A 235025-nucleotide genomic window follows, 5' to 3' on the forward strand; every position below is an offset into this window, starting at 1 on the left:
ATAAAACTGTTAGAGCTAAAAAAAAATATGAAGTTTTAATAATAAATGAAAATGGCTATTAAAAATAAAGCAAGACACCTCTCTAGACTTTCAAGTAGGAAAATGATGAGTAAGTAGGACTAAAACTACCTGTTCCCAACACTTGACTCAAGCCACTATTTTTTCACCTACTTAAACATTAAAGTCCTAACTTTTCAAATATTGCAAAGTCAATAATTTATTATGACTTTGAATGAAATATTCATTCAAATATTCATTCAAATATTTGAATATGAAATATTTTTATATTTAATGAAATATTTGAAAATAAATATTTGAAGTCAAGTTAATAAAAGTCCTGGTGCGTAGTGGTTCCACAGAGGTGTTGGGAGAATAAAATCTCTGACTCCCTGACTTTTCCTGGGTTTTCCATTCACTAGCATGCCCTTGACCGTGGCTCCCCCCATACTTCCTGTCCTCCCTGGTCTCACACATGCAAGGCTGCTGGCTAAAAGCAATTTTGTTTATTGAAAACTAACAGTTTGACGTGGAAGATACAGAGCAATGACTGAAATTCATGAACAACCAGTAAAGTTAGAACTGCTGAATAGAGCTCTCATTTCTTAACAATTAAAAGAATACAGTTGCTAAAAAAAAAATGGAAACCATAGTAGGTTTTTGTAGTTTAAAATTGTACTTGATTATAGAACAACTAAGTTTCACATCACAGAGAATTTGAAACATCACAAATGACAGGAAGATTTATCACAGAAAAATAGTCACACCGGTTATTTAAAACACAAATGCAAATGAGGTGATAATTTTCAAATGCCAACTTAATAAATATTTCTCTTTATTTGGTAGAATAGATATATAATCTACCATTTTAACCATTTTTTAACCATTTTTAAATGGGCAGTTTGGTATGTTAGTACCCTCACAATTTTGTGCAGTCTTCACCATTATTCATTTTCAAAACTGCCCCCATAGCCCAAACAACAACCATAGAGCATAGACACTCCCTTCCCCAACACGCATACTCTCTAGTCCACTTTCCATGTCTATGAATTCTACCTTTTTTTTGGGGGGGGGCCACACCTGGTGTCACTGTTGATGCAACTAAGAAACCTGGGAACACTATGGACCAAACATGATGGCCATTTACTATCTGCTACTTACCTACTACTATTGCAAACCATAACACACAGAAGGAGAGAGAGAATAAAAGAAGAGTGTGCTTACCACAGAGGCATGGGGGGAGGAGGATGGGAGGGCGACAGGAGGGATACTGGGAACATTGCTGGTGGAGAATGGGCACTGGTGGAGGGATGGATACCCGATCATTGTATGACTGAAATGTAATCATGAAAGTTTATAAGTCTGCATGTAACTGCTGTATCTCACAGTGATTCATTAGAAAAACAAACAAACAAAAAAAAGGTCTGAAAAAAGAAAAAAAGAAGAAGCCTGGGAACAGGGAGATTATCCTTCCAGTCAGAGGCTAATAGCTCCAAGACACTGGTTCGAGAAATTAGCTGGGAGGCACCCCCACCCTGAAACAGACTGCTGTTCCAATGATGAAGTTTATTTGGGGAAAGCAGTGGCTACACAGTAGTAAAAACTTATTGTGTAGCCACTACACAGTGGCTACACAATAAGTTTTTACAGATACCACAGAAACCTCAAGGACATCCACACAACTTTCTCCAAGGTAAGGTTGTCTCAGTGGTGCTGACAGTTCTGGGTCAGGGGCTGGTGTTCAGGCTTATTCAAGACCACTCAGTGGGTTGGGACATAGAAAGGAATGCATTACGTGAGGAGCACGAGACAGGAAGAGGAAGATAAAATCTATGTGGGACAGAGTGTCACCATCTCTATGATCTAATGCAGAGGCTGAACAATAAGTTTTTACAGATACCACAGGTGTCAGCTCCCTCATCTCAAGCCCCAGCACTGACAATTGCAAGGCCAACAAGCTATGCTGTCAGGGAATATCGGGTCCTTTGGCACCCACTCGCCCTCATCAAGGCCCGGCCTGGGAACTTTCCCACAAGCCCAGATGGTCAGGAAGCTGTGCCAGGAAGAACCCCAACACCCTGGCAGTGCTCAGGCAGGGCTCTCTCTTGTCCCTGCATTCAGGGATGATTCCTGGCTGGGCTTGGAGGACGATATGGGATGCTGGGATCAAGCCCTGATTAGCCCCGTGTGAGGCAAGAACCCTACCCACTGTATTATCTCTCCAGCCTTAAGATACATTGTATAATTCGAATCACAATATTTGGAGGGTTTTTAAAGGGGGGGTCTAGTTTATTTCCCTTAACATAATGTTGTCCAGATCCATTCACATTGTGGCTAATAGAATTGTATTCCTTTTCAAAGTGACTTCTCTGCTGTCACGCTCATGTCGTCTTTGTCCACTCTGACGAAGGACACAGTAGACTTTGAACAGATGGCACGTGAACCCAGTGATGTTTGATGAGAACTACTACTCGAGCAACTAGTGTTTTCCAGAAATCTGGTCTCAGGATATATGATATTTCCCCACCCTAATGAGACAATTTAAGAAAATTATGGGGGAAAAGGCAGCTTTGTGTTTAATAAGTTAATTATAAAGTGCTAACAGGAAGGGAAAAAAGCTCACGTAATGGAGATGCTTAGAAAAATCAAAAGTTGCAGATTTGGCAAGTGAGAGGGAGGCAAGCTATGCCTTCTAATCACAGACTTCAGCAAAACAGATAAAGTTCAAATCAATTGCAGTTCTGTTTTCCCTTTGGCAGCCAGCCCGCCCTCCCTGCCCCCCCAACCCACAAGCCTTTGCCAGCACACCCTCCACTGGGGCAGTGCCTGCTCTCCAGCCGCCGGGATGGGGCTGTTGGTCCTCACCAGCCCTGCACTCATCATCTGTTTCCTTTGCCTCCTTCTCCTGTATGTGCAGAAGAGAAATCACCGTACGGCAAGACTCCCTCCCGGTCCGACTCCTCTTCCCTTCTTTGGAAATGTTTTTCAAGTAAACCTCAAGGACATCCACACAACTTTCTCCAAGGTAAGGTTGTCTCAGTGGTGCTGACAGTTCTGGGTCAGGGGCTGGTGTTCAGGCTTATTCAAGACCACTGCAGCCTAACTCTGACCTTCATTGCTTCTTTTTTTTTTCTTTTTTGGGTCACACCCGGCGATGCACAGGGGTTACTCCTGGCTCTTCACTCAGGAATTACTCCTGGCGGTGCTCAGGGGACCATATGGGATGCTGGAAATCGAACCCCAAGTGGGCCGTGTGCAAAGCAAACATCCTACCCGCCATGCTATTGCTCCATTGTTTCCACTTCATTGCTTCTTCCTCACTGCTGGGACCCTCTTGGTTGCCTATCTCTGTATTATGACATACTTTGTAATACAGAGATTAAAACAACTGGACTATTTTAGGGCATAAAGTAAGGGATGTTGACCTGGCCTGAGATATAGATTGAAATCTAACGAAGCAGAAAATCTTGGGATCTGAACTTAGTTTTCATTGAAAGGCTTCTGATGCTCTCAACTTGCCAGGAGGCAAGCATAGCAAGTTTAAAAATGTGGTGAATGAGGAGCTGGAGAGAGCTCAGTGGGTTGGGACGCATGCTTGGCATGAGGGGTGCCAAGCAATGAGCTGGAGTCGCCCCTGAGCATTGCTTATTACGGCCCTGAAATAAAACAAAAATCCAATCAAGGTCCTTTTGTTATTTCTGTTTTACACTAAGTGGTTTGTGGGATGCTTTGCATTCTCTTGCTGAAGAGCAATCCTCATTCCCTCTCCAGCGCTTGAACACAGCCCAACTCTGCTATTCTAACAGATACTCATTCCTCTGCAAATACTCTCTGGGGGGAAGATATCACCATGAATTTATTATCTTTTTGTGTGTGGGGGGGTGGAACATAGCCAACTGTGCTCAGGACTTGCTCCTGGCTCTGTGCTCAGGGATCACTCCTGGGAAGACTCAGTGTTTCATATGAGGTGCCGGGGATTGAACCAAGGTCGGTATGAGCAAGGCAAGCACCCTACTCACTGTACTATTACCCCGGGCCCCATAGCTCAGGAGTTTATTATCTAAGAATATATTTTCCTCAACAACCTAAATATCCATCACTGGATGAGGAAAATAAGATTTCTCAATATTTATACCTGTATCTATAGATATCATGCACACTTTTACTTAACCTTAAGAAGGAAATCCTGCTGTTGACAACAATGATAAACCTGAAGGACGTTATGCTAAGTGATTCAAGCCAGCTGCAAGAGAGACCAGCACTGTGTGGTCTCCTGTGTGAAAGCTGAACACCAGAGGCAGAGACACAGAGAGCTGAACCGTGTTGGCAGAGTCGAGAGGAGAGAGACTGGGATGACGTCGGTAGATATTGATTTAAAGGGGGAACAGCACATAGAAGGGATTAGAACTCACAGGTTGGGACTTGGGCCTTTTGCAATATCCTGAAATCATTTATAGTAAAAGAAAGACTATGCCCTCAGGTGCAGGAGGGGTGAGTAGCACAGGAACTTTTCTTCCTTCCTGGTATCTTCTCTTGTACGAAATGGGAACAGAAGTCATCAGTTGAAGATGAGGTTGAGAGAGGAGGCCCAAGCAGTCTGTACCTCAGACTACAGAGCTGCTTCTCTCATTCCGAAGAACAAAGAAAGTGGTCTTACTTCCTGGGAGAGGGAAAGAAGTGATGACCACTTAAATGGATGCTAACTGACAGGAAGAGAGAAGGCAGAAAGGAAAAGAAATAGAAACCTACTTCAGTAGGTTTTGCCTCTTTGAAATAATTGTCATAAACATTGGGAATCATAATACACAAAGGGAACATTTTGTTGTTTGTTTTTTGGGCTACTCCAAAGCACTCAGAAATGACTCCTGGCAGTGCTTGGGGATCATAACTGAGCACTCAGAAATGACTCCTGGCAGTGCTTGGGGGACCAGTTAGAGTGCCAGGGATTGAACTCCAGGTGGCAATGTACAAGACAAATGCCTTACCCGCTGTACTACCTCTGTACAAATCCTGTGCAAATGGATTTTTTAAAAAATAAGAGCTTTCAAGTGTGATTTGATTTTCCAGCAAGTTAGTAAATATGTTTCTATAACATTCTATGTCCTCTGTCATGATGTCAAATGACTTTGAATTCTTTTGCATGAGTTTATCCTTAGCTTTGCTGCCCTACCCCCACCCAGGCTTATTAACATCTCATTATTTCTCTCAGAACAATGCTATGATATTTTATCATTGGGAAGTTCATACCCCATGCCATGGGCTCTGCCCCAAGTCCTCAAGTTACTTGCTTCCTTTTCATCTTTTCACAGATTCCTGTCCTCCGTGTTTCACTCAGTGCCTCCATCAGTCCCCACCTTCGTCCTTTCTGTGCACCTGCGTGGCCTATTTGTGTGTGACATCTCTCCTTTCCACCTGACTCCCACGATTGTCCCTGGGTTGTGTGGTCTGACACAGGAGAGGGGCTTAGTGACTAATTGCTCCGTGGTTGCCTTTAGCACATGAAAGAAAGAAGGAATCTATAATGCGTCTCCCAGTCAGATTCCTAAAATGGGGCAAAGGCTGAGCCCCACGGATCCACCGAGATCATGATTCCATTTCGACCCGAGCCTTGAAGGGAAAGAGTTCCAAAGGCATTAACACCACCACTTGATGTGTCTTTCCAGTTGTCCAAAGTATACGGCCCTGTTTTCACTCTACACCTGGGACCCTCGCCCACCGTCGTCTTACATGGATATGATGCCGTGAAGGAAGCTCTGATTGATCAGGGGGAAGACTTTTTTGAAAGAGCAGCTATACCAATTTTTGATGATACCCTGCAAGGAAGAGGTAGGTTTTCCATGGGAATCTAGATTAGTTTTCTTTAGGGGGGAAAATCAACTTGGGTGTAGGATTGGTTTGTCCTTTCTGCCTTGCCATGGGAGCTTAGGTTTATTGGGTTAGTCCCATCACAGTGCTCCTATTCCTCTGGGTTTATTTGTAACCTCCTTCTTTGTGCTCTGCCTCCCCAACCAGTCAGTCACGTTTATCTCCTAATGACTCTGTTAACTTGTAAATATTACTTTTCTCTTCTCCTTAAGTCCCTTGCATAGTTAATTCAGAGCAATGTCCTTTTTTTTCTTTTTGGGTCACACCCCGCGATGCTCAGGGGTTACTCCTGTCTCTGCACTCAGGAATTACTCCTGGCGGTGCTTGGGGGACCATATGGGATGCTGGGAATCGAACCCGGGTTGGCTGCGTGCAAGGCAAATGCCCTACCCACTGTGCTATCACTCCAGCTCTAGCAATGTCCTTTTTGTATACACACAAGAAGATAGTTATTGCTATGCTTTTGTAACTTGGGAGTTAATTGACTCCAAATAATATTCACTCCTGGGCATCTGTTCTCTTAACTTAAGCCTCAGTTGCCCTTACTTCCTAGCACTCCAAAATCAGGATCCCAACGAGGGACCGAATGGACCCAGGGCAAGTTGTGAGCTACCCTGGCATCAAAATGGGCCAGGCCAAAGCACTATAATACTTAATTATAAGTTAAGAGCATAGTCATGGACAAATTTTGTCATGATCCAAAAAAGTAACAACTAGCTTAGCTAGGATTCTGCTAGGGTTAGGAAAGATTAATCTGGCCTGAGCACTGTAGTCTGAGATCTATAGTGAGATGTCCCCAGGAGAGCCACCCTAAAAGCTCAGTGTATCTCTTAACTGTGTTCATACAAAATAACTAATATTAAGAAGTAGAATTAAGATGTTAATTAAGATGTTAACTAAGTTATTGGACAAAGGAGAGAAGAAACATCCTTAAGTGGTATTTTGGCTTGAGCCTGATTGGCTCTCAGGAAGGGCTTTTGATATGTTGATTGTGCTACTGAGCCTGAACAGGGATGCCAGCTGTGTAATATCCAGATGGCAAGGGTAATATCCAGATGGCGAGGGAGTCACCTGCATTTGGTGGTCTTGGGCCACTTCCCCGCCTGGGATGGCCAATGGCATGGATGGATGAAGGAGGAAATGAGGCTGCCAGGCTGGTTGGTGATCAGTTGCCGTTTACTTGGGAACATTCTGTGTGCTGTTGTGCCTTGAGGCACTCATGAGCTGCTTGAACCCTGCGGGGCAGCGCCCATGCTCACGGGCCATGGTTAGCATGGACCCCGGAGACTCAGGGCGTCATCCCCAGCAAGACAGCCCTTATTGCAGAGGACCTCGGCTCGTCCACGTCTGACCAACTGACCGAAAATTCAGGGACCGTCTCAGGTTGACTGATTTGTATGAATTACTCGCAGGACTCAGGCAGGTAGGAGAAAAGCCCCCCTCGTGCCTCGAGGGAAACTTGAAAAAAAAAAGGTTTAAAAACTGACACTGGTGTGTACCACCGGTGGCTCACACTTGGTTGTGGCTAAATTAACACAGAGTGCAGCAGCTGGCTCAGTGTCTTAAGGTAGCCAATTGTGATGGAAACTGGATTTAGCAAGACTGCTGCATGGAGCCTGGGTACGCCTGCGCTGAAGCCTCGCTGCCAAGCCAGAGCTAGAGACTGAGTCAGCCAGGAGATTCGGGTGTGGATAGTCCTGGTTCATCCCCTACCCCTCAAAGTATATGCATTTTAGGGCAGTAGAAAATATCATAGTTTCATTTCTTTTTTATTTTTTAAATTTGGGCTGGAGCGAGAGCACAGCAGATAGGGCGTTTGCCTTGTACGCAGCCGACCTGGGTTTGATTCCTTCATCCCTCTCGGAAAGCCCAGCAAGCAACAAAGCAACAAGAGTATCCCGCCCACATGGCAGAGCCTGGCAAGCTACCTATGGCATATATATATATACATATATATATATATATTTTTTTTGGGTCACACCCAGCGATGCACAAGGGTTACTCCTGGCTCATGCACTTAGGAATTACTCCTGGCGGTGCTGGGGAGACCATATGGGATGCTGGGGATCGAACCCAGGTCGGTCGAGTGCAAGGCAAATGCCCTACCCTCTGTGCTATCGCTCCGGCCTCCCGCTAATGGCATATTTGATATGCTAAAAACAGTAACAACAAGTCTCACAATGGAGACATTACTGGTGCCCACTGGAGCAAATCGATGAACAACGGGATGACAGTGCTACAGTGCTAATTTGTTTTGGCTTTTAGGGTCACACAGTAGAGGTTACTACTGGCTCTGAAATCAGGAATTACTCCTAGCGGTGCTCGGGGAAGTACATGGGATGCCAGGGATCAAACCCAGGTCAGCTGCATGCAAGGCAAACACCCTACCCACTGTACTATCACTCTGACCCTGAAATATCACATTTTTCTTTGGAATGGACTTCAGCCTCAGTGAATCAAAGCAACCTTCCACATAGCTCCTTATTTTAGTTCAGACCTTAGAAAATATGTTTGTCATGGGGCTGGAGTGATAGTATTGCCTTGCATGCAGGTTGGGTATTTGCCTTGCACACAGCTGACCCAGGTTCAATCCCCAGCATCCCATATGGACCTCAAGCACCACCAGGAGTAATTCCTGACCACGGAGTCAGGAGTAACCCCTGAGCACCACCGAGTGTGGCAGAAGAAGAAGGAGGAGGAGGAGGAGGAGGAGGAGAAAGTGGAGGAAGAAGAGGAGGAGAGAAAGAGGAGGAGAAGCAGAAGAGGAGGAGGAGGAGGAGGAGGAGGAGAAGAGGAAGAGGAGGGGGAGGAGGAGGAGGAGGAGGAGGGAAGAAAAACGTTTGTCAGCTCTGTCTCACATCAGATACTCCAGAATTCAACCATTCTCTTCTCTAAGCTGCTGAAGAAACCCACAGGAATGGCACTGGCTTCCCTGGCACCTAACGTCCTTCAGCCAACGCCTCCCAACCTCAGCTAGAAGCTCTGAGCCAGGCTCTGCTCTCCGTGGCTCCCTGTCTGTGCTCAGTCCTCACCCCTCCCCACCATCTGCTTCCACGCCCAGAGCCGTTGTAGCTGCACTCAGGGGGAAAGCAGACGTTTCAGAAAGGAGCTTCCTCGGCATCGGGACATTTCTCCTCCAGGTGTCCCAGCGCCGCTTCTGGCAGGGAACGCGTCCGAGGCTCCCTGGTGGCTGCTCCAGCACCTGGCCTTGGCCACGGCTGCCTCCTGCGTGATGCCTTCCCCTGCCGGAGCTTAGTTCCTCTCTGCTGACCGGGGACCCTCTTCCCTTTCCGACCCTGCTTCTGAGGCGACAGCCTCATCCTCTCTTTGGCTCAGGTTGGAATATTTCAAAGCGAGGCACCAGCCAGAGGCCCGCGTGTGGAAGGAGAGGAGAGTGAGAGATGCTGGTCCGTGGTGGCCTCTCCCCCGCAAGCGGCAGGTCCCCATGCTCCAGCGCCTTTGGAGCAGGCCCCGCTCCAGTGGTATAAGCGCCTCCTGGTCCTCCTGCCAGGAGGGGGCAGCAGCGTCCTGGGGCTGGTGGTGACAGGGCTCTCTTCCCCTGGTGTGGGCTCTCCACGTCTCCAACTCCTTCAAACCAGTTTCCTGGATTAAGTGTTCAAATATTCTCTTTTAAAGATTCAGGAGCCCATGATCCTGACTGAACTCTAAGAGACCCTTTTCTACCAGGTGCATCCCTGGGGACATGCAGTCCCTTCAGAGGACACTTCTGCACCCCATTTCAGCCACCTTTCCACTTTCCTCCCTTAACAGGTTTTCTTAGAAACCTAATGTGAAAATAGTCCAGGAGGTAGAGAAAAACATAAGCACAAGTGTTCACAATGGCAGTACTTTTCGAATCTGGCATGTAGAAGGGGAGCAGTGAAAAATCATTAAATCCATAGATGAATAAATCACTGTCACTGTCACTGTCATCCCGTTGCTCATCGATTTGTTCGAGCGGGCACAGTAACGTCTCTCATTGTGAGACTTATTGTTACTGTCTTTGGCATATCCAATACGCCACGGGTAGCTTGCCAGGCTCTGCCGTGCGGGCTCGATACTCTCGGTAGCTTGCCGGGCTCTTCAAGAGGGGCAGAGGAATCGAACATGGGTCGGCCGCGTGAAAGGCGAATGCCTTATCGCTGTGCTATTGCTCCAGCTCCAGATGATTATCTAATAAATAATTAGATTAACAAATGCATAGCAAAAATCATAGCCATAATCAGACATCCAATTCTGGGACTAATAAATAGTTTAACTAGATTTATAATTAACAAGTTTTTTAAAGGTATTTTCATGAAGGGGGCATTGACCTTGCTTAAAGCATTTGTTTCTTTATATCATGTGAAAGATAAACACATCTTAAATGAACCCCCAACCTGTGCTAGTGGTTATACATTCAATGGCCAACATCCAGAGACTATAAAAACAAGCTCCCAGAAGCGAGCGGCTGCTTTTTGGCCTTGAGACATCTTATAGCCTAGTTCTCCCTCTTGGAGAACCTGGAAATCTACCAAGAGTTTTCTGCCCGCATGGGAGAGCCTGGCAAGCTCCCCATGGCATATTCATATGCCAAAACCAGTAACAATGATGGTCTCATTCCCTTGACCCGGAAAGAGCCTCCAGTGCAGCACTGTTGAGAAGGACGAGTAAAGAGAGACTTCTAAAATCTCAGGGCTAGGACAAATGTAGATGTTATTGAGACCTCTCGAGAAAATCGATGATCAACAGGATGATGATGATGATGATGATGAGATTTATAATTGCCTTTTGACGTAAAGGTGATATTAAAACCACATCTAAAATTAGATGAATTTGGGTCATTAGGGTCATTTGAAAAGTATTCCAGTGACCCACCATTAATAATTATTTCTAATAAATATCAGTTATCACCAAACTGAGTGACTACTGAATTAAGTAACTGTTAGAACATCTGTGGAACACCTAGCATGAATTGATTACCTTTCCCCCACAGTATTGAGGATCAAACTCAGGGCCTCACACATGCAAGACATGTGCTCTTCACTGAGCCATATTCTTTGTCTTATTAAGTATGCCTTATGTACTGGATACTACACTAAGGGTTTCATCTACTTTGGGATAATTAGTCAAAACACTAGTTCCAAGAGGAAAGTATTTTTAAATTTCTATTCAATAGATTAAGAAGGTGAGGCTAAAGGAGTTCAATTATTTGCCCCAAATAAAAAGTGTTGTAGGGGGCCGGATAGGGCGTTTACCTTGCACACGGCCGACCTGGGTTCGATCCCCGGCATCCCATATGGTCCCCTGAGCACTGCCAGGAGTGATTCCTGAGTGCAAAGCCAGGAGTAACCCCTGAGCATCGCTGGGTGTGACCCAAAAAGCAAAAAAAAAAAGTGTTGGAGCAGAGATTTGAACAGTCAGGTATTTCTCAAGCTCTAACCACTAAGTCTCCTTTGTCAGTCAGCTAACAGTTTCATTGTCAGGGATGTCTCCACACCATGATACATGTTTGGCATAACTTTTAATTAGAGCTTACAAAAATATTTTCATACTTAAAAAAACATTAACAGTTAAAATATTTTCACACAATTTTCATAATCATCACTTTCACAGTTAACTTTCACCAATATTCAATTATAGTTGTATAACTTGTATAATTGGCAATTACCGTACTGTTGACATTTCATTTGTTGACAGTTCTTAAATTGGCATAAATGTCATTGCAGCATAAAACTACATTATTTGTCAAATTATTTCTTCGTATAAGTTCTTCGGCAAGCGAAGAATGGATCAAAAGTAGTTTAACTTTTTTTTTTTGCCTAAGTATTACTTTAACTTCTAAAATATGTGGGATTCCTGAAGTGGCTAGAGAAATGCACCAATTTGCCACCATCTTGATTGCAGCAGGCACAATGATTTTTCAAAGTCTGAGGATTCAGTAGCTGTGAAATCAACAGTCACATTAATTCATGCTGAACATCTATGCACAGGGCACGAAGTCATTCTGCTTGTGTCAGGGGGCATAGGGATGAGTCAGTCACTTCAGGAAAGACCAAAATTGAACATGGGAGTAGCACAACCATCAAATGGTGATAACACAAAGTAGAAAAAGGTAAATGGTGTAAAGCCTCAAATTAAAGGAAGGAGAGGTTAGCTCCTGTGGAGGAGGGCAGGAACAATTTCAACCAGAGGGTGTTTGAAGTGGTTCTCCGGGAGAGCAAGAGGCAGAGCGAGCAGATATGGGAGCAAAGGGAGAGGAAGGTGAAGTGAGTGAAGTTAAGCAACAGTCTGCACCGCTTTCTCAGACAGAGGGAATGGCAAAAAAGGTTGAAAAGTGCAGATTTGACCGGGGGATCCACGGGAAGCTTTCGGTAGCACTAGAATGAAGGTCTCTTTATGATTCTGAGCAATCTGCAAATTTTTGAGTTAGTGGAGCTGGAGAGGAAACTGGCCTGAAGATGATTGTAACTTCCAAGATTTCAAAAAATCATTTGAGCCTGAGGGTGGCGATATGATTTGCATTGACCAGGAAGTGATGGATTTAAAAAATTTTTTTAGACCCCGATAAAGCTGCTCGTGATTAGGTTTCAATCATACAGTGTTTCAGCACCCATCCCTCCACCAGGGTACATTTCCCAGCACCAGAGGAAGGGACAGATTTTGGAGATGGGCTTGAGACGGGTTATATGTTGTGGAGAGCGTCAGAGGAATGTGGAGATGCCCGGATTGGGGGTCTTGGGACACAGTAAGGCCTGGCGGTGCATCAGACACAGCAACTAGGAGCTGGAGCAATAGCACAGCGGGTAGGATGTTTGCCTTGCACACGACCGATCCGGGTTCGATTCCCAGCATCTCATGTGGTCCCCCGAGCACAGCCAGGAGTAATTCCTGAGTGCAGAGCCAGGAGTAACCCCTGAGCATCACCGGATGTGACCCAAAAAGAAAAAAAAGACACAGCAACTAGGTTTGTATAGAGGAAGGAGTATAAGAACATTTCTACGGAACCTGCTGAGCTCCATTGCTTCTGTGTCTCTTTTTATTCAGATTAGACTAGCATTTGCTGTAATCATTTTGGAGGAAAATGAGCCATAGACACAATATTTATCTGCTTTGAAGTTTCTTAGCCTCTAACAGAGAAAAATCACGGGGAGAAGGAAACCACAGATTAGAGGTGAAATGTGAAAACAAAGCTTGGGAAAAGAGGTTGTAAGAACACAACACTGCTTGGGACCATTTTTAACAAAAGCAGAAACTCTGACCCACGTTGCACTTACCAACTTTTCCCTTTCCACCTGATTCTGTCACTGCTGCCCCCCCGCCGTGCAACCCTATTGACCTGAGTTTGGGGTTGATTATTATCAATTTTTAAAATTTTTAAATTATTGAATGAAATTCTGTGGCTCAAGAAGTTTGTTTGTGTGTGTGTGTGTGTGTGTGTGTGTGTGTATACAAAGGATTGCTATGCAGTTCTAAGAAAACACAAATCATGCCATTTATAGCAACATGGGTGGGGCAAGAGCTGAGTGGAGTCAGAATGAAAGAAATAGATACAGAATAATCTCTCTCACAGGTGGGTATTATTTTCTTGTTTGTTTTTTTTTTCCCTAGGTTTTTGGACCACAACTGGTGGTGCTCAGGGGTTACTCTTGGCTCTGCACTTAGGAATCACTCCTGGTGGTGCTCAGGGAACCATGAGGGATGCTGGGGATCAACCCAGGTCGGTTGCATGCAAGGCAAGCACCCTGCCTGCAGTACTGTGGCTCCAGCTCCTGATGACTACGTTTGTTTTGTTTTGTTTTGTTTTGGGGCCACAGCCGGCTGTGCTCAGGGCCTTTTCTTGGCTCTGCACTTGAGATCACTCCTGGAAGGCTTGGGGTGCTGGGGATTGAACCTGGATCAGCCACCTGCAAGGCAAATGCTCCACCAGTGTTATAGCTCTGGCTCCTGTTCCTTGCATTTCTTTGGGTTTTCTTTTCTTTTTTTTTTTTTTAATTTTTTTTAAATTTTTTTTTAATTTTTTTTTTTAATAATTTGGGTTTTATTTTCTTTATGGCAAGTATCGCACACCCATTGCAGACCAGGTGGTGTTCCCTCATTCCCAGTTGCCGAAACCCTAGGACTGAGCACTGGAGAGTATTCAGGGCAGACACAACAGATAGATGAGCTTTAGGACAAAACCCAACACAGCCCTTTCCTCCTCCCTAGGAATCCTCTTCAGCCATGGAGAGAGGTGGAAACAGATGCGGCGCTTCACCCTCACCACCCTGAGGAACTTTGGGATGGGGAAGAGGAGCGTGGAGGAGAGGATCCAGGAGGAGGCACAGTGCCTGGTGGAGGAACTCAGGAGAACGCAGGGTGAGTTCCAGCAGGCAGCCCTTGGGGCTGGGACTTCTGACCCCCACAGCTCCCAGCCCAAGCTCCTCATTTGGGCCCTAGAGGGTGCAGAATCTGCTCTTTACTCAGGAGGGAAAGGGGGTGTGGGGGCAAGAAAGAAAAATGAGGGGCTGGATTAATAGCACAGTGGGTAGGGCATTTGCCTTGCACTTGTGGCTGACCCAAGTTTGATTCTCAGCATCCCATATGGTCCCCTGAGCACTGCCAGGAGTAATTCCTGAGTGTAGAGCCAGGAGTAACCCCTGTGCATCGCTGGGCGTGACAAAGAAAAAGAAAGAAAGAAAGAAAGAAAGAAAGAAAGAAAGAAAGAAAGAAAGAAAGAAAGAAAGAAAGAAAGAAAGAAAGAAAGAAAGAAAGAAAGAAAGAAAGAAAGAAAGAAAGAAAGAGAAAGGAAAGAAAGAAAAGAAAGAAAGAAAGAAAGAAAGAAAGAAAGAAAGAAAGAAAGAAAGAAAGAAAGGAAGAAAGAAAGAAAGAAAGAAAGGAAGGAAGGAAGGAAGGAAGAAAGAAAGAAAGAAAGAAAGAAAGAGAGAAAGAAAGGAAAGAAAGAAAGAAGGAAAGAAAGGAAAGAAAGAAAGATAGATGATCCAAACCTCTGAGTCAGGACTCTGGAATCCTTTGACCTGGATTCATTCCCTAATACCAGCGCTTAGTGGGGATGTACATTTGGACACGTACTTAGATGCATTTTCCTCAAGTGAAAAATGGGGCCAAGAGTCAACACACAGAAAGAGGATTGAATCATAGTTTGCAAAACACTTACACTATATCTGGCACGCAGCACATACACTCTGGTATTATTTATTGTCATGATTGTTGCATTATCCATCTAGTAAAGTAACACTCTTTTCTTTGATTTATTTCTGGGTTTGGGAGACCCACCTGGCTTGGTGCTCTGGGGACCGCGTGCAGGGGATGGAATCCAGGTCTCTCGCTTGCAAAGCATGTGCTCCAAGGCACAGAACTCTCTCCCCAAGCCCTAAAGTCACGCTGCGAAAGCATGTGGTATAAGCATTATGATAGATATTTTGATCACATCCCAATTTGAAGAGATTCAGAGGAAACAAACCACACGTGTCTCCCTGAGCAGGTGGGCGGCCCCCTTCTGGAGATTCTGATGCAGGCTCATGACCACGCCAGATTGTGAGCGTTCTTTCCTCACCTTAGCTCAGCCCTTTGACCCTACCTTCCTCCTCGCCTGTGCTCCCTGCAATGTCATCTGCTCCATCCTCTTCAACGAGCGCTTCCAGTACAAGGACGAGAAATTCCTCTTCCTGATGAAGTTGCTGTTGGAAAATTTTAAACAGATAAGCTCTCCATGGAACCAGGTAGGTCCCAGGTTTGCTAGTCAACCCGAGTGGCCACCCGGGCACCCTGGGCTCACACAGCCACCCGACGAACACCTCTGCAGTCCGCATTTCTTTGCAGGCCCCTAAGCACCTTTCCCCCCCCCTTAGACTGCAGAGTTGGCTGAGCTCAGCGGCTGGGATGAGCCAGGAGACGGGCACACACTGTCCGGTGTCTGGATGGAGGCAACAGAGATGGCAGAAGGGGGCTGAGCTGGAGATCTGATCCCCAGAGAGGGCTCAGAAACGCGGGTCTCTTCACGCTCACTGAATTCTGGTGTCGTTTCCCTCCTGTTTCTAGATCTACAACCTTTTTCCAGCCGTCATGAGACATATCCCTGGGGAGCATAAGCGTTTCTCAGAACGGCTCTATAGCATGAAGCAGTTCATTCTGGAAAAGGTGAGGGAGCACCAGAAGTCCCTGGACCGTGATAACCCTCGAGACTATATAGACTGTTTCCTCACCAAGATGGAGCAGGTATGGTGGGACGCCTCGAGCTGGTCCTAGGGCCTGTCATTCCACGCGGTGATTGCGGCTTAGTCCTGCGGGCGGGGGAGTTCCCCATGTTCCGATAGACTTCCTCAGCATTATCATGGAAAATGGAAATTCATAGGGCCAGAGGGATAGGACAGCAGGTAGGGCACTTTCCTTTGGCGCTGCTAACTGGGTTCAATCCCTGGCACCCCGTTGTGTCCCCTGGGCCCTGCCAGGAGTGATCCCTGAGCACAGAGCCAGGAGTAAGACCCAGGCACAGCTGAGTGTGACCCCTAAAGTGAACCAAAAAAGCAGAAGTTCAAAAGCAGCCTAGAGTCTTCTTTTTCTTTTGTTTTTCTACTTACTTCCTGCACTTGGACAATTTTATTTGTTTAGTTTTAGGTTTTTGAACCATACCCACCAGTGCTCCTGGGGCTACTCTTGACTCTGTACTCAGGAGCACCAAACAAAACATTTTAATATTTTCAACATGTAGTTGAGGCTTCACACGCTGGGGGAAAGTCATCCCAGATAGAGAAGGGAACACCAAGTAAAATGTGATTGGAGATCCCGCCCAGGAAGGGAGATGCGTGCTGAAAGTAGACCAGAGACTGAACAGGATGACCACTCAATACCCCTATTGCAAACCACAACACCCAAAAGAAAAGAGAGATATCAAATTGGAATGCCCTGCCACAGAGGCAGGGTGGGGTAGTGGGGATGGGATTGGGGGGTGGGTGGGAGGGATAAGGGGTTCATTGGTGGTGGAGAATGGACACTGGTGGAGGGATGGGCTCTCAAACATTGCATGAGGGAAAAACAAGTACAAAAATATGTGAATCTGTAACTGTATCCTCACTGTGACTCACTAATTTAAAAATAAATAAATTTAAAAAAACAAAAAAAAACCCCATGTAGTTGAGGCTTACTGTGAACATAGGTGTATATTAACTTTAACTTTTGGAATTAACATTAATTTTTGGAATTAATGTTTCTGTGTTCCTGCCATTGAGGCTAAGTTGTAGAATCATGGGATCATTTAAAAACATTTTTTGATGACCCCATCATATTTTCCTTGGAGGCTGAACCAGATGTCATATCAACAGTGAATGAATTTAAACACAAATTAGATATTAATGGTCTACAAAAAGAAAGGAATAATGCAAATAAGTATAATAAAATGTAGAAACTTATATTTGCTTAATTTGTTTTGCAGTATTAAACATTTATCCAACAATTTCTAGTGCTAGTTATTTCAGGAACTGGGAATATATCAACATAGAAAGTTGTGGGGGGCTGGAGAGATAGTATGGTGGATAGGATGCTTGCCTTGCATACGGCAGGCCAGGGTTTGATTCGGAGCCACCAGGAGTCATTCCTGACCATTGAGCTCAGGAGGGTGTGGCCCAAGAAACAAAACAAACAAAACAAAACAAAAACAAAAAATGAAAAAGAAAAAAGGTTTAATCTCTTGTTTTTGGTATGTAGCACTGTCATCCCGTTGCTCATCGGTTTGCTTGAGCGGGCACTAGTAACGTCTTCATTGTGAGACTTGTTATTGTTTTTGGCATATGGAATATGCCACAGGTAGCTTGCCAGGCTCTGCCGTGTGGGCGGGATACTCTTGGTAGCTTGCCGGGCTCTCCGAGAGGGACAGAAGAATTGAACCCGAGTCAGCTGTGTGCAAGGCGAATCCCCTACCGCTGTGCTATTGCTCCAGTTCATTTTTGTTATAAAAAATGAAAAATAACAATCCCAGAGCCAGAGACCCCTCTCAGCAGGCTGAACACAGGCTGAACACATCGTCTCCTGAGCACTACAGGAACTGACCCCCAAGCTCCAAAGCGCACCATGTGTGGTCCAAAAGCAAAACAAAGAAAAACAAACCAAAAAAATGGTTACAGTTTTGTAAGCCCCGGGCCAATTTGTTTTCTAAATATGTTGTAGATCCCTTGTGAAAAACGATGAGTCGCAATGCCCCTACGAGCACAATCTTCATGTCTGAAATTCTGTCAGTGTTGATGAGGGTCACAGGCGAGCAGGTGGGGCCCAGGCATCAAAGTCCAAGTCAGAGAAGGAGCTGGACCAGGTCTGAATCAGATAGTGTTCCAGCAGAATTTACAGCCAATTGTAAAATACCATTTTCTGGGTATGTGGAGAGACGTTGCCCACCTATCTGCCAATTCCCCCCCTCCAACCCCGTAGTTTCAGTTACCCTTGACCAATCTGTAGTCTGAAAATATTACATGCAACAAGATTTCAAAATTTTTGCACAGTAAGTAGGGCGTTTATCTTACACATGGCCGACCCAGGTTTGATTCCTCCGTCCCTCTCAGAGAGCCCGGCAAGCTACCTAGAGTATCCTGCCTGCATGGCAGAGTCTGGCAAGCTATCTGTGGCGTATTTGATATACCAAAAACAGTAACAAGTCTCACAATGGAGACATTACTGGTGCCTGCTTGAGCAAATCGGTGAGCAACAGGATGACAGTGCAGTGCAGTGCTATTATTTTTGGTTTGGAGACCACACCTAATGATGCTCAGGGGTTTCTCCTGGCTCTGCACTCAGAAATCACTCCTGGTGGTGCACAGGGGATCATATGGGGTGCCGGGGGATTGAACCCAGGTTGGGCCACCTGCAAAGCAAGTGCTCTCTCTGGCCCCCAATTTTATTATTATTATTATAAATATTTTTGTGATTGTAACCCAAACATGAAACCTTATAACTATCTCACAGTGATGCAATAAAATTTTAAAAAATAAAAGGAAAAAATTTTATATTTTGATTGAATCACCATGAGATAGAATGTTACAAAGCTGTTCATGATTGGTTTTCAGTCATATAGTGTTCCAACACCCATCCCTTCACTAGTGTAATTTCCCAGCACCGATGACCGATGTCCCTAGTTTCCCTCCCATCTCCCAAACCACCTGCCACCCCAGTTTGCCTCTTTGGCAGGCAATCTCTTCTCTCTCTCTCTCTCTCTCTATCTCTATCTCATTTTAGGGATTGTGGTTTGCAGTACAGATGCTGAGAGATTATCATGTATAACACTTTATCTACTTTCAACACTCAGTTCTTGTCCATAGTGATCCTTTCCAACTAACATTGTCATAATGGACCCTCCTCTATCTTAACTACCCTCCACTCCCACACCTTTGACCTGTAAATTGTAACCATTGACCAGTCCTCGTGGTCTGTTTTCCCTGGCCTCAGATATTAGTTTCATAATACTGTTATTTTTTATATTCTACAATGAATGCAGTCATTTTATATCAGTCCCTCTCCTGACTCATTACACTCAAAATGATATTCTCCATGTCCATCCATTTATAGGCAAATTTCATGACCTCATTTTTTCCTAGCAGCTGTGTAGTATTCCATTGTGTAAGTGTATCATAGTTTCTTTATCCATTCATTCATCTGTTCTTGGGCATTCATATTGTTTCCAGATTCTAAATAGCGCTGCAATGAACATAGAAACGCAGGTGGTGTTTCTGCTGTGTGTTTTTGGACCCTTGGGGTATATTCCCAAAAGTGGTATTGCTAAGTCAAATGGGAACTCAATTTCTAGTTTTTTTGAGGACTGTCCATATTGTTTTCCAAAAAGGCTAGACCAGTCAGCATTCCCACCAGCAATGAGTGAGAATGTTCTCCCCACATCCGCACCAGCCCTGGTTGTTCTTGTTTATTTGGATGTGTGCCAGTCTCTGTGGTGTGAAATGATAACTGATTATTGTTTTGATTTGCATCTCCCTGATGATTAGTGATATCAAGCATTTTTTCCATGTGCCTTTTGGCCATTTGACTTTATTCTTTGAGGAAGTTTCTGCTCATTTCTTTTCCCCATTTTTTGATGGGGTTGGATAATTTTTTATTATAAAGTTCTACCAGTGCCTTATATACCTTTGATATTCACACCTTATCAGGTGGGTATTGGGTGAATGATTTTTCGCATTCCATGGGCTGTCTTTGTATCGTGGTCACTGTCTCTTTTGGGGTACAGAAATTCTTAGTGTAATGTAGTCCTGTTCATTATTCTTTGCTTCCACTTGCTTGGTCAGTGGTGTTTCATTTTTGAAGATGCCTTTAGCTTCAATGTCATGTAGGGTTTAAATTTTATTAATTTTTAAATTCAAGTTATGTAAGTGTTATTATTGTCTAGGTTGAAGGTGGAATCACTGTGGAGGAATCACTGTCATTCCGTTGCTCATCAATTTGCTTGAGCGGGCACCAGTAACGTCTCCATTGTGAGATTTGTTGTTACTGTTTTTGGCATATCGAATACGCCATGGGGAGCTTGCCAGGCTCTGTCGTGCAGGCGAAATACTCTTGGTAGCTTGGTGGGCTCTCCGAGAGGGGCAGAGGAATTGAAACCCGGGTCGGCTGCATGCAAGGCAAATGCTCTACCCACTGTGCTATCACTCCAGACTCTGTTGAAGGTAGAAAGTTGTATAAATCAACATTTGTATAGACTGTATTTTGTTCACCACCAAAAGCCTAATTTTTATTCCATTACTGAATAATTGACCCTAATTTACATCCCCCTCCTACCTCCTTTCCCTTCCTAACCAATATTTTCTTAATAATCTAAGAATTCAGTTTTGTTCTGCTTTGTCCATTCATTTCTTTTTTCCTTTTAATCTCACACATGAGAGAATTATAAGGTGCTTGTCTTTCTCTGACTTATTTCACTCAGCATAATATTTTATTTTTTAATTTTTGGGCCACACCCAGCTGTGCTCAGGGCTTACTCCAGTGCTCAGGGATCACTCTTGGTGGAGCTCAGGGGACCATGTCTGATTCTGATGATCAAACCATGGTCAGCTGCATGCAGGCAAGGGTCTTACCCCCTGTACTGTGTCTCCAACCCCAGATGATATTCTCTAGTTTCATCCCAGCTGTGGTGAATGGTGGGCTTTCAGAGGTACATGCCTTGAATGTGGAGAATGGGGGCCAGTTCAATCCAGGAACTACCCTAAACCACCTTTGGGTGACCCCCCCCCCAAACCCAGCACAGGGAAGGGTCTGAACTGCAACCGTCCTTGGGCTAAATGGGCCAGGAATTGCTGGGAAGGGCCTCCAGGCCTCCTGCACCCTACTTGGGAGACCCAAAAGCAATGCATACATACATAAATAAGTTAAAAAAATATCCAGCTAGTATTCCTTTGTGCATATATGTCACATATTTATCCATTCATCTGTTGATGGACACTGAGGATGTTCCCAACTCTTGGCCATGGTGAATTCATTCTGCAACGAACATGGGCCACTTCTGTTAGTCATTTCCCAGGGAATTCTTTCCATGTCGGTACCAGGTCACATTCCCACCAGTACATGAAGACTCAGCATAATATTTTCTTTCCCCACATTCTTGTCAGCATTTGTTGTTTATTGCTTTTCACATCAGCCATCCTCACAGGTGTGAGTGGATATTTTATTGTGGCTTTGATTTGCAGTTCCCTAATAAGAAGAGTTGATGGAACTGCTTCTTAGGCACCTGCTGGTCATCTGTGTGTCCTTGGAGAGGTATCTTTTCACATCCTCTTTCCATGATCTCAGTCAATTTGTTTGGGTTTCTTGTGATTGAGTGTTATAAGTTCCCTTCATATTTTTTGGATATGAACATCTGGTCTAATACATGATCTTTTTTTCCCTTTAGGAAGTTGGCTTTCATTTTCATCATGGCTCCCTTTGCTGAGCTGTGGATTGTCTTTTGATGGGGGCTACCCTTGGTGGTCTCAGGGGTCCCTCTTGCTGCTCTCGGAGGACTGGACATTGCCAGGAGATGGAATTCCTGTTGCAAAGCGCTTGCTCAACCCATTGAGCTGTCTCCCTGTGCTGCATTTCTTAGTTGGATGCAATCCCAGTTGTTTGCTTTGACTTTTGTTTCCCTTACATTGGAGACACAAAGACATCCTGAATTTTGTAGTTTTTTTTCTCCTATGTAGCTTTTCTTCTCTGTATTTTAGGGCATCAAATCATGTATTCATCTTATTTTTCTCTTTGGGGTTTTTGGGGTCAACCTGGCAGTATGGAGTCTACCTTCAGCTCTGTGCTTGGGGTTGTTCCCAGCAGTGCTTCATGTAGAGCAGGGGTTTGAACCAGGGTCTGTTGCATGCAGGGCAAGTGCCTTGCCACTGTGCTTTGTCTCCACACTCTTCCATTCATTCCAGTCTTTGAGTTCCTCTGTGTGTGCATGTCACATGGCGATGGTCCAGCTTCCTTCTTGTGCATGGACGGTTCTGGTCTGCCAGCACCATATGTTAAGTAAATTTTTTTACTCTAGGCTGTACTCTGAGCCTTTTGTCATCACTGTATTTCCTGTGTTGGTCTGTTTCTGGCCACTCAGTTTGCTTCACTGGGCTGGGTGTCTGTTCTGTATTACATTGCTGTGCTGTACTGATTACTATCAGTTTGTAGGATAATTGAAATTGGAACTTGGGGGCTGTAGTGATAGCACAACAGGTAGGGCATTTCCCTTGCACTCGGCTGACCCGGGTTTGATACCCAGCATCCCATGTGATTCTCCGAGCACCACCAGGAGTAATTCCTGAGTGCAGAGCCAGGAGTTAATTCCTGTGCATTGCCGGGTGTGACCCAAAAAGAAAAAAAAAAGAAATTGGAGCTTGTATTGTTTTCATTTTTATTCTTTGCTTCCCTCTCAGGATTAATTTGGTACATTTGGAGGTGGCTTGCTGTTCCAAATGCATTGGACAATATTTTCCGTTTCTGCCAAGAATGTTGTTGGGACAAGAATTGTGTTGGATCTACATATTGTTTTGAGTTTAGTGACCGTCTTAACAGTACTTATTCTTCTATTTTGTGAGAAGGGGTTATTTTCCCTTTTTTTGGTATTATTTTTCCTATTTGTGTATGTTGGGAGAGGGAGAGAGTGGGCCATCTCTGGCATGCTCAGGACTTAACTCCTGACTCTGCACTCAGGCATCACTTCTGGCAGGCTCAGGGGGACCACCTGGGGTCCTGGGGATCGAACCATATGGGGTGCTGGATTCAGTCCTGTACAAGGCAAGCATCCTACCACTGTAGTTAATCTGGCCCTATTCATTTTTATAAGTGAAGTCTTATGTTTTCATCATACAGGCCTTTCACTTTCTCAATTAAATGTATTCTTAATAAAATGTTTTAAGAGGCGAGGGAGGGTATATGAAACCACCCTCATAACTTTTATTAGTCCCTTGTTAGAATTATTCTCTTTTATTATCAGTTATTAGTCCCTTACTGTGTTTAATTTATAAATTAAACTTTATTGTGGGCTGTATATATAGGAGAAAACATGGCATATAGGGGCTTCAGCATAAACCTTGGTGCCAGGCCTGAGGGGGCCTTGGCAGTTATCCTGACTTATGGGGGCGCCTGCTGTGGGAAAGGCACTGTGCCCAGAATTCCACCCACGAACTCGGCATCTTTGCAGCACCCCCATGGGCTATGTTCTATTTTTTTTTTTTGTAATCCCAATTTCACAGATGGTAACACTGAGAAAAGAAGTCAAATGGTTTGCCAAGGGCTCAGGACTGTTATCACAGACCTGGGATTTGAACCCAGAAGCTTCTATCCCACCACCAATGTTTTTATCCACCCAGAAGCTTCTATCCTACCACTGATGTTTTTTTATCCATCTATTTCTCAACTTTTTTCCGACTGTGGGTTGTTCTGACCTTGATTCTTCTGACTTTTTCCCGTGAACCATTGTTGAGCTGGTTGTCCAGTCTCATGCTATGGCCCCACGTACACAGTTCTCACCTGTGGGTCCCTTGGCACACCCTGGAAGATGAGGCCCTGGGGATAATCATTGCTCTACACTGCCATGACTGGGGAAGGACTGTGGTCCAGGAAGCCTGGCCTGGCCTCTTTGCGGTGGGGGGCAGGGAGGCGGGATGGGGGTATGGGGAGATGAGGGAGGGATTAGGCCGCATCAGCAGTGCTCAGGGCTCACTCCTGACTCTGTGCTCAGGGATTAGTCCTGAAGTGCATGGGGCACCCTATGGAGTGCTGGGGATTGAACCCAGGACAGCGGCATGCAAGGCAAACACCTTCACACCTGACCCACCCGGCCCAAACCTTGCCTTCTCTTAACTCACGGAGCCTATGCCTCCACCATCGGCAGGAGAAACATAACCCGGCATCTGAGTTTGACTTGGAGAACTTGGCCACCTGTGGATCGAATCTGTTTACAGCTGGCACCGAGACAACCAGCAGCACCCTGCGATATGGGCTCCTGCTCCTCATGAAGCACCCAGAGGTAGAAGGTACCACAGACACCCCCGAGGTCTGGGACAGATGAGAACGGCCCCATGCAGGAGGAGAGGCCGCTGGCGGGGCACACCCCATTGCAGGCCGCCTCATGCTACCCCGCCATGGCCTTGCAGGGAAACCTGCAGATCCCAACGGTATCGAGTGATGCTGGGAAGGAAGAGACCTTGCAGAGTGCAAAGGTTTTCACTTAGTCTTTAAGAACAGGCATTTCTAGGAGTTGGAGAGATAGTGCAGTGAACACGGCTCTTGCCTTGCATGTGGCAGACCCCAGTTCAAGCTCCAGTACCCCACCTGGTCCTCTGAGCCCCACCAGCAGTGATCCCTGAACACAGAGCTAGGAGTAACCTGAGCACTGCCAGGTGTGACCCCTCCCCACCTTAAAAGAGAGAGAGAGAGAGAGAGAGAGAGAGAACAGGAAAGTCTGGATCCCAAGTCTTGTGTGTGTGTGTGTGTGTGTGTGTGTGTGTGTGTGTGTGTGTGTGTTGAGGGGGGTGGAGGGAGAATGCTTGGAGGACCATGTGGAGTGCTGGGCATCAATCCCAGGTGGGCTGAGTGCAAGGCCAATGCCTTACCCACTGTACTAGCACTCCTGAGCCCTGGACCCCAAATCTTACATACACACCGCAGCACCCAGAGAGGGAACTCTATGTAAGGGACACTGGGGTCTCCATCCAGGTCTGCCAATACCTGACCGGTGGCCTTAAACCAGTTATTTCCTTCTCCAGGGACATTTCCCATTCTGAAAATGGACCAGAAGCCCTAAAGAGAATTTTTTTGGGGGACACTCCCAGGCAGTGCTCCAGGGACCCCAAGGCCATCCCCAGGGACTTGGCCCAGCTGTGCAGCCTGGCAGTTGGTTCTCAGGGCCACCTTGTGACCTGGAGGTGCCGGGAGCCTCTAGGCTCTGTGAGATGGTGCTTGGGGACCACTAGTTGGTAATGTTTCTGGGGCCTTGTACTGACAAGGATAGAACTTGGGGTCTCACAAAGGCAAGGCATACACTCCAGCCCTCTGAGCTATCTCCCCAGCCCCTCTCCTATAATATTTATTTGTGTGATGCCAGGGATCAAACCCAGGGCCTCCCATATGCAAGGCAAACACGCTACCACTAAGCTACAACATCCCTGGCCCCTGTTCTGATAAAATTTAAAAGTCAAGGGCCTGAGCGATAGTACAACAGGTAGGCTGTTTGCCTTGCACATGGCTGACCCAAGTTCGATCCCTGACATCCCATATGGTCCCTGAGCACCACCAGGAGTAATTCCTGAGTGCAGAGACAGTGATAAACCCTGAACATCACTGGGGTATAAATCAAAAAGAAAAAAAAATTTTTTTAAGTGAAACGATAGTCATGTAATTTTCTCCAGCGTTTCCTCAGAGGCTAGTCCTTAGGGACCCGGTGTCCACGTCACTCGGCAGGACAGCACTGTCCTTCTTTCAGGCCGCGTAGGTGAGCCGATGCCCATCTGGTAGGAGCTGCTTCCGCCAGAGTGAGGGTGAAGTTGCCCTGCAGAGTGGCTCATCTGGGAACGGGAATGAGTCATGGGCCCCTAACACAGACCCTCCCTCACCTGCTCTAGAGCAAACCTCTGATGGCAGAGATGAACACACTTCTGACCCAGCCCGAGTGTTTACTGCACTCAGTTCCAGTTTTCGAACAAAACAGGAAAGATGATTTATTAGGAAGAGAACAAGAGGCTTTTGTTGCTGTTATTTGTTTGGGGGCCACATCTGGAGTGCTTAGGGGATCTCGTGGTGCTGTGGATCAAACCTGGGTCTCCCGCATGCAAAGATTGTTGAGCCCTTCCTCAACAGCCCAGCTATAGACTTCATTTAACAGTATCTTTTTTAGCATGAGAACTTGTGCTCCCTTGCTCCCTCCCTTTCTCCCTTCCTCCCTTGCTCCCTCGATCCCTCGCTCCCTCCCCCCTTAATTTTTTCCTTCCTTCCTTCCTTCCTTCCTTCCTTCCTTCCTTCCTTCCTTCCTTCCTTCCTTCCTTCCTTCCTTCCTTCCTTCCTTCCTTCCTTCCTTCCTTCCTTCCCTCCTTCCTTCCCTCCCTTCTTCCCTTTTTCCCTTCCTTCCTTTCTTTTCTCCCTCCCTCCTTCCCTCCCTCCCGCCCTTTCTTGCTCTCTTTCTTTCTTGTTTTGGGGCTACAACTGATGGTGCTAAGGAATAGCACAGATGCAAGGCATCAAACTCGGGGTTCCTCTATGCAAACATGCCCCCCCCCAGTTCTTAGAATCATCTCTCCAGACCCCATGAAAACCCTTTGGATGGTGCACATTGCAGACATTCCCAGGTCATTCCCCATCTTCAGGGAACATGTCTCTTGAGTCACTGTCATGACTCTTGCAGCCAAAGTTCATGAAGAAATCGACCGTGTGATTGGCCGGCACCAAATGCCCAGCATGAAGGACCGTCTGCTGATGCCCTACACAGATGCTGTGATCCACGAGATACAAAGATACATCACCCTCCTGCCTTCCAACTTACCCCATGCTGTGAGCCGGGACACGAAGTTCCGACAGTATGTCATCCCCAAGGTGAGGACTGTCTCAGTCGGCAGCAACTTAGTCAGGGCGAGGGCGGCGGGGTGGACAGGGGACCTAGCTGGGCTGTGAGTAGGGTCTGGGTCCGCTGCAGGGAGAGAGATCTGGGAGGAGCAGGAGGCCAGAGCCCCTGGCCTGAGGTCACAGCCAGCCAGTCTCACGTTTCTGGGGCTCGTCTGCCTCCCAACATGGGAAAGGCTGGGTGGAGGGGTGACCAAGAGCTGCCCATGACCCCCGCCCCTCCCCCAACACACACATACCCTCATACAGAATGTGTTAAGGTTGTAGTGGTTTCCTTTAGAAGAATCTCACGAAGAGAGGGGGAATGTGTCTGTAGTTCTTAGGTGCTCCAAGAGGCAACCTATTTTTTTTTATTTTTTTAATTTTAAGTTTTTTGTTATTTTTTTAATCACTGTGAGATAGATCCTTATAAAGCTGTTCATGATTTGGTTTTAGTCATATAGTGTTCCAACACCCATCCCTCCGCTAGTGTACATTTCTCGGCACCAGTGTCCCCAATTTCCCTCCCATCACCCCCAACCCCACCCCCTAGTCGTTCTATATGGCAGGCACTTCTCTCTCTTCTCTCTCTTCTTTACTCTCTCTCTCTTTCTCTCTCTCCTTTTGGGCATTATGGTTTGCAATATAGATACTGAAAGGTTGTCCTGCATATTCCTTTACCTACTTACTTCTAACACTCAGTTCTTGTCCAGCGTGATCATTTCCAATTATTACTGTCATACTGGTCCCTTCTCTACTTTCCAGGGGGAAGCCTTCTTGCAAGTTCTCTCCTTGTGTACCGAGACACAGGGGATATGTCGGTCCCTAAGGGCTGTAGTGTACTGAGCATTTACCATAGTGTTTTCATGCACTCGGGAATGCAGCCAGTCTCCTGTAGTGACTAAGAGCAGAAGTTTTACGCTTCCATTCCAACGCACAGAAAAGGAAGAAAAGGTGCCAAGCATGAGGGCCCCACTACAAAACAGAAATAGCCAGAAATAGCCATCCCGCTGATAAACATCAATGCCAAAGTCAACGAGCACCTTTTCCCAGCTCACACCAAAACGCTGCACTCACCAGCATGTGGAGAGGCTGCTGATACAGCCCGCCCCAACCCCAGTCAAGTGCAGCTAAGGCACCGGCAGGAGGGACGACAGGAGCACACACAAGGTTTCGGTCTACGTCCTATTCATACAGAAAATGCTTTTGAGATGACGCCATGTCCGTTTTTAATTTTTAAAAAAAATTTCACAAAATCGGAATTGATCTGTACCTCTTGAGCTTGAGGAAACATTGTTCAAAGCAGGAAAACAGCTGAAATTCCAGTAATTTCAGAATTAAGGCAAAGTTATCTACCATCACCACTGTTACTTGGGGAGAGAGCTCAGTGGTAGAGTCCGTGCCTGACAGGTGGAGTCCTGAGTTGGGTTCTCCTCCCAATCCTGCAAAAAAAAAAAAAAAACAACCAATAATCCCTCACCCCAGTACCTCAGGATGTGTGGTCCTCTTAAAAAAAATTGTAGAACAGAGAGATAACACAGGGCTTGAAGTAGCTGAGCCCAGGTTTGAACCCTGGCACTATATATGGTTTCCTGAGCCCCACCAGGAGTGATCCCTGAGTGCAGAGCCAGGAGCAACACTGGGTGTGGACCCCAAACCAAAAATAAATAAAATTCAAAGCACATGGCCAGGGAGATAACTCAAAGGACTGGGGCAAATGCTTGGGAGACATTGGGCCCCAAGTTTGACCCCTGGGATCTTAAAGCCTCCTTAATGCCATTGGGTAGGGCTCTGGTGCCCCCCAAAATTGTTGGGAAGACTCAAAAGAAAGGACCAGACGTAGTGAAGAATTCAGCCTGGGACCAGTGAGAGATTCAGCAGAATGGATATGGGCTTTACATTCTGGAGGCCCAGGTTTACTCCCTTTCACCAAATGGTACCCCCGAGCCCTGCCAGGAGTGACCCCTGAGCACTGAACCTGTAGTAGCTCCTGAGCACCACAGGGCAAGCCCTTCCCCCAAACCAGAAATAAATGCTTTTTTTTTTGGTTTTTGGTTTTTGGGTCACACCCTGCGATGCACAGGGATTACTCCTGGCTTTTCACTCAGGAATTACCCCTGGCGTTGCTCAGGGGACCATATGGGATGCTGGGATTAGAACCCAGGTCGGCCGCGTGCAAGGCAAATGCCCTACCCGCTGTGCTATCGCTCCAGCCCCAATAAATGCATTTTTTAAATTAAAAAAAAAGGAAAAAATTCACAATTCGAAGATCTATTGTGCTACTAGGAACTTATCTTTTGTACATATTTTTTACCAAAAAAATAAGAATATTTATTGCTGCAAAAATTTGTGATATTGTGAGGTCTTTCTTTTTTGCCAACTTCTGGAGGTTCTCAAGGGAGCATGAAGTACATGGGGCAATCCCTGAGCACCCTGTGGCTTAAAAGTCAAAAAAAAAAAGAGAGAGAGATTGCCTGATAGTATGTGTAAAATCACTGTCACTTGAAACAATTACGCCACTGATTGTTCAAAGTTCTCGTGCTGTTGGCTAGAACAATAGCACAGCAGTAGGGCATTTGCCTTGCATGCAGCCAACCCGGGTTCGATTCCTCTTGCCTCTCTCGGAAAGCCCGGCAAGCTACCGAGAGTATCACGCCTGCATGGCAGAGCCTGGCAAGCTACCCGTGGCGTATTCAATATGCCAAAAACAGTAACAAGTCTCACAAGGCAGTTGTTACTGGTGCCTGCTTGAGCAAATCGATGAGCAACGGGATGACAGGGTTTCTCAGTGCTGTTCAGTCCGAGTGTGCTCGGAAAGCATGTTGAGCATGATCAGAGCTACGAGGCTCAAGCACCGTTTCCCTCTCCATTTCTCGTTCCAGGGTACAAAGGTGTACCCGCTGCTGTCACCCATCTTGTTTGATCACAAGGAGTTTCCCAGCCCAGAGAAGTTTGACCCGGGCCACTTCCTGAATAAAGACGGCACCTTCAGGAAAACAGACTACTTTCTGCCTTTTTCTCTCGGTAAATATGAATGAGTTCAGCCAAACCTCAAGCGTGCACACTGAGTTCTACATGTCACTGAACTTCTGCCACGGATGATCTCCAAGGCAGTGATCAAGGGCCCAGCCTGAGACTGGGCGGAGCCTCTTAGGGGGGTGGGTGTGCTAACAGGTCCGGTGAGTCAGCCTGGGACTAAGTGGGGATGGGTTATCAAGCGCTGATGGCGCAAATTTCCCCTCCCCTCCCCTCCCCCTTCCCTATTTCTTTTCCTCCTCCTCCTCCTCCTCCTCTTCCTCCCCTCCCCCTCCTCCTCCTTCCCCAACCCCTCCCCCCCTCCTCCTCCATCTCTTCCTCCTCTTCACCATACCCAGGGATGCTCAGGGCTTGCTCCTCACTCTGCCCTCAGGGGCCACTCCCTGAGGTGCTCAGGGGACCATATGTGGTGCCAGGGATCGAACCCTGTTTGTCTGCATGTAAGACATACATCCTACCCACTGTACTACTGCTCTGGCCCTGGTGCCAGGTGTTTTTTCTTTTTAATTTTAAAATTTTTTTTTATTAATGAATCACCGTGAGGGTACAGATACAGATTTACATATTTTCGTGCTTGTGTTTCAGTTATACACTGCTTGAGTACCCATCCCTCCACCAGTGCTCGTTCTCTACTGATGACCCCAGCATCTATCCCACCTGTCCCACCTCCCCACCCCCGTCCCATCCCCCCACCCCGCCTCTGTGGCAGGGCATTCCCTTATGTTCTCTCTCTCTCCTTTTAGGTGTTGTGGTTAGCAGTGGAGGTATTGAGTGGCCATCGTGTTCAGTCTATAGTCTGCCTTGAGCACGCCTCTCCCATCCCAACTGGGTTCTTCCACCACACTTTACTTGGTGTTCCCTTTTCTATCTGAACTGCCTTTTCCCCCAGCATGTGAGGCCAGCTTCCAAGGCATGGAACAAACCTGGTACTTATTTCTGCTATTCTTGGGTGTTAGTCTCCCATTCTGTTGAGGTGGTGCCAGGTTTTTAAGGAACCTTAAGAATTGCAAGTCTGTGCAATTCAGGCGCCGCCTTACCAGGTGACAAAGCAACTGCTTTGGCCCACTCTTGCCTTCTTTGTAGTAACACTGACTCACCCAAAACAAAGGCACACTTCTTTTCTTGTCAACTATATTGCCTGTATTAACTTTGCCAACTAATGTTAACCATGATTAATTTTCTGATTTTGTTGACCCATCATCTCAGAGATGATGACCACTTTGTCTTTCTTCACCTCTGAGATCTGCAACCCCACTGACTCTTGTCTCTGAATGGGAGCTAGTTGGCATCAAGTTACTATTTCCCAAGATGTCATAAAGACAGAGGGGCCAGAGAGATAATATAAGGGGTATTGCCTTGCATTTGGCCAACCAGTTCCCCTGAGCCCATCAACCCCCCCAGCACAATCCTGACCACCACTAAGAGTGGCTCAGAGAATTAAAACAAACAAAACAAAACAAAACACCCAGTCTGGGATTTATCAATACTCATTTTTTTTCTCCTTATTAGCCTAAGTGCTCATTGAAAGAGTGTTTCATAATAATGAACATGTTTAGTTTCTAATTGCATGATAAGAAATGTTCAGCATAAAAACTGAAAACATGCAGGGTCTGGGATATGGACTGTAGCTTAGCAACAGAGCACATGCCTTGCTTACTTAAGACCAGGTTTTGGTCTCAGGTGTTGCAAGGTTAAAAAAGGAAAAAGAAAAAGATCAATAAAGAAGAAGGAGAGAGAAAGACTATAATTGTATAGCACTGTCACTCTCATATAGCACTGTCATCCCATTGTTCATCAATTTGCTCGATTGGGCACCAGTAACGTCTTCATTGTGAGACTTGTTACTGTATTTGGCATATAGAATGTGCCACGAGGAGCTTGCCAGGCTCTGCTGTGCGGGCAGGATACTCTCAGTAGCTTGCCCGGCTCTATGAGAAGGACGGAGGAATCAAACCCAGGTTGGTCGAGTGCAAGGCAAACGCCCTACCCACTGTGCTATCGCTCCAGCCCCATAATTGTATAGGTATACATAATAGATGTCTATTTTATTTACTTATCTCAAGTAGAATTACTGAAAAAAGCATGTTGACTTTGAAACACTTAATAGATTTTATTTAAACAGATGCAGTCACAAAACTCAAAATATTGAATGAAGATAGCTTCGTATGTTTACCATTGAATAATGAAGCATTAATAGAGGAAATCCACACACAATTTGTGGGTCTTTGGGGCAAGCAAATATATAATATTAAGCGAAAAGATAGCATTAAGAACTAAAAATATTTGGGACCAGAGAAGTATATAGCAGGGTAAAACACTTTACTTGCATGCAGCTGACCCCAGTTTAATCTGCCAGAACCCCATATGATTCTCGGAGCACCACCAGGTGTCACCCTTGAGCACAGAGCCAAGAGTAACCTCTGAGCACAGCCGAGTGTGATTCAACATCCCTTTCCTCTATAGAACACGACACCATACAAAACAAAATACCTTCAAATTTAGGGAATTGGTATGTATTTAAAAATCAACTTTGGTCAATTCTGTGTAATTGATTGGATAGCCTGTTTTCACATACAATACAAGACAGCCTACATATTAAATAATCTCTTACATAAGCATGTTTAGGGGTACCTCAGGTGATAAATGCACGAGGACTTTTTTAGTCATTCTACTGCAAATGGGTGTTTAGTTTTCGTCAAATTCATAGGTCATAGATAATGATGCAAGTGATAGCCGTAGAAGGTGAATCTTGGGGCCGGAGCAATGGTAGATAGGGGAGGACGTTTCCCTTGCACATGACTGACCCAGGTTCGATCCCTCGCATCCCATATGGTCCCCCGAGTACCACCAGGAGTAATCCCCGAGTACAGAGTCAGGAGTAACCCCTGAGCATCGCCAGGTATAACCCAAGAGACCGAAAAAAAAAAAAAAAGAAGGTGAATCTCTAATTCTACACATAAGTCCCAGAAGGGAATGATTGGACTCGAGGGTGACATTTCTCCAGAGTGTTGCTCTGTCTGGACAGCCGTAGAGAGGATGTGTCATGTGTCATGTGTCATGTGGCCCCTTTCCTGGTATGTGTTTTCCAAGACATTGATGAATATCTTGGATTGAACTTGAAGTCTGCCGGAAGTGACGTCTGTCTCCTCCTTCCAGGGAAACGGGCCTGTGTGGGAGAGAGCCTGGCACGTATGGAGCTCTTTCTCCTCATCACCTCCATTCTGCAGAACTTCTCCCTGAAGCCCGTGGTGGAAACAAAGGAAATCGAGATCAAACCCATTGTTACCGGTCTGATCAACATCCCTCCGTCATACAAGATGTGCTTTCACCCCAGATAGGACTTTTCTCTTTAGCAACTTAAATCTGAGCAATTGCTCTTTCTCTCCCATGGCCATCCCCGTTTGCAAGCCTCCCTTCATTTCCAGAGCCAACTAGGACAGAAACAACTTGAAAAACTTGGCAGTGAAAAACTTGACAAATATTTCTTTAAATCCCAAATTCCTTGACAAAGACAGAACTGAGCTCTGCAAACTGCTAGAATACTTATACTATCTCCAGGCCCTTTTCAGTACTTCATTAACCCGTGCGCTGGCAGGACTGAGTCCAGGCCCTCTAAAGGCTTTTACCCCACAAATAGAGCCGTCTTTCTGGGGCTTTGGAGGTAAGCTGATTTTCTCTAGATTTTTCGAAGTAGAACTATGATGGCCTAGTTCTGTAGTTCTTCTCTTTTTCAGTTGAAAGCACTTTCATGATTTCTGGCACGTTCACAAAATAAATCCTCCTCTCCCTAATAGCTTATTTTTGTGTGCGTGACTTTCTCTCAAGTTTCAAAACCCCCTTTCCTCGCTGGAATTGGATAAAGTTTAAAGGGAGCCTCCTGCCACAGACCTCTCCCTGACCCTCGCCCATCTGTTTGCTACCATTGATTTGACCTGACCCCCAGGAGCCTCCCGGGCTCAGAGCAGTCGGTGCCCACTGCTGGGACTCAGACAGTCAGGGAGCGAGAGCAAGAAGGTGAATTCAAGGATGGACTGAGCATTGCCAAGAGAACAGGGGCCCAGAGAGAAGCGCGGCTGGGTTCTGTGAACACTGGCCCAAGTGCCAGTGGGGATGCTGGGAGGAGGAGAGCAAAATAGAGTCGAGGGCTGGAGGGAAAGAGCTCAATAGTGTGAAAGAGTGCCTTGCGTGCTGGAAGCTCGGGGTCCATCCCTGGACACCACTGAGAGTGACCCTGGGAGTAACTGCTGAGCACGGCCAGCTCTGGCTGAATTACCGGAAAAGGAAAAAAAAGATCCCAGGCTCCGCAGAAGATCACTTGCCTGACCCAGGCACGTATGAAGCCCTAGTTTGATCCCTGGCACTGCAAAATACACGAATTAAAACAGCCATGTATATATGGATGTATAACGGTAGAGCTGAGCTTCTGTTAGACATTTATGGCAGTGACAGGATACTTCTAAGAGAAACATTGCTAGTGGCTTGGTGTGAATACCAGAGCATACTTTCCCAGCCACAGGCAGAACAGCCCACTTCCAGCTGGCTCTATAGAACAGCCAATAGGGACCACCCTGGGCCATGTGGCTTGTCCTTGGTGGAAGCATCAGTGTGTGGTTCAGCCCATCTGCCCCAGAGACACGGAAGCAGCGATCCCACCAGTATCAGTGCACCCATTCCTCACTTCCTTGGCCCTTCCTAGTGGCCAAGAGGTAGGAACCACCCAAATGTTCACTGATCCCTATGGGGATAAATGATATGTGTTACATACACGCGCACGCACACACACACGAGCATTACTGAGCCTTTAAAAGGAAGCCTGGATGACTGTGATGATGCTATAACATGGAGTAAGCGCAAGGACACGAAGCTAAGTGAAGTCAGGCAAACATAAAAGGACAGTGTTGCTGCTTCCGCTTAGGTGGGCTTCTGAGAATGATCTGATCAGCAGGCATGGGCAGGAGCATGGGGGTGCAGGCCAGGGTGGGCAATGAGAGTTGCTGTGGACAGAGAATGGAGTTTCTGATCAGGAAGTTGGAAGGAGTCTGGAGACGGCAGTGCTGAGTGCATCTCACGCGTCTGGGTGTCAGAGCCGTATTCATTTCAAGATTGATCTGCTTGCCTGCTGTCAGATTTTTTTTTTTTTTTTTTTTTTTTGCTTTTTGGGTCACACCCCTGGCTCTGCACTAAGAAATTGCTCCTGGCGGTGCTAGGGGGACCCTATGGGATGCTGGGAACTGAACTCAGGTCAGCTGCGTGCAAGGCAAATGCCCTACCTGCTGTGCTATTGCTCCAGCCCCTCCTCCACTGATTCTGAGAAGAGTTTTTAATTTGCCAGCAAGGTACTTGAGCCTGGGAAGCAGAATCAGTAGAAACAAGAGAGACTGGATGGAAGAAGAGACTTGCGCAGGGGAGCCTGGGTTAAGTGGCACCCTAAAAAAACTCAGCACTGAGGCAGGCGGGGAGCCAAGGGCTGATGACTCGGGGAGCACTGGCTTGAATTCAGTGACTCTGGGAAACAGCAAGTTGTTGAGGATGGGGAACTGAGAAGGAGAGGGAAGATCATTGAAATAATGCCATGGTTTAACATTCCTAAAAAGACAAATAACGGGACCAGGGAGATAGTCCAGCAGCCAGGGTGCTTGCCTTGTACGTGCTGGGTTTGAGCTTGCTGAGATACGGACCCTCACAGACCCCTGCCTCTGCAGAGGAGCTGTTGGCCACCCTCTGCTGTTGCCAGCACAGTCCACACGCATTCACGTTTTGCTGCACTCCTTGTAGGCCAGTTATTGCTCCCCTCACCCCGCCCTCCCTGTGCTTCCAGGTTTAACGGGCAGAACACCAGGCTTCATCACTAATCAGTCAATTAAGATTTGTGGTTCTGTTTCTCTAGTATGAGAGTGGCAGGGTGGGTTTTGCTATACTTTCTTTCTTTTTTTTTTCTTTTTGGGTCACACCCAGCGATGCTCAGGGGTTACTCCTGGCTTTGCACTCAGGAATTGCTCCTGTCAGTGCTTAGGGGACCATATGGGATGCCGGGGATCGAACCCGGGTCGGCCGTGTGCAAGACAAACGCCCTACCCACTGTGCTATCGCTCCGGCCCCTGCTATACTTTCTACTGAAATGTTGTGCTTATCTGAATCGAAGATGCCATCTGTTTTGACACATTTCAGGACTGGAGAGACAGTACAAGAGTTAAGGCACCTGCCTTGCATGTGGTTGACCCCACTTCAATCTCCAGCATGACATACGGTCCCCAAAACGAGGTGGTCCTTGAGCATAGAGCCATGAGTAAGTGCTGAGCACTGCTGGGTGTCACCCCAAAACTAGAAATAGAACGCCAAACAAAGACACATTCCAGCTACAGAGGCATCGGTCTGTGAAATAGGGCCCGAAGGCAGACCCAGTGGAGGGCCATATGTCTGGCATGTACAAAGCTCTGAATTTGATCCCTAGCACCACTGGGAGTGGTCGTGGTGGCAACTGGGTATCACTGTCACACAGCAGATGGAGTCCTGCTAAGAGTGAGCTTGGACCCCTGAGCACTGCTAGGTGGGACCCCTAAACCAAATTTTTTTTAAAAAAGGTTTTAACTGGAAATTGATCCTGACATTGAAAAATCTCAAGTTGAAAATTAAATCGGAAGCACCTTAGGGTCAGTGGCTGTGGCCACTTTTCCTCGCAGCATTTGGAGCCCTAGTCTGTGACTGGTTAGTCCCTGGTCACTGAGAGTCTGAGGGAGGAGGCCTTTCATCCCAGAGGATCAGCGCACTATAGGCAGGTTCCTGCTTTCCAGCCCGGAAGCCTTGCGATCCGTGACATGCCTTGTCAGTAAACACGTATCACGTTCGCTTTTACCCAGCTCAGGAAAACCCACTTTGCTCCCAACGAGAAGGATGACCCAGGCGCAGACTATTGACAAATGAGGCAACCTGGGTACACAGAAGGATTCAGAGTCCATGCCAGGCCTGTTGGCCATTGGCCGGAGTGTAGTCTGGGTCAACATGTCACGGAGCTGGTGACCATCCTGCTGGGCAGGCTGAGTGGGGGACATGTGGCGGAGTGGGGTCCCCGGAATTCCACTTGGTCACTTTCTGCTCTCTTCTAAAGTTAATACAATGAAAAGGCAGAGGAGAGAGTTCATTACTAATTACTGCTCTTCTAGCATCTAATGTTTTTTTATATGGCCAGAACAGAACTGGGGATTATAACTCAGAAACAAAATATCATGTCTGGCCATAAGGACCATATACACTAATTTTCATTCATTTTGGGTGGGGGGGCAGGGGGCTCCCCAGAGTGCCGAAGGCCACCAGGGCTACCATAGGGTGCTCCCAGCATGAGGCTGTGTGGTGCATGGGACTGACGCTAGGCCTTGTACGAGCCATGAACTCTCGCCCTTTGAGCTCTCCCCTGCCCCAGGGACCGTATATTTTCACCCAGAAAGGAAAACAAAATCCCACAATTCTACCCTCACCCTCTGGCTGGGAGAAGTATGCACAGAGATAGCAGAGAGGGAAACTGAGATTAGAGCAGGGGGAAATGGTAGGAAGGGTTAGAGAGAAGGATGCCTGACCTGAATTTTGAAATACAAGTGATAGTGAACCAGCCTTCAAGTGGACAGAAAAGAAATGTCCCAAACCTGTTCCCAGGGCTCCCCCCTGGCTCTGTGCTCAGGGATCTGTCCTGGTGATGCTTAAGGGACCTACGAGGGGCCCGAGTCAGGCGTGTTCAAGGCTAGCATCCTATTTGATGTACTACCTTTGGGGGCCAACACCAGGCTTAAAGCTTGTTTGTAATGGCTAGAAGGGAAGAGGTGTGCTTTGGCCGAGAGGGGAGAGGCGGGCAATGTCACACCCTGGAGGTTCTTGCTCATGGGGAAAGAAGCTTAGACTGAACGGGGTGGGTAGAGACCAGGATTGCATCTGCGCAGTGAATGTGTGGTTTGCTTTGGACGAATGTCCCCCTGGCTGCCTTGTGGACCCATGTGCTGGGGTTGGGTTTGCCGGATGGGGACAGGAGCCCCACAGGAAGGCATGCAGGGGCTTTGCTGTGGCTGTGCAGAGCCGGGGATCGTGTGTAGGGGTGGAGCTAGAGGAGCAAGGGAGCCGAGGGGCTTGACGAGTAACTTGCAGAGCCAGTGAAAGGAAGAACTCAGGATGGCGACCTGGGCAACAGGTGGTGCCCTTTCCCAAGAGGAGGGGCCACGGGGGCAGACAAACCACACAGGGTTTGAAACAGGTGCCATGGGGGCATCCCGTAAGAAAATAGAAAGTGCAGGGCCCAGAGCGATAGCACAGCAGGTAGGGTGTTTGCTTTGCATGCGGCTGACCTGAGTTTGATTCCCAGCATCCCATATGGTCCCCTGAGCACCACCAGGAGTAATTCCTGAGTGCAGAGCCAGGAGTAACCCCTGTGCATTGCCAGGTGTGACCCAAAAAGAAAAAAGAAAGAAAGAAAGAAAGAAAGAAAGAAAGAAAGAAAGAAAGAAAGAAAGAAAGAAAGAAAGAAAGAAAGAAAGAAAGAAAGAAAGAAAGAAAGAAAGAAAGAAAGAAAATAGGAAGTGCAGCTCGCAGACACACAGCAATTTATGTAAAATGATGGAAAGTGAGACGGGGCTGGGGCTGATGATGGTGGGGCAGAGTTGCACTGTGAGGAGGAGCTGCCAGGGGACCCCAGTTTGATCCCCACACCCACACCCCTGAGCGTCCTCTCCCCAAAACAAGTTATAGAGAGCATGGAACAGCTGGTGTTAGAGGAGACCTGTTTCTAAAGGGAAGCGATTCCTTTCTATTTATTGAGGTGGGTGGGGGTGGGGGTGGGGACCCTCCTGGATTGCTCAGGGTACTCCCGGCTCTGTGCTCAGGAGCAGTACATGGTGCTGGGAATTTGAACCGGGGTTGGGTGGAATGTAAGACGAGTGCCTTAACCCACGGACTATCTCTTCAGCCCTCTAATTTAGTTTTCTTTCAATTGTTTTTTTATTCTGTTAGATAAAAGAAATTTTAGTGGTATACATGGAAGGAAGGAAGGAAGGAAGGAAGGAAGGAAGGAAGGAAGGAAGGAAGGAAGGAAGGAAGGAAGGAAGGAAGGAAGGAAGGGAAGGAAGGAAGGAAGGAAGGAAGGAAGGAAGGAAGGAAGGAAGGAAGGAAGGGAGGGAGGGAGGAAGGAAGGAAGGAAAGAAGGAGGGAAGGGAGGGAGGGAGGGAGGGAGGGAGGGAAAAATGTTATATGCATGCTTCACATTACATCCTTGTAGAGAAAAATCAAGTAAAGGGTGAGAGAGTAACAAGGGGTTGCAGAGGGCTGGCTTAGGTAGGAAGCTTTGAAATAGCCGCTTGAAGAGGTAGTAATTGATCACACACTTAAATAAAGTAAAAGGAAAAGAAGAAAGAAGCAATCTATTATTGACCTTTTTTCCTTTAACGTCATTAATTAAATTTCTATTTTATTTTGCAGATTTTTACCCTAAATACAATGAGGAAATTGTAATTTTTTCTAAAAGAAAAAAATTTTCGGGGCTGGAGCGATAGCACAGCGGGTAGGGTGTTTGCCTTGCATGCAACTGACCCAGGTTCGATTCCCAGCATCCCATATGGTCCCCTGAGCACCGCCAGGAGTAGTTCCTGAGTGCAGAGCCAGGAGTAACCCCTGTGCATCGCCAGGAGTGACCCAAAAAGAAAAAAATTTTTCCTTCAATTTCTCTTTTAATTTTGTAACTTTGGGGCCACAGCCATTGGTGCTATGGGACTTACTAGGGTTGTTTCTGGTCTCAGGGAACCATGTGGTGCTGGGGCTTGAACCCAGACCTCCAGAATATGAAGCCTGCACTCCAGCCCATTGAACCATCTCTCCGGTCCTCAATGTCTTTTCCTTAATCATAAACTTAAGTAATATAAAAGGAAGAGCTGAGCCAGAGAGATAAGCAGGCACTTGCCTTGCATGTGGCTGACCCAGTTTCTACCCCGAGCACCATGTATGTTCTCCCAAAGTTCAGCAGGAGTGACCCCTGAATGCAGAGTCAGGAGTAAGCTCTGAGCACTGCCAGGTGTGGCAAAATAATAATAATAATAATAATAAAGGGAAATGTAGAAGAAAAAATTTATAGAAAGAAAAAAAATACATGCACAAATGTAGAAGAAATTTTCAGAAAGGGAAAATAGCCAACATCAAGGCCCCAGGGCAAAAACAAACTTGGAATGTTCCAGGAATAAAAAGCACATTCTAGGGCCAGCGAGATGGCCGAATAGACGGAATCCAGCCAAGTTTTCTTCCCATGCAGGAGGCCTGGCTCGTTCCCAGGAGCGACTCTCGAGACCCCCAGCCCCATCTCTGTGAGAACAAATTTTTTAATTTTAAAAAAAGAACATTGTAACAATTTCTTACTGGACTTTTGTGTTCATTGTAAGAATTTAAAATTTTAGGCCTGAGCTGTAGTGCAAGCAGGGAGGGCATTTGCCTTGCACATGGCTGACCTGAGTTCCATCCCCCGGTATCCCATATGGTCCCCTAAGCAGCCCCAGGAGTAATTCCTGAGTGAAGAGCCAAGGGTAACCCCTGAGCATCGCTGGGTGACCCAAAAAAGCCTAAAAAATAAGAATTTAAAATTTTATTCTTAGGATTGGGAACTTTATTCTTAGGTGGGAATTCTGAGTGTGAAAATAATTTGATTGAATACTTTAGAAACACTTGGCTACTGTGTAGGAAAGAGGGAAGTGGAAACAATGGAAGAGGGAAGAATATTTAGGAAGGATGTTTCCATTATCCAAGCAAGAAATACAGAATTGCTGGGGATACGGTGACCATGGTCAAGGAGAAAGAAGGCTGGGCTCACAGGGCTGTGTCGCAACAGGGCTGTGCAAAGCTTGCGGTGTGGGGAGTGAGATGCAGCCATGGACTGTGGGTGAGTCCCAGGTTTGGGTGTGAGCAAGTGGGTCAATCACGGTCCTAGGGACCAATCTGGGGAAGTAAGGGAAGGAAGGAACAGAAGGCCATTCATTATAATATAGTTACCACATTACATATATTAGACTTAAAATAAGTCTAGTATTACATATGCCTCAGAGACCTGGGCCCTACGCAAGCAGGATGAGAATGTTATTAGGGTATCCCAAAGAGGAATCGAAAGAGCTATGCTGGGAATATCATGTCTCACTCAAGTGAGAGAAGGAATCTGGAGTTCTGACCTCCGTCAAGGGTCAAAAATCAGGGACGCTGTCTCATTTGCCAAGGCATCAAAAATCAGATGGGCCGGTCATGTAATGTGATTCAGAGACGACCGTTGGACTAGAGCTGTTACAGACTGGATTCCACGGCACGTCAGAAGATCTCGTGGCCGCCCTCCAGCTAGGTGGTCAGATTTCTTCGTCAAATGTCTGAATGAATGATTTGAGGCTCTTTCTGTTCCTGGAGCGAGCAGGTATCATTGGGCTACACTAGCTCGAGACAGGGACAAATGGAGATGTTACTGGCGCCTGCTCGAGCAAATCAAAGATCAACGGAACTACAAGTGATACAAGTGATTACATATATTACTGTAAGCAGTCATTATGTTATCATGTATTATATCTTATTATTGTTATTTTATTATTTAGATTATAGACGTTACCATATATAATAGATTACAACCTCTTGTAATCTATTCCTTACAATAGAGTCATTCCAATAGGATTGATTTTCACCAGTTGACAACAGTGATTATTCTGAGCTGATTCCACTCAGTGTGGACCTAGTATCTTATTTTTGTGCAAGGAGCCTCCTAAACAGTGCTCAGGGACCTGGACCCAAGGGCCACTCCCTGTGACACTTAGTTACCAAGGACGGGAACTTGAGGGAAGGGTGTTGCTCGGCCTTGCAGGACCTGAGGTCCCTCCCCCAGGCCACCCTGGGGGTACTTGGGGGCCTCCAAAGCTACACCCAAAATGCTTGGGGGACTGGGATTCGAACCAGGTTAGGCACATGTGCCCTAACCCCTACTCTCTCCGTAATTCCTAGGTTCTTACTTTTATCCATGAACTTTTCTGTGTTGTCTGCATGTTTGTAACCAACAGGTTTCCTTGTTGCGGACATATATGGAGCCATTTTGCAAAGGAACTGTTCGGGTCACTTAAGAATGGAAAACCATGTAAATGAGAATAAGCATTTGATTAAATTGTATTAAAGGGTTTTGTTTTCCTCATTGACAGCAATTAAAATCATATAGCTGTCACAAACTGGCTCTTATTGATTTATTTTCTGATCATTCTAATTGCCATTTCTTAAAGTTTTGTTGGAACAAGTGGAAACAAGAAGAAGCAGAAGAAAGAATAGGGACCCGGATTGGAGGCAGATTTCAGGGTATAAGTAGATGAAGCCACAAGGCATTTTGGTGTTTATAAAATGAGAGCACCCTGGGTCAGTTAGAAAGCAGGCCTCGTCTTTAGGTTTTCTACTGTTACGTGTTATGTGAGCTGAGAAAATTGGCTGGATTTGAGGCACTGGCATATGTGTTCATGAGACAGAGCAGTAGGTAAAACAAAACAAAACAAAACAAAACAAAAACAGCTCTAAGGGATCACACAGGGCCTGTGTTTGCTGCTGCTTGAACCCCGTTAGAGTGGGGAAAGAGATAAATGCTCTGCCCATGAGTGGCCCATCTCTCATTGGGAGAGGAGACCATGAAAATTAAACAGACAGGGGGAAGAGGCAGCTCAGATAGAGAAGGGACCACCAAGTAAAGGGTGTTTGGAGGGCCCACTCGGGATGGGAGATGCGTGCCAAAAGTAGCCTATAGACCGACCATGATAGTCGTTCAGTTCTTGCATTGCAGACCACAACACCCTAAAGGAGAGACAGAGTGAAAGGGAATGTGCCTGACACAGAGGTGGTGGTGGGGGGAGAGATAGGGGAAGATAGGAGGGATACTGGGAACATTAGTGGTAAAGAACGGGCATTGGTGAAGGGGTAGGTACTCGATCATTGTATGACTGTAACGTAAGCACGAAAGTTTGTAAGTCTGTAACTGTACCTCACGGTGATTCATTCAAAAATTAAAAAAAATTAAAAATAAAACAAACAATTAACTGTGCTTTAAATGCTTTCAACTCGTAGATGACATGATATGTAATCATGTATAATACCAACTAAGCGCTTTTATAGCAAATAGGTGCCAATAAGAAGGGCGAGGTGAAAAGGGAGCGCAGTGGGGCAGGTCTGGCTCCCCCCTCCTCCAGTTGACCATCACTTTCTGGAGGCCTATTGGGTCTGCCGAGCTCTGCTCTGGCTCCTGGGCCTGGGAGGGCACAGGCAGCACTAAACAGCAATGCCCACCGGGAATCTTCAGGAGGGGTGACGGACGGCTGAAAATACAGACCTGGAATTTGGAGAAGCAGAACTCAAAATACATACATCTGAGAGCCATCCACTGAGAGCTTGTGGTGAGAGGTCTGCAAGCAAAGAAGCACAGACCCTGGCCGACTCCGACTCGGGGAGCTGAGTTGAGGGGCTCCTGCTCCCAACTTTCCCGACCTCCCCGAGTGGGCTTGCCTCAGGCAGTCAGAGCTCAGCTCTCAGTTCACAACTTACTCCTTTCCTCTGTGTTTTTTACTTTATCCATCGCATTGACCTGGGATTAAGTGCTGGCCAAGAAAATTAATTCATCTTGGCCTTTCTAGAGATTATCTTCTACCAGAAGATAGTTAACAAGCATGGACACACACACACACACACACACACACACACACACACACACACACACACACATACAGACAGACAAGGTAATTGCAGAGAGCTAAGCCAAATGCTCTTGATGGAAATAATCAAGAGATGAAACTGAGCCGGAGCAGGGCGGCCTCTGTGGGTGGTGGGAGGGCTCAACTATTGTGCTGAGATCAAGAAGCAGCAGAGGAGCTGGGGGATGGCCTTTCCAGCAGAGAAGATTGGAAAGGATTGTCTTGAGGACTGACTTTCCTTATCCTGTTTGGCCAAGTTCCCACTGGCCCTTTGTTCTCAGAACACTAAAAACCCATATATCTCTCAAAGAATGGTGGGTGATTTGAGTCCACATGCATACCCGTCAGTAGATGCCTGGAGATTCATCAGTAGGTCCAGCCAGTTAGGGTGCATTCAACATGGAGAGAGCGCTACCGAAGCTCAGAATTACTGCAGGAGAGAAAGAAAATGTAAAAATAAGACAACAATGTGTGTTGAGAGGTTCAGGCACTTTCTGTCTGTAGATTTACTCTGCAGGGCCCTTCTCATCAATGAAATCATACAAAAGCTTTTTTTTTTTTCAATGTCAGCTTTTTCTTTCTTTATTTTTAATTGGGAGGGACCCTATGTGACCATATGGGGGGTCACACCTGGCTACGCACAGGGGTTACTCCTGGCTCTGCACTCAGGAATTACTCTTGGTGGTGCTTGGGAGACCATATGGGATGCTGGGAATTGAACGTGGGTCAGTTGCGTGCAAGGCAAATGCCCTACCTGATCCAGCCCCCATTAAATGCCAACTTTTTCTCATAGTGTGTGGTATTTTTTGTCTTTTGGTGTTTGGGCCACAAGCGGTGGTGTTCAGGCTTACTCCTGGCTCTGTGCTCGGGAACTGGTGGTGCTTGGGGACCATATGGGGTGCTGGGGGTCAAACTGCAAGGCAAGTGCCCTACCTGCTGAACCATAGAGAGCTCCAGCCCCCAGCATAGGGTTTTAAAAGGGCATCCATACTGTAGTGGGTATTAAAATTTTTGTTTCTTGTGGTTGAGAAGGGATTTAGGGATAGTGATGGGGGTGGATATTGGCACTTTGGTGATAAGGATGGTACTGTTAACACTGTATACCTACAATATAAATGTTAATACTATTGTAAACTATGTTAGCTCAATAATAAATAAGAACTCCAACTAGAAAACATTCTTATTCCTTTTTGTTACTGAATTGTGTTAAATTGTGTGAGTAGATCACATTTAATTGACATAACAGTTGGGGGGCACTGGGTCAGTTTCTATTTTTGGACTATTATGAACAATACTACTATGAATGTTCTGTGTGCAAATTTTTGTTCTTTTGAGAGGAATTGTTGAGTTATGTGATAAATTTATGGTTAATGTGTGGAAGGATTGTACTTAACACTTTGGCTACTTTTTCAAGCATTCTCATGAAATATAATTTATTATAAAATTCACTTTGAAAATCATTAAATTCAATGAATTTTAGTATACTTACAGTCTTGCAACCATCAGCTCCACTACAATCTAATTGTAGAATGTGTCTGTCACCCTAAGAGGCAATCTTGTGCCCATATTTTTCTCCCTAAATTTTCACTCCTAGCCTCAATCTACTTCCTGTCTCTCTCTATTTGCCTTTTATAAATATGTAATAGAAATTATATTCTGTAATATGTAGTCTTTGTGTATGATCTTTCACTGGTAACTTTTTTTTTTTTTTGCTTTTTGGGTCAAACCCAGCGATACACAAGGGTTATTCCTGGTTGTGCACTCGGAAATTATTCCTGGTGATGCTCTGGGGACCACATGGGATTCTGGGAATTGAACCTGGGTTGGCCATGTACAAGGGCCTACCCACTGTACTATCGCTCCAGCCCCTCACTGGTAGCTTTTATATTATTTAACTTGAGTGGGATTGGACCACATCTGGTGGTCCTTAGCATTTACTTCTGGTTCTATGCTCAGGGGTTATTTTTGGCAATGTTCAAGAGACCATATGTGGTGCGAGGGATGAAACCATAAGTGGCCATTTGCAAAGCAAGTTTCTTAACCACTGCACTATCCCTCTAGTCCCCTGAGCAAAATATTTTAAAAGTTCATGCCCATTGTACATTGCATCAGTACTTTACTCATTTTTGTTGTACAGATGTGCCATGTTTTGTCTACTCATTCTGCAGTTAATAGAATCTGGATTGTTTCAGCCTTTTATGCAATACTGAATGCAACATTTCATGTACAATTTTTTGTGTGGACACATGTTTGTATTTCTCTTGGATAATTAACTGCTAGTTAAATTGCCAGGTAATTATATTGTTAGCATATACTCAGTAAGTAATTTTGGAGAAAGAATAGAGTCAGTGGTGATAATACAGTAGGTAGGGCACTTGCCTTGCATCAGGAGACTCAAGTTCGATACGCGGTAGGTACCCTATATGATCCCTTGAGCCTGCCATGAGTGGTCCATGAGCACAGAGCCAGGAGTAAGCCCTGAGCACCTTTGGTTGTGACCCAAAAACCAAAAGAAAAGTAAGTAAATAAATAAATAAATAAATAGTAGAGCCAGTAAGAAAGATAGTTCACAGGCTCTGTATGGGGGAGGCCCAATTCTCATCTCCATCTCGGCATGGTTTGTTGAGCACTTCAGAATGACTTCTGAGCACAGAGTTAGGAGTAGCCCCCGAATTCTGCCAGATGTAGCCTGTAAACATTCTCCACCTACCAAAAGAAACAGCAGAACTATTTTTCAAAAGTGACTTCTGTTACTTTAGAACCATCAACAGTTAAAAAAAAAAATGTTTGGCCCATATAAGTACTCAGGGCTTTTTTCTGGCTCTGTGCTCAGGGATGTAATGGTGGTACTTGGGGACCATATATAGTGCTGAGGAACGAACCCGGGCTGGCCACAAGCACCTTGCCTGCTGTACTATCTACCTGGCTCCTCAAGTTGCATTTCCTGAATGGCTAGTGATGCTCAATACCTTTGAAACATATCCATAGTTGGGGCTGGAGTGATAATACAGCAGATAGGGCATCTGCCTTGTCCGCTGCTGACCCACGTTCAAGCCCCAGCATCCCGTAGGGTGCTCCAAAAACTTCCAGGAGTAATTCCTGAGTGCAGAGCCAGGAACACAACTGGCATGGCCCCCAAATCATGAATAAACAAATTAAAATATTTATAGATCTACTTAGGGGAAGTGTCAACTCAAAGAAATCGATTCCACTTTTATTTGGGTTCTTGTGTGAGACTGAAGTGGAGCCATGACAGCGTCTGCTTTAAGACCAAAACTCAGCAGGCCTAAGTGTCAGTTTCCCCTACCTGAAAGTCCCAACTTCTCCGAAAACAATATCATCCTGGGCAGATAAACCGCCCCGTGGCACCAGCCTATTGGAGTAGGGGACATGGGCATGGTGCCCAGCCAAGCAGAGAGGGCCAAGGGAGTGGGGTCACAAGACCAGATAGGAACCAAGAATTGGAAACATAATGTTGGTCCCTGAAGTCAGAGGAAGGACAGGGACTAGAATTGGAAACATAGTGTCAGTTCCTAGAAAAAAAATGCTATTATGTAACCAAATCCTATATAAGCTGCCTCGAATTGGGGGTCTGGGTCCTTGTCAAGACTCCACTGTGTTGGATGAGACTCGGACCCTAGCTCCAGCTAGCAATAAAGGGGCCTTGCATTTGCAGCCTCGTGTCTGGGGTGGTCAATGGGCGAGTGAAACTCCCTTCCTGGGACATAACACTTGGTCACCTAATCATTGTGTCTTGAGAATGACTGATGTGTCCTGGATATATTATCAGATTCAGAGCTTGTGTCTCTCGTCTGATTGCTTATCTTTTCATTTTCTCATGACATCTGTTGAAAGTTTTGCAGAGGAAAGGGGGCAGACTGAACTGTGCTCCAGAAAGGAGGTCTCTGGGCTGAGCGAGAGCCTCAGAGAGCTATACTTCACGATTCCTCCTTATACCGAAACCGAGGGACCTCGCACAGGCAAAACTTCTCAAAATTCTCTGGGAATCAAAGGGTTATAAGCAGCTATTTATTGAAGCTTGTTTACCGTTCCGTTAATCAGTAAACCAGAATCAGGGAAAAGACCCAATCTTTGGAAGAGCAAAACCCTTCCCAAAGGTTTTCCTGATTAGAAGAGGCAGAGTGGGGGGGGAGCGGGGTAGGGGTAGGGGGGAGCCGAGTTGCAATTCTAGAACTACAGAAATCATTTCCCGCGTCCCACGGGACAGTAGTGGACGTCCTGCCCCAGGACCTGTCACCTGGGCGTCCGTGGGCGGGAGCCGAGGGAGCGCCGGTGTCCACCCCGCACCCGCCTTGGGTTTTGCCTGGCGCAGGGGCCTGAGGCACGGGGGGGCCCACCGCGCCGTGTCCGGGGAAAGGCCCAGCAGGAACGATGTCAGACCAGCTCTCCCTCTTCCTCCACCTCCTTCTGCTCTGCAAGTTGGCGGCCCCCGTGACCTTCAAGCACCACCGCTACGGTGACCTGGTGCGAACCCTGTACGAAGTGCACAACCAGTGCCGCTCCATCACTCGGATCTACAGCATCGGCAGCAGCGTGCAGGGGAGGCAGCTCTACGTGCTGGAATTCAGCGACCACCCGGGCCTCCACGAGCCGCGTAAGGAGCCACTGTCCACCCCCCACCCCCACCCCACCCGGCCGCCCAGGCTCTGCGCGGGCAGGACCCGCCCTTCCCAGCCGGGTCATGGGGCGCTTTCCAGGAGGCCTGCTTGCACGGATTCCGCCCCTGGGGAGCTGCACCCCCCAAGGCAAGGCTCCGACCCCTTCCTCCTATTGGGGCTGCTCGCTCCAGATAGCACGTGCCCTTTGCCCCCTTCCTTCCCTCCCATGGTGCTTCCTTCTCCCTGGCTAACCCTCTGCGTGTCTGCCTGTCTGTGTCCACTGTCTCAGGAGGAGGCAGAGAGACAAAGGGCCCGTGTAGCACTGCTGGGTTTGGGGTTCACCCGGTGGGAGATGGCAGGTGTTGATGCAGGATGGTGGAGAGGGCCCTGGGTCTGCTTCTTTCCCTCCAATTAGCTCTCGGTTAGTTTGTTTCTATTATAAAGGGGATTTATGTTTGGATGAAAATGAGAAATTTAGGTCCAGCAGGAAAAGTTGAAACCCACCTATACTCCCACCAATGAATACGCTCACATACTTGGGGATGTTTTTCCAGACTTTCCCCTAAGCAAAGTTGCTTTTTTTCTTTTTTCTTTCCTTCTCTTTTGTAGGGGGGATTTTTTAATTTTGGTTCACCGTGTGATGCTCAGTGGTTACTCCTGGGTCTGCACTTTGAATTACTCTTGGCGGTTCTTGGGGACCATAAGGGATGCTTGGGATCCAAACCAGGTCGGCTGCGTGCAAGGCAAACGCCTTACCTGCTGTACTATTTGCTTTGTTCTGCTTTATATTTGGGGCCTGTGCCCGTGGTACTTGGGAGCTACTCTGGACTCTGTGCTCAGGATACCCAGTGGAGCTCAGGGGACCAGGCCAGGCCCTGGTCAAACCCAGGCCTCATGCATGTGAGCATGTGCTTAGCCTGTTAGACTGTGTCTCTCTTTCCCCTTCACTCTCTCTCTTTCTGATCTATTCCTAAGTATATTTAAACTTCCCTTATAAGACACACACACATTTTAAAAATAAAAGTGGGATCATACTACAACTGTTTTTCTCATTTTATATTCTTACTTTTTTTTTTTTTTGCTTTTTGGGGTCACGCCTGACTATGTCCAGGGGTTCCTCTTGGCTTTGAGTTCAGAAATTACTCCTGATAGTGCTCTGGGGACCACGTGGGATGCCGGGAATCAAACCTAGGTTGGCTGCACACAGGGCGAATGCTTTACCTGCTGTACTATCACTCTGGCCCCACATTTTATATTCTTTAAAAGTAGCATCCATGCCTGTAAACCTAGTCTACACCATTTTTTAAAAAATATTCCATTGCAAGGCTGTATTTCACTGTATTTCTCCATGGAAACTTGCATTCTTTCTCATTTCTCACTGCTTACAGCAATTGGGACATTCAAGCTGTGTTAGTTCCTCTGTCAAATGGTCCATTTCAAAACTCTTCTCTCCTTCCACCCTCTCCACGCTAGTTCGCACTTCCTCACAATCTACCTGGACTGTTCCCCTACTCTGCTCTTGCAGCCGCCCCTTTGGTTCGCATTTAGCACACAGGTGTCAGGATGAGTTCCCTGGACACGGGTAGCGTCTCACTCTTCTCGCGCTCTTGCTTCAGCACCTTCTTGGCGAGCCTCACACTCAGTGGACTCTGCCCGTGACGGCGTCAGTGTGCTAGCCAGCCAGTGGGTGGCGGGGCTGGCTGAAGGCAGGCATGTGACTGAGGGAGCGCAGCTGCACCGCATTGCCAGCTCCCTGTGTTTGCTGGGGTGGGAGGTGTCTGTGTGCATTGTCGAAGCTTCTGGGCGCTGATGCACTTGAACGTATGGAGCGAGCCCCACTATATTCTTTTGTCTTGATGTTCTCTACTTTCTAGCATTCAGGGCTTTTCCTGCTGTTTTCCATACTGTTCTAGCCCCTAGGGGTTCCTCTCTTCCCTGAGTGTTCCCCCTTCCCTTCCCTTCCCTTCCCTTCCCTTCCCTTCCCTTCCCTTCCCTTCCCTTCCCTTCCCTTCCCTTCCCTTCCCTTCCCTTCCCTTCCCTTCCCTTCCCTTCCCTTCCCTTCCCTTCCCTTCCCTTCCCTTCCCTTCCCTTCCCTTCCCTTCCCTTCCCTTCCCTTCCCTTCCCTTCCCTTCCCTTCCCTTCCCTTCCCTTCCCTTTTTCTCTTTTCTTTTCTCCTCCCCCACCCTCCCCTCTCCCCTCCTCTCTCCTGTCCTCCCCTCCCCTTTCATCCCCTCTGCTCCCCTCCCCTCCCTTCCTCTTCCCTCCCTTCCCTTTCCCTCCCTTCCCCTCCCCTTTCCTTCCCTCTCTTCCCCTCCCTTCCCCTTCCCTCCCCTCCCCTTCCCTCCTCTCTCCTCTACTCTCTTTCTTGTCTTGGGGCCACTCCTGGTGGTGCTCAGGACTTCTCCTAGGTCTGTACTTAGGGATCACTCCTAACAGGACCATCTGGGATGCCAGGGATCAAACCTAGGCTGACCATGTGCAAGGCAAACTCCCTACTTGCTATAATCTATATCCAGCCATTTTTTTCCCACCACACCTGGTGTTGCTCATCGATTTCTTCTGGCTATGCTCAGGATTCTCTCCTAGGGAGTACAATGAATCTAACCAAGGGTTAGCCTCGTACAAGCCCTTACCCCCTGTACCATCTCTTCAGACTCTTTTCTTCTTTCTACTCATTAATTATTTAAACAACAAACATCACTATTTTATGTATGCAAACACTCTCATAAACTGTGGGTATAGGACAGAGGATTCTGGTTTCGTAAGACCATGGCAAAAATAAGTGTTAGAGGGTAAATAGCACAGGGGTAAGACACTTGCCTTGAACAAGGCCATTCCTAGTTCAAGCTCCAGCATTGCATATGGTCCCTTGAACATGGCCGGGAGTGATCCCTGAGCACAGAGTCAGAAGCAAACCCTGAGCATAATTGGGTGTGGCCAAAAATAATAAAGGATCATTGACACACTCCATTCTGGGGTTACCCATACCCCGGCTTGGGCGGGGCTGCGGTCTTTTCTCTTCTTGAGTTCAATGATATCCCCCCTCCCCTCATATTATTTAGAAGACAAATATAAAGAAAAACATAATGCCGGGGGAAAAATGACCAGGAATGCCATGGATGACTGGGTAGCATGAGGAGAGGGTAGCTGCTACTTAGACAAGACTCTTTTTTAAGGTGATTTTAGAATTCACCTTTGCATCTTATTTTGTTTAGGTGGTTGAAAATGTTTGCCTCATTTGTCCCATTTGCTGCTGCTGTGATAACTGAGGGGCTGTTCGCCCTCACTGGGGTTGCCACCCCTCACGGGGGCACACTCTGAGGTCAGGGTGGCAGATTCTTGGCTGCTGCATGCGGGAGATAATGCACTGTGGCTCCAGGTACCCCAATGGCTCACTGCTGGGTCAAACTTGTGTCCTCATCCTTGTGAGGTGACTTTACCACTGAGTGGTGCTGTGCCCATCCAGGAGGGTTTATTTTATCATATGATTTATTTTATGATTTATTCATTTATTTGGAGGGAGGCATACTCAGCGGTACTCAGGGCTTGCTCCTAACTCTGCACAGACGAACCACTCCTGGCGGGCTCCAGGCAATGTCTGGGGTGTCAGGGATTGAAGCCAGGCCAGTGCAGTGCAAGGCAAGTGTCCCACCTGCTGTACTATGACCTTGGCCCTGCCCGCCCCAGGTGGGCTTTGAACACACGCTCCATGTCATCATCCTGATGTTGGAGAGGAAAATGCCATGGCAGACAGAAGAGCAGGGCTATGCATGACCCGTGAGAGACCAGTAAGGAATTTCCTGGGACCCTGGCAGAGTGAGCACTGAAAGTGCGAGAGCCAAGGTGAGAGCACCGTGCTGGGAGAGGAGCAGCTTGTATGCGGCTCTTCTAATACCTTGGTAAGGACAACGGCTTTTACGCAGAGCCAAGCCAGAGTCCACTGCAGCTGTTTTAAGTGGAAGATGGACATGATCTGACTAGCAGTTAAAAGAAAAAAAATGTCACTGAGAAGCAGGCTCAGCAAACCACAGCCAAAGGGGCCAAATACCTGTGCTGGTCAGTAAAGTTTTATTGAAACACAGTCACACCCACGTGCTTTTATATTGTCTATTTAAATGGAGACCACAACGCCAAAGTCTGCCCTCTCTGGTCCTATAATGAAAAGGTTTGCCGGCCCCTGACTCTGGAGAGTAAATGGGCAAAGAGAAAGTCAAAAGAAGTTTTATTTTCGACTCCGGGCCAGGATTAGAGGAGGAGCTTGAGCCAAACTGTTCCTAACAGTTGTTGTGAAAAGTGATTGTATTCTGGAGATATTGAAAATAGAGATCAGAGAATTTGTTATTGAGCCCTTGCTATGTGCAAGGCCTTATGCCACTTCCATCAGTAAGATTTAAAAAAATGAATCACTGTGACTTACAAAATTACAACTATTAATGATGAGTTTCAGGCATACAATGTTCCAACACCAATCTCTTCATCAGTGTCCACTTCCCTTCACCAAAGTCCCCAGTCCCCCTCCCTTTTAAATTTTTTCTTTTTTTTTTTTTCTTTTTGAGTCACACCTGGCTATGCACAGGGGTTACTCCTGGCTCTGCACTCAGGAATTACTCCTGGAGGTGCTCGGAGGACCATATAGGATGCTGAGAATCGAGCCTGGGTCGGCCGTGTGCAAGGCAAAACATCCTACCCTCTGTGCAATCGCTCCAGCCCCATCCCTGTTTATTTCTCCCTTCCTCCCCCTACCCCTTTTCACACACACACGCACGCACGCACACACACACTATATATATATATATATATATGTATATATAAATTTTATTGAATCACCGTGAGATAGTTACAAGCTTTCATTTCATGTTTGGGTTACAATATCACAATGATCAAACACCCATCCCTCCACCAGTGCACATTCCCCATCACCAATATCCCGGGTATACCCCCACTTTCCCACCCTCCCCCTGCCTCCATGGCAAACAATATTCCCCATACTCTCTCTCTACTTTTGGGCATTATAGCTTGCAACAAAGACACTGAGAGGTCATCATGTTTGGTCCATTATCTACTTTTGGCATGCATCTCCTATCCCAACTGGTTCCTCCAGCCATCATCTTCTTAGTGATCCCTTCTCTATTCCATCTGCCTTCTCCCCTCCACTCATGAAACAGGCTTCCAGCTATGGGGCAATCCTCCTGACCCTTGTATCTACTGTCCTTGGGTGTCAGCCTCATGTCACACACTATATTTTACAACGGGTTGGAGCGATAGCACAGTGGGTAAGGCGTTTGTCTTGCACGCGGCCGACCTGGGTTTGATTCCTCCATCCCAGCAAGCTATCGAGAGTATCCTGCCTGCACAGCAGAGGCTGGCAAGCTACCCGTGGTGCATTCAATATGCCAAAAACAGTAACAACAAGTCTCACAATGGAGACATTGCTGGTGCCTGCTTGAGCAAATCGATGAACAATGGGACAACAGTGCTACAATGCTACAGTGCATATTTTACAATACAGGTATCAGGCATGTCACTTTGACTCCCTTTCACACTCAGTCCTCATCCAGACTAACAACCACTTCCCTCTATCATTGTCATGGTGGTCCCTTCCCTGGCCTATCCCACCTCCCCCCAAAGGCAAACTTCCTACTAAAGAACAGTTCTCTTGCTATTCTTTTTTATTGTCTCTGGGATTTATTTATTCCCCTACTATGTTTCTTTATATTCCACATATGAGTGAGACCATTTTGTGTGTGTCTCTCTCTGACTGATTTCACTCAGCATGAAACTTTCCAGGTCCATCCGTTCATCCTGCAGATTTGGATTTCACAAAAAAAAGATCTATTTTTTCCATTATCATTTTTAAAAAATTTTTTTTCTTTTATTGAATCACCATGTGGAAAGGTACAAAGGTTTCAGGTTTAAGTCTCAGTTATACAATGCTCGAACACCCATCCCTTCACCAGTGCACATATTCCACCACCAAGAATCACAGTATAGCTCCACCCAGCCCCCCCACATCCCCAGCCCCACACCCCGCCTGTGTAACTGATAAATTTCACTTTACTTTCTCTTTACTTTGATTACATTCAATATTTCAACACAAAACTCATGATTATTGTTTGGAGTTTCTCCCTCTTAAAGTCGGACCTGCTGAAAAGGAAGCATTTGATAATTTGTTTTCCATTGCTGAGAATAAAGTGATATGAGGTTTTGGATTTCTGTATTTTAGTATTTTGGTAACTAAGTCCAGAGAAATATCTGCCAGAAATTGCATCATTGCAAACTTGTACTTCTCAGCTATATTATATTCCACATGAGTGCAATCTTTCTATGTCTGTCTCTTTCTTTCTGATTCATTTCACTAAGCATGATACTTTCCATGTTGATCCACTTATATGTAAATTTTATGACTTCATGTTTTATGACAGCTACATAGTATTCCGTTGTGTAGATGTACCAGAGTTTCTTTAGCCAGTCATCTGTTTTTGGGCACTCTGTTTTTTTCCAGATTGTGGCTATTGTAAACAGTGCTGCAATGAATTAAAATAATTTTTATTTAATTTATCTTTTAATGAAGAAAATAGTTCTTATTTGAAAACATTTAGAGAGATGGATGTGAGGGGAGAGAGAGAAAAAATTCATTTTTCCACTTTTAATAAGAGCTGGGAAAGTCTAAAATCGATTTCCCAACTTTTATTTTACAAACAAGTTTTGAAAATTGTACATCTAATTGTATATCCTCTACCATTTTATTTTAAGAGAAGGGATATTTCAACATCGAGAAATAAATGGGAATGAAAGAAAAATATTCAGGTGAAAGAATGAGTGTTAATCAAAACCCGCTGCATGATCCTGTGGGCCGCAAACCTTCCTTTGAGGAGCAGCTATAGGTAAATTAGAACAAATAATGGGGCACATTCCATAGGAAAGTAAAAAAAAATGTACATTGTGAAGGCCAGGTGCAGGAGAGGAGACAGGACAAGTGCAAAATCAGGTAAAATCAGAGAAAGAACGGGTAGTGACAAGGTAAGGGGAAGAGCTCAATAGGGCATGTCTCGGAAGGAAGATGAGGAGTATGAGAACAAGTGGAGAGAAAGACACCCAGAATCACCCGTCCCGAGTTCTGGGTGGAAGGGCAAGTCTCTGGCCAAAGTGTTGATCTTCCCTTCTAGAAATGGCCAGGAGTGATTTTCTGTGAGTGGCGCTCCTGGTTCTTGTCCTGACCTCACTTCTTACTTCACTTGACCAGTTAACAGTTAACAAGGACGCCTGCAACTCTGCCCCCAACTGTGACCTTCTCAGATGCAAAGGAGACAGCTTAGCGGTTTGAGCATCAAGGAACCGTCCTTAAATGTTGGTGTAGGTTCTGTGATTGCCTCAGTTAAGCCGCATTCAAGTGTGAGCCACTGGTGGGTCGTATGGAGACCCATGATTTCTGACGTTCACCTCTCCTGCACCTACACTCAATCAATGTCTGATGCACTATTGTAAACTCTAGGCCCAAACTATAAAAATAAAAATCTAAAAGATTTCCCAAGAAGGGGTGATGGGAAGGGAACTTGGGGTGGTGGAGGGGCAGTGGTGGTGAGTGTGGAGCTGGAACATCATCGGCCTGTGCTCAGGGTGATTGTCAGTTCTGGGGGTCCACGTGCCTTACCTCCTGGGCTCTCTGGTCTTGAAACTTATTAGCCTTATTATAAATGGCCTAAATAAAAATAAGTCCAAGAAATGTTTTCCAGTGGAGGTGATTGGGAACTGCCATGCGGTATCCCAGAATCCTATGGGAGTGGGTGATGGGAAAACACCATCCTTATTCTAGAAAGATTGGTCTCAGGGAGGGGGCAAGCTAGTGACAGCTACTTGGTCTCTGGCTTGCATTAGATGAGTGAATTAGGAGCTCTCAGACAAGTTTCTCCCTGGCACTCTGATCCTGAGTCTCTCCAAGCCTATATTGCAAGTTAAGATGAGCAACAGCAGGTGCAAGAATAAAAAAATAAAATGCAAGTGGTGATAGTCTCTAACGTGGACTTCCCTAGCATGGGTCATGGTGAATTGTTTGTTTGTAAGGGGCTCTGGGGCCTTTAGGAAAGGACCCAAGTGGGAATCCTCGGACCTTCTTTTATTCCTGGCTAGCAGCAAGGGAACAGGAGGACCCTTTGCCAGGTTAGCGGTGTGGGCGTGTGGAGCATGGTGACCGACACTGGAGCAGATAAAACCCAACCTTGCAAAGCGACCCAGAAGCAAAACCTCGCACGAGGGAGTATCTGGGCAAAGTTGGCAAGAACAGGTGTCAGCCAGCACCAGATGTTCAGCCTTGAGCCTCACTCCACCTCTTAGTCACATGAGCCCAGGACACAGAAACTGTCACGTGCGTGCGCTTGGCAGGCCATCCTAACTGCAGCATCTAGCCTTGATTGGGATTGGACCCGGACGAAGCAGAGTTGGAAAGGTGATAGGCCAATACTGCTCAACTTTTTGTGACTGGACCTTTCTGTAAGCCAAGACCCTCTATAAAATATGTGTGTATTTGGCAATAAAGTGAACAGCCATCCGCTGCTCCTGGAAGGTGTTTGTCCTCGCGCCGGACATCCTTCGCCCCACGTCTGCCTGGACCCGGTGCACAACGTGTCCAGGCACGTTGAGGGAAAACTGTTCCCCAACAGGGGGTCACGGGTAACCTGCTTCATCCCTTCTCTCTCTCTTCCCGCCTGTGTGCTTCTCCCCCTGCAGTGGAGCCGGAAGTCAAGTACGTGGGCAACATGCACGGCAACGAGGTGCTGGGCCGGGAGCTGCTGCTGCAGCTCTCTCAGTTCCTGTGCGAGGAGTTCCGCAGCGGCAACCAGCGCATCAGGCAGCTGCTGGAGAGCACCCGCATCCACATCCTGCCGTCCATGAACCCCGACGGCTACGAGGTGGCGGCCACCCAGGTACCGCGCGCGCGCCCTGCAGACGGGGAGACCCTCGGCGGGGCCAACGTCGCAGGCAGGAGGTGGGCTGTGCACTCTGGCCCAGGGTCAGCGTCACCCGAGGCCAGAGGAGGGACCCAGCAGCGAGAGTCCAGAGGGAAGACTGGGAACCCGTGAGGTGCTCCATGTGAGCTGGCTCTCAGTTCGGTCCCCTGGGAGGCAGTTACCGGTGCTGGCACTTTGCAAAGTGGAAAATACCCCCGCGGAGGGAAGGGATGTTGCAAAACAGACCCCTTCCCTGAACTTTTAGCTTGGACCCTTGGTACTGTTTTCCTTCCTGCGCGATCTTCCGTTTGCATTGGGAAGGGAAATGCCACCGCGAGCAGGAGCGAGCTTTTCCCAGAACTAGGAAAGGAGGTTAAATTCCAGATGCTTCAAACTTTATTTGATCCTTTTGGGGAATTTTTTTCCTTCGGCCTGTGTCATTCCCAGTCAGTTATTTTTTTAGTTACATTTGCAAAGGAGAGATTTTAAAAATGTGCATATGATGAAAAAAAGAAAAACAAAGAAAGAAAGAAAAAAGTAGGCAAAGGGATACACATGATAATCTCTTTTAGCTGTGTATTTTATTAGAATTCCAATTTTTAAAATGGCTTGCAAAAAATGTGCATGAATTTTTACTTTACTTTCTAATGCAACGTTAAAGTGTTAATCAGTAGGTATATTGTAGCAAAATCATATTTTAAAATTTTTAAATTATAATTTGGGTAACCTGATTACAGTTATGTCAAAGTTTATGGTATTGTTATACAGAGGTACTGCCCCACCCCATCCCACCAAAGTGCCTAGGACCCTCCACTACTGTCTTTGTCACCTCTCATCTGCCTCTTTGTTATCCTCATCTCTCCCCTCACTGCTTAGTAATCTGAGTTTGAAAACACAGCTTCCTGGAATCTGGTCCCTCCTTCTAGATCAGTGAATTAGAAGTTCCCAGGCTGAAATGAGGTGTCTGCCTTACATTTTGGGTGTGCTCTTCGAAAAACTGTGTTTGAACATGGTTTGTTTGGGCTTGACGTGTGAGGATGTGTAAGTTAAAACTCAGGTTTTTCTTTTCTAACTAAAAGCTACTTTAAAAATTGGGGTAGTCTTGAAAATCTTTCCCTCCATTTTAAAACTACACTTCACTACTTAAAAAATTTTTATTTTATTGTTTTGCAGTGTCTAGGATCGATCCCAGGGACTCATTCATGCAAGGCAAGTGCTCACCACTGAGCTCCACCCCCTGCCTAAAATCTTACTTTTATTGTGGTAAGAAAACTCATGACCAGATCAGTCATCAACAACAAAAAAAACTTTATGTAGTGCATCAGTGTCGACTCTAGGTACTGCAGCATTGTTTGTTTGCACTGATTTTTCATTTTTCTTTACTTTTTTTGGAAGGTACTATAGTATTGTTGACTATAGGTGTTACAGTGCTGTTGGCTAGGTATTATAGCATTATTGACTATAGGTACTATAGCATTATTGGCTATAGGTACTATAGCATCACTGACTATAAGTACTATAGCATTATTAACTAAGGTATTATTGCATTGTTGACTACAGGTACTATAGCATTATTGACTAAGGTATGTTAGAGTGGGGAGTTGACCACCCCTCAAGGACGGAGAACAGAGCCGATAATGCAAATCACATAGCAAAGTTTATTGTTCCAGCTAGCTGGGGTCCAAGTATCCACCCAACGCAGCGGGCTTCAACAAGTACCCCGAGTACTAGGTTCAGCAAGTTCTTATACTTTCATTTTGGCAAGTCAACATTACTCAGTAATTTCTATTACCTACAGAGTACACACATCTATTTTGTTGTTGTTGTTGTTGTTTTGGCCCGAAACATAGAGCCCATCTCCCTGACAGTTACATTCCAGAGACCTAATCTTATGCCTGAGATGTAATCTTTGACAAAAGCATCTGGTTTTTCTGCTTTTCTTGTTCCTGGAAGAGGCCTAAGTCACTCAGAGCCTGTCATGGCAGTTCTCCGGCTAAGTGGGTCCTACCAGGTATTATAGCACTGTTGACTATAAGGACTGAAGCATTATTGACTATAACTTCCCTGCCAAGACTGGTTGTTTTCTGTCTTTTTGACTTAGTTTTGCCAGTTTGGATTTCTATATAAAAATTGACTTATATTCTGCTTTAAAGTTAGTAAACGGAATACCTCCCATCTTTTTTCTCAGAATCCACTGACTCTTCAGGACTGTTATGATTCCATTTGAATTCTAGTAACATTTGTCCTAAGTCCTTGAAGAATGTCTTCAGGATTTTGATGGAGGCCGCATTGAATGTGTACCCTGGGCCACATTACTGCTTCAGGAAAAGACAATTTATGGGCTAGAGTTGTGGCTCCGTGGTAGGGTGCCTGCTTATGTGTGGGCTAGATGCCCAGTACTAAGAACAAAGAGAGAAAAAATATTTAATTTGTTAGATGAAGCTAATGCCTAAAACGAACCATCCAGTGTGCTATAGATCTAAGATTCCATCTGAAATCTTCATTTTCCTTCCCTTTCATTCCTCCCACTCCGCAGGGCCCAGAAATCTTTGAGTATCTGGTTGGCAGAAACAATGCAAATGGAGTGGACCTCAACCGAAACTTCCCAGATCTCAATGTCAACGTCTACCACAACGAGAAGAATGGAGGCCCCAATCACCACTTGCCCCTTCCAGACAACTGGGAAAGTCAGGTAGGAGAAGAAATTTGCTTTCATTTGCATCTGAATTTTTTCCTTAATGATCTCCACACCTAAGCAAGCAAGAATTAAACCGCCATTCAGCTCCAGGTTAATCTTATCAGGGCAGTAATAACTTATTTCATGCCTCTTACTCTCTATTCCTTAGAGCCCCTTTGGGTGATATGCTCATGGAATATTTGATGCCAGAGGAGATGGTAATGAAGGAGGAGAAAGTCGTGTCTGTCAGCTGCAAGTCTCTTTAATCTTTGCAAACTTATTTTTGCCAACATTTCAGTTATTCATTATGACAGTGTGGGGAAGGCACCCAACAGTGTTATCTGTCCCTATTTTTGCTTTATTTTAATTAATTTGGCCTTTGAGTCAAAGTCAGCAGTGCCTGGGGATTTACTCCCAGCTGGGGGGAGGGGGGGTGTAAAATCTCCGGGGTGGCCAGGGGAGGCCCCGACGGCTCTCCCCCTGACTGCCCAGGTTTGGGGTGGTCTCAGGTCACTTGCCCAGCCAGGGCGGCCTGTGCCCTGGGGCAGACGGAGGAGGAAATGAGGGCCAAGCCAGTTGGTGATTAGTTGCCATTTATTCAATCTCTTGTCTCTCCCATCTCACACACTCTTCCTTTCTGGGCCCTCATTCCTCTATCCCAGCTCTTCTGATTCTGCCTCTGACTCTGACCTCTGGATTCTGACTGACTGCTTCTCCCCCAACTACTCCCTGACTCACTCACTTGTCTCTTCACCCCTCGCCCTCTGGGCCCACACTACACCCAGTCAGTAGCAAACTCAACATTAGAAAGCCCTTCCTCACTGCTCACCAGGCTCAAGGGCAGAAACACCACTAGGGGTATTCCAAAGCCCTTCCTGACTCCCCATCAGGCTCAAGGGCAGGCGGAAACACCACCCAGGTGTATTCAGTCTTCTCCTAGCATCTTAATTAACATCTTAGTAGGCTATTTTTGTATGGACACTGTAAGGGATACATTGAGGCTTATAGGGCAGCTCTCCTGGGAACATCTCAACACAGACTCAGACTACAGTGCTCAGGCCAGATTAATCATTCCTAACCCTAGCAAGGTCCAAATCTAGTTATTACCTTTTGGATCATGACAGAATTTGTCCATGACCAAGCTCTTAACTTATAGTTAAGCATTATGGCACTTTGACCAGCCCCGTCTCTATGCCAGGGTAGCACATAGCTCATCACTTGCCCTGGGTCCATCCAGCCCTTCATCGGGACCCTGCTTTTGAGGGGCTAGGAAGTAAGGGCGACTGAGGCTTAAGTTGAGATAACAGATGGCCAGGAGGTAAATATCACTGGGAGTCAATTAACAAAATGTTACAAAACGTTGGGCTGGAGCAATAGCACAGTGAGGGGGTAGGGCGTTTGCCTTGCATGCAGCCGACCTGAGTTTGATTCTTCTGCCCCTCTCGGAGAGCCTGGCAAGCTACCGAGAGTATCCTGCCTGGATGGCAGAACCTGGCAAGCTCCCCGTGGCATATTCGATATGCCAAAAACAGTAGTAACAAGTCTCACAATGGAGATGTTACTGGTGCCCACTCAAGCAAATCCATAAACAACAGGACTACAGTGCTACAGTACTACAAAATGTTGCAAAAGCATAGCATTTACTATCTTCCTGTGTCCATACAAAAAGGACATTGCTCTGAATAACCTATGCAAAGGACTTAAGGAGAAGAGGAAAACAATATTTACAAGTCAACAGAGCACAAAGAAAGAAGTTACAAATAAACACAGAGGAATGGGAGCACTGTGATGGGAGTAACCCAAATAAACCTAAGCTTCCAGAGGCAATGTTATCCTACAGTGGTGAGAGGTCACTCCTGGGATGCTGGGGGAACAAATTTACTGGGAAACTGAGGAAGAACTCAGGGCTTCATACGTGCAAAGCCACAGCACCACTGAGCTACATCCCTGGTTTCTCTATTTCTTGTATAGGCATCACACTTAAAGATAAGTGGTTTTCAATCTTTTCATCCCTGCAGACTAACTCTGGTCCGTGGGAAGACAGTTGAAAACCACTTTTAAAGATGAGATTAGGGCTGCTGAGAGATTGTACAGCAGGTAGGACACTTGCCTTGCACGCAGCCAGCCAGCCAGGGTTCGATCCCCGACATTCCTTATGTCCCCTAGGCACCGTCAAGAGTAACCCCTGAGCACAGAGCCAGGAGCAACCCCTGAGCATCGCTGGGTGTGGCCCCAAAACCAAAAAAATAAATAAAACAAAATAAAGATCATTTAAGTTTTCAAAGCCAATACTTGATGGAATCGAAATTAAAACCCAGGTCTTGGGACTCCTAACCCAGCATCTTTTTTACTGCACTATACTGGCTTCTTTCTTTTGAGTTGGGTCACCTTGAGATACACAGTTACAAAGTCGTTCATAGATCTCACTCATACAATGTTCCAGCACCTATACATTTCCCGTCACCAGTGTGCTCAGTTTCTCTCCTGCCACCCTCCCCTAGCCCGTTTCTATGGCAGAAGCTTTTCTTCTCACTCCCTCTTGTTCTCTCTCTCTCTCTTAACTTTTGGAAATTGTGGTTTGCACTATAGGTCCTGAAGAGTTATCACGTATATCAACACTCAGCTTTGCCTCTTTTCAACACTCAGCTCTTGTCCAGAGTGATCATTTTCCACTATTATTGTCATAGTGGTTCCTTCTCTCTTCTAACTACAGTCCCCACACACACTTGTGGCATCCTCCAACCATTTCTACTATTCTTGGATATTAATCTTATGTTATGTTTTTTTTATATCCCACAAATGAGTGCAATCATTCTCTCTCTGTCCCTCTCCTGACTCATTTCACTTAGCATGTACTCTCCATGTCCATCCATTTATAAGCAATTTTCATGATTTCATTTTTTTCTGGCAGCTATACAGTATTTCATTTTGTAGATAGTTTCTTCATCCAGTCGTCTGTTCTTGCACTCAGGTTGTTCCCAACTGCACTATACTGTTGATTCAGGCATTCTGTAGTGAAATCTTTCTGATATATGGGAACGTATTTACTTATCAACACCTGGCAGTAGAAAGAGCTTCAAAGAGTCCCAGGGCCTTCTTTTTCCCTGTCATATTTGACCCTTGTCTTCTCATTCCCTTCCCCTCTCAGTTGAAAAATCCCACTCAAAGCTCCTTCCCAGGCGGGCTGGAGCGATAGCACAGCGGGTAGGGCGTTTGCCTTGCACGCGGCCGACCCGGCTTCGATCCCCAGCATCCCATATGGTCCCCTGAGCACCGCCAGGAGTAACTCCTGAGTGCAAAGCCAGGATTAACCCCTGTACATTGCCGGGTGATACCCAAAAAGAAAAAAAAAAAAGCTCCTTCCCAGGCCCATCTCCCCCTGATCATGTGAGCAACTTTATCTTACTGGTGAGTCTGCTTCTGAGAACAGCCACTGTCAGCTGTGGGGATCCCCAGCACCCCGGGCTCACACTATGTGGGATTGTCCTGGCTGTCCTGTTGTGACTAAGTGCAGAGAATGGCAAGAGAAAAATAGAGCAAGGGAAAGGCTTGATATGGGGACCTTCATAGACTATATCCTTAGGCCTATTATATATTTCTAGAACATTCTCTGTGCTTTACCTCTTTGAAATGAAGCAAATGCCATCCTGATGCTTAGATCTTGGATAGTAATTATGTTCTTGGCTCAAGTAAATTATACAATAAAAAATAGCTTTGTATTAGTAAGCATACCCACCCAGAAGGCTGAGCCGTCTCTTGGGCTCCAGGCGGGCCAGCCATAGAGGATCTGTGAGAAACTGACTTTATTTTGATGAATAAACATTTATGGTATGGAGAGAAGACCAGGCCTAAACCCCGGTCACAGAGCAGGGCTCATGTTCCTTGATGTTGTGTCTATTCTTGCTGGGGGACACCCAACTCTATTCATTTAATCTCCCTTAGGATGCAAAAGATGGGGCTTTCACAAGTGATTTTGGGTCCAGAAGGTGCCATGAATACATTCTTGCCACATAATAAGCAGGTAGATTCTATGAGGAGGGAAAAGCACTGAGAACTCCAAATTATTTTCTCATACTACAAGTCCCAGTGGATTCCAGACTTTCATTCCAATTTTCTCACTGGCAATAGGCAGTAGGGAGTGTGGAATTTCACTGCTCAGCTGAGATTAGTTCAAGTATATAATGTCTATTCTGTGAGGGACGGTGTGACTACACAAGAGTGTCGTTCCATTGGCAATGGACGGAAAATGTGTTGGAGGAAGAAGGAGATTAAAAACATGACTGCAGGGGCTGGAGCAATAGCACAGCGGGTAGGGCGTTTGCCTTGCACGTGGCCAACCCGGGTTCAATTCCCAGCATCTCGTATGGTCCCCTGAGCACCACCAGGAGTAATTCCTGAGTGCAGAGCCAGTAGTAACCCCTGTGCATTGCTGGGTGTGACCCAAAAAGCAAAAAAAAAAAAAAAAGATATGACTGCAAACCAGTATTTTTCAGAGCTAATTTCTGCCAAGGTGCTTCAGAAACTGTGGGAGCTGGGACTGAACTAGAGAAAAATTTTTTCTTGTTTCCAGAGAGAAGGCAGGTTGAAGTTCTGAGCACTTTGATAATGCCAAAACGCCTTCAAATTTGCTCTCTTTCTGTTTGTCTCTGTCGAATCTGTCTCTGTCTGTTGGGCTTTGCCTTCCCCCCTTTCGTAAATCAACTTTCTTTTTTCAGAGAAGTTCTAGGCTGACATCCAAAACTGGGTGCAAAGTACAGACTTCGCAGGCATGACCTGCTTCCCATTTTCAGCATCCACCAGAGCCTGTGTTTTCTGGGACGAGTGAATCTACATAGACATGTACGTTGTTATCACCCAGAGTCCATTTCTCTCATGAGTGTTCATACTTCATGCTGTATGTTTATGTATTTTGCAAATGTACTATGCCATGTATCAACCATTACAATGTCATTAAGTGTCATATGTAACAGTGCACGACCCCAAGCTCTGTGTTTGACATAGAGATATGTTCCAGTTTACTTTTACTTCTCCCGTAAAACTTGGAAATAATGGGGCCAGACAGCATAGAGGTTAAAGCACGTGCCTTGCATGCAGTGGGCCCTGGTTCGATCCTGGCACGACATATGGTCCCCTGAGCACTGTTGGAGTGATCCCACCTTGCTTTCTCGTATCTGTGACCTCTTTGTTCAGTTCTGACATGCCCACTGCTTGGGTCACTTCCTCAGTCCTCTCCGAGGGACCCGTGGCACTCCGGATTCAGCGTCCCTTCTGTACTTTCTTTGCAGGTGGAGCCCGAGACCAAGGCTGTGATCCAGTGGATCCAGTCCTACAACTTTGTTCTCTCTGCCAATCTCCACGGCGGTGCTGTGGTGGCCAATTACCCGTATGACAAGTCTCAGGAGCCCCGGCTGCGAGGTTTCCGCCGCACTGCAAACACCCCCACTCCTGATGACAAGCTCTTCCAGAAGGTGCGCTCACCTCGTCCGGCCGAAGGAGTGTGGGGTTCCGGAGTGCGTCACTCCTCAAAGCACTGTCCTAGCAATGAGTTTTGTGAAAATCACCAAAGATACTGCCAGCATGCAATCTAGTATGTGACATTTCGTTTTGAGTGATGAACCATAAATTCATTATCACTGTCACTGTCACTGTCATCCCATTGCTCATCGATTTGCTCGAGCGGGCAACAGTAACATCTCCATTGTGAGACTTGCTACTGTTTTGGGCATATTGAATATGCCATGGGTAGCTTGCCAAGCTCTGCCGTGCGGGCAAGATACTTTAGGTAGCTTGCCGGGCTCTCTGAGAGGGGCGGAGAAATAGAACACGGGTCAGCCACGTGCAAGGTGAATGCCCTACCTGCTGTGCGATCGCTCCAGCCCGAACCATAAATTCATGAGAAAGAAAGTAAATAAGGAAAGTTTTAGAATATGCTGGTATATAATGTACATAGGGAAAAAGACAAATTCATAATGTGCAAGGAAATTCCAAAAGGAGCCAGAGTGGTAGAGTACAGCGGCTGACCTGCACGTGGCCAACTGGGTCCAATCCACCCCAGATGGTCCCCCAGGCTCAGCCAGGAGTGATCCCTTGGGTGCAGAACCAGGAGTAAGCCCTGAGCACCTCTGGGTGTGGCCCCCAAACAAAAAGAAAAACAAAAAAGAAAATAAATGCCAAAGGTCACATAGTATTATAGACTAGTGCATTAAACATGAATTTGGGGGGTGGGGGTTGATTTACAATTTTACAATGCTATGGCTATATTAGTGAAACATTGACCATGTTATGAAAACATATTTACACAGGGACCAGAGCGATTGTACAGCATGCAGGGTCTTGTCTTGCACATAGCCAGAGCTTATAAAGTATCTTGTGTTTATTACCCCACAGGTTGCACATAGCCAACTCGGGTTTGATCCCCAGCATTCCATATGGTCCCCCCAAACCTGCCAGGAATGAGCCCCAAACACCATTAGTTATAGCCCCCAAACAAAAATCAAATTAGAAAAAAAGTTTACATAATATTTTAAAGCTGCAGTCTATAAAATAAACAGGTTACTTAATAGTTATAGTTGGACAGGAGCCATAGCACAGCGGGTAAGGCATTTGCCTTGCACACAGCCGACCTGGGTTCGATTCCTCCATCCCCCTTGGAGAGCCCAGCAAGCTACTGAGAGTATCCTGCCCACATGGCAGAGCCTGGCAAGCTACCGTGACATATTCAATATGCCAAAAACAGTAACAAGTCTCACAATGGAGGTGTTACTGGTGCCCGCTCGAGCAAATTGATGAACAATGGGATGACAGTGCTGCAGTGCTATATTGTTAATGTCATCTATTCAACAATCATTTATTAATTATTGGTTTATCAATTAAGCATTGGTTATTAATTACTGAACTGCACAGACAAGAGCTCTAGTTGCTGCTTTGCAAAGCAAATATTAATTTTTTTCTTCAGAAATTTCATTTTTCCAATGCTCTAAAAATGGAATGAATTAGAATTATAAAGATATTAGGTATTTCTCTCCCTTCAGCACACATCTGTCACTTCTAATATACAGTTCTTCTCCTGGGAGAATGCCTAGCTTTCTTACTCCTTTGGTTTCTTTCACAAAATTTAGTAGGAAATGATACACATAGAAGAGATCTTATAAAGTATCTCATGTATGTTGCACTAGCAGACACACATGCACACCAGCACACGTGCACATGCGTGTGCACACACACACATACGTGCACACACATACGAACACACACTGCCTACTATTTCTCTCTCTGTGCTGGCACTTTCGGTGTGCAGTCCCTGTGGGTGCCTGGAGATCTGTCTTGGTTTCGTGGTACTTGGAGTCCTGTGTTGCCGGTGAGGGTGAGCTCACGCCATTTCCACTGCTTTCTCCCAGCTGGCTAAAGTCTACTCATACGCGCACGGCTGGATGTACCAAGGTTGGAACTGTGGGGACTACTTTCCTGAAGGCATCACCAACGGGGCATCCTGGTACTCTCTCAGCAAGGGTAAGTAAGGGGGTGCCCAGGGACAGGGCGCTCATGTCTTGAAGTTACCACTTATCTTAGGGAAATAACAGAAATGTTATAGAATTTCCCCCCAGGGTTATTAGGCCACGTTTGATGATGCTCAGGGCTTACTCCTGGCTCTGTGCTCGGGGGTCACTCCAGGCAGTGCTCAGAGGATCATATGTGGTGCCAGGGATCAACCAGGGTCAGCTATTTTCAAGGCAAGAACCCCTGTACAATCTCTTTGATCCCAGGTATAGAACTTTGCAGTCAAGTAGAGAGCTGAAAAATGGATCAGATTCAAGTGTGTGTGTGGGGGGTCTAATGTCATCTTGTGATTCTTTCCAGCGAAGGTTGGACATGTGTGGTCCTTTAAAACTCATGTTTTCCACAATTGGTTAGACACAGAGTGGGTGTCATTGTGGGAGAAACGGTACTTCCTATCGTGGGCTGTGCCTGTGTCTTGGTGGGAAGGAGGTCAGCCTAGCCCGTGGCTTGTGTAATTAGACCCTTAACAGACCCACAGTGACTCACGTTGCCTAATGACCCATTACTTGTGACCCACGATGCTTCCTGTTCGCTAAGAGATGTACAGAGAACTGGAGAAATGCATCGGGGTTAAGGCACGCAGAGACCCTAACTCCATCCCCAGCACCACTTATTGTCCCTTGAGCACCACCAGGGTGTTACTCTTGAGTGCAGAGCCACAAACAGCCCCTGGGCACTGCTGCATGTGGCTCAAAAGTCCATCCCCTCCACCAACAAAAAGAAATGTGTGACTGTAGTGTGATCAGGCAGGCATTTGGAGAGTGAGGTCTAAGGCTCGAAGCTTTACTTGGTGTATCAGTTATATGGCTTCAGGTGAACTCACTTTATTGTGCTGTGGTTTCCTCATCTGTGATTCAAGAACAGTACGGCTTGGGGAGTGAGTTCAAAAGGCCGATGGACCTGCTTTGCACGCAGAAAGACTGGTTTGGTTCCTTAGCAACTGCATGGTCCCCCAAGCTTGCCTGGAGTGATCCTGAGCAGTTCTGGGGAGTAACCCAGCACCATTGGATATGGCTCAGTGGGGCCCAAGCTCGGCATGTGGGAGACTAAGGCTTTAGCCTCACTACCACATGGTCTCCTGAGCACTGTTGAGTGTTGCCCCTCTCCTGAACGCCCATTAAAAAAGAAAAAAGAGGGGGCTGGAGCAATAGCACAGCAGGTAAGGCGTTTGCCTTGCACACGATCGACCCGGGTTCGATTCCCAGCATCCCATATGATCCCCTGAGCACCGCCAGGAGTAATTCCTGAGTGCAAAGCCAGGAGTAACCCGTGTATCTCCAGGTGTGATCCAAAAAGGAAAAAAAAGTACCGTTTTCATTGTAATTTTGATGTAAATATCATAAGTAGAATTCAGATGGGCTAAGCAAAACACATAGTGATGTTTAAGTCATGAGCTAGAAACAGGTAGACGATGGAGATGTTAAAATTGTTATTACTGGGGCTGGAGTGATAGCACAGCGGGTAAGGCGTTTGCCTTGCACGTGGCCGACCCGGGTTAAAATCCCAGCATCCCATATGGTCCCCTGAGCACCGCCAGGGGTAATTCCTGAGTGCATGAGCCAGGAATGACCCCTGTGCATCGCCAGGTGTGACCCAAAAAAGAAAAAAAAAATGTTATTACTAAAGAGAAAATTTGGAAGCGAGAGAAGCCTCTGATGGGGGCCAAGAGGAAGGACAGAGGCCCGTGGGGTGGGTGGCCCAGGACTGACGCACGGAGGGCGCGCTGGGCGAGCACTGGAAGCAGAACCGGCACTGCCCCTCCGCCCAGGAATGCAAGACTTCAACTACCTCCACACCAACTGCTTCGAGATCACCTTGGAGCTGAGCTGTGACAAGTTTCCCCGCCAAGAAGAGCTGCCGCGTGAGTGGCTGGCGAACCAGGAGGCTCTGGTCCAGTTTTTGGAAGAGGTAAAAAAAAAACCCTTTGCTGACTTGTGGGAGCTCAGAAAGAGCCGCGCGTCCCTCTGCCGCGAGAACCATCCAGGCGCTCTCTCCGCGGGAGAAACGGCGCAGGCGCGGAGGGCGGTGGCACCGACCCAGATGCGTACCTGCTGCATCCAGCCTGTGCGGTCCAGTCTGGTGTGTGCTGCCTCCCCCCGCCCCCAATTAAAAAAAAAAAGTCACTGTGAAATTACAAAGTTTTCACCCACCCTTTACTTCCCACCCACCAGCCTGCCTCTACAAGGGGCACTTTCAAAAAGTTTTTGCATTGTGGTTTTGTGAACTTTTGCTGATAGGGTTCAAGCGTAAAGCTTTACCCCCTTTCAGCATTTCCTCCTCCCGTTTAATCTTCCCTGTACCATAGACCCCTCCCTACCAGCTCTCCTGTTCTTTGTTTCCACTGTCTTTTGACATTCATTATCTGCCCCCCCCCATCATGTTCCCTTATTCTCTGCATAGGAGAGAGACAGAGATCATTCTGTTTCTGTCTCTCTCCGACTAACTTCACTCAGCATGATGCTCTCTAGGTCCCTCCGTGGAGCAGCAAACTGCATGACTTTATCTTTTCTCATGACCGAGTAATATTCCATTGTATGTATGTACCATAGTCTCTTTATCCAGTCATCTGTTCTTGGACACTTGGTTTGTTTCCAGATTTGGGCTATTGTGGTTAGTGCTGCAAGGAACATTGGGGTGCAAATATCTTTTCTCTGTTTTGTTATTGGGTGCTTGGGATATATTCTTAGGAGCTATATATTCCTGAATCAAATGGCAGCTCAACTCTTACATTTTTTTTTAAGTAATGTCCATATTGTTTTCCAAAAAGGCTGGACCAGGGGCTGGAGCGATAGCACAGCAGGTAGGGCGTTTGCCTTGCACACGGCCGGCCCAGGTTCAAATCCCAGCATCCCATATGGTCCCCTGAGCACCCGCCAGGAATAATTCCTGAGTGCAGAGCCAGAAGTAACCCCTGTGCATCGCCGGGTATGACCCAAAAAGCAAAAAAAAAAAAAAAAGCTGGACCAGTCAGTGTTCCCACCAGCAGTGAGTGAGGGTCCCTTTCTCCCTGGAACCGTGCCAGCACTTGTTGTTCTTGTTCTAATTTATGTGTGCCAGATTCTGGTGTGAGATGATATCTCACTGTTGTTTTGATTTGCATCTCCCCGATGATGAGTGAGGCAGAGCATTTTTTCATGTGCCATCTGGCCATTTGTAGTTCTTCTTTGGGGAAGTTTCTGTTTATCTCTTCTCCCCATTTTATGATGGGGTTGGATGTTTTTTTCTTGTAAAGTCCTAACAGTGCCTTGCCAACTACTATTCATCCTGCAACGCCCTTCAGTGACATGCGCCTCCAGTAGACCTGTGGCTGGGCAACTTCTTAGCAAAATGCACCCACCCCGCCCTCGAACACTGCTATTCTCAGGATCGCCTGCGTGCTCAGCACTGTGAGGAAATTCCTGCTGCTAGGAAGTGAGGAGAGACAATGAACAAAATAGCTGAAAATGTGAAGGTTTTCCTGAGAAAGTGACATTTAAACAGACTGAGGGGCCAGCGGGCTGGAGCCTGGGTCGGATCCCAGGATCTACCACGGAGCTTTATCCCTGGCCCAGTTAAAACAGTTTATTGCTTTATTATTCTTGTGGGGTGGGGGACACATCAAGTGATGCTCAGGGGTTACTCCTGGCTCAGTGCTCGAGAGGGACTCGTGATACATGGGGACCATATGCAGTGCCGGAGATGGAACCAGAATGGCTGGGAGTGACCCCTGAGCACAGAGCTGGGAGTAGCCCCTGAAAACAGAGCCTGGAGTATCCACTGAACACAGAGCTGAAAGTGACCCCTGAGCGCAGAGCCGGGAGCACCCCCAGATCATTATCAGCATCATCATCCCATTGATTGTCAGTTTTCTTGAGCGGTCTCAGTAACGTCTCCGTAACGTCTTCATTCATCCTAGCCCTGAGATTTTAGCAGCCTCTCTTTACTCGTCCTTCCCAATGGTGCTGCATTGGAGGCTCTTTCAGGGTCAGGGGAATGAGACCCAGCATTGTTACTGGTTTTGGCATATGAATACACCACAGGGAATTTGCGAGGCTCTCCCATGCAGGCAGGAAACTCTCGGTAGCTTGCCAGTTTCTCCGAGAGGAAGAGCTAGACTTTAAGATGTCTAGTTTGGTTTTGTAGTCTGGGGAGCTTGGTTTTACAGTCTCTAGATGTTGGCCATTGGTGGGTGTGACCGCCTAGCTACTGGAACATAGGGGATCTGGGTGGAAGAGGCCCAGTCCCGATCTGAGCAGCCTTGGAGGTCTCAGCCCCAGGTCCCACACACCTGGGTTCCTCTGCTGGTTCCTTCATGCATGAGGCTTGTGTCTGAACATGTGGAGAGGGGCCTTGAGCATGGCTGTGGCTAGGCTCTGGAGGTCTTTGGCTGTGGGAGCTCTGCTCGGAGAGGGGAGTGAAACTGAAACCCACCTCCTCCAAGGGGCCCCAGTGGAGATAGCCAGGTGCGGGGCAAGAGACTCTCTGCGTCGCTCTCTTCTGGGAGCTTGGTTTTATAGTTTCTGAATGTTAGCCTTTGGTGGGATTACACGGCGCCAAGGGGCAGTTTCTAGGTGTGACCACCTAGCTACTGGAATGTGGGGGATCTGGGCGGAAGAGGCCACCCCCAGATGTGGCCCCCAAATATAAAATAAACAGACACAGGAAGGTAAGAGACCCATACAGAGCTCTAGGGCCATAAAAGGATTCCACTTACCAGGCCAGACGAAGCTCAAATCTATAAAAAAGATGCTTTGTGGATCGGAACAATAGTGCAACCATCCTGGAAAGTCCAAGAATGGCCTTGTCTTCCATGCAGCGAACTGGGTTCAATCCTCAGTATCTCTTATGGTCCCCCGAGCACCACCAGGAGTGATCCCTGAGTACAGAGCCAGGGGTAAGCCCCGAGCATCACCAGTGTGCCACCACCCCCACCCCCAATTTAGAAAAAGAGAAAAGATGCTTCATTATCACTAGTCCTTGAGAGTCACATTTTTTGTTCTGTTTTGTTTTTTGGGGGTCATAGCTAGTGATGCCTAGGGGGTACTCTTGGTTCTGCACTCAGGAATCATTCTTGGCAGTGCTTGGGGGACCCTATGGGTTGCCAGGGATCGGACCTGGGTCCGCCACGAGTGAGACAAGTGCCCCACCTGCTGGACTATTGCTCTGGCTCAGAATCTCGGGGTTCTTATGCAGCCAGCCCCAGTTCAAATCTCCAGCACCACATCTGGTCCCCCGAACCCAGTGATCCCTGAATCTAAGCCAGGAGTAAGCCCTGAGCACTGCTGGGTTGATCCAAACCCTCTTCTTCACCCACTCCTTAGAAGGACTTCAGGACCTGAGAGGGTACAAAGGGCTGGAGTGTGTAGGCCTGTTCGATCCTGAGCACTGCATCTGAGCACCCCGGGCTTTTGTCCCTCAAACAGAACCACAGCTTCCTCTTCCTCAACTCTGTCCCCGAGGGAGCTGGATTTAGAGCAGACAACTGACATGGCTTGTATTAGGTCTTAGCCGGGGTGCTGGGCTGATGATGAAAGGTCACCCTGCAGGGGGCTGGGGACAGCGAGAGAGCAGAGAGCCTCCCGTGCACGCCCCGGGGAAGGGCACTGGGCATGAGAGCGCCACACAGATACGTGTCGCGGCCATTCTGCAGGTCCACCACGGCATCAAGGGCATGGTACTGGACGAGAACTACAACCCGCTCCCGCAGGCTGTCATTTCCGTCAGTGGGATCAACCATGACGTCACTTCCGGTACGTGGCCGCTGCTCACGCCGTCCTCCTGGTTCTTTCATGGGACGCCCAGAGAGCTGGGCAGGGCGGGCATGAGGGAGGGGGCACCGTGCATCAGAGGCAAGGACCCGGAGGCTGGAGAGTCACAGCTCTGCACGGGGACTTCCTGCCTCAGGCACCTTGCAGGGGTTGGGGTGGGAGATGTCCTGGCCTCCAGGAGCTTTGTGGGTGCACTGTTGGCGGACGGTGGAGTGGAAAAGGACGGTGACACGATCCCGAACCCGAACCAGTTGCTTCTCTACCAAGGGAAGCGGCAAGATTCCCGCCACAGACTTGTTGCCAGGTAGACTGATGGTGGAGGCTATCATCCCGGAGCCAAGCTGTCACCTCCTTGTGGGGCACAGACTTCCTCCCGCGACGCTGCTGCCAGCTGGCTGGCCCGTTTGGGTCACGCACGCTGCCTGGAGTGGCTGCTGGTGGGGTGTCATTGGGGGGAGTGGGGGACAGAGCTGTAGCTAAGGGTTTCGAGGAGGGGAGATTCAAAGTCAGGCTCACAGTGCATGCATGGCTCAGCCTGTGGAGACAGGATGTGGGCCCCACGTGGAAGAGAGAGCTTCTGTCCTCTGAGATGGTCCCAATACAGCTCAGGGGGACTGGTATATTCTTGAATTACAGCTGCTTGGCTTGCATCTGGAAACAGTTTATTTATTATTTTTAATTTTTTTTTCTTTTTGGGTCATACCCAGCGATGCTCAGGGGTTACTCCTGGTTTTGCACTCAGGAATTACTCCTGGCGGTGCTTGGGGGACCATATGGGATGCCGGGGAGCGAACCCGGGTCAGCCATGTGCAAGGCAAACACCCTACCCGCTGTGCTATTGCTCCAGCCCCCTGGAAACAGTTTATTTTTAAATTTTATTTTCCTTTTAACATGCCTTTGAAGGTGATGGAAGAAAAAGAAAGGAATTCTTGTTCTTGGGGCTGGAGTGGATAGAACAGTGGTTAGGGTGTACTTGCCTTGTATGTGGCCAACCCAGGTTCAATCCCTGGCAATTCCTATAGTCCCCTGAGCAGGAATAATTCCTGAATGCAGAGCCAGGAGTAATCCCTGAGTGTCACCAGTGTGGCCCCCAAACAAAACATAAAGATAATAATACAGTAAAAGTAGAGTTCTTAAAAATCAGATCTTGCACTCACTTTGGCAGCACATATACTAAAATTGGAACGATACAGAGAAGATTAGCATGGCCCCTGCTCAAGGATGACACACAAATTCGTGAAGCGTTCCATACTTAAAAAAAAATCAGATCTTAAGTGGTAATTTAGTCCAACCCTATTTTTCAAAAAAGATGATATACCTACAACACCTCTGCCTGCTGCCTGTCCAGTAGTTCAGGCTGCACAAAACTAGCTTTTCCTGGGCCCCTCCTTTCATCTTTGCATCAGTGCACATTCTTTCACAGGGCAATTCATTTCTTCCATTGTCATTCTGTTTGCTCTGGTAGTTTTTGCTTCTGTCTTGCAAAATCTTCCTGGCTGCAACTTACCTGCCTAGTCCTCATGCATATTTCTTTCCCTGGGGATCATTTCTTCACAATTGCTCACCAAACACTGATATGGGGGTTCGTGTCTCTTTACCAGGCAAAATATTGATAGATCTTGGGGCTGGAGCAACAGCACAGTGGGTAGCGTGTTTGCCTTGCATGTAGCCAATCCGGGTTTGATTCCCAGTGTCCCATATGGTCCCCTGAGCACCGCCGGGGTAATTCCTGAGTGCAAAGCCAGGAGGAACCCCTGTGCATCTCCAGGTGGGACCCAAAAAGGAAAAAAATTTGATAGATCTTTCAACATTTCCCCCAGTCCCTCCTTCCGGGGTATGATTTTGTTTGAAAGTGCAGCATCTAAAATTAAGGACCACACTCTCAGTCCGGGGCACAGGCGCTCCTACAGCCCAGGGAGAGGCTCATCCACCCACGCCGCTGAGCTGACACTTGCTGTAGATCGTCACCCACTTCTCTGTGGTCTGTGAAAACCCTCTCATGACTTTCCATATCAAGGCCTCTGTGGGGTGGATTACTCTACTTTGGTTTAGTACGGGTTCCTTGTAGTTCACTCTGGCTGTGCATCTACACATAGGCAGACACTGCTGGACTTTCTTTAGTCCTTTGTGGAGAAAGAGAGAGTGTTCTGATTCTCACTACAGGATGTGAGGCCACTGTAAGCCACACTGCAGAACTTTTTTTTTATTTTTTGAAAGGAAGCATCTCAGGGCTGGAGCCACAGCACAGTGGGTAGGGCATTTGCCTTGCACACGGCTGACCCGGGTTCAAGTCCTCCGTCCCTCTCGGAGAGCCTGGCAAGCTACCAAGAGTATCCCTCCCACACGGCAAAGCTTGGATATGCCAAAAACAGTGACAACAAGTCTCACAATGGAGATGTTACTGGTGCCCACTCGAGCAAATCGGATGAACGAGACAACAGTGCTACAGTGCTACAGTTTAGTATGGGGCCATGCCCGGCGGTGCTCAGGGCTTGCTCCTGGCCCTGCACTTAGGGATCACTCTTGGTGGGCTCAAGGCACCCTATGGGGTGCCAGGGGGATTGAGCCCAGGTTGGGTTCATGCAAGGCAGATGCCCTTCCTTTCAGCCGTACTATTGCTCTGCCCATCCCCCTCCCCCGATTTCATTTTGATGACTTACTTATGCACAGGTATATCCTTGTGACTTTTAGGTGAAGATGGCGACTACTTCCGGCTGCTACTTCCAGGTACCTATGTTGTCACTGCCTCGGCACCCGGGTATGATCCAGAGACAGTGAGTGTGACTGTGGGTCCTGGAAACGCCAAACTGGTGAGTGAGGCGGCATTCCAGGAAAATCCCAGACCCGAGGTCCTTAGAGCCACTGGCATCGTTCCACACCTGAGCTTTCTTCTTTCATTTAAAATACTTAAAAAAAAAAAATGCCCAGGCTCATTTCTTCTGTCACTGTTCTGCTGCACTCGTCGCCTTTTCCTTTGACTTTTTTTTTTTCCTTCTGCTCAACAATGTAGGGCAGAGAAACACTGCCTAAATCCAAGTCCCTGGCCCGCCGGCCTAGGACACATTCTGAGTTTTTTGCTCTGAAAACTGGTGATAGTAGCATTTCCCTCGCCAGAGGTCGACATGGGAACGTGCATAGCAAGCAGTTCTACAGAGACTGGCAGGTGGCAAATGTGAGAAAGAGGAGTTTGAAACTCCCCAATCCCCAGCCTCCCCGCAGCCGCCCCCAACCCGGGCTGCGTTCTTCTGTGCCATTACAAGGACTGCCACCGGGTGGCGCTCAGCCCCAAATGGGCCGAGTGTGATGTTAGGGCTACCGCCAGGTGGCGCTATGCCCGCTCTGGGCCCAGGTGTGCGGTCTTGCTTTGCAAAGGCTTCTCTTCAATATTCTACTTTTGTTGGTTTTGTTTTAATGGGGGTGGGGTGGGGGTGAGGCGGGAGGCAGGGATGGGGGCACACGCACAGTGGTGCTGGGGTAGGAAGGGGGAGGGGTCCCTCCTAGCATGTTTTCTGTACCCAAGACTTTTTTTTAAAATTCAATCACCGTGAGATAAGTTACAAAGCTTTCATGATTGAGTTTCAGTCACACAATGAGCAAACACCCATCCCTCCACCAGTGTACATTTTCCACCACCAATGTCCCTAGTGTCCCTCCCATCACCCCCACCCCACTCCACCCCCCTGCCTCTATGGCAGAGAGTTTCCTCCTTACTCTCTCTCTACTTTGGGGCATTATGGTTTGCAATAGAGATACTGAGAGTTATCATGTTTGGTCCTTAGTCTACTTTCAGCCCACATCTCCCATCCCGAGCGATCCCTCCAATCATCACTGACTTAGTGATCCCTTTCTAGCCCAGCGGTCTTCCCGCTGACTTTTGAAACTTGTTTTTGAACTACACTCAGTGCCTCTGTGCGTTGGGTTGCTCCCCAGGGTGCTGGGAGCCATCTCTGTGCTCCCACTCTATTTCAGAGGCAAGATGAGGAGCAGGGAATATTTTTGCTCTAAAACCCGGACCTTTTGAGCTTCAGTGTTAGTCAATCAGGATTGCAGAGCTAAGTGGGCTCAGAGGTCATGGATGAGAATCCCCAGATTCGTCTAGCCAGGAAAAAAAAGGTACCAAGACATCTCAGCCCTCACTGTGTGCAAGTCAACTCTTCACATGGCTGAGCCAGGTTCAGTCCTTGGCACCACATGCGGTCCCCAAGGCCCTCCAGGAGTGATCCCTGAGCTGAGAGTCAGAAGTAAGCCCTGAGTGGAGGCTGGTCTCTCATTCTGGGCAACTCAGAGAAGGGAACACCAAGTAAAATGTGGTCGGAGGTCATGCGGGGGAAGAGTTATTCGTGCTGAATGTAGACTAGAGACTGAACACAATGGCCACTCAACACCTTTATTGCAAACCACAACACCTAATCAGAGAGAGAGAACGAAAGGGAATACCCTGCCATAGTGGCAGTGTGGGGTGAGGGGAGACGGGACTGGGACTGGGGAGGGTGGGAGGGATGCTGGGTTTATTGGTGGTGGAGAATGGGCACTGGTGAAGGGATGGGTTCTCGAACTTTGTATGGGGGAAACATGAGCACAAAAATGTATAAATCTGTAACTGTATCCTCATGGTGATTCCTAATTAAAAATAAATAAATTATATATATAAAAAAAGAAGTAAGCACTGAGCTCCACCAGGGGGTGTGCCTCCCCTTGCTCCCCACCAATGAAAGAAAAGGAAAAAAAGATCATGGCCCAGGGCTGCCCTGTGGCAGTAGAGTGCGCACCCCCCCTCCCACACCATTTCCCACCTCCCCTCACTCCTATCCTTCTCCCCATGTTTTCCTGCTCTTTCTTCCTCTGCTCTCTTTCCCGTCACTTCTCTTCCCTGGATCCCGGCATTGCTGCAGTCTGCTTGCTTCTGATTTCCCTGCTCTAGGAACTTGCAGGAAAGCTGGCTGGGAGAATTTGGGGACGTGGCAGGAAGTAACCTCCCAGAATGTTCTTTCTGATGCAGGTTGTTCCACTCCCAGCTGGCGCCAGCAGTTCACCCAGTCCCTGGGCCTGAAAGTCAAGGACAGGCCCTTGGAGTGTGTCCTGAGCCCCAAGCCCCGAGCCCTACCTCCTTCTCCCCGTCACTTCCTGGGAGATTCTGTGTCTCCTGCACAGCCGGCGTGTGGCACCTGTGTCAGCCAAGAACAAGTCAGGGCCAGGGGAGGTGGGGCACACACCTGCATAGAGGAGCCCCAGGTTTGATCTCTGGCACCGCAGGAAGTGACCCCCCACCCCACAGCAGTTCCAGATGTTGCCCCCCAAAGAAACACAACACCCAAACAAACAACAAGCATCTCTCAGTTGTGGATCCCAGTCAGAGGGAAGCTTCCGTGTATTGTTGGGAACGTGCCTTAATGCACATGGAATTTGGGAATTTAAAGGCCATCTCACACCCATTTCGCAATCTCCATAATCTCACCGTTTCCACACATTCAAGGCAAAAGGCTCCCTCTGAAGGCTTCGCATGCCTGAGCACGGCACCCGTGATTCACAGTGTCAGCAGAAAGGGGATGATTTCATGAAACTATTTCTTTTCTTGTGTTTTTGGGCCACACCCAGGAGTGCTCAGGTCTACTCCAGGCTTGGTGCTTGGGGGTGGGGGGGGTGGGGAAGTGAGGGTGTCACTCCTGGGGTTACTTGGGGAAGCCATGTGGTGCCAGAGCTCAAATCCAGGACGCCAGCTTGCCAAGCACGTGCTGCGGCCCTGAGGCCCATGGAGGGTTATCACAGCCCTGTCCAGCGCTGCTCTTGTCCTCAGGAATATGTGTAAACTCATGGTAGGATGCGTAGATGTGGCCATTTTCTCCTCGTACGTATGAAGTGAGCGTTTGTTCAGTTTATCTCCATAGACCCTCTGGCTAACTGCCAGCCTTGGGGGACGAGGAACCCTCTAGGCAAAAACCTCCTTTCTGGGGCTGGAGCAATAGCACAGCGGTTAGGGCATTTGCCTTGCACGCGGCCGACCTGGGTTCCACTCCCAGCATCCCATATGGTCCCCCGAGCACCGCCAGGAGTAATTCCTGAGTGCAGAGCCAGGAGTAACTATGTGCATCACCCGGTGTGATCTAAAAAAGAAAAAAGAAAAACTCTCCTTTCTTCCTCTTTGCCTTCCAGGTGAACTTCCAACTGAAGAGGAGCTCCCCTCCAGTCACCCCTACGAGAAGGGCTTCCCGCTCCCCGCCCGGAGGGAGAGTCCCCCAGAAGAAAGCGCAGCCCCGAGCCTCCAGGAGGAAAACGCAGGAGATGAACTCCACAGTGCCCAGGGCCACGCTGTAGAAAGTTTTTCTTTCTCTTCTGCAATCAGCTGGAACCCTCCGGCCTGTCATCCGGGACATATTTAAAGATAAACATCTTCAGAACGGTTCTGAATGGTTTCCTGTGTTCCGGGGTGAGCCCTCTGCCCGCAGAAACACATACGCTCAGCGGTGGGGTCCTTCTGGGTGTCTGGGTGGGGGCTGGGGCTCCGGGCCAGTCCACACTGCATCCGGAGACTGATCCTGGGGGTTTGGCTTTTGTGGCGGCAGAATGGGGCCCGGAGCCCGGCAGGCAGGTGCTCAGTGAAGACTCACCCCCTGACTGAGGAGGGGAGAGGCAGGGGTGCTCCGTCACGGCCGTTCCCAGAGCAAGCATGGGATTTCAGTTCCTCTGAAATTCTCGAGAGCATCCCCCGAGCTTCTTCTAAGAGAAGGCTCTCCCCCACGCAGAGCTGGCTAGTCTTCCCGCTCCTGCTCTCTGCGCCTGGGGTTTGCAGTGAGGATGCATCTTTCTGGATGTTTCCTGCGACTGGAGAGAGGACGAGAGTGGTCGAGTCTGAGCCTGACTCCCATCCTGGTACCCACAGCACCTCCCGTCCTCCTCCACCCAGCACTGCAGGGACCCCGCACAGCCAGGCTGGACTCCGGATATGACCCTCTTGTGTTCTAAACACTGCCTGGTGTCCTCTTTCCTAAACAATCCAAACAGGGGGCCCGGGAGATTGTATGGGGGTTAAGGCACTTGCCTTGCACAGGGCCGACCCCAGTTCAATCCCTGAAGCTACATATGGGTGTCCTGAGCACAGAGCCAGGAGTGAGCCCTAAACCCTTCCACTTATTGCTGAAAATGGCCCTCCACACCTCCAAACACAGAGTTTGAGGCTGTGTGCTCTTTCAACACACCTCACACAGCACTCAAAATCGTCCTGCTCCAGCCCCATGAAGACACGTGGGGTTCTTTTTTAAATTTTCAATTTATTTTTGATTTAAAGTATTTGAGAGTTGCACAACATTACTTGCACCCCCAGAAGGCCAGGGCCCCACTACCCTATCCTGCGGTGCCCCCTCGCCCCAAGCACCCTCAGGTCCCAATTCAATCAGGGTCTTAGGGGGGTTCTGGGTGGGGGGCGTCTAATCTCTTGCTTTATTCCTTTGTAATCAGATGATGAGTGTCTTCCTCTGCGAGTAGTCTTTCGCCATGTGGGTTTTTTCTCTTTCTTTTTGTTTTTTGGGCCACACCCAGTGGTGCTCAGGGCTTAATCCTGCTTCTGCACTCAGGCATCACTCCAAGCAGTGCAGGTGACGCTGGGGATGGAACTGGGGTCAGCCGCGGGCAGGGCCAGTGTCCCCTCAGCCCTGTTGTTTTCTCTAAGGCCCAGTCGGACTCTTTCAAGTGCAGTGAAGCTTCCAGCCAATGGTGCCGTCTAGGGTTGACTTTTCCTGGGTTGTTTCGACATCACCAAGTTGTTTTCCAGGTCCGGTAAACATGGGGTTCATGTAACAGTTGATATTTGAAGGTGACCTCCCTGACAAGGCCTCGCCCTGTCATTCATTCATTTATTCATTCAGGTACACACGTGTTCATTTGGGCAGGGGACACTTAGTCCTCGACCTGGTCAGTACAGAGAACCCTCAGAGATGTAGATACAGCTCGGGATCCCGGGGCAGCTGCCATGCAGGACCCTGTGATGGACTCAGCTGGGGGGCCCTCTCTCACTTTGGGGAGATGAGAAAGACATGCTCAAGTGAGTGAAGTCTAAGGTGAGATATTTGGGGTCAGCGGAAGAGGCACTGGCCCCAAGGACAGAGGCCGCAGCGGGCACAATGAGCACAGGCTGGGCAGAGGGCGGCCTCTGGGAAGTGCAAGAAATGTATGTAGTGGCCAGAGAACTGGGGGATAGTGCTGACTTGCATGCGACTGACCCCGGTTCAATCCCCGCTACCGCATAAAGCCCCGGGAACCGGGCTGGGAGTGACCCTGAGCACAGAGCCAGAGGCAGCCCCAGAACCCTGCTGGGTGGAGGTGGGGGTGGGGGCGCAGCACCTCTTTCCCCCAAAAGTAGGAGGGTGGGAGTGAAGGGAGCAGGGAGGCGGGGAGAGGCAGGTCAGAAGAGCTTCGAGCCACAGCACCAAGTTTGGGCTGTGTACCGGGAAGAACAGGAAAAGGAAGTTTCCCTGCAGGGAGCAGCGGGTGGGGCTCTGAAGGCTCCTGGGGCAGCTGCAGGCGGAGCTGGCAGGGTTCACGAGGGGCCTGTGCAAGCCCTCGTGCAAGGGGAGCTATCCCGGGCAGGGCAGCAGGACTGGAGACAGCAGGAGAGGACCCGCTGCCCCTGTGCCCCTCTGCCCTCACCAAGATGTCCATTCTTGTCACTTGTGCCCTGCCAGGTGCCAGGTGCCTGCCAGCACATAGTACAGTGGGGAGGGACTTGCCTTGCACATGACCCACCTGGGTTCAATCCCCGGCACCTCATATAGTCCCCCTGAACCCAGAGAAGAGTGACCCCTGTCTGCAGAGCCAGGAGTAAGCCCTGAGCACCACTGGGTGTGACCCCAAAACAACAATAACAAAAAACACGCCCAAGGATAGGTCATTTTCTGAGTGAAGCTGATGTCTGGTGATGCTCCCTCTAGCTGGGGGCAGTGGACAGACAGACAGGCATGGACAGTGCAGAAAACACAGGGCCGGCAGTGATCTCATCAAACCACTCCCAGAGCACCCAGGAAGGGGCTGATGGGGAAAGAGAGGCAGAGGCCATGGGCCAAGAAGGGAGGTCCTCCGACCTTAGTGCAACATCTTCCTGGCTTCCCTTTCTAGCTTATAACTAGCATCTTATTTTATTTTAATTTCTTTTTTGTATTTTGGGGGAAAGGCACAGGGCGCACCTGTGATGCTCAGGTCTTACTCCTTTTTATGTTTTTGGGGTTTTTTTGGGGGTCACACCTGATGATGCACAGGGGTCACTCCTGGCTCTGCACCCAGGAATTACCCCTGTCGGTGCTCAGGAGACCATATGGGATGCTGGGAATCGAACCCGGGTCGGCCGCATGCAAGGCAAACACCCTCCCCGCTGTGTTATTGCTCCAGCCCCTCAGGTCTTACTCTTAGCTCTGTGCTCAGGAATGACTCCTGGAGGTGCTCAGGGGACTATATGGGGTACTGGGGATCGAAGTGGAGTAGAATGCATACATGTCCCCCAACTCCTAGGACCTTGGGATAAAGAGGAAATCTCCTGGGGCTGGAGAGGTAATACAGCAGGAAGGGGGCTTGTCTTGCATGCAACTGACCCTGGTTCAATCCTCAGCATCCTATGCAGTCTCCTGAGCACCACCAGGAGTAACCCCTGAGTACAGAGGCAGGAGTAACCCCTGAGCTTCCCCTCCCATGGCCCCCCAAAGCAAAGCAAACAAAAGAGGAAGTCTTCCACACAGAAATCCAGGGAGGGCGACGAGGTCCTCAGAGGTCAGTGGGGACAGCTCGGTGAGGGAAGCCTTGGAGCCCAGCACCTGGCTCCCCGCCCTGGCTTCTCAGTGGCCTGTGACCTTGAACAAGCTGCTCACCTTCTCTGAGTCTTTCTACTCACCTGGAAAGAAAAATGGAGATAATAACCACCTGGCTTGGAGTCTGGGTGGATTACTAGTGATACTCTCCTAGCATAGCAGGTAGGGCATTTGCCTTAAATGTGGCTGACCCGGGTTTGATTCCTCCATCCCTCTTGGAGAGCCTGGCAAGCTACCAAGAGTATCCTGTCCGCACGGCAGAGCCTGTCAAGCTACCTGTGGTGTATTTGATATGCCAAAAGCAGTAACAACAAGTCTCACAATGGAGACGTTACTGGTGCCTGCTTGAGCAAATCGATGAGCAACGGGAGGACAGTGGACAGTGCTGCTCTCCTAAACCAGGAGCAGGGCAGGGCAGCCCTCACTGGTCGGGGATTCCTCTCCAGGCTGTTGTTCTCATTCCAGGGAATTTGACTGGAAATCACGAATCAGAGGGCGAGGAGGCTTTCAGCAGAGAGGCCATTTCCTCAGGGGCTAAAGCAGGCCCACCTTTCCCCCCTTATAAAAACCCTTATATATTGGCTTGAGGATGAGACTTGGTAGAATCCAGGCTTTATATGAAGCTCTGGGTTTGACCTTTGGGAGAGAAAATTCTTCATTTTCATTGTTATCATCACTATCATCATTATCATCACTGTCACCATCACCATTTTCACCACAACCATCACCACCATACTACCACCACCACCACCACAATCTCCACCATCATCACCACCATCATAACCATTGCTACCTTACCACCATCGTCACCATCAACATCACCACTACCACTATCACCATTATCACCCCAATACCACCACCACCACAACATCACCACCATCACCACCACCACCACCACCACCACCACCACCACCATCACCACCACCACCACCATCACCACCACCATCACCACCACCACCACCACCACCATCACCACCACTATCACCACCATCACCATCACCACCACCACCACCACTATCACCACCATCACCATCACCATCATCACCACCACCACCATCACCACCACCACCACCATCACCACCAACAACAACCATCATCACCACCACCACCATCATCACCACCATCACCGCCATCATCACCACCACCATCACCACTACCACATCAACACCGCCACCATCACCACCACTGTCACCATCACCACCACCATCACCACCACCACCATCACTGTTACCATCACCATTATCACCACCATCACCACCACTGTCACCACCACCATCACCACCACCACCATCGTCATCATTTCTGTGCCAGAAGGTGGTGATCCCTGATTCTTCCTGGCTCTTTTTTCCTGACAGTGATTCTCTAACTCGGATGAGTCATGAGGAGAATGCCCACTGTCAGACAGGCTTATACTGGGTGGCTTCACACCCCCACAGAGGTTTCGGCCCCAGCGAGGGTGACATTCCCCCTATTCTAGGTTTTTTGTGTTAGTTTCCTCTGCGCTCCCACCGGCAACTGGCATACAAACTCGTCTTTGTTGCTAACTGAATGAGCTCAAGGATTTTTCTCCTCTCTTATTTCACTGTCCTTTCTCTGCTATCTGGTTTGTAAGGTTCTATTTTTCTTTTTTTTAAAAAAAAAATTATGCTGCCTAGTAGGAGATTTATTGATGACCCTTGCCCTTGTTTTTTTGGGAATTCATGACTACAAAACCCCCCATGAAGATGCCTCAGGATATGATAAAAGTGTCATTCTGATGTAATTAAGACTCCAAGTCAGTTGATTCTGGGTTAATTAAAAGGGAGATTTCCTGGGTGGGCCTGACCCAAGCAGAGGAGACTGTCATAAGCAGAGAGTCTCTCTGGCTGGCCCCGGAGGAAGAAGGCAGATGGGGAGGTTTCGAACTGCCTATTAAAAGGAGAAATGCTGGGCCAGAAACAACACAGCAGGGAGGGCACTTGCCTTGCAAGCAGCCAAGTGGAGCTTGACCCCCAGCACCCCATAAGGTCCCTGGAGCCAGGTGTGACCCCTGAGCACAGAAACAGGAGGAAGGCCTGAGCACAGCTGGGTGTGGCCCCAAGACCAAAGAAATAAGTAAAAGGAGCAATGTGGTCAAGGGTGTAGCTCAGTTTCAAAGCACATGTTTTACATGTATGAGACCATGGGTTTCCCCACTTTCCACACTCCTGCGAAAGTACACACACACACACACACACACAAATACACACACAGGAGCAGCCCCTAGGGCCACGGTTATGTGCCACAGAGTGGACTGTGCCACACTCCGATGAATCCTGCCCAGTCCTGAGCACAGCCCTGAGAGCCAGAGCAGAGCACTCTCCCCCGGCCCTGCCTTCCCTGCCAACAGGATCTGTGGCAAAATGCTTATGTGATGTTTGAAGTCTCTAAATTTGCTCTGGGTGTTACAGGTGTTGCATAGTGATAGAAAGCTAGTGTGTGTCTGGTGGAGGGAAGTTGACATTAGTGATGGGACTAGTGTTGAAATATTATATGTGTCAAACTCAACTATCAATAACTTTATAAGTCACAGTTCATTAAAAATTTTTAATAAAAAAAAGAAAAGAAAGCTAGTGTATAAATGACTGCAAATAGGTTGTTTGGTTTTGTTTTGTTTGGGGGCCACACCTGACAGTGCTCAGGGGTTGCTCCTGGCCCTACATTCAGGAATCACTCCTGTTGGGACTCAGAGGACCATATGGGGTGCTGGGATTGAACCCAGGTGGTCAGAATGCAAGGGAGAGCCTTATACCTTGTACTGTCTCTCTGCCGCAGTGTTTAGTTCTACAATTCGGTAGGAGAAAAGCAAATTTGACACACAAGTCACCAGGTGATCACCCGAGCTGCCAGCTGACAGGTGTGCATGGAGAGACACTCAGCTTCCCAGCTAGAGAACATCGTTGTCAGGGCTACCCAGGGGGGAGTGTAAGGGTGGTCCTCTCCCCATACAGTGTATATCACTGACATAGGGACTTTAGCCTGTGAGTAACTGTAACCGATCACTATAAACAGATACCATTATTTGAACCAAACCAGTCGGTACAAACAGTTCCTATAATTTGCTCCAAATTGCTTCTGCTGGAGGGTGGACAGGCACGCTGGCACAAATGCTTGGACAAGAGAGCACACAAAGCGTGACCAGAGACGCAGAGGACCAAGTAGATTTTCAAATGGGCAGTTTTTCTCCCTTCTCTGAAGCATCAGAAGCACTTAATGGGAGTCGGTCCTGAGCACTTCCATCCTCCCGACAGGATGGGGTGGGAGTGTAGTTAGACAAACAGTCTCCCAGAGTTAGTTAATTCTAAAGCTGGAAGATCCCAGTACAGTGATGCAAGCTTGTTGTGTTCTTTTTTCTGTTAAAGTTTATTTTTTTTTAGGCCACAACCAGCAGTGCTCAGGACTTACTCTGGGTTTCTGTGCTCAGGAATCACTTGTGGCAGGAATTTGGGGGTTCATATGTGCACCAGGGATTGAGCCTAGGTCTGAGCCTAGGGATTGAGCATGTAAGACAAGTGCCTACTCACCATCCTATCTCTGAGGCACCTAAAGATCCAAGATCTGAATCTGGAGGCATGAATGCATTGATTTGCTCCTCCAACCAGTGGCGGAGCACATCTGTAAGTCCCCTCACTGGCTGCAGAGTTCCTGGTGAATGACGTAGATTTGTTTGGGAGTTGGAGGGCTTTGGAGGGAGAGGCAAAGAGTGAAACAGCTGACCAGACCAGTGCATCAAAGGGTTAGTATCTGGGAAATGGTGCTAGGAGAGGAAAGGCAAGGGAATCTGAAAGAGGAGGCTTGGGCGGGGCTGGAGTGATAGCACAGCGGGTAGGGCGTTTCCCTTGCATGCGGGTTCGATGCTCAGCATCCCATATGGTTCCCTGAGCATGGCCAGGGGTAATTCCTGGGTGCAGAGCCAGGAGTGACCCCTGAGCATTGCTGGGTGTGACCCAAAAAGCAAAATAAATAAATAAATAAAATAAAAGAAGAGGCTTGGGGAAACTTCTCTGAAGGGCTGATGTTTGCACTGAGTCACTAAGGGTGAGGAAAAGGAAGGCTGGCAAAGGAATGAGCAATGCCAGCAGGAGGAATAGCCTGGCTGGTGTGTGTGTGTGTGTGTGTGTGTGTGTGTGTGTGTGTGTGTGTGTATGTGCCCATGCGCACGTGCATGCATGCACATGTGCCTATGAGCCAACAGAGGTGAGGCTGAAGGTCCAAAACACAGAACTGAACCTAGTCATAAGCGAGTTATACATATTCACTTTTTCCATGGCTACAGCAGAAAATAGCCCCTCACCTGACCAGCAAAAGCAAGGATGGAGAAAGCAGGGCAGCACCCTAGGGACAGGCAAGAAGGGAAGAAGCCCAGCTTCAAGGTGGGCAGCAGTGTCCCCGCATCAGTGGCCTGTGGACTGGTCTGATGCCCGCATCTCCCCACCCTGTCCCTCAACACCCCTTGCTTACTCTCTCCTCCCTCCGGGCCCATCGCCCGCCTGGAATATGACTTCATTTCTCCTTTAACACTAACTTTATTCTGGCTATTAATCCATGAGTAAACACTCCCTCTGGGCGAATGCCTAAGCAAGCAGCAATTCCCTCTCTCCTCCCTCTGACTTAGATGCCACTATTTATAGCCCAGCTCCCCTCCCTCCTTTCCCTGTTCCTTGCCCCTGAATGTCCCTCCCCACGCTCCTTCCCCACGGGGACTTTGCTTCTCTGCCTTCCTTCTTGTTCCTTCCTACCCCTCCCTCACCCCCTCAGCCTCGGGTGGCAAGTCCATCTGCTATGGGGTGAAGGGGCAGAAAAAATAGGGGAGCTGGAGTCAGCAGCACCCTTACCCCCCAGGCCCTCTGGGCAGAGTTGTTCCCATGCCACACACTTCCACTTCCAGGAGCCAGGTCCTGAGGAGAAAGCCTGGCTCACACTCATGTGGGTCCATGCTCCCCCCCAAGCAGGAGAGAAGAAGGCCTGGATTTCCCATTAGAGTGTCCCTTGGGAATGAGGACTGCAACCCATGTGGGACATCGAAAGGTCTGAGTGAGTTTACGCCACTTCCTTCTGGAATCAGATGCAGTATAAGCAAATGAAGAAATGAAAGACTCGGGCAGAACCATGCTACAGGGGTAAGGTGCTGGCTTTGTATGCGGCCAACCAAGGTTTGATCCCCGGCATCCCATATGGTCCCCTGAGCCCGCCAGGAGTGATTCCTAATGCCTGAGCATTGCAGGGTGTGACCCCAAAACCAAACAGAGGTGAGGCCTAAGACAACAACAACACAAGAAATGAAAGAGTCATCATCGAATTTTATCTGTATCCAAACAGAGTGTTTTATGCACACTGTGGTTTAGAGCCAGACTTTGATTTCAGTCGTCTTCTCTTTTTCACTTCTTGCTTTCCATGGAGATTGCTACAGGGGGCCCAGGTCCTTGTGGGCGAGCTCGGGACCACAAGCTCCCTCCTTGGCCTTGCCCATGTGCCTACCTCTGCACAGTGAACCCAGCAGTTCTGCTCTTTGGGATCCCTGGCCCCACAACCACAAGGTGCATCATTGCTTTGGAGCACTGAGATCAGGCACATTGTGAACTAGAGTGCTCGAACCAGGCCAAACAACAACAGGAGAGGAGGGCAGGACAAGGCAGGGGGAGAATTGATACCATAAAACTTGGCGTCAGAAGCCGGAGCGATAGCACAGTGTTTGCCTTGCACGTGGCCGACCTGGGTTTGATCCCCAGCATCCCATATGGTCCCCCGAGCACCACCAGAAGTAATTCCTGAGTGCAGAGCCAGGAGTAACTCCTGAGCATCGCTGGGTGTGACCCAAAAAGCAAAAAGAAAACTCGGCGTCAGAGGCCAGGAGGTGGACCTGAGGACAGACACAGCCCCTGAGCATCCCTGGGTGTGGCTTTATCCAAAAACAAGATAGGACAAAGGAAGAGGAAGAAAATTAGCCTTTTCCCTCCCTCTTTCTGCCATGTCAGTATACACCATGAAATAAGAACAAGCCAGAAAATTCTTGTTCTTGCCCCATCATGAGAATTCTGAAATCCCGATCACAGATTCCCCAGAGCCTGGGGGGGTTGTGGGAAACTGTGTGTTGTTTAAACAACCTGATTGATGGCCATTGGCTAGGACAGCCAGAGAGAACTTAGACCAAGGGCTAGATGAAGGGCCCACCCACTTTCTATTTTATATCAACTTTCTTCTAATCTCCTGAGAAAAAGACATTTGCTTCCTATTATCAACATCAATTCATAAATACTATAATGTCAAAAATTGGGAAAGGTTCAGGCTCGGAGTCAGAAAATCTTCTAGGGCTCTGGAGATGACTTAAAGAGCTGGAGTGCATGCCTTGCATGTGGGAGCCCTAGATTCCATCCTCCCCCCCTCATGGTTCCTCAAGCACCACTGGACGTGGCCCAGAGTCAAACCCCTCAAAATCAGTTAGGTTAACTTGTTGTCTTTTCTTGGGACTTGTAAATGTTTCATCGTGGACTGAATTCTGAACCAGCAGCTTAAAGACAGATTCTTTAGAGACTTGATTAAGTGCTTATGTAGGGTTGCAGAAAGAGCTTAATTCAGGAGTCCCAATGACCCGCTCTGGGATCTCTATTTCTTGATTTTTATCACATTGAGTGATGACTTTATTCTCTCTCGGCCTCTCCCCGTGATGATCAATAGCAGCTTGTATTTTACCAGCTTAGCAGTAAACTGCTGATTTCTTAGACTCTTAACAGTGCAATTGAGTTTTGTCCCTAGAAATATAATGGTAATTGATTGGTCAGCGGGGGAATTCATGCATTTGTTTTTGGAATCAGAGGTGGGTGGGAGGAATTGACAGTATACGAGAGTTGGGTCCCATTAAAACAATTGAAACACTGGGCTGGACAGATAGTACAGCGGATAAGGTAGTTGCCTTGCACATAACTGACCCTATTTCAATTCCCAGCACCATGTATGGTACCCCAAGCACTGCTGGGAGTGACCTCTGAACATAGACCAAGAGTAAGACCTGAGTACTGCTGGGTGCAGCTCTGCCCAAAAACAAATACACATCAAAATATCATTAGAAAAGAAATGAGAAATGAGAATGAATGGTTTTAGGCAAACCCCACAAAAGAACATCACAGTTTTTCAAGCACCAATTAATTTTTTCTATGACTCTGCAACCCCCACCACCACCCTTTGTTAATTTATGTCAATGGCCTGGTTCACACACCCATTTGTTCATTTGAGAACCCAAACTCAGTTGCCTCGTGCAAGAGATCTTACACTGGGTGGTGGCACTGGGGATCCCAGAGCAGGACCACTGAGATGACACTAGACATGTGGGATGGTTCTGGGGATCAAACTCACAGCTTCACAATTGCAAGGCAGGCGCTGCATCGTGGAGCTGACCTGGGCCCCTGCCATGGTCATTCTACAAACATTCCCGAGACACACCTATGTGCCAGGTTTTCAGCTTGACAAAGGAACACAAAGGTAAACTCACTAGTTCCTCCTCCTTCACCAGACTCACTCTCCTGTGAGGAGAGGCTGGCAATTCCTTACAGTAGTGTGTGATTTTCATCAGCTCCATCCAAGGCCAAAGGACCACATTCAGCATTATCACTCAGTGACCGATTTGCCTGGCCAGTGAGGATCAGACTTAATGCAGTATGAATTTGGATGACTCATTTCTGTGCAACACTACACTAACTTCAAACAGATAATTAACATCTAGGGGCTAGGGCGGGCAGGAAGATATGGCCTGGACCACAGTACTAGGGCCAGCGTGATGCCAGCTGCTTCACGGGTGATGCATTCCCAGAGTGCCAAGAGAGTTGCATCTCACAGCCAAGTGCGCAGCCCAGCCCAGCAGGCTCCACAGAACCAGACTTCTCTGGGGCCTTATAGGGGGTTCCTGACACATCGTCAGGGAGAACATTGAAGGCCACCCCATCTGGAAGCTCTCTAGACACACCAGGCTCATTTAGAGCCAAGTTTCGGAAAGATCTGAGTAGGGGGGGTACAGGCTGGAGACATAGTACAGCAGTAGGGCGCTTGCCTTGCATCCTGCTGACCATGATTTTATCCCCGGCACCCGGTAATGGTCCCCTAGCAAAATAGGTATGATCCCTGAGCACAGAGCCAGAAGTAAATCCTGAACATCACCAGGTGTGGCCCCAGAACAAAACAAAAAGAAGGGTCTCCTCCTTCCATTTCACCCTTATCAGGCCAGACCTTCATGTAAGGTACAAGGCACAGAAAATGTTGCAAGCAGTTGCTTTCTCTGTTCTCTCAAGGGCAATGTGTAACTTGAGTCATTCTTATTGCCCAGGAGAGATGCTAATTCATCACCTACCATGGATGCCTAGAGCATTCTATCGGTGGATTCCTTTTCTCCATAGCACACACCACGCCCTGTTACTCGTTGTTTATGTCTATTTGTTTACTGTCTGACACCCTGCTCTAGAATGCCAGCGCAAGGAGGGCAGGGAGCTTGTCCCTCTTTGACAGGCCCAATAACAAACACTTCGCGTGATGGCTGTTGCACGGAAGATCTTTGTTGGTGAGTGAGAGAACATCCTTTTGCCTTTGCTGGTTTAGAATCTTTGCAATGCTCTTTGAAAGGCAGTGTTCCTTAAACCACTTTAGTGTAGCTATCAAAGAATCCAGTGCCAAAGATTCAGATTCAGCGATCAGATCATTCTGGGGGCTGGGATGGGGGTTGCCCCTGGTGGTGCTGGGACCATCATGGCGGCACTGGAAGAAACTGGTAACCCATCTGGTGTCAAGCATGAGCTTTAGAACTTTGAGCTATTACTCTGGCCCCATCAGAGTATCGAGAAATGGATTCTTAGGTGAGAGAAAAAGTTTGTGTTGGATGCAGGTGAAGACATTAAAGTTGTCTGTTTTGTTTTGTTTTGTTTTGTTTTGGGGCCATGCCTGGTGGTGCTCAGAGATTACACCTGGCTCTGCACTCAGGGCATGCAAGTGCCCCTCCTGGTGGGACTCTGTGGTGCCAGGGGTCAAAACCAGCTCAGTTGCATGCATGACAAGCACCCTACCTGCTATACTATTGCTCCAGCTCCAATTTTTTAAAAATTAATTAATAAATTAATTAACTTTTATGTGCAGGAAACCCAAACCCAGGGACTCAGATTTTCAAGGCATGAGTATACCACTGGGTTATACTCATTACCCCTGTTTTCTGTTTTATTTATTAAGGAATTTTTTGTATATTTATTTCTTTTTTATTCATTCATTCCTGTCACTGTCATCCTGTTGCTCATCAATTTGTTCGAGCAGGCACCAGTAACGTCTCTCATTGAGAGACTTTTTGTTACTGTTTTTGGCATATCCAATACGCACGGGCAGCTTGCCAGGCTCTGCCGCTCGGGCTCGATACTCTCAGTAGTTTGCCAGGCTCTTCGAGAGGGGCGGAGGAATCGAACTCCGGTCGGCCGTGTGAAAGGCAAAAGCCCAACCACTGTGCTATTGCTCCAGCCCTGTTTTCTGTTTTAAATAAATGGTTTGATTTTTATTTCATATTGATTTCATATGGCATACTTGCCTCTTTGTACAAAAATGTTTAAAGGGTATGTGTAGAATACCAACAAAATTGTGGGGAACAGAAAAATAGCTGTCTTTAAAATAGAAGCAATGCAGAGTAAGCCTGCAGAGCCGAGTTTGTTACAGAAGTGAACGTGGGTGGCCGAGATAATATAGAGAATCTGATTGGTTATTTTATTTTATTTTATTTTATTTTATTTTATTTGGGGTGGGGTGGGGTGGGCCATACCTGATGGTGCTCAGGGCTTACTCCTGGCTCTGTACTCAGATATAACTCCTCAAAGTATTTGGGGGACCATCTGGGGTGCTGGGAATCAAACCAAGGTTAACGATATGCAAGCAAGTGCAGTATCTCTGATGATTCTGGGGGCTGGGATGAGTACTATCTCTCTTGTACATGACTGGTCATTTTAAATCTCGCTTACAGGGGATGCAGCCAATCAGGTAACAGAAATAGCTAAGGGTGGGGATGAGTGAGATGTAAAAGCAGAACATTGGAGAATAGCTGTCTCACACACTCCTGCTGGCAGACAGACAAGAAGGCCAAGAGCAGGAGAGAACAGTGAGGTGAGACCGGGTGGGTATACTGAGTATCCAAGCACAGCAAGCTGTGCGGCACCCAAGACTTAGCGCCAGAATTTAAACTGACCGGTTCGGGTCGATCGAGAAATGAAGACTAAGAGAGGAAGACGACGGAGAAGACAGTGAAGAAACAGCTGGACAGCCAGCTTCGAGATGGGCCGAGCAGGAGGTGAGCACCTCAGCAGGAGGAGAGCCCCAGGGGCTCCAGGCGAGCACCCCGGGCTGTGAGCAGCCTCCTGGGTTTGCCTCATGAGTGGCTGTCCTGGATCTGAGCCTTCTGCAGCCTGCAGAGATGTTCCTAGCCGAGTGGCGAAAGAAACAGCCTTAACGCTGAAGACATCTGGTGGTGTGTGAGCGAATCCCACAAGGGCCCAGGAGTCAGCCAGTATCTGCTGTTGACAAGTTCGTGCAGGGGCGGGGTGGCGGGGCGGGAACCCTGGTGGAGGATGCTGGTACTCGGCCCTAGGGCGTGGTGTTGGGACACTGCAGGCCTGGAACACTTCTATTAACAGGGCTATAAAGCATGGTGCCTAGGTAGAAATTGGGAGATAAATGAAAAATAAATAAAAGCATATTTTTAAAAAACTAAATCATAGTGAGATACACAGTTACAGAGTTGTTCATGCTTGGGTTTTAGTTATGTAATGTTGGAGAGCCCGGCCCACATGGCCTGGCAAGCTCCCCGTGGTGTATTCGATATGCCAAAAACAGTAACACAAGTCTCACAATGGAGACGTTACTGGTGCCCGCTCAAGCAAATCGATGAGCAACGGGATGACAGGGATGACAGTGATACAGTGATACAGTGAATGTTCTTCCATTGTTGGTCTCAGTTTCCCTCCAGCACTCCTGCTCCCGCCCCACCTGCCTCTGCCTCTATGGCAGGCTCTCTCTCTCTCTCTCTCTCTCTCTCTCTCTCTCTCTCTCTCTCTCTCTCTCTCTCTCTCTCTTTCTCTCTCTCCCCCTCTCCCCTTTTGGGGATTATGGTTTGCATTACAGATACTAAAAGGTTATCATGTATATCCCTTCACCTATTTCCAACACTCATTCTTGTCCAGAGTGATCATTTCCAACTATTATTGTCATACTGGTCGTTCCAGCATCCTAATTGCCCTTTACCACCCCCCCATTTCTGGCCTCCAAAAATAAATGAATAAATAAATAAAAGCATTAGGTTTACAATCTTAATTACTTGTTGTTGAGGGAATAAATGCCACAGTTTTTGTAAGCAAATGAAGCACTGGCTAACTAACAAGTTTGTCAAAACAGACATGGATGGAGGGGCCAGAGGGATAGCACAGCGGGTAGGGCATTTGCCTTGCACACGGCCAACCCGGGTTCAATCCCCGATATCCCATATGGTCCTATGGTCCCCCGAACACCACCAAGAGTAACTCCTGAGTGCAGAGCCAGGAGGAGGAACCCCTGAGCATCACCAGGTGTGATCCAAAAGAAGCAAAAAATATATATCTCAAAACAGACATGGATTTTCTACCAGGAAGTTGTCAATGTAACACATGATGCAGTGTTACATGTATCATAAAGCAAAGGAGGAAAACAATATGGCAGTTCTTTACAATATGAAACAGATGTACCATGTGATCCAGCCATTCCATTTCTAGGTGAGGTGGCAGCAAATTTATGATACCCACAAGACAAGAAATATTTGGAGAGATAAGGGATGATCTGAGGAGGTTGGAGAGATAGTGGAGCGGGCAGGGCACCTGTCTAGCATGTGGCTGGCTCAGGTTTAATTCCCAGCACAATGTGTAGTCCTCTGAGCACCAGAGGGTATGGTCCAAAAAACAAAAACAAAACAAAACAATCAAAAGTGCTGTGGGAGAGAGTTATCCCACTGCCAGCGGTGGGCTTGAAACTCCAGATAAGACTTGAGACTGAAGAGGCAGCTCAAGCCCCAAGGCTAGCGCCTACCAGGAAACAGTTCAGAACAGTTCAAGAATGCCCCATGTGAGCCAAGAGGCCACCAGAATTTAGTCCTTTGCTTTGTCAATGCCCTGGAAACACTCATTACAAATTGTTAATTATAGTTTAATTATTCACTGGTATCACTTGTCATGCCGTTATTCATCGATTTGCTTGAGTGGGCGCCAGTAACATCTCCATTCATTCCTGTCGTGAGCTAGCGTAGCCTAATGGCATCCGCTCGCTCCAGGAGCATGAATAAACAGCCTCAAACTGCTTATTCAGGGTCTTGGTGAAGAAGTCTGACCATCTTGTAGGTGGGTGACATCCCGTGGAATCCAGTCGGTAATAGCTCTAGTCCAGCAGACGTCTATGAATCACATTACGTGTCTGGCCCATCTGATTTTCGATGCTTTGGCAAACGAGACAGCGTACCTGATTCTTGATCATTGACGAAGATCAGAACTCCATCTATTAACTCTACTATTAATAATAGTTTAATTATTCATTATAGTTTAATTAGTTACAACAGTGTGAAAGTTTATGGTATCAATGTACAAAACTACTGCCAATTGCTGAACCCATCCCCAAAGTGTCCACTACTCTCCAACCACTGTCCTTATGTCACCCCTAGTCTGGTCTTCTTATCCTGGCAATTGGGGGAATTGGTTTTGTACTCCAAGACCAAGGGTTTGCCAGTGTTCAATACAGACTGTTCCCTTATTTTATCTCTTGTTCCACAGATGAGTCAGATCATCTGGCATTTATCCTTCTCCCTCTGACTTATTTCACTCAACATGATGCCCTCCAGTTCCATCTAAGTTGCAGCAGACTATATGATTTCATGTTTCTTATATATTTGCATAGAATTTCCTTATGTGCGTGCACCACAGTTTCTTTATCCATTCATCCAGGATTAGACATGTGAGTGTTTCCATACCCTGTTTATTGTACTAAACACTGCAATGAACAGAAGTGTGCATGGATCTTTTTTTAAAAAAATACTTCATTTTATTGGTTTTATTTTCATTTTTTCCTTTAAAAATGTATTTCTGCATATATATTTCCAAATGAATATTTTTGAGTTTGGGGGATAGAAGCCATGAAGTAGAATCACTGAATCATATGCGAATATTTTGGGAGAAGTCTCTCTGAGGAGATCTGTGCTACCCTTTTCGAGAAATCTCTATACTTCAGCATCACTCTTATCTGAAAACAACCTCAAGCTAAGGCAGCTTGCAAAAGACCCTATTGGAATCAACTTCCCAAAGCAACTATATATCTCAGTTTTCTCAATAAAACTAGTTTGCCTCTTCACTGTCTTCTCCTGAAATTCTTTTCAGTTATAGATATGAAGCACTGGGACCAGTGTGAAAGCCGAGATCGAGTTCTCCTTGTCTTGTGAACAGCATAACCTTGCTAGGCCTGGGAATCACAGGTCCCAGCTCCCACTTTGAGTAGATAAAGTGGGTCTCGAGTGCCTTAGTGACCCAGCATGATCTTGGGCAGTTTTCACCGGTTCTGAACCCCACTTCTTTTGGCCAAAGCACTCACCCCACCCACCACATTCTGCTGAGCCAGCCAGGATTGAGGTAACAGGACTATGGTTGGTCATTTCCTCTGGCTCCATGGCTCCCCTTGTAACGTGCCCACTTCTCTGGCCACATCGGTATATGGTGAAAAGAATGAATGGCAGGAACTCGGGGTCAGAGAGAGGCTCAGTGGTAGACCCCGAGTAGACACGTAGGACCAGCCCAGCACTCTCCTACCGCAGCCTGCACACACACCACGGAGCAGGGACTTGGATATTTTATTCTCCCCCTCCCCTTCCCTTAGTTGCAATGACCAGGAGGTGACAAACATGCTGGCGCACTTGGTTCGGGCACTGGAGATCCTAAAGGGCAGCGCCACTGGAATGGAATTTGGCAAGTGGGCGGTGTACGCAATGCCTCATGGCCTCACCTCTGAGGCGGGCGCTCTACCACTGAGCTGTCCAGGGACACCCCCAGCCCACCACCCCCAACAGATCTTTGTATACTTTCGTTCAAGCAGCATCAGTCCCAAGAGCCAAAAGGTGGAGGTGAGCCAGATGTCCATCCACAGACGAGCGGTTAAACAGAGCAGGGTCGAGAAATACAGCGGAATATTATTCTGCCTTAAAAAGGAAAACATTTGGACACATCCTATAACGCAAACAAATGTGGAAGCTGAAATCAGTCAATCATGGAAGAACAAATACTCCATGATTTCATTGCTCTGAAATTGTTAGAGTATCAACTTCACCAAGTCCAACAGTGGGTGCCCGAGGCTACAGGATAGGGCCGCAGATCCAAGTGGGAAGCCAAGAAGCGGATCAATGGATCATATGAGTCACTGATGCTTAGTTTTTGGAGAAATCTCCCATATGAAAACTTGCCCGTAGTTGGCTGGTGGAGACGTCTGGAGAGCGTGTCATGCCACAGCAGCGCAAACTTAAAATTGGTTAAAGGGGCATGTCTTGTCATTATTTTTTCTTGGCACGAAAAGGAAAATAAAAAAAAAGAAAGAAGAAAGAAAGGAGAAACGGTATCTGGAGAAATGCTGGAAGCAGAGGTTTGTCTCGGTTATGCATGCACAGCTACAAACTTGTTGCATTCTTCAGACTCTCGTAGGAACTCCAGGCGCAGAATTTCAAGCAACCTACAAGCTGAAGATTCGGCGGCCTTTCACACACAAAACCACCCGGAGGATTCAAGGACAAGCTAAAAAGCCTGCCCACTGCTTGCATTCGGTCCTTCGCCTCGCAACTGCAATTCTCTAAGAAGTCCTGGGAATCTTTGCTCAGGGGCTGAAAAGAGTGGGGGCGATAAACGTGAGGGTCAAGCCTCGTGCGGTGAAGGGACCCCGCACCCACCCACCACCACCACCATCCCGAGATCGGAACCGAACTGGCTTTGTTGGCCTGAAATTTTGATTTTTTTCTAGGTAGCAGGGTGGTCTGGGTGGAGGGTGAGGAAGTCCCTCGCGGGGAGCGCGGTTGATCGCCCCGCGCCCTGGCCTGGCGACGCGGGTGCCTCAGTTTCCCCTGCCGTCGTTGAGCCCGTGCGGGGCGGGGGGCGCGGGGCGCCGGGGGACCGCGCGGGCCGCGGGAGGCGGAAGCCCGGGCGGGCGGGGCGGGAGGCGGGCCGGCCGCGCTGAGTCACCGGATCGCCCCGCCCGCCCGGGCTCGCGGGGCCGGAGGTGACAGCGGGCCGGGGGCAGGACGGCGGCCGCCGCGCCGAGGGACCGCGGGCCGCGCCGGGAGCAGGTCAGGGGCGCGGCGGGGCGGCGCGGGGGCGCGGGGGGCCGCGGCGGGCGGCGGGCGGCGGGGACCCGGGGCCGAAGGACGCGCCGCGCGGCCTGCGCCGCCCCTTCCCTCCCGCCGGCCGCTGCTCCGGGGGGCTCGGGGGCTCCTCCGCGCCTTGCGCCTTGTCCCGGGGCCGATCCGGGCACTCCCCCCTCCCCTCCCCGCCCTCCGGCCCCCGGGACTGGAGCAGCCGGTGGCCCGCGGCGACAGGGATGCGGATCGGGGCTGTTTAAAGGGTGTCAAGCCCCGGGCTCTTCCCACCGCGCCGCCCTGCCACTCAGGCCACCGGGCGGAATTTGAGAGCTGGGCAAAGAATTCCGCCGCGGCCCAGCCCTCGGCTTTTACCGAGGGAGACGGGATTCTGCAGGCGGGACCCGGTCCCCCCCATCTCGGACCCTCCCGGGCCGTCCGCGGCTCCGGGCAGAGACCCGTGGGGCTGGAGTGGCGTGTTGGCTCGCGGCGGGGCTGTGCAGCGGACACCTGCATCCCTGTGCGCGCTCCCGGGGCCCCCGCGGGCCGCCGCGCCGCACGTGCCTCGCTTTGCAGAGGGTGGCGGTGCTGGCAGCCGGGTAGAAAGTCCAGGGGGGCTTACAAACCCGCTGAGGCCACTGCCGGTGAGGCGCTGTGGAGCAGGCTCGCGGGTACAAATGGGCAGGAAAAAATACATATGCATAGACTTCCACGGCCCTCTCCTCCTGCATTGCCCGTCTCATGTACACCGGAACGGAGGATGAGTATTTTTGGGCACTCACATGACTGGCAGCGTGGGTCACTTGCCTTTAGATCGGGGTGGCAGGCGGCCTTTCGCAGTAACATGAGCAACTAGTGTCGAAACACTTTCTTTTCCTAGGGATGCTGTTGTAGCCAGCCGGCCGCGGCACTAATACTTCAGAGGTTGAGCCTCCTTTAGCGCTGGTTGTTTGTGTCACTGCGTTGCACAGTGGGGGGGGTGGACAGGACCACGTCAACCTCAGCTGGTTTTGCAAGTGGCAAGTTCCCGACAGCATCTAGAGCTGGTGCTGCAGGTAGAACAGCCAAGACTCCCTTCTAGGTGGGGAGCAGCTTCTTGCTCAGTCCCCGTTTCCACTCTGAGTGATTGAACTAAAGCATCACTGAGGCCTCCTTCCATCTCTAAAGTTCCCTGATTTTATTTATTTATTTTGAGTCACACCCAATGATGCTCAAGGCTTACTCCTGACTCTGCACTCAGAGATCACTCCTAGTGGTTGCTCAGGGGACAACCTGGGTTGGTGGCCTGCAAGGCCAGCACCTTACCCACTGTACTATTGCTCAGGCCGCTCAAGTTCCCTGATTTCATATGTTCAGTTAAAACAGACGTCCCTCACTGTGATAACAGCAAATCATTTGAGAAAACAAACATTTAAAAACTCCTGCGAAGGGGCCAGAGATAGCTCAACACACTGGAGCACTTGCATACAGAAGGCCTGAATTTGGTCATCAGAACCACATGATTTCCCTGATACCACTTAGGGTTTTGTTTTTTTGTTTTTTTTGCTTTTTGAATCACACCCAGCAATGCACAGGAGTTACTCCTGACTCTGCACTCAGGAATTACTCCTAGCAGTGCTCGGGGGACCATATGGGACGCTGGGGATCGAACTTGGGTCCACTGCATGCAAGGCAAACGCCCTACCCACTGTACTATCACTCCAGCCCAACTTAGGAGTGACCCCCTGAGCACCTATTTAGGTGTGGCCCCCAACTCAAACCAAAAATCCTGCAAGATGCTTTAGCAAAAATCCTGATGTTAAAAATCAGGATTATTCTCAATCTCCACCTTTAGTTACTTTATCATTATTTGGCAGAGATAAATGGGAAATTATTTTTTTCCGGTGATGGCTCCCTGCAGTGGAGATGGAGTGATGTGCCCTGTGGACAGTGCACACTGGCCCTGGGACGGGGCCTGTGCCGTTCCCAGATAACGTCTGCCAGGGGCCCAGCACATTCTGCCTCAGAGAGTGTGATAAGATGCCTTTTACTCTGCGCTTTCACTGAGATAGAATGATCTATTTTGTGGACAACTTGTTCAGATGGTTGGGTTTGTTAGGCCCTCAGTCCCAAAGCAGCTCCTGACTTTTCTTTTTTTTAATTTGGTTTTGGGCCACACTTGGCAGTGCTCCGGGCTTACTCCTAGCTCTGCACTCAGGGGTCACTCCAGGTGTAGCTCAGGACACCATATGGGGTTCTGGGGATCGAACCAGGATTGGTCCTGTGCAAGGCAAGTGCCCTCCCCTCTACACTGTTGCCCCATCCCGGCTCCTGTCTTCCTTTCTGGCCATGCCCTGACTGTCCCTCTTATCCACTTTGCAGTTCCAAGCCTGTTCTAAGCAGTGATTGAACTTAAACTTTTTTTTTTTAATTTCTTGCCTCCAAGACTAATACATCTTGATTCTTTTAAACACCCTCCCGCCCCCTGAGTTCTCTTTGTTGCTGGTCGTTGTGATGAGCGGAGGTTCCCCACACATGGTCACGATGCTGTCTGGAGGTTGCATGTCAGGTTTGAGTCCTTGCAGACTGGGTGGCCTTGAGCATGACCATGGATTGCTTGTAGTGGGCCGGAGGGAGGGTTTTATGGGCTGGCCACTGCTCTGCATGTAGGAGGCTAGGTTCAACCCCCAGCACTGCTTGTTCCCCTAAGCGAACCCAAAACCAAATAAATAAATAGAAAGTAACAAAAAGAAGTTTCTTGCAGCTGTGGAAGCTCTGCTATATGGCGCAGGCTGAGCGTAGCCCCCAGCGCCAGAGATCAAATTCTTCTCCTTTTCTTTTTCCTCATCAGCCACCTGGTGATGCTCAGGGGTTGCTCCTGGTTCTACACTCAGGAATTACATCTGGCAGTGCTCAGAGCACCATATGCGATGCCAAGGATCAAACCGGGGTCGATCGGATGCAAGGAAAGTACCCTACCCACTGTGCTATTGCTCCAGTCCCAAATTCTGCTCCTTAATGCTCGCAAAGGGGATGCTCTAAGCCTCAGAGCTATCCCTGGAACCTTCAGTCAATGATCATTTCATTTATTTGCTGTCTTGGACTTGAACCCAGGGCCTTCCAACATGCAAGGCAAGTGATTGACATGTGGAAGTGATTGAGCCAGCGCTCTCCCCTGGCCCTAAATTGTCATTCTTAAAGCACTATTTGAGCGCTCCTAAAAGCAAAAGGTGGGCATTTTCACAACATAGTGAAAGACTCTATGAGGCTCTGATGCTGAAAAAGGGTTAAATGGAGTATGTGTAGATTTTTATCTTCCCTGGGCTGCAAAAGGAAGTTTCCAGAGCCAGTAAGCTCATTAATGTCGCGCTTGAAGGGAAGTCTTTCTGCAGGATGCTGAGTCTGCTTCCCAGCCCTCCCATCCACCCAGTGATTGTATCCGTGCTGGACTCAAATCAGATAGTGTAGGTTTTCTTTTTTCTTTATTTTCCTTCTTCTTTTATTTTGGGGGGAGTGTTTGTTTTGTTTGGGGGCCACAATTGGCAGTGCTCAGTTTCTCCTGGCTCTGCACTCAGGGATCACTCCTAGTGGTGCTCAGGGGACCTGGGGATCGAACCCTGGTCGGCCACGTGCAAGGCAAATGCTCTCCCCACTGTACAATCCTCAAGCCCAGGTTTTCAAATCTAGATATCTTAGTGTTAAAACTTAAAAAAAAAAAAAGATTAAAACCAACAAACACTGAATGCATGTCTCAAGGTTTTTCATACCTAATGTCAGGTAGAAGGCCTAAGCCATTTTCCAGGTTGTTATGCTGCCATTTCTAAAGTCAGTAAATAAATTATTTACAGCCTGGCAGTATGGCAGGCTGCTCTGAAATTCTCAAGTGTGCTGGGCCTCCGGCTAAGGCATCTTGGGACATTCATTCAGAAAAGTTCTGAAAAGGTTTCACAGCCTCAGGCCAGCTCCCAGTGACTATTCTCAGAGGAGGAAAACACTGAAGAAATGAACTTTTAAGATTGGGCGACTTACTCTTGTCAGGAAAGAGGTGGTTAGGAAATATCAGTCTCTCACCTGGAAAGTCAGAAAGGTCAAAAGTCACAGCCGTAAAATCAGATCATAGTACAGATGCAGAGTGAACGAGCTCGAGAGCAGGCGAGAGTGTTGGGATGGGCGCTGGAGGCCGGCTGCAGCTGTTGAGATAGAGCTGGACAAGGTGGGAGCGTTGTTTCTACTTTAGGCATCTAGGTCTTTCTCACGTGAAGGAAGTGACCACTGAGGACCGAGGAAGCACAAGAGAGCATGTGGGACACTGTGCCCGGAGTCTCAGGCCTGAGGGACTTTGTTCGGCCTTGTTGGATCTGTCAGCAAAGACTCATCAAGCACGTGTGTGCCCCGGGCTCTGGTCTAGGTGCTTCAAGGCAAACAGAGCCCTGCCCTCATGTGGAGAATGTTCTAGCAGGGACAGCAGATGGGTAGTATAGAATAAACACAGTCACTTGATCCTGAGAGCTCCTGGGGACTTCTCAAGGGTATAAGTGGGACAAGATCAGAGAGAGAGAGAGAGAGAGAGAGAGAGAGAGAGAGAGAGAGAGAGAGAGAGAGAGAGAGAGAGAGAGAGAGAGGAGAGAGAGAGGGAGGGAGAGGGAGAGGGAGAGAGGAGGTATGTGTGTGTGTGAGAGAGAGAAAGAGAGAGGGAGAGAGAGAGGAGAGAGAGAGAGGAGAGAGAGAGAGGGAGAGAGAGGGAGAGGGAGAGAGGAGGTATGTGTGTGTGAGAGAGAGAGGAGGGGGGTGTGTGTGAGAGAGAGAGAAAGAGAGAGGGAGAGAGAGAGAATGAGTGGTGCGTGTGGGGAGTTTGATTTGTAAAGAGTCACTGGAGACCTCAGCCCAGATCACTCTTGGTGTAGGATTTGAAGGAATGAGCAGGAGGGGGCAGGGGATGAGTCAGCGCTGAACCCCCAATGTTACAAGAGCATTGTTCAGCCCATGAGAGAGATGGGGAGTCATGTTGACCGGGGCCGTGTGGGTGAGGGGAACGTGGTGGGTGGTTCGGGGGTGCCTCAGTAAGGCCGCTGGTGAGGATTTTGGCCTTTCCTCTGACTGAGGGCGAAGGGGCCATGGGAGAGTTGGTTGGAAGAGGGAGGCTCAGGCTGGCTTGAGTTTTTTTTTGGTTTGTGTTTGGGCCACGTCCTCCTGTGCTCAGGGCTTCCTCCTGGCTCTGTGTCAGGGATGGTTCCTGGTGGTGCTTGGGGGAGCCTTTGAGGTGATGGATTAGAGTCTCGTCAGCCTCGGTCAAGGCAGGGGCCCTACCTGCTGTCCTATGTCTCGGTCTATGACTTGTTTCTGTTTTTGTACCACATTTGGCAGTGGTGAGGGCTTACTCCTGGCTCTGTGCTCAAGGGACCATACCGGGTGCCTGGGATCAAATACCCTGGCCCGCCCTGCGCAAGGGAAGTGCCCTGCCTGTGAGCTATCACTTCCGGCCTGGCTTGGGTTGTGATGAGATTCCCTTGCTAGCTGGATGGGTACAGGGTGAAGGGCATAAGGCAGAGTCAGGGAGACCCTCCACATCATGCTCACAGCTTGGGCCTGAACCCACACTTCCTGTCTGACCTGTGTTTCCCCCCTCTGTGGAATAGCCAGTTTCCCCCTCCAGAATGTTCTGTTTCCAGATAGCGTGGACTCACTGGGAGGAAGCCAGAGGATTGCATGACCGGGAGGTTCCCAAAGTAAATAGTGTCTGCTGACCCGAGTCCGTGGATTCACTCCCCAATCAAGAGGGAATCGGGGCTTTTCAGCCGGGGTGTCAGGTCATGAGAACTGCAGTGCTGGGAGAATATTCTCCGCTGGTCCCTCTCGAACTCTGCTGATGCCTCAATTCACCCTTCCTGCCTTGAAAAGGATGAAAAGCTGTTACTCATCAACAGAGCTGGCAGCCAACGTGGCTTTTGTTATGAGGAAAGTTGGAAACTTTGGGGAAGGAAACAATTCTAGTTTCAAATTTATCATTGGGCATTTGAAGTCTTTTTAATATGCAAGAAGTCTAAAAGATTTCTTTTGGGTGGCTGGGGGGGGGGCGGTGGTGGTGGGTTGGGGGGAGGCAGGTGGGGGAGAGTTGGTGAAGGGGATTGAACCCAGAGCTCCTGCCAGGGATCGAACCAGAGTTGGCAGCTTGCAAGGCAGGCTCTTAACCCTTTCCCCCTCTCCAGCCCTTAGAGCCATCTTGCAGGCCCCAAAGATTAATTTTTGAAATCCTCTACTCCCCTTTCCTTTCCTTTTATGACGCCTAGGTCCTCATGCTAGTAATCCATGTAAAATATTTTTGTCTGCATGGGATTTCACAAAATGGGAATGTTTACTTCGCAAATATTTTATTTATTTTCTTTGGTTTGGGGGCCACACCCCGTTGGGCTCAGTGCTTACTCCTGCCTCTGTGCTCAGGGGTCACTCCTGGTGGGGCTAAGGGATTGATGTGTGTGTGTGTGTGTGTGTGTGTGTGTGTGTGTGCTTACTCTGTATAAAAACATTTGGAGGTATGCATCTCCTTTGACTTCCTTTTCTGAGTTCTGAGTTCAGGTGTCTGTGTTTGTATCTAGTCCTTTGTTTGTGAAGACTGACTTATAATCCACACTCTGGGTCAGAACCACAATTTTTCTTGCGGTCTGTGGGTGTCAGAGACACACAAGTTGGCCCCATTCTCTGGCACCGCAAATATTGCTACAATGAGTCTTTTTATTCCTATGCCCCCTAAGTGCATCCTGCGGGCTGGGCACTCAGAAGGGAACTGCAGGATTATAGGGTTGCACGGCCTGGATCGGATTAAAGAGTGCAAGATTCCCCTCCCCCTCTGCTGTGCGCCCTCTACCCCCCTCCCCCCCATGTATTGGAGAGTTCCTGCATCCTAGGCTCCCCTGCTTTTCGGCTCTGTCCTGCTCATACCTTCCGGAATGTCATGGGTGCTTCCTTGTCCCCTAGCTCACATTTCTTTGACCACTGATGCTGTGAGCATCTCAGTCCTGTGATTTCTACTGTGAGTTGATGACTCATCTGTTTGCTGTTTTTTTCTTGGAATTGCTCTATGCATTGTTGTTGCCTCTGGTTTGGGAGAGTGATTTTATAATTCACATGTATTTACTTTCGGCATTTGGAATCAGACCTAGTGATGCTGAAGCTACTCTGGGCTCCGAGTTTGGGGGTCTCTTTGGGCAGTATTCAGGAGACCAACAGTGCCAGGGATTGAACCAGAGTTGTCAGCATACGAGGTGGACACCTTAGCTCTCATAAGGCCCTCTGTCACACTTAGACTTTGCAGATTACTTTTCATTTGGTCATCTGTTAATTTTGTCCTTGCTGTCCTTTCTGCAAGAAAAAAAAAACCAACTTTGTAATTACTTTTTGTGTCACACTTGGTGGTGGCCTGGGATTGTGGCGGTGTTTGGGGGACCATGAGGTCAGGGACTGAACCAGGCCTGCTGAATGCAAGCCAGTCTTCCAGTTTTTTGAACTGTCTCCCTGGTCCCACAAGAAAAAAGAAATTGACTTCAATGTGATCCAGCAAATTCTTTGACTTATATTTTATTCTCTTGGAACTTTCATAAAAAGCACCTCCCAGCCCCAGCCCCTAGCTCCGTCATGAGTTCACATAGAGCATACAATTGTTTGTACTCTAATGAGACAATTTTCTCACTAACATTTCCAGAAAAAAAAAAAGTCAGCGTTTCTTTTGAACTGTGGTACCTTCTTCCTCCAAGATGACTTCCACTCATGTACTGGTCTGTCTCTAAACTTGTATTTCATTAGATTAGCTCAGTTTTTCTCTCTACTGCTCTGTTTTAATTACTGTGACTTTAGAATATGCCTTACCCATAATGGACCGTCTCTGTCATCGTTTTTTTTCCCCCTGTCATCATTTTCAAGTTTACCTGACTATGATGGATCATCATTTTCCATATAAAATTTGGAATAATAAGGTCCATCAAGTTATTTATTTATTTATTTTTTCTTTTTGGGTCACACCCGGCGATGCACAGGGGTTACTCCTGGCTTTGTACTCAGGAATTATTCCTGGCGGTGCTCTGGGGACCATATGGGATGCTGAGAATAGAACCCGGGTCGGCCGTGTGCAAGGCAAACGCTCTGTCCACTGTATTATCATTCTAGCCCCAAGTTATTTATTTGTTTATTTATTTCGATTTGGGGGTCACACCCGCTAATGCTCAGGGATCACTCTTGGTGATGTCCAGAGAACCATATGTCTCTCTGACCCTAAAAGAAGTTTTTTTTTTTTTAGTGTGGGCATTTTTTTTTGGGGGGGGGGCTTGTCACAGGAGGCAGTGCTCAGGGGACCACAGACGGTGGTGCCAGGAATCAAACGAGAGTGGGCTGCATGCAAGGCAAGTGCCTGGAACTCCTGTGCAAGCTCTCTGGCTCGGAGCACGACATCCTTCTAATGTCAACTCATTTCCTCCAAGAACATGTAATGTGTTTCTCCATGTAAGGTTTTTTAAATAATTTTGTTTTACTTGGAAATAAAAACCAACAGCAGCGCTCTAAAATGAGAACAAAGAGCCCCTGTATATGCCTCACCTAGACACATTGAATGTTTGCTTTCCCACCATAGTAGCTTTATTCTTCCTCTCTCTGTCCTGTGCATAAATCTTTTTCCCGATCCATTTGAATTCATTGACCATGTGCCGCTTTTCATCCCTAGTTACTTTATCAGCTTATTTGTTGAAGTATTTTCTCAGAACATTAAATTTCTTTTTTATAAAGGTCTGGGAGAACATTCTTGGTGGTAAAGGAAAAACTGAAGAGTTTTTTCCTTTCCTGTATAGAGAAAGCCCCATTCTTCTGGGCTCTGGGCTCTTCCCTGTCTGATGTCTTCTGTACCTTGACAGAGAGCACTTGTGTGGGGTTTCCCACCCACACACATCAACAGCGAGTGATTGCCCAGATATCAGCAGGTGTGTTACGATTCAATTCATTTCTCACACTGTCTTCGAAAAGCATCAGGTCCTCAGATCTGGGTTCCCCCCGGGCTTCCCTCCCCACCCCACAGCAGTCTCAGTCTCCCAGGGCAGGACCTTCCCCACTCCCCCTCACTTCCCCAACAGTCTCAGAAATTGTCTCTTGATGACCTGTCACTTTGCTCTGATTTGGCACCAAATCAAAGGTTCTCATCACCCTTTCTCGAGTTCAGGTAGGTTTACCACAGCATCACACAGAACTCGGGGAAGTACTTAGGTTTTCTGTTTTCTAACATGCTGCATTTAAGGAGCTGGAGGATGTGGCTCAACGGATAGAATTAGCCTTGCCCGTGGGAGTTCTGGGACTCGAGCTCCAGCACCTCTGGATGTGTTTCTGGAGGCCCCTGAGGACTGCTTGGTGTGCTCCCCTCCAAACACCACACACACACACACACACACACACACACACACACACACACACACACACACACACACACCAGGAACATTTGGGCAGCCAGATGAAAAGATCTATAGGATGGAGACTGGGATGGAACCATGTGTGGGGGTGTTTGCATGTCAGCCTTCTTGAGTGGACATATCCGCCACTCTGGATGCCCCCCAAACTCCCTGCTGTTGAGAGTTTATGAAGGGTCACTGACGTGATGAGTCTGGCTTCTCTTCTGTCTGTGGAGCAGTGGTGGGTAGGGGAAGTGGGTCTGAAAATTCCAAGTTTCTCATCATAGTCTTATCTGCCTGGTGGCTGACTCCCATGTGAGCCATTCAGGAGTCCACCCACTGTCAGCTCAGTAGGACAAAGGACATTCCTGGTATTCCTGTCACTTACGAAGTTACAAGGAGCTCAGGGGCAGGGACCAGGGGCCGAGACCAAGATGTAGATGCTTGTTACTTCACATTGGTTAATGATTTCTAAGTACTTCTTAAGTTTTGTTGCTATTGTGAATCATGACTTTCTATTGTCATTATGCTCTACTGATGACCGGTAGTTTAAGAGAAATGATACTGGTGGTGGTAAGCTCATCTTGCATCCTGCAGGCTCGCTTCATTATCTCAGTGTATTTCCTTCCAGAGTAATGGCATCCGTTGAAAATAAGCAATAGATGTTTGTGCTTCTTTCCCACTCTCTTCTCATTTCTTTTCCCTCAACCATTGACCAAAACTCTCAGGACTTTATCAAAACAGTTGCTATATTCAGTGGGCATCTTGGGTTTGTTCTCAGTCTTAAACAGAATGAATCTAAAGTTCCTTCATCTCATATAATGTTTATTTTAAGCTTTAGGTGCAACTTAAAGTGTTCTCTCCTAGTGACTTCAGAAGCGTTTTTATTTTAGTCACATAAGGGTGGTTATCAAATTATCAACTACTTTATTGGGGTTTATCTTCAAAGACTGTTTCAGAAAGGCTGCATACTCAAATCCTAAACCTGGGCTAAGGTTAAGTTTTAAGTCAAGTCCCATTAGTAGGAGTTTTCAACATTTCTGATTCCTGCATATATAACTTTATAGTATACGTGTCAGAATTCCAGTGTAAACTTATTTCACTAGTAGCTCAGCTTTTCCTCCTGCTGTTAAAAGTCAGAATTAAAAGGCCAGAGAGATAGTACAGTGGGTAAGGTGCTTGCCTTGCACATAGCTGACCTGAGTTTGATCCCTGGCATCGCATACACCCCTCTCCCACCCCCCAGCATCACCAGGAGTAATTTGTGGGTGCAGAGTTAGGAATAACCCTTGAGCATCGTTGGGTGTGGCTCAAAATCCACAAAAAAAAAGAAAAAAAAGTTTGAATTTAAATAACTGGTGTAAAGAATGAGACAAGGACCATATTCAGCATTATACAGGCAGTCATCAGCGTGTTGTAAATATAAGATATGTAAAATTATAGTTCCCTTACTCTGTAGACCCGCTTCTACTCTAGGTATAAATATTACCTCAGTATTCCTTGTGAAATATTGAGAGTTCAGTAGGTAGCTTTAGTGACAGTTCCTGAGTAGGTTCTGGGCCAGTTCACAGGCCATGACTGCCTTCTGGTAAATGGGTGTTTTGCTTTGTGTTTTAACTAGTTATTTTTCCCCTTAACTATCAAAATTTTATCTCTTCATCACAAAATTTGCAAAACATGGAACAAATAAATCTTTTTTTCTTTTTTTTTTTTTTGCTTTTTGGGTCACACCTGGCAATGCACAGGGGTTACTCCTGGCTCTGCTTCAGGAATCACCCCTGGCAGTGCTCAGAGGACCATATGGGATGCTGGGAACTGAACCCGGGTCGGCTCCGTGCAAGGCAAACACCCTACCTGCTGTACTATTGCTCTAGCCCCATTTTTTAAAAAATAAATCTTTAATCCTGCTCTTTAATACTAATCCTTATGTTGGTTACTTCCTGTGGTACCCGGGGGTGGTGAGGGGTTATGTTTGTGAAATTGGCTGTTTGATTTTGTATAATCCTCCTCTTTTCAGGATAAGGCCATCAATGCAAGAATGGACCATCAACTCTTGTTCTTCTCCCTCTCTTTTCTCCCCCTGATCGATCAGCTGAAAAGGACCAGTAAGAAAGATAGGATTGGCTTATCAGGGCACGGTGCTAGCTCGCCGATTCCTGGGACATTCCCAATAGACCGTGGCTCAGGGGCGCCACTGTTGCCCCACAGGCCTCATGATGGGTGAGGGCACCGATGCCAATGTCTCCAAGAGGCCCTCAGAGAGAGCTGTGTTGATGCCACTCTGCTCCGGTTCAGTAGTCCTTTCAATCCCTTCTCCCTTCTGACCAAATTTGCTTTTGAAAAAGTAGAAGACTGGGCTGGAGCGATAGCACAGTGGGTAGGGTGTTTGTCTTGCACGCGGCCGACCCGGGTTCGATCCCCAGTATCCCATATGGTCCCCTGAGCACCGCCAGGAGTAACTCCTGAGTGCAAAGCTAGGAGTAACCCCTGTGCATCGCCAGGTGAGACTCAAAAAGCAAAAAAAAAAAAAAGTAGAAGACAATGAAGAAAATGACATAACTCCTTTTCTTCTGAGGCCTCCCTTGCAGTGTTTGAGGGGCCCATGGGCCACTCCTGGCAACACTTGGCCTGGGTGTGAGGCCTGGATGGTTCAATGCTTGGACCTTGGCATTGCAGTACTGGTTAGGCCCAGCAGTGCAGGGGTTCACAGGGCCACCCCAAGAATGCCCAGAAGCCGCTAGGCTTGGGATGCCATGTGGCTCAGGTCATAGGACCCGGGGCCTCATGCACGCTAGGCTGTGCTCCAGCCCTTTGGGCTGTCCTGATTCTAGGATAGACCCAACTGAGTGATGCTGTCTCCCCATCACCGTTTTGTTAGCAAGGTCAGTGGTAAGGGAGGTGATGAGAGCAGGAAGTGAGACCTTTCTAAGTTATCAGTGATGCCAGCCTACCCTCCCTTCTCCCATCCTGCCATCCTGCTTGGGTTTTTCCCATGTGTCCCCAGCACCTCTCCTCTCCAAGGGCTAGGGTCTGGTTTCGTTCACTGACAAGCCCCAAGCACCTGAAGCACTTTCTGGCACCTGGTGCAGCCCCCTACAAACAAGTGGGTCACTCAGAGGAATCCGTGGGGACCAAGGCTGCACTGAGACAGAGAGAAGGAAAACCTCAGGGAGGGGTCAGGGATGAACATTCCCTTCCTTGACTGCAGGCTCAGTCAGGTAGTGGAGCCCCATCTCCACCTGCAGCCAGTAATCCTGACCATCAGCCCAATCCCAGAATTGATCCCTCTGACCCAGACTTAGTTGCACCGGTGGTTATTTTGGAAAGAAAATTGTGCGTGTGATCAGCGCGTGGTGGGAGTGGGGCCCCAGGAGAAGAATCGGTGCTGACGGTCCAGCCCCGGGTTCTGGATCTGGCACCTGCTTGCTTTGTTTTCTCTTGGTTGGCGATTCCACTGCATCAGCACAAAAGGTTGCAGTGGCTGTGCTGAGCTCCCCAGCCCCATCACACGCGCTCTCACGCGCCGCCTCCCCTTTTCTAGTAGATTCCTTTCTCTCCCATCTCCAACAATGCAGAAGCCTTTCGTCTGGCTTTTCTATCATTTCTGGATCTGTTTCAGGGCCATCAGGCTGAATGGGCCCTGCCACATATAACCAGGTAACTTTAGGAAAGAATAAGACCTCAGATTGTATTTGAGGGTGAAAAAAAATGTGTCGGGGCCGAGGATGTGGTTCAAAAGTAGAATGAATGCCTGGCATCTTTGACCCCTGGATTTGATCTCACCACAAATCCAAAGACAGCAAAAAAATTGCCATAAATATGCCACAATGCCATCCTCGAGACAGTACTGCAGTTCTTGTTTTTCCTGTATAGATCCTCTTCTGACTCATAGAAAAAATTCCTCAGTCTGTTTAAATGTCCTCATTCATCTCTTTTTAAAAACAGTTCATTAAATGTTTTTAAATTAAAATTGGTTTGGGGGCCACACCTGGCATGGGCAGGGGTTACTGTTGGATCTGCATTCAGGGATCACTCCTGGCAGTGCTCAAGGGACCAAATGGGATGTCAGGGATCTAGTGCAAGTGCGACTACTGTACTATCTCTCAGGCCCTACACAGTGAGTCTGTTTAAATGAATACAGTTCATTTAAAGCAAGGGCCCTGTTAAAAAGCACACCTTGTATGAATATATTTTGTATGTGGCTTTTCATTGACAAGTTCCCCTTACTTACTGGATTTTGTTTTGACTGTAGTTTGTTTCTTGACGAAACTGATCCTTTGTCCTAGAGTTTTCCACGTTCTGGATTCTTCGGAGGCTTTCCGTGTCACTTTGTTGACCTTCCCTCTCTGAAGAGAGTTGTCAGTCACTGCAGAGGTTCTGCTAGGTCCCGCTCCCATAAATAGAAAGGATTCACTGTCCAGTGTGGCTTGGTCTAGCCCACAGGTCATTTCTGAGGAGTCATCCCCAGATGTCCATGTAACCGGGATGCCCGTATTTAAACAGCAAAAACTTCTATTTAAATATGTGTTGCCTCAGCAGGAATGTTAGAACGTCAATTTGTCAAATATTTGCATGGTCTCGGGGTTAGGGGAGAGATCTGAGGAGCCGCGGAGTGTTCTGGCTTTCTTCTTTGAGACAGTGCATGTTGCTTTAAGGATTTTGGAGGCTCAGTGCCAGGGCCCATCTTGGGCTATTATTGTCTTCAAGTTTAGATCTGCTTATCAGGAAACATCTGAGAATCCCTGAAGGGCTCAGCTAAGACTTAGAGGAAGAGTTTATTTGAAAAATATTCTTTATTATTATTTTCCATGATAGTACCAGTGCTGTTGTTTTATCCTTGGGGTGTTGTTTCATCATGTGCTGAACCAGAATGAAAAGTGAGTTTGTGAGTTTGTGCAAAGTGAGTTTGCATGAAAACCGCTCTTTCATTAGGAGTAGTGGGGTCCTGTATTATTTTTTCTTTGTTTGTTTTTGGCTTACACCTGGAGGTACTCAGGGCTTTCTGCCTCTTTGCACTAAGGAATCATTCCTGGAAGGGCTCAGGGGACCCGAGGTGATACAGAGGATAGAACCTGGGTCGACTGTGTGTGAGGCGAGTGCCCGACTCACTGTACTACCATTCTGGCCCATGGGCTCTGTATTCTTTTTTTTTTTCTTTTGGGTCACACCCGGCGATGCACAGGGGTCACCCCTGGCTCTGCACTCAGGAATTACCCCTGGTGGTGCTCAGGGGACCATATGGGATGCTGGGAATCGAACCCGGGTCGGCCGCGTGCAAGGCAAACGCCCTACCCACTGAGCTATCGCTCCAGCCCCAGGCTCTGTATTCTTGAGCAGCTAGCTAGGTGAAGGAGCTTAATACTAGTAGATGTTTCTCCAACCCATAGTTTCCTGTCTTAATACTGTGTTTTTCAGTAACTGAATCTGGACTCCGTGCCAGGCTCTTTTCACTCGGGGTGCCCCAGAGGGTGGTGAGTGAGAACCCTCCCCACCCCAAGGGACCCAGACCCGGCAGCCGACCTGCACTACCTAATGTAACTACACTACCACCGCCATGCTCCAGGCCACTATCCGAACCTGGACACATTATAAGACACTTCCTACCCATTTTCCATAATTACCACACCATATTTGATGGAGTTCACACAGTCGGCAACAAATTAAAGAGTAATATATATATATACATATATATATATATATATATATACATACATACAAACATACATACCTCTTGGAGAGCCCGGCAAGCTACCGAGAGTATCCTGCCCACATGGGCAGAGCCTGGCAAGCTACCCATGGCGTATTCTATATGCCAAAAACAGTAACGATAGGTCTCATTCCCCTGACCCTGAAAGAGCCTCCAATCCTTGGGAAAGATGAGTAAGGAGAGGCTGCTAAAATCTCAGGCCTGGGAGGAATAGAGGCATTACTGGTGCCCGCTCGAGTAACTCGACGAACAACAGGATGACAGTGATAAAGTGGTACAGTGAATCTGGACCATGCATAGATAAGAAAAAAATTCAATTTTGGCTTTTTTGTGTCTTTAGTGTTGCTAGCTTTACTTGCGCGTCAGCTGTGATAGTTCTATGGGGCTTAAAGTGACAAAACAAAATTTGTTGATGTGGTTTATCTGGTTTATGTGGTTTATGCAGCTTTATCTGGTTTACTTAGTATTGTGCAGGTTACAGGAATATAGTGTCTTTAAATCAGCTTTTCATTCAAATCTTAAAGACAAATGGTGACAAGGATAAAAATCAAACAGAATAATGGGGGAAAAAAAAGCCGAGGGACTGGGGAAGTAGCTCAAGGAACTAGGCATGGGGTTTGTCTGGGTCCCATCCCTGCCACTTTATGGTTCCCTGAGCACTGCTGCTATAACCTCGCCTCCCCCAACACACACACACACACACACACACACACACACACACACACACACACGTCCAGGAGTAGCTCCCTGAGCATTGCTAGGGGTAGCCCGGAAATTAAGCAAAGGAAAGAAACATACATTGAGTCCATTTATTCCACCTGTTTTGTTTTGTTACTGACTTTTGGGTCACACCTACCTCAGTGCTTGAGGGGACCAAGTAGTGTAGAGATTGAACCCAGGGCTCGCTCGCCCCCCCCCCCCCCCCGCATAAAGCCTGTGCTCCACCCCTTTGAGTCACCTCTCTGGACTGGACATACTTATACTTTAGAAAACTGAAGTTGCTATTTTAGGCAAGATGCGTGCCTTAATTAAAGGCATTGATTACACACGTTATTATTACCAATGTTCAAATTTTATTTTGATATTCTGTAAGGGGGAATCAAATATAGTCAATATTCTGTTCTGGTGTCTCTGAGTGCTTCCTAATTAAAATATAATTAGTATGCCCAATAAACATGTTAGTCTGAGGTGGTGGCCTCGATTATTGGTTATTCTTCCTTGTCGTTAACAGGAGCAATGAAGAGTCTGTGTTAATGTCTCATCACTGGTATCGACTGGAGACACGGGAGACGATGTATTTGCGGAACAGCCTGAGGACGTGATTGAGCAGGTATTGTAAAGCTGTACAGTCCTTTCGGTCTAGAAGGTTTGAGCTTCAGGTGTGCGATATATTGAGAGGACCGGAAAATGATGCCAAGTTTGTAGGTGGGGACCGGATCTGGGGAGCTTTGTAGCATCTGCAAAGGAACTTCAGTGATGGATGAATAGCCCTTGAGAAACTTTCACACAGTAGAGAATTATGATGTTTTTCATTTGAAACAAGTAATTCCAGAGCAGCATGGGAAAAGGAGCAGAAGCAGCTCTTACAGTATCCCTGAGGAAAGACAGGAGATTCAAAAGAATCACCTCAGACAAGCATGTTTCAAGAACAAGTTTTTTTTTTTTTTTTTTGCTTTTTGGGTCACACCCGGTGATGCTTAGGTGTTATTCTTGGCTCTGCACTCAGAAATTACTCCAGGCGGTGCTCGGGGGACCATATGGGATGCTGGGAATTGAATCCGGGTCGGCTGCATGCAAGGCAAATGCCCTACTTGCTGTGCTATCGCTCCAGCCCTTCAGGAGCAATTCTTTTTTTTTTTTTTTTTTGCTTTTTGGGTCACACCCGGCTATGCTCAGGGGTTACTCCTGGCTTTTGCACTCAGGAATTACTCCTGGCAGTGCTCGGGGGACCATATGGGATGCTGGGAATCAAACCCCGGTCAGCAGCGTGCAAGGTAAACGCCCTACCCGCTGTGCTATCTCTCCAGCCCCCTCAGGAGCAATTTTTAAAAGCCAAATTTGTAAGCCTCAAAAACAGATGTTTAAAAGACAAGGTGTTTGAAAGATTTAACAGTAGTGCCGGTGAATTTCCTAGAAGAACAAAATATTTTTAAAGAACGTACGTACGCTCATTTCATGCCTCTTCCTGTCCCTAGAAGGCACTTGGCAAAGCTTTTCCTGGGCCCACAGGCTGCCATCTCTATGTAAACTGCTGCCAAATCCTTGTGGGTCTGCTGTGAATACTTAGCTCATTTAGAGCTTGGAGTAGGAAGGGGTGGGGGGGCGATATCAATGGCTTTGTCCTTGTGACCAGTGACCACAAAGAGTCATTTTACTCCCCATCCCTCTCTACAAGACAGAGGAGGTCTGAGCTGGGGCCCCACCCCGAATTTGCTGCCTCATTTGTATGATTTCAGTCAATCTGGGTGATGATGACAGCGTTCCTTCTCCCCCTCTTTCTCCTCCTCCTCCTCCTCCTCCACTTCTTCCTCCTCCTCCTCCTCTTCTGTTATCATCATCACCATTCGCATAGCTGGCATTCAGTGAGGGCCCATTGTTGGCCAGAAAGTGTATTCAGTGTTTTACCTACTCCGTTAAACTCAATCCTCCAACAGCTTATGAACAAAGTTCCTATTGTTATCTTTGGTTTACAGATGAGGAGACTAATGTTCAGAGGGATTTGAGTAACTTATCTCAAGTCACATAGCTTAACAATGCACAGCTCCAGAAGTCGAACCTAATTCTCTCTGACTTTGGAATCTTAATTCTTTTTTATTTTTATTTATTTATTTATTTATTGCTTTTTGGGTCACACCCAGAGATGCTCAGTGGTTACTCCTGGCTCTGCACTCAGAGGAATCACTCCTGGCGGTGCTTGGGGGACCATATCAGGGGTCATGAAATACAGGAAAATGTGGGGGTGTGGAAAGGGCCTGAATAGGGAAGCTGTTTAATTTTCTAGCTTTTTTCCACAGAAGAAAATTCATGTATGCCTTTACTATTTTGCTTGAAGCATAGCCATTTTTGAAGTAGGATGGATGTTCGCTTTTAAAAAATTGAGAAATTTCCAGGGATAGCACTTAGTAGCAAAGCTCATACCTTGAAGGTCTGAAACTTGGGGTTTGATCCCAGGTACTGCAAAAACATTTTTAGGGGGATGGGGAGGATAATTTATATAGTTTGAAATTCACCCTTTAATCAACAGTTGAGAGTTTTTTTCCCCCCATATTTCCAGTTATTCAACCATCACCACTAATTCTGGAATATTTGCATTGCCTCAAAGAAACCATTTTCCCCCCTGAGACACTGATTTTTGAGACCTATTGAATACCAGCTACTTTAAGAAATATATTTTATTTTTTTATTTATCTTATTTTATTTTTTAAAATTTTCTTCTGAGGAGAGGAGTGGGGCTGAGCCACTTCCCCCACAGGGCAGTGCCCTACCCCCCCATTCACCCTCTGCTACCTCCCCAACTTCCTATCCTGGAGCCTGGCTCCTCGAATCCACCAAGTCCAGAGAAGACCCCCAGCGTTCCTGGGGCACATGGATGGCGCCAGGTCCCACTGGACCCCAGAGGTCCTGTTCCTCACTGTCCAGAAACCCCCCCCCCCAGGCCAGGACACAGCAGCCCGGTCTTCCTGGGAGGGCATCCACGGTGCTCTGGTCCACAAGCGAACCCTCCAGGCCACTGGCAAGAAATATATTTTAAACTTTATTTAAACATGGTGATTTGCAAAGTTGTTCGTGATACAGTCGTTTTAGGTATTTAATATTCCAACACCAATCCCAACACCAATTCCATCACCAATCCCACCACCATCCTACTTCAAGGGACCTTCCCTTCACCAATGTCCCAGTTACCCACCCCACCCGCAGCCTCCCCCCCTTAGCAGGCACAAAATAATTTCCTTTATATTGTTACAACATACATCTCACAGTGATGTTACGACAGTCATCCTCCAAGGATTACTGAGCTGTTAGGTGCTAGTTGAGCCTTCCGTGCTATTGCTTTTGTTCATTGAGCTAATGGGCCTTTAGGCGGCTTTCCCATCTCATTGTCTCAGTACTATTGTGAGCTGGAGATGGTGCATAGCCTACACAGCAGCCACGTGCGGGCCTGAGAGGGTTCAGCCACTGTGGTGTCTCCTCTGGGCAGAAGTCAGGCTCAGAGCGAGTGCTGGGCCTTCCAACAGGGCGGACACTTCGCCTGCCCCATCCCAAGAGGGTTCCAGAGACTTGGGCCAAGAGACAGAGCCTGACTGGGTCTACTCGGCTGTAGCATCTCTCTGAAATAGACCGTGGAGCTGGGTCATTTCTATGCCGACATGGAAGGACCCTTCTTTAGAAAGATGCGAGGGGAGAGAAAGAGAGAAAGTACAGCTCAGAGAGAGAACAGACTTCTCCAGAGCAGAAACTGTGAGTAAGCAAAGATACACAGAGACACACAAGCGGGATACGGGTTCAAGGGAGAACACGGGCTTGAAGGGCAAGCTCAATGCCAGCTACTTTTCAAAGCTATAAAAAGATTTGAGAATTTTTGAGAATTCCTCTTCACCATCCCCACACCCCCCTTTCAAATTCAGACAATAGAAGAAGTAGTAGTGAGGAGTGGCATAAGTGGTAGTAGTTGTTGTCTTTATAGTTGTTAATATTGATGTGGTGTGTATTATGTCTTAGGTTCTATCTCAAGTGTATAACATATATTTGCTTATTTAAATTTCACCACAATTATATGAGACATATTCTATTATTAACCTTAGTTTTCGAGGGACTGGGGAGATAGTACAGCAGGTAAGGCACTTGGCTTGCACATGGGTGACCTGGGTTTGATCCCTTGAACACTGCCAGGAGTGATTCCTGAGCACAGATCCAGACATCAACCCTGAGCACTGCCAGATGTGGGGCCCATCTCCCCCAAAATATCACTTCCAGATGAGGACATTAAGGCATAGAGAAGGTTAGTAAATTTTCCCCCTACACTTCATGTAAACACTGTGGTTTACAAAGTTGTTTATGATGCTGTGTTACAGGCATTCAATATTTCAACACCAATCCCACCACCATTACACCTTTCCTCCACCGTTGTCTCCAGTTTTCCCAGCCACCCCTTAAGCCTGCCATAGGCGACCCTCAATAATTTATTTTATATTGATTGTTATCAATATTTTGCTAACAGAATGATCAAAAAATGTTTCCTTAGAAAAAAATTAGTGTAAATTATTATATCTCACCATGGAATCACTAAACCCTTGTATAAAAGATTACTAATATGTTGTTACAGGTGAAGTGTCTTATGTTTGTGTTCTGTTCATTGAGATTGGTTGCCTTCTATGTTACAGCCCATCCAATCTGATGTGCCACTCCTGAGTATCAGTGTTGTAGAGTTTGAGATGTCCAGGGAGTTCAGAATTTTGAATGCGGTGGTACATCTAGGGTTAAATTTTTAACTGGGCAGTGGTTTGGAGGTGTGGATGTGACTATCAGGGCTCCCAGAAGTACTGGGAGGTGGGGGTAGGGGAAGGTATCCCATGCCAACTCTGAGAAAGCCCGGAGATTTCAGCCACAAAACCTGCATACCTGAACTTTTGGCAGGTTAATTTCTCGGTAAGGTTTGTCCCAAGACAGAGTTCGGCAGGGGGCATGTTGGTAGTTTTGGAGTGGGGGAACAAGCAACTGCCAGGGCTGTTTGGGTGGGCACTGGGCTAACCTGCCCCCTCTGAAGTGCCCTTGATGTCTCAGCCATGCGTTGGTGTCCAAAAACAAATTTCTGTGGCTTGCTGATCTCTTTTGAGATATTTTTCATGAGTCTCTGGAGCAAGGCTAATAGACAAGCTTACATGGTGGCATTAGTGGTGGTTCCAGATGAGTTCTTTTTAATATTTTAGGATGGACCCATGCCAATCTTCCAAAGTCTTTTTCAGAATACAGAGGGGAAGGGATACTTCCCAATTTATTATATAAGGCTCATGATACACTTACATGCAAACCTATAATTGGCAAATTGGGAATATAAGTGTAAAAGTCTTCCAAGTAGTAGCAAGCCAGATTTGCACTGCGTGGAAAGAATGACTCAGCTTAAGCAAAGTAGGGTTTGTTCTAGGTTCAAACAGTTTATTTAACATTAGAAGATCAGTGTAATTTCCCACACTGATTAGGATAAGAGGAAAAACATGACCATTCCAATAGACACAAAAAAGCATTTGAGAAAATTTAGTACCTGTCAGGACTTAAAAAATTTCACAGAAAGGGGGCTGGAGCAATAGTACAGAGGGTAGGGCGTTTGCCTTGCACGCGGCCGACCCAGGTTCGATTCCCAGCATCCCATATGGTCCTCTGAGCACCGCCAGCGTTAATTCCTGAGTGCAGAGCCAGGAGTAACCCCTGTGCATCGCCGGGTGTGACCCAAAAAGCAAAAAAAAAAAAATTTTTTTTTCATAGAACGTTTGGAACCAGAAAGATAGCAAAAGCATGCTGCTGTGATGTGGCCAGCCCTAGTTTGATGTCTGGCACCTCAGGGTCCCCTGAGCACCGCTGGGTGCAACTCTAACCAGGCTGCAAGGTGGCTTGGATAATCCCGAGCCTAGCAGGTCCATTCAGCATCCTCTGGCCCTGGCACTGAATGGCTGGCCTGTTAGCCAAGAATCTCCAGGAGAGGGTCTCCAGGCCTCCTGAGCTTGGTTGGGCGTCCTGCAAAATAGATAGATTGTAGCACTGTAGCACTGTCATCAATTTGTTCATCAATTTGCTCAAGCAGCACCATAACGTCTCCACTATGAGACTTGTTGTTACTGTTTTTGGCATATCGAATACGCCACGGGTAGCTTGCCAGGCTCTGCCATGCGGGCAGGATACTCTCGGTAGCTTGCTGGGCTCTCTGAGAGGTATGGATGAATCGAACTCAGATCCACTGCGCAAGGCAAATGCCCTACCCGCCCCCCCAACCGGCTGTGCTATCGCTCCAGCATAGATGCGTAGATTAAAAAGCAAAACAGTCTGCAGCCTGGAGCCAAGGCTTCCCAGCAGGGGTCCCAGTGATCAGACCTGCTGGTGTCTGGAAGGCCTGGCAGGAGAGCAGGGTCCTGGCTAATGCTCGCTGGCTGGCCGGTGTCTGCGCGCACTCGAAGCTTCACTAAGGAGTCAGCATTCCGGTTGCTGGTGAGTCTCAGGCGAGGCGGCCTCTGTCAGTTTTGTAAAAACATCATCCTCACTCTGTCACGGCAGCTTGTCTGTCTGTCTTCCCCTCTGCGTTATCCCAACTCCATAATGTGTCCTAGAGTCTCCCAGGCCCGCAGGTTTCAGCAGCCATGGGTCACTTTCTTGCCCCGTCACACTTTAGTTTCTTCCTTTCCTGTCAGGCGTTTTGTTGACCGGAGGTGGATCTTTTCATCATTGTGGAACTTTAGATGTAAAACTCCTAATTCAGGATATTGAATCTTTCTCATTGGTACTGTCCAAGGCATCAGTTCTTCCTAGGATTTGTTTGTCCTGTTGCATGTCACCTGGAATCCACCGGGAGAATTTTCCCTTTGAGCAATTTCTTTACAACGCAAGGGTTGCTTTTTAAAAAAAAATTTTTTTATTGAATCACCATGTGAAAAGTTACAAAGATTTCAGGCTTAAGTCTCAGTCATACAATGCTCAAACACCCATCCCTTCACCAGTGCCCATGTTCCACCACCAAGAACCCCAGTATACCTCCCACCCCACCCCCACCCCCACCTGTGTAGCTGATAATTTTCACTTTACTTTCTCTCTCTTTTTTTTTTTTTGCTTTTTGGGTCACACCCGGCGATGCAGAGGGGTTACTCCTGGCTCGTGCACTCAGGAATCATCCTGGCAGTGCACGGGGGACCACTTGGGATGCTGGGAACTGAACCCGGGTCAGCCACGTGCAAGGCAAACGCCCTCCCCACTGTGCTATTGCTCCAGCCCCCACTTTACTTTCTCTTTACTTTGATTACATTCAATATTTCAACATAAAACTCACTATTATTATTTGGAATTTTCCCCCCAGAGAGAGAAAAACCTTTCCTCTCCTGGGGTGGCATTGGGTTGTGGCTTAGTTCACAGTCTTGGAGGCTTTTTTGCAAGAAGCTGCTGGTGCCGAGAGTAGTTAGAGGGCCTCTGGGATCATGGGCGTTCAGCAACAGAGGGGCCGCACATGTGCAGCCTCTCGGATCACATCTGGGTGGGGAGAGGTGCCGGTACCGCCCCCCATTCTAAGAACTCATGTTGCTGCAAGCTCTTACCTCTGTTTAGTAGGCCTTATTTATTATTATTATTTTTTTTGTCACGAAGCTCGTCTCTGGTGCACCTCAAATGACCCAGAGGCACTCCCTTTGAGAATGAGCTGTGATTTCTAACTGCAGCTTCTCCCTTCCCAATATTCCTGCCTCAGAATCTTTCCTTTTATGAAACCCCTTCCTGATTCTTTCTTCTAAAAATCTCTGTGTGTGGCGGGGGGCGGGAAATGCAGTGCTGTGGCACACCAGGGCCACACACCGTGATGCTTGGGGGTGGCCGGGTGAGGGTATTCGCTGCTGCGGATGGAACCAGAGCCCCTGGCACGCAGAGTATGTGCTCCACGCCTTGGAACGACTCTCCAGTCCTTCCCCATGTCTTATTAGATGTTCTTCAGCAGATAACCTGGCTTGCCCTTGAGGAGCAGATAAGAGAAAGAGGCCCCTGTTACATGTATCCCCGTGGAGTGGAACACTGGGCTAATATTCTCTTGGCTTCTGGAAGCTGTCCTGAAGACAGCCTGTTGGGCTCGTTTGTGCTCCTCGTTGTCTCTGGCCTCCCCCTAAGGGGTCTCGGGCTAACTTTATGGGAGTCTGGGCTCCCGCCACGGCTGTAGTGCCTACTATCTGTCCGTTCAGCGTGGCAGATAGATGCCCTTCCTTTTCCACTGGGATCCTCCCTGCTGCTGAGCCGGACGAGCATCACACTCTCCTCGGGAAGCAGAAACGCCTTTGCCCTTTCAGCGGGCTGTGTGGGTGTGGGTGCTGCCAGCCCATCTGGTGAGGAGGGAGAAGGTGGTGTTGAAGGAGGGTGGGCCGCCCGCCCCAGGCCTGTGTCTTCGAGTTAAGCTCTGCTTCTCCCTCCCCTCCCCCCCCCTGTATGGGGGGCTAGTTCTGGGAGAAAGCTGCCAGGGTCCCCAGCCTTCTGTCCAGAGTGACCCCCAGTGACGTAGACCAGAGGAGGAAATGTTTCCTCGCCCTTCTCTCGCTTCCTTCCTGAGACAGATTTAGCCGCATACTCTGACACCTCGAAGCCTTTCCCACAAACGCAAGGGGCTGTTCTGTTTAGCCCTGAATGGCCAAGCATAAAAGATGTGCAGTTCTCTCATTGCTGGGACTAAAACCTTAAACAAAAATATTTGTTGGGGTATGAAGATGTACAGTAGCTCATCATACCTTTCATGCATGCATCATCCTAATTCTACCCCCAGTACCAGGGCTTCCCTCCACCAGTGTCCCCAGGACCCCTCCCAACCCCCGTGCCCCTGTGAGCCCAGTTCTGTGGGACAGAATCTTCAGTTCCGGTGACTTCTACCATTTGCTGTTGCCTCACTGTGGGCTGAAAACTTTTTAAAGGGCCAGGGATGTGGCTCACTGGTAGAGCTCTGTTTTATTTCTTTTTGCTTTTTTTCTTTTGTTTTGGGGGCTGCACCCGATGGTGTTCAGGACTTCTGACTCTACTCAGAGATCACTCGTGACAGGGTTTAGGGGACCATAGGAGATGCCAGGGATTGAACCCAGGTTGGCCTTGCACAGGACAAGCGCCCTACCCACTCTACTATCTCTCCAGCCCTGGATATGCTTATTTTCTAAGTTGTTTTACTTTTCCCCTCTGGGTTTATTCTTTTCCATATGAAATCAATATTTTATCATTACTAGGGATATATATTTTATCATAATTATTGATATTCGTTACGTTCTTCTAAAAATGTCCAGCATGTATGTTTTTGGAGGGCTCCCCCTGGCAGAGCTGGGGAGATGGAGAACCGTATGCAGTGACAGGGTTTGACCCACTGTCACGGTTGCAGCTGTGTGCAAGGCAAGTGCCTTCGCTCCTGTGCCATCTCTCTGACCCTGTATTTTATTTTTTAAATTGAAGCAAATCGCATTGCAATATGTTTATAGTTAATGACAAAATCTAGGTCTGGGGAGAGAGCTCGAAGGTCTGGAGGACATGCTTTTTACGGAGCCCTGGCACAGCCCCTCGGCAGCACGGAACTGAGCACCACCTAACGTATTCCCATGGCTGAAAGGTAGTGCTTTCTGGAGAGCTCAGTGCCAGGTTGTTAGGGCATTTGCAGAGACCAGAGGGACCTATTGACTCCAGGGACCCTGCAGAGCCCCAGAGAGCAGCGGTGGCTCCGGGGAGGGAGATGGATGCGGGCTGCTCCCTGCTCCTCCTCTCGGGCAGGAGGGGAAGGGCCCTTGTCAGGGTTTTGTCCCATGAACTAGCATTCCCACTCCTCCTGGGAGCCACACGTGAAGGGAAACGTGGGGAAGAGGCTACCTCTGCTTACTGAAGGAGGGGGGTGAAATTGTAAACCTCTCCTCTGTATGTCCTAGTAGGAAATAGATTGCTCAGAGTTTCCAAAGAGGAATGTAGAGTCTTAGTCCTCCCTTCCCAATCTGTCCAAGGTGAGGCTAATTTGGGGGTGCGGGTAGGGTAGATGTCCTCAGCAGTGCCAGGGGCCAGGCGGCCACTCCTGCTATACTCATCATCTCTGCTGTGTGGGTCTGAGGACTTACCTGGCAGTGGTGTGGGCCACCACTGACACTTCAGTGGTCTAGAAGGACCATGCAGTGGTGGGGTTTGAACCCAGGACACCCAGATGGAAAGTGTGTGCTCCAGCCCCTTGAGCCATCTCTTGAGCCCCTAAATATATATATTTTTTAAGTCTTCAAAACTTGTCTCACCACCTCTTATCTCTCACCTGGGTTTAGAACAAGAAACAGACAAACTGATCTTTGGGGGTCCAGAGTGATAATGCAGTGGGTGGGGTTTTTGTCTTGCTTGTGGCCAACCTGGTTTGATCCTTGGCACCCCCTATGGTCCCCCAGACAAAACTAAACCAGAAAAAGAAGACTGATTTTAGGGGCTGATAGTACAGAGGAAAGATGCATGCATCTGACCTGTGTACAATCCCCGGTATCTCATGTGGTCCCCTGAGCCCCACCAGGAGTAATCCCAGGGTGAAGAGGCAGGAGTAAGCCCTGAGCACAGCCGGTGTAACCCAATAACCAAAACAAAACCCACAAAAGGATTTTAGAGTTTTTTCTATAGTCTCTCCCTTTATTTTTGTCCCTATGTCAGACACATGCATCCTTTGGGCTCCCAGTAGCATATGGAAAAGAAAGTACACTCAGATTTGGGGGAGTCTCACTCAGAGTAGGATTAGAGGGATTGCAAGAAGGTAGCAGAGAATTGAACTGTACCCTGGGACTGGCTGGGAAGTCTCCGAAGACATGCAGGAAAGCAGGGGGTCCCAGGATCAAAGAAAGAGCAATTTGAGGGGGATGGTCTGAAGGTCTTGCAGCCAGATTACAGCCCCCTCAAGGAGGGAGCCGGTGGAGCCCCTCCCCTGCAGACTCACTGACCCTCTTCCTTCAGCTCTACCTGCTCCAGGCCTGGGCCACGCCTGGGGTAGGGGTGGGGGCAGCACAGGGAGTGTCGAGGCGGGGTCAGCATCCTGGACTGAGTACAGGGCAGGGCCAGGGAGCCAGCCAGGGCCTGCAGGCTGCCGGCTTCTCCTACCCAGAGTCTGACTTGGCCCAGAAGCTGCTCTGAAATCACTTATTAAGCTGTTTGATATCAGTCTTTCTCGAGTGAACGCTTTTATTATAGATTGTCATCTCAGTAGGTGGTGTTCTTTTTTTTTTTTAAGGCAAGTATGTCTAAACTTGTTGATATGTTGATGGTGCTGATCAAAAATCACCAAAGTTTCTCAGGTCTTTAACATAAAAAAAATTCTCTTTTTTCTGTCTCATTTATTTTTTAATTGGGGGGTTGGGGTAGGGTGGGGGAGTGTTTGGGCCACACCTGGTGGTGTTGAGCCTGATTCCTGCCTCTGGGGTCGCTCCTGGTGGTGTTTTGGGGACCTTATGCGGTGCCAGAGGTTCAAACCCAGGTCAGCTGTGTGCAGGGCAAATACCTTACCCGCTGCACTATTGTGCTGGCCCCTCTCATGTTAAAATACACATATGGGGGCTGGAGAGATAGCACAGCGGGTAGGGCGTTTGCCTTGCACGCGGCCGACCCGGGTTCAAATCCCAGCATCCCATATGGTCCCCTGAGCACGGCCAGGGGTAATTCCTGAGTGCAGAGCCAGGAGTAACCCCTGTGCATCGCCAGGTGTGACCCAAAAAGAAAAAAAAAAAATAAAATAAAATACACATATGTTAAAAATATGTCTTCTTGGGGGCTGGAGCAATAGCACAGCGGGTAGGGCGTTTGCCTTGCACGCGGCCGACCCGGGTTCTAATCCCAGCATCCTATATGGTCCCCTGAGCACTGCCAGGGGTGGTAATTCCTGAGTGAAGAGCCAGGAGCAACCCCTGTGCATCGCCGGGTGTGACCAAAAACCAAAAAAAAAAAAAAGTCTTCTTGTGTCAAATATATATATATATAAAACATAAAATTGATGGTTTTAACTTGGTGTATGTCTTTTGGGTCACACCTGGTAAGACTTGGTGGAGGGACCATACCCAGCGCAAGAAGCAAGCCCAGGGCTCCTGCTTGCAAAGTGTCACCTCCCAGCACCATTTATTTGAACCACTACCTGCCGATCCCCCCACCACACCCCCCGCCCCGCTGCCCCGCCTGGTCGTGCCATGGATCAAAACCCAGGGCCCGTGTGGGCAGGGCAAGTGCTTGCCTGCCCAGCCACATTCTCAGCCCCTAATTTAACTGTGTTTAAATATACCGTTCTGTGGAAGGAAGTACATTCAGTGTCAGGCCACCAGCACCGCTTTATCTCCAGAGCCTTTTCATCTTTCACAAGCTGAAACCTTCACTTCTACTTTGTTTCTTTGAGTGTGACTCCTCCTGAGGTCTCCACGCAGCCACCCGGTGGTGTGATTTTGGTTGCCTTGGCACGATGCCTTCAAGGTCCCTCCACATTGCAGTGTGTAGAGTGTGTCCTTCCTGTTCCAGGACAAGTGATATTCCTGTGCATGGAGAACACCCCATTTGAGGCGTCCTTTCCTCTCTGGATGGACTTGTGTGGTATCATCGGAATCTTATTTTCTATTTTAAAATTTATTTGATTTAATTTAATTTTATATTTGCTTTTTGGGTCACACCTGGCGATGCACAGGGGTCACTCCTGGCTTTCCACTCAGGAATTACTCCTGGCGGTGCTCAGGGGACCATATGGGATGCTGGGATTCGAACCTGGGTTGGCCGCGTGCAAGGCAAACGCCCTACCTGCTATGCTATCGCTCCAGCCCCCATAAAATTTATTTAATTTTTTTCATCGGGTCACCATGAGATTACATAGTTACAAAGCTGTTCACGATCAGGTTTCCACCAGTGTCCATTTCCCACCCCCAATGACCCAGGGTTCTCTCCTGCCACCCCCTCCGCTCCCCCAGCCAGCCTGTATGGCAAGCACTTTCCTTCTCTCTCTCTCTCTCTCTCTCTCTCTCTCTCTCTCTCTCTCTCTCTCTCTCTCTCTCTCTCTCTCTCTCTCTCTCCCGCCCCCTTCAGGGCATTATGGTCTGAAATCATCGGCATTATAGAATGTTGCCTTATTTCTGTGTCTTCATGAGGACACTTGTTCACTTTTAGATGTCCAGGCTGATATCTCGTGACAGGAGAAATAAGACACTAACAGTGGAGGTGGGCTTGAGTAGGAAGCATCGTTGGGACAAAGTGGAGAGTGGACAGCATTTAAATGTGTGGGACATGGGGCTGGGGAGAGAGCAAGGTGGGCAGGGTTCATGCCGTGCTTGCAGCCAACCTGAGTTCGATCCCTGACATCCCATGTGATCCCCTGAGCCCTGCCAGGAATGATTCCTGAGATCAGGAGCCAGCCCTGAGCACTGATGGGTGTGGCCCAACCACCAGAAAGAAAGAAAAGAAACGATGCCCTTATCCACCAAGTAGGTTGAGATTTCTGATTTAGCATAAGGGCAGTAAATGAAGTTAAAAAAATAATCTCTGAAATTTGATCTGAAAGAGTATGTTGTAACCAGATTTAGAAAAGCTGGATCATAGAGAGTTCTTGGGTAGCTCATCTCAGACTTTAATATATTCATATTTCGATGCTTTTCCATGAGAGAAAATAGTTTGTGGTCTTTTTCAGGTTTGTGATGACTACCTAACGCTTTTATTTGGGGGCCCAGCACATTTTGTGAAAAATAGGACAAAGGTCAGTAAAGTGTTCATGGGCAGGAGCCATTGCTTAACCTCTACATAGTACGGAATTCTCCTTGGTCCATTGTGGGAATAAAACTGGATTGAGAGATGGGGCTGGAGCGATAGCACAGTGGGTAGAGTGTTTGCCTTGCATGTGACCAACATGAGTTCAATTCTCAGCATCCCATACGGTCCCCCGAGCACTGCCAGGAGTGATTCCTGAGTGCATGAACCAGGAATAACCCTTGTGCATCACCGGGTGTGCCCCCCTCCCCACCAAAAAAAAGAAAAAAAACTGGATTAAGAGGAATCTGCTAGGGGCTGAAGTGATAGTACAGCAGGTATGGCATTTGCCTTGCATGCTACTGACCTGAGTTCGATTCTCAGCATCCCATATGGTCCCCCAAGCACCGCCAGGAGTACTTCCTGAGTGCAGAGCCAGGAGCATCGCTGGGTATGACCCAAAAAGCAAAAAAGAAAAAAAAAAGAGGTAGCTTCTAGGGCAGGAGAGAGAGTACAGAAGGCAGGGTGCTTGCTTTGCACGCAGTGGTTCAATTCCTGGGTTCAATTCCTATGGTCCCCAGAGTCTTGCCGAGTAGCAGTCCCTGAGTGCAGTGCCAGGGGTAAGCCCTGAGCACTTCTGGGTATGGCCCCAAAACAGACCAACAAAAAAGTAGTTTCAAGGGGCCCTTAGCGCAGAGAAAGTGGTAAAATAACAAGACATGGTGGGGAAATGAAATCACTGCAGATTTTTAGAGTGAATTTCTCTCTCTGGTTCTTGCTCCTTTTCTTTCTTGCTCCTCTCTCTCTTTTCCTTACCCCCTCACTGAAAGATAAGCCCACGTATCCCATCTAAAGTTACTGCTCAGGTTCTCAGCAGGGTTTTCTATTTTTCTAAGTAGGGTAGATACTCTGAGATAAGTATTGAGTTTCTGAGGACGGTAAAGAAGAGACTAAGTCTGACGGTCAGCCACTCACAGTCAGAGAATAAATGTTCAGAGAATGTGGGTTAGAGGGTCATCGTACGGTTGGCCTGCCTGTAGGAGCTACGTTGGAAGCCTGCAGGGAAATCGAATCGACTTCATTAGATTCGATACATATGTGTTGACTTTGTGATAGAAAATAGGAATAAAAGTAAAACAACTTAAAAATAAACATCCGGGGGGTGGCACAGAATGGGCACAGCAGATAGGACTCTTGCCTAGCACGTGGCTGACCTGGGTTTAACCCCCAGCATCCTATATGGTCTACTGAGCACCGCCAGGAATGATTCCTGAATGCAAAACAAGGAGTAACCCTGAGCATCACTGGCTGTGGCCCCAAAACAAACAACAACAACAAGAACAACAAAATAAACACCCAATCATCTGGGGCTGGAGAAATGTACAGCAATTAAGGCATTTTCCTTGCATGCGCTCTACGCAGGTTTTGTTTGTTTGTTTGTTTGTTTGTTTGTTTTTGCTTTTTGGGTCACACCCGCCAATGCACAGGGGTTACTTTTGGCTCTGCATTCATGAATTACTCCTGGATGTGCTCAGGGGACCATATGAGGTGCTGGAAATCAAACCCAGGTCAGCCGATACCCTGGTTTGACCCCTGGTTCCCTATATGGTCCCCAGAACCCACCAAGAGTGACCCCTGAGTGTAAAGCCAGAAGTAAGTGCTCAGCACCACTGCTGTGACAGCCCCCATAATAAATATAAATATAATAAACATTCCCCGGGGCTGGAGCAATAGCACAGTGAGTAGGGCGTTTTCCTTGCACGCAGCCGACTCGGGTTCAATTCCCAGTATCCCATATGGTTTCCCGAGCACTGCCAGGAGTAATTCCTGGGTGCATGAACCAGGAATAACCCCTGTGCATTCCCGGTGTGACCCAAGAAGCAATAAATAAATAAATAAATAAATAAATAAATAAATAAATAAATATTCCCATCTTTTTGGAGCTGGGAAGATATCTCCAGTCAGGTCATAATGCTTAAATAATTGACTGACAGGTTAAAAAATGAACATTCAGGCACATGTGCTGCCTGAGCCCATGTGCTGCTTGCGCCCGCATGGCCGAGCACATGTGTCGCCCGCATCTCCCCTCTTGAGATGTGTACTTTCATGCTTTCGTACTTTTGTGTCTAAAGCTCGGTTATGTGTAGGGGCTTCCTCCACCCTTGGAGAAGCCCTCGTTCTCTCTTGAGCGTGTTATTTTCACTATTTCTCTCTCCCACTTATCCTTTCCTCCTTCCCTCAGAAACCTCTGAATAAAATCTATTTACTTAAAAAAAAAAAAAGAACATTCAAAGGTGAGCTGGTTTTACCGGCTGAAAAGTGAAAAGCGAAGATTGTATCTCAGACGGAGAAGAGGAAAACAGTACTTAAAACCCCTTTAAACAAATCCTAGGACGAGAGCAATAGTGCAGCGGGCAGGGTGTTTGCGATCCCTGGCATCCCATATGGTTCCCTAAGCTTTTCAGGAGTGATCCCTGAGCACAAGTCAGGAGTGATCCCTGAGCACAGTGGGATGTGCCCACCCCCCTCGAAGAAAACTCTCACAAAACAACAACAACAACAACAAAACAAATATTAAGGTGCAGTTGAGGTGCATATGCTGAGATGGTGGGCGAGGATGGGTAGGGAAATGATGGGTTTATTTTGGACTATACCCCCCAAATGAAATAAAATACGACTATTTGCAAGGCATGAAGAAAAGAGCATAGACTGATAAAGGGGTCGAGAAACTCAGTAACCGCTCTCAGAGGTTGCCAGGAGAATCTAGGTTGTGGGTATAAAATTCAACTTAACTGTTGGAAGATTTTCGTCATCAATGTCGGAAAGCCAAAGGGAAGAGAAAGGAAACCCACATTGCTTTGAGAGCAGCACTTGTGAGACTTTTGAGAAGTGACATTTACAGTGAGAGGAAGATGGAACTGGGTTCTGGAGAGTTAAGTCTGTTGCCCAGCGACCCGGAGTGGCCCCTGGCCCCCGCACTGCTGTCTGCTTGGCTTGTGTTGATAACCCTGGTTCCCCTCTCAGCGCGGGCACCATCCATGCCCAGCTGGGAGCTGTGACCGCCACTGTACCGTTGGCAGCAGAGCATGAAGGAGCTGCCCAAGATAATCACGTAGGAGCTGAAAGATTTCTCTGACGAGCTGGAAGGTAAAAAATGATGGGTGGAGCAGATGACTGATGTTGGTTTTTAGGGAAGAGGATGTAGAAAGTTTGCTACGTGCAGTTTCATTTTTGATTTCAGCTATGAACAAGTTCGGTCACTCATTTGCTTACCAAACCTTTGAGTGCTTCTTATATGCCAGGCAGTGCCTTTGCTCATTCAGACAGAAAGTCCTTCCTTCAGAGGGTTCCATGGTCCGGAAGGGTTTGGAACGTTAAGGACCTTTGGGGTCACCCATGCAGAGGCTGCCAGAGATGGTGGCGTGGCCCTTCTCTCACCAGAGAAAAAGGTGTTGTTTTCGATGCTGCCTCTTATGGCCTTGACTTCGTGCCACGGAAGCTGTTTTTCCCAAGCTCTGCGTTCCCTCAAGCCCATCTGTGCTCTCATTTCCTCTGCCGTCCTTTTTTACTTCCATCTGGAGTTGGTGGAACAGCTTATATAAGCTATTTCTGATTAAGTTTCAAAATATTTGACCAGACCTCTGTGAGGGCCCCGAGATGAACAAATCTCAGTTGCTTTCCCCTCAGTGGGCCCGGAGCGGAGAAGCCTGAGTTGAAATCTGTGGTGTTCCCTGCTCGTCAGGGCCGGCTGCCAGCTGCTCTCGGGCCTCACACACCAATCCTGTCACGGGGCCAAACTTGACTTCAGCCCGGTCCCCGCGCCTGTTCCTCAGCGATTACACACTCATTCCAGTAGGCTGGGAGGTCAGCGAGTGGGGATCGGCGGGGGCCAGCCCCTCCCCTGCTTCTGAGTCATACGTGGGTAGAGCAGAAAAGGTTCTCTCGGAGAAGCCTTAACTCTTGCTCCTCCCTGAGACAGTTCCTCATCCTCGCAGGCTCATTCTCTCGTTCTCTGGGGCTTGTACTAATTCTTGACTGTTTAGGTCACCCGCTATAGTTCTCTGGCCTGGGTGTGGGAAGGGATTGGAGAAAATGTGTTGCAAGAAGGAAAAAATTAGGGGCTGGAGTGATAGCACAGCAGGTAGGGCGTTTGCCTTGCACGCGGCCGACTAGGGTTCTATTCCCAGCATCCCATGTGGTCCCCCGAACTCTGCCAGGAGTAATTCCTGAATGCAGAGCCAGGAGTAACCCCTGAGCATCACCGGGTGTGACCCAAAACAAGCAAAAAAAAAAAAAAAAAGGAAAAGTGAACATCTGACTTGAGTTACCTTAATAATGTATAGATGACTAAGTTCTGTCAAATATTATGTTTGGTCTTTGAGCCACACCCAGCAGTGCTCAGGGGTTACTTCTGGCTCTGTTCTCAGGGATTACTCCTGGCGGGGCTTGGGACACTATAGGGGGATGCCGGGGATCAAACCATATTTGCTGAAGACAAGGCAAGTGCCTTACCTGCTGTACTACTTCTTCAGCGCCCAAATATTAGGTTTGTTTTAAACAAAGCAAAACATTTGACCACCCTATGGGGAAATTGGATGATCTGGCAACCTCAGCTTTGGAAGGGGGCCAAAAATCCAGGCCTCAGCGCTCAGAGCCCATAAAAAGTAACTGTGGAAAAATTCTAGTTATTGCCCCATGCTGTTCCCCTCTCCTCTCCCCTCCTCACTCCTCTTCCCTCCTCCCCTCCTCCCCCCTCCCCTCCATCTCTCTTCCCTCCCCTCTTCTCCCCTCTCCTCACCTCTCCTTCCCAAGCATTGCCTCTCCCCTCCCCTCCGCTCCTCTCCTCCCTGTTGTATGAGCTGGGGGTCTCACATTTGGTTGTGGCACTTGCACACATTTTAGAGGTAGTGCTGGTGCACAATTTAGCTGCAGCCCTTGCTGGAGTCACACAGTTGGTGGCGGCACCCCTCAGGGGTCGCATACTTGGTTGCGGTGCTTACACATGTTTTTTAGTGATTGTGGTAGGGCTCAGTTTAACTGCAGTCCTTGAATACTTTGTTGTGTGGTTTTGCACACTTTAGCTGCGGTGCTTGGACCCTTGTTTGCAAAGTGCTGGCTGGAGATTTCACACTTGGTTGTGTCACTAGGAACATCAAATGGCGGTGTAGGGATCACACTCATGGTCTCACACTGGCAAGGCCAGAGCCTTGCTGCTGTGCCATGCCCGGGCGTCCTAGGTTTCTTAGAACAGAAAACACACACTTGACTTAAGAGAGTTGCTCAGTCTTGTTCGGAGATGCCATTTACATAGGCTTTGGGGGCGGGGAGGTTGTTGGGTCACACTGATAATGCTAGGAGTCAAGGTCGGGGGTCTATTTGTGACTCTGGGCTTGGAGGAGACCATGTAGCTGCTGGGTATTGAATCAAGTCCTCCCTCATATAAAGCATGTGCTCCAACCATTTGAGTCATCTCTCCCCCGAGTTAAATTGATCATATTTCTTTCATTTTATGTTTTGGAGCACTACCAGATTAAACATATTACCTTATAGATGCTCTGAGCTGCATTCCTGGCCTGCCTTTTTCTTCTTATGAATTTTTGCTCTCGTGTGTGTGTGTGTGTGTGTGTGTGTGTGTGTATGAGAGAGAGAGAAAGAGAGAGAGAGAGAGAGAGAGAGAGAGGAGAGAGAGAGAGCACTAGCATGTTTGTATGTTGTTACTTATGAAAGCACACTGATGGTGCTTAGGAACTCAAGTGGCATCAGGGATCGACCCCAGAGCCTTGTACATGCAGAGATGTGGCTTGACCACTTGAAGCACATCTTTGCTACTCTGGGTTGTTGTTTTTTTCCCAGTGTTTATTGACTTTGAGGCACAGACTGCGGATCCTCAGGAGTTCAGAGCCAGAAAACCCTCACTCTGAGTCCTGGTGTGAGCAAGTCTTTGATCTTGAACAATTTCTTTTACTGTGGATCCCGCCAGCCCTGCCAGGAGTGACCTGAGCACAGAGCCATGAGTAAGCCCTGAGACCCACTTTTATGTCTGTGGTCCATAAAATAGAACAGAAAGTACCAGTTTTTTTTTTTTGCTTTTTGGGTCACACCCGGTGATGCACAGGGGTCACTCCTGGCTCATGCACTCAGGAATTACTCCTGGCAGTGCTCGGGAGACCATATGGGATGCTGGGATTTGAACCCGGGTTGGCCGCGTGCAAGGCAAACACCCTACCCGCTGTGCTATCACTCCAGCCCCGAAAGTACCAATTTCTTTTTTTTAGCTTCGACATGTTTATAATATCTTGGTATCTTAGAGCTTATCATTTTCAGAGGTAGAGGTGTGCGTGGCATTGCCTTAGGTATTTATGCTCTCTCCCTTTGCTTTGCAGACTGTGGGCCATGGAGGCGGGCTCAGTGGTCCGAGCCATCTTTGACTTCTGCCCCAGCGTGTCAGAAGAACTGCCGCTCTTCGTGGGCGATATTATTGAGGTGTTGGCAGTGGTGGATGAGTTTTGGCTCCTAGGAAAGAAAGAGGATGTTACAGGTAAGAGATTCTAATTCCTTCGGTGCAGCATGGGATGTTGACCCTCCCTTCTTCCCTTATTGAAAACGTTCATGGGGCTGGAGCCATAGTACAGCGGGTAGGGCATTTGCCTTGCACGAGGCCAACTGGCTTTAATCCTTGGCATCCTCTATGGTTCCCTGAGCTCCACCAGGAGTAATTCCTGAGTGCAGAGCCAGAAGTGAGCCCTGAGCATCCCTGGGTATGGTCCCCAAACAAAACAAAATTAGAACTTAAGGACCAGAGCTGTGCTTCAACAATAGAGCAGACGCTTGGCTTGTGGATGAAGCCCTGGGTCTGAAGGGGCTGGGGAGAGAACTCGGCGGGCTAGAACACGCACTTCATGTACAGGAGACCCAGGTTTCATCCCTGCTGCCACAGATGGTCCCTCGAGCCTCAGGAGTCACCCTTCCCCACTCCAGCAGCCAGCTGGGAGTAGCCCCTGAGCACCGCAGGGCGTGGCCTGAAAGAAAGAGAAAAGGAAAGTAAGTTCAACGGGAAGCCCAGATCCTTTGACTCAGTGGTTTTGAGTTTTCCTTCTGTATTCAAACTGATGAGAATATCTGTTCTCACCCCCCACCGCCCCCCTTGTTCCTTGAAAAGGTTGGCGTGATTCCATGCCAGCCGCTCTACCCCAGCCTTCTCTTCTCGCCTTTGCCATCCCTTCCAGGTCTTCGTCTTTGGTATTGGGCACCATCGTTTCTCTTTTGAAGCTTATACCTGCTACTTTTCAGGCCTCCCTGAGCTTCCCTTGATTTTTTATTTTTTGCTCTTTTGGGTCACACTTGGTGATGCACAGGGGTTAATCCTGGCTCTGCACTCAGGAATTACCCCTGGTGGTGCTCAGGGGATCATATGGGATGCTGGGAATAGAACTCTAGTCGGCCGGCCGCGTGCAAGGCAAATGCCCTACCCACTGTGCTATCGCTCCAGCCCCATTTCCTTGATTTTTCGTGAGGCGTTTTGTTGTGGTTTTGGTTTTTGAGGCCACACCCAGGGGGTTCTGCCAGCTCTGTGCTCTGCAGTGCCAGGGGGCAAACCAGAAGTTCTGTGCAAAGATATGTACTCAGCCCTTGGGGCTCTCTTTCTGGCCCTCACTATCAGGTTTTATCCCTGAATCATGGTCCTAGAGTCACCTTCCACCTTGCTTTCTCTGGCTGTTTCCTGTCAACATTTCCCACCTTTCCCTCTTCTTAGGGAAACAGCATTCCTTCTCTTCACCCCCTCTTAGACTGATGGCTGCCTTCCTCGATTTAGCTGACTCCTCCCCAAACACGACCTACCTTCCACTGTCCATGCACTTAAGTTTCCTTTCTTCCCTGTCTTTAAGACACATATACAATCGTGTCATGATTTTTTTTTTTTATCCAACAGCTGAAGGAAGGGTGGGCATTTCTCCTACCTTTGCAGACCCGATCCTTAACTCATAAATTTTTTATGTACGTCCAGGCTGGAGTTTGTTATGCAGGTCTTAGAATAGACTCAGCACACTCTCTACCCACATGTGTGAGATCATAAATTATTTCCCAGTAGAAATGATATCTCAGCTGAGATAAAGTGTTGACTAGGATAGGCAGAAGGAATTGTTTATCCAGATGCGATGACGGGAGAGAGAGCCTGAGAGGGGGCCGAATGGAGTTTAGTACTGCGTGAATTCTGAGTAATTGAGGAGGGGGAAATGGTGCTGTGGAGAGGTGCAGAAGCTGGACGAGGGAGGAGAGTGTGGTAGGAGTTAAGGAAGTGAGATGTCAGGGATGTACTGTGCACATTATCAGTCTTTTGTTTTGGAACGCTCACTGCTGCCTGTTGGAGGATGACGCAGCCCCAATGACAGTGAGGTGGGGGAGAATGGGAGCTTGTTATAGGAATCTGTGGGCGATGCTGGTGGCCTGGACCAGTGTAGTGGGTGGGCCTGGAGATGAACACATAGGTGAAAGGGGTGTTAAGAGAGTGCAGGCGGTCTGCACCTCCTCCTCTGCCTTCCGGCCAGCAGCCCCTGTCTTTCTCTGACTATCCAGTAATACTAACCTGCCTGACTTCACAGCACGGAGGAGGCAGATGCTCTGGTGGAGGCTTAGAACATAGTATGCATGGAACCCTTTCATTGCATAACATCGTCGGGGGCCGGCAGGTAGGGTGCTTGCCTTGCACGCAGCCAACCCTGGTTCAATCCCCAGCATCCCATATGGTTCCCTGAGCATTGCCAGGAGTGATCCCTGAGCACAGAGCCAGGAGCAAGCCCTGAACACTGTTGGGTGTCGCCCCAAAACAATAGCCATGAACAGCATTGTAAGTCACTGTGCCTCAAACAACAACAACAACCGTAGACTAGCTTTTCTTCAGACTCAAATGTTATATATTTCACACCATTTTTAGGGTTCTTGGTGCTGGGAGATAGTATAGCAATCCCACTCGTGGCCACATGGCTCCTGAGCTGGTGTTCACGGGGAGCCCCCTCACCCACAGGTCTTCTGGGTAACCCTGGGCACCACAGGGCCTGAGCAGCACGACTTCTTCAGGCCCCAAACTGCAGGCTGAAGGGCCAAGAGTTACTGGTGGGGCACTAGGCCTCCTGGGTACCACTTCAGAAACCCCTCCCCTCCCCCCAATATTATATATATTTGTTTTGGTTTGGTTTGGTTTGGGGGGCTACCCTGGGCAGTGCTCAGGGGTTACTGCTGGCAGTGCTCAGGGGACCATAAGGATGCCAAGGATCAAACCCGGGTTGGCCACGTGCAAGGCAAATGCGCTACCTGCTATACTGTTTCTCTGCCCACCCACCCCCCTGCCAAAGAAGTGTGTTTTTCAGATTTTCCTGATACGCTCTCTCTCTTCTCTGAATTCTTTGGCAATTTAGGTACCTCTGCTGCGACAGTTGCTTTCAACCTGGAATTATTATTTCTGTGTGAAGTAGATGTGAGGTCTGAACTGGACCTTAAGGTCTTTGAGGGTGTCTCACCCTCTGCAGCAGCCCCTGATTTCGGGTCCCCCAGGAATCTGTATTATCCCTGCCTTCTGCCTGCACCCGACTATGTGTGCTACCTGTTTTCTTTCTTTCTTCTTCTCCTTTTTTTTTTTTTTTTGCTTTTTGGGTCACACCCAGCGATGCTCAGGGGTTACTCCTGGCTCTGCACTCAGGAATTACTCCTGGCAGTGCTCAGGTGGACCATATGGGACGCTGGGATTCTAACCCCAGTTGGCCGAGTGCAAGGCAAACGCCCTACCCTCTGTGCTATTGCTCCAGCCCCCTGTTTTCTGCAGGAGATCCTGCAGGCTATGAGTCCTCTGGGAGGGTCATAAACGGGTTCAAAAGAGAAAAGGGAAAAATAACCAGGCACCCTTGGACACAGAGAGGGCAGGAAGTGCCAACGTGCCGATGTTTTGCTTCTCTTCTCAGGACAGTTCCCCAGCAGCTTTGTGGAGAGTGTGGCCCTTCCTGGCCTCAAAGATGGGGAGCAGCTCTTTGTCTGCATCAGTGAGTTCTTGTCCCCAGAACCGAGCGGTCTTCCCCTCCACCGAGGTAAGTCAGCACCCGAGCATCATTGAAAGTGAGTTTGGTCGTGGAGTTGGCTCATTTTGAAGAGATTTCTTGGGGGGGTGTTGGGTGCGGGAGGAATTTCGTGATTGTTGGTTTATTTACAAGACTGTATAGATTTTAGGGGTACAGTTGGACACCCCTTCAAAAGGCACGTTCCCTTCCCACACTCACCACTCACGTTTTCAGAGATCCTCTACCACAGCTCTTGCAGCCCCCTCCGCCCCTCCCCCTTCTCTCCCTGCTCCCTTTTTGGTAACTTGAGTCTTGCCGAGTCCCAGGGTCTGTTTTACTTAGCCTGGTCCAAACCCCGAGTTGCTTTTTAATATCCCACACATGAGTGAGATCATCTAGTGTTTATCTTTCTCCTTTCGACTTATTTTGCTTAGCATGTGCCCCTCCAGTTTCATCCTTGTCATGGAAGGTGAGATTTCAGCCAATCTTTTAGCAGAGCCATATTCCGTTGTGCATCTGGACCACCCCTTCTTGATGGACAGCTGGAGTTTACTGACACTCCGGAGTCTGAGTGCAGAAAGAGAATCCTGGGGGCGTTAGCAGCGCTTCTCAACTCCCAGTGTTTTCACACTTTCTTTTTATGCTTTCTCAAAGACGCATCTTCATTTGAGCCTTCACACAGATCTGAGAGTTAGCAAAGTAGGTTTAATTAACTGTATTTTGCAAATAATGAAAGTGAGATTCCCAGATGAGAAGTTTTGGCCTCAGGATGTACAGTCATATCACCTGATTATAAGCCCATTATTCTTTGTGTTTGTTTGGGGGCCACTCCTGGATGTGCTCAGGGCTTACTCCCGGCTTTGCACTCAGGGCTCATTCCTCAGAGGTGCTCAGGGACCCCTTGCAGTGCTGGGGATTGAGCTGGGGTCAGCAGTGTGCAAGGCCAGGGCCTTACCCGCTATATTATTTCTGTGGCCCGAAGTCCACTGTTCTCTTTCCAGGGCCCCATACTGCAGCCACACTTTCAGCTGACATTTATTGTCCCCTCCCCGCCCCACAAAAACAGATAGGATTTGTAACAGCATTGCTGTTTCTTTAGAATTTGGTTTTGGTGCCTCATCCATCGGTGCTCAAGTGTCTGTTTCTCATCGCTCAGAGGAGGTTGCTTCCAGTTGTTCTCTGGGCACCGAGTGGTGCTGAGTATCAAACCCGGGTCTCCCATGTGCAAAGCAAGCACACTTGGCCTCGGTGCCCTCTTCCTGGCCCCAACATTGCAGTTCGTGCATAGTAGTCGAGTAGGACCTGTGGTGAGGGCGTTAAGAAATTGATGCAAAGCAGCCCCTTTCCTACTATAGCCTTAGAAATTGTTGTTGAAATTCCTATCGGGGTTGCTGGAGAGATAGTACACAAGGGAAGGCACTTGCCGTGCGTGTTAGTGTCTGGTTATCGCTCTCGTTTGCATCTCCAGCATCACATACAGAGACAGATGAATCACTCCTGAGCACAGAGCCACGAATACCTCCTGAGCGGGTGTGGGCCTAAATCTCCCCAAATGAAAGCTTCTCATCAGGAGACCAGAGATGGAGCCCAGTGGGCGGAGGAAGCCTAGATTCAATTCTTTTTTTTTTTCCTTTTGGGTCATACCTGATGATGCACAGGGGTCACTCCTGGCTCTGCACTCAGGAATTACTCCTGACGGTGCTCAGGGGACCATATGGGATGCTGGGAATTGAACCCGGGTCAGCCACGTGCAAGGCAAACGCCCTACCCGCTGTGCTATCGCTCCAGCCCCTAGATTCAATTCCTAGCACCGTGTGTTTATCTACGCACTGGCAGGTGTGGCCTCCAACCAACTAACCAACAAAAGTTCTCATCAGAGCCAGGAAAAAGGAGATGGTTTAAAATATAGCCAGAGCTATGTCTCAAGAAAAGTTCAAGAGGGGGCTGGAAGCAATAGCACAGTGGGTAGGGCATTTGCCTTGCACGCGGCCGACCTGGGTTCGATTCCCAGCATCCTATATGGTCCCCTGAGCACCGCCAGAAATAATTCCTGAGTGCATGAGCCAGGAGTAACCCCTGTGCATTGCTGGGTGTGACCCAAAAAGCAAAAAAAAAAAAATGCAAAAAAAAAGCAAAAAGAAAAAAAAAGAAATAAAAAAGAATTTCTCACTTCTGGCCCTTTGATAGGCATAGTGACTTTCAAAGATGGATTATAACCCATTGCAACATGTTTACTTAAGTCCATGAATTTCCGTGTAAGGATAGAAGCTATTGGCCAGAGAGATAGTACTGGGGTTAAGGCATTTGCCTTCCCTGCACCAACCTCTGTCCGATCCCTGGCACTGCGTATGGTCCCCCAAGCACCATCAGGAGTGAGCCGGGGGTAAGTCCTGAGTACACCAGTGTGACCCAAATACACCTCAGACCCAAAAGAAACCAGTAAGTACCCCAACAACTGAGAATTTTGATCAGTTTTTTGAGGGGTAGGTAGTAGGTGGAGGGAAGTGGTGTTTTTTTTGTTTTTTTTTTGGTCAGACGCAGTAGTTCTCAGGTCTTGCTCCTGGCTTAACACTCAGGAATCACTCCTGGCATGCTTGGGGGATTCCATGGGGTGCCAGGGATTGAACCCAAGTCAGTCATATATAAGGCAAGTACTATTGCCCCAGCCCCTGGTCAGAGCAGCTGTATGATGGCTCAGAATAATCATCAGAATGGTAGGACGGGGCAGGGAAGACAGCCGGAGTGGTAGGGCACAGGCCTAGGTGTGCGAGGCCCTAAGATCCCCCAACAACATGTGCACCCTGAGCTGCAGCACATGTGGCCCCTATAAATAAAAGAATATATTAGGTGCATTATTAATGTTGTCACTTATCCCACTGAGTGTGCACTAAGGGCGAGGCTGATTTTCACAAATCAGAAGGAGAAAGAACCCTGATAAGCTTCCCTAACCTCCAGTGAGAAAATAAATAGAACAGTTGGATTTCGACCCTCCTCAGACTCCTGGTGGCGTTCAGGGGCTGCTCCCAGCCCTTCCCTGTGAGGGTCACTCGTAGTAGTGGTTGGGGACCACCCCAGGCTGGGGATATTCAGACTTGGGCCTCCTTTTGGGCAAAGCACTAACCTTTGCTCTCTCTTCTGACCCTTGAAATTGAGCTTCAGAGTTTCTTGCATTTCACTCAGCTTCTTCCTCTCCTCTGTGTCCTTGCTTGCTAAGAGCACTGAGAAGACAGAAGTAGACCAGCCTCCCAACGCAGGGGGCCTTCCTGCCCCTCCACGGCTATCTCAGGAGAGGGCTCTGGGCTGCATCAGACCCATCAGAGGCCGTGAAGAAAGGACCTGGGCACAGCCTCCCCTCCCTGCACCAAGCCCTGTGTGTGCAGGGCACGCCCTGCCCTTCCTAGACACCTGCTTCCTGGAGCCTGTCCCGGGGGTAATAATACACCAGAGTGGGGTAATGCAGCATGACCCCAATGTTGGAGGGGATTGAGACTGCGGCTTCTAGAATTACCTTTCTTTGCTTTATAATTACAGGCCAGGTATAAGGTATTTTCCAAAGAGAGGTTTTTCTCCCGAATCCATTACCTGGGAAGTATTTTAAAATTACTTTGAAGGTAACATTGGCCTCTGTAATCCCAGCTCCACCCAGGAGATTGTCAGGAAGACCCTAGCTTAGTCCCTGGAGCCAAATCTCATCAGGATCAGGCTGCACCCCCCAGCCCCCTTCCTGGGACCTTCAGATCTTATGTTCATTACCTTTGAACTTACTAAACCAAGTAAGCTTAAAAAATGTTAAGTGGAGGGGCTGGAGCGATAGCATGGCAGGTAGGGTGTTTGCCTGTTTGCCTTGCGTGCAGCTGACCCGGGTTCGATCCCCAGCATCCCATATGGTCCCCTGAGCGCCGCCAGGAGTAATTCCTGAGTGCAGAGCCAGGAATAATCCCTGTGCATCACCAGGTGAGACCCAAAAAGCAAAAAAAAAAAAAAAGTTAAGTGGAGGGGGCCAGAGCGACAATACAGGGGATAAAGTGTTTGCCTGGTAACATGGTGGACCCGGTTTCCATCCCCAGCATCTGATATGGTCCCTGAGTACCTCTAGGAGTAATCACTCCGTGCAGAGCCTGGAGTAACCCCGATAATTGCCGGACGTGACCCCAAAACAAACAAAACAAAAAGTAAGTGGAGCCCAATGGGTGAGTAGGCAGGGCATGGAGATCAACAGGGAGAGAGACTGGGAAAGATAAAGGAATGACAAGTGGCTTTGTCTTCTCTGATGCATCTCTGAGAATGGGCTAGTGTGTCTCACTGGAGACGTGCCCCCGTTACCCCAGGCCTCCAGCTGGGCCAGCCCGGTCCCCGCTGCTACCCCTCCACACCCCCCCCCCGCCTTAGTTGCTGATTTCACATATTCCCAGTAAACACACTGACAGTCGGACTTCTTTTGCTTTTTTCACATCTGTTCTAGTTCCAGCTGTCCTCTGACTTGTCCATTCGCTTTTCCTTTCTGTTACCATTCCCAGTGGTGCTCAGGAGCTATTCCCAGCTGGGGGCTCACGGGGACTGTGCGGTGTGCCAGGGATTCGCCACCCAATGTGCAAAGCGCTCTAAGCTCTCTACGTTGTCTGGCCCCCTCGGCTTCTGATTGGAAGCACGGGATTGTGAGCGTGGGGAGGTTGGGTGGTGCTGCACACTTGGTCTTCCCTGGGAACTGTAGCAGGAGACAGGGAATTAGTTCTCATTCCTCTTGCTGACAGGCCACGTCGACAGGCTTCGTTTCACTAGTTGGAAACAAAATCTCAGAAAAGAAAGTATTGTTTGGTGCCTCACCTAGTGTAGGAGAGTGTCCAGACGTTCAGGCTCAGACGGGCCCTTGTGCGTCTCGAACAGGGAATGGGCCGGCCGTGTGAGGTGTTGTGGTGTCTCACCCAGGGCTCATTGTCCTGTTCTTTTTAAAATTTTTAAATTTTATTTTCATAAAGTCGTTCACAATAATGGGTTACATTCAATATTTCAACACCAGTCCCACCACCATTACACCTTCCCACCACCGTGATTTCGAAGTTTCTCACCACCACTCAAGCCTGCCCCGCAGGCAGATGCTAGGTAATTTATTCTGTATTGCTGGTCACGGATAGAATAAGATGTCTGTAAGGGTCTGTCTCACAGTGATTCAACAAAAAAGCAAAAAAAAAATTAGTATTTTGCAGCGACACACACCTGGGATTGTGAAAATTTAGATAATTGGCACCCAGAGCCATCCCTACAGCGAGCTGCTCAGTTCTGAAAGTCATTTGTGAGTCTCTGGATCATGGCCATTAATGCGCTTAAATGGTACCTGGAGGCAGCTCGTGGGCTTGACAGCCAGGACCCCGGAAGGGCGGGGAGAAGGGCAGGGGCCGCCCAGTCCCGACCCCATGAGGCCTGGAGTTTTCAGTCTCTGGTCCTGCACTCCTGGGTTATCCAGCGGATTTAATCTCTTGCGTGGTGGGGGAGGCCCAGGACAACTCTGTGAAGATCCGCCGTGAGGGTGGTGGCGGTTGGTTTCTGGAGGTTTGGGGCTGCCAGGGTTCATCTAGTGCAGGCAGGGGGAGAGAGAGAGAGAGAGAGTCAGGGGGGGTGGTGTCTGCTCCCATCTGAGTTTGGGGCTGCCAGGGTTCATCTAGTGCAGCGGAGGGGGGGTGGGAAGAGAGAGAGAGAGAGAAAGTGGGGGGGATGCCTGTTCCCATCTGAGTTTGGGGCTGCCAGGGTTCATCTAGTGCAGGTGGGGGGGGGAGAGAGAGAAAGAGAGGGGGGGGGGATGCCTGCTCCCATCTGAGGTGCCCTGGTGAAATCATCCCGGCACATGGTCTGAAGCCATCCCTACAGTGAGCTGCTCGGTTCCGAGATTCATCTGTGAATCTCACTGCCCTGTTTTGTGGGACTGCCTGTCATTTTGGCTGTGGAACTGCTCTGCTGATTTCACAAAAGGGGATTTGGAAGCCTTAGGAGTGTGTGTGTGTGTGTGTGTGTGTGTGTGTGTGTGTGTGTGTGTATGTGTTGGCAGACGGGGGAGGTAGGTCATGCTCAATATCTGCTGAGTTCTCCCAAGCTGTTAAATACTTTAAATTTTTCACTTGTGGAGATGGAGCAATAGTACAGCAGGGAGGGCGTTTGCCCTGCACATGGCCAACCACCATTCAATCCCCACAACCACGCCCCACCCCACCCTCCCCGCCCAGCACCACCAGGAGTAATTCTTGAGTGCAGAGCCAGGAGTAACCCCTGAGCATCACTGGGTCTGGCCCCAAAACAAAATGAAATAACTAAAGAAATAAAAAAATTTTACTTACTTTTGGAAATACCACTTGGGTTGATAAGAGAATAAATGACCTTTTTTTCCCCCATTATAAAAACCCTAAAAGAGCCTCCATTTGTTGGGAAAGATGAGTAAGGAGAGGCTGCTACAATCTCAGGGCTGGGACGAATGGAGACGTTACTGGTGCCCGCTCGAGTAAATCGATGAACAACGGGATGACAGTGATACAGTGATAAAAATCCTATCCAGGCACCAGGGAAAATGGGCCGGAGCATGTACTTTGCATGTGGGAGGCCTGCACCACATGGTCCACCAAGCCCTGAGCGGGAAGTAGCCCCAGAGTACTGTCTGGTGTGTCTCCAAATCAAAAAACAAAAAAAACAAAGCTCAATACCAACTGTATATAAATACACATATTAATAATATATTTAGTTATACATGTATATATTATATATCATATAACATGATATATATTTGTCTTATAATAAATATATATTTAAATACTTAAATGTTTTGGTTTGGGGTTATACCTGGCAGTTCTAAAATATTTATATATATATATTTTTTGGGGGGGTCACACCTGGCGATGCACAGGGGTTACTCCTGGCTCATGCACTTAGGAACTACTCTTGGTGGTGCTCAGAGGACCATATGGAATGCTGGGAATTGAACCTGGGTTGGCTGTGTGCAAGGCAAATGCCCTACTTGCTGTGCTATCACTCTATTTATATTTTAAAGTATATATGTATATCATCATCATCATCATCATCATCATCATCATCCGGTTGATCATCGAATTTCTTGAGCGGTCTCAGTAACGTCTCCATTTGTCCTGGCCCTGAGATTTTAGAAGCCTCTCCTTACTCATCCTTTCCAGTGGTGCCACATAGGAGGCTCTTTCAGGGGAATGAGACCCATCATTGTATCTATGTTTGGATGCATAATGTGTGTGTGTGTGTGTGTGTGTGTGTGTGTGTGTGTGTGTGTGTGTGTGTGTGTGTGTAGAGTAGGCAGTATAGCTCAAGGGCTGGGAAGTCTGTGAGAGCCATAGACTTAAACCCAATTCAACACCTTAACAGCTGTGGACTTGAGTGAGTTAATTAAAGTCCCCCAGCCTCCCTTTCCTATTCTACAAAGAGAGGGTGATAAGACCTACCCTTGGGGATTAAATATGATTAAGTCCAGAAGGAGCCTGTGGCACGAGGAAGGCATTCAATATATGCATTCTCTCCGCATGAGTTAGTTTTGTTCTTAGCACGGAATTCGCAGGTGTGCGCTGGGGACCTGCAGCTTTGTGCGGAAGTGGGGTTTCCAGGGAGCTCTCCATTTTCCAAACCCGCCAGGGCTCCTCCAGCAGGTGTCGCCCTTCCTCCTTTCCCCAAATCGGATTATCCAGTTTATTCCTGACAGTCCTCTGTATTGTGAGTTATATTTAAACCCAGCAACAGGACTATCTCTGGAAGGATTAATGTGGTTGCTAATGCCGCTGAGTCTTCTGAAAAACAAAAAGAGAGCAAGGGTGGGGATGTGTGTGTGGGGGAGAGGGGGGATAAAGCAAAACCCAAATAAGAGAATATAACAAGAAGAGAGAATGAAACAGCAGAAGAACAAAAAAAAGTCAGTGCATATTACGGGAGATGATATAATAGGATTTTTTTTAAGGCCTCAAATGAGTACCTGTGATCTCATATTTCTAGGTCATGTCTTTACCTTTCACCAGAGACACCCCTCCCCCCGCCGCCCCAAATGAATTGATGGGCCTGAGGGAATAGTCCAAGGGACTTAGAGCATTTGCCTTGCAAGCGTCTGGTCTCAGGCTCAAATCCTGGGCATTTCCTGTGCCCTGAATATGATCCTGGCAGCTCTGCTGTCTGCTGTCCCCACGGCCACAAGTGGTCTCCAGTTGTGCCACAAAAAGGGTTATGACCCCTGTAAGCACCACAACTAAAAAAAATTCGAGCCCCATGGCTGGGGCGTGTGACCCCTGGTGAATAGGGGTGTGACCCCTGGGGCACCACAACCATAACTCAGAGCATCACTCCTGGCAAGCTCTCGTGCCAGCACCATCACACTAAAGGAATGCAAACCAGGCTGGGCTCATAGTGCAACAGGCAGTGTGTTTGCCTTGCACACGGCTGACCCGGGTTCCGTCCCCAGCACCTCCTCTGGTCCTCCGCGCCCACCAGGAGTGATCCCTGAGTGCAGAGCCAGAGTAAGCCTTGAGCATCACTGGGTGTAGCCCAAAAACTAAAGAGAAAGCTTTTCAAGACAGTCATCCAGCTGAAAATAGAGAGGAAAGCCAAAGCTTTATAGAGGGATTCATAGAGAGCTCGCAAAGCACGGAGAATGTTGTCACTGTACAGCTTTAAGAAAGCCAGTTCATTCGGAGCCAGGGAGTGGGAGTCCTGGCACGGTTTCCTTCTTCTTCTTCTCCTTCTCCAAAAGCCTCCTGTGTCCGAACAGTAGGCATAGCTCCAGTCACTTTCCCACTTGGCCCTGGTCTTAGAGCTAGTGGGAGGGGAATATTGATTGTCATTCACAGGACTCCAAGCTCCAAGGCTGTATCACTGTATCACTGCAATCCCGTTGCTCATCTATTTGCTCAAGCGGGCATCAGTAACATCTCCATTTTGAGACTTGTTGTTACTGTTTTCGGCATATCGAATATGCCATGGGTAGCTTGCCAGGCTCTGCCAGGTAGGCGAGATACTCTCAGTAGCTTGCCGGGCTCTCTGAGAAGGGCGGAGGAATCAAACCTGGGTCAGCTGCGTGCAAGGCAAACGTCCTACATGCTGTGCTATCGCTTCAGCCCCCAGGACCCTATCTTTTATGAACTTCTAAGCAAGTCACTAAGTAAAAAATTGTGCATTAGGTGCCTTGTGGTATATATAAAAATGCAGGGATCAAATTTAGTGCTGAGGGGCTGGACAGAGTACAGCAGGTAGGGTGCTTGCCTTGCACAGAGCCAGGTTTGAACCCTAGCACCCCACAGGTGATCTTCTCCTTGTGGAGATTGGTCTGAGGTGAGGTAATGTGGTATGTGGATGGCTGGGGTGAGAACTTCTGACAGCAAGTGAGAATTTCCAGCAGGCTGTGAACACCAGGTTGTAATAACTGAAAACATGGTAGTTTGGTAATTCAGCCTCATTGAAATTAGCCAGAGATAGCACCCACTCATGTGGGGTGGCTCCGGGGACTGAAATCTCTGCCTCTCTGGCCCCACGCTGGTAAGATAGATGCTCCATTGCTGAGCTATCCATGCACCATACTTAGAAATATTTTTCATTAAGGGGAGAAATTTTGTGATTAAAAAACCACCCAGATGATTTCCACCTTATTCTCTCTCCGTTTTGATCACATAATCTGCCACATAGGCGGGGGGAGGAGTGGGATGGGAGGTATACAGGAGTTCTTGGTGATGGAGGGTGTGCACTGGTGAGGGGATGGGTGTTTGGTCATTGTATGACCGAGACTTAGATTAGAAAGCTTTGTAACTGTTCTCACGGTGACTCAATTAAAAAAAAAAAACACCCAGGAAATGAGCTATTATTCTTGGTTGTTTTTTGGCTGACACTTCCCTTTTCTACATAAAACAATTATTTGTGTGGCTGTACTTATTGTACTTACACATTTAATTTCACATTACAAAATGTAACTATATCAAGAATGATATATATCACATTGTAAATATAGTGGAAGTACAGTTGTAATCTAAAGCTCAAGGTTTTGCTTTATTTTGGGGGGGGGTCACATCGAGCGATGCTCAGGGGTCACTTCTGGTTCTGCACTCAGGAATTACCCCTGGCCATGCTCAGGGGACCATATGGGATGCTGAATTGAACCCAGGTCGGCCGCAAGGCAAACGCCCTACCCGCTGTGCTATCATTTCAGCCCCTAAAGCTCAAGGTTTTAGCCATGGCATTGTTTGTAGCAATACAGATGAGATATTAAACTCTGTTCGGGGCTGGAGCAATAGTACAACGGGTAGGGCGTTTGCCTTGCACGCAGCCGACCCAGGTTTGATTCCCAGCATCCCATATGGTCCCCTGAGAACTGCCAGGAGTAATTACTGAGTGCAAAGTCAAGAGTAACCCCTGAGCATCACCAAGTGTGACCCCCACCCCCCAAAAAAACCCCAAATAATAAATAAATAAATAAACAAAACTCTGTTCTTTTCTATTAAAAAAAATTAACCAGAGAATACATCTCTGGGGGCCAGAGCGATAGCACAGCAGGTAGGGCGTTTGCCTTGCATGCAGCTGACCCGGGTTCAATCCCCGGCATCCCATATGGTCCCCCAAGCACCACCAGGAGTAATTCCTGAGTGCAAAGCCAGGAGTAACCCCTGGGCATCACTGGGTGTGGCCCCAAAAGAAAAACAAACAGTTGTGGGGCTGGAGAGATAGCAGAGCGGGTAGGGCATTTGCATTGCACGCAGCCGACCCGGTTTCGAGTCCCAGCATCCCATATGGTCTCCTGAGCACCGCCAGGAGTAATTTCTGAGTGCAGAGCCAGGAGTAACCCCTGTGCATCGCCAGGTGTGACCCAAAAAAGAAAAAAAAAAAAGAATACATCTCTGTTTATTTCAAGCATTCAGAATAGTGCTATTAGAAAAGAAACTGTTTGGGGCTGGAGTGATAGCACAGCGCGTAGGGTGTTTGCCTTGCACGCGGCCGACCTGGGTTCTAATCCCAGCATCCCATATGGTCCCCTGAGCACCGCCAGGGGTGATTCCTGAGTGAAGGGCCAGGAGTAACCTCTGTGCATCGCCGGGTGTGACCCAAAAACCAAAAAAAAAAAAAAGAGAGAAAAGAAACTGAAGGTAGGAAGAAACTTTTTATGCTTTATGGTAGAAGTTTGAGTGTTGGGAGAGGAAGAAACGAATACATTCATCATCTTAAATTGTCACTTAGGTAGATTAGGTTTGTTCACAGCTAAAAAAAGGTGAGGTGGGATGATGGAAATTGGATTCGGATGGTAGGAATAAAACAAGGAATGAATGGACAGTATTTGGGAAAGAGGAATTAGTGGGGGAAAAGGAAGTTAGTGGCAGCAAGCCAGTCTTGGAAGATGTGATGATTTAAGTTTGGAATTGAAAAATCATTATTAGTACTAAATTTATATTTTGGGGGGGCACTGTGGATTACAACCTGTTATTAGAAGATTTCATATATGAGTTACCCCAGTACCACACTCTGCCCCCAGTGTCTCTCCATAGTTGTCCCAAGGTCCCTCTGTCGCCCTGCCTACCCTCACAGAAAGCCTCTCACTGAAGACAAGTTCTCAGTTTCTGTCACCTTTGGGTCTTTGTTATTCCCCTATTCTGTTTTCTTCATATCTCACATATAAAAAAAAAGAACTAAAAGAATCGTTATTAGCAAATGGACACCAAGTGCCTGCTATGCCTCGGGTGTGTCCCAGGGCACGTCCAGAAGCTCAGTCAGACGTCCATTCCATCGTGTGTCATTTGGTTAGTGGGAAAACAGGAAAAACCTGAAACCCTTCTGAAGTCAAGAACAGAGGCTAATACCCGAAAAGATATTCCATTTATTGACTAGACCTGACTCTGAAAGGACTCAAGATTGTGCTAAGTGCTTTGCTACCATGGTATAAGTTTATAGAAAATATATAGTGGTCTCTGCGCCACCCCCCCTTCCTGACATAATGGGCTCCTACATTCTGTGTCATTTTCTGCATGATAGGATTCTAAGTATTGAGATACCCTGCAACAGTGAGGTGAAGTTTGAAGCCAGTTCCCTGGTGGACCAAAGATTCGAGAGCATCAAGGCCACGATTCGCAGCTAGGAACTTTCAGTATCCCAGCCTCTTATTCTGTTGAGAAGGCAAAAAGGGTTAAATGGGGAGCTAATGATCAATCATGTCTGTGTGATGAAGCCTTCATTAAAAAAAAAAACACAACCAAAACACCAAAAATACAGAAGGAGGTGGGAACACTGGTGCTGGGTGTGGGGCAGGAATTATGTGCATGCGAAGCCATCATGAACAGCATTGTGAATCACTTCACATCAGTTTTTTAAAACTCTCCCCAATACGGGGTTTGGAGAATACCTGGGGCGGGTGAACCCATGTGACTGGGCACTGGCGAGACGTGGGATGTTCACGCACTTTCCTACGGCTCATGCTCTGTGGCATCTTTCCCGTCTGATGCTCACCTCCACCTTTAATAGAGCCTCTTACAACAGACTGGTGAGTTTGAATCCCTGAGTTCTGGGACCTCCCTGCCCCCAACCTGCAGCAGATGAGTCAAGCCTAAGGAAAAGGGGACTCTGTGTTGTGTAGCTGATGATTGATCAGAGGCTAATAACTTGGATGTAGCCCCTGAGACCCTAAGTGGAAGGCGGGGGTGGAACCCTTAGCCCATGGAGTCTGATGCTATCTTTGGGAAGGTAGTGTTATAATTGAGTTAGGCCATGGAAGGCCTGCTGGGGGCTGGGTGAGGGTCAGGACTCTACACCCGTGTGGTGATGGGGGTGTCAACTGTGAGGTCCCCTGAGCACCACTTGACCAGCCCTGCTCCAGAAAATCAAACCCAACAAAGCATTAAAACCCTAGACTGAACATTTCCTTGAGTTTGGCAGATGTTAAAAATGAGTTGCACATTGACAGCAATACAATAGTTAACTGGAGGTTTTGGTTCTGTTTGTTTTTAGCTTTGGGGTCACACCTGGTGATGCTCAAGGGTCCCTCCTGGCTCTGTGCTCAGAAATCACTCCTGGTGGTGCTCAGGGAGCCATACGGGATGCTGTGATCCCACTTGGGTTGAGCACTCACAAGGCAAAACGCCTTACCCACTGGAGCCTTAGCCATTTACCCTCTCCAGCCCCATAGGAGGGGATTTTTTTTAACACCCCCCGTCACTGCTGGATAGATCAACTAGGCAAAACCTGAACAAGGAGACACTGGCCCTGCGGGGAACAATCGAGGAGCCGGTCCCTGCAGACACAAGCAGGGCCCTTCCTTCATCACCAAACTGTGGAGTACACACACATTCTTCTTTCTTGCACATGTGGCTCAAGGAAGACCACATGCTGGATCACAAAGCAAAGCTCCCGCCAGATCAAGACATTGTGTCAGCTCTTCTTCCAGATGCTTTCAGAATGGGACTGAGTCACAGAAATGGAGGTGGTGGTGATGGCGGGGGAGGGGGGCGGAATCCTCCAACAATTAGAAATTAACCAATAAAATTTTTAATGGATTTTCTGAGTAAAGGGGATAAAAAGACCATTACGACCAGAATCTCTGACAGTGGGGGGAAAAGATACACTAGTAAGGAAGCAACAAATGGCCCAGGACAATGGAACACAACTGGACTGTTGGTCTATAGAACTGAGAGTAGCTGGAGGAGGGGGGTTGACATGAGGGGTCTTTGGGGCATTGGTGGGGGGGAAGTGAGCCTCCTGGTGGTGTGTCTGCTGTGGGAGTGATGTAGGCGTGAAAGTACTGTTAACAGGACCTAAATCATGGTGCTTTGGGAAAAACTGGGAGTGGGAGGGGACCAGAGAGCTAGTACCGAGGCTAAGTAATTGTATGTAGCAGGCCTGGCTTGATGACTAGCATCACGTAGGGTTCCCTGAGCACCGCCAGAAGTGATCCCTGAGCATAGTGACTCAAGATCATCACTGGGTGAGACCCCAAAACAAAAAGAAGGGGGGGGGATGCAGGTGCAGGGGGTGGCAGTTAGGGGGGTGGGGGGAGGTCAGAGGGAGCATGATGGATTGCATTGTTCCTTGTGGTACTGTTCGCCTGGGCGCTGCCTGAGTCCTTGTCTTTGCTCTTCTCTCTCTTCCTCTAGGTGACCTGGTGGTGGTCGATGGCCCTGCCACGGGCGGCTGGCTGCAGGGCCGCAGCTGCTGGGGTGCCCGGGGCTACTTCCCGGCCTCCTGCGTGAAGGAGCTCTGCCTGTCCTCCCAGAGCCGGCGCTGGCACTCGCAGAGCGCCCTGCTCCAGCTCCCGGTCTATTCCATGGGCCAGGCCCGCGCGCTCATGGGGCTCTCGGCGCAGCTGGACGAGGAGCTGGACTTCCGGGAAGGGGACGTGATCACCATCATCGGGGTGCCAGAGCCCGGCTGGTTCGAAGGGGAGCTCGAGGGCCGAAGAGGCATCTTCCCCGAAGGCTTTGTGGAGCTCCTGGGGCCGCTGCGCTCGGCGGAGGAGCTGGTGGACTCCGGAGGTAACCGCGTCGTGAACGGGGAAACGGCGGCGCCCGCGGGCGCGGGGCCCGGGCCGGACGAGGACGGCGAGCAGCCGGGCACCTACGGGGTGGCCCTCTACAGGTTCCAAGCCCTCGAGCCCAACGAGCTGGACTTCGATGTGGGCGACAGAATCCGGATCCTGGGAACCCTGGAGGATGGCTGGCTCGAAGGCTCGCTGCGGGGCCGCACAGGCGTGTTCCCCTACCGCTTCGTGAAGGTCTGCAGCGACGCCAGGGCAGAAGAGACCCCCGGGGGGCCGCAGGCACCCGGCCTGCCCAGCACCTCCGAACTGTCCCCGGGGCCTTCCGAGAGCTCCTCAGGGGCGGAGGAAGAAAGATCTGCCGGGGACGGGACCGAGACGTCCCCCTGTGCCACCCTGGAAGCTTCTGTCCCACCGGGCACACTTCTGTCCTCCCCGGGGGCTGAGGTCTGTGAGAACCAGGGGGAGCCCATAGCCCTGCCCCCCAGCAGCCCGGCGGCGGGGAGCGGGCAGCCTCTCCCCAGAGACCCTCCCGCTGAGGATCCGCCCCAGGTGGTCAATGGAGTCTCGTCCCAGCATCACGCACCCTCCAGCCCGCAGCTGCAGAGCAAGTCTCACTGCTCTACAGCCGGAGAGAGCCCCCCGCACCCCGAGGGTCCTGGCCCCCTCCAAGGCTACGGCAGCCTCCCTGCACGGAGAAAGGGCTCCCCGCCCGGAACCGGGCAGAAGCCGGGGCTGCCTCTCACCCGGGACCCGTTCCCTTCAGGATCCTGGACCCTGAAAGCCAGTGGCCAGCACAGCCTGCCGCTGCCCTGCTCGGCCAGGTCGGCCGCAAAGCACCACGCGCCCAGACGCAGCGCTTCCACGCTGGGCCCCGCCACGGCTCACAGCTTCGGGGTGTGGCCTGCAGCCCACGACGAGAAGGTGCTGCCAGGCCTGGGCACCCTGGTACCGGCCCAGGACAACGGCAGCACCGACCTGGACTCCAAGTTGACCCAGCAGCTGATGGAGTTTGAGAAGAGCTTGTCCATCGCAGAACCCAATAAAATCTGCCGCCGCTTTTCCCTGGTGGACTTCAACTCCGAGAAGGATATTGTCCGGGGTTCTGCCAAGCCCCTGGCCCCGCAGGAGCTGCCCTGGAGGAAAAAGGCTCTGAGGCCGCCCCCGCCCCGTCCCAGCACCCCGACCCCCACTCCCGCGCATGCGCTCACGGACCAGAATTCGAGAGCCGAGCTGCCCTGGGCCGTGAGGCCTTCTCGCCCCGCGCCCCTGCCCCCCTCCCTGCAGCAAAGGATGAGCACCGCCCCCCCTAGGCCCCCAGCGTCTCCCCATCCCGGCAGTGACCCCGAGACAGCGGAGAAGACTTTGGACCAGCCCTCCCAGTGCCCCTTGGTCCTGGTGAGGATTCAGGAGATGGAGCAGGGCCTGGATGTGTACAGCCAGGCTCGGGAGGAGCTGAGCCTGATGCAGGAGGAAACCTTCCGAGCAGAGCCCCTGGGAAGTCTCGAGTTCTACGAGAGCAACATGGACAGTCTGAATCTGGAGTTCCAGCAGCTTCGAGGTAAGCGATGAGGCGTGATGTGCCCTCGTTTTGTGACACCCTACTCCCCCCTCCCCCCCACACCCCTCCATACCCTGCTGCCTCTCATATACCAACCACCACTACCACACACACACACATCCAGGAAAAAAGCCTACTAGGTTTTTCCTTTTGTAAGGAATGCAGCACCGTCTGTGAAGGGCCTGGAAAGACTCACCTGCCTTTTCATGCCCTGCACTCACCATTGCAGTGTGTGGTGTCTCCCTAATCCCAGGCTGCCAGTAGCCTCCTGGCTTCCTTTGCTGCCAGAGACAGCGCAGGCCTCAGTGACGGTCACCTCCACTGGGGCCAAGACAGCCTTAGCAATTGTGCCGGTGGGGAAAGTTCCCTCAATGGAACTTTTTTTTTCTCACTTTTTTGGGGTCACACCTGGGGATGCAGAGGGGTTACTCCTGGCTCTGCACTCAGGAATTACTCCTGGCGGTGCTCGGGGGACCATGTGGGATGCCGGGAATCGAACTCGGGTCAGCTGCATGCAAGGCAAACGCCCTGTCTGTTGTACTATAGCTCCAGCCCCTCGATGGAACTTCCCTTCACCCACTTTGTCCTCTCCCACTGGTCGTGGTGGTAACCAGGGGCCGCACACACACTTGGCGGTACTCACACATGGTGCTCACAGTCGTTTAGAGGTGGGGCTTGCACACATCTTCGCCACACTGTTCTCGGGAGTTCATGCACCCGGTCACAGCTTGTACACTCTTCGTTGTGATGCTCTGCAGATGGGACACCCTGCGGTGATAGCTGGGGACCAAGATGTCTACCAGGACCACATTCTGCATGTGCGGGACAGTGCCAGGGATTGGACTCGTGGTTTCACGTGTGCAAGGCAGGCACTTTTTTCTGCCACTGAGCTATCCCAAGACTTCTATATGTAACACATTTAACCAGAATCTATTAATAACTCGGGACCAGAGAGAGAGTACTTGCAAACAAACAAACAAACAAATAAACACTTGAGTTTCTAGAAAAGGAATTCTCATGGTTTCACCATCGCACTTCAGCTGAGAACCTTTCCTATTTCTTAGGGAGCTTGGTGCCTCCCCCTGTGGGCGGTGGGAAGAGGCTGGGAAGGGCACTTGTCTTGCACACAGCCAACCCTGGTCTGATCCCCACGTCTGGAGTGATCCCTGAGTACGGAGCGAGGGATATGTGGGATATGGCCCCCAAAAACCAAAAGGGAATTAAGACATCTAAGCTCAAGATGCAGGGGGGAACCTGCATTGCCTGTAGTGGCCCAGAAACTACTTTTCAATAGCAACATAGTAACTAGCCTTTATTGACTTATAAGTGAGCATTTTTTTTTACTTCTGCTCACATGAAGAATGTTTGCAGCCACCCTGAACATCCCAGATGACTCATGGGGCTACTTTACAGACGAGGAAAGTAAAACCTGGAGGTATGAAAAATGTGCCAAAGAAGCTCGAATTTCAGCTCAGATCTTTCCCCTCACATTGGAAAATTCAAGATCTGTCCCTTAATTTGGGGACCAACTTTTGGAGATTTCATTCCAATCTTCCAGATTCACAGGAGAAGTGCCTTATGAACTGGAGTGATGAGATGAGGTTAAGTCACTTGCCTTGCACGTGGCCAACTCCAGTTCAGTCCCTGATACCGTAACGTATATGGGTCCCCTGAGCCACACCAAGAGTGATCCCTGCAGAGCTGGAAGGAAGCCCCGAGCACCACCACCTGTGACCCCAAGGCTAGAAACAAGACAGACAAAAACCAGAGCGAAGGCACAAAGGACTACTGCCGAGATCCCAGCCCCTCAGGTCTTCCGCAACCAGAAGCAACCAAGCTAGAACCAGGAGAGGTTCTTAGCTCACAAGCCTTAAGTATGGTGATGAGGCCATGAGGATTCCTTTTCTAGAAACTCTAGGGTTTGTTTTTTTTTTTCCTTTTGCAAAATCTGGTTTATTACCTTTTATAGTTTCCTGTTTCCTGCTTCCTGCAGGCATCCTTCAGCTTGTTTAAAAAAAATTTTTAACCCTTATGATAAGCCTAGTTGTTTTATAGTCTGTGTTGGATAATTGCAAGATATTATTAAGCCTTGATGAAAACTGTTTGGCTGGCCCGTGGCTCTCATTCCTGTGGTCTAGATGCTGTGTGTGTGTGTGTGTGTGTGTGTGTGTGTGTTCTCTCAACTTGTTGTGGGAGCCACACTGGGTGGTGCTGGAGTTGTGTGCCTATGGAGACCGTGTACAAAGTGCACCCCATGTACAAAGTGTGGGCTGGCGCTGGCTCCCTTAAATCTCCCCCACCCCCAGCCCCCGACCCATCTGGAACTGCCGGGAGTCGAGGGTTGGGGGTTTGTGTCTGTTCCTCTCTGTTGTCTATGTTCTGCTAAGCCTCCGGATCCCTGAAGGGCTGTAATCTTTGGAATAAAGGAACAAGCAATAGGAACTCTTGGTAATTCCAAAAATCATAAATATTCCTTTTTTTTTTTTAAGAGACACTTTGGGTCAAGGAGTGGATGCAGGGGCTGGTGCAAAAGCTTGGCTGGCAAGCACCCTCTCCCACTCCTGTTGGACATGGCGCCAATCCAAAACAAAGCAAGCAAACCCTCTGCAGTACATTTTTAATAGTAGTAGTAGAAATCTTTATCTCCAACAGTAATTATGTATGATAAGAGTGTACTCGGGATTTCTTTTTTTTTCGGGGGGAGGGGGGCGTTGCACATCCTGCAGTGCTCCAGGTTTATTCCTGGTTCTCTGCTCAGGGTCACTCCTGGCAGGATTGGAGGAATCATATGTGGTGCCAGGGATCGAACCTGGGTTGGCCACATGCAAGGCAAGCGCCCTACCTACTGCATTATTGCTCAGGCCTCGTGTACGTGGAATTATAGTATTTAATGTAGATATACTGATATCTCTATGAAGTAAATACCCACATGATTATTAAATGGTCTTTGTTATTTTTGAGACCAAATATTGCAACAGGATCACCTATTTTAGCAACATGTAGAAGTGTTCTTGGGGGTGGAAAGGGAGTTTAGTGAGCTGGGGCCTGTGCTTTGCATGTGGCAGGCCCAGTCTTGATCTGAGACACCACACAGACCCCCAAGCACCTCCAGGAGTAGCTCCTGAGCCCACTGGCGAGGCACAAAAAGAGAAAATGCTCTCTACCCGCTAATAACTTTCAAACACTGTTTTACTCTTTATTTTAAATCACTGTATCACTGCTGTTCCATTGCTCATCGATTTGCTCAAGCAGGCGCCAGTAACATCTCATTCATCCCTGTTGCATTCAGGGTTCAGGGGAGTGAGGCCCATTATTGTTACTTTCTTGGCATATCAGATACACCATGGGTAGCTTGCCAGGCTCTGCTGTGTGAATATTAATATTATATATTTTTTAGATTTATAGAAAAGTGCCAAAAAATAGATGCTAGCTAAAACAGTTTTATTATTATTTATTTTAATTTAGTTTGTAGTTTGCTGCAGGTTGACTTTAGGTTGACCTTGTGACCACTCACACTGGAACGATAGCACAGCAGGTAGGGCATTTGCCTTGCACGCAGCCGACCTGGGTTCGATTTCTCCATCCCTCTCAGAGAGCCTGGCAAGCTACCGAGAGTATCCTGCCCACACGGCAGAGCCTGGAAGCTACCCGTGGTGTATTTGATATGCCAAAAACAGTAACAACAAGTTCTCACAATGGAGATGTTACTGGTGCCCGCTCGAGCAAATTGATGAACAACAGGACTACAGTACTATTTTAATTTATTTTATTTTTATAAGGTTGTTCACAATAATTTATTGCATTCAATATTTTAACACCAATCCTACAACCATTCCACCACCATTATTTCAAATTCTCCCAGCCACCACCGAAGCCTGGCCCAATAGCAGGCCCTAAATAATTTATTTTGGATTGCTTGTTGTGAATGATTCTCTAAAAATTATCAGAAAAGATTTCTTAAGAAGAAAGTGTGTGAAGATTGTTGTTTCTCACCCTGAAGCGATTGAACCCTTGTAGAAGAGATTACTATGTTGTTACAGGTTGAGCTTTGTGTGCTAATATTTTGCTAATTGAGATTGGTTCCCTTTAACCTTACATCCTATCCAGTGTGTGCTACTCCTGGTATATCAGTGGCATAGAGTATGAGGTGTTGCACAGTTCAAATGTGGCAGACTCTCCAGGAATTCTAAAATTATAAATAAGGTGATATAGTTGGAGTTAAGTTTTTAACTAGATGGTGACTATGGAGTCTGAGACATTTCTGCATTTTATTAATCTCTTCCGAGATTTAATTGTGAGTCTCTGGATCATGGCCGGTTAATGAGATTATATGGCACCACAGGCAGTTCATGGGCATGACTGCCAGGCTCTTGGAAGAACAGGGGGGCAGGGGGAGGTCATCCATCCCCGACTTTCTGAGAGACTGGAGATTTCAGTCACAAAACCCACATACCTGAGTTTTTCAACAGATTCATTCATTCATGGGTGAGGTTCATCCCACACCTGTGGGCCATGAGCATGGTGCAATTGGTAAAATTAATTTAAAAATAATTGGGCTGGAGCGATAGCACAGCAGGTAGGGCATTTGCCTTGCACTCGGCCAGCCCGGGTTCAATTCCCAGCATCCCATATGGTCCCCTGAGCACTGCCAGGGGTGATTCCTGAGTGCAGAGCCAGGAGTAGCCCCTGTGCATCACCGGGTATGACCCAAAAAGCAAAAAAAAAAAATTGTAAAATAATAAAGCAAATATTGAGTACACTCTGTACTTGTAATTCTGGCCCTGCAAATAATTAAAAATTATTCTTGTGGGACCAGAGTGAATGGATAATATAAGACGCTTGTCTTACATGCTGCCAACCTGGGCTCAGTCCTTGGAGCCATATATGGTCCCTGCCAGGAGTGATCCCTGAGCCCAGTGCCAGAAGTAAACCCTGAGTAACTGCCAGGAATAGCCATAAATCACAAAGAAAGAAAAAACATTTCCAGATGTGTGTATCTTGGTTGGATTGTTAGAGCGCTTCCAGAACATCTTTAGGTAAGCCATTAGGGTCCGTGTTGTTCTATCTAAGTTTATTTTCTTTTTTAACAAAGAAGCACTGTAGCACTGTCATCCTGTTGTTCATCGAGTTTGCTCAAGTGGGCACCAGTAACATCTCCATTGTGAGACTTGTTACTGTTTTTGGCATATTGAATATGCCACAGATAGCTTGCCAGGCTCTGCCATGCGGGTGATATACTCTTGGTAGCTTGCTGGGCTCTCCAAGAGGGACGGAGGAATCAAACCCGGATCAGCCATGTGCAAGGCAAATGCCCTACCCGCTGTGCTATCACTCCAGTCCTTTAACAAAGAAATAATTTGCTTAATTCTGATTTATTTTTTCCCTTGGAAATTAATATTGTTTTGGCCAGTGACAATAAATTTGTGACATTATTCACATACACTCTGTATGTCCCCTGTTAGAATATTGACAAAGAGCGGGCAGGAATGATAGTAGGGCATTTGCCTTATATGGGGCCGACCGGGTTCAATTTTCAGCATCTCATATGGTACCCTGAGCACTGCCAGGAGTGATTCCTGAGTGCAGAGTCAGGAATAACCCATGAGCATCATCGGGTGTGGCCCCAAAACAAGCAAACAAGAGGCGGTCTGGGAGAAACTCAAAGGGCTGGAGCACATTCTTTTCCTGAGGCAGACTTGGTTTCTGTTCCTAGTATTGGATGATCCATCATGCATCACCTAGAGAGCCCCCATAAGCACTGTACATGGAGTATCTCTACAGGGTGTAGCCCCAACACACACACACACACACACACACACACACACACACACACAGAACTATAGCCTGAAAACAAGAAAACTAAAACCTTCAGCAGATGTTACTCTGGAACATAGTGGGCAAACATTTTTTTTTTTTTGGATCCTGTTCAACTCAGGGAACTTTAGCCTCTTTTATCAAGATTTAATAACATGACACAGAATCATGTATCAGAATCAGCCATTCACGAAGTTACTTTGCTTCTCAAACTGGATATTTCTTGTCCCCTCACCTGTGAGGGTCATAGAAAGTACACCGAGCCAATAAGTCTGTTGGAATTTACTTTCAAGAATGTGTGTGAGCGTGTGCGATCCCTGGCACCCAGTCAGGTACCTGTGAGCCCCAGAACTCTAGCACCGCAACTCTGAGTGAACTCTGCCCTAAAAGATATGTGCACACCTGATCAGGATTGTGAATTTCCACCCTCACCCCACTCCACCACACACACACAGACACAGACACACACTGACACACTCGGAGAGGCACACACAGACACACAGACACACACACACATACACCACGAACACATACACAAGCACCACAACCAGATGTGCATCCCCCTGCGAGCATCACAGCCAAGTGTGTCTGTGGAAACCCGGGTCAGAGCCGCAGCAATAAAGGAAGGGGAAAGAGAGAATGACTCACTGTTAGCACACGGGGCTACGGGGCGCACACACCCTGATAAACACACTCACAGCATAGCAACAGCTATCAGCAAAGCTGCCTGATTAGATTCTGATCCCCTCTGCCCTGTGTACTGTTGTCCCCGTCAACCTGAATCTTGGGGCCTTGTGTCGGTATGTCCCGAGCTTGCTCTTGGCACCTGCCTTCAGTCCAGGAACACCTTTCCATGTCCCAAGCTTTAGTGTCCGGGAAGTGTCTCTGCTTCTCCTGCCATCCAGATACCTTGGCCGATTCTTTCTTCAGACTCAGAAAGACAGCACACATTTCCCCAGAAAGGCTGAGCCAGCATTTCCACATGGAGACGCTAGTCACTCTCCAGCCAGGACCACCCTCTCCAATGTCAAGGCTTAAACACCACGGACAACCAAGCTGGAATTTCGCAAGTGGGCTGGCCCAGTTCCAATTCCCCCTAGAGCCCTTTGGAATCTTGGCCTTGGAAGAATCGCCTTTGAGCCTCCTCACTTTACAGAAGCTTTGTGTTGAGAAGTTTGGGACTTTCTTTTTGAACTGCCATAAATAGAAGCTTTTGGTTCTGATACGCCTCAGGAGGCGGTGCAGTTTCACTGGGGATTTGCTTCTCCAGGTTCCAGTTGTCCCTATGGTTTTGATCTCTGCCTTACCATCTGGTCCATGTATTTTAGTTTTTTGTTTGTTTGTTTTGTTTTTATTTGGGCAAGAGGTACTCAGGAGCTACTATTGGCGTTGCCCAGGGGACCATTTGTGGTGCTAGGGATTAACCTGTCAGTTTCATGTAAAGTAAGAACCTTACCTGCTGTATTATCTCTCTGCCCCTGCCCTTTTTTTTTTTTTTTTTGCTTTTTGGGTCACACCCAGCGGTGCTCATGGGTTACTCCTGGCTCTGCACTCAGGAATTACTCCTGGCAGTGCTCGGGGGACCATATGGATGCTGGGATGCTGGGAATAGAACCTGGGTTGGCCGTGTGCAAGGCAAACATCCTACCTGCTGTGCTATCACTCCAGCTCCTCTCTGTCCCCTTTTTGTTGTTTTAAATTATTATTATTATTTGTAGTAGTAGTAATAATAGTAGTAGTAGGTTTCAGGCCATACCTGGTGGTGCTCATAGCTTATTCCTGGCTCTGCACTCAGGGATCACTCCTGGCAGTGCTTGGTGGACCATACAGGTTACTGGGGGTCAAACGCAGGTGTCTCCTGGCCGCTGTATTCTCTCTTCAGGCCCCTATTTGTAATTTTTATTTTCCGTTCACTTGGCTCTGATTGTGGGGTTCCTCCACACTCCTGGCTAGTACTCGCATCTTTAGCTGTAGGGCCAGCCGGGGTCTATACGTCAGGCAAGGGGACCCGCTGTCTCAGCTGCGGTGCCCGCCAGGGTTTGCAACCCTGTAGTTGTGTGGTCTGCACACGTGCCTGTAGAGGTAGGGCTCCTGTCAGTGTGGTGCTCACAAACACTCTGCTGGGAGCTTGCTGGGAGCCACTGCCACATCCACAAAGGCTCTCCCAGGCTTCCAGTGATGCCAGCACAGTCTTTTAGCTGTGCCCACCACCTGCCTGGCTACAGTGAGGCTGGAAGTGGGTTGGGGTGGGGGCAGGATCCTGGACAACAGCTCATACCTACAACATTCAGGATTGAACCACATCTTCTTGCCTGCAAATTGATGTTCTTCTTCTTTTTTAAAAAATCTGTTTCTTTCTTTCTTTCTTTTTTCTTTTTGTGTCACACCCGGTGATGCACAGGGGTTACTTCTGGCTCTGCACTCAGGAATTACTCCTGGCAGTGCTCAGGGGACCATATGGGATGCTGGGAATCGAACCTGGGTCGGCCACGTGCAAGGCAAACTCCTTACCTGCTGTGCTATCGCTCCAGCCCCCAAAATGATGTTCTAAGCCGGAGTTTCTGAACACTTTCTACTTGCCTGAGAAGTTGTTTTTACTTGACTGTAGATATATAGGCACCTAAATTACAAGGGTACAAATCAAACATTTACCGATGGTAAATTATACAAAGAAATTTATTTGAAAATGTCCCCCCTCCCTATGGGAGTCAGGACCCACAGTCCAAGGAGCAGGTTTGAAGCTGCTGATTGAGCCCCCAGGTCCCTAATTAGAGCTTTAAGTGTCGAGTTATTAGGGTCAGGGGGTGGTGTGGGGCATGCCACTTGGAAGCATCTGATTATAGGGTGTTGGGGAGGACGGCATCACCTGGCTGCTTCTGGCTGGCATTCAGATCAGCCCCTCATCCAGCATCTGTTGAATTTGTGCCATGTGCTAGGTGCCCATGGTTCACAAACCTAGAAACAGTCAAAGTTTGTTTAGACTGTGTGATTTCAGCCCATGATACCCTAGAAGCCAGGTCTCTACACTGTAGCCCCAGAAAATTATTTTATCCTATCTGGAGAAGAGGTTCACATATCTAGATTTGTCTCCTAGGTTTGCACATTCTTCTCTGACTCAGAGAATGTTTCTGGAGCACATACTACAAGCCAGGGACTGGGCGTAGATAAGAGGCAGTCACAGTGCCATTCCCATTCTCGTCAGACATGGGTGGTTGTGTTGACACTGACCTCCGTGTGTAATCCCACTGTCTGTCTTGCTGCTGTTGAATCATGGCCGTAGCTCCTGTCTGTGTGGGTCAGGGCCCCTTTGCTTTGAATCAGGGGAGTGGGTAGAAGGTAAGCTGGATCGTGAGTCAGCCTCTTCATCTCAGCAGGTCTGTTCCTAAATGTGGCTCTTCCCTCTGAGGTTGTAGCTAGAGAAGGTGGGGCTGACTCCTGATGGTGCTCAGGGAACCATGAGGGGTGTCAGGAATTAAACTTGGGTCAGCCAGGCCAGCGCCCTACTGGTATTATCTCTCCAGCCCTCAGTAGCTTTTTTATGTTAAGTGATACCCACTATTCTGGACATTGTCTAAATAGGTGATGCGCTATTTTTCTACCCACAGAAATAAGACTTTTGGCATGATTCTCAGACGAGTGAAAGATATTTAACTTTATTATTAAATAGCCAAATCACTCACAAATGGCCAGATACTGTTGGGAGCTTTCAAGACAGTACGTTTCTAGTTCGTCAGTAGGTAAGTGAAAAAAAAAAGAGGCAGCGGAAACAGCACGGGGTGAGGGCTCGTGCCTTGCATGTGTGGGACCCGGTTTGATCCTCACTACCTTGTGTCCCCCACCCAGTGCCACCAGTTATAACACCAGAGGCCACTGAGCACCACTAGGGGGTGGCCTGGCTTGTCACTGTCACACTGAGTGCTACTCTGGGTATGACCTGTCCACTTGGCATCACTGAGTGGACCTGGGCTTCTGAGTACCGCTTGGGAATATCCCCCCTCCACCTCCCAAAAAAAGGACAGAGTATCCTTGATTTGGTATCTTGACTTGAATACCATCTGGTCCAATAAAATTTAATTAGTTCAGTAAAAATTAACTCATTTACTTCTAATGGATTTTATCTTCGTGTAAAACAGCAACCATAGTCAGATTCCATTAATAGCCCGTGTTAATTTGGGACCGAAACTAGTTTTCCCTTTTGGAGGGTTTCTGGTTTGCCCTCCGGAGCGCTTCTCCCAGGTCTGATTAAGTGATGAGTCACTCTGCACAGGTCCAGCTCCTAGCCAGGCACCGTGAACTTTCCCTCACCCCCGCTCCAGGCTGGGGGGAGCAGCCCCGGCCTGGGGGTTGGTTTCTGATTCCAGGGTGCTAGGCTACCTGGATTGAGTGGCCCCTTGTCCTTGTCCTGCTAGCTCGGGACTCTTAGCTGCTAGGACTCCAGTTGCCACCCCGCCCCCCACAACACACACCTCCACCCCCAACTCTTGGTGCTGCCTCTTACACCAAGAGGGAAAGACCCAAAACCTGGGCCTGGGTTGTGGCTCAGTGGAAGGGCATGAACTTTGTATGGGCAAGCCCTGGGTTTGAACCCCAGCAATCTCTTACCTACACACACACACACACACACACACACACACACACACACACACACACACACACCAGCCAAAGGCAAAAAACTCTATGTAACAATATTACTGAATTTCCTCTCGAATCCAGGCACCTCTTACGCATACACACACACACACACACACACACACACACACACACACACACACACACACACACACCAGCCCAACCAACAGCAAAAAACTCTACATAACAATATTACTGAACTTCCTCTCTAATCCAGGCAGTGTGCGGGGCTCCCAACAACACTCTCTACCTCTCATGAGGAAAGACAGACCCTAACTAAAAATATGAATATCACTAATTTAGAAGACAAAAGGGCCCAACGGAACCAGGGAAGACTATTGAAAAGTGACATTGGGAAAGGATCTGAAGGATTCTCAGGAGCCAGCTGAGGGCTTGGGGCAGCTGAGGCAGCGCGTAGTGTGTGGGGGAGGGGGACACTCAAGAGGCTGCTGGGTCCCGAGCAAAGAGCAAAGACTAGGCTCTGCACTTCATCAGGGTAAGGCGAGCCCCCTGGGGAAGGGCTTGAGGGGGGCATGACAGGCCCTGACTTACGGCCTCACCATCACACGGGCTGCAGAGTGGAGAGAAGACACAGGCGCAGATGCAGATAGCCAGGGAGGAGGCTGGGACTGCAGCCAGGCCCGGCATCCTGGAGTGGAGGAGGCAGTTCCTTGGTCCCCGGGTTGTGAGCTGGAGCTGGGGACCTGCAGCTGGTGGCCGAGATGTGAGTGGAACGTGAAGGGGAGGAGTCAGGGTTGACCCGGAGGCTGATCATCTGGGAGACTGGAGGAGCTGGTGATTCTCAGTCACTGGTGAGGACAGCAGCCTAGGCTGGCTTGGGGGGTGCTTGGGGGTGTGGGGGCAGAAGCAGTGACTCAGTTTGGTCACCCTGAAGACATCTCTAAGAGGAGCTGATTAGGCAGCTTGATATACTGGCCCAGAGTTCAGGGGTTCGTGCTGAAGACATAAATTTGGCACAGATGAACTTCTCCAGCACACCGACTTTAGTTAGGCCACAACAGCTAACGAGTTTCTTTAAGAAATTTAAAAAATGTGGGCTGGAGAAATAGCACAGTGGGTAGGGTGTTTGCCTTGCACACGGCTGACCCAGGTTCGATTCCCAGCATCCCATATGGTCCTCTGAGCACTGCCAGGGGGTAATTCCTGAGTGCAGAGCCAGGAGTAACTCCTGTGCATCGCCAGGTGTGACCCAAAAAGCAAAAGCAAAAAAAAAAAAAAAGAAATTTAAAAAATGTGTAGAGAAAGAGGAGTGGCCCAGAGACCACAACTTCCCATGAACCTTCTGCACGTTCAGAATGCAAAGAGTAGAGCCTCAACCCTGAGTATAATTTACTGAGCATGTGTTACTTGCCAGATGGTGTGCTGGTCTTTTCATACACCTTATCGTTGTTTGGGAGCCAAGCCTTGCAATGCTCAGGGGCTACTCCTGGCTTAGTGCTCAGAGGTTGCTGTTGGATGGTACTCGGGGCGGGGGGATGCAGTGATGGGGGGAGCAAACCTGGGCCTTCCACTAGCAGCGCATGTGCTTGGCCCTTGTTTCTGTCTCTCTGGCCCCTTGCACAGTCTTGGTAGTCACCGAACTGACCGCATCTGAGAGGTGCCCAAAGTCTTGCGTTTCTTTATCGATGGGACCCAGGTCCAAGTTCAGATCTGTCCCAGGACTTTTCACTGTGTCACATTGTAGAGTATGTTTGTGCTTCAGTAGGCACTGCCTGGCACCTGGGAGAGGCAGGTGGGGAACAATCCCTGGGTGGAGTTACAGTGTTGAGAGAGGAGGGGTCCCTGTTCACTCCTGCTAACTCACTCCCAAATCGTTTTTGCCCGTGATAACATTTTTCAGTCTTCCTTCTGTTGAACTATGATTGGCTAAATCACATAGATCCATGAATTTAAGATATATATATATATATATATATATATATATATATATTGACACAGAGGGCTGGAGCAATAGCATAGCGGGTAGGGCGTTTGCCTTGCATGCAGCCAACCCAGGTTCAATTCCTTCATCCCCCTCGGAGAGCCCGGCAAGCTACTAAAAGTATCCCACCCGCACAGCAGAGCCTGGGAAGCTACCCGTGGCATATTCAATAAGCCAAAAACAGTAACAACAAGTCTCACAATGGAGACGTTACTGGTGCCTGCTTGAGCAAATCGATGAACAACGGGATGACATTGCTACAATGCAGTGCTATTGACACAGAAGCCGTTTGCTGGGAATCTTCACCACCTCCCTATTGACAGTCTCCTGGGACTGACCCACAGAGCAAGCCCACATAGGGAGAAAGAGAAATCAGTGGTTTTCCACTCTTAGTTCTCAGGTATAAAGAGGTTGAAAATCACTGGTATATACAATAATGGAAAGAAGAAGAGACAGATTTAACTTGAATAATTTACCCAAGATTATACTGCTGGCAAGTGGTAAAGTTAGAATTCAACTCCGGAACTAGCAAAGCTTGTGCTCTTAATCTCTGAACTCTGCCGACCTTTGGCATCTAACCCTATAAATATACAAGCAGCAACTCATTACACAGCTAAGTACCCTCTGTGTACCCCATGTACAGAACTGTGCTGGGGATTAGAAGACTAATAGACTGGTACTTGCCCTCAAGGAGTTTTCAATATAATCAAAGGGTGTGCATTAGTAAGATGCTGGATCCTCTGCAAGTTAGCAAGAACTGCAGGAAGCAGAGTTTTGATGGACTCTAAGCATTACCGTTTTAGAAAGTGAGAAGTTGGTCGTCAGACTGAAGAAACAGCATGAAGAGTTACATTGACAAACAGTGACTATTTTTGTTAGGTGTGTGTGTGTGTGTGTGTGTGTGTGTGCGTGTGTGTGTGTGTTTTAAACAGTCCCCATTTTTTCCATATATTTTCCCTGCCTTCTCCCTCTTTTCTATCTCTTTCAAAGTCCTACTACCCCTTCTTCCATCTAGTATTCCTGCCATATTTCTGTATACTCTGAAGTTGACTACATCATTATTGTGGTGGATCACATGCCCTCCCCTCCCCCCACATGCACTTCATTACAAATAATAGACATAGAGGGAGGGAGGGCGGTTGCGAATGCTTCTGTGACTTTCCGAGAGTCGGTGGCATGTTTTTATGTGGAGAAAGGGAGGCTGCTGAGGGGATGTGTGGGCTCTAAGGCATTTCGCAGGCATTGGGATTGAGGAAAGTAGAGAAGTTTCTCTCTTCCTCCCTGCAGACATTTGCTTGCACACAGACTTGTCACATAAAAATCACGCCTCATTACAGCTTTTGGTTGGCTCTATCTTTGGAGGGGTTAGTGATATGGAGATAAAGCTGAGGCAGTTTGCAAACTATTGCTTTATTGCCCCCCCCAACTATGGGATTTAGACATGAAGAAGGGCAGGGTGGAGTGGAAGTGAAAACCCTCATACCACAGCCAGCCCTTCACTCTCCACTTACCTTTCTTTGAGCCCCATATTACCTCTTCTACAGGATAAGTGATCTGATTTTATTTTTATCTTGTTGTAGCACTGGAGAGGGAACGGAGTGCAGGGCCATATCCAGCAGTGCCCAGATGCCACGTGGTGCCAGAAATACAAAGCAGAACTGCATGGATGCAAAGTTTGCATTCTGCCCCTGAGCTCCATCCATCCCTGGCTCCTGGGTCGTGCTGTAATCAGTAACCTTCTTACCTTTACTTTATGCTCTGCTGGCTGATTTACTAGGTCTGTTTCTTATCTTGCTAGCTTTATCAAAGACAGGACGTTGCCAAAGGGAACTTTAATCTTTCTTTAGAAAGAGGAGTATAAAAATTTATATTTAAAGTGACAGAGAAATGCTTTACCTCATTTTGCACAGGAGAAACAAAACAGAAGTGACAGCCAGTAAGTTAATCTCACTCACCTCGGGCTCTTCGGAGAAGTGGAGCTTCCACACACTCTGTGTTCTGTCTGCTCAGCTGTGGCTCTGTGAAATTCATGGTGGGAGCTGTTCTCCCAAATCGTGTTGCCAGCTTGTTGGCGCGATGAGATAGACTACACTCTTTGTAGAATTTAGGTGATCAGGGTCAGTACTGACAAGCGTCTGTTCCTACCCGGTTTAGGTGCTGTCACTGAGGTGAGGAGAGAGCTACAGTGGGTAGAAGTAGGCTAGAATTGGAGATAATAAGAATGAGTTGCAGTGGGTCTGGAGCAATAGCACAGCAGGTAGGGTGTTTGCCTTGCACACGGCCGACCCAAGTTCAATTCCCAGCATCCCATATGGTCCCCTGAGCACCGCCAGGGGTAATTCCCGAGTGCAGAGCCAGGAGTAACCCCTGTGCATCGCCGGGTGTGATCCAAAAAGCAAAAAAAAAAAAAAAAGAGTTGTGGTTTGTGTGTGTGGGGTGTGTGGGTGTGGTGATAGTGTGTGTGGTGATGGTAATGTGTGTGTGGTGATTGTGTGTGTGTGTGTTGGGTATGGTTTTGGTGGTGATGGTAGGGTGCGTGTATGGTGGTTTGCGTGGTGTGTATGGGTTTGATAGTGGTATGTGTGTGGCGTATCTATTGGTGTATATGGGAGTGTGTGTGTATATGGTGTGTGTGAGGGTGTGTGTGGTGGAGTATGTTGTGTGGTGGCGTGTGTGGTGGTGGTATGTGTATGGTGGTAGTAGTGGGGGTATGTGTCGTGAGGGGTACGGTGGCAATAGTGATCACTTCCTCTGTAACGATCGTCTCTGAATTAGACCATGCTAGAGTTTAGGTCCTTGCTTCTGGGAGAGGAAAACTTTCTTACTAAACACTCCCGTGTTTTTCAGATGCTTCCTCTGGCGCCATGGAGCTAGATTCCATTCAAATGATGGCCCTACCTTGTTTTATCTAAATGATCTTGGGCAGGTTATTCAAACTCTCGGGATTCTCTCTTTATCTGTAGCAGAATAAGGACAATCTAATACCCTCTTTGCAGGGCAGTGGAGGTCAAAGAAAACTGATAGCACCTTGTTAGCACTAGCCCCATCCTCACACCTGCAAAGTCCTGACCGTAAGGAAGCCACAAAGCCAAGGCTGGTGCAGCTCTTGCTATTTCCAAAACGATCTGTGTGGATAACAACACATATCACTGTAGTAAGACAGAAATTTGTCTAATCTATCATTTTTCCTCGGCAACTTTTAGTGAAAAATCCAAAAGATGTGTAATAGCACTCCAGGGATTTGAAGGAGGGAAAGAGAAGTTGTGAGAAAAATAGAGCCATGGGTTTTTAAAGCTGGGGACCCTGGGGGAGGGGAGGGGAGGGGAAGGGAGGGGAGGGAGGGGGGTTGTCAGCGAGGCCAGCTGCCTCGTCTTTATAGGAGGACCGACAGAGTCCAGAGAGAATGCATGGTTTACCCAAGAAGAAACATTTAATTATTGGCCAAGCCTATAACTCTGGGTTTCCTCGGGGTTCTTTATAGGGATGAGATGAAAGTCCAAGGAACCATTTCTGGACGTCCGGTGGATGGTCAAAGGTGGTCAGAGGTGAAAGAGTCATCCTGCCAAAGCCCGTCTCTGGCCGTGCTGCTGACGACTCCAAAACGGCCCAACTTCTTTAGCTCCATTGGAAAGAATGGCAGTCATGTCCCTCTGTCTGTCCTGGCTCCCCCGCCCCCCCAGCTCACCTCCCCTTACTTCTCACACGAAAGGCGGAGCCTGGTGAAATGTTCCCCCTCAGTGTCAGATGGCACCTTTCTCACACGCCCTCCAGCTGGCCCTTTGGGACTGGCTCTGTTGCCACTGTCCTTTATGCCCTCTCTGCGGGATGCTCATCGCATCACCGTGCCGGGCACAGACCCACCTGCTCATCCTTTTCTCTTCTATCTTGCCCCACCGGTGCCAAGTGTCCATTTAATGCTTCAGAACTCAGATAGATACTCTCAGGCCTACCTTTGGATGTCCTGTCTCGTTTCCCAGTTCCTTGATGTGCCGTGTGAATCAGACACAGAAGATATTTAGGAAGTAGGTGGTTTGGGGTTTCTCGGGCACAGGAAGAGTCAGTGAATGATATTTTCTTCTCGGGATGCATGAGTTTTCATACCCTAAGTGGAGCAGACCTGATTTGAGTCAGAAGAAGTACATTCTCTTCTTCCTCTTCTGTGTGTGTGTGTGTGTGTGTGTGTGTGTGTGTGTGTGTGTGTGTGTGGTAGGGTGGAGGGGAGTTGGGAAGAATGGGGGCAGCTGTGCTTGCAGACAGGAGCGTGAGCCTGTCAGGGTTTGAGTGATGCTTGTTGGTAACGTGAATTCCTTGAAAACGGAGCTCTCTGCCTCTGAATACCAGCCCGCAGAGTTGCAGCTGTCCAAGGCTTAGAATACCAGCCGCAGACTTGCAGCTGTCCAAGGCTTAGTTAGGTGGCCTTGGAGGACAGGGGGAATGGGAGTCCCCTCTGGGCTGCGGGTGCCGGCCCTCATAGGCGCCCCTGGTTGGTGAGGACAGGATTGAGGAGGCTGTGGAGACTGACACCTGATCTTCCGGAGACGGAGACGTAGGAACCGGGGCTCTTTCTCTTTCCCATGCCTTTTCTCTCCAACCTTCCTTCAGCACATAAAGCTGCCAGGCCAGTTTGACCAGCTTGAGGGAAACACCAAACAAAGCTGCCAACTCCAATCACATGAAGGCTGGTTACTAATTATCTTCTGGCCTCTGCGGGAGGGGGAGGGGGTGGGGTGGGGGAAACGATCTCCAGCCACTCACCGATTGGATCCAGAGGTCGAAATGCCTCCACATTGCTCCTTGCTCCTGCTCCAACCGGAGTCGCCGCTGCCGCTGCCTCGAGAAGAGTGTCTTAGGCGCTCTGGGAGACGGTTTTTTCAGGACAGATCCAGCCTCCGGCTAAACTGCACCTGTGCACGCGGCTGCCCAACCCAGGCCCATGGAATGGAGAAGTAAACCCCGCGTCCCTCAGCGCACTGAGTATGTGTGAGCCCCATGAAACTCGGAGAAGCAGTAACGCGGGGAGGAACGGTCACCGGGGCTCCAGCTGGGAGTATGAAGACTGCAGGAGTTTACAGAAAAGGGCCGTGTCCGATGGGCACTGCAGACACCAGGACTTGGGTCTCGGAGGCCGGGCCACGGGGCCACATCGACCCTACCGCAAAAGGCATTGTGGATACTGGGATTTGGAGAAGCAGGAGCCAAGCTACCCGGACGACGAGGAAGTGGAGGAAAATGCCAAGAACTGCATGTACTACCGAAGTGGGACTCGGAGCTGTGATGGTTTTAGGGATTCGGGCTACATAGATTACGGGAGCCTGAGCCCCAGGACGAAGGACAATTGGCTTCCAGGAAGTCCAGGTGGAACCTGGAGCACTGCAGAGTCTCGAGAGAGGAATGGCCACGGACACTCTAAGAATCTCCACTCTAACCCAGAGGACGCTCAGGAGACTGAGCGAGGGTCTGCCTCCAGGGGGTTGGATGATTCTCCAGGGATTGTTGATCAACCTCAGAACTGGTATTCGGACCACAGGAATGTTAATTATGACCTGGAGAACTCTAAAGAAAGTCCTTCTTATTACAGAAATCTTGGCAATGCATCTCATGTTCCCTATAGTAATGGTCGGGCGGTGGACTTCTCGGAGTCGAACGGTGTCAATGAAGGTAAGGAATTTGTCCACAACTATGAAGGGGACAGGCATGTTTACCAGAACGGTAACATCTACCCTCGAGACAAGCCTCCTGCCGTGCATCAGAGTAAGTCCGACACGGAAAATAAAGACCATAAAGACCGGGAGCACCTCTCTGCAGACCCTGAGTATAAACCTCAGAATTACAGGGGAACAGAGTCTCTCTCTCCAAGGAGGGATGTGGAACATAACGGCGCTGACGAACGGGGAGCGACGGTGCCGGGGGGCAGCAGGCACATCCCGGACGGTGGGCAGAATCAGAGCACTCGGGGAGGCCCAGGAGAACGACACAGTGACATTCCTCAGGGCCGTTCCCTGGGGAAGAATACCTGGCACTCGGAGGAAGAGAGAGAGTCGAACGGCACCGACACTTGGAAAAGAAATAGCTGCTTCCGCCGCACAGCACCCAGCACCCTGAGGCGCTCGGAGTTTGTGCAAAACAAGAAGAGAAGCCAAGGTAGGGCCTCCGGCAGCCTTCTTCGGCGGCTGGAGCAGGAACTGGGTTAAAGGGGGCGGTCCTGCCTGGTACCAGAAACACGTGTGCGTGGGACCCCAGCTCCCAGCCTTGTGGCTAAGCATGTTCTGGGTAGCAGCAGCCGGACAGATTCCGTTCCTTTGGGCTTTAGTTATGAAGCAGGACCTTCAGAATCCAGTCTTGCTCTGGGGTGGTTTTTGGTGCCTCACTGCAGGATTCTGTTCTCTTCTCCCCGACTGTGTTGGCACTAGTCTTTCTGTGTGTCTTACGGGGATGCACAATTCATAATCAGGGTGGCAAGCCAACGCCTGTTTGCTTTCCTGGTCTGCTCTCTTTCTCGGTCCCTACGCCTCCCGAGACCTTAGTGGGAAAGCAAACCTGGTTAACAGCTTGTTTGTTCCTTGCCCTTCGGGGGTCTTCAGTGGACGCTGAGCGCTGGCACTCCTGTGGAAGCGGGAGGTGTTCTTCCTGCTGCTTGTGCGTGTCGGGTGTCCAGGGAGCACATCACCCAGAGCCTAAGATGCACACCAAGTGGGCACTGTAATCTTGCTGCTGAAGGTGGCCTCGTCCGTGCCGTTTTGTCTTTTTCTGTCTCTCTGAAGTGAACTTTGGGGTTATTCAAAAACAATTCCTGAATCTCCTGTGAAACCTTTAGTTTTAGAATACATGCTATTCTCCTGTGTGGACTTTGTGGTTCTGTGGGTTGTGGGGAAACCTCAGTGACCAGAGGGTCGGAGTTAGAGTGAGAAAATGTGAATCGTCTGGAAAGTCCATCTCACCCCACCCCCCACTGCCCCTCTTCAGAACCAACTCACAGGTTATACTGACAGTGGGGACCCTGAGGCAGGAAAGGTGCATCCCAGGTACCACCCTCCATCTGCCAGAGCTTTGTCCTGACCCTCCCAGCCCTAGCTTGGCACCCCGTGAATTTCGAGGGCACCATTTTGAACAAAGCAGCTCCCTATCTGCATTTTTATAAAGATTTTAAAAAATCAGATTTTAGTTAGAAGTGGAGTCACCAGCCTTTAATGTTTTTTTTTTCTTTCTAGTTGTTTTTGCTTTGAAATGATAGGGATTGAATGGCATGTAAATTCCTTCCAGCTCAAAGGGGAGGAAGAAAAGAAGTTCTGATTCTGCTAGTGTTTGTGTCGCCCCACGGGCCCTGATTCCCTCCCTTCAATTCCTGGTTGCTTCAGACCTCCTGGCTGCTGCAGGTGGAATCTGTTTGACTCAGCGCCAGCCAGGCTTGGTTCTCAGGAGTGCAGTAACCTGCCCTCTGCTCTCTGCCACCAGCTCGCTGCCACCTTTGTCATTCCCATGTTTCCAGCACTCTCTGTGTTGAGACTTCACTTTTGACAGTCGGTTCATAGTTAGCTCCACGGACAACTGACCTCCCTCTCCCCTTTAGAAAAGCAAAAACAAAACAAAACCTTCTAATAGCCTCCCAGACCTGCCATAAAAACAGTCTGTTCTGGAAACCGGTCAGCGTTTTGCTTTCTAACAGTCTTTGCTCCTGTCTTGGTCTCACGCTGCACTTCTTGGCAGACCCACCTGAAACTGCAGAAGCGAAACAAGCCTCCTTTGCCTTGATTCCAAGTCCTTGACGCCAAGTCTCAACTAAGAGGGTAACTTTAGGCAAATGCCTTAACCTCTCTGGGCTTTGGGTCCTTCTTTGCAAAAGGGCTTGTCTCCTGGGGACTGCGGATCATAGAAAGAAAACACTTCATCGCCTGCCCAGAGCCTCCTAGGTGCCTGGGAATGATGGTTTCTTCCTCTTCCTTCCTCCCTCCCTTCCCCTTTTCAAATGGCACCCCCTGATTGCCAGTGCCTGCTGGCCTCTCCTGAGATCCAGGAGGACTCCCCTACCCCGTGGACCTCGGCCCTCGGCTCCTGGAACTATCTCAGGTGTAGTCACCAGGGTGGAACACCCGTCCCAACCTCCTCTCTCGGTGCTCTCCTCCCTCAGCGGCTCCTTCCCACAGTCTGTTTCAGACTCGCGGGCTGTCAGCCAAGCCCTCCACCAGGGCTCTCTCCGGCCTGCCTTATCAGTGTCTCCTGCCCACGCCCGCTGTGTGTCAGGGCAGGCTCCTAGAGCTCTGCCCTTAGTCCCGGGGCGTGGTCCCTGGTGCCAGGAGGTGGGTTTTCCCAGCTTTTCCTGGAATCTGGAAGTAAACGATGAAAACTCTTCTACCTTGAGGGGACTTGAGTTCAAACCCTAGATAGCAGGGTGGACCCTCCAGCTTTCTCCAGGTCTCTGGGGCTTGGTGCCTCGTTTATGCATTTGAGGGGAGTTTGTTTCTACAAGGATTGGAGGCCTGTCCTCTCCTTAGGATCTGGTCATTTCAAGCCCCAGACTCAATCCTGTGACTTTATGGCCTGATAAGCTAGCAGTTTGTTAACCTTCTGTTTGGGCTTGAATACAACAGGGGGCCCTGATCCACACAACTGAGTTGAGGAGGGGGGTTGTTGAAAGGGAGGGGCATTGGGGTCTTTGCGGAAAGGACGAGGGTACACTGGTGATAGGGGTAGTGTTTGAATTGTGTGCATGGGAAACCGCCAGTAATGGTATTGTAAATCGCAGAAGCTCAGTCAATAGACTCAACTTTAAAACAATAAAATTTAAAAAAATTTAAAACAATAATTAAAAAGCTGAGGGGTTGATTCCACAACGAGGACCATGGTTGTGGGGAGGGTATGTGTGTCTGGCAGCTCTGAATCTTACCCCCTTCACTTTCCTGCTCTAATCCTTCCGTCCCTTCCTTCCTTGCTGGTGCCTGGGGATCGGCCCCGAGACCTCACACATGTGTGGCCCACTTTCCAGCACCGAGACATGTTCCGGACTCCAGAGCCTGGGTTCTTTGGTGCTTCCCCCCCGCCCCTCCCCCTCATTGCAGTTGAAGCCAGGGGTATAGCAACTAATTCATTCCACATAAATGCACTTGGGGAGACTTGGGAAGGATGGTGCAGGGGGAGCGAGAGGCTTCCGATAGAGGGATCCTCCCCATGAATTAGGGCTGAGGAATAACCTTTGCATTTTGGTGGGTGGGTGAGAGCCAAAGCCACAGAGGCACGGTAGGGGGAGGGGAACTCGGAAGGGGAAGTAGTGATGGGAACGTGGGAAAGATTTCCTAGAAGTCTGAGTAGTGACTGCAGTGCAGTATGGAATCACGAAACTCTCTCTCTCTCTCTTTCTCTCTCTCTCTTCTTCCAAGATCAGGAAAACATAGAAGACACTTGGCCAGTGTTTCAGGGATAGTCCAAAATTGGGTTTGGGCCACACTCAGAGTTTCAGAGTTGCCGGGGCGGGGGCTATTCCTGGCTCTGGGTCCAGGGGCCACTCCTGGTGCTGCGTGGGACCAGAGCCAGGGTCGACTGCATCCTAGAACTAGCATCCTAACCCCTGTATTATCTTTCCAGTCCCAATTTAAAGTGTTTAGGATTTTGAGAGTCAAGATTTCTTATCTCCGCAAGATGTGAATGTGATATCTCTCTCACTACAGTCTGTGTTCAAACACTGGAACAAAATAGCTGCCAGTTTAGTTGGAACCATTAACTTTGTATCCCTGTTTAATCTCCTGGGTTGGTTACATGCCATGGGCCTACTGATACCAAGAGGTTCTGCTCCCTTTTGAGACAAGGGCGGCGTGTGCAGGAATGAACCCAGTGGGAACACATGGCCAGAGAAACAAACACCTTTGGGCCTCATGGACAGCCGGAGTGGCCGTGGCGGAAACAGTGCCGTTGTAGTGGTCACGCCTTGGAGTTAGCAGGAGGCCTTGCGGCTTTGTCACTGCACCTAGTGTGCCATGTACTTTGCTAATAGAATTGTGTGGCAAACACCGTGCTTTGTTCGATGATTGCCTAAAGGCCCTGGGATGGGCCGGGGCTATTGTTCCAGTGTAAGTGGACGGAAACTTCACTTTCTCATTTCTCTCTCCTGGGCCATCTCTTTCTCACAGCATATTTGCTTTTCTCAGGACTTCTGCTTCCTTTTCCTTTCATGCACATCCAACATTTTCCATCCACACATAGCTTCTAGTCCTCGTCCCTTTCGTTTATACATAACCTCATTGTCCTGGTGCTACCTGCGGGCGTTCTTACCTTCTGCTCCTTTTCCTCTGCCATCCTCCAGGCCTGTCTTCATCCAGATTTTCCCAGGAGAGTGCTGGTAATGAACTCAGTTTGATTTTTTTTTTTTGTGGAGGCATTGGAGGGTTAGGCTTAATTAGCTTAATTAGTTGACTTATTAACCACTCACTGGTCTGCTGCATACTCATGGGCCAAATGACAGTGGCAAAAGGTTGGAGGGGGGGGGTCACTTGTGGCTGATTTTTATCCCATTTCCTTTTTTGTTGCCGAGGTCATTGTGATGACAAGGGGTTGTCCACGTGGCAAATTATGGGAGTCTCACAGCAGATTAGGGTGCCCTCAGCTGCAGTGCTCTCCGGGGGCTGCACGACTTGGTCCGCCCTGCTTGCTTGCTCATGTATGTGCTACCAGTCATTGCGGTCCCCCTGGAAGGACTCAGTGAGGCTCACCCCCCCCGGCTAGGAGACTCAGGGGTGCCCCCAGGGCTGCTCCCCTCCATTATGGGGCTCACACACATGACACAGTGCTGTCGTCACGAACTCATGGAGCTACCAGAACTGTGCTCAGCGCCTGTGGTGACACTGGGGATAGAACTCTAAAGTTGCATGCGGGGGGGGGGGGGGGGGCGGCGGTGAGACCACCCTGGGCCCCGAGGGGGTCCCCTGTTTTGAGTCACAGCTACCAGGGACTAAAGATGGTGTCGGTTTGGTAGGGGTTGGGGTTTGGAGTTTATAGGCATCCTGAGGCTTGGCTAACCCAGACCAGACCAGGCATTTGGAAGTTTGCCCCATGTAGGGGACTCCTGCATGTAGAAGGTAATGACCACAGACACGAAATGCCTTTAGTGTACAGGGCTACGTGGCATAGTGAAGAATCAGCTGGCTCAAATGCCAGTTTTGTCCCCACTGCGTCACTGGACAGGATGAGTAAGACTTGTGCCTGCCTTCAGGAACTCATGTATGAACAGAGCACCCTGCATAAAGAATTAATAAAAGCCCTGTTTTATTGTATGTCTACAAGCAGAATTATTAGAAGTGATTCCCTCACTTGACTTTCCAGCCTGGGTGACCTTGTGTAAATTATTTAATCTCTTTAGGCCATGGTTTCTCATCTGTAAAATTAGATCATGTACCTACATGACAGTAACTTGAGGATTACAGGAGTTACTAGAAATGCAACTACTTAGAAAAGTGCCATGGCGCCTGGCACGGAGTAGGTGCTAAATAAACACTAGCTGCTGGCTTCGCCGCCACTGTTGCACCAGCACACGAACCTCACGTACCCTCTGAATGTGGCTCATGACATGTTCATGAACGGGGGTTTATACTTCACACATGAAGAGACAGTATGAAAAAAATATGTATAAATTAAGTGCAGAAGTAGGTAGCATAGGCTGTGGACTACTGGAAGTGGGGGGAAATTCAATTTTCACTCGAGATATTGGTAAAAAGGGTCGAGTAAGAAACAGAAAGGCTGCTCTATGCGCCTCTTATACTACCAACCTGAATGTCAAGCTATAATCAAACAGGGAATGAGGATACACGTCCTTGAGGGTGACCTGTTTGCAAAAGATGTTACAGATGTTTGACGTGGGATTCGGGTGCTGGTGCAATAGTGGCGGCGAAACCAGCAGCTTCCAGTGGTACACAAGGGACCGTGTGGTGCCAGGGATCAAACCAGGGTCAATCGCATGCAAGTGTCTTTACCCTTAACTCTCTCTGCCCTAGAAAGAAGGAACACTTCCTATTAAATCAGAAGGCTTTACTTAACATGCTCTTTGGTAGAAAAGACTCCTCGCTTTCTGAGATGTTCAAATGTGCATCTTAGCCTGTACAGAAACAGCTTCTATTTACTCTTGACCTCACTTACACAAAAATAGTATAGAACTTCTTGAGCTCCTTACTGTGTGGTTCGGAGGTAAGGAGTTCAATTTCCTCCACTCTTGAGAAGACCGGAAACCAATTTAGTGAGTGTCTGAGGTTCTAAATTCTAACGAGGTGCAACAGCTAAATAACAAAGGCAAATAAAAGTTATGATATGTAATTATTCAATTAGTAGAAAAAAAATCTTTGGGGCCAGAGTTATAGTATAGTGGGTAGAGCACTTGCATGTGGCTCTTCTGGGTTTAATCTCCGGCATCCCACATGGTCCTCCGAGCATTGCCAAGGGTTATTCCTGAGTACAACAGCCAGGAGTAACCCCTGAGCATTGCTGTGTGTGGCCCCCCCACCCAAAAAGTAATCTTTGTGTAGGTATGTGGAGAAGCCCAGTTGAGTCTGAGCTGCATGAGGGTGATGAAAGTAGTGTTCCTGCCGAAGGTGGTCTATGGTAGACAGCCGGAGCTCAGTAGACATTTAATGGTAGATGAAGTATTTATTTCTATTTTGTGGGTACGAGACAGACATAACAACAGATGGATCATATTGTTTTGTATTCCAGCTTGAGAAATGTTCAGAGAGAAAGAGGAACCCAGGGATGAGACATGTTCTCGTCAGCTGGACTTAAAGGCCCCGGGGGTGGGGATGGGGAGTAATGGAAAGGCCCAGAGGATGGGGGGTTGGTCCTTAGGGATAATAAGAAACAATGGTCATTGCTGGAGCAATAGCACAGCGGGTAGGGCATTTGCATTTGCCTTACATGTGGCCAACCTGGGTTCCCAGCATCCCATGTGGTCCCCCAAGCACTGCCAGGAGTAATTCCTGAGTGCAAAGCCAGAAGTAACGGGTGTGACCCAAAAAGAAAAAAAAAAAGAAGAAACAATGGTGGACTTGGTGCTGGGTTCCACCACTCCAGGAAGTGTCCGGAACTCCGAACTTTCAGGGAGGACTTAACTGCCTCAGGGAGCCTAGTAAGATCCTCCCCTCCCACCCGCCCCCCCAACTGACAGACACTCCCTGTGGAACCAGTTAATTCTAGGCTAATGTGGTTATGCCCAGCTGAGAGGATGTAAGTGAAGTGTCAGAATAGGAAATAAAGCAAGACTTTATTTTCTTTGTTTTCTTCCTTCTCTGGCCTCTATTGTTGTTATGATAACAGATGGGGGTGGGGGCGGAGCAGGGGTGGTGGTATTTGGGGATCCACACTCTTGGTTTCAGTGCTCCCTGGGGGGTGCTCCCACACCCAGACACCATGCTCTCACACCTCATTTGTGCTGCCCGGAAGATCCTCTTTCAAATGGCAGAGGCTCTGGGATCACCTCAGCAGGGGTGGGGGGGGCGCAGTGGGGGGTGGATGGGGCTACTTGCAGTGCCAAGGATTGAACTGAGCCTTTGTGCCTGCAGCAGGAAGCCTTCTTCAGACCTCTCAAGTGAGATTCAGAGCCTGCAAACACCCCCCCTCCACACACACACACACACACACACACACACACACACACACACACCCATGTTGCACACACACCCGCATGCCTACACACATGGAAAGGTGGCCCTGAGGGGTTGTGTAGCAGGTCCACCATCACACAGGTCAGATGGGAAGAAGGAAATGGAAAATGGGTAGGGAGTGTCTTCTGACACCCATTTCCATAAAATCATAGAGGGAAATGCCTCTCGGAGAGCCTGGCAAGCTACCGAGAGTATCCTGCCCTCACGACAGAGCCTGGCAAGCTCTCCATGGCATATTCGATATGCCAAAAACAGTAACAATAACAGGACTCATTCCCCTGATCCTGAGAGAGCCATTGGGAAAGACGAGTAAGGAGAGGCTGCTCGAATATCAAGGCTGGGACGCATGTAGACATTACTGGAGCCCGCTCCAGTAAATCGATGAACAATGGGATGACAGTGATACAGTGATTTCAACAAGAAATTGGGTTGTCCTGACAATATCCTTGGTCTACTCAAATTTTACCACCAAAAATGTAGATCCCGTTTGTTAATAATTATTGGAAGAGGCAACATGAATAGAACCAAAAATACTTGATGGTTAGACTCTGCTAGTTTAAGTCAGATGGAAGTCATTTTAAAGATCTTACATTAGCTGTTCCTGAGTTCCAGAGAGATGGACTTGTGGCTTCCCCAGGAGAAAGGGGAGCGTTGGTGGGTGTCTCCGCTTCTTCTCCACCTTGATCTGTCTCCTAGCACTTTGCCTGATGGCTCTCTCCTCCCCGTTCACACACTTCCGTAATGAAGACTTTGAGCAAGATGATAATCCAGGCCAGCAGGCTGAAGGGTGCACAGTTGGGAGATAACATTCTACGGAGAATACCCAAAGGGCGGGAGCACGTGCCCGGCAGGTGCATGACTCCGGTTCCATCCCAGGACCGCCTGACCTCCTGGTAAGGTCAGGGGCAGCTCCAGGGCCCCCCAGCACTGCAGAGGAAATGCAAACCAAACACACAAGAAGATCCATTTTCAATGAGAGCAATGGGAAGAAGGGAGGAACCAGCTAGATGTGGGAGATGTGGCATGGCTGTATATCCAAGACAATGACTCAACAACACTGAAAGCAGGAGATGGTAGCTGCCACCACCAGAACTGTGTAATGTGTCTGTTAAGGTGATAGGCAGGGCTCGGGGTGGGGGGGAGGGGGGTTAGAATATGGGAACATTGCTGGAGGGAAGCTGACACTGGTGGTGGGATTGATGTTGAAATATTATATGCCTGAAACTCAACGATCAATAACTTTGTAAATCATGGTTCTTTAATTCAATTAATTATATATAAAGAAGTTAAACCCCCTAATAGAAACAGGAAAAAAAAGTCAAGTAAAGAGAAAAAATTAGAATATCTTAGAGAAGCAGCCAGAAAGCAGTGTTGATGCAAAGATTTTAAATAATCACTGTAGATGGGTAAGGGGCTTTCCTTGCACACACTGTTCAATCCCCGGCATAATATATGGTCATATGCTCCCCCCCACCCCCCGGCACTGCCAAGAGGGAACTTTGAGCACTGAGCACTTCCAGGTATGGCCCCCAAACAAAACAAACATCTCGGTAGTGTTATCATGAAACCTGAAGACAGAAGGCAGGAAATGGCCAGGCCCGTAGTGAGAAGACCTCCAGCCCCAAACAGACATGACCTCTGGCCCAGGCTGGTCACTTCATTCCCTGGTCCTTGTTTCCTGGCCTGTCGAATGAGAGCTGTCGTACCTTCTAAGAGATCTGGACAACACGCCATCAGTTCCGTGAGTGTGTGTGCCTAGAAAATGAAGCTTTCCTCTGAAGCTTGGTTGGCTGACTCTAACCAAAGTAATGACTGTCATAAAACAGGCTGTTTAATAACTGTCATTCATTGCTAATTGTTTCATGAAAACTCTTTGCCCTCTTGATTATTTGACCTCATTTGGCTAAATATTAAATAATAACAGCAACCTCACAGTTGACTTGCCGTGCCGGCAGCCCTCTCCGGATTTGTGTGTGTTCGCTGGCCGTGGAGGTGCTACTTCGGATCCCGGTCATCAGTAAGCACAAGCGGTAAAAACAGGACTTTAAGTGCTGGTCTGGACTTGGCTTTCCTCCGTGTTTGATAGGGCCCAAGAACAGGACAAGGGGGTAGAAGTGTTTCCCCAGGGTGCAGACCTTGCTTGCAGCGGTGGTACTCTGGGCTGTTTTCCCAAAGGGCAAGCAAGGAAGTTGCTGAGCCAAAGTCACTGGCAGGTTCGGGTCCCTCCTGTTCCCTTCCCCCCCCACCCCCCCACCCCCCCACCCCCGCCGTCCCCCTTCTCCCCCGCCCACCCCCCACTGCTGAGAGTAAGGACCCGAAGGTACTGGATCCCTCTCTGAAGCCCAGAGATCCCGGAACAGACCTGCAGGAAAGACCACGCCCCAGAGCTGAAAAGTGTCCCAGGGGCAGGAAACACTTTCTCCCGGAGTAAAAGGTCCGTAAGCGCCCAGAGCCGGGCTGCCTGGGGGCAGGGTGAGCCGGCTGGTACTAGGGCACTCTGGAAAACCAGGAGGTCGATTCCTCCCTCGACCTGGGAAGTCATCTCGAGGAGGAAGTCACTCAAGTCGTCACAGATTGGCCAAAAGGGGCGGCTGCACTGTTTCATTTTGTTTTGTTTTTGACCAGCTGGCGGTTATTTCAACAGTGTTTCTTTGGCAATTTAGAGGTATTTGTTCAGAAAGGAGCCCGGATTGTTAAAAAGTAAAGAAGGAATTTTAAAGTGAATTAATAAGTTGATTGAGCTGCTGACTGTTCGTATTTGAATATTTGAATATTCTGATTTTACAGCCAAGATTCTTTTCCCTATTTTTTTCCCTATTTTTTTTTTAAATTGTTGTTACTGTTGTTTGAGGGCCACACCCAGCGGTGCTCAGGGCTTAGTCCTGGCTCTGCACACTCACGGATGTGGAGCTGGTGGGGCACAGGAGACCACATATAAGATTGGGGAATCGAATGCTGGTCAGCCACGTGCAAGGCAAGTGCCCTACCCGAGGTACTATCTCTTCTTAAAATCTTTTATCCTATCATTTTATTTGTGTATAAGATGACATAGAAAAACTAGAAAATATAAAAACGCCTGTCATTCGAAACTTAACAGGGTATGTAGCCTAGAGGTCAAATATATCCTTTGCATGTGTGAGGTCCTTTCTATCCCTGTGTTTTGGGGTTTTTTTCTGGGGGGGTGGGGACCCAGTGCCAGTGCTCAGGGCTTATGCCTGGCTCTGTGCTCAGGGATTATTCCTGGCCATGCTCACTAAATGGGGTTCCAGGACTGTGTGAGGTGCCAGGGGGTATTGAACCAAGGTCGACCCTGAGCAAGGCAAACGCCTCACCTGCTGTTACTACCTTTGTAGCCCCTCAATCCCTGATTGTCTAAAGCCGGTTTGGTTTGGGGAGGGGGGGCCCACACCTGGAGGTGCTCAGGGTTTTCTGCTGCTGGGGCTTACAAGACTATTTGCGGTGCTGGGGGGTCAAACCTGGTTACCCACATGCAAGGCATCTGTGCTATTACCCAGGCCGCAAGTCCCTGGTTAAAAACAGAGTTATAATTCTCTCACAACCACTTCCTCTCCCCCCCCAACACACATCAGACATCTTTCCATATAAATATGAATCTGTATCTTAGTGGCTATGATAATATGGTTAAACACATGTGCCACAATTTATTTAGCCATGCCCTTTAGGGAGAAATTTGGGTTGTTTCTTATCTGGGCTGTTTCTAAACTTATGTATACATTGATAACCATCCCTCTATATAATCTTTGTGCAAAATTGTCCAATTCTTTACATAGAATTAAATTGTAAGAAAGCATTCAGAGTTTTCACAGACTCCCTTTTCCTTTTGGGAAGGAGGTGAGGCTTTGTGACAGATGCTCTCCCTCCCCTGAGTAGAGTGTTCGAGGTGTAAATAAGAGAGCCGTCAGGGGCTCAAGGGGCAGAGCAGGCAAGCACTGAACATAGAGCCACACATTTCCGTGGTGGCGCCACATGGTCCCCCACGCATCTCCGGACGCAGCCCTGGAGGCCTCATCACTGCCTGCCTGACTCTGCAGATCACCTCCCCACCCAGAGAGCACTGGTCCAGGGCCAGGGAGATGGCTCAAGGGGCTGCAGTTCAATGCCTGGCACTGCCTCTCTGAGCACCACTGGAAATGAGCACCCTGAGTACATTCCTGCTGGGAGTGACCCCTGAGCACTGTCAGATATGATAGGACAACAACAACAGCAACAACAGCAACACAAAAGTGCTGATTCAGCTCAAGTCTCCATTGATCCTCCAGCCCAAATCCCTGTTCCTTCCTGAGACAAACTATGACGGTTTGGTGTCGAGACCTTGCCCTGTGCATTTATACCTTGAATATGTGTGTGGGGGGCAACACCAATATTTTCCTGGGGCTTTTCTTCTTTTTTTTCTTTTCCCTATTCTCTCTGTTTTTCTCTTTCTTAAAATGTCACGTTGGGGGGCCAAAGCGATAGTAAGGCAAGTAAGGAGGTTTGCCTTGCACGGGGCTGGCCTGGGTTCAAGCCCCAGCACTGCATAATGGCCCCCTTGGGCCTGCCAGGAATGACTCTGATCACCCAGCCAGGTGTAAGCCCTGAGCATAGCTGGGTGTGATCCCCCCCACAGCAAATAAATACGATGGCACATCGGGATCCCCGGCACCCCATATGGTTCCCCAAGCACCACCAGAAATGATTCCCAAGAATAGAGCCAGGAGTAAACCCTGAGCATCTCTGGGTATGACCCCAAAGCAAAACCAAACCAAAAACATGCACATCAGTCTGCAACTTCCCTTTTCCTCTTCCCCCTTGCCCCTTACCCCCCAAGGATAAATGTTGGTCCTGGAAAGAACTGAGAGAACTGAAATGCAGGATTTGCATGCTTGAGGCTCCGAGTTTGATCCCAGGATCTGGTCCAGGAGCCCCCTCCTCCCTCGATACTGCCTGGATGGCCCTGGTGGCCCCCCGCATTGCAGGCCTGGGGCAGCACCTCATGGCAAGGACAGAGTGCTGAACCATCAGCCTTGTTGATGAGTATCTGTAGGAAGTGACAACCCCCCCTTCCCCAAGACCTCCTGAACACTTTTTGGGAGCCCTCCCCCTCGGAAAAAAAAAAAAGATAATAACAAAAGTATAAATGTGAGCTGAACAGAGCTCCCAGCCCTGGCCAGTATTACTCTGTGTTTTCTTACTCTCTTGGGACCAGCCAGCTGGGATCCACTGTGGTTTTAGGGTGAGACACTGAAGGTAGGAAATCGGGGTCCCTTGGCAAAGTGACGGCTGTCCCCAGAGAGGCCCTGAGCAGAGAGGACAGGGGCTGTCATAGCCCCACCTGTTCTCCAAGGGCATGGGATGGCCTCGAGAATCATTTGCTGAAAAGAACATCCCAAGGAGCAAAGCTGGACAGGCACGGGAACGAGGCCGAGGTCAAACTGGCGGGTTCAGGTGCTTCCGTGTTGGGCCCGAGGGACGCGCGTTGGCCAGGAGCTCAGCCACCCCCTCTTCCGCGGCTCCGTCCAGCTCCCAGAAATTCCAGCTCCATCCTTTAGCACTGGCCCTGCTGGGATTGCCCCGGGGACTCCGCCGACCCGGGGCATTCATATGTAAATATAGGAGAGCCTGGGGGGCGAGTGTGGTGGGGGGCGAATACCGACCCTATTCAAAGCACGTCGGGGGCTGCAGAGCATTCCTGAGCTCTGGGAAGATTAAACAGCCTGGCCGCGCTCGGAGCCGCTCTCACGCTGGCACCGGGATGCTGGGGTGGGACTGGGGGGGGTGTCCCGCCGGGTTTGCTGGAGCTGAAGCAGCGGGGAGAGCCCTGGGCGCCCCGCTCCCGCGCAGCCGTCGCGCAAAGGCGGGAAGCGTGAGTGGCCTTTCCCGGGACCCCGGGAGCGGCGGGTGTGCGGGGCTGCGGGTTTAGTAAGGGAAGGTCGAGCCTGGAGGCTTCATACTAGCTGGGGTACAAGGGGACTGGGGGGTGGGGGTGGGGTCTCCAGGAACGGGGTCTCGATTTTCGATGGGATGGGGACTGAAGGGCGGAGAGGAAGAGAGTGCCTTTGCAAAGGCAGCCTCAGCCCACCCAGGCAGATAGGGATCTAAGCACCCCGGCCTCAGTTTCCCGCCTGGGTCTTCATCCCCAGAGCTTATTGTTCTTCTAGCCACGCAGGAGTAGACAGTGTCTGAACTCAGGTTGGTCGGCTCCGAGCACTTGACCCTGATCTGGTGCGGAGGGGAGCCTCGGAAACCCTGGGTTTTGTTGGGATTGAATACCCGGATGCCCCTTGCCCCCCACCCCACTACCCCAGGTTTGGGGGATCAGTGTCTTAGGGCCACTGCAATTGCAGTTGAGCAAAAACATCTCACAGAATTAAAAAGAAATCTCACAGAACTGTTTTGGGCTTTGGGTTTTGAATTTTCTTTCTTGTTGTGCGAGGTATTTGGTGGTGGTAGTTGGGGGGGGGGGCGGGCTAACGCCTGAGTCACACCTCACACCTGGTGGGGTGCTGGGGAGTGGGTGAGGGCGGCTTGGGAGCTTGTGCAGGTGCCTGCCTGGCCACCTGGACTTCAGCCTCTGGGTTGGTTTGGTAGGTTTGGGGGACACACCTGGCCCTATGCTGGGGGGGGGGTGCTTCTACCTGGTGGTGCTTGGGGTCCCAGTGGTGCTGGGGTTCAGACCCAGGCCTTCTGCATGCAAAGCCCATGCTCCAACCCATGGAAATATTGTGTGTTTTAAAAACTTCATTTTGAATAATAACAGATTTACAGAGAATTGTTATAGTACAAAGAATCTTCTGCACATCCCTTTTTTTTCATATTCACCAGCATATAAGGTTTTGTTGTCTCCTCTTCCTTCACCTCTTCCTCCTCCTCTTCCTCTTCCTCCTCCTCTTCCTCTTCTTTCTCCACCTCCTCCTTCTTCTTCTCTTTCTCCTCATCCTCTTTCTCCTCCTCCTCTTTCTTCCTTCTCCCCCCTTTCCCCCAGCCTTTATTCCCAGCTCTGTGCTCATGGATTACTCCAGGTTGGGCTCAAGGGACCGTATGTGGTGCTGGGGCTCAAATCAGAGTTTACCACATGCAAGGCAAGTGCCCTACTCTCTGTACTCTCTCTCCAGCCTGCCATGTTTGTTCTTATCCCCTAGAAGTTTCTTGTGAGCTTTTTGCATGTCTTGTTGCCTCTCTCATGACACATGCTAAACTTCACTATATGCTTTGCATGATCAGAGATGCAGCTATAAATACGCTTTTTCCTTTTGGGGGACACACTCGGCTGTGGTCGGGATCCACTACTGGCTCAGTGCCTGTGAACCACGCAGTGTCAGGGGTTGGACCAGGACTTCCTACATGCAAATGTCAGCTATCTCTCCAGCCCTGTCTGGATATTCTTAGACGTTACAACCTCTGATATTTTGCCATTTCAGGAAATTTGTCATAGATTCAGTCATTTCTCTGCTTAAGATCCATTGATCGGTTTTCTTTTGAAGTGCACTTTCCAGAAGCATTCAGGGGCGACCTTGGTGATCCTTAGCTCTGTGGTGTTTGGGTGCAGAGGTGCTGGGGGGACCATGAGCCCAGGTTGATCTTGGACTGCGGCATGCCAGGCCTGCACTCCAGCACCACATCCCTTGCCCTCACTGAGTCTTGTTTTCTCTAATGGGGAGCTCTTCTTCAGAGTCTCTTTTGTGGTGTGATAATTTGAAGGGTTTTTCTGATCTCGCCTCAAGATTCACCACAGATTATTGCTGAGTACATAAGGGATCTCGTGTTGTTTCCAGACATGCCAGTTGGAAGCACTGTGATGTCTGTTTGTCCTTTGCTGGTGACGCTGGTTTTGCTCGCTCAGCTGCGGAATTCATTGTCGTCACTGTTTTTCATTGTTATACTTAATAAGTAATTTATAGAGACTAATAAGTGGGCCAGTCCCCTGATCTTGTCAAACCCTGTCCCCACACCAGAATCATCTGTTGGTCATTTGTGCCTGAACCACATTTTATTCTGGGGGTGGCAGATTGATTTTTCTAATACTATTATTTGTTTTATATTTATCTGTTGACATTTGACCAGAAGAAAGGGCTCTCTCAGGACGGGAGACAGTACAGGGGTGAAGGTTCTTTCCTTGCACATTGGCCAACCCTGGTTTGATTCCTGGCACCACCAGGAGTGACCCCTGAGCGCAGAGCCAGGAAGGAGTAAACCTTGAACACAGCCCAGTGTGACCAAAAATTAATAATTTTTTTTAAAAAGTAAGAAAGAGCTTCCTTCCTTCCCCTATTGATTTACTTACTTGTCTATTATCAGTATGAGCTCATGGGTTCTGATTGTTGTGAACTATAATCCGCCCCTTCTGGTGCTTATTAGTTTTGATATTCAACATATACCAGACGTGGTCAGTGGGAGCCAGGTTGCCTCAAGCTGCCCCCTTGCTCTTTTCACATATCCCCATGGTTTAATTTAGCACTTCCTCACTTTCTGCTGTAAGATGTTTCAAATCTGCCACTGTGAGTTTGTACAGCAAACTCGGCCTTGGATGCTGCCAACCGGGGTTCAATCCCTGGCATCACATATGGTCCCCTGAGCACAGAGCCAGGAGTAAGCCCTGAGCACTGCCAGGTGTGGCCCCGCCCTGCCCTCCCACCATGAAACAAAACAAAACAACATGTTTCAGATTCATTTCTACTTTGCAGTCCCCATTCTGGAATTAGTCTTTCTCCAGAAAGAACCAGAACTCTGATTCCTTTTAGTGGAGAATGTTTTTTAGAACCAGAATGTGTTTTACTTTTGTAAACATTGAAATTTCTAAGTCTTTTGAGAAAGAACAGTTGCAGAAATATTTTGGAGACCAAAACCTCTGTGAAAGCCTATTTTTTTCTAAGTAGATTGACATCTGCATTTGCTTCTGAAATCTAATAAATCTATACTTGGGCATACTAATATATTTACTTAGCAAATTTGTATTTTTTTTAAAATAGGGGCTACACCCAGCTGTGCTCAGAGTTTACTCCTGGCTCCGGGCGTAGGAACCACCCACTCCAAGCAGACTTGGGGAAAAGGGGTATATGAATGCCTGAGATTGAACCTGGGTCGGCTGCATGCAAGGCAAGTGACCTGTATGCTATGCTATCACTCTGGTCTCCAAATTTGTGATTCTTAAAAAATGAATTTAGAGGAATTTGGGGCTGGAGCAATAGTTTAGTGGGCAGGGTGTTTGCTTGCATACAGCGGGCCCAGATTCCACCCTTGGCATCCCATATGGTCCACTGAGCCTGCTAGGGGTGATTCCTGAATGCAGGAGTAACCCCTGAGCACCGCTGTGTATGGCCCCAAGTACCTCCCACCCCCACCAAAAAAAACTATTCTTTTAATTGGTTCTTGAGGAATTTGTTATGAATGGCAAAGCTTGCTTTATTGACAGCTTTTCGATTGCTGTAATTTTAAATGTTCCCTTTTGATGAAGAAGTGCCACCCGATCTTTCTAAATCTGTCATTGTCACTGTCACTGTCATCCTGTTGCTCATCAATTTGCTTGAGCGGGCACCAGGAACGTCTCCATTGTGAGACTTGTTATTGTTTTTGGCATATCGAATATGCCATGGTTAGCTTACCAGGCTCTGCCATGCAGGCAGGATACTCCCGGTAGCTTGCCGGGATCTCCAAGAGGGACAGAGGAATTGAACCCAGATCGGCCACATGCAATAACTCATATAAGTAACAGGCAATTATAAACCTAATGATAGAGTACGTATTGTTTGCATTTTTTTGATCATGCCAGAGTGGTTCTATAGAGATTGTTGTCATTGAAAATACTATTAAAGAACTTCATGTTTATGGTGTACTTGTATCTCTCTTCTCCAACATTTAAAGTAACAAAACCTGCTCATTGAGTCTTCATGAATGTTTTGATAAGGAGGATTCAAACAATTTTTACACACTTCATTATATACCTGGTCAGTCCACCATCACATTTGTACTTCCGCAAATAATTCCTATCTAGCCCATCTTCTCCTTAGTTGGCAAAGTTAAGTGCCCCTGATAATATATATTTAATGTGCCATTTCAATTTTTGTTTGTCTGGGGACCACATCTGTCTGTGTTCAGGGTTTACTCCTGGATCTGCACTCAAGGGTTATTCCTGGCAGTGCTCAAGGGACCATATGGGGTGCAGGTGGTCAAACTTGGGCCAGCCAAGTACAAGGCCAGTGCCCTACTCACTGTACTCTCTTTCTGGTCCCTGTTTCAACATTTTTAACTTTTAGCTGGATATTCTGTTGCTGAGATCAGGGAATGATGTTTCTGTTTGATTAAGTGAAAGCAGTTATTTGGGAGTAGGGATGGGATTCCCACATGATGCTCAGGAGACCCATATTTTTCTTGGTAAACCAGGTCAACCCTTCAATACGAGAGCCTGAGAATATAGCGCTGGAGATTCCCTAAGCTGTCCTGGCAGTGCTGGGCCCCCCAGGCCTGCACCCAGCAGTACCCACAGGGACATGTGGTGCTGGTCAGCTACATGCACGCCGGCACTTTGATCCCTGTACTGTCTCTCTGGAACCTGCACTCTGGGGGAAGGGCCTCACCCAGTGATGCTGAGAGTCTATTCCTGGCTCTGTGCTCAGGAGTGACCCCTGGGAGGTGCTTGGAGTCCATATGCAGAGTCAGGGAGTGAGCTGGGGTCAACTACATGGGAGATAAGAGCCCTAATTCCGGTCCTATCTTTCCGGCTCTCCTGGCCCCACGATTCTTTTTCGAGGTTGGGTGAGTGGGGAAGCGGAGAGTACACTCTGGGATCAAACCCAAGGCTCCTTCGTGCAAAGCATGTGCTCCAGTTCTTTCAACTGTCCCTCCATCCACTCTCCTGCACCCCCAACCCCAGTCCTGAAAGTAATTATTTTGTTTGCTTTGGTTTTGAGCCACACCCAGTGGTGCTCAGGGCTTACTCCTATCTCTGTGCTCAGGGATTACTCCTAGTGGGACTCCAGGGACATATTGGGTACCCAGGATTGAACCCAGGTTAATTGTGTACAGATGAGTGCCCTACTCCCCGTGCTCTCTCTCCAGTCCCTCTTAATCAGATATGAGAAGGTTGTGGACACTGGTGTGTCCTCCTCGAAGGGCCAGCTCCTCCTTTTCTTTTTTTTTTTGGCTTTTTTGGGTCACACCCGGCAATGCACAGGGGTCACTCCTGGCTCTGCACTCAGGAATTACCCCTGGCGATGCTCAGGGGACCATATGGGATGCTGGGAGTTGAACCCGGGTTGGCTGCGTGCAAGGCAAACGCCCTACCCTCTTGCTGTCTCTCCAGCCCCGCCAGCTCCTCCTTTTCTTACATGTCCTAGAAGTATTTTCTCACAGATGGGAAAAGTTCTCTGTAGCAATGGCTTCCTCATCTCTTCATCTACTCGCAATTAGAGCTTGATGTGATCAGATCAACTGCTGGTGGTTCAGTGGTGAGGCCACTGATGCTCAAGGCTGATGCTCTTACTTCTTAGAGATCATACTTGACTGGACTCATCCCCTTGGACCAGCAGTTGTAGGCCTAATGGTTGGTTCTGTGCGCAGACCCCATGGTGCTTTGGGGTCCCCAGGATTACATCCTGCAGTGTTGGGATAGAACTCAAATGAGGAGCCTCACTTGTGTTGGGCGCATGCTCTAGCACTGGAGCTAAGTCCCACGCCCAGGGGGCGCGTTCTTTTCAACTCCACTGGGGAAGGGTCCTGGCTTCGCACCTCCACCTGCTGACCCCATTCTCTTCCCTTCCAGAAATGACACTCCTCTCCTCCCAGTCTTCACCAGCGGCTTCTTCGGGGTCTGTGTCCACGGAAAACCCAGAGCAGAGGATGCTGGAGAAGAGGTCCAAGGTGATAGAAGAACTCCTGCAGACAGAAAGAGACTACATTCGCGACCTCGACATGTGTATTGAGCGGATCATGGTACCGCTGCAGCAGGCACAGGTGGGATTCGGGGGACAGTGGGTGGGGGAGATTAGCCTCGCCTTGAATATGGTTCTCCAAGCCTCAAGCATTGGGATTGGGAGCTTCCACCCCAAAGATTTACCAGGTCTGAAATGAAGGCGAGAACTATTGCTCCTGCTCTTAATTCAAGGGTCCTAGTAGTCTGGGACTCACCCATGATGCCTCAGCATTCTGCTACTTATAAAGCCCACTGTTAGCTTAAGCGCCTGGCTGCGATAACTCCTTGGACACCCTGTTTCTGTAGCTCCAACAAATAATTTCGAGGTATCCAGGCTTTTTTTTTCTTTTCTAGGAAGGTTATATACAATAGCGTAATCAAGTTGGGGGATTGTAGGGTGCCAGGCTCTGGCACCTGGTTTCCCAGAGTTTGTTCAGGACACCCCTCTAAGAATTTGCGATCCTAGATGCTAATGATAAATTTTAAAAAGTTTTTCTTGAAGGATTCACAGTCCTAGTAATAGCTTGTTCCTTGACCACCTGACTTCTCTTGGTTTGTGCCTGTACTCTCAAGAACTTCTAAAGAAAGTTGGCACTGCCTTCAGATTTGGGGTGCTGGCCGGGAATCCGTATTTCAGTTGTCATTATGGATGGGGATTGACTAAGGAAGTTGGGGGTGTTGGGTGGAGGAGCGTAACTGGATCAAGTGACACGAAAGTGTTGACCATCTCTGCCCTGTGGGGGCAGAAAGTGGTGAAAAGGTAGAAGGCAGTGCCTTGAAGATGCTTGTGTGCGTGTATATGTGTGTGTGTGTGTGTGTGTGTGTGTGTGTGCGCACCTCTTCACCTCCACATCTCCCTGAATTTTGTTTTTCTTTCTCAGGTACCCAACATTGATTTTGAGGGACTGTTTGGAAATATGCAGATGGTGATTAAGGTCTCAAAGCAATTACTGGCTGATCTGGAAGTCAGCGATGCTATAGGTATGAACCCCTGCCCCTCTCCTTCCTTCCTACACCTCCCCCCTTCCCCAGGTCTGTGGATAGGAGAAGGTTCCTTGCTGGTAAAGTAGTGATTTGGCGGGGGCGGGGTGGTCAGACCCAATGATACTCAGGGGTAACTCCTGGCTCTGCACTCAGGATACTCCTGGCTCTGCACTCAGGAATTTTCCCTGGCGGTGCTCAGGGGACCATATGGGATGCTGGGAATTGAATCCGGGTCGGCCGCGTGCAGGGCAAACGCCCTACCCGCTGTGCTATTGCTCCAGCCCCCAGGAATTACTTCTGATGATGCTCAGGGGACCATATGGGATGCCGGGGATTGAACCTGGGTCGACCGCATACTAGGCAAATGCCCTACCCACTATACTATTGCTCTGGCCCTGAGTAGTGATTTTTTTTATTTCTTGTTTTGGGAGGGGCCACACCCAGCAGTGCTCAGGAGTTACTCCTGGCTCGCACTCAGGAATTACTCGTGGCGGTGCTTGGGGGACCATATGGGATGCCAGGGATTGAACCCAGGTTGGCCACATGCAAGGCAAATACCCTACCTGCTGTACTATCACTCCAGCCCCCGGAATAGTGATTTTTAAGAAGTAATTTTTTTCCTACCAAAAGGAAATTTCCATTACCTAGTTCAGAGGCCAGCCTTCTCCCACCCTGACCTCAGCCCTGACCTCACCCCATTTCTCTTCTTCTCTACGGCCTGCTTAGAGGTGATACACAATGTTAACATAGGATTTGGGTTTAGGGTCAGACCTGGCAGCACTTGGGGGTCACTCCTGGTGGTACTTCGGAGATTAGACAATCCTGGGGATCAAACCTGGATCTGCAGCACTCGAAGCATGAGCCCTTTGAGCCACTCTCCTGCCTCACTCGAGCTAGGACATAATAGGATGGTTCAGACAGATGGTGGCAGCCCACCTGCAGACTATGAGACCAACTGCACAGGTGGCACTAGTCTAACTTTCTCAATGAAATAAGATAAGAAATGTGGCTAAGTACAGCTATGAGTGTTTTTACTTTCATTGTACATACAGGTATACTGTGTCATGATCTAAAGCGCAACTAACTGTGTGGGTCATTGTCAAAATGCTTGAAAAGTCACCATCTGTTTGTAATTTAAAAAACAAAACAAAGGGAAAAACTATTGGTTGCATATTGTTAACAACTTTATCCAAATTTAGCAAGTTGGCATTAAAAAAAACACAAAAACGGTGAACATAGGACCAGAGAGATAGGATCACGGGTAAGTTTTTTGCTTTGCTTGTGGCTGGCCCAGAATTGATCCACTAAGCCCCGCCAGGAGTGATCCTTGATCTCCTGAGCTCAGGGATGAGCCCTGAGCATTAGCTGGGTGTGGATCCCTCACCCCCACCCCAGATAAAAAGGCAAACAGAGAAGATAGTAGAAGAGAGGCAATGAAAGAGGATATTTTACATTCTCCGGACTTCTCCACGTATGAACGCAGGACAGGCGACAGCTCCTTCCTGTCTGTATGCTTCCGCCCTGGGTTTCCCGTGAGCCTGGTCTGCAGTGTCGCCCTGGGCTGCTGCTGTCATCCAGGTCTCAAGGATCCATTGCCACAGAAATTCCAGCTCTGCAGGACTCGGCTCCTTGCCCAGCGGACTGTGTCCTTGTGACAGGGCAGCTGGCACCGCCCTGAGTGGGCCATCAGGGAGAGGGAAGCTCAGCTGGGTGGCCCGCCATTGCTTCTGCCATGTTCCTCAGGTCTTACAGAGGAGCTTGAACACAATGCGGAGAGCACGTCCATGCCATTGCTATTCTTAGTTATTTTATTTTGGAGGGGGCTTCCAGGCAGTGCACAGGACGGACCCCGTGGAGGCTCTCAGCCATGGGCTGGCAGTTCAGCACCAGGGTCTAAGGATGCTCAGGGCTGAGGTCCTGGGGATGTCTGGGTCACCCCAACAGTGCAGGGAGTTAATTTTCTTGCTTACTCCTACCCCCCCTCCAGGCCCTTGGTAAAGACTGAGGGTTTTACACATATCTGACTGGTGCTTGCTTTGTCCCAACAGAGGAAGTTACATCCCTGTCATACTCAAGTGTTGCAAGTAGTGAAATTATAGTAGCACCAACAAGAAGGAGCCAGACATTTACAAGTTTCCTTTTTTTACTTTGATATCATGGTTATTACTAAATTGTTTCTATGTGCCTCCCCACCCCCACCACCACCATCAGTGAAAAATAAAGTACTATGTTGGGGCTAAGAGATGGCTTAAAGGATTCAGCACATGCTTTGCATGCAGGAGGCTTGGGTTTAATTCCCAGCACGGAATGGTCCCCCATGCTCTACTCAGAGTCACCCGAAAGCATAGAGCCAGGAGTAACCCTCAAGTACTGCGAGGTATGGCCCTAAAACGAAACAAAAAAAATAGTATTTCATATGACAAAATAGGAGCATTATTGTATATATACTATTTAGGTTGATCTTGGGCCTACCCCCAATGCAGTGCTCAGGTCACTTTGGCGGTGTGCCAAGGAGCATGAGGTGTTGGGTCCAAGGATCAAATGTGGAGGGCCTTGGGTTTGATCCCCAGCACCACAGAGGACCCTGAGCACCTCTGGGAGTAGCCTCTGAACACCACCAGGTGTAGTCCAGATCCCCCCTCAAAGGAAAAAGATATACACTCCAGTCCTTTGAGCTACCTCCTAGCGTGTGTGTGTGTGTGTGTGTGTGTGTGTGTATGTGTGTGTGTGTGTGTGTGTGTGTAAATTTAGGCCACACGCAGCTGTGCTCAGAGCTAACTCCTATCTCTGCACTCAGGGTTTACTCCTGGCAGTGCTTAGGAGACCATAAATGATGCCTGGGATTGAACCTGCGTTGGCTGCATGCAAGGGAGATGCCCTACCCACTGTACTAGCTCTCGGCCCCTCCTCTCAGTATTTTAAATTTTTTACAATTTTCAGTGTAGTCCTGTGTACATAATTTATACACAGAAAAAATTAGGAACTGCTGCTCTAGAAGGATGGTGTCATCCCTGGGGAAATATTTCTTGGGTTAGAGAGTGAAAGCCCTTACAAGTTCTGATCACGTACCTTAAGGAGAAAATTTGCAAAAGCCTTTCCTCTGCCTGACTGAAGAAGGAATTGGAAGCTCTCTCTGTGTGTGTGTGTGTGTGTGTGTGTGTGTGTGTGTGTGTGTGTGCGTGTGCGTGTAGTTGTTGTTGTTGAATATAAACACATGGATGACATGGTTCCTTGATTTTGGGTATTTTTTGGTTTTGTTTTATTTGTTTTGGTTTTGTTTTTTTTGGTCACACTGGTGATGCTCAGGGGTTCCTTCTGGCTCTGCACTCAGGAATTACTCCTGGTGGTGCTCGGGGGATAATAGGAGATGCCAGGGATCAATCCTGGATCTACCATATGCAAGGCAAATGCCTTATCCATTGTACTACCTGACTCTTCTTAATTTTGTTTAAAGTAAGTAGTTTTATTTGAGTAATTTCTTGGAAATTTCTTATTATTTTGTGTTAAAATTTCTTGTGTAGGATATAACTGATGACAAAGCTTGGTTATAGGCCTTACTGGGTACTGGGAAGAAAGTTACTAAAAACACTGTTTGTGTATGACTCCAAGGACCTGTGTTTCTTGATCATCGGGACGAGCTTGAGGGAACCTACAAGGTTTACTGTCAGAATCATGACGAGGCAATTTCACTGCTGGAAATCTACGAGAAGGACGAGAAGATCCAGAAGCATCTTCAGGACTCTTTGGCAGATCTTAAGTAAGAGATTTGGAACACTTCCATGAAAGTGATTTGGTCCTGCCTCTTAGAGGTCCCTGTCTTATATGTGTCTAGATTTTGTATGCCACCTACCTCTCTTAAAAAATAAACATTAGGGTACTCTTTCCCCATTGTATAGCATGGAAATCCTAAGTGGCTTCCTATTTTGGTACACTTGAATCTCTTCTCTCCAGACTCACAAAGTATTCAGTTACCATTTTCTGGTGAGTAGAAGCCAGGAAGGTAGTTTGGCGTAAATAAACAAGAGCATCAGTAAATTATCCTTGTTTAATTATCTTTGACTTCCAGGGGAGATTCCCCAGTCATAGGAAGACAGGGGGTTAAAGATTTATTTCTAAGGGGACTGAAGTGATGATACAGCTGGTAGGGTGCTTGCCTTACAAGTGGCCAACCCAAATTCTATCCCCAGCATGCCATATGGTCCCCAAGCACTGCCAGAAGAAATTCCTGAGTGCAGAGCCAGGAGTTACCCCTGAACATTGCCAGTATGGCTCCAAAACAAGCAAACAAAAGACTTGATCTAAGAAAATCAAAATGGAATTATGGGTTTACCAATTTGGGGGGAGGATGAAGGGTACAGCCATTGATGCTCAGAGGTTGCTCCTGGCTCTGCACTCAGGAATTACTCCTGGTGGTGCTCAGGGGATTAAAGGGGGTTCTGGGGATCAAACCTGGGTCTGACGTGTGCAAGGCAAACACCCTACCCACTGTACTATCACTTTGGCCCCACCAATAAATTTTTTTAATAGACTAACAAGGTATAGCACTATACCTTGACATTTATCATTTCCCTTTATTGATGCAATTTTTTTTGTTGGCCCAACTAGTAGGCAGTAATTGAAACTCTTAGGATGTGACACATATGTGAAAATCGGTGTTGTGTTATCTCTAATCAGCTGTCTCTCTTTTCCATCCCCTGCCCAACAGGAGCCTGTACACTGAATGGTAAGTTCCCTTGTTGCACAATCTCTTTCCTATCCTGCTTTACAGGCAGAAACATCCAGGCATTCCTGCCTTGCTGTGTTCTTCTCCAAATGACATTTTTTATCTATTTTTTTTTAATTGTCCTTATTCATTTTGGAGCCACATCTGGCCTCACTGGAGGGTTACTCCTGGCTTGGTGCTTAGAGTCCCTGGCCATATTTTTATTTGTTGATTGGCTTCTGTCTTCTTCCACCAGGAGAGGATCTTTGTTATTGGTGTATGTGTGTGTGTGTGTGTGTGTGTGTGTGTTTGGGTCACACTGGCAATGCTCAGAGGTTACTCCTGACTCTATACTCAGGAATTTTCCCTGGCATTGCTCCGGGGATCAAACCTAGGTCAGGCACGTGCAAAGCAGATGCCATACATGCTGTACTGTCACTCCAGCCCCAAATTGTTGTTGTCATTACTAAATCACCAGCGCCTAAAACAGTTCCTGCACTCATTAGTTGGTTTCTCAAGTTTGTTCTTTCGGGTTTTTTTTTTTTTTGAGTACTGGGGAAACCCGGAGACTCACACAGGCAGAGCATGTGCTCAGCCCTTTGGGATATAAGAGGGAGATTTGAGATATGAGCATATTTCAGAATAATAAACCTCCATAGGCCCCGGGTCAGTGATAGATGACTAAAATCTGCTTTTTCCTTTTCTTCCAGGGGATGCACAAACTATATCAACCTGGGCTCCTTCCTCATCAAACCAGTGCAGAGAGTCATGCGCTACCCGCTGCTGTTAATGGAGTTGCTGAATTCCACCCCAGAATCCCATCCGGACAAAGTGCCTCTAACCAGCGCAGTCCTCGCTGTCAAGGAGATCAACGTCAACATTAATGAGTACAAGCGTCGGAAGGACCTGGGTAAGAGGAGCATTCCCGCAGAGAGGGAGGTATGCCCTTGAGAGAACTTTCCCTCGCCAAAACTTAACCTCTCCAGTAGAGATGGACAAGGCAGATGGCAGGTAATAGGAATGTGACGAAGAAATGGCAGAATTGAGGGGAAATGTCCTAAAATTTTTTTTTAATTGTGGGCCAGTGAGCTATTGCAGTGGGCAAAGTGTTTTGTTTTTGTCTGTTTATTTTTACTTTATCTCCAGAATTTTCTGTGGATTGGCCCTAGTGTCTGGCACAGGTTATCAGTCAAACCATTCCTATAGAGCATTTTGTGACACGAGTCAATCGGAGATAGATATCTCATTTGTCCATGAAGCCATTTGAAGTGGTCTGATCAGACCGACATGGCTTCTTTCTATGCTTTGTTGGAATGGAAAGTGAGGCATAGAGAAATTAAGTGTCTTAGCACCACACATTGAGTAAACTTCACTGTCCTGGCCCCAGACCTTAGACTCTTGTCCTTCCATCACCATTCCTGTCCTCCTTACCCTGGCCCCTTTCCTGTTTGTCTGTGCACTCTCGCTATTGTGCTTCCGGTCGGTCTCTAGATATGACTGGGACTACCATTTTCTCTCTATTCAGTTATAAGCTCTCTGAGAACAAGCTGGAGCTACCGTGCAGTGTTCGGTCAGTTGTGTGGTCTCTGGGGCCGTAGAGTTGGTGCAATGAGGAGGTGTTGCTTTGCACACGGACGACCTGGGTTCAGTCCCCAGCACCACATCAGGTCCACCAAGCCCCGCCAGGGGTCATCCCTAAGCACAGCTAGGAGTAAACCCTGAGCACCGCAGGGAGGTGTGGTCCCAAAACAACAGCAAAATAGAAAAAGGAAAAAAGACCCAACAAACAGATGTGTGGTCAAACCCTCTCAAGCCATGCTTTCTTTTTTTTTTTTTCTTTTCCTTTCTTTTTGCCAGGGGAGGGAGTGACATCCAGAGTTGCTCAGGACTTAATCTTGGCTCTGAGTTCAGGGCTCACTCCTGGTGAGACTTAGAGGGTTATACGAGATGTCAGGGATCGAACCTATGTCAGCTGCATGCAAGGGAAACACCCTACCCCCTGTACTATCACTCCAGTCCCCGGAAAATGCTTTCTTTTTTTTGTTGTTGTTCGTTTGTTTGTTTAGGGACCATACCCTGGCAGTGCTCAGGGGTGACTCTTGGCTCTGAACTCAGGAATTACTCCTGACAGAACTTAAGGGACTATATAGGTTGCAGGGGATAGAACCAGGTCGGTCCCATGCAAGACAAGCGCCCTCCCCGCTGTGCTGTTCTCTGGCCCTGGAAATTGCTTTCTAAGGCATTGATTTGACTCCTTCCCTCCCCAGTCCTCAAGTACCGCAAGGGTGATGAAGACAGCCTCATGGAGAAGATCTCCAAACTGAACATCCACTCCATCATCAAGAAGTCCAACCGCGTGAGCAGCCACCTGAAGCACCTCACTGGCTTAGCCCCACAGGTGAGCTACCCAGCCGTGAGGGCCCAGAGCATCTTTGAAAGCCTTTTATGGCCCCACAGGGCCGCTTGTACAGGGGCAGCTGGCTTGATGTCGATGAGCAAGATTCCATTCTCAGTACCACCCCAACTGTTTGCAGACCCCTGAAGCTACTGCATTCTCTTTGTATGCCTCTGGGAGCTACTCCCAAGGGTACAAAGGCAAAGCTGCCAACTGGTCCCTGTTCAGTGCTTTCAGACTCCCTGAGGAGCCTGTCAGGGGAGAGGACAAAGTAAGTGAGAATGGACTTCAGAGAGCACCTTAGTTCAGTGCCCTCCATCACACACAGCTCTCGATAGTGTCTACCCGATCCCACTTGTGAATAATACCAGCTAGAAAAAGAACCAAGGCGGGGCTGGAGCAATAGCACAGCAGGTAGGGTGTTTGCCTTGCACGCGGCCAACCCAGGTTCTATTCCCAGCATCCCATATAGTCCCCTGAGCACTGCCGGGGGTAATTCCTGAGTGCAGAGCCAGGAGTGACCCCTGTGCATCGCCGGGTGTGACCTAAAAAGGCAAAAAAAAAAAAAAAAGAAAAAGAACTAAGGGGCCAGAGATAGCAGGTAGGGGCGTTTGCCTTGCATACAACTGACCCAGGTTCGATTGCAGGCATCCCACATGGTCCCCAAAGCACTGCCAGTAGTAATTCCTGAGTGCAGAACCAGGAGTAACCCCTGAACATCACTGAGTGTGACGCAAAAAGAAAGAAAGAAAGAAAGAAAGAAAGAAAGAAAGAAAGAAAGAAAGAAAGAAAGAAAGAAAGAAAGAAAGAAAGAAAGAAAGAAAGAAAGAAAGAAAGAAAGAAAGAAAGAAAGAAAGAAAGAGAGAAAGAGAGAAAGAAAGAGAGAGAGAAAGAAAAAGAACCAAAAGCACATACCTGCTAAGTTCTGCCGTTTGTTTTTTACACGCTGCTGTGTGTCAGCAGGAGCTCAGTAAATGTGAGCTTTCTTTCTGTTGTTTTGTTTTGTTTTGGGCCACACCCGGCGGTGTTCAAGGGTTCCTGGTGGGATCAGGGGGCCATATGGGATGCCAGGGATTGAACCTGAGTCAGCTATGTGCAAGGCAAGTGCTCTGCCCACAGAGCTATCGTTCCAGCCCCTGTTTGAGCTTTCTGTTGGTAAGAGATCTCACCTGAACCTCGGAGGGCAGGTTTGGTCTAGGGTGGGGAGAGGGTCGTGCACACCAGACCAAGTGAAGACTCTCAGGGCCGACCATGATGCAGGAACTAGAAGCAGAAGAGGGCAGCCCAGGGCGAGGATATTCCCTAGCAGACGAACTGTGGCATGCGTGTTAGAGGGCCAGAGGGCACTGTAGAGATCAGGTAGAGTTGCGTAAATCCAATTCAGTACATTTTCATTCTGGGGTAGCCCACGTGTCAACTAGGAGTGTGAATTCATTTATTTTCTTTCACAAGTTTCTCTTCTCTTTCTGGAGAAAGCCACTTTCTCTCTCCTCACTCAATTCTCTTCAATAAAACGTTATTATTTTAAATATTAAGCTCAGTCTGGTCTAGTTCAGGGATACAGCAAAGGTTTAGCATTTAAACAAAGACTGGAAAGAGAATTCAGGAGTAAGGCCCATGCCTTCCACACAGTAGACCCTAGTTCAGTCCCAGACACTGTTTCGTTCCCCAAGCACCACCAGGAAGAAGTCCGAAACACAGCTGGGTGGGGCCTTAACCACAACCCCTCAACTCTCCCAAAAAGGGTTTTATAAAAGTGCTTTTTTTTAGGGGCTGGAGTGATAGCACAGCGGGTAGGGCGTTTGCCTTGCACTCGGCCGACCCGGATTCTAATCCCAGCATCCCATATGGTCCCCTGAGCACCGCCAGGGGTAATTCCTGAGTGAAGAGCTGGGAGTAACCCCTGTGCACCGCCGGGTGTGACCCAAAAAAAAAAAAAAAAGTGTTTTTTTTTTTAAAAAAGATACTTTAGTGACTATGATGAGTTGTGGGCGAGTTCAAATCCACTAACATCTCTTGCTTCTTTTGAATAGATAAAAGATGAAGTATTTGAAGAAACAGAAAAGAATTTCCGGATGCAAGAAAGACTGATCAAATCTTTCATCCGGGACCTCTCTCTCTACCTCCAGCACATCCGGGTGAGTGAACTCGGCTCTGGGTGGATCCTGTTCATGGAATTCTGTCCACATCTCCACCCTCTAGCACGCTGTCTGGTGGACAGTGAAGAATCTGGACTCAGAAGACTATTGACATTCTTTGGGTTGGAATTCCTTTTCAATTATTTGAAAGCTAAATATCACTTAGAAAATTATTGCTATGTTGATTTTTTTTATTTTATAAAAATATTATTTTTCTGGACTGGAGAGAAAGTATTATTTTTCTGCCTTGCGTGTGGCTAACCTAGGTTTGATCCCCAGCACTGTGTATGATCCCCAAACCCCACCAAGAATGATTCCCGAGTTCAGAGCCAAGAGTAAAGCCCCAACCAGAGGCAGGTGTGGCCCAAAAACCAAACAAAAAAAATTTCCCCAGTGCTAGGGACTGAAGTCAAGATCTTAGACACATAAGGCACATGTTCAACTGCTGAGCCGCATCCCTGACTTCTCACCCAAATACATGAGAAATTTGGGGGGCTATGTCCAGCAGTGCTTAGGGTTTACTCCTAAGTAAACTAAGACTTTGAGCTCAGGATCACTGCTGGCAGACTTGGGGGACATGTAGTATGTTGGGGATCAAACCCAGGTCTGCCTCGTGGAAGGCAGTCCCCTACCCACTATATGATCACTCCAGCCCTTTAAAAAAAATGATTCAACTTTTGTATGTAACAGCATAGATTTCGCTGTGTATCGCCTTTCATGCAGCCAACCTGTGTTCGATTCCTCTGCCCCTCTCGGAGAGCCTGGCAAGCTACCGAGAGTATCTCGCCCACACGGCAGGACCTGGCAAGCTACCTGTGCGTATTGGATATGCCAAAAACAGTAACAATAAGTCTCTCAATGAGAGACGTTACTGGTGCCCACTCGAACAAATCGATGAGCAATGGGATGACAGTGACAGTGACAGTGACCTTTGTGAACCACTATCCATGTATATCAGAGTATACTCCCTGAAGGACTGGTTTCAGTATCTGTCACCACACATTTAGCCCCTTTGCGCTGTTTGCCCATTCTCCTTCCCGCTGGGTACTATTGTTTCCATCCAACAGTCTAAGAGTTTGTTTTGTTTGTTTCTTTATCTTCCACATGGATGAGAGCTCTTATGAGTATTTGTCTTTCTCCTTTGGATTTACTTCACTTAGTGTAGTACCTTATGTGTTGCATTTATTTATTTACGTATTTATTTATTTTGGTTTTGAGATATCCCCTGGTGGTGCCCATGGTTACTCCTGGTAGAGTGCTGGGAGGTTATTCCAGGCAGTTCAGAGTGACTTTGTGGGTGCAGGAGATCAAATCAGAAACTCTCACATATGCTTCAGCTCTTTGAGCATCTCTCTGACCTCTGCTGGTTTCATTTTTACTTATTTCTTTATTTTTGCTTTTTTGAGGTCACACCCGGCAATGCTCAGAGGTCATACCTGTCTTTGCACTCAGGAATCACTCCTGGCAGTGCTCAGGGGACCATATGGGATGCTGGGATTGTACCCGGGTCAGCTGCGTGCATGGCAAATCCCTGCTGTGTTATTGCTCTGGCCCTGCTGTGTTCATTTTTATTTTTATTTATTTTTTTTTTTGCTTTTTGGGTCACACCTGGCGATGCACAGGGGTTACTCCTGGCTCTGCACTCAGGAATCACCTCTGACCGTGCTCAGGGGACCATATGGGATGCTGGGATTTGAACCCGGGTCCGTTGCGTGCAAGGCAAACGCCCTACCCGCTGTGCTATCTCTCCAGCCCCATGCTGTGTTCATTTTTAAATGGTATAGATCATTGCTCCTCTGCACTGAAGCTTCATCACTTTTCTTCCCAGTCCCTTTAAAAAAATTGACTGGCTTCTATTTCTTTCTAATTTTTTTTGGCAGGGGGAGGGGCACACCCAGCAGTGCTCAGGGCTTATTCCTGACTCTGCGCTCAGGGATCACTCCTGGTGGGCTTGGGGGACCATATGGGGTGCCAGAAATTGAAGCCAGGTCAGCTGCATGCAAAGCATACCATTGTACTATCTCTTCAGCCCTATTTTTTTTTCTTTTTTCTTTTTTTACTTCTTGGGTCACACCTGGCTATGCTCAGAGGTTACTACTCCTGGCTCTGCACTCAGGAATTACTCCTGGTGGTGCTCGGGGGACCGTATTGGATGCTGGGAATCAAACCCGGGTCGGCCTTGTGCAAGGCAAACACCCTACCCGCTGTACTATTGCTCCAGCCCCTGGTTTCTCTGTTTCTTAAGAAACATTATTTAGGAAGTATCTGCCACACTTCATTTTATTAAAATCCTTTTGAAGTAATAGTAAGACAATGGTTCCTATAGAGGTATGCTTTCTAATAATAATATTCATTTATCCTTGTGACCCAATGACTGACTTTGCATGTAGGAAGCCCGTGGCCAATCTTCGATAACACATGGTGCCCTGAGCACTACTGGGGGTGATCCTTGCTTGAGCTTGTCTCCACAGCAGTGGGTGGTGGCATTTGGAGGCAGGGCAGACGTTACAGACCAGGCGTTGGATAGGCAGGTGAGAGGTGGTTCTGAGTGCTAACGATGGGATACAAGAAAGACAATCTTGAACAGTTCGTCACAGACAGAAAAGGAAAGCCCTGCCTTTTAGGAAAATTAGGTGGATCAATTAAGAACCACCAGTAATATAAGCCAAGGTTATTGACCATATAACTCAATGTCTCATTGGCTTGTGGGCTTATATTTTGGGGATCTCTCAACATTTCTTTTAAAAGATGATACAAGGATATTGTGGTTTCTATTTGTGCTCTCACTTGGACGCAGTTAGGGAGATTCTCCCATTTCTCCCTCCAGGGGAGCAGCAGCTTTATCTCTGTGTACAGAGAAAGGAATGACGGGCAAGAGGTCTATAAACACTGTAGAATGACACACCGGGTTTTGAGGTCCAAGGCACTGATGTTTGGGCTAGGGATTTCATTTACCCTTGCAATAGCTTAATGAAAGCTTAAATACATTTAGATGATATGCAGGTTAATAAAAATAATAGGCATGGCCTAGACTTAAACTAAAGAAGGAGAAAGCCAAAGAAAACTAGCCTGGGATTAAAGGCTACCATGTTTGTTTATTCAGAAAATGAGAATGGAGTCAGTGAACAAAACAGAAGAAAAAACCCTCCCTTGTGGAGCTGGCATTGTCACCTGGAAACTGGGGGGCAGGGTTGGGGAGACACAGTCCAGAGACACAGTCCATCAATCCCGGTCTTGTGGATGGTGGTGTTTGCTGGGACCCAGCAGAGTAGCTAGAAGTAAGAAGGCAACGGGAGGGAGCAGTATTGAGCTTTGAGAAGGTGAGAGCAGAGGCCAGGACTCAAAAGATGACTTTTTTTTGGCCTAAATTCTGCAGGAATCCTGTTTCTACTTTTTGGTGAATTAAGGACATCACATCTTAGCCATAGCACAGAGCTTAGAGCACTTGCCTTACAGGAGTGAGGCTCTGGGTTTCATCTCTGTCAAGGAGGGAAAGGAGGGATCCTTTAAGGACATAGGAAAGTGCTGGGGACAGAGTGACAGTACAGTGGAGAGGGCGTTTGTCTTGCATATGCCGCCGACCCTGGTTCAATCCTCAGCATCCCATATAGTCCCCCGAGCACTGCCAGGAGTCATTCCTGAGCCAGGAGTAACCCCTGTGTATCACCAGGTGTGACCCAAAAAAGCCAAAAAAAAAAGGAAGGACATAGGAAAGTGCTAGAGAGATGATAAACACCCTCATTAGTTTCTCCATGATCAGGAATCTCTGTGCCCCATAAACCACACTTAGTGAGCGTCCGGTGTTTTCGTGTCAAAGCTAAACAGTGCACCGGAGAGGTGTTTCATTCTGGAGCCCCCGTCCCACGCCCCACAGGGTGGGTGCTGAAGGCTGCACAGCTCTGTCTTCCCTGACTCTGTGTTTGTGCCCGGCTGCAGGAGTCGGCCTGCGTGAAGGTGGTGGCCGCCGTGAGCATGTGGGACGTGTGCATGGAGAAGGGACACCGGGACCTGGAGCAGTTTGAGAAGGTGCATCGCTGCATCAGTGATAAGCTCTTCACAAGCTTTGTAAGTGACTCTCCCTCACCCCCCTTTTCGAGCCGGCCCTTCTTCCTGTCTTCGCTCCCTGGCCAGCTCACGGGACACTGGATGGCAGGAGCACGCGCATGGCCAGCTTAGCTGTCCTGCAGCCAGAGTCCTGGCAGGTCTTAGATTTATAGGCAGGACGTCACTTTCCATTTGCTCAAAGGACAGCCGGGACCTGTCTGTATTCACCCCGATTTGGGGGGGCTGCTTCTGATCAGCCTCCTTTCAGGGACAAAGGGAAACTGGTACCTTGCATCTGGCATGGCTTTCGTTAAATTTTGACCTAAAGAAACTATATGAGTCATAATTTGAAAGGACTGTTTAGGAAGAGTGAAAGGGTTAGCAGAGAGAACTTCCAGCAGATAACTGTCCATCTCGTAAAGAAAGTGCCAGGAGGGACTGGAACGATAGCACAGTGGGTAGGGCGTTTGCTTTGCACGCGGCCGACCTGGGTTCGATTCTAGCAGCCCATAGGGTCCCCTGAGCATCACCAGGAGTAATTCCTGAGCATTGCCAGGTGTGACCCAAAAAGAAAAAAAAAAAGGTGCCAGGAGGTGACTCAGTGGTAGAGCACCTTCTTTGCAGGTGTGAGACCCCTGTTGGATCCGTGCTCCCTCCCTCCCCCATCTTATCTTACCCCCCATCGGTGAGTGCAGTGTAGCTTCTTTGGGGAGCACCTCTAACAGGTGCATGAATCTCCAAAGCTGATGTGTGAGCACTGCTCCAGCCAAGTGAGCAGACCCGCGGGGCCCCGGCCTCACAGCGGCAGAGGAAGGAAAGGACATGGGTGAAAGTTAAAAGGACTGGGAACGGGGCTCGGGGCAGAGCACTTGTCTTGCCTGTGTGAGAGCCTGGGTTTGATTCCCAGCATGAGAAAAAATAGAGAAAGAAAAAAAAAGAAAAGAAAAGAATATCAGGGGGGAAGTGGAAGCTGGAGAGATAGGTAGGGTAAGCTGTGTGCAAGGCAAATGCCCTACCCGCTGTACTATCACTCCAGCCCCAGTGAATATCTCTTAGGGTGGTTGAGATTGAAGAGAACTTGCACACTCAGGGAACTTGTGGGTGTTCGATAAAAATATTATTAGAGTTTGATCTCCATGTGGTGCTGAGTTGGTAGTAGCCCCTGAGTACCACCAGATGAGGTCCAAACCTTTTCAAAATAATAGCATCTTAATAAAAACAGTGTTCCAAGTGCTGATGTATGTTCTTTATGGGATCAGTACCCCACCCTCAGTGCCAGTGTGTCTAGAAAAATAGTAGCACTGTTGCACTGTCGTCCCATTGTTCACCGATTTGCTTGAGCAGGCACCAGTAACGTCTGCACTGTGTGACTTGTTGTTACTGTTTTTGGCATATCGAATATGCCACGGGGAGCTTGCCAGGCTCTGCCCTGCGGGCGAGGTACTCTCGGTAGCTTGCAGGGTGGAGGAATCGAACCCAGGTCGGCCGCGTGCAAGGCAAACGCCCTACCAAACGCTGTGCTGTCACTCCAGCCCCAACCTCACGCATTTTTTTTGAGAATATAAAAAAGTACGGCTCCTGAGCAGCGTGCCTTTCTCATCCCCGCAGAAGGAGAGGACCGAGCGGCTTGTCATCTCCCCCCTGAATCAGTTACTGAGCATGTTCGCGGGGCCCCACAAGCTGGTGCAGAAGCGCTTCGACAAGCTGCTGGACTTCTACAACTGCACGGAGCGGGCCGAGAAGCTGAAGGACAAGAAGACCCTGGAGGAGCTGCAGTCGGCCCGCAACAACTACGAGGCCCTGAACGCCCAGCTGCTGGACGAGCTGCCCAAGTTCCAGCAGTGCGCTCAGAGCCTCTTCACCAACTGCGTGCATGGCTATGCCGAGGCCCACTGCGACTTCGTGCGCCAGGCCCTGGAGCAGTTGCAGCCGCTGCTCCCGGTGAGGCCACTCGGGCTGCTGGAGGGGGGGAATGCCCCGCCTCTTGTCTGGGAATGCACCGAGGGTTGCTTGAGAAACTTCAGGCGGCAGAGATGGGTTTGTCATTGGGTCCAGCTTGGCAGAAGTGATTCCTTTTCAGTATCATCATCATCCCGTTCAACGATCGTTGAATTTCTTGAGTGGTCTCAGTAACGTCTCCATCCTGGCCCTGAGATTTTAGCAGCCTCTCTTTACTCGTCCTTCCCAATGGTGCCGCATTGGAGGCTCTTTCAGGGTCAGGAGAATGAGACCCATCATTGTTACTGGTTTTGGCATATGAATACGCCACGGGGAGTTTGCGAGGCTCTCTCATGCGGAGATGACTTTCATTATTTTTACAGGGGCCGCATGCTGTCATGCCTTTGGGGACACAGAGTCCTAGAGACAGCCCCTGGCTTCCGTGGGGTGTGTGCGCCACCACTGAACCACATCTTTATTTTGGGTTGGCTGTTTTGGGGCCACACCTGGCAGTGCTCAGGGGTTCGTTCTGCCTCTGCACTCAGAGTTTATTCCTGGCAGGTTCAGGGGACCATTTGGGATGCTGGGAATTGAACCCAGGGCCCGCAGCACGCAAGGCAAATGCTCACTGTACTATCACTATCCAGCCCCCGCATTGAACCACATCTTTGACCCCAGAGTCGAACTGAATTCTTGGTCCCAGGAAATCTGTAGCCTATGTGTGTGTATGTATGTGTATGGAAGCAGACAGGAGAGGCATGGAAGTTGGGGTTTGCAGGGGAGACTCCTGACTCTGTGCTCAGGGGACCTAGGCAATTCCAGAGGGCCAGCCCCGGATGTCCTTATGAAAGGCAAGCCCCTTAACCCCTGGACTGCCTCTCCAACAGGCCCCGGTAACCGGTGGCTTTTAAATGGCTCTACGCTGAGCAATTCCGGGGAGCTGTCCCCTCGGCTTGCTGGCCGAGCACTGGGTCCCCGCCTCAGGCTCTGGGGCGGACGGCTTACACCGAGGGACCTGCAGTCGGACCTCAGCTTCCGAGGGCGGTTGTGACGAGACTTGTCACTGTGCTGTTTTCTTCCCTCCGCCCCTGCCCCTGCCCTGGGCTCCAGCTGCTGCGCGTGTCCGGCAGGGAGGGGAACCTGATCGCCATCTTCCACGAGGAGCACAGCCGGGTGCTGCAGCAGCTGCAGGTCTTCACCTTCTTCCCCGAGTCTCTCCCCGCCGCCAAGAAGCCCTTTGAGAGGAAGACCATGGACCGCCAGTCTGCTCGGCGGCCACTCCAGGGTCTGGTGAGGAGAGGCAGGCCCCGCGGGAGGGTGGGAGACGCGAGAGAGAGAGACCATCAGGATTATGACCGGGAACTCACGCTCCCCCTGTGTCCTGGAGCTGGTCACTCGGCTTCTGTGCCCTGCGTGCCCCTCCCCAGAACACAGACACGAATCCCGCCGATACCACCCGCTTAGGATGCGGCTTGACTGAGCCCAATGGGCAGGAAGCGCTCAGAGACTGCCTGATGCTGAGCTGGGGCAGAGACACGTTACCCACGGCCTCGTCGGCTGTCGGCCTCGTCGGCTGTTACCGACGACAGCGGGCCCCGCTCTGCCTACAGCTGAGCAGGTGACAGGCGGCCCCTGTCTCACATGAGACAGCCTACAGGCTGCCGTGCCTTCCTGGCTCAGGACCATCCCTTCATTCACACCCTGGCCCCCAGGGCTCATGCTTTTCTCACCCGTGACCTTGGGAGTACCTAACCGCCGGAGGGAGGTAGTAAGGTATGAGTATTACTACTTTGTGTTTTTTTTTTTGTTTGCTTTTTGGGTCACACTCGGCGATGCACAGGGGTTACTCCTGGCTCTGCACTCAGGAATTACTCCTGGCGGTGCTCAGGGGACCATATGGGATGCTGGGATTCGAACCCGGGTTTACCATGTGCAAGGCAAACGCCCTACCCGCTATGCTATCTCTCCAGTCCCGAGTATTACTACTTTGATGGCTTAACTGAGGGACCTGAATGCAGGCTGCCCGGGTCCTGCCACACCTCCCTAACCTGATCTCCTGCTGGGAAAGAGAAAGATTTGGGGCCTTCCCAGACGGTTCAGGGACTGGCTGCTTTTTTTCAACCTGGAATTTCTATAGAGTTCTTTCCTTAATTTTATGTATCCATTGAGGTTTGGGGGCCATGGCCCAGCAGTGCACAGGGCTGCTCCCAGCTCAGTGCTCATAAGTTGCTCCCAGCAATACTGGGGGACCTCCCTCGTGCAAAGCCTGCACTCAGACTGTTGGGCTCTCTTTGGCGTTTTTAACTGGACTCTCCTGTGTTTGGGAAAGGAAGGTAAAGTACGCCAGATTATCTAGGCTCATAATCTAAGAGGCTACTTTTTTTTTTTTTTAATTTCCTTGTTGGCTTTTTTATTTTTTTAATTTTTTTAAATTGACTCACCATGGGATAGGTCATTACAAAGCTCTTCATGATTTGGTTTCGGTCATACAGTGTTCCAACACTCGTTCCTCCCCCAGTGTACATTTCCCGGCACCAATGTCCCCAGGTTCCCTCTACCACCCCCTGACTCCTTCCCTACCAGCCTGCCTCTATTGCAGGCACTTTCCTCTCTCTCTCTCTCTCTCTCTCTCTCTCTCTCTCTCTCTCTCTCTCTCTCTCTCTCTTTCCCCCCTCAGGCTCCTTCTAATGCTTGTCCATAGATGCTAACTTATATGGCCTTAAAAAAGAGGACTCAAATGTATTATTACCTTGGCCTTTTCTTATTTTTTAGAAATCTTGATTTTAGAAATGTGGGCGGAAGTCAAGAAGGAAAGTCCTACAGCTTAGGGTCCATGCAGCAACATACCAGAAGATCTAGTCATTTTACCACCTAGTTGCTGTAGGTGGCATTTAAGTCACTTTCTCCCCTCTAGTCCTTAAGAGTGAATGTGAAAACCTAAGTAGGTGCTATTTTTTCATAATTGCTACAAAGGATCCCAAGTGTGGCCTCAGGAATGGTCATTTTTTTAAAAAAAAAATTTTATTAGTGAATCACCGTGAGGTACAGTTACAGACTTACAAACCTTTGTGCTTGCATTTCAGTCATACAGTGATCGAGTACCCATCCCAGAGATGGTGATTTTTACCAGCCACAGGGATGAACTCAGGCACAGGAGCACCTGATGGTGCGGCTGGCCACCGGCCGTCCTTGCCGTGCCCCCGAGACTCCGTGCCGGGGTGGGTCGTGGGCTGGGGCACTCCTGCTGACGGTGTCTCTGCGTTACCTTCCAGCCCAGTTACATGCTGCAGTCAGAAGACCTGCGGGCCTCCGTTCTGGCCCGGTATCCCCCTGAAAAGCTCTTCCAAGCAGAACGGAACTTCAACGCTGCACAGGACCTGGATGTCTCGCTTCTGGAAGGTGACCTGGTGGGCGTGATCAAGCAGAAGGACCCCATGGGCAGTCAGAGCCGCTGGCTGGTCGACAACGGAGGTAAGAAAATGGGGCCTCGGAGCAAGTGACTGAAGCCCTGAGTCCTGTCTAGCAAAGGGGGTGGGGGGAAAGAAGGGGGGAGTGTGATCACAGGGAAGAACAGGCTTCTACGTTCTATCTGTTTCTGCTGCAGTGATGGCCAAGCCACGACCAACACAATACCTGGGTTGGAATTTGTTTCTGCTTTTACGACTTCCAGAGGAGATCCTATTTGTTTCTTTTTGGTTTGGGGACCATATCTGGCTGTGCTCAGGGCTTGCTCCAGGCCCTGCAACTCAGGAGTCACTCCTGGATGGCTCAGGGGATCATATGTGATGCCAGGGATCAAACCCCGGTAAGCCGTGTGTAAGATAAGAGCCCTACCCACTGTAGTATCGTTTGGGCCCAGGGAGCCCATGTCTTACCTTGTCATTCTTGCTGAATATTGTGCCCCCTCAACCTATTCTGGAGTCTACAAAACATGTCGCCCCTCTCAAGCTCTTTAAATCTGTTTGCTAAATGTGTATGTTAGAAATCTCTAGGAGGGCCCGAGAGATAGTACAGCAGGTAGGGCCTTTGCCTTGCACAGGGCTGAACCTGGCTCCTTTTACCTAGTTCCACTTATGATCCCCTAAGCACTGCCACAAGTGATCCTTGATGCATAAATAAGCTCTGAATACCTCTGGCTGTGGCAAAAAAACAAACAAACAAACAAACAAAAATCAAACAAACAACCTTTGGGGCTAGAGAGATAGTACTAGGGTTGAGACACTGGCCTTGCATGTAGCCAACTTAAATTCTATCCCTGGCACCACATATGGTCCTCTGAGCTCTGATGGCATGATCCCTGAGCACAGAGCCAGGAGTAAGCCCTGAGCATCACTGGATGTGACCCCAAACCCCAAAACAAGGACCTGAAGGAAGAGGTTTTTCCCTCTGCCCATTGAATTTCTTTCTTTTTTTTTTTTTGCTTTTTGGGTCACTCCCGGAGATACACAGGGGTTACTTCTGCCTCTGCACTCAGGAATTACTCCTGGCAGTGCTCAGGGGACCATATGGGATGCTGGGAATTGAACCTGGGTCGTCCTCGAGCAAGGCAAGCACTCTACCCGCTGTGCTATTATTGCTCCAGCCCCTGAATTTCTTTTTTCCTTTAAAGCAAAACTTTTTATTTCATGACTTTTATTTTTTTATTTATTTATTTTTTTAATTTTTGGGTCACACCCGGCGATGCACAGGAGTTACTCCTGGTTCTGCACTCAGGAATTACTCCTGGCGGTGCTCAGGGGACCATATGGGATGCTGGGATTTGAACCCGGGTCGGCCGCGTGCAAGGCAAATGCCCTACCCGCTGTGCTATCACTCTGGCCCCTATTTCATGACTTTTAAAAGTTTAGATCTGACTTTTTTTTTTTTTGCTTTTTGGGTCACACCCAGCAATGCTCAGGGGTCACTCCTGGCTCTCCACTCAGGAATTACCCCTGGCCGTGCTCAGGGGACCATATGGGATGCTGGGAATCGAACCCGGGTCCGCCGTGTGCAAGGCAAACGCCCTACCAGCTGTGCTATCACTCCAGCCCCAGATCTGACTTTTAAAAATGCTCACAGATCAATAAATTGCTGAGCAAGAAACAACAAGAAGACAGAAAAATCTGTGCAGTTATTTTTTTTCATGGGGTAGCTGGAGCAGTTACAGAACTTCTTTCAAAGTACAATTAATGGGGGTGAGAGAGATAGCACTGTGGGTTCGACCCTTGTCTTACATGTAGCCAGTCAGGTTTGATCCCTAGAACCCCAAATGTTCCCCCAAGCATCACCAGCGGTGATCCCTGAACAGGTGTGGCGAAACACCACCACCACTCCGAAAAAGACCAACTGTCCTAATAAATGCATGCACACTCATTTCCCACAATTCTAAAATCCAGAGTACTCTAAGAACAAAGATGTTTCTGAACTTATTCGACAGAATCTGCCCCACTGTGGTCCATTAGGTGGCAAGGCTTGACAGTGCTGAGAAGCCACTGATCAGAGTGACTTAGTCTCTGGGTGGGAACAGTCACACACTGTTTGTTTTAGAAACACTAATGGGTTTGATCACGGGGAGATGGCCCATATCCTGCTGAGTGTGTGTTCTTGATTACCTTAAAAAATATTTTGCATGGCCAGAGCGACAGTACAGAAGGTAGGGTGCTTGCCTTGCATGCAATCAACTCAGGTTTGACCTTCAGCGTTCCATATGGTGCCCCGAGCAACCACCAGGAATGATTCCTAAGCTCAGAGCCAGAAGTAACCCCTGAGCGCCACCGGATGTAAAACTAAACACACAAGACAAAAATAGTTTGCCCTGAGAACTTTAAATCAGGTTGTTGGAACTGTGTGACAAGCATCTCTTTACCCAGCGTGGAACTGAAAAATGCTCATCTTTCTCAGTTTCTTTCAAAGTGTTGGGGCTGGAGCGATAGCACAGCAGGTAGGGCATTTGCCTTGCATGCGGCCGACCCAGGTTCGAATTCTAGCATCCCATATGGTCCCCTGAGCACCGCCAGGAGTAATTTCTGAGTGCAGAGCCAGGAATAACCCCTGTGCATCACCAGGTGTAACCCAAAAAGCAAAAAAAAGAAAAAAAAGTGTCTTTGGATTTTTTTCCCCCATCATTACACCTGTTTGACCCAATCATAGAGATTGGAAGCAAGCAAGAAAGGTGTGGCTGAGGTGGTGGGCAGGTAATAGCCACCACTGGGCCGCAGGACTGCATCTGCTAAAGGTTCAAGTGGTGTGGGACCTCCTGGGTCTGCCTTCTGGGGGTAGAGGGGAGGCACAGGGGTCACACCCTGTGGTACCCAGGGCTTACTCCTGACTCTGCACTCAGGGACTACTCCTGTCAGGGACAATATATGGTGCTGGGGATGGAACCCAAGTCTAGCGTGTGCAAGGCAAGGGACCTACCCCAGTACCATCTCTGGGGTTTTGTGTACTCATAGGGAAAGTGATGCCCGTGGTGTTTGCATCTGTGGTCACCCCTCTGAGCCTCCCATCTGCCCTGGGTTGGGTCACACACCAGCATTTTGGGTGGGGGGGAAGGGAGGGTTTGTTTTTGGGTCTTTTTGTTTTGTTTTGGAGCCACACCCGACCATGCCTGGGGTCCTTCTGATGGTCGGTCACCTGGTGACCCTCAGGGGGTGGCTCTGATCCTGAGTCCGTTGGGAGCTGAGCTGGAAAGAACTAACCGGCTGGGCCAAGTGTCTCCCTGCTGACAGAATCCTCTTATTTGGTTTTTACTCATTCCTGTATTTGGAGTTTTTGAGCACACCCGAGGGCATTTTTCTCAAGACTGCACGGTACTCCGGGCAGTGTCCAGGATCAAACCAACCTCAGACTCCTGCCCCTGGGAGCCGGGTCCCCCTTTCCCCGACCTTCTTGCGCCTGTCCTTCCCACCTGGCGCCCCCCCTTCTCCGCGACCCCTTCCCCACTCCCCGTTCGTTGCAGTTAAAGCCCTGTGCCTCTCTCTCTCCCCCGCAGTCACCAAGGGCTTCGTGTACAGCTCCTTCCTGCGGCCCTACAACGCGCGCCGCAGCCACTCGGACGCGTCGGTGGGCAGCCAGTCGTCCACGGAGTCGGAGCAGGGCAGCGCGTCCCCGGGGGCGCCCCGGCAGACCAGCCACAGCCCCGCGGCCCTGACCTTCAGCCCCTCCGGGGTGGCCTACAGCCACACGGCAGCCGGCCAGAAGCAGCCGCCTCCGGACGTGTCGGCGGCCTGGAAGGACTGGGACCCCGGGACCACCGCCGGCGGCCCCGCCAGCTCGGGAAGCGCAGAGAGCAGCCCTCCGGGCAGAAGCCCCAGCGACCCCGACCCCGGGCCTCGGGCCCGGCCCTGGGACTCCGCCGACGCCGCCAGAGACACCCAGAGGGGCGCGCGGGGCTCCCGGCTCCCCGAACCGGTGCGCCCCGGGCAGGGCAAGGACTGGAGCAAGGCGGGGGCGAGGACCCTCGAGCACAACAGGAGCCAGCAGGAGCCGGCGAGCGGGGAGGCGGCAGGCAACCAGGTAGGGGCTGGGGCGAGGGTGCCCGGGCTGGGGGGCTGCTCTGCGGAGGGGCGCACGCAGGAGACTTTCCCCTTGCCAGACCTGCTGGGCCAACTCATCGCAGACTGCCTCTCGGCCCCTTCTGTTCCGACCCTGGGCCCTGGCAGAGTGGGATAGCGTGTTGGCACGCATGCACACACACACGCGTGGGATGCTGGGCATGGAACCCAGGGCCTTGCACACTCAAGGCGGAGCTACAGCCACAGCTAAAATTGAATTCGATTTGCTTTTTTTGGGGGGTGGGGGGGGCGGGACACAGCAGGAGGTCACTTCCAGGAGCAATGCTGGGAGACCATGTTTAATCGCAGATCAGACCCCAGGCTCTAGCATGCAAAGCACATGCCCCAGACACTTGATCCACCCACACACACACCCCCACCCCCACCACCCTCAACCCCCAGCCATGCAAATGGTTATAATGAAGATTTTTTCCCCACCTTGCAGTTTTTCATCCCTTGTCTGATATGCATCCTGACTTTATTTTTTTTAATTTATTCTTTTATTGAATCACCACGTGGAAAGTTACAAAGCTTTCAGGTTTAAGTCTCAGTTATACAATGCTCGAACACCCATCCCTTCACCAGTGCACATATTCCACCACCAAGAATTGCAGTATACCTCCCCACTCTCCCCCACCTCCGAAGCCCCCCACCCCGCCTGTGTTGCATCCTGACTTTAAACTGACCTTTTCCTCCCTTGCTCCCTCCTTCCTCTTTTTGTGCTGCTGGAGATGGAGCCCTGGGTATCACCACACACGCGAAGTCCTACTGCTGAGCACACCCGGGGTCCCAAGCCCACCTATGTAGGCCTTCACTCAAATATGTACAGATAGATGTAATTTTCCCTTCAATTTAGCCAGAATGTAATTCTGGCTCTGTTTCCGTTTTCCCTCTTTTGTAAGGACTTATTCTTAGGAATCTGAAGGTGGCCTTTAGAAGTCCAGCATTTTATTTTATTTTGTTTAGGGAGATGAGTGGGGGGGGTTGAGTTACACCCAATAGTGCCCAGGGTTTATCCCTGGTTCTGTCCTTGGGAATCACTCCCCTGGCAGGGCGTGGGGGACCATGTCCTGTACCGGGGATCAAACCTGAGTCAGTCACATGCAAGGCAAGCACCTTAGCCCTGAACTAGCTCTTTAGCCCAGGGTCTCAAGCATTTTATTTTATTTTATTTTATTTTGGGAGGAGATATACCCATCAATGCTCAGGGCTTACTCCTGGCTCTGTGCTTAGGAATCACCTCTGGCGGTGCTCAGGGGGGCCATAGGGGGTGTCAGGGAGCAATCCAGGATTGGCTGCATGCAAGACCAGTATCTTACCTGCTGTACTCTTCAGCCCCAGACTTGAGCATTTTATTTATTGTTGTTATTTGTGCCACACCCAATGGTACTCAGGAATTATTTTTATTTGCTTTTTGGGTCACAAGGGTGACTCCTGGCTCTGCGCTCAGGAATTACTCCTGGTGGTGCTTGGGGGACCATATGGAATGCCGGGGATTAAACCTGGGTCGGCCGCATACAAGGCAGATACCCTAACTGCTATACTATTGCTTCGGCCCCAAGCCTTGAGCATTTTAAACCTCCCTGTCTTTTTTTTTAATTTTTTAAATTTTATTGAATCATCATGAGATAGTTACAAGCTTTCATGTTTGGGTTACAATCTCACAATGATCAAACACCCATCCCTCCACCAGTGCACATTCCTTACCACAAATATCCTGGGTATATCCCCGCCCTTTCCCACCCTTCCCCTGCCTCTATGGCAGACAATATTCCCCATACTCTCTCTCTACTTTTGAGCATTATGGCTTGCAACACAGACACTGAGAGGTCATCATGTTTGGTCCATTATCTACTTTCGGCATGCATCTCCCATCCCAACTGGTTCCTCCAGCCATCATTTTCTTAGTGATCCCTTCTCTATTCCATCTGCCTTCTCCCCTCCGCTCATGAAGCAGTCTTCCAGCTCTGGGGCAATCTCCCTGTCCTTGTATCTACTGTCCTTGAGTGTCAGCCTCATATGATGCTACCCTACACTACACAAATGAGTGCAGTCCCTCTATGTCTGTCCCTCTCTTTCTGACTCATTTCACTTAGCATGATATTCTCCATGTTTATCCATTTATTATAAGCAAATTTCATGACTTCATCTCTCCTAACAGCTGCATAGTATTCCATTGTGTAGATGTACTAAAGTTTCTTTAACCAGTCATCTGTTTTAGGGCACTTGGGTTGTTTCCATATTTTGGCTATTATCAACAGTGCTGCAATGAATATATAGGTACAGATGTCATTTCTACTGTGCTCTTTTGCATCCTCGGGATATATTCCCAGAAGTGGTATTGCGAGGTCATATGGAAGCTCAATTTCTAGTGTTTGAAGGACTGTCCATATTTAAACTTCCCTGTCTTAAAGCCTCTCTCTGACCCACAGCCAGGCAGCTCCCGGTTCCTTCACCAGCTGCTTCTGCTCACCCCTGCATTCATGAATGCCTGTGTACGTTTTAGAGCGTTTGCCTCTGAGCTCTGCTCTGGCGAGGGGGCTGTGGGTACATTGTGATTAGATAATGCCAGTGTTTGTTCTGTCAGGCTCTGGAGCCTAAACACCTGTTTCCCTACTCGTTTTCAGTCCAGCCTGTCCAGATCACACCTCCTCAGTGCTGCTAAAGGGCAGGTCCATGCCCGTTTCTCTCTGCCAACTCCGCTGCCAGCTGCAGCCAGACAGAGCCTGCTGCAGAGAGTTTAAACACGTTGAGGGCTTTCTCTGCTGGAGCACTGGCATGTCTGTGGTGTGACAGGTACCCCCACATCGCACCCTGATTCCGTATTCACTGATTTCCTTCTGTCACTCTTAGGCAATTCCAGAAGAGTGAAAACATGCCCATTCAGGTTTTTATTTGAATCTGCCCTTGTCCGTTATGGGCAGTGACCAGCCATCTGTAGCTATTTCAGTTCATAAAAATTAAGGAAAATTAAAATGTAGGGGCTGGAAAGATAGTACTGGAGCTTAAAGGGCTTGTAAGGCAGCAGACCCCAGTTCAAATCCTCTGCACCACATCTGGTCACCAATACCAGCAGGGATCATGCACAGAGCCAGTAATAGATCCTGAGTACTCCTGGGGATAGCTCAACCCCCACCCCCCAAAAAATTAATTACTTAACTTAAAAAAATAGCACACTGGGGCTGGAGCGATAGCACAGCGGGTAGGGCGTTTGCCTTGCACTTGGCCGACCCGGGTTCGAATCCCAGCATCCCATATGGTCCCCTGAGCACTGCCAGGGGTAATTCCTGAGTGAAGAGCCAGGAGTAACCCCTGTGCATCGCCGGGTGTGACCCAAAAACCAAAATAAATAAATAAATAAATAAATAAATAAATAAATAAATAAATAAAGATAGCACTACCACTCCTGAATTTCTTTGCATCCCTTACTCTCCTCAGCCACTTAAAAAAAATTTTTATGAATCACCATGAGATACAGTTACAAAGCTTTCATGACTGAGTTTCGATCATACAATGATCAAACCCCCATTCCTCTACCAGTGTGCATTTTCCACCACCAATGTCCCCAGTATCCCTCCTGTCACCCCACCCCATCCCACCCCTTGCCTCTGTGGCAGGCACCTGCATTATTACTCTCTCTCTCTGCATTTAGGCATCATGATTTGCAATAAGATACTGAAAGACCATCATGTTTGATCCTTAGTTCTACGTTCTGCACACATCTCCCATCCTGAGTGATCCCTCCAACCATCATTGACTTAATGGTCCCTTCTCCATCCCAACTGCCTTCTCCCCCAGCTCATGAGGCAGGCTTCCAAACCACGGAGCAGTCTCCTGGCCCTTGTCCCTACTGTCCTTGGGTGTTAGTCTCATATTCTGTTATTTTATGTTCTACAGATGAGTGCAGTCACTCTCTGTCTTCCCCTCTCTTTCTGACTAATTTCACTTAGCATGATATTCTCCATGTCCATCCACTTAGAAGCAAATTTTATGACTTCATCTTTTCTTTTCTTTTCTTTTTTTTTTTTTTTTTTTTTTTGCTTTTTGGGTCACACCCGGCAATGCTCAGGGGTTACTCCTGGCTTTGCAGTCAGGAATTACTCCTGGCGGTGCTCAGGGGACCATATGATATGCTGGGAATCGAACCCGGGTTGGCCGCATGCAAGGCAAACGCCCTACTGGCTATGCTATCACTCCAGCCCCATGACTTCATCTTTTCTAACAGCTGCATAGTATTCCACTGTGTAGATATTCCAAAGTAGATTCTTTAACCTCAGCCACTTTTCGGGGGAGGGTTAGCACACCTGACAGTTGCTCAGTTGGGGGTTACTCCTGACAGTGCTCAGGGGACCATATGGGATGACGGGGATCGAACCCTGGTCTGCCACATGCTAGATAAGCACCCTCCCCACTGTGCTGCCTCTGGCCCATTGCCAGCCTCATTTTCAATGCTAGTGACCTCACGTGACTCAGCCTGCCCATCTGCTGGAGTGGCTGTTGACGGGCCCCGTCCCCACGGGAAGTTCTCCCGGGCAGTTCTTCCATGCCCCCCAGCGGTTTCCCACACACTAACTCCCTGGCTTTCGCCCACACAGGTCTACTTCGCTGTCTACACCTTTAAGGCACGGAACCCAAATGAGCTGAGTGTGTCAGCCAATCAGAGACTCAAGATCCTGGAGTTTAAAGACGTTATGGGAAATGCAGAGTGGTGGTTAGCCGAAGTGAACGGGAGGAAGGGCTACGTCCCGTCCAACTATATCCGCAAAACCGAGTACACCTGAGCTGCAGCAGCTTCCCGCTCGGCCTTGCTGCCTGCGCTTTCCTTCAGCCGAAGGATCCTGGCGGCCCACCAAGGGGGCAGCTGCCCCCGCACCCCGGGCCCTGTCTGCACTGCCCAGCGCACCCCGGTGGGGCACACGAGCTGCCTTGTTCTCCTCCATCGAGTTGTCGGCCTCGAGGCTCCCTAGAATCTCTCGTATTTGAAGCAGGTCCTGGGGGGCTTGAAAATAGTGTCACGGCCGGCGAGAAGGGCTGGAAGCCCTGGGTCCCGCCTTTGGAAACGAGAAGCCCCCACCTGCAGAAGCTCCGTGTAGGCTGGGAGCTGGGCTGTAGCATTAGGCGACGTTGGCATTGGTTGTACCAGCCTGGCCCGTACTCCGCCATCCACTAGCCAGCAGCCTGGCATGGATGAAGACAACTCTCCAGGGAGCGTCCCCGCACACGTTTCAAGGAGACTGTCCAGATGATACCAAAACCAGTGTTCCAAAGTGTCAGAGTCCGGGACATCCACTCACGCACCTACGTGCCTTCTGAAAGCACCGAAGACGGTCCCCTGTCATCTTTTCTCATTCTTTCATTTTTTTTTTTGCTCTTTTTTGGGTCACACCCGGCGATGCACAGGGGCTACTCCTGGCTCAGGAATTACTCCTGGCGGTGCTCGGGGAACCATATGGGATGCTCGGAATCAAACCCGGGTCGGCCGCATGCAAGGCAAGCGCCCTACCTGCTGTGCTATCGCTCCAGCCCCTTTTTCTCACTCTTTCGGTGCGTTTCCAGGGTTGGAAACTGCAGCTGCCATCTTTCTTCTTCTGAAAAGCAGGGGGGCGGGGGGAAATAGTCTCTTTTCTCCTACCCCTTGTCAGAATGGGCCTCTCTTCCCTTAAAGGGCTCGTTCTCCAGTCTTCCCGGCGAGCTTCTCCGTTTTATCCGGCCCGCCTGGTGCTGGCTCCCGGCCCTCTGCTGCAGCCCAGTAACTGATTAGGTCTTCATGGGAGAACAAGACTGGAGCTGCGGCCGTGCCTTCGATCAGGGATCGGTCGTGCAGGGAGCGGAGGACTTGTCTGAGGGCACTGCTGTCCACGGCAAACGAGAAGCACGCGTGTCTTGGTGGAATGCGGACAAGCGGTCCCAGAAGCAGCTTATCCTAGACTTGGAAACAGCCTTTTCTATCTCCCCTCCAACCCCCGGGTCTGCAGTCTGTGCCAAACAGATTCTCAAGTGCCTGCTGCCCCCACCCCGGGTGCCCCGTTTGGGCAGGACCCTTAGGAAAGCCGGCCCTGGAGCTGCAGCCTCCACAGGCCCAGGAAACAATTGCGCCGAGAAGGGGGATGAACAGCCCGGCAGCGCGTCCTTTTCCTGGGGCACCTTCGGCTTTAACATCCTGAGTCCTCGAGGCACCCTGGGCCTGTGGATGGGCCAGAGGCAGCAACGCGCGTCTCTTTTGTGAACCGCGTTTGTATTTATTTAGAGATGTTTCTATTTAAGGAGTTATTTTATAAATAAAGGCATTCCGCAGGGCTGTGGTTTCTTGACTTTTTTTTTTCCATATTTATCCTGAACCCTTCTCCTCACGGTGCCTTCTAGACCATTCAAGGATGCCGAGGTTTAAGGAGAGGAGCAGGGTCGACCGAAGAAATGCAGGCCCCAAATTCCTAGTGTCGAATGTAATTGAAAGAGAGGGACGGTGTTCTCCAAGGACGTCCATCTTCTAGACACTCACCTCTTTTCTTTGGAACACCCAGTGGTGCTCAGGGGTCACTCCTGGCTCTGCACTCAGGAATCCCTCCAGGTGGTGCTCAGGGGGACCAGATGGGATGCTGGGGATCGAAGCTAGGTGGGGGGTGTGTAAGACCAGTGCCCTCCCCGCTGTACTATCTCTCCGGCCCCTAGTCAGTCACCTCTTTATCTCCAGCCATTCCCCATTGTGAAACCCAGCTGGCCAGTCGCTCAATCTCGACGCAGGAAGGCCCGCGCATTGCACAGTCCTGTCTGCAGGCACCGTGGGGAGATGCCACCAGAAAGGAACTAGGAAGATCATGCAGGGGGACAGGGGAGAAGATGCACTAGCCGTGGTATCCAGGACAGGGTGCAGGTGAGGGTGAAGGAATAGTGTGGCTTTGTTAAGGCCCAGAAAACCAAATCAGCAGGGAGGGCGCTTGCCTTGCACACAGCTAACCGGGGTTTGATCCCCGGTTCCCTATACAGTCACCCGAACACTGCCAGGAATGAGCCCTGAGTGTAGTCGGGGGTAAGCCCTGAGCACAGCCGGGTGTGGCCCCCCAAAAGAAAGCATTCAGTATGTCCAGGCCCACAGCTCAGCCAGGCCAGTTCTTCCAGTGACAGTGAGTCATGTTTCTAGGCTTCGGTGGACTTTGATTTTATATTACTTTTTTAAACCTTATTTTGGGGGTCCAGAGAAAGGGTACGATGACTAGGGTGTTTGCCTTGCACATGGTCACCCCGGGTTCTTTCCCCAGCACCTCAGATAGTTTATCAAGTCCACCAGGAGTAAGCCCTGAGTACCACAAGTGTGCCCCCAAAACACGAAACAATCCCCAACCGAATAGACAGATGAACAAAAAAACCCTTAATTTAAAAAAAAAATTTTTTTGCTTTCTGGGTCACACCTGGTGATGCACAGGGGTTATTCCTGGCTCTGCACTCAGGAATTACTCCTGGTGGTGCTCAGGGGACCATATGGGATGCTGGGAATCGAACCCGGGTTGGCCGTGTGCAAGGCAAACGCCCTACTGCTATCGCTCCAGCCCATAAAACCCTTAAGTTTTACTGAGATGCCACGGCAGGTGCTTTAGCAACACAGTGCTGCTTTGCCACAGCCACAGCCACCAGGATCAGCATCGCCCCCTGCCCCACCCATCTCCAGGTCCCCTCTCATCCCTGGCCCGCTGCTTAGCACGCCTGGTTCTCTGGGCTGACTCTCAGGGTCTGTTGTGGGGGCTCCTGCTTACTCCCTGCCCGTGTGTCTCCTACACCTCATCTGAGCGAGACCATTTGAGCTTTGCCCTTCTCCCTGTGGTTCTGCATAATGCTCCCCATTTCCTTCCAAATTGTAGGGCTCACTGCTCACTCTGCACTCAGGGACCACTCAGGGCTCAAAGGATCATCTAGGATGCTGAGGACCAAACCCTGGTCTGCCGTATGCAAGGCACACACCCTACCCACCACACTATCTCTGCGACCCCCCGAGGGTCGCCTTATTTCCAGTCTATGATGTTTGGGGCAGAGGCTGGCCTTGGGGCTGTGAGATGAAGCCCATTGTCCTTTAAATTTGTGGTGATAAATAATGAACTCTTTTTGTTGTTGTTTGGGGGGACACACCTGACTGATCTGGGCTGACTTTGGGTTCTGCACTCATGAATCACTCCTGGAGGTACCCTAGGGACCATAAAGGTGTCAGGGAATGAACTGCCTGCCGAGCCAAGGCAGGCACCCTACCCACTGCACTATCTCTCTGGCCCAGAGGAAAACTGGTCCACTGACCATCTGTGTGTCTTCTCCAAGGATGGGTCTGGATCCTGATTTGAAGTGGGACCTGCAGACCCTAGCTGGATCTTCACGCCTTGCTCTGGAGCCAGACTGGATTCAGACAGTTCAGAGATTTGTGACTTCAGCAACTTCCTAAGGCTTCTGTTTATTTAGAAACAAGATCCATCTCACCACTGTCAAATTAAACGAGTGAAGGCAGAGTTTGCTAGAACACTGCCTGATACAATAAATTGAAAACAATAAATTGAAAAGCCTAGAGGTTCAAGACAAGGAGTTTAGACTTGACAGGCTGGGTACTAAGAAACTCCTGTAGGTTGCTGGAGAGAAATTGCAGTGGGTTGGGTGTTTGTTTGCCTTGCACACAGCCAACTCAGATTTGATCCCCAGCATCCCATAGGGCCCCCAGGAATGATCCCTGAGCTCAAAGCCAGGAGTAAGCCAAAAAGTAAAAATAGAGAAATCCCTAAAGGTTCTTGTGCGGATGGTCTCTTTTTGGGAAAGCTAAACGGTGCTAGGGCAATTGAGAGGAAGAGCAGGACCAAAGTTAAAAAAATATCTCCTGGGAACCAGTTAACTGGTCTGAGAATTGAGAATGGAAAAAAGCAGCGTCCTCTGGAGGTGAAATTTAGGAAACGATGGAGCCCCTGGCAATGGGCCTATAAAGTTATGGTTGTGCTCTTCATCCTCAGCAATGGAAAACAAATTATCTAATGCTTCCTTTTCAGCAGGTCTGACTTTAGGGGAGAGACTCTCCAAACAATAATAGTGAGTTTTGTTGAAATATTGAATGCAATCAAAGTGAAAGTAAAGTGAAATTTATTAGTTACACAGGCGGGGGGGGGGCTAAGGGTGGGGGGGCTAGGGGCGTGGGGGGGTTAGGGGTGTGGGGGTGCGGGGTGGAGTTATACTGGGATTCTTGGTGGTGGAATATGTGCACTGGTGAAGGGATGGGTATTCGAACATTGTATAACTGAGATTTAAACCTGAAAACTTTGTAACTTTCCACATGGTGACTCAATAAAAAAAATTTTTTAATAAAAAAATTTAAAAAATTTTAAAAAATTTAAAAAAAAGTTATGGTTGTGGTGCCCACCACCAGGGGGCGCTAGTACTCAGCTTCGTGCCTCTAGGCAGTTGCACCCATGTTTTGTGGTGCTTGCACACCCCTGGCTGCAGAGCAGCTGGAAGATGCACCAGCGGCAGTCAGGGAAGCTGCCAGGACCACACTCGGTGCATATGGGGCACTGAGAATTTGAACTCATGACCAGACATTTGTAAGGCAGGCACCCGATGGCATCACATCCTTCCTCCAGGCCAAAGGAATTTTTTTTTCCACATTTGCCCTTCATTTTAAATTGTTTTATTTTTTATTTTTTTAAAACTTTTTATTAAATCACCATGTGGAAAGTTACAAAGTTCTCAGGTTTATATGTCAGTTATACAATATTCAAACACCCATCCCTTCACCAGTGCCCATATTCCACCACCAGAAACCCCAGTATACCCCCCGCCCCCACCCCCTACCCCCTACTGTGTAGCTAATGAATTTCACTTCATTTTTTCTTTACCTTGATTACATTCCATAATTCAACACAAAACTCACTATAGTTGTTGGAGTTTCCAGCCAAGAGAGACAGACCTACTACATTTGAAAATTAGTTTTTCATTGCTGGAAATGGAGAGATATGTAGCCCCACTGCTACAAGTACATAACTCTCTCTCTCTCTCTTATTTTTTTCCTTTTTCCTTTTCCCTTTTTTTTTTTCTTTTTCCCCCTCATCCCCCTTCCTGCGCCTCATAGTATGGTGTACGCCACGCCGCGTCGGCCAGCGTGGGGCTTTTGCTTAGTTCACAGTCCAGAGGTGGCTGCTACATTAAAAACCTTCAATATTTCAACAAAAACTTACTGTTATTATTTGGAGTTCCCCCCCCCCCAAGTCAGACCTGTTCAAATGGAACCGTTTCACATTGCTGACACTTATAAATGTTAAGTCGCGCGGACGCAGCAGCAGTTTTGGATTTCTGTATAAAGTCCAGGGGAAATTCTGCCAGAAATTACATAGCCCAGCTCACAGTCCCAGCGCATTGCTGTAAGAAGTCTCTGAATTCAAAATCTTTAGGCGCAGAGTGTCCGATTCGCACTCAGCAGCTCCGGATTTATCTGGGCCGAGGGCGTGCCAGTTACGCCCCCTTCCCATGAGTTCCTGGGAGCCCCAAAAGTAAAAACCGAATACCTGTGGGTTTGGAGTCACAGAAGATGGCGCCTGCCACATGGGTGCCGCCAGACCGCTGCTTTCCGTGCAGGAAGACAGGGTGGGGAGGAAAAAAATCCACCCCCGGCAGCACAGAGTTGTAGCCCAGTTCGGTGTCCCAGTGCATCGCTATCGGATGCTGCGCTGGATGCCCGAATGTGTTACATCTCTGGAATCAAAGTCTTTAGGCGCAGAGGGTCCCTTAAATTGTTTTAATTCTTTTTCTTTTTCTTTTTTTTTTGGCTGGCGAGGGGTCACACCTGGCGTTACACAGGGGTTACTCCTGGCTCATGCACTCAGGAATACACTCCTGGCGGTGCTCGGGGGACCGTATGGGATGCTGGGAATCAAACCCAGGTCAGCCGCGTGCAAGGCAAACGCCCTACCCGCTGTGCTCCAGTCCCCAAATTGTTTTCATTCTTAATGGACCATGACTTCCAGCGGTGTGACGGTGCGAGCTTCTGCAGAACTTCCTAAGGTCCTCAAGTTAAGGCACTGGAGACCGAGGGAGGGAAGGGGGTCAGATGTTTCAGACACAACAGAAGGAAATGTCACTGGGGGCGGCTTTCAAATCTGCTCCTCTTGCTTCCTTCCTGCGATGAATGTTCTCCCTTTCCTGTCGGAAAGTTGCCCTGCCTTGTGCCTCCGCTCCCAGGAGCCTGAGGAGGACTCACTGGCCCGAGAGTGGGGGCAGGAGCTGCCGTCTCTGCCTCCTCGTGAGATGGGGTGTGACTTGCCCCCAAGGAGATGGCCCGTGCTGTGAGCCTTGGCAGCAGCCCCTGGCCTTAAGGAGGCGTCAGCCTAGTGTCATCCTGTTGTCAGTAATCATGAAGCTGGGACACACAGGCCCCAGGAGGGCAGAATCGGGTGTTGGACTGCTGTTTCCTTGCAGAATCTCAGGAGCAGGGACCAAGGGGCCTTGAGAATGAAATGGTTCTTTCCGAGCCCTCTCTGCCTGTCCCACGCAACTTTCAGGACTGAGGCTTCCAAAGCGGTGCTAGGGGCAGGCGGGCCTGGGGGTCCGCTCAGTCATTTATTCTTGGCCACCCTGGGGAGCCAAGCCAAGACTCAGACCCTCTGGTCCTAACCTCAGCGCTGAGAGGGTGGAGGGTGGGGGTATCAGAGCCACGCCCCAAAGTGCTGAGGATGCATACAAGGAGCGTGCCTTAACCCTGCACTGTCTCCAGCCCAACTTGCAAGACCTCAAGCTTGGGGCTAGAGTGATAGTACAGCAGGTAGGGCATTTGCTTTGCATGCGGCTGACCCGGGGTTCGATTCCCAGCATCCCCTATAGTCCCCTGAGCACTGCCAGGAATAATTTCTGAGTGCAGAGCCAGGAGTAACCCCTGTACATTGCTGGGTGTGAGCCAAAAAGAAAAAAAAAATCAAACAAACAAGACTTCAAGCTCCCCAACTTACCAGAACATCTGTTTAAGGTGTGTGTGTGTGTGTGTGTGTGTGTGTGTGTGTGTGTGTGTGAAAACAGTTTTTAAGAAACTGATTAGAGAAGTGTGAGGGAAGAGAATGAGGGATGCATGTTCAAGAGAGAACACAGGTTTCTCCAGAAGGAAAAGGGCCTGGAGGTGTTTTGGTTTTTTTTTAAACTTAATTTCATTATTTATCTGAAGTTCAAATGTAACTGGCTGTCCTATCATCATCATCATCGTACTAACTCTGACGGCCCTAAGATGAGGTCACCCCCAGCAGTGGCTCGACAGGTGGCCCCAGGTCAGGGACCAACCCCACCTCACACTGAGTGCATGGCCTGATGGGTGGGGACCCGTGGCTCCTGGGGGCCAGGGGAAAGCCCTGGGCACAGTGAAGTCTTTGTCTTTGTCTTTCCTTTTTTTCCATTTGTGCACTTTCTCCATCGCTGCCGTGACCTGCGTGATGTCATCTTTGGCCCAGCTCCTGGTCTCAGCTTGAACTGACCTGCCCCCCAGTTTTGAAGACTTCAGGTGCTGGGGGCGGGGGCCGGGTGGGGCCTGAAGTTGTTTTTTTTGGTGTTTATATATATATATATATAAATTTATTTATTGAATCACCAGGAGAACAGTCACAAAGCTTTCGGGTTTAGTCTCAGTCATAAAATGATGAAACACCCATCCCTTCACCAGTGCACATTTTCCACCACCAAAAACCCCAGTATACCCCCCATCGCACACCCCCCCACCTGTGTGGCAGATGATTTCCACATTATTCTCTCTCTACTTTGATCACATTCAATATTTCGATACCAGACCCACCATTATTATTTGGGATTTCCCCCCAACACTCAGACTTGCTAAAAAGGCACCATTAGACAGTTTGCTTTTTATTGCTGATTATGAATAGCATGTGATTTTGGAATTCTGGAATTTTAATAATTAAATCTGGAGGGATTTCTTTTCTTTTTTTTTCTTTTTTTGCTTTTTGAGTCACACTCAGCAATGTACAGGGGTTACTCCTGGCTCATGCACTAAGAATGCACTCCTGGCAGTGCTCGGGGGACCGTATGGGATGCTGGGAATCAAACCCAGGTCAGCAAGGCAAATGCCCTACCCGCTGTGCTATCACTCCAGCCCCAATCTGGAGGGATTTCTGCTAAAAGCTGTTGGGTTCTGAGTTTCGCTTGTGTGTCTCTTGGATCATGGCCATTAAGCAACTTGATCAGTAGCCGGAGGGACCATCTGTGGGCAGCGACAAGGGATCTCGTTGGGGTGGGGGAGGACAAGGGCCGACTCCATCCCCATCCCATGAGGCCCCGCATGTCTCGTCACTGTGCACCCATACCTGACTGTCCAATAGCCTCTGGAAGATGGCGGCCACAGAGCCACCAGGGGGAACAGGCAGAGGGATGGCACCTTTTCCCATCTGGGGCAGGGCCTAAAGTTTTTAACTCTCGCCTTTGCCGGGCATGGTGGACACTGTGCCACGGAGTCAGGGTGACAGTCTTCCACCTGAACTCCGGCGTTACTTCATTCAACCCACTAGAAGCATCCTCTTGGAGAAGAGCAGGTTGCCTGTCTCGGGGACGGAATGTCTCACCACACCCCACAGGAATTTCATGGAGTCCCTCCAACTCTCTAATCCTTTTCGCCACTCTGAGGAGACTCCGAGAAAAACAGTGGCCTCCAAGACCTCTGGGACCTCTGGGTGGTGAGTGCTGGCAAGCACAAGTTCAGGGCAGCAGCCGAAAGTTCGGGGAACATTTCCTGGGAGGGGGCAGGTCATGAGTGATGCTGACTCAGCTGCACCTCGTCAACGTCGGGCTCTGCCTGTACCCCCTGATTCCTGGGCATACCCCAGGGCCCTAAGGAGAATCACGCTTCAAGACCTACCCCCAGCAGAAGGGGGAAGGTGGTCAGGAGCAGGGAAACCAAGTCAGACTCCCCATCTGCCCAGACCCCCAATCATGTCAGAATCATTACAGAGTTTTCCTTCTTTTTTTCTTTCTTTCTTTCTTTCTTTCTTTCTTTCTTTCTTTCTTTCTTTCTTTCTTTCTTTCTTTCTTTCTTTCTTTCTTTCTTTCTTTCTTTCTTTCTTTCCTTCTTTCTTTCTCTCCCTCCCTCTCTCTCTCTTTCTTTCTTTCTTTCTTTCTTTCTTTCTTTCTTTCTTTCTTTCTTTCTTTCTTTCTTTCTTTCTTTCTTTCTTTCTTTCTTTCTTTCTTTCTTCTTTCTTTCTTTCTTTCTTTCTTTCTTTCTTTCTTTCCTTCTTTCTTTCTTTCTCTCCCTCCCTCTCTCTCTTTCTTTCTTTCTTTCTTTCTTTCTTTCTTTCTTTCTTTCTTTCTTTCTTTCTTTCTTTCTTCTTTCTTTCTTCCTTCCTTCCTTCCTTCCTTGCTTTCTCCCTTTCTCCCTTTCTCCCTTTCTCTCTTTCTTTCTTTCTTTCTTTCTTTCTTTCTTTCTTTCTTTCTTTCTTTCCTCCTTCTTTCTTTCTTTCTTTCTTTCTCTCCCTCCCTCTCTCTCTTTCTTTCTTTCTTTCTTTCTTTCTTTCTTTCTTTCCTTTCTTTCTTTCTTTCTTTCTTTCTTTCTTTCTTTCTTTCTTTCTTTCTTTCCTTCTTTCTTTCTTTCTCTCCCTCCCTCTCTTTCTTTCTTTCTTTCTTTCTTTCTTTCTTTCTTTCTTTCTTTCTTTCTTTCTTTCTTTCTTCCTTCCTTCCTTCCTTCCTTGCTTTCTCCCTTTCTCCCTTTCTCCCTTTCTCTCTTTCTTTCTTTCTTTCTTTCTTTCTTTCTTTCTTTCTTTCTTTCTTTCTTTCTTTCTTTCTTTCTTTCTTTCTTTCTTTCTTTCTTTCTTTCTTTCTTTCTTTCTTTCTTTCTTTCTTTCTTTTTGGATCACATCCAGCAATGCTCAGGGTTTACTACTTGCTTTGCATTCAGGAATTACTCCTAGCGGTGCTGGAGGAACCATATGGGATGCTGGGGATCGATCGAACCTGGGTCTGCTGTGTGCAAGGCAAAGGCCCTACCTGCTGTACTATCACACCAGCCCCCACTCTCTCTCTCTTCTTTCTTCCTTCCTTCCTTCCTTCCTTCCTTCCTTCCTTCCTTCCTTCCTTCCTTCCTTTCTTTCTTTCTTTCTTTTCTTTCTTTCTTTCTCTCTCTCTTTCTTTCTTTCTCTCTCTCCCTTCCTTCCTTCCTTCCTTCCTTCCTTCCTTCCTTCCTTCCTTCCTTCCTTCCTTCCTTCCTTCCTTCCTTTTTCCTTCCTTTTCTTCCTTCCTTTCTTTTTTCTGGACCAGGGATAAAACCCAGAACCTCACCCAGGAAAAGGAAGGCAGGTGCTCTCCCACTGAGCCACATCCGCCCCTCCTAGGACTCATTTTAAAACAAAAGATCCTAGTGTACCTTCCGCACCCCACTGACAAAAGATGGTTGGAAATGATCACTCTGGATAGAACTGTGTGCTGAAAATAGGTAAAGGAACAAATAGGATAGCCTCTCAGTATCTGTAGCAAACCATAATGCCCAAAAGGGGCGGGGGAGGGAGAGAAGGAAAGTGCCTGCCATAGAGGCAAGCTTGGTGGGGGAACAGGGGGGTGGGTAGCAGGAGGAAAACTGAGGACATTGGTGGTGGGAAATGTACACCAGTGGAAGGATGGGGATTGGAACACAGTATGACTGAACCCCACCATGAACAGCTTTGTAACTCTGTATCTCATAGCGATTCCATTCTTTTTTTTTTCCCCTTAAAAAAAAAAAAGGATCCTTGGGCCTTGGGGCCAGAGTGATACCAGGTAGGGAGTTTGCCTTGCATGCAGCCACCCCATCCTCTATGGTCGAGGCTCGAGGCATCCTCGAGCACCTCCAGGAGTAATTCCTAAGCACAGACGGAGGAGTAACCCGTGTGGGCACACCAAAAGAAATTTTTTTTTAATAATACAATAGGATCCTTAGCACAGCAGGTAGGGAGCATGTGCATGTGGCCTGCCTGGGTTCAACCCCCAGCACCCCCATATGTTTTTCTGAGTACCACCAGGAGTGATCCCTGAGCACAGAGCCAGGAGTTAACCCCTGAGCACTGCTGGGTGTGGCCCCCAAATTAAAAACGAATGATAATCATCATCATCACCATCATCATCATCATCATCAAACAAGTCTCTTCCTCCAGCCTCTCCTGCCAATGCTAACATTCAGAATGAGCTCGATCAATTACATCTTTGCAGTTGGGTGGACAGGGTGACAGGCAGGACTTTCTAGCCAGGCTGGGAAACGGCCCTGTGGCTCCGGGACCTGCCTCCCCTGGTGTGCAGCCAGGGAGCCCCTTCCCAGTGCCGCACCCCTCGTGTTCCCCAAGCACACACTGTCTCTTGTGCAATCTGGTTGCAGCTCATACTTGTGCTCATCAGAAGTGGTACTCCTGAAATAGTGCTCTCACCTCTATTAGTGGGCTTGATCACTAGTTGCAGAGCTCATACTCTCCTGGCTACAGGTAGCCAGAAATTGCTTGTAGCCACAGCGAACAACAGCTAACACAAATTGTAGGGCTTCCAGGACCATACCTGGCTCCACCGTGCGCCAGTGCTCCAGGGTGAGCTTGCAGTCAGGCCCCTGAGCACCTCCCAGAAGGATCAAGTATCCCTCAAAGTCAATATTTTAGATTTTACAGACTATATGGTTTGGGTTTTTCTGGAGTTTTTTTCGGGGTGAGGGGCCATACCTGACAATACTCAGGGGTTACTCTTGACTCTGCACTCAGGAATCACTTCTAGCAGTGCTCAGAAGACCAGATGGGGTGTCAGGGTTCGAACCCGGTCTGCCACATCCAAGGCCATCACCTTGCCCGCTGTACTTCCTCTCCAGCCCCTGGACTGGAACACTGAAGGAGGCATAGGTCATCCAGAAACAAGTGAGCATGCTCGTGTCCTTAGAAAGCCTTATTTACAAGCCCAGCAGCCCCACGTGGCCTGGAATCAGCCCCCTGCTCTGGGCTTGGCTAGAACAAGAGCGCTCTGGTCAGCCATTACTGTTGGAGCTACATGCGCAGAAAAGTGTCTCTGAGGAAGGGTGAAAGGGAGCCCACGTGTTGACACACGGGAGCTGTTACCTGTGATGGCCAGGCAAATAGTCTTTGGAGTCAGAGTCGTGCTGATGCCTCAAACCCATATAAACCCACGCAAACGGGACCCTGGCCCCCAGCAGTGGACACTGATGGGAGAGCTGGCAGCTGGAGGACTGGGAGAGAAATTTGGGGGCCACACCCAGCAGTGCTCAGGGGTTAACTCCCGGCTCTGTGCTCAGTCTGTGTCCCGAGGTGTCCAGGGATACAGCCAGGGGACAGCGCGGCAATCTCTACAAATAGCTGCAAAGCTGGTTCCTAAAGAGGAATTAGTGCTGATGGGCCTAGGCAGCAAGCAGGGGACACACACACACACACACACACACACACACACACACACATACACCCTCTCATTGCAGGAATATTCAAGCTTAAACAGGAATTTGGATTCTGGCTCTGCCAAAAGCTCCGGCATTGTGACTTAGGATATCATATAGCCTTTGTCGGCTGGTGCTTATCTGGAAAATAAGGTACTTTAACGGAATTATCTCCAAAGGTGTATCAGTGGGCTAGTCAGGGGGCAGAAACCAGAGAAAACAGAACAATGAGAAGAGTTGTGACATGGACACCGAAGAATAGGTCACAGAAGCAGTCTGTCAGAGGCCACAGCCAGAAGCAAGGGTCACAGGTCATGGGGATGGGAGGCACTAAACTGAGGAAGGAGGGGCACTGCACCGTCCCCGGGGGATGGAGACCCTGATGCTGGCCTCTGCCGACCAAAACCACTTCTGTTGCTCTCAGGAAGAGCCGCTGCTGAGAACATCTGTGAGAGGCTGATGGGAAATCAGTCTTCCTCTGTGTGCGTGCATGTGTGTGTGTGTGTGTGTGTGTGTGTGACTGTGTCTCTGTGTGTGAGTGTATGAGCTTGACTCTGTGTGAGTGTGTGTGTTCATGTGTGTTTGTGTGTGGAGTGCAGCTGTGCATATAAATATGTGTGAATGTGACTGTGTCTGTGTGTGGAGTCGGCTGTGTGACTATGTCTGTGTCTTTATGTATATACAGAATGAGCTGTGTGTGTACGTGTGCAGTGCAGCTCTGTGTAACTGTGTAGAGTATGTCTGTGTGTGTGGAGTGTGTCTCTCTGTGTGGAGTGTATCTGTATGTGGTTGTGTTTGTGTGTGATTGTGTTTGTGTGTGTGTGGAGTGTGGTTGTGTGTGTGGAGTGTGGCTGTTTGTGTGGCTGTGTGTGTGGAGAGTGACTGTGTGTATGTGGAACGTGGTTGTGTGGCTGTTTATGTGGCTGTATCTATGTCTGGAGTGTGGCTGTATGTGTGGAGTGTGGCTGTGTGGCTGTGTGGCTGTGTGTATGGAGGGTGTCTGTGTGGATGAGTCTGTGTGTGTCTGTGTGTGTGTATTGTGAGTGCGTCTATGTGGAACGAGCCTGTGTGTGGCACGTGGCTATTCGTGTGAGCAGGCACCTCTGGCCATCCCCGCCCCCCTATAATGATGGACAGTTCAGCCTCCTTGTAGGTTACCTCGGGCAGGCGAGTGGCCAGCCCAAGTACTGTGAGTGTGGGAGGAGCCTGGAAGGCACGGGAGGACCCGGGAAGGTGCTCTGAAGCCTGGAGGCTGTGAGTTCTCGTTTCATTCTATTTTATTTTGCTTTTTCTTTGGGGGCCACTCCTGGCAGTGCTCAGGGGTTCCTCCTGGCTCTGCACCCAGGGATCCCTCCTGGCAGTGCTCAGGGACCGTACCGGATGCTGGGGGTCAAGCCCAGGCTGGCCAATGCCAGGCGAGTGCTCTTCCCACTCTAGGACCATGCCAGCCTGCGAGCTCTCATCTTAGCAGCGCCACAGAGTGAGGCCACAGTGGCAGAAGGCCCAGCCGTGCAGAGCTGGTCACGCCCAGGAAACCTCGGGCGCATCAGACGGTGCTCTCGGCGACCTCTCCAGAGAGCAGCAACGCGTCCAGACCCGAGCACCTTGCCCGGGTCAGACCAGATGGTACCTCGAGCCTGCCGGGAGGGATCCTCGAGCACAGAGCCAGGAGTAAACCTTGAGCACTGCTGGGTGTGGCCCCAAAACAAACAAGCAAAATCTCAATGCATGATAGGAAATTCAGACAGCCCGGGAAATATACGAAACCTCAATAGTAACCGTGAAAATGCAAAATTATACCTCGCTGAGTCACCAGCTCGCAGTCCTCAGACCCAGGGGCCCAGAACTTGTGTACACAAATGCTGGAGTCCAGTTCCTCACCCCGAAGGACTCCTGAGCTGCACGGGGAGTGACCCAGGTGGCTACCAACTCCACAAGGCCCAAGCGTTGAGCCAGGGTGAGCCCCGTATCCCCCGGAGCGTGCCCCCTGCGCCCCGAGCAGCATTCTAGAGCCCCCCTTGGGCATGTCCACTCTGCCGAACCACAGA

At 48.7% G+C, this 235025-nt stretch overlaps 3 protein-coding genes and 1 non-coding gene across 4 annotated transcripts; all 4 read left to right on the forward strand.

Moving 5' to 3' along the window:
- Window positions 1-2842: 2842 nt before the first annotated feature.
- Window positions 2843-33668, forward strand: LOC101546049 (cytochrome P450 2C23-like). The gene is made up of 9 exons (XM_004616359.2): window positions 2843-3022; window positions 5661-5823; window positions 14050-14199; window positions 15403-15563; window positions 15883-16059; window positions 24185-24326; window positions 26690-26877; window positions 29766-29907; window positions 33076-33668. Exons 1-9 carry the CDS (start codon window positions 2843-2845, stop codon window positions 33255-33257), a joined length of 1485 nt encoding a protein of 494 aa, XP_004616416.2. The 3' UTR covers window positions 33258-33668.
- Window positions 33669-47837: 14169 nt separating this feature from the next.
- On the forward strand, window positions 47838-79480 carry CPN1 (carboxypeptidase N subunit 1). Its single transcript, XM_055119412.1, has 10 exons — window positions 47838-48237; window positions 56966-57162; window positions 58360-58395; window positions 59723-59878; window positions 65149-65331; window positions 67261-67372; window positions 69189-69328; window positions 73050-73149; window positions 75859-75977; window positions 79318-79480. Exons 1-10 carry the CDS (start codon window positions 48015-48017, stop codon window positions 79477-79479), a joined length of 1428 nt encoding a protein of 475 aa, XP_054975387.1. The 5' UTR covers window positions 47838-48014; the 3' UTR covers window position 79480.
- LOC129399545 (U6 spliceosomal RNA) lies at window positions 74317-74423 on the forward strand. Its single transcript, XR_008627167.1, has one exon. It is a non-coding gene; the product is annotated as a U6 spliceosomal RNA (small nuclear RNA).
- An 18718-nt stretch (window positions 79481-98198) lies between the features above and the next one.
- DNMBP (dynamin binding protein) lies at window positions 98199-221009 on the forward strand. Its single transcript, XM_055119434.1, has 18 exons — window positions 98199-98313; window positions 114659-114757; window positions 134232-134386; window positions 137802-137924; window positions 152000-153940; window positions 191712-191902; window positions 192743-192842; window positions 196455-196602; window positions 197551-197568; window positions 198258-198457; window positions 199815-199945; window positions 201976-202080; window positions 206017-206145; window positions 207733-208065; window positions 209173-209352; window positions 211335-211533; window positions 215033-215556; window positions 220190-221009. Exons 3-18 carry the CDS (start codon window positions 134242-134244, stop codon window positions 220373-220375), a joined length of 4653 nt encoding a protein of 1550 aa, XP_054975409.1. The 5' UTR covers window positions 98199-98313; window positions 114659-114757; window positions 134232-134241; the 3' UTR covers window positions 220376-221009.
- Window positions 221010-235025: the final 14016 nt, after the last annotated feature.

The sequence above is a fragment of the Sorex araneus genome, chromosome 11 (genome assembly GCF_027595985.1).
Source record: "Sorex araneus isolate mSorAra2 chromosome 11, mSorAra2.pri, whole genome shotgun sequence".
Taxonomy (NCBI): domain Eukaryota; kingdom Metazoa; phylum Chordata; class Mammalia; order Eulipotyphla; family Soricidae; genus Sorex; species Sorex araneus.

Coding starts and splice junctions, on each gene's coding strand:
- DNMBP (XM_055119434.1), top strand. CDS start 134,242: ATGGAGGCGGGCTCAGTGGTCCGAGCCATCTTTGACTTCTGCCCCAGC. Junction 137,925..151,999: donor CGGTCTTCCCCTCCACCGAG/GTAAGTCAGCAC, acceptor CTCTTCCTCTAG/GTGACCTGGTGGTGGTCGAT. Junction 192,843..196,454: donor GGAAGTCAGCGATGCTATAG/GTATGAACCCCT, acceptor TATGACTCCAAG/GACCTGTGTTTCTTGATCAT.
- LOC101546049 (XM_004616359.2), top strand. CDS start 2,843: ATGGGGCTGTTGGTCCTCACCAGCCCTGCACTCATCATCTGTTTCCTT. Junction 14,200..15,402: donor GGAACTCAGGAGAACGCAGG/GTGAGTTCCAGC, acceptor TCCTCACCTTAG/CTCAGCCCTTTGACCCTACC. Junction 29,908..33,075: donor CTTTCTGCCTTTTTCTCTCG/GTAAATATGAAT, acceptor TCCTCCTTCCAG/GGAAACGGGCCTGTGTGGGA.
- CPN1 (XM_055119412.1), top strand. CDS start 48,015: ATGTCAGACCAGCTCTCCCTCTTCCTCCACCTCCTTCTGCTCTGCAAG. Junction 58,396..59,722: donor CAGGGACTCATTCATGCAAG/GCAAGTGCTCAC, acceptor CCCACTCCGCAG/GGCCCAGAAATCTTTGAGTA. Junction 67,373..69,188: donor CTGGTACTCTCTCAGCAAGG/GTAAGTAAGGGG, acceptor CCCTCCGCCCAG/GAATGCAAGACTTCAACTAC.